This window comes from Doryrhamphus excisus, linkage group LG2, assembly GCF_037039965.1.
Source record: "Doryrhamphus excisus strain RoL-2023G ecotype Guam linkage group LG2, RoL_Dexc_Guam_v1.1, whole genome shotgun sequence".
Taxonomy (NCBI): domain Eukaryota; kingdom Metazoa; phylum Chordata; class Actinopteri; order Syngnathiformes; family Syngnathidae; genus Doryrhamphus; species Doryrhamphus excisus.
This window is the reverse complement of record NC_136358.1, coordinates 915,776-1,204,133: the sequence shown is the minus strand read 5'-3', so window position 1 is coordinate 1,204,133 and position 288,358 is coordinate 915,776. Positions and strand designations below refer to the sequence as shown.

The 288,358-nt window shown below is 40.7% G+C and overlaps 18 protein-coding genes and 2 long non-coding RNA genes across 36 annotated transcripts; 9 read left to right on the top strand and 11 right to left on the bottom strand.

Moving 5' to 3' along the window:
• The first annotated feature begins 16,265 nt into the window (after positions 1-16,265).
• lmo3 (LIM domain only 3) lies at positions 16,266-67,590 on the top strand. Of its 2 annotated transcripts, XM_058069029.2 has the most exons (5): positions 16,266-16,423; positions 16,489-16,695; positions 24,758-24,971; positions 53,140-53,265; positions 65,118-67,590. In XM_058069029.2, the coding sequence occupies exons 3-5, from the start codon at positions 24,766-24,768 to the stop codon at positions 65,221-65,223; spliced, it is 438 nt and encodes a 145-aa protein (XP_057925012.1). In that variant the 5' UTR covers positions 16,266-16,423; positions 16,489-16,695; positions 24,758-24,765; the 3' UTR covers positions 65,224-67,590. The 2 variants fall into 2 exon arrangements, with proteins under 2 accessions (XP_057925012.1, XP_057925011.1); XM_058069028.2 differs by lacking the exons at positions 16,266-16,423; positions 16,489-16,695 and adding an exon at positions 19,392-19,663.
• Positions 67,591-92,741: 25,151 nt separating this feature from the next.
• LOC131126465 (microsomal glutathione S-transferase 1-like) lies at positions 92,742-95,409 on the bottom strand. The gene is made up of 4 exons (XM_058069031.2): positions 95,268-95,409; positions 95,030-95,155; positions 94,870-94,961; positions 92,742-93,152 (listed from the first exon to the last, which is right to left on the bottom strand). The coding sequence occupies exons 2-4, from the start codon at positions 95,147-95,149 to the stop codon at positions 92,906-92,908; spliced, it is 459 nt and encodes a 152-aa protein (XP_057925014.2). The 5' UTR covers positions 95,150-95,155; positions 95,268-95,409; the 3' UTR covers positions 92,742-92,905.
• A 15,863-nt stretch (positions 95,410-111,272) lies between these two features.
• dera (deoxyribose-phosphate aldolase (putative)) lies at positions 111,273-125,435 on the bottom strand. Its single transcript, XM_058066594.2, has 9 exons — positions 125,288-125,435; positions 124,451-124,548; positions 124,188-124,335; positions 123,397-123,492; positions 123,183-123,317; positions 122,968-123,096; positions 119,518-119,630; positions 118,084-118,233; positions 111,273-117,987 (listed from the first exon to the last, which is right to left on the bottom strand). Exons 1-9 carry the CDS (start codon positions 125,316-125,318, stop codon positions 117,931-117,933), a joined length of 957 nt encoding a protein of 318 aa, XP_057922577.2. The 5' UTR covers positions 125,319-125,435; the 3' UTR covers positions 111,273-117,930.
• Positions 125,436-126,103: 668 nt separating this feature from the next.
• On the top strand, positions 126,104-142,234 carry LOC131125246 (uncharacterized). The gene is made up of 3 exons (XR_009128999.2): positions 126,104-126,171; positions 132,986-133,051; positions 141,728-142,234. It is a non-coding gene; the product is annotated as an uncharacterized LOC131125246 (long non-coding RNA).
• On the bottom strand, positions 131,768-150,947 carry hmga2 (high mobility group AT-hook 2). Of its 2 annotated transcripts, none has more exons than XM_058066604.2 (5): positions 150,458-150,947; positions 148,774-148,860; positions 147,310-147,360; positions 133,892-133,924; positions 131,768-132,313 (listed from the first exon to the last, which is right to left on the bottom strand). In XM_058066604.2, the coding sequence occupies exons 1-5, from the start codon at positions 150,557-150,559 to the stop codon at positions 132,248-132,250; spliced, it is 339 nt and encodes a 112-aa protein (XP_057922587.1). In that variant the 5' UTR covers positions 150,560-150,947; the 3' UTR covers positions 131,768-132,247. The 2 variants fall into 2 exon arrangements, with proteins under 2 accessions (XP_057922587.1, XP_078650836.1); XM_078794710.1 differs by having other exon boundaries at positions 131,768-132,310.
• Positions 150,948-159,806: 8,859 nt separating this feature from the next.
• LOC131125240 (protein BTG3-like) lies at positions 159,807-162,658 on the bottom strand. The gene is made up of 4 exons (XM_058066596.2): positions 162,091-162,658; positions 161,872-162,009; positions 160,208-160,379; positions 159,807-160,122 (listed from the first exon to the last, which is right to left on the bottom strand). The coding sequence occupies exons 1-4, from the start codon at positions 162,258-162,260 to the stop codon at positions 159,979-159,981; spliced, it is 624 nt and encodes a 207-aa protein (XP_057922579.2). The 5' UTR covers positions 162,261-162,658; the 3' UTR covers positions 159,807-159,978.
• Positions 162,659-163,731: 1,073 nt separating this feature from the next.
• On the bottom strand, positions 163,732-171,951 carry msrb3 (methionine sulfoxide reductase B3). 4 transcript variants are annotated; one of them, XM_058066597.2, is made up of 7 exons: positions 171,783-171,927; positions 169,842-169,956; positions 166,490-166,598; positions 166,254-166,331; positions 165,927-165,955; positions 164,560-164,657; positions 163,732-164,446 (listed from the first exon to the last, which is right to left on the bottom strand). In XM_058066597.2, exons 2-7 carry the CDS (start codon positions 169,942-169,944, stop codon positions 164,279-164,281), a joined length of 585 nt encoding a protein of 194 aa, XP_057922580.2. In that variant the 5' UTR covers positions 169,945-169,956; positions 171,783-171,927; the 3' UTR covers positions 163,732-164,278. The 4 variants fall into 4 exon arrangements, with proteins under 4 accessions (XP_057922580.2, XP_078650831.1, XP_078650834.1 ...); XM_078794705.1 differs by lacking the exon at positions 169,842-169,956 and adding an exon at positions 168,094-168,251; XM_078794708.1 differs by lacking the exon at positions 171,783-171,927 and adding an exon at positions 168,094-168,251.
• Positions 171,952-172,745: 794 nt separating this feature from the next.
• On the bottom strand, positions 172,746-181,478 carry lemd3 (LEM domain containing 3). Its single transcript, XM_058066581.2, has 13 exons — positions 180,109-181,478; positions 178,746-178,786; positions 178,369-178,438; positions 177,452-177,525; positions 177,089-177,168; positions 176,861-177,006; positions 176,632-176,733; positions 175,898-176,000; positions 175,540-175,718; positions 175,385-175,466; positions 175,201-175,306; positions 175,051-175,129; positions 172,746-174,096 (listed from the first exon to the last, which is right to left on the bottom strand). Exons 1-13 carry the CDS (start codon positions 181,301-181,303, stop codon positions 173,918-173,920), a joined length of 2,436 nt encoding a protein of 811 aa, XP_057922564.2. The 5' UTR covers positions 181,304-181,478; the 3' UTR covers positions 172,746-173,917.
• An 880-nt stretch (positions 181,479-182,358) lies between these two features.
• Positions 182,359-187,150, bottom strand: tmbim4 (transmembrane BAX inhibitor motif containing 4). The gene is made up of 7 exons (XM_058066595.2): positions 186,949-187,150; positions 186,332-186,440; positions 185,281-185,386; positions 185,034-185,067; positions 184,843-184,960; positions 184,683-184,728; positions 182,359-184,297 (listed from the first exon to the last, which is right to left on the bottom strand). Exons 1-7 carry the CDS (start codon positions 187,037-187,039, stop codon positions 184,091-184,093), a joined length of 711 nt encoding a protein of 236 aa, XP_057922578.2. The 5' UTR covers positions 187,040-187,150; the 3' UTR covers positions 182,359-184,090.
• Positions 187,151-187,621: 471 nt separating this feature from the next.
• On the top strand, positions 187,622-189,026 carry LOC131125242 (beta-2-microglobulin-like). Its single transcript, XM_058066600.2, has 3 exons — positions 187,622-187,788; positions 188,072-188,347; positions 188,677-189,026. Exons 1-3 carry the CDS (start codon positions 187,710-187,712, stop codon positions 188,688-188,690), a joined length of 369 nt encoding a protein of 122 aa, XP_057922583.2. The 5' UTR covers positions 187,622-187,709; the 3' UTR covers positions 188,691-189,026.
• An 889-nt stretch (positions 189,027-189,915) lies between these two features.
• LOC131125243 (beta-2-microglobulin-like) lies at positions 189,916-192,614 on the top strand. 2 transcript variants are annotated; one of them, XR_013627027.1, is made up of 5 exons: positions 189,916-190,075; positions 190,547-190,819; positions 191,040-191,077; positions 191,741-191,805; positions 192,385-192,614. XR_013627027.1 is itself a non-coding variant. In XM_058066602.2 (4 exons), the coding sequence occupies exons 1-3, from the start codon at positions 190,006-190,008 to the stop codon at positions 191,051-191,053; spliced, it is 357 nt and encodes a 118-aa protein (XP_057922585.2). In that variant the 5' UTR covers positions 189,916-190,005; the 3' UTR covers positions 191,054-191,077; positions 192,385-192,614. The 2 variants fall into 2 exon arrangements, 1 of the variants encoding a protein (XP_057922585.2); XM_058066602.2 differs by lacking the exon at positions 191,741-191,805.
• Positions 192,615-193,061: 447 nt separating this feature from the next.
• irak3 (interleukin-1 receptor-associated kinase 3) lies at positions 193,062-199,416 on the top strand. 4 transcript variants are annotated; one of them, XM_078794657.1, is made up of 12 exons: positions 193,062-193,575; positions 194,008-194,209; positions 194,351-194,400; positions 195,154-195,202; positions 195,282-195,430; positions 195,573-195,637; positions 195,724-195,838; positions 196,970-197,088; positions 197,157-197,355; positions 197,793-197,855; positions 198,176-198,346; positions 198,798-199,411. In XM_078794657.1, exons 1-12 carry the CDS (start codon positions 193,558-193,560, stop codon positions 199,149-199,151), a joined length of 1,554 nt encoding a protein of 517 aa, XP_078650783.1. In that variant the 5' UTR covers positions 193,062-193,557; the 3' UTR covers positions 199,152-199,411. The 4 variants fall into 4 exon arrangements, with proteins under 4 accessions (XP_078650783.1, XP_057922571.2, XP_078650776.1 ...); XM_058066588.2 differs by having other exon boundaries at positions 194,012-194,209; positions 198,798-199,409; XM_078794650.1 differs by lacking the exon at positions 197,793-197,855 and having other exon boundaries at positions 194,012-194,209; positions 198,798-199,416.
• A 175-nt stretch (positions 199,417-199,591) lies between these two features.
• On the top strand, positions 199,592-204,511 carry LOC131125237 (uncharacterized). Of its 2 annotated transcripts, none has more exons than XM_058066592.2 (6): positions 199,592-199,866; positions 200,686-200,906; positions 200,979-201,048; positions 201,154-201,244; positions 201,488-201,591; positions 202,816-204,511. In XM_058066592.2, exons 1-6 carry the CDS (start codon positions 199,725-199,727, stop codon positions 203,190-203,192), a joined length of 1,005 nt encoding a protein of 334 aa, XP_057922575.2. In that variant the 5' UTR covers positions 199,592-199,724; the 3' UTR covers positions 203,193-204,511. The 2 variants fall into 2 exon arrangements, with proteins under 2 accessions (XP_057922575.2, XP_078650789.1); XM_078794663.1 differs by having other exon boundaries at positions 199,603-199,866; positions 200,680-200,906.
• Positions 204,512-206,542: 2,031 nt separating this feature from the next.
• On the top strand, positions 206,543-244,632 carry kcnc2 (potassium voltage-gated channel, Shaw-related subfamily, member 2). Of its 4 annotated transcripts, none has more exons than XM_058066583.2 (4): positions 206,543-207,481; positions 234,789-235,671; positions 236,723-236,893; positions 239,054-242,426. In XM_058066583.2, exons 1-4 carry the CDS (start codon positions 206,927-206,929, stop codon positions 239,197-239,199), a joined length of 1,755 nt encoding a protein of 584 aa, XP_057922566.2. In that variant the 5' UTR covers positions 206,543-206,926; the 3' UTR covers positions 239,200-242,426. The 4 variants fall into 4 exon arrangements, with proteins under 4 accessions (XP_057922566.2, XP_057922567.2, XP_057922565.2 ...); XM_058066584.2 differs by lacking the exon at positions 239,054-242,426 and adding an exon at positions 243,623-244,632 and having other exon boundaries at positions 206,546-207,481; positions 234,789-235,722; XM_058066582.2 differs by having other exon boundaries at positions 206,547-207,481; positions 234,789-235,722.
• On the bottom strand, positions 239,996-247,418 carry LOC131125245 (uncharacterized). Its single transcript, XR_013629435.1, has 3 exons — positions 247,179-247,418; positions 246,924-247,066; positions 239,996-240,125 (listed from the first exon to the last, which is right to left on the bottom strand). It is a non-coding gene; the product is annotated as an uncharacterized LOC131125245 (long non-coding RNA).
• An 11,421-nt stretch (positions 247,419-258,839) lies between these two features.
• phax (phosphorylated adaptor for RNA export) lies at positions 258,840-260,757 on the bottom strand. 2 transcript variants are annotated; one of them, XM_078794629.1, is made up of 2 exons: positions 260,571-260,678; positions 258,840-260,453 (listed from the first exon to the last, which is right to left on the bottom strand). In XM_078794629.1, the coding sequence occupies exon 2, from the start codon at positions 260,444-260,446 to the stop codon at positions 259,265-259,267; it is 1,182 nt and encodes a 393-aa protein (XP_078650755.1). In that variant the 5' UTR covers positions 260,447-260,453; positions 260,571-260,678; the 3' UTR covers positions 258,840-259,264. The 2 variants fall into 2 exon arrangements, with proteins under 2 accessions (XP_078650755.1, XP_057922152.2); XM_058066169.2 differs by having other exon boundaries at positions 258,841-260,453; positions 260,614-260,757.
• A 293-nt stretch (positions 260,758-261,050) lies between these two features.
• Positions 261,051-266,055, top strand: pmpcb (peptidase, mitochondrial processing subunit beta). Its single transcript, XM_058066167.2, has 13 exons — positions 261,051-261,259; positions 261,778-261,915; positions 262,013-262,099; positions 262,162-262,291; positions 262,455-262,653; positions 262,723-262,802; positions 263,698-263,810; positions 263,989-264,132; positions 264,245-264,405; positions 264,475-264,560; positions 264,630-264,718; positions 265,674-265,749; positions 265,866-266,055. The coding sequence occupies exons 1-13, from the start codon at positions 261,176-261,178 to the stop codon at positions 265,928-265,930; spliced, it is 1,452 nt and encodes a 483-aa protein (XP_057922150.2). The 5' UTR covers positions 261,051-261,175; the 3' UTR covers positions 265,931-266,055.
• On the bottom strand, positions 265,979-271,948 carry dnajc2 (DnaJ (Hsp40) homolog, subfamily C, member 2). Its single transcript, XM_058066166.2, has 16 exons — positions 271,732-271,948; positions 271,044-271,234; positions 270,871-270,946; positions 270,445-270,543; positions 269,465-269,687; positions 269,319-269,384; positions 269,143-269,234; positions 268,939-269,060; positions 268,701-268,850; positions 268,536-268,624; positions 268,139-268,208; positions 267,814-268,001; positions 267,609-267,709; positions 267,408-267,518; positions 267,131-267,291; positions 265,979-266,144 (listed from the first exon to the last, which is right to left on the bottom strand). Exons 1-16 carry the CDS (start codon positions 271,784-271,786, stop codon positions 266,076-266,078), a joined length of 1,863 nt encoding a protein of 620 aa, XP_057922149.2. The 5' UTR covers positions 271,787-271,948; the 3' UTR covers positions 265,979-266,075.
• A 210-nt stretch (positions 271,949-272,158) lies between these two features.
• psmc2 (proteasome 26S subunit, ATPase 2) lies at positions 272,159-276,297 on the top strand. Its single transcript, XM_058066168.2, has 12 exons — positions 272,159-272,335; positions 273,041-273,078; positions 273,174-273,255; positions 273,410-273,509; positions 273,602-273,733; positions 273,999-274,071; positions 274,188-274,283; positions 274,855-275,019; positions 275,107-275,194; positions 275,278-275,480; positions 275,849-275,945; positions 276,033-276,297. The coding sequence occupies exons 1-12, from the start codon at positions 272,266-272,268 to the stop codon at positions 276,188-276,190; spliced, it is 1,302 nt and encodes a 433-aa protein (XP_057922151.1). The 5' UTR covers positions 272,159-272,265; the 3' UTR covers positions 276,191-276,297.
• Positions 276,298-277,232: 935 nt separating this feature from the next.
• Positions 277,233-287,979, bottom strand: slc26a5 (solute carrier family 26 member 5). 3 transcript variants are annotated; one of them, XM_058066164.2, is made up of 18 exons: positions 287,811-287,979; positions 286,910-287,147; positions 286,587-286,726; positions 286,252-286,362; positions 284,478-284,656; positions 283,651-283,815; positions 283,334-283,569; positions 282,027-282,174; positions 281,485-281,598; positions 281,024-281,101; positions 280,757-280,852; positions 280,558-280,664; positions 280,190-280,259; positions 280,009-280,101; positions 278,733-278,837; positions 278,329-278,532; positions 278,138-278,192; positions 277,233-277,469 (listed from the first exon to the last, which is right to left on the bottom strand). In XM_058066164.2, exons 2-18 carry the CDS (start codon positions 287,113-287,115, stop codon positions 277,315-277,317), a joined length of 2,262 nt encoding a protein of 753 aa, XP_057922147.2. In that variant the 5' UTR covers positions 287,116-287,147; positions 287,811-287,979; the 3' UTR covers positions 277,233-277,314. The 3 variants fall into 3 exon arrangements, with proteins under 3 accessions (XP_057922147.2, XP_057922148.2, XP_078650745.1); XM_058066165.2 differs by having other exon boundaries at positions 286,910-287,104; positions 287,811-287,969; XM_078794619.1 differs by lacking the exons at positions 277,233-277,469; positions 278,138-278,192; positions 280,190-280,259 and having other exon boundaries at positions 278,385-278,532.
• Positions 287,980-288,358: the final 379 nt, after the last annotated feature.

The window sequence follows — 288,358 nt, the reverse complement described above, 5'->3', positions numbered from 1 at the left end:
ATTAACACCGTGGTTATGGAGGGGGGGGCTCATAATATTCAGTTTTGATATTACTATTTCACAAGGTTAGAGCTTAAAAATGATACCGTAAATGATAAATATCCTCAGTATGAGCCAAAGTTTGTTTGAGTAGATTCATTCATTCATTTATTTTCTACCTCTTATCCTCACAAGGGTTGCTGGAGCCTATCCCAGCTGTCTGGGGATATAACAGGAAGATATGAAGATATAACAGGAAGTTGCTGCAATCACATCAACACTTCATTGTCTTGATTATATCTCTGTCTTATTTGCCCCGATCATGTCCCCTTTTTCCATCCATCCATTTTCTGTACCGCTTGTCCTCACGAGGGTAACAGACATTGTGGCTAATTAACCTAGCATGTTTTTGGAATGTGGGAGGAAACCGGAGTACCCGTAGAAAACCCACACATGCACGGGGAGAACATGCAAACTCCACACAGAGATGGCCGAGGGTGGAATTGAACTCAGGTCTCCTAGCTGTGTGGCCTGCATGCGAACCACTCGACCGCCATGCAGCCATCCTTAAAAATAAATTTCCATGATTTAGGATTAAATTCTAATAAATGCTATATTTTCATACTTAGAGCATAGAAAATATGTTTAAGACTTTCTAAATACGGGTTTTAATAATATTAGAGCCCTGTAGACATGAAATAATACCCCTATAGCAGGGGTGGGCAAACTTTTTGACTCGCGGGCCGCATTGATATTACAAACTTTACGGGGGGGGGGGCAGACTATATATTTTACACGCAACAGTCCACCTGGTATTATTGTATCTGTAAAATTGTCATGCAATCTGCTATTATTATTTATTATTTTATATTTAAATATTTTAAAAATAATAAAATATTATAATAATTACAATAAAATTAAAATAATAATTATTATATTATTATTATGTAAAATATGCAAATATAACAATAATATTATATATAATTAATATAATAACATAATAATATAATATAATAATATAATAATTAGCATTAATAATTATAATAATCATAATAGTTCTAATAATAATTATAATAATCTAATAATAATAACAATAATAATAATAATAATTATTATTATTATTATTATTATTATTATTATTATTATGTGCTTGTGTCCCTTTTTTCAGGAGCACTTTGTAAACAACAGACCATGTCAAAAAACGAAATTGATAAAACCATCAAAAGGTTGGCTCAGGCCATGATGCCAGGTTGTATGTTGACTTTAAATGAAATACTTTGGAAAGATTGGGCGGGCCGTATTCAAACACTTGGCGGGCCGGATGTGGCCCCCGGGCCGTAGTTTGCCCACCCCTGCCCTATAGTCATCTTTACACTCCTATATATTGCAACTTTTATGCTGCAGGGACTCCAAACAGCCCCTGGCTAGCAAGTTGGGCTATTTATTTCTTCTAAACTTAAAGATGCTCATACTTATTGTATCTTCTCTGCGGGCACTGAAGAGTGATTCAGCTGCATCTGCTCTTCTGATACCAGCGTTTTGCTAGTGTTCTAGTAAAATAAGCATATTGGCTTTGTTTGGCTTGAAATAAGATATGAAAATAAATGTTACAAAAATGGGTAGCCATTTTCATTTTTAAAAGTAGCTCTAACACCCCTAAGCCAGCCATAGCCAGTAGTACATTTAAACATTGATACTGCATGTATGGGATCGGTATCGGACGATTTCACTCATGGACTATGGGGATTGGTATCGGAACATCCGTAGTTAGTGATGCTTTATTGCCTGTTGAGAAACTGGACCGCTTCCCTCCACCTGCCTCCATTAGCACTGGTCAGCTTAATTCTGCTACCTGGAGGCTATGTTGGGATCTGTGGTGTGGTGGTAAATCACATGTAAGACTCCCAAATAAAAATACTTCAAGTGTACAATAACACAATCTCTTGTACCTTGAAGCTATTTTGGAACATGCAGGAACTTGTTTCTGATGACTGTGTCACTCAATATTTATGGTATTTTCTATGATTGACAACCAATACAAGAAATATGAAAAGTTAATATCTATAAAAAAAACTATAAAAATTTGCCAGCATTTCCATACCACATAAACTAGTGTGATTGATCTAAACCAGGGGCGCTTTGGGTGCGATCCAGTTGTCTGTCACAAGGCCTGGCTGCTGATAAGTACATCCAGTTGTAGGGCGTTGATTTATTCATGGTGTTTCCTTTAAATATGCACAATGTGGTAATCCATGGAGACAAGCGTTGTGTCTCCAGAGAAATAGTTGAGGCGACAAACTGCCAAAGGAAACAGACCAAGAGCTGTTAATTATTTAATAAGTCAAAAAATAATCAGCCACGTAGCACACGGGCAGCAGACAGGATGGTTCGTAACAACAAGGCCGGAGTGACAACCGACAATGATTGGCGTGGATACAAAGCCCGTGTTTACACTCGGCAGTAACGATTCATTCACGATATCGATGCATCCATTTTTAATCACATGATTTAACCACATCAATCTGTAACGTATGCTGATCTAAAGGTAATCAATCGATTGAATCGATATTAGGAAATAAAGCATTGGATTTCAGTGTTTTTTTAAATCACTTTCAATGATAAAGACTCGATAAAGACGATAAAAACAGATGAACCAAAAGTGACTTATATGGTAATATGGTAATGGTAATGGTAATGGTAATGGTAATGGTAATGGTAATGGTAATGGTTTTATTTCATTTCAACATGCATCAGATTCCAATTGAGTGCATCCCATAATCAGTTCCCAGTTCCACATGTCCAAAAGGAGTAGGAAGAAGCAAAGCTTATTAAATCCTACCCCTCCATCTGGTATTTTTACAATCACTAACTGTTACATTTGTTCACTTCCTGCTTTCCATAATACAGTTTAAGTTTTTTTTTTTTTTTTAATAATGTACCTCATACCGAAGTACTCGGTGATATGAGCATCCAATGCCATAATGGGTACCATAGTGCGTGTCAATATAGTGATATATATAGCACATCATGACTGGTTCAAGACTCTTCATCCTTGTATTTAGCAAACATCAACTGCTTGTATTGTTTCTTGAATTGGCTCATCGTTGTGCATTGTTTGATTTCCTTACTCAATCCATTCCATAGTTTGATTCCACATACTGAAATGCTATGGCTAGCATAACGTAGTCCTAGCATAGAAGTGTTTCAAATGTACTTCTTCCCTGAGATCATATTTCTCCTCTCTTGTAGAGAAGTATTGGATGACATTTTTAGCTAATTCTTTTTTAATTAGCCTTATGCATTATTTTAGCTGTTTGAAGATGAACTATATCAGCAAGTTGAAGTATTTGTGATTTTAGAAATAAGGAGTTAGTATGTTCTCTGTAGGCGGCATTATGAATTATCCTTACTGGCCTTTTTTGCAGTACATTTAACGAGTAAAGATTGCTTTTATAGTTATTAGCCCATATTTCCACACAATAAGTAAGATATGGTAGAACCAGAGAGCAATAAAGAGTGTGGAGTGATTTCTGAGTGAGAACAAATTTTACTTTGTTCAATACTGAAATATTTCTGGCCACCTTATGTTGTATATTTGTAATATGAGGTTTCCAGATCATATTTTCATCTATTGTGTCAATGTTCACACCGTCTATTTTTATTTGCTGGTGCGTGTCCTTTCTGCTGTTACAGCATGATTTTAGTTTTACTTAGGTTTTACTTATATCATATTTCTCTTATTACCTTCTTAAGGATTAACCTTTATTAACATAAAAAAGTGCCTCACCAACCATGAACCTCGCTACACATCACTTGTAAATCAATGTATTACAATGGAAAACATATTTCTGCACAATAAAAGACTAATTCTGCATTATAACATCATAGTAATTGTCACATGCGTTCAATATCTTGATTAAGTGCAATAAGTGAAAAAAAGGCACCACTACTGGAATTCTTTGGAGCGGATTGTCTGGCATATCCTTATTACTAGGAAATTGCAATATTGACCAAGTGTCAGCTGTGGAGCAATCCAATGATGGAATAAAAGAGGATACATAATCGAAGCTCGGGATTCAGGCAGCGCTTCTTCCTGCTGTTGTCCTAACAACAAATCCCGGAAATTCTCAAAATGATTAGCGCACGTTGATACACACCCGCATATCACTTTCCAGTGTTATTTGGAAAACAACATGGACTGTACCAGTTATACTTATATATATCATAGATATAGATACACTGAACTTGCAGCCATCTTGTCACGCAGTGAAATTAAATGGGGGGGGGGGTCACAAGACAGACCACAAACAGGTAAGTCAACACACACTAATACTACTGTGTGGAATAATCCATCCATTTTATATACTGCTTATGCTGGAGCCTATCCCAGGCACCCTGAATCCCAGGGCACATATAGACAAACAACCATTCACACTCACATTCATACCTATGGACAATTTGGAGTGGCTAATTAACCTAGCATGTTTTTGGAATGTGGGAGGAAACCGGAGTACCCGGAGAAAACCCACGCATGCACGGGGAGAACATGCAAACTCCACACAGAGATGCCCAAGCAGGGAATCAAACCCAGGTCTTCCCGATCTCCTGACATGCTAACCACTCAAGCAGCTATGTTAACTCTAAACATGTAACTATAGCTGCCCTGCGATTGGCTGGCCACCAGTTCAGTGTGTACCCCGCCTCTCGCCATAAGACAGCTGGGATAGGCTCCAGCACCCCCGCGACCCTCGTGAGGAAAAAGCGGTAGAAAATGAATGAATGAATGAATGTAACTATAGCACCATTTTACAAAACAAGTGTTGCAAGGCATGCTGGGGAGCCAGAGGCACGTGTTCTTTGACTAAGGATTTTCATAGTAGAATTTTTTTTTTTTTTTTTTTTTACTTTTTCCATGTCATCAAAATAGTACAATAGTACCTTCATGTTTTGAAGAAACGTGTGAAGACTGGATCGGTGGTACTTTTTCTTTGAAACTTTAAACCCTTTTTTTGTGGAATACTTGGGTAAGTTGAATTTGAGAACCCTGGTCTAAAAAGCCCAGAAATAATAAAGACAACATGTTATTTATTAAAATGATGACTTGTGTAAAGCCTGTTGCTAATGCTAATGCTAAAGCCGAAAAACACTATAAAGCTTTCAGTCGTGAAAAAACCCCAATTTACTGCCATTAACCAACTTTGTATTTAATAAAGTTATCATTTATAACACACATAAATGATGCATGATTGTCTGTTGTCATAAACGTAAATATGGCAGTGTCCTTGAATGCAACGTCTGATCTGAGTGCGTTACATGTCATTGTCGCGAGAGCTCAACTCCAAATCTCAGACCGTCCAACAGGTTTATCGGAAATTCACCCGGAAGACGTCAACAGGAAGTTACACTTTATGAGTCTATCATAGAAAAAAGTATCATCGTTTGTGGTGGAAATCATTTGAGCGTCATCCCAGACAATGGTCTAACATAAAAAAGCGGCCCTGTACTGACCTTAAAACCAAGTCCTGTGCCGAACCGTAACGATGGAGTACTTTTTACGCCGTATCGCTAAAATAAATCCTCATTCAAAGACAAAGAGCTACAGTGACAGATAACTTGTAAGGACATTTAAATGTGCACATTTTCAACTATTTGGGATTTCCAAACCTGGCGGATTTCCATCGCTCATCCTCCCCCACGACTGATCAAGAAGAGCACATTTGAAAACAGCCCTTAGCCAAGCTTAAAGGAGCCTAAGACGAGCGAGAGAAGGGGGGGGTGGGATCTCAAAATGGCTACAGAAGATGACAGGCCCAATGTGTTGCCGAGCCAGGATCTCTACACTTGATCCTTTGTGATTCCCGTTTCTCTTTTTTCCCCCCCTCCCCATCATATCAATCCCCTGGATGGATAAGAGTGAGAAGAGACAGCTCTTCCTGTTTCTCCTGTCTCTATTAGCTCCCTGGTGGATGTGCCTGATGTGAAGTGACTCCAGCTATAATCTCTCGCTAAGTTTGTGTGTTGTACGACTTGGCCCGATTTAACTCAACTTCCCAGACTCTTTTCTGAGGTTGCTAAGAACCGCACGCCTCCGTCTCCCAAGTCGTGCTTTGGCGCCGGAGCCGCACACAATGAAGCTGCGATGCAATATCGCGGGCCTGACACACGCTCAATAATGCAGTCAACAGAGTTAGAGTAGCAGCAGTTTGCCTCTTATTTCCACTCAATCCAGAAGGGAAATCATTCTCCAACAGTTTCCTTTCATAAGTACCGTTTGGGGCTTAGCTCTGCTGGGTTTTTCCCGGCCCACAAATCACTTTTCCGAGTGGTCAAAGAACAAAATAAACGATGGCTGAAGTCTCCCAGGTTGGAGTTGCTGGTTATCAATATAATCATGGAAAAAAAACAGAAACGGACATTGAGCAATGTTTACCATCCGTTTCTCATCACAACCTGAATAAGTCCACTTGACAGGAAGAGCAGCACCCGATACCTCACCGGGAGTGATTCCGAACAGGACTGAGGTGACTCCACTGTCTACAGAATTCCTACTTCCTACAGTGGAACAGGCTTAAGTTGGTCCGGTTTATGTCCACAACCAGTCTACATGGACCGACACATTAAATCAAGTCCAGCTTATTATGACTAAAAAAGTGGCCATTTAAGTCATTGTCAACAAATATGGTCAACCGCTTTTGACAATATCAAGTTTGAGTCCCAAGGGGGTCATTTCTCTAAACTTAATAAACTGAGTGGGTAAGAAGGACAAAGTAAAAAGCCAAAATCGTACCACTTCCACACTGAAAGGGAGGAGACCTTTTTTTGCCATGGCTTGCTCAATGCACTGCTTAAGGTAATAAGCATAGGGCATTACTGATGCCTGTTGACCAGAATAAAACATGACTTTTAAAAAGGCCGCATTTTAAAAAGATTTTATTATCAACGCCTATACCGTTCACATTTAGCGGCACAAACCCGAAGTCCAAGCCGTGGGTGGGATACACAGATCGTTCTCACAGGAAGCACAAAATCCAAAGAAATACAGCTGAATAGGTGCGGATTCTGGAAGAACTAGAAAGCATTCTGTGCTGGTTATTGTGTGTAGCTGCTCTACAGGAGTCCACAACTCAATAAAAAGGGCCAAAATAATTACTTTCAAATATGAAAGTAATTTAATCTCCAAAAGGGAGGCGCTGCAAAAAAAAATATTTTTCACAGTTGTTGTATTAATTGCAACTATAATTAATGACCACATTAAGTTTCTAATATGGCTTCCACCAGCGTTAATTCCTGAAAAGGCACAGAGTTTCTAAACATCTGATAAGAAATGCAAAAAAAACAAAAAAAAGTCCCAGATACCAAACAACAGGTGCCGGGAAGGAGAGTGACAGAGCCTGCAGCCGTTGTGGAATGAAGTGATTAGCCATCTTAATTAGCTGTCGTCTTTGGCCCTGGCCTTCTCTGCATGATGGAAAGTTGTGCTCAGAGGATCAATATGGAGTTAAACAACAGCCACCCACAAGGCTCCTCTTCATCAACTATTCCTTCACTTGGAAGCTATTTGGGTAGGCAGTGCGGACGTTTAGGGTAGAGGACGCCACGCAATTACTTAACTGGCGTCTGATTGGTCAATTTACTGAATTGGTGTTGCAGCTCTTGGTTTTTGGAGGAAGTGTCGTCATATTTTGTGTTTGCCTCTATCCCCGATCCCTTTTTCGTTGGCGTGCTAATGAGGCAGTAAAACTATCTGGTATTTTGCGTGTGATGTTAACACATACATAAGAATCCACAGCCATTTGTGATAAAGTAAAACCACGGGTGGTACGCCACAGACCGAGTGGAACAGTTCCTGTTTTAGGTGAAATTTGCCCGAGGATATTCATTTTCAACCCATTTTAGACTTCAGCTATGTTCCTTAACTTTGCCTAATATGGTAATGTTACACAACACTACGTTTTTTACGTAAGTTTATATTAACATAATTTTTATTTTTATTTTTATTTTTATTTTTATTTTTATTTTTATTTTTATTTTTATTTTTATTTTTATTTTTATTTTTATTTTTATTTTTATTTTTATTTTTATTTTTATTTTTATTATCAGGCGGCACGGCGGTCTAGTGGTTAGCGCGCAGACCTCACAGCTAGGAGACCGGGGTTCGGTTCCCGCCCTCGGCCGTCTCTGTGTGGAGTTTGCATGTTCTCCCCATGCATGCGTGGGTTTTCTCCGGGTACTCCGGTTTCCTCCCACATTCCAAAAACATGCTAGGTTAATTGGCCACTCCAAATTGTCCATAGGTATGAATGTGAGTGTGAATGGTTGTTTGTCTATATGTGCCCTGTGATTGGCTGGCGACCAGTCCAGGGTGTACCCCGCCTCTCATGAGGAAAAAGCGGTAGAAAATGAATGAATGAATGAATTTTATTATTATTATTATTATTATTACTCATTAAATCCCAGTCTTTTTTTCAAAAGCCGTCCCTCTCGGTACCGGCCATTTGAGGTGATTTCATCCAAAAAAGGTTTGTTTCTACCTTTTACCGTTCTTTAGCAATCAGCAGTAGAACATAGGTAAGTTTTGGTAAAATATCAGTTCTCAACAAAAAAAGGAAGAAAAACAGCTTTTCACTTTGACGCAAATTTAGCCATAAATATTTAGCCGGTGTGTCGAAATAGCAAAAAACAACACAAAAAAGACAAAAATAATAATTTATGTTGCCCCTGTGCGTGCGTGGGTTCCCAAAAAGCGCCATTGTAGGTAATTCATATCCTGTTATAGTCACATGACAGCACTCCAAAACGTTTCCTGTGCATCATTTAGTTCACACTGCAGGGTATGATGTCCAATTCTGAACATCACGTCTAGGAAGTGAATATTTGTGGTCTGTCCTTGCGTATTTATGGCAATTTCCTTTAAAGGGAGTCAATATTTTCGTAACTTGCTCCCATTGATGTGATCTTCCTCATTCACACAGATTTTCAGTATTCAGCTAACAGGAAGAATTTTTGCCTCCATCTGTGAGCACTTTAACTCCAACCTTGGCGACTTTTTGACGTATGAGCGATACATGACCCTAACATTTCGACTGCTGTAGGATCGGATAAACACCTACGAATGTTCACACTGACCTGAAAAAAATCAAATACAGGTCACATATGAACAAAAAAATGGAATCGTCCTGCAGTGTAAACGTAGCCCAAGGGACCCAATGAGTTCAAATCCAGCACAAAGCTGTGTTGGACACATTTTATGATTTTTAAAGTAACAGGTTCTTATGGGTTAAGGCAATTTCTATTAGTTGGGGAAGCCTTTAATGCTGTTATTATAATAAGAGTGAATGAATAACACGAGATGAACAAGCCAAGTGATATAAAAATTGTAATTTACCAACGTGAACTTATCTATTTTTGCAGTGGCTTGCATTTTACTGTGCCAATTAGCAACCAGGGAAAAACAGGTCTGTGACCCAGTTTGGTCCCAGCACTCAAGTTTGGGAAAAGTAGCTTTGAGGCATAGTCCCCGCGATGGTGTAGGAAGAACAAGGTGGCACAAGATCACAATTAATGCAGATTCAATTATTAGAGGGAACAATTGGGATTTGGGAGTTTTTCCTTCCTTCATAAAAAAACATTATTATTATTAGGCCCTGTGATGGGATAATGATTGCTTGCAATATATATTGTTTTTTTTCTTTTCCTATACTGTCAATATGATGATTCAGCGGTCCCAAACAAAGACTCAGAAACCTCCGTCAGTGGCACCCTTTAAAATGTAAAAAAAAAAAATCCCTATTCACAGATTAGCACAGAATTTAGCGGAGACATATATCCCTGTTCTCACTTCTACGCCCAAAATTTTGTGTGTCGACGGGTCTGAACTGGAGTTTGTGACCTGTTACAAATATTTTAGCCTCTGGTTGGACCCGTCCCTTTCCTTCAGCAGCCATATCAAACACTTACAGTCAAAAGTCAAAGCTCGCTTGAACTTCCTCTATCGCAATAAGTCCACTTTCACCCGCTCAGCAAAACATTTGTCAAATACAAATGTCCATCTTGCCCATTTTTGATTATGGTGACACCATCTATATGCTGCATTTGTAAATAAGAATTTGTTCTTAAATTGCTTGCCTGGGTAAATAAAAGTAAAATAAAATAAAAATAAAAAAAATGAGAGAACGTATGAAAAAGTCTGAAGAACTGATGTTTGCAAACACAAGGGAACACTGTATAGCGGTATTTATTTTTTTTAGTAAGACGTCTATCATGGGTCACACAGCTAGGAGACCTGGGTTCGATTCCTCCCTCGGGCATCTCTGTGTGGAGTTTGCATGTTCTCCTCGTGTCTTTGTGGGTTTTCTACGGGTACTCCGTTTTCATCCCACATTCGACTCCAAATTGTCCATAGGTATGAATGAGAGTGTGAATGGTTGTTTGTCTATATGTGCCCTGTGATTGGCTGGCTGTGTTATTATTCCTGATCGGTATCAACATCTCTTATCTTTTTTCTTCACATTCAGTCTTTTTGCTCTATTTTTTGTTTTATTCTATTTCAAGTGGTCAGTAAAAACTTCCATATTGACGTAGTATTTCCTTATCTTTGTGTTTTGTCTTTTCACAGCTTCCATGTTAATGACACATGACTATCTTGATGTACGCCGTAACACACTTCAACATTTGTTATTTCCCCACCAACACACACACGCGGATGCCAAATCCACCGAGTGTCTGCGTTTTATTTGTTTTTCTTGATGACCTTTGTCTTCTTTGTCACCGTGTCAAGCAGGATAGAACAGCCAATGATTATGGAGAAGACGTCCGGGAAGCAATATCCAATCTTCAGTGAGGGGAGAACTCTCCTCATAGGTATTAAATTGACTATTCATTGGTGTGTACGTAGCAGCAGCCACCACAAATCCAATATAAATGTCCCATTCTAGGACGGCACAGTTTGACTGTCAACTGACTGCAATCAGGGATTGTCGGCGAGAGATTAAAAGATATTTTCCTCTTCAGGCGGAGTAAATTGGTTTTGGATTAAGGCTGATTGATTGCTGCTGAGGTATACAGCAGTCTGTTTGAAATGTTCAGTTTGGAACACACAAGTCATTTCAGCCCAAGCTACTCAAGGAAATCGCACCGGATGGAATCGATAGATATTATGTAGCGGTTAGAATTGCGCTGTTCAAGGTTATCATCGATAAACGCTGGGATGGGTTCTATTCCAAGGGAGTTTGCCTCACAGTCAGGAGATCGTGGATTCGGAACATTTCTGTGTGGAGTTTGCAAGTTCTCTTGTTGTTTGTCTATATACTGTATGTGCGCTGTGATTGGCCAGTTGGTACCTGGCCTTTAGCCGGAACACAGCTGGGATAAGCTCCAGCATATACGCGACCCCCAATGAGGACAAGTGGCATAGAAAACAGATGGATGGAGCTATTACTCTAACGATAAAAACCATAGTAAACTATCACATGGATGCTAATGCTATGCTAACTTTGTTACTCATTCAATACCACGGCTGTATTTATACGTTTTTATAATCCCAACCCGATGACAAGAGCGTATTTTGACGTGTTATTCTGCAAGAGGCAAAAAGAGGTGATGATGCAACTCTCCACAAATGCATTATCACTTCAGAGCAATTTTAAGCCATCAAAACAGCCACAATGTGGCAGGAGTGCATTTGAGCCAAATTTGAGTCCAAATGGTCTAAAATGGTCGGTACTAAAGGGGTTGCCTTTTGAAAAATGGCTGTGATTTAAATTTTTGTGCCTATCTTTGATTATTTCCTGGCACTTTGGGTCAAACACATTTTGAATTTAAAGACCTTTTAGGGTTAATGTTTTTTTCTTTTGAGTTTTGTCATTTGAGGTCATGAAATTCCAAACGATTTTAAAATGCCAGCTAGATTTTTGGCCCCAGGAGGAGGACAATGTCTGATTACGTGTTGAAATGTATTATAACTTGCACTGATAGACATCAATATGTACGGTATTTCCCCATAGAAGCAACATTTTTTACCGTCTATACTTTTTGATATCATGCCATTGACCTGCCCTATGAAGTCGCCAGATTAAGGGATTAGGAGAAAGCAGATGAGCTGTCACCATTCAGTATTTTTTTTTACTTCATTCACAGGGGTCCATGTGATCTCTGAGGTACTGTGATGCTTCATTCCCCCAAAAATTGATTTGTCAGTAGGCGTCTTAACCCACTGCGAAGCGGGTTAGTTCTACAGCCCGGGTTACCATAGTGACATGTCCCGCTGAAAAGTATATTGGCTTTGTGATGAACCTGAAGATGCCTTGCTATCCCCAAATCCTTCATGGCTCAAGCACTATGGAGACAGTTCAGGGGAGTGATTCGGAAACCGACCCCCCCAAAAAAACACACACATACAATCTTTTGGACTAGTCTCAGCACAAAATATGGATTTTGGGACTGGTTACAAAACGGTTAAGGTGCCACAAAAGCAAGTCACAAAATCCTCCAAGGACTAGGTGCGCTTGTTCCTGAACAGTAGCAGTGGGCGAGTGTAAATTAGGATGGTGCAAATTTTGGTATCAACCCAATACCAAGTAAATACAGGGCTAGTATTGATGACTCTGATGATACTGACACTTTTTCTTGAAAATCTTCAAGATCATTTAATAAATGTTTGATTTGTTGATTCGAATCATATGAAAAATAGCAAACATACTGGAGAACAAAAATATTATTAGCTTGCTAATAAATGGAATACTGGACCCGGAAGTCAGATGATGTCATGAACAGTTGAGTGTGTAGTTCTTTGCTAACTAACACAGTTGTCCTCAGCTTTTTTTTCTGACAAATTATCATTGTGTCTGTTGTGGGGTCATTGAAACCTGCAATAAAAGCCTGTTGTTCCGGCAATTTTTTGAAAACCTGTGATCGAATGAAGACGCAAAATTCGGACCGCAATATGGTGAGGGACAACTGTAAAAGGTTATTTCTTATGGGAATAACTGATTTGATTACAGTACATTTTGGTTTGAGTCTGATTAATGACGCTAACCAAGGTTCCACAGTATATATACAGCAGTAACATACAATATAACAATATCAACAAAATAACACAATTATTCCCTTTTGAAACACACAAAAATAAAGTCAATAGTGCAAAATAAGTATCCTATACTGATGCGACTATTTGTATCGATACAATTGATATTTGGATTCATATGGCGCCCCTAATCTCATAAAGGAATATCTATAAGACTTTGACTACATTGTTATATTAATGCTATACATCTACATAACAAAACATACAAATAAAAAAACAATTTGAGTAAACGTCTGGAACTTAAATGAGCAACCAAACACAAACATTGAACTGCTGTTTCAATCATCGTCTGTGCTATGAATGTTTTTTGCGATTCAGAGACAAATGAACGAATGAAATCCCCGGTAAAGACCGTCCCAGATCTTTGACTCCTCATGTTCCCCCAGTTTTATATTCCAACTAAATGAATAGACGTTTGAATTAAGTAATTTCCATGAACCCTCTGAGGAGTAATGAGAAGGGTCAGTACTCTTTGGCTCAGTCACTCTTTGGATTTGCTAAGTTCCCTTCTGACCTATTACTGACGGAAGGTGATTCTCGGGACTTTTTTGAATGTCTCTGGAACTTCTCTGTCTGTTTAAAGACAAAATTGGCCTGTGGGGGGCAGAGGAGAAGTTGTCATTAAAAAGACGTAACCCTTGACCCCTCTTGAAGGTCGTATACTGGCAGCAATTATTAAAGTGTGTCTTTAAGGAGAGCCTTTGCTGGTCGTTAGCGTGGAAAGTCCCCCTGGGTTATCTCCCCCTGGAGGGGTAGGCGTGTGTGTGTGGAAGGGTGTGAAGGGCCAAGGCCTAGTGCTTAAAATCCAGAATGACCTGCGAGTCATCGTACCAGTGGACCCCGCTTATGTCGACAAACCGTCAAGGTCGACCAGCTCATCAGTCAGTCGTGGTGACGTCGACATAAAGTACACTTTTAGCAACATTAGGGGGCATTTATATCAACAAGGAGTCTGTTTATTACTTATTGTTAATTACTGCCATGACTTTAGTTTGGGTCGAGTGGTTAGCGCACAGACCTCACAGCTAGGAGACCAGAGTTCAATTCCATCTTCGGGCATCTCTGTGTGGAGTTTGCATGTTCTTCCCGTGAATGCGTGGGTTTTCTCCGGGTACTCCGGTTTCCTCCCACATTCCAAAAACATGCTAGGTTAATTAGCCACTCCAAATTGTCCATAGGTATGAATGTGAGTGTGAATGGTTGTTTGTCTATATGTGCCCTGGGATTGGCTGGCCACCAGTCCAGGGTGTACCCCGCCTCGTGAGGATAAGCGGTAGACATGAATGACTTTAGTTTGGGTTTTCCTTTTGTGCTCTTATTTTGGTTTCTCACTTCCTGTTTTGCACCATATGCTGCAGCTGTGCTGTTGCTGCATAGTTGCACCATTTGTAATTAGCGCTACTACTTACTGTGGGTGAAGCTGTGCTATTGTTGTTTGTTGCTCCTGCTGGTTGCCGCTCATGCCCGGTTTTGGTTTTGAGAACTTTGAACTTTGTTTGCTTGTCCCTTGGTTAATTTTGTGAATTGAAGTCACACCTTGTGGATTTCCTTTTTGCTTTGCTGATGTAAAAAAGCCTTTTTGACTGCACTCGGTCGTCATGTCTTCACGTTCTGGGCTAGCACACTTTGCTCTTGGAGCAAACCGTAACAGCATCTGCGTATAAAACATCACATCAAACATTCTGTTTTGATGTGATGTGCACAATTCAGGTGGGGAACCATGTTAGGCTACAACAATGCTTCTCAATTATTTTCTGTCATGCACCCCCCGCCCCCTACCATTTGAGATACTGCAGAAACTGATAATATTTATTCATTTATCTCTACTGTACAAAATGAACTTAAAAATAAAACCATGAAAATGCAACAAAATGGAGAGCATCCAAGCATATTCAAGAGTCAAATCGAATAATATAAAATTGCATTGAAATGAAAGCCTCTCGCACCCGCTTCCCTCACCACACCATTTGAGAAGCACTGGGTTAAAAAAAAAACAATTCTACTGAAACTGAAATTATGACAATGGCTTCATAAAATATGCTTGAAATGCACAAATGCTTTGTGTGTTCGATACAGGCAAAAGTTTGTTGTTCCGTCTGTTTGGACTAAAGTTCAAAGGAACAATCTGGAACCTCTCAAAATGGCACTCAATACTTTGTTGCCAATTTAGCTTCAAATCTGAGTCCTCTGTTTTATTCTGATTATAATCAGAGGCAGCACATTCAAAGGGAAATATCCATTTTAATGAGCTGCACGGTGGACAAGTGGTTAGCACGCAGGCCTCACAGCTAGGAGACCCGAGTTCAATTCCACCCTCGGCCATCTTTGTGTGGAGTTTGCATGTTCTCCCCGTGCATTTAATCCGGTTTCCTCCCACATTCCAAAAACATGCTAGGTTAATTAGCCACTCCAAATTGTCCATAGGTATGAATGTGAGTGTGAATGGTTGTTTGTCTATATGTGCCCTGTGATTGGCTGGCCACCAGCTGGGATAGGCTCCAGCACCCCCCACAACCCTCATGAGGATAAGTGGTAGAAAATGAATGAATATCCCAAAATGATTGAAGGATAAACAAGCATCGGTTTAGGTAACACCCTCTGCTGTGTTTACTTGGTATTGGATCGATACCGAAATCTGTAGAATCGCCCAACCCCGGTCAAAGTGCCCCCTGCTTTTTAAAACAGCAAAATATTCATGGTAAAAAATCACAAAATTATTCAAGGAGCTTGGAAATGTTCAAGTAAAACGTATTGGTATGAGCGTTTACTTGGTATCAGATCGATACAACAATTTGCAGTATCGCCCACGCCTTGTGAACGTTCTTGTAAAAGTGCAAAAGAATAATTGCTCCTTTTTTTGCACATTGCACTATTAGAATACTGCACTCTTTCGTTTTACAGTTACTGTCAGAGGAATTATTTAAGATAAAAGACATGATGGAAAGGAGGAAAAAAGCTTTCCCCTGACAGATATTATCACTACAAGCTTTTATGGGATTTTTTTTTTAACTTCCTAGTCACTCAGGGTTTTTTTCTTTTTTTTTTTTTGTTACTGACTCCCAGTGTCAGCTGGAGTGAGCGCACTGCTAAGTCTGGCTTCACTACAAAAGGTTAGCAGATCTGACTGTCAATAGGGTCTTGTGGGTGGGAGGAGACATGGAGGTGAGGTGGTGAAGGTGGTGGGTAGTGATGGGGAGGAGGCGCTTTGAGAGAAAGAGATACTTTGATATTTCGGAATGTAAGGAGGGTGAATGTGGAGAACTGGAGGTTGGGGATCTAATTACCGGGCCATAATTGGGGGCTGGGGAATAGGGTTGCCGTCCTCTCAACTCGCTGCAGATCAATTATGTTAAGAGAACATCTGTAAGTAGAGCTTAATGAGGTCCATTAGAGCAACATGCGCTGCCTTCCCTAACGGTGCTTGTCAGCTTCTAGGATGAGCTGGAGTGTGCTGCTGACTGGGGACCTGGTGGAGGGGCTTAAATAGCAGAGCCGGGCTCCACTTCTAAACCAGTCAGACGGCGGTGGAGAGGAGTCCGGTACTGGAAGCTGGAGTTAAGGCATCCACCGAAGAAACAAACACTGGACGTGAGGAAGTTGGACTCGTCTTGAACACCCCCTGTCTGCACCTCAAGGTATGTGTTTAAGCGCGTTTGCGACTTTAAACCAGTTTCTGGCTGCGCGTAAAATGTGCGTAAAAGTGGGATTTCCCGAGATCATATAGTAATACTAAATCAAATGAATCATTGAAATAAAACCACATCATGCGTTGTGGGTTAGACCGCTGCATCCGTCCTCCATGCGCACTGAGGATGAGTAATTGGCGGAACGCGTGTGAGTGAAAGGCGGGTGGAAGGTGGCGGCAGCCTCGCACGCTCTGCAGCAAATTGCGTGATTACCCGTGATAGGCTGACTTGAAATAATTCAATCCATGACAAAACCTAATTACGGGCAGGTAATACCCCTGTCAGCTTTAATGCATCTCATCACTCATAATGGCGCGCCGAGAGCATTTTATGACCCATCTCATTATCCCTGCTTTTTTTGGAGGCTCAAACGCTGCATGCCTGCATGTCTCCTCACCATCACAATGGGTTTTTTTCTTCAATGGAATAACTTTGGCTTTGGGAGTATTATTTACTGTACTTGTGTCCAATGATAACAAATGATGTGATGTGTTTAGGTGCTAGAACTGCTGATAAGAGACAATTTAGATCAACTACACTTTAAACAAAAATATCATGTTTTGACTTTTTATCACAATACAATCTATTAATGTATTGTAATTGGGGGGGAAAAAACATCACAGTAATCAACACGGTTATTTTTCTATTCGGCTTGGAGCCGTCAGGATGCTTAATTGATTGTCGCATTGTACTATTTGTTTTTACATCTGTTCAATTTGGAGCCGCAAAAAGTCAGGACTCAAGATGTACAGGAAACGTCAATATAGCGCAAGTATTGTAAAAATATAGTGACTTTTTTTTAATTTATGTATCTGTTCAAATTGGAGCCAGATCAACTTGGCAGGATGCTTAATCGATCGACAAAAGACGTTCATCTCAATGTAGCACAAGTATGGTAAATGTTGAGTCACTTTGTAGGCAGGACACTCAATCGAATGTCGAAAACACACAGCCAAAGGGTTCTAAAACTCGTGTGACTTTTTTTTTTGTCAGGATGCTTAATTGAATGTCAGAAAATCGAAAAGTGTCGCAAAAGTTGAGTGACTTTTTGGGCAGGATGCTTAATCAAACACAGAAAAGCAGTATGCAAAGCAGTATAAAAGCAATGTAACAGTATTCTGAAAAGTTTACTTTTTTCTTTACAGTTATCCTCCCATTTTGTGTGGAAGTGGTATTTTTTTTGTCTTACTCTGTCTGAAACACTTTCTTCAGGATAGTATAAGTAAATTGGAGAGGCTAACTAGTTAGCTTGGTAGCTTGCTATGCTAGCGGCGGCTGTCTCTTATGTCCCTTCAGTGATCCCGTAGCCGGCTCAATATGGTCTAAACAAATAATAATAATAATGTATTAACGTTATAATAATGTAAAGGTGACTATAGGGGTGTTATTTAATGCCTACAGGGCTCTAACAAAAATGTAAGTTTTAAACTTTGAAAGTCTTAAACAGGTTTTCTATGCTCCAGCTATTTTTTTATTAATATCAAATCCTACTTTGCGGAAATGTACTTATCACGGTCGGTGTCAAGAACCAGTTAACGATCAACCAGTTGATGACTGTATTCAATTTGGAGCCCAATTAAGTTGACAGGAAGTTGAATCAAACTGCAATAGCACAAAAGTTTAGTTACTTTTTTTGGCAGGACACTTAATCAAACAGCGAAAAAACGGAAATTTGAATTTTTTTTTTTTTTTTAGCAGAATGCTTAATCTAATGTCAAAAAGATATGTAGTATTTGAGAGTTGATTGACTTTTTTTTCCAATGGCGGCAGCCAAGTGGTTAGCGCGCAGGCCGCACAGCTCGGAGATCCGAGTTCTCCCCGTGGATGCGTGGGTTTTCTCCGGGTACTCCGGTTTCCTCCCACATTCCAAAAACATGCTAGGTTAATTAGCGACTCCAAATTATCCATAGGTATGAATGTGAGTGTGAATGGTTGTTTGTCTATATACGTATGTGCTATGTGATTGGCTGGCCACCAGTCCAGGGTGTACCCCGCCTCTTGCCTGAAGACAGCTGGGGTAGACTCCAGCACACCTGCGATGCTTGTGATGATAAGCGGTAGAAAATGAATGAAAATCCATATGCAGTGCCTGAAGTATGCTGAAAGTTTTTGCCAGGATGCTTAATGGAATGCCGAGAAGACGTATATCTCAATATAGCACAAGTATAATAAGTATGGTATTTGGAGCCTGAATGAGTTTTTTGGTTGTTTTGATACTCAAATCTTGTTTTTTTTCACATATTTTCCAAACTTTTAAAGCAGTGTTACACACTTTTTGATACTTTTATGGTCACAACAAAAAAAAAGTGTTAGTTCTGCAGCTGTTGGTGGTGAGGAAGAGAGAGGAGGTCTGGATTCTGCTGAATTGGGTTCACTTTGACGGACTTTATTGGCTGGTTGGTTCACTTGGAGTACAGAAAGGCGGCTTCATCCGCATGCATGCTTTTGCACTTTTACGGCTGCCTTTTGCATCTTCTTGCTTCCGTACGGTAGAAAAAGCGGCGATTGGGGGAAGCCGCTCAGATTAGACGGTGGCTGCACGGCGGAGGAGAAGCATCTCTTTGTCGGGCTGTCATTCGTCTCTCTCTCTCTCTTTCTCTCTCTCCCCCTCCCCTCTCTCTCTCTCTCTCTTTTACACACACACACACAGCTCCACACTTGAGCGCAAAACGCCCCACTCGCAGCTTGAATCTGGCGTTTTCCACATCGAAACCCGCACCTTGTTTTTATATTTTTATGCTCTCAGCGTCGGAATTGGACCCCCTCCTTCCAGCCTCGTCCGATATAAACATATAGGCTCCGAACAGTACACACATAGGCAGCATTCAACAAAGCCAGCTGCTCTCCGGACCCTGCGGTGCATGGTGCATGCTGCCTGAAGCGGCTCAACAAATGCAGAAAAGGGACAAAAGTTTCGGTAAGGCTCTTTCTCCTGTGGCTTTTGGGCTTGTGTGAGCGTTGGATGCGTTTGCTGCAACACCGCACAGTTGGATCCGACCTGCTGCCGCTCCAGATCCTCGTTTTTACCACCAAATAAGGCGTTGAAATGAGCGGCGTGTGCGCGCCTTAGAGTCGATACACGTTATTGGCTTTTAGCAGCACTCCGCTGCCATGGCAACAGTAATTAAAACTGATAGCGATAATAATAGTGTCGGATTTGGGGGGGGGGCTCCTGGTCGCTGTCCTTCATCCGGTCGTGATGCATGTGACCGACCGGGGGGGACTGGCAGGCTTCAACCCGCAATGAGTGGAGAAAAGCGGCTAAAGGGAAGCGAGGATAGGAAGCTCAACGAGGCGGACGATACGGTACATTTGGGGATCGATCCGATTCGATTAGCGGTATTTCCGATACTGGTACTTTTTACTTGACACTTTTCATTTCATTTCATGAATTTGTTGATTATGATTAGAATCTGAACTTTTTGTGAGCAATTTATAACCATAAAAAACAAAAGCACATTAAAACGTAAATATTGAAATACTTAAAAATTATCAGAAGAGAACTATAAAAAGATATCATAATGCTAGTTACAAATGATACATTAACACCGCTTATGTCGACATGCGGATTGACTGATACGGGAAATTTTGGTATTGATCCGATACGAGTCAATACTTGCCGATACTTTAAATTTGTTTGGAGAACACTAAATAACGTCATGACAATGTCAATAAAACAGCTAATTTAAACCTTTTGTCTCTAATGTATTTTATATTCATTATTTTATGGTTTCAACTGCATCATAATAATATATCAGTATCATTCAGCTGGTATCAAAGTGATACTGATCAACCATTGTATCAGTGGTATCGATGTCTGTATCGATCCAACCTCCCCTTACTAAACTGATATCATTAAAGCTCCGAGCAGCTGTGATTCCTCTTTTCCCTTTATGGAAGCTTTTGTTCAAGCACTCCCACCCCCACGCACCGGCAATCGGAAGAGCCAAGTGGCCGAATTCCTGCCATGCTTCTCGGCTTCTTCTTCTTCGAGTTGATTGCACAGTAAAAAAAAAAAAAGGGGGGGGTGGTCTTTTGGTTTGGTAATGAGCAGCGACTTTGTAGTGTTAACGAGGCTGCATGCAGGACGGATCAGTGCAAGCCGAACAGGCGCGGCTGGAGAGGAGAGGAACCCGGGCACCCCGCTCTCTAAATCCAGCCAATTAACAAATCAACAGCGGCAACTCTGTGGAACAAATGAGACCCGCTCACCGGCGCACCGCAACTGGATTTATACTGTACGTGCACGCCATGCCTGGGACTAACATGGGAACACTGCTCATGCTACTTTAAAAACTACTGTGCGTGTACCTTATTACCAAAAGTTGACACAAATATTCATATTCAAATGTCATGAAAAGTTATTCAGGGTTTAAAATACATATGCATTCTCATGTACTGAGGTGCTTCAAACACTTGTGGGGGCACATTACAAAAAGACACAAAAGGAATAGAAATAGATCCTGGAACTCTTATTGAAATGCAGAAATTCTAAGGATGCACACTGAATTTTGTAAAAATGATGCATTCATAATGTACTGATATTAATGCATGTTACTAGTACTTACAAAACACTTGTGGGTGCACTTTATTAAAAAAAACTACATACAGTATGTAGTAGAAATAGATCACATGGCTCTTATTCAAAATGCAAAAATAGTGCAATTAATCAGGGGTGTTCAAAGTGCAGTCCAGGGGCCGTTTGTTGCACGCATATTGCTTTTTATGGTCCAGGGGCTGAGTATAAGAATACAGATTCAATTAAGTGTTTTATGAAAACAGACACAAATTAAAAAAAAGGTATTTCCAAGTATTCCTAAAGAAAAAAATGCACTGTTTTTGGTTGTTATTATCCCTAATGACAGTTGTTTTACTACATATGTTAACTGTAAGAATTCTGTACATTTTCAAATATTCTGAGAAAATGTACATACTGCTCGTTCATACCCCACACTGTCAAAATTTTGATCAAAATTAGATCAACACTTAAATATATCCCAAATATAAAATTCAGGCATAGGTGTGGTTGCTATAGTCAAACATACACATTTGACTATAAGTAGATTTTCAATGTATACATTTTCAATGTATGGCTGACAAGGTCTCGCAAGATCAAAAAAAAGACAAGATTTCTCATTCAGAAAAAACGTCTCACAATAATTAATTAATTATTAAATAATTATTAATTAATTACACAATTGACACATTTTTAACATTTTGCCGGCTTCCATGTATTGCGACATGGTTCAGCACCTGGACGCTTCATAGAAAGGCTTGAGCTGATGAGAGATGGAGTGAGACCTCTTGTCAGTCATACTCTGTCTCTGTGGGGGTAGGCGGGACTGCTATAGCATACATACAGCAAAAGAGTGGAGTCTCGTGAGGAGCAATTAGGAGGAAAACAAATGATTGCAAAGCCAAACGCCACAGCCCTCATGTGGGAATATTAATAATGACCGAGGTGAGCCTGTCAACATGAACAAGGCGGCCTAAGGATTGTTCCAAAGAGACGTTTGCTCGGCAAATAAATACAAACGGAACAGTGCAAAATGGTGTCCATTCACAGTGTGATATTGTACAGATAATTAGTTTAGTTTAGTTTAGTACATTGCCAAAGAAATGCTGCTCTTTAATACAGTTGAAATGCTGCAAACATTAAACAGACCTAAATGCTTGTGAGAAAATACATGTCAAAAAATGCATTTCAGTGGTTTATTTGATCTAAAAAAATGTAGACAATATTGTTTTGGGTCAATTTGTGGGACAATAAACACCCGCATTCTTTTGTGACTCGGTTAAATAAAAAAAAGTTTGCTTCTACAGTCAAACCTTTGATTGTACTTTTCTTAAAATCACGTATTGTCTCGTTCTCGGAGACCCCATCGATACATTTTCTATGCTGCTTATCCTCACTAGGGTCGGGGTCGCGGGTATGCTGGAACCTATCCCAGCTGACTTCGGTCAAGAGGCTACATACACCCTGGTCGCCACTCAATCGCAAGGCACATATAGACAAACAACCATTCACACTCTCATTCATCACATTCGTACCCATGGATGATTTGGGGAGAACATGCAAACATGCACAGAGAATCAAACCCAGGTCTTCCCCATCTCCTGACTGTGTGGCCTACATGCCCTTAACAGTAATCGAGAAAGTTGACATTTTTTAAATGGAAGGATAACGTCAATACACATAACCAAAACACACTAAAAGTGCTGCCCAGAGTCTGTTTTCCGCACCTAAACATATGTTAAAATTACTATTATTATTCATTAATTTATTATTAACATATTAATAAGATATCTTATTAGATTTTACCCTAATTTCTAAAATCTAAGCTAAGATAAACTCAATCTATCAAATGCCTACTATGTAAAAAGAGGGGAACATGAGGATGTATTGTAACTAAATATGAATGCAACACTTCTGGTTTTACAATCCCTTTGCTCCCAATCGGCCTTTTATTGTGACCACCTCTGTAATAATTAGTCTCGATATGCCCCACCTGTGAGGTGAATGGATTGTTGATTCAAACAGATCTGTGAACAATATTTTAGGGAGATGGGCCTTTTCTCTACATAGAAGTTTTACATTTTGACGGGAGCAAAAACAAAAGTGTTGCGTTTATATTTTTGTTGAATGTATTTAAAAGGTGTGTCATGATTTGGAACTCTTTAGGAATATTGTGTGTCTGTGTGAATGGGGGACAAAAGGAAAAAGGGGGGGTATGCCACTCCTCCGGGAATAGTGAGAGAATACTAATTCCAGCCTGGTGCAAACCCCACCACCCCTTTTTTTTTAGTTGGTCCCCCAGTGGACCAACAAAGGCGCTCCGCGGAGAGCTCAGGCCGAACAATACAGAAGGTCTGCAAAGCTTCTCGTCTGTGGCCACGCCCTCTTTAAACACAGAGGCCGTGTTTAAAAGCACTGTCCGGATCTGCCATGTGAAACTTGACTATTGTGTCTGTGCTGTTTGTTGTCGTTTACACCCCACCTTCATTTGCATGTCTTAGCATTAAAAGGTTTTTTTTTATTTATTTCACACATATTTTATTATTACTACTCATTAACACATAAGAAGCCAACACTTTAAATGTCCGAAAATGGTCCCACACTTGACTTTAAGTCGTCTTACTTTAAGTCGCGGGTATGCTGGAGCCCATCCTAGCTGTCTTTCATACTCAGTCATTCATAAAAATAAAAAATGAAGATGTAGTCTTATAAGAAAACAAGACAAATGTTACAAGAATAAAACTATAATGCAACAAGTAAGAATAGAATTGTAGTGTTCTTATGAGAAAATAATAAGTACAGTAAACCTGGGATATATCGGATTCAATTGTTCCCACTGGTTTTGTCCGATATAAGCGAAATCCGTTATATGCGTATACCGGAAAATGTCCGTTTTACGCATATATGGGATTTATATCCGGTATATGCGTAAATGGGATTTTATCCGTTATAAAAAGGCACTTCCTTGACTATGTTTCCAATGTACCTGGACGCGCAGGCAACGCTGCAAACGCTGCAAATGACGTCGTATAGCGGCCTGTCACGATTCGGCAAATCGGAGCGCCACGATGCGGCCATCCGATATATGCGAGGGAAATTTCATGGAAATGAATCGGAACGGGACTGGAGATTTTGTCCGAAATAGGCGAAATCCGTTATAAAAAATCCGATATATGCAATGAATTTTTATTGGAAATGCATTACAGAAAAATTGGTTCTTTTTTATCTGTCCGTTGTGAGCGAATTTCCGATATATCCGAGTCCGATATATCCGAGGTTTACTGTAATATAAGCCAGCGAGTCCAACAAGTAAGTTACTGGTGACCGTTAAGTTCACCAAACTCCCGATCTCATTCTACATCACTGAACTAATATAAGCCAGCGAGTCCAACAAGTAAGTTACTGAGTCCGATATATCCGAGGTTTACTGTATTGCTGTATGAATAATGTCTGATAATAATGTCGTCTTAATCTCTCTGTCGGGACTTTTGGCAGGTATACAAATGCTTTCCGTCCAGCCGGACACGAAGCCAAAAGGCTGTGCCGGCTGCAACCGGAAGATCAAGGACCGCTACCTGCTGAAGGCCCTCGACAAGTACTGGCACGAAGACTGCCTCAAATGTGCCTGCTGCGACTGCAGGCTGGGCGAGGTGGGCTCCACGCTCTACACCAAAGCCAACCTCATCCTCTGCCGGAGAGACTACCTACGGTAAGAGCTGACGCCGTCCCCCGCAGCAAGCGTTCAACATGTGCCATTTGCAGAGCTAATGATCTTAGCCGGTTCACGAGGCTTACGTAAGTAGTAGGAGTACTGGGTCTTGATGGTACGGGATTTCGGCCCCCGATCGGCATCACCTTGCTCTTGTGTTAGCTTTCTGGTATCATCTCTTATGTTAACGGGTCGGTTTTGACCCGTGTATTAAATCAGCTATAAAATACACTAGTTACCATCAAATTTGGTTACCTTCGTAGGCTTCCTCATCCATGAAAAAGTTGGTTTTAATACTTTTGTTGTGCGCATGTAGGCCTTTTTTTGTCACTATACCCCGCCATTTCTATTTCCAAAAATGGTCAAATGAACCTCAAAAGAATCATATTCATAAATTGAAGGTTATTTTGTTAGCTGGCTATTACTGAGGGATATAGAACATGTCTCTTAAATCAATTTGTTTTATTTATTTTCTCAATATGGGTAAATTTTGACCCATATATATTAATGTCAAGAAAAGGTAGAAAAAGTTTTCAGCAACAGAACTTTAGCATAAACTGAAATCAATAAGCAGATCTTGGTTCACTGTACTTCTCGCCATTCTCTCCATGATCCAAATAGTAAAAGTGAAATCAGCCAATCAAATGAGTGAATTCACCTCACATGTCTGGACATAGTTTTTCTGCTATTATATTGGAAAATCCATCAAAATGAAAAATCCCCTGAAGCTTCCATGATGAGAAGAGGAGCTGGTTGTCATTGTGTTGGCTAATTGTACACTTATCATTTCAGTTTTGGCTCAAAATATTGCTTTATAGTCATTATTATTATAACCATGTCCAAACCCACCCTAACAATACAGTGGTCATAATTTCAACCAGATTTTAAAATGTAGTAAAAAATGTTTTTTTGGTTTTATTTTGTAGAGTTTCCTGACAAAGTCAAAAAGCCTTGATGCAATAAACAAATATTATGTGATTATTTTTATGCATTAAAATGTAAAACGGGTCGGTGCCGACCCAAACACAAGAGGAGGGTTAAGGAGACATTGGTGGACCCTGAGTAGGACTTCCAGGTAGCATGGAGGTGGTCTCCAAGCGAAAGGGCAGTCGGTGAAGCACCGTCTTTAACTCTCATGCTTACATGCTTGTCTTTCACTTTCACTTTCTAGATGGGTGGGGCAACTATATATATGTATGTGTGTGTGCTTTTATTCTTAAACCTTATGAAAATGGACTACTTCTCAGATTGAGATGTATTGCTTTTTGTTTGGTAGTCTCTCCCTTTCCACGATAGCGACTATCAAGGGTGGCACCCGCTAAAATTAAAGAGGAAATTACCTTCTTCCTTTTCCTCCGAAAACCACTAAAATCATCTTCTTCAGGGCGACAATTGAACAGCCTCAAAATTCCTTCATCACACACTTTGTCAGTCTCCCTCTCTCTAAAGCCATTGAGCTTGAGCTATCCTCTTCATCACGCAGTAGTCCAGCCTTTCCAAGCCGATCAGTGATAGTGGAGGGTCCAAACGGTCAAAACATGAGTGCTGCATAAGACCTCAAAACGTGGTATTAGTTCCTGAAGGTGCACTCAAAGCATCATGGAAAATGTAGTATTTAGCCATAAATTGTCCGCATCACTGTACAAGCTGCAGGGTTCAAAGCGTGACAAAATATGGGAAATTATAGTATATTGTTGCAAAAAAAAAATACCTTGAACCCATAATAACTGAAATCCATTTGGTCTTAATGGAGAAGGATCTAGTTCTTGGTCAGCAGTCCTGTGTGTTGTTGTTATGGAACGTTGATGACTTTATTCCATCAGTCTTGTTCCTTTCAATTTCCTTGTGGTATCCCATGTTGACAGAGTCACGACCCCGCGACTTCGTAAAAATCAGGCGTTCTATATTATTCCAACTTGTGTTTATCTCAGAGTATCAGCGCTGGAGTGACAAAATAAAGATTTCAGACTGTGTACATTTTTATATCGCCACAGTCTATTCTTCATTTCGGCCGTTTTGTATGTAACCCTGACATCACAAGGGTTAATGGAATTCTTCAGGGGTCTAACAACATGATTCCACCGGCAGAGAAATAATAATTCCCTAAAAAGGAGTCAAAAAGGAACGAAAGGGTGAAAATAATACGCGAGCGAAAGCGACGCACGGCTCGTAATGCAGACACAATTGCAGGTATTATCTCCTGCAGCTTGATTTGTGCTTTGCTCCCTATGAATATGGAGAAATGTGGTAAATGATCCCTTTGCAGCGGCCATTTGGGTAATAAGGCCACTTTGTTTACACTCGCGGTGCGGAAAGGCCAAAGGAGGCTAAACAGTTAACACATTCATGCTTCTGTGTGGAAAAAAAAAAAAATAAATGAAGACATGCACACATGCAAGAGCTAGCGCTCGCAAAGCCATGAGGGGGCATGAAAAAGCTGTTGGGCATCAGTTAATGGAAAACTGTAAATTCCCAGCATCCTTTTTAAAGAAAGCACCAGAAGAACACTTTATTTATTTATTCATCTATGCATTTTCTTTTTTTTATCCAATGTCAATTTTCCTCTACAGTGGTTTTACCAAGATTGTGAACGCAAGCAAAAACGTAGGTGGATTTATTAAGGTTTGGAAAAGCTGGCTATCAGTGAGCGATAACCAAATGCAGCGCATCGTTTAGTTTTTCCTGTACAGCCACTCTAGCAAAAAGGCAGAAAAATCTTTTTTTTTTTTTTTTTTTTTTTAAATCTGACATCAGGTTTATTACGCATTTGTATGTCAGCATCAACCTTTATCACCACCGAGTGACAGGCAGTAAAGAGAAAAAAGGCTTAGCTTGTGTCAAATCCATCTATTCTCTGTAGAAATCTCATTTAGATACATCCCCGCTCATGAACATGTGTCATGCCTTTAATAAGAAAAGGGATTTGGTTTTGTGTCTACTCTGTTTGGTATTGTGTAGTTTGCTGAGAGCAAACATTCTGATTTACATTAACCCCTAAGAAGCCACAACACTTTAAAAGTCCAAAAGTCAGTCCTGTACAGTTTTGTTACAGTTTTGAGTATATAGACATATAGAAAACATTTTGTTTATCCAAGGATATGGCTTCCCTGAAATTTAGCTAATGAGCTAATTTCCAAAAGCTTATTGTTTACTATTGAAAGGTCATTTTAATTCAATTTTGTCAATGCCAAATGACAATAGCATGTTAATATTACTTAATACAGGGTGTCCCTATATGTAGTCTGCACATATAATACACTGTACACATACAATATGCATACTTTACACAGAAAAGTTACATCTAATTTATGATAAATACATAAAATTTACATTTAATAATAATAAAAAAATGTTTAAAAAAATAATAAATTCTGTTCCCCTTGCTGCAAGTTGTGAGGCTGGATTGACTGTCGAAGCTAGTGCTGCATTCACTTTTTCACCTCATAGCGCACAACTGTGGTGCGTTCAAGGACAGCCAAACACAAGTGTGAAACATCAATCCTTGACACAAAGTGCTGTACAAATTTTGGGCTTTCTGGAAGTGTCACATGTATGTTGTACATTTACAGTCGTGCACTTGTTTATTGCTGTTAATTGGTTCCAATTTGAATTTCCACAAAATTTGGTGTTAACGGAATATTTTCAGAGAGCATAGCAAACCTGTTAGCAATGTTTTTCACATCATTAGAACCCTTTAGAAGTGAATATATAATAAAATAACATCCCTATAGTCACCTTTACACTCCTTTTATTATTTGTTTATAACACATTGTGCAGGAGTAGTTTAAGGGCTAGGCTAAGAGACAGCCGCCACTCACATAGCAAGCTACCAAGCTAACTAGTTCCCCTCTCCAATTTATTTATTCTAAACTTAAATGTTTCAAATGGAGTGGGAAAGAAATCTAGAGTAAGAAAACCAAAATGTACCACTTCCACACCGAATGGGAGAATCACTTTTTTTCACTTTATCATGTCCGGCGTGCGAGTGTTAAGCTAATATAATATAACGTCACATCAATATAACATTGCTGCCAATCCAGTCTTTCGATGTTTTTTTTTACTATTAATACGCCAATTTTTGAAAATATGGTGTTTCTATCCACACAACTGCCCACTTCTGTTTTTGGTGGTGCAAAAACGGGGTTCCATCTGTATCTCTCGGTAAAAGGTTGTGCCTGCTGTGCACGGTGAAGGCCACCAGTATTACTTCATCCATTGCGACGTGTCCGCATTTAACTAAAAGCAGCTGCAGTTTGAATTCAGCGTAATCAATTAGGATTTGGAATTCCCGTCGGAAAATCGAGAAGTGGCGACGTCTTCATCTTGAAACATTTTCTTTGCACTCCAAAGAAAAGGAGTCTTCAATTTTGTCAAATCCTTTGAACGCTTGAGAGGGAGAATTCAGCTTCATTCAGGCTTCAGATTGAATCCTATCTGGGCTGCTTGTTATTACAATGGAGCACTCAGCATGCATAAAGGCTTCCCCCTGCTCAAGCTCTTAATGGGGACTTGGAGGTGGAGAAGACAGTACTCGGGCCGTCCACAGAGGCACTCCACCATCTTTTAGCCTTCATCTTTTTCACACGGGCTGCCCTCTTTGATGCTGCTAATCAGACTCACCATCACTTTTGTAAGAGCATAGATGATTACCCAATACCAATTACAGTGGAACCCGTTTATGTTGATGCCCCCCCGGACTGCCCGACTGGTGTCGACTGGAATGGTGAAAATACACACCCATGAAAAAAGCCTGAAAATGTTGACTTTTGATACCATAATATGCCTCTTGCAGTTCTTAAATTCAGTTGTAGACATTAAGGATAGTGTACACTACTCTCTAAAGCAGGGGTCTCAAACACGCGGGCCGCGGGCCAAATGTGGCCCGCAGGACACTAGTTTGAGGCCCCCGCCTTGATATGAAAGTTTAAAGTTAAAGTTTGATATGGATGCTGTATGGTATCATGTACCCAGAAAAAATTACTACGTTTGATTAATGTTCATGTTAAAGGTTAAATAACTGTTAATAGTTATCCTCCCTATCTGTGTGGAAGTGGTAAGTTTTTGGCTTTTTTTAAGTTTAAAGGAAATAACTTGAAGGCTACCGTTTAGGTGGCTAGCTCTCTAGTTTGCGAGTTAGCATGTGTCTCAAGACCCTGCAGTTGCGCAATATGTTGTAAATAAAAAGAGTATAAATGTGACTATAGTCGTGTTTTGTCATGTCTACAGGGCTCTAATAATGCTTTGTTCATTTTAATCTGAAAAAAAATCCTTTGTCTACCCACCAACTATATGTGGTTTCTTAAGTTTTTATTATTATTATTATTATTATATTTATTTATTACCGATTGATTGATTTTCTTTATTCTTGATTTGTTTATTTTTCATCTTATTTTGTGCAGAAAAATAAAAATGAAGATATTTGAGAACAGTGGAATGTTTTATCAGAGCTTTTATTGTAGAAAATCGGAACCAAAGCACTGAAAAAGTCTGTTTTTAATAAATGCGTTTTTTTTTTTTGGAAAACCTGATGTGGCCCAGTCTCACCCAGACCCTAACTCCAGTGGCCCCCAAGTAAATTGAGTTTGAGACCCTTGCTGGAGAATGTAACTTAACATAAAAAATACCATAAAAATAGTTTCTTTATAGAACATGATCATAGTCTTTAGCAGGCACCTTTTATTAATAAGAAGAACACGGTGGACTTGATGACAGGACTTAATGAGTTGGTTCAATGGTACAACACAAAAGGGAAAACTTTGTTCATCTCTACTCTGCTAGCTGTACCTACCCCCACTTGTTCTTCTTCTGCTCCCCTGGAGACCCCCCTTGTACCGGGCTAGACATACATGTGGCGGCTTCAGCGCTACAAGGTGAACTAGTCCCCAGCACGTGTTATTATTAATAACTGCCAGGGAGAGGGGTCACCAAAGACAACTCCTTGAAAAAGAACCCCAGGCCAGGCAAGTAGGCCGCAGCTGGGTGTGTTGTAAAACAATACCCCCTTTCCCCCCTGAGGAGACATGCTACTTAAAGCAAGAATAATGCATTGGGGAGCGCTGGCTAAGCCGTGCAGACTTACTTTTTGGCCATGAAAAATGAAGATCTCACCACCTGGTGCTTTTAAGCAGACCTTTACACAACTTTTGGATTTTTGTCTTTACTTTGTACGTGTACTTTACATATCAAAAAAGGAGTCCATGCTGGAAATGTGGGTATTGATCTGATACCAAATAAATACTAGGTCGGTAATACAGACACGAGCCACGTATACATGGACCCAAGTAGTCCACTTGAATTCGGTTTATTTGCTCAAAAGGAAATAATTTAACCTTTGTATACATCTCATTCCGAACGAAAAGTGGCAATCCAAATGAACATATAATCGTATTCCCAGGGGTGGAATATTCCCCGATCCGATTGAGGTATCTTGTACCCGCTCAAACGGAAAGTTGTCAGGGTGCGTTCTTCTTCTACATGTTTTTATTGGCAGTTGGCAAGAAGCTTTCGGTGTGCATTAGCGCCATCTGTGGAACACAATCTAAACACTTTTATGCTCAATTTATAAGTCCAATTTATATATATATATATATATATGACAATATATATAAATATAAAACATGTCCCCAGTTTAATTGTAAAATATTAGCAAGATTAAATTTGATCTTTTACTGCATGCTCAGATATGACGTAACACCTAGCTAGAGACGTGCTTCAGTTTTAAAAATTGAGGAAATGCGGAAAAAAATTCGGAAACTTTGTTTTTGATTCAAACTAAATTTCAATACTGGACGGACGTAAAACTTGGCCGCTATTTACGTTTTACTACGCTATTCCGGTTGAATATAGCGGCGCGTGTAGACCTGAGATTGCCCACCCTTAATATACAGTACTGTATATGGTACTGGGTAATGATACTTGTACAGTTGAAAATGCATTATACGACATTTTCACCACACCGGTCTCTGTGTGTTACTTTGTTTTTTCCACATTTGCCCGTTTTAGTACTTGGTGGTTTAAATAGTGTCCAGGTTTGCTTTAGTTGGTTGACTTGAGGTCGTAGCTGACGTTCTCCCGGTTACGTAGACACATGGCATGTCTTCATCGGCACTAGTACTGCATATCATGACCATATCATAGTACATCATGGCCTGTAATGATTGACATGTAGGCCGACCAATCCCTGACTGCAGACAGCCAGTAAAGCAATATCACAAAGCCGTGGACTGCAAAGTGGGTTGTGTGGGTGCTGTGCACATAAAAATGGGAGCAATACTAATCACAGAACATCTCCTATTAGCCGAATTCATTTATAACCACTTTAGCGAAGCAGTGTAATTATCTAGTCTCTTTGAAAGTACAATGGGAATAATTAAGGTCTTGAAAGCGTGGTTTAACTGTAAATAGTCGAACAGGAAACGCTGCTCACACCCCGGCAGCTTTCATTCTTTGCTGCATTAAGATACAAATCACTGAAATGGACAATAAGCAACATATGATGATAACCTTGGGAGTATTGTAAACACATACTGTACATGTACTGTAGATACAAGTTACTTGTCCCGCTTTGACTCTTGTTTTAGCTGTGGATTAACGAATGAATGTTGTATTTTAACGTATATTTTACTCTGTTTACTTGCTTTTATTCAACTCCATTCTTCTGTAAAGTGTCTTTGAGTATTTTGAAAAGCGCGAAACAAATAAAATGTATAATAATAATAATAATATTTTTTATACATTTTAGTAATAATAATAATAACAATAATAATAATCATGATTATAATAATAATAATTATTATTATTATTTTATAATAATAATAACGATTATAATAATAATAATAATAATATTTTTTATAAATTTTATAATAATAACAATAATAATAACAATAATAGTATTAGTAATTATTATTATTTTATAATAATAACAATAATAATAACAATAATAACATTAGCAATTATTATTATTTTATAATAATAATAACAATAATAATAATAACGATAATAATAATAATAATAATAATTATAATTATTATTATTTTATAATAACAATAATATATATTTTTATAAATTTCATGATAATGATAATAATAATAACAACAATAATAATAATAATTATAATAATAATAATCATAATAATAATAACAATAATATAATTTAAAAAAAATAATTATTATTACTTTCTCACTGGCACGTGTGTCTTCATGGCAGAGGGTTGAAAAATTGAAATGACAATTTCAATGAGACATTTCCTGTTTTCAGTTTTGTGTACCATTTTAGACTCATTTAAGAAACGGAGATGACAATATCTAAAATGTCACCGTGTAAGAAGAAATGGGTCTGGCTGCTTATGGATTCAATTAGATCAGATAGAACTTTATTGATCCCTCGGGTGAGGGCCCACAGGGAAATTAAGGTTCTAGTAGCAGCAATGCAGTACGCAGTACGCAGTATACAGGACAGTAATAAACTGGTGAAGTAACTAAGGTTAAATAAAGAACTAGTGTTTGTCATTCAGATTCGCCTAATTTCTTCAAATTCAAGCCTGGATATAAAAGACTTGCCTCTGCTTGGATTCGGGATTTGAAGATGAGGTTGAGATGCTGCTGCTGCTGCAGAGATTCCGCCCACACATCTTAAGTGGAGAAAGTCATGGTGGAGGCTGTTCAAGTGAGACAGCAACCTCAATCACGAAGTCGAAGGAAAACATGTATCGGTTGACAAAATGACAAAAATACAGTGTTCTCTTTTCTTACATTTAAATCACAAATCAGTCTGGGCGATGTGGACTGGACGCTTCCTTATTTGACGTCATTGAAATAGCTACTGGGCGGCACGGTGGTACAGTGGTTAGCGCGCAGACCTCACAGCTCGGAGACCAGGATTCAATTCCACCCTCGGCCATCTCTGTGTGGAGTTTCATAGGTATGAATGTGAGTGTGAATGGTTGTTTGTCTGTATGTGCCCTGTGATTGGCTGGCTCTTGCCCAAAGACAGCTGGGATAGGCTCCAGCACCGGCAATACTGACATTTTTACTCGGGATGTCCGATAATTATCAGTTAAAAATGTCATATTGTATCATGTGATATACTATATGTCATTTTACACATATCAGTATCAGCTGATATCGGTATCGGAAATTGAGAGTTGGACAATATCAACATCGGTTTTCAGCAAAAAAAAAGCCAATTATCGGGCGTCCATAATTTTTACTTAATTTTTCAAGATTTTGTGATCTTGCTTTTAATGTAATCAGAATAAAACAAAATAATACAAACTAAATAACGAAATAATGACTATAATCAATAATAAAAAAATATATAAATATCTAATAATATAATAAAAACAATACATTAATATATTCTAAAAGTAATAATAAATGACACAAGTCATTGACTGATTGTGTGCCAGTTTGATGACTAATAAAATAGCTTATAGCAGAGCATATTTTGGGTCTGGATCCTATGTTTGGGGAACCCCGTCCCACAAATGAGTGTTTTGTGTGGAAAAAAAAATTCTGACATGTAGCTTAGTAAATCTAAAATATACCGGAATATACTGGTTTTGTGCAGGTGGTATCTGCTGCAAATGGGAATGGTTATTTTTCCTGACTATGCCTTTATTTATGGGTACATCATCACATTGCCAAGCCAAACTGCTCCATTTGTAGTCAGTTTGGGGCGATATTTTCTCCACCTTGTTTGCTGCAACAATTTCAAACAAGGAAAGAATGATAGAAACATTATTATTATCACTTTTGAGTCAAGGGTTGATTGATTACTCAGAGGTGAAGAGACGGCTCAGACTAGCTGAAAATGTTTTTTTTACTATAATGGCTTCCTTGTGCTGCTTCCACTGTGTGTGTGTTATTGTTATTGTTGCTTTATTGATTTCTGACAGTCACGTATTCTAGGTACAATCATGTAATACTCCGAGGTTTTTGCTCACATCCTCTTCCTTATTACCTTATTACTGTATTTTTGTATGCTTATGATACCGTAACTGTTATGTGTACATTATGTAAAGCAAACATAGCGGGGACGGAAGGTCATGTTGTGCTAGGATGATGACAATGAAGCACTGTGGACATGATGATTGCTGTATGGAAGAGGTAGATTATGTTGCTTTAATAGGAAGAAGGTCCTACATTTGTGTTACAGTAGAAGCCCTTTATGTCGACATAACCGAAACTAGCCATTGCTTGCACATTTACGTTGTATTACTTCATAAGTAAGGAATGAGTGATAAAAATGTTCATTTTCATCATTATCGTCTTCAATCAAGATTTTGTACATGCTTAAATCGTCTAATCGAGTTGTGGAATCTCGTAAAGTAGCGACACACAGAAAGCTTTCTAGATCTTCCAGATTCTACACCTATTCCTGCAGCGTTTCCATGGATTTTCACGCTGAAAATTCCCACTGCACGCACACGCAAATATTCTAACTACCGAACGGTGACACGCAGAAAAAAAACAAGCAGGAGTTCCGGCAGTTAAATGAGACAGCCGACGCTGACACACGGCAGTTGAAGCTAACACTAAAAACAAGTTGTGTTGTAAGTGAAGTTGTTTGATTTTTTATTTTCTCTTTTCGTGTTCGGCATGCCTTTTGTAAGCACATTCTCCTACTAAGGTCCCCATGGTGGGAAGAATGACAAGTTGCGATTGCTGCACTCCTCCTATTCACAGGACGAGTGGACCACCTCCTCGCTCGCAACAGCAAATAAATACACAATTCCTCCACTTCAAGACGTAGATGGGCAAGTGTTGCTATGTTGGGAGTCCAGTAAACAATGGCTAAGTTCTCTACTTCGCTACTGCCGTGGCGACTGGGGGGGGTTGTGGCTACTGCTTATTTAGGCATGCCCATATAAAACAAACAGAGCATGTACAGCCATCGAAAACATCTTTTGGGCCTCACTTCCAAATGCGCAAACATCATTTTGGCACAGGAGTACAACATCAGAAAAGTGGAAAAGCATCATAGGACCCCTTTAAATGGGTCCGTTCATTTCATTCTTGTGGTAGAATCCAGGTTAATACTACCAGGAAGTTTAATGCTGTGTAGTCAGCTGTGTAGTTAGTTATATTGGTGATAATGGTGACGTTAACAATACTGTAACGCATGTCGACCATATATGTACGTATGTATCGACATTGAAGTCATTGACTGATTGTGTGCCTGTTTGATGACTAATAAAATAGCTCATATCATAGCATATTTTGGGTCTGGATCCTATGTTTGAGGAACCCCGTCCCACAAATTTGTGTTTTGTGTGAAAAAAAAAATTCTGACATGCGGCTTAGTAAATCTAAAATATACAGGAATATACTGGTTTTGTTCAGGTGGTATCTGCTGCAAATGGGAATGGTTATTTTTCCTGATCATAGGGAAGTAGTTACAGTAGTTATGTTGGTGCTGGTGATAATGGTGACGTTAATAATACTATAACGCATATATATTGACCATATATCGATGTAAACCTTTTAGTAATTTGCTAATAAGAAGAACACGGTGGACCAGGACTTGATGAGTTGGTTGACAGTGCGAGTTGCACTCTACTATCGCTTTAGAAAAGTTCAATGGAAACATCACAAACGTCACTGAATATTTACTTATTTTCAGTCATGTGACAAATTTCACTTGTCTCTTTCAGCGCTAGTTTCTGCTCTAGTTTTGATTAAAAAAAAAAGAAAAACTAGCTGGACTCCCTTTGTGTAGTAAAATGGATTCTTGTGGTTCCTGTACTCTTTTAAGTCAATTCTGGGGTCTTTCTGAGGTTCCTATGAGGGGGTGGAGGGGTGATGCTGCAAATGTTGGTGTCCATCTGAAAAAATGTGATATTGTATCGTGTGATCCATATGTCATTTTACACATATCGGTGTCAGCTGATATCGGTATCAGAAATTGACAGTTGGACAATATCAGCACATCGGTTTTCAGCAAAAAAGCTAATTATCAGGCATCCCTAATTTTTACTTAAGATTTTGTGATCTTGCTTTTATTTTCAGTCATGTGACATGACATGACTGAAATTACGGCAGCACGGTTCCATAGTGGTTAATAAATCTACCTCACAATCCATAAAAATCTGGGTTCGAATATCTCTAGGTTTTTTTTCCCGGGGACTCTAATAATCCAAAAAATGCAGCAAGTGCGGAATCTAAGGGTCCGGTGTTGCTCATTTTGAGTGTCGATCGCACCAAAGCACCAAAACACAGATGACAAGATGTCACCAAATCTCATTTGGGATAAACCAATGACCTGAAAGGCTTGGACTAAGGTTTGGGCCGAGTTCCTGTCACTATAATATTTAGCATGCGCTCCCCAAATAGGTATAATTACAGCAATAGGATAGAAGGTGTTAGCTTAAATGGATTCTAATTTGTATGTCACTTTGGACAGAAGTATGCCGAATGAATAAATATAAAACCGGCATCTCGGCGGCGATGCGGGGAGACCTCGAACTGCCCTCAGGGCCGCTTGATACACGGCTGCGGCTCTGTCTCATCAGCGGGCTTATCTAATTCTCTGTCCCAAACACATCAACCAGGGTAATGAAAAATTCATCGAGTCAGTTACTTTGCGCAATTGAACACATCCATCATCGTCTGTTACTCCGTATTATAGTAAACCATGTGACCGTCGCCCGATCATGACCGAGAAGACCTCTTTGTAATGAATATTGACTCCAGTTGTGTTAAATTCGTTCAAGCAAAATCAAGTTTTTAAACACTGGAAGCTCACTTTAGCCGTGGAGTCTTGGAGCATTAAAATGTCTTTTAAGGTTTTCATTAAAAAAAAAAAACACAAGAGCTAGAAGTTGATTACCTGATAACCGGAATCTGCTACATTTTCCTCCACGGCGGCAACTAATGTGGATTTCCCCGCTCGTGCAGACTATTTGATATCCTCCCTCCTTCTAGATTAACCTTTATGGCCCTAATAAATGCTCTATATTCACATCAAAAAGGATGAGAAGATGGCGCAATGCCTGATGGGAAAGGGGACCTGCTAAAAAGAGCTGGAACAGTAATCTTGGCTGTCCACTCCAAAATTATGCTCCCTTTTGTCTTTTTAATTAAACTCAAGTGCAGTTAGGCGGCTATTTGACCTTTGCTGCCCCCTCTTTAAGGGGAGTGCTGCGGGTCATTTCCATGCATATATTAATATCCCGTTTCCTCTTAGGCTAGGCTTTGCAGATTAAGGGGAATATTGGGTGTCGGCCATTTCCCATTTGTATTTTGTTACGTGGGAGAGGTTTTTTTTGGAGGTGGCGGGGGCGATTAAAAGGCTAAGCGTAATTGTTTGGGTTTTTTTTTTTTTTGTTAATAAATAACAAAGTTACAACAACGTACATCATGTGATTTCACTTGCACTATTCAACGTGTCCGAAAAGGAGTAGGAAGAAGCTGACTTCATTTAATCCAACCCTTTCATACCCCCATTCTTCATACCAGGTTATGTTTGCGTATATCAGGGGTCTCAAAGACGCGGACCGCGGGTCAAATGTGGCCCGCAGGACACTAGTTTGAGTCCCCCGCCTTGATATGAAAGTTTGATATGGATGCTGTATGGTATCATGTACCCAGAAAAAATTATTACGTTTGATTAATGTTCATGTTAAAGGTTAAATAACTGTTAATAGTTATCCTCCCTATCCGTGTGGAAGTGGTAAGTTTTTGGCTATTTAAGTTTAAAGGAAATAACTTGAAGGCAACCGTTTAGGTCGCTAGCTCTCTAGTTTTATTATTTGCTGTTTTACTATTATTATTATATTTATTTATTACTGATTGATTGATTTTCTTTATTCTTGATTTGTAAGAAAGCACATATAGTTGGTGGGTAGACAAAGGATTTTTTTCAGATTAAAATGAACAAAGCATTATTAGAGCCCTGTAGACATGACAAAACACGACTATAGTCACATTTGTACTCTTTTTATTTACAACATATTGCGCAACGGCAGGGTCTTGAGACACATGCTAACTTGCAAACTAGAGAGCTAGCGACCTAAACGGTAGCCTCCAAGTTATTTCCTTTAAACTTAAATAGCCAAAAACTTACCACTTCCACACAGATAGGGAGGATAACTATTAACAGTTATTTAACCTTTAACATGAACATGAATCAAACGTAATAATTTTTTCTGGGTACATGATACCATACAGCATCCATATCAAACTTGCGCGGGCCGCACTAACATTAAACTTTCATATCAAGGCGGGGGCCTCAAATTAGTGTCCTGCGGGCCGCGTGTTTGAGACCCCTGGTCTAAATAAACAATTCTGATTGGTCCATTTCAAGATTTGCAAGGATTGGTTTGCAAATTACCACCGGAATTACGCAGTCCGTGTTTTACCAACACCCAACAAGAACCGCTTAAAAAAAAAATAAACTCTTGGCAGTATGGAATTCCAAAGTACACTTGCCCGACGGGAATATCACTGATTGGATTTACTTGCCCCAATTTAGTTTTAACTTGCCCCGGGCCATCGGTACACGGTTATTGCCGAGCCCTGCCATAGGTGTCCAATGGTGCGTCTACTGTATGTGCCTTGGAAGCGACTGGTGACCAATCCAGGGTGTGACCCGCCTTTCTTCCCAAAAATCATCTGGGATTGACTCCAGCTCACCCATGACCCCTCCCTAATGAGGACAAAAGCGAGTAATAGACAAAACAGGCGGTGAAACCACTTTTTCAAGTATATGGGACCTTGAAGTGGAAATGTGGCTAAATTGTGGACGAAAGGGTCCCTCTGCAGTCGCTACATCTGCAGCACAGGCCTCCAGCCTGGCCTGGAACACAACTATATTGCCACCACATATTTGGCCGCCGCCCCTCTTTTGCTAGCATGCAAGAGTGTGATAACGGGCTTTCTGTTTGACTCTCACTGATGTGCAGCATTCCCCCCCGCCTGCATCCCACCACTTTTGGCATAGACCTGTCCTATTTTGTTTCACAGCTATGTGTTTTGGAAGCTTTCATCATTTCCAAGCAGTATGCCCTCGCACTGTCCTCTACGGGTACCTAATGTCTCCCTGATGAACCCACGCTGTTCATGCTAAATAGTCGTGCAATGACAAACGCATGACGTGTGTCACGACGGGATGGAAGTCAAACCTTTAGAACTTTCATTGGCAAATGTACAAACAGACTGCAGTTACCAATCACATCACTACGGGGCAGTACTCAGCTCTGGGACCAGAGTGCTGGTCTGGGATCTGCTGAGGCCCATTTAAGACAACCCATTCTACTGCTGCTGCTGGTTCTGGTCACATACTAGTCACTCGCCGGGGGTATTCTAGCAAGACTTGAAAAATAACACAGTTCTGTGCAGAGGTCCACTACACTACAGGTTAGTACTTGGATGGGAGACCGCCTGGGCAAATACAAATGTGGACATTGAAAGGGTGAACGGAAATAAAATTCTGGGGATCACAATAGATGAAATTATGATCTGGAGACCTCATATTACAAATATACAACACAAAGCAAAATTTGTTCTCACTCAGAAATCACTCCACACTCTTTATTGCTCTCTGGTTCTACCATATCTTACTTATTGTGTGGAAATATGGGCTAATAACTACAAAAGCAATCTTCACTCGCTAAATGTACTCCAAAAAAGGCCAGTAAGGATAATTCATAATGCCGCCTACAGAGAACATACTAACTCCTTATTTCTAAAATCACAAATACTTCAACTTGCTGATATAGTTCATCTTCAAACAGCTAAAATAATGCATAAGGCTAATTAAAAAACAATTAGCTAAAAATGTTATCCAATACTTCTCTACAAGAGAGGAGAAATATGATCTCGGGGAAGAAGTACATTTGAAACACTTCTATGCTAGGACTACGTTATGCTAGCCATAGCATTTCAGTATGTGGAATCAAACTATGGAATGGATTGAGTAAGGAAATCAAACAATGCACAACGATGAGCCAATTCAAGAAACAATACAAGCAGTTGATGTTTGCTAAATACAAGGATGAAGAGTCTTGAACCAGTCATGATGTGCTATATATATCACTATATTGACACGCACTATGGTACCCATTATGGCATTGGATGCTCATATCACCCAGTACTTTGGTACGGGACAAAAACTAAAAAAATAAAAAAAGACATTAAATTATATTTGGAAAGCAGGAAGTGAACAAATGTAACAGTTACTGATTGTAAAAGTACCAGATGGAGGGGTAGGATTTAATAAGCTTTGCTTCTTCCTACTCCTTTTGGACATGTGGAACTGGGAACTGATTATGGGATGCACTCAATTGGAATCTGATGCATGTTGAAATGAAATTAAACCATTACCATTACCATTACATTCCTTGTTTGTTCATCCATTTTTGTCCTAAAGGTAGCAAGAGAAATTGGACACAATCTGGCAGAAAGGTTAAACACACAGTGATGAGTGCAAGAAAGATTTATCCAGTCATAGTTGTCATCAGACAGCAACAGCACCCACGTTTATAAGCCAAACGATACCAATTCAGCCATTTTTTTTCTGGTGTCTGCTGTCCTGGCAGCAGTGCTCGTGTCAGAGGTGATGTTTCACATTAGGAAGGTCACATGATCTCATATTGTTAAGGGAAGTGTGCAAGCAGGAGTCAAGCCCCATTATGGAAGTGCCAGAGCAACGGAACCTGATCCGCGACAGTCAGTCAGTCAGCTGGGTTTTGCCGGCAATTAGCGCGGTAATGTGCACGGACGCAGCGCTGTGCGTGACTGAGCGAGGCGCCGTGTGTCCACCTCTGCTTAACGAGGCCTTTATGGAGATAAAGTAGGGGTGTGGGGAGAGGAAGAGACGAGTGCTAACCGGGGTGATCGGAGCTGGCTGCAGCTGTTAAAGCAGCACGAGGTGAAGGGGCGGGGGTAGCGGGGGGGGCAGGACTGTGGAAAACAGGACTGCAAATTGCTGTTTGGTTGGTGTCAGCCCCACTTACAGCAGTTATTTGAATGCTTTAGGCAGAAGCTGCAAGGCCTGTGCTGAACCCCTAAGCGACTTCTCAATTAGTGGGCGGCCTAGCGGAACTGCCAGACACGATTGTGCACCCCCCCAACAACCCAACCCTCATCCCGCCACCGTCTTACTAGTCGCATATTTTGCCAAATCTAGGGTCCGGACAAACGATTCTGTGCTGACTTCTTCCTGAAATCGTATTACGGTGGAAACCGCTGAAGTCGTCCCCGTTTATGTCGACAGACTCATCAAGTCCCGTCCATAGTGTTCTGGTCAACCTATTTTGTTGACATGAAAGTTAATATTTCATAAATAAATGAAAAATCGGTTTGTTTTGTTGCACAACATTCCCTTATCTTGTACACATAATGACTTCCTGTTCAGTGTAAATGAAGTTTCTAAATAAAAGCATGGCAGTATTAACTTAGATTTGGGCACAGCAACTAACCAAATACACCCATTTTATTTATATATGTTTTTTTTTTATATATATTTTTAAATTCCTTCCTGATCCTATCCATCCTGGTCACTCCCAATGAGAACCTCAGCATCCTCATCTCTGCTACCTCCGGTTCTTCTTCCTGTCTTCTCCTCAGTGGCACTGTCCCTACACCAGTGTTTTTCAACCTTTTTTGAGCCACGGCATGTTTTTTTTTTACATTGGAAAACATCACTAAGTCTATAGGAGGAACGAGCTAGGTGTTGCCACACGGTACTTGTATACTATATTTGTATACAGTGGGATAATATGTTGGTATCAAAGGTTTGGCATCTATCTGCCACTGCCCGCATGCAAGTTAGGGCATCTGGGGAGGAAAATACGCAACTAGAACCAAGTCCGCTATTAATATTCTATTTGTTTTATTATCTGCAAACAAAAATTGTGTTTCCTTTTGCTGTTTCTGACTATTATTTCACACTTTTAATGAGACGGCTTATAGGCTTAAAACGGGCATTAGCGCCGTGCTTATAGCTTGGCTACCATTAACCCCATCCCAAACAATTCACTTCATAGCAATTACCTTACGAATTTCCTGTAATTACTCTGGGCCATTCACATGTAGTCTGAAAACGCTGAGAGGTCAAACTGGGCGCCGGTAATCGTGAGTGATTGAGTCTGAAGGAGTGTCACACACGCACACTGGAGGGTTTGTTTCCACCCGGCTTTTAATTGTCCTGATGAGAGGGGTCACATTTTGTTTAGTGGAGGTCAAGAGTGGCTCCTTTGTTTTGGTTCCTAAAAGCACGGAAAGGAATGCCATCTGATGGGATGAAATGACAGGCCCTCCACGGCAATATCATTTAGTCTGCATTTGAAGTGCAGCCATAATTAATTGGAGAGAAAACCACGCACTGAAAAGCTCTTTTGTTCGTTTGTAATTTCCCATTAAAGCGGCGGTCGAAGCTGAAAAGCTGAATTCAAGTCAAAGTGTTGCTTTTGAGGCAAACATTTTTCACTCTTTGTGACACCACTCATTCATTTGACCTTATGGGGGATCGCAGTTAAACTACCTTATGGGGGATCGCAGTTAAACTACAAGAAGGATTCTGGCTGAGCATTGCATTGTGGTCCAAAAAGCATTCTGATTTAAAATACTGAAATACATTGTGAAACTATACCAAAAAGGCTTTTTAAATGTTTCTTTATATGAAGTACATATATAGTACACGTAATATGAGTAAATAAGCCATGCAAGACTCCTGCTCCAGTAGTGTCACAATAAATGGGTTCCCTAGGGAACCTTAGTGATAAGTCTTGTTCCTGTCTCACTGAACACTGACACCTAGTGGCTTGTGTAGAATGTAGTACTGTAGTACTACATTCACCCATTCATCCATTTTCTACACAGCTTATCATGGCTTCCATATTCCAGAAGCGGGGTACACCCTGGATTGGTGGCCAGTCAATCACAGGGCACATATAGACAAACAACCATTCACGCTCACCACTCAACCACCGTGCAGCCGTACCACATTCACAATGACATTATTTGTCAGTTTTCATTCATTCATTCATTTTCTACCGCTTATTCTCACGAGGGTCACGGGGGTGCTGGAGCCTATCCCAGAAGTACACCCTGTATTGGTCACCAGCCAATCACAGGGCACATATAGACAAACAACCATTCACACTCACCACTCATCCACCGTGCAGCCGTACTACATTCACAATTATTCACTATTATTTGTCAGTTTTCATTCATTCATTCATTCATTCATTCATTCATTTTCTACCGCTTTTTCCTCACGAGGGTCGCGGGGGGGCTGGAGCCTATCCCAGCTGTCTTGGGGCGAGAGGCGGGGTACACCCTGGACTGGTCGCCAGCCAATCACAGGACACATATAGACAAACAACCATTCACACTCACCACTCAACCACCGTGCAGCCGTACTACATTCACAATTATTCACTATTATTTGTCAGTTTTCATTCATTCATTCATTTTCTACCGCTTTTTCCTCACGAGGGTCGCGGGGGTGCTGGAGCCTATCCCAGCTGTCTTGGGGCAAGAGGCGGGGTACACCCTGGACTGGTCACCAGCCAATCACAGGGCACATATAGACAAAGAACCATTCACGCTCACCACTCAACCACCGTGCAGCCGTACCACATTCACAATTACATTATTTGTCAGTTTTCATTCATTCGTTCATTCATTCATTCATTCATTCATTCATTTTCTACCGCTTATCCTCACGAGGGTCACGGGGGTGCTGGAGCCTATCCCAGAGGTACACCCTGTATTGGTCGCCAGCCAATCACAGGACACATATAGACAAACAACCATTCACGCTCACCACTCAACCACCGTGCAGCCGTACCACATTCACAATGACATTATTTGTCAGTTTTGTCAGTAAAAAGTGTTTTCATGGATTCGTTTTGGGGTTAAAGCAAATCCTGCTCAGATCGAGCAGAATAACCGTTTTCCTGGCAGCGGTCTTCCTCGCTCCATTTTGAGGAGGACTACATAAAAGATTCCAACCAGATGTGTTGTCGGATAGGCACACCCTGGTGCCAGTCCACCTGCTACACCGAGCCGGGTGCCAGATAGTGGCACACAAGCCTCGCAATTATCTGCACCAAACATGCACAGCCCCCATGAGTCATTGCTCTTCACAGCTAATTTAACTAATCTCAACTGGAGGGGATGATCCAAGAGAATAATGCATCCGGGGGCCGAACACATTGCAGTCCAATTGGAAATATCTAAAGGGAGGCAAAAGGTGTGCAACATTTGCAACTTTTTATTTCTTTTCCAAAGAGAATATGAAAAGCAAATGAAGCATGGTATGGAAATACCGAAGGACAATTTAATCATGAACACAATGATTTAAAAATATGTTCTAAATGAGACTATTGTGACAGCTATACATTAGTTAGGTGCTAATAACAAAAGATAGTCGAATAATTCAGAACCTGTAAAGCACAACTAAGACTTTATTGTTGTAATTTTTATTGTTTATAACTTTATTGTTTTCATTGCACACCACTTATGCACAGGCTAGCTACTTATACGCTATATACTACTACTATAATACTACTCACTATACGAGCTATACGCTCAATGTCTCTTCAGTGTAACATTACTGACACCTAGTGACCAGAATAATATATATGGTTTGTCTTGCAGTACTTTTTGGACTCATAATACTCCATTGACAAACACTAAACAAATAAAATAATACATTTTTGAAAAATCGTGATAAATGTTCCGAGCGACTGTAACCTGTATGTATACGTATTTAATAATAATAATAATAATAATAATAATACATTTTATTTGTATAGCGCTTTTCAAAACACTCAAAGACACTTTACAGAAAAATTGAGTTGAATAGAAACAAGTAAACAGAGTAAAAGATACGTTAAAATACAACATTAATTCATTTATACACAGTTAAAACATGAGTAAAAGAGGGGCGGGGCACAGCAGTCAGGTATAAAAAGTAGTTTATGTAGTTTAAGTCTATGTAGCTAGGGAAGTCGTTGTACACAATCACAGTAACGATCTGGCGGTGGATGTTTTCACGCTAGTTAACAATACAACAAAAATGTCGACATTTTTAGACAAATGATTTTTTCCTGATTAAAATGAACAAAGCATTATTAGAGCCCTGTAGACATGACAAAACACGACTATAGTCACATTTATACTCTTTTTATTTACAACATATTGCGCAACTGCAGGGTCTTGAGACACATGCTAACTCGCAAACTAGAGAGCTAGCGACCTAAACGGTAGCCTCCAAGTTATTTCCTTTAAACTTAAATAACCAAAAACTTACCACTTCCACACGGATAGGGAGGATAACTATTAACAGTTATTTAACCTTTAACATGAACATTAATCAAACGTAATAATTTTTTCCGGGTACATGATACCATACAGCATCCATATCAAACTTTCATATCAAGGCGGGGGCCTCAAACTAGGGTCCGCGTGTTTGAGACCCCTGGTTTAAGTCATCTGGAGTCAAAGTAACCACAGATTATTGTTTCTTTTTCGTCACTTTTAAAGACGCTTAATGGAGAAAAGCAGACCTTTTGGCGGGAGCTTATATGGGAACTAATTAGGCGGCACTCCGCTGCGTCTCTCCGAGCTGACAGTTGAGAGGAACGCTTGGTTGTATACCCGGCAGTCTCTCAGAAAGCAGGCCATAATTCATCATTAGGACATCAGAGTCCAGGTGCAGATGAGAACTGATAGAGGCTGGCAACCAGGCAAGTCGGGGCACTCGAGGAAGAAAATCTTATCCCGAGGACAATTCCCAGGTCACGGCCACAGTAATTGAAATAATTGTGCCCCGAACGTTGTTTAATCACTGACAATCACACAGGCTGGGGGTATTAAACTGAGGAATGCGGGAGTCTGATTACATCTGCCACCCTTAACTGTCTCCCCTCCCCTGAACACCATCAAGCTTCTCATCTGTTCTGTTGGAACTTTCTGGAACGTGCAAACTATACCACAAAACAGGGAGCTGCGTCTGTTTGGAATTCATTCCACAAACTCTGCATACAGTAAAGTGAGGCGCCAGCTTGGTTAAGGACGGGCCAGGAAATGAACTAAAAAAAAAAAGCCTATGTTGAGATGCAACAAATCATTTGTCTGTTATTAACCCTGAGCCTGTAATTATGCAGATTACCATAGATTTTCCTTGATGCCTGGAAGTGAGATCCAGGGGTTGTTCTCGGTGTGGCAGGCGGACGAGGGAATGGCCATGCATTACTGAACTTGCCACATTCATCATGTTGACTGATGGCACAGAGAGTCGGTCCCCGGGTCCCAGTGGTTAATGTAGTGGGTAATTAACTGTCATTTGCCTAGTAATAGGCCGATGATCAATGGTTTGTGAGGAAACAAATTCTAATCTGGCAGCTGATGAATGCATGCTGAGGCTGGGGCAACTCAAGTGGTGGGAGGGGCGGAAAAGATGGAGATTGGGGGGAAGGAACGCCGCAGATAGAATTTTAAATGGCTACAGGGAGTCAACCCTGCAAAAAAAGTAGAAATAAATAAATGTTTACAAGAGTCTACAAAAAAAAACAACAACTGACTGCCAAAGTCACTAAAAGCTTCACGATGATCGTGATCACTAACGAGAAGTTACTCAGGATTGGCTTTCTCAAGAATTCCGGAAATTCATTCATTTTCTACCGCTTTTTCCTCACGAGGGTCGCGTACACCCTGGACTGGTGGCCAGCCAATCACAGGGCACATATAGACAAACAACCATTCACACTCACATTCATACCTATGGACAATTTGGAGTCGCCAATTAACCTTGTTGGATGAAACCGGAGTACCCGGAAAAAAACCACACAAGCACGGGACATGCAAACTCCACACACCGAGGGTGGAATCGAACCCTGGTCGCCTAGCTGTGCGCTAACCACTCCACCGCCGTGCCGCCCCAGTTCAAGTAATTCAAGACCCTAAAATCAAAGACATTGAAGCCCATGATGAGTGTATGTAAAGTTCCCATTGGATCTGTAGTATCCTGTAGTATCCGTATGTAGTAGTATTCCAATATAAGGTACAGCATTCACAACAGTCCAGTATTCAGTCGTATTTGACACATTTAGTTGGCCAAAGCTGAAAGAAACACATTTGGAATAATACCACCCCTGCATTTGCCAAAAGCAGACGGGGGCCTGCAGACTCTGATCTGGTTTTGGGGTCCACTGGGCTAAAGCCTTGTGGAATAATTTAATTGGTGTCTGTTTTTCCCGCTCATCAAATAGGTACCACTGAGCCATACCGGGCTGGAATGCACAAGCCAACGCAAAGCGACAATACAAGGTATTGAGCACTGACTGCATCAGTTCCCTTTCAAATTCGGATTCTGATTCATGCAAGGCATGAATTTTGATTCCAGGCCGTATCTTCAACCTCTTTAAATAAACATGCTGTCTTGTCAGCCGTGGATATTAACAATATGTCGAGTCAGATATTTGACATTGTTATCCGCTCTCTTTTTTAGCAGCCCTCCAGACATAGCAGACTCCAGCAGTTGTACCGTTGTTAGAAGACCCGTGAGGAACATATATATTTATTACCAATTATAATCCTCAGCTAAAAAGTATTGAATCCCGTGCTTTGGGTTTTCCGCACACGAGGCCTCTAAGCTGTCATCCTCTGATCCTGCGCCTTTGAATTCATTACAAGCAAAACCACGCTTAATTTGCCTCCTCCCTTGAGAGCCATTAGCGTCCATGACATCAAACTGGCAGAGCGGCGAAAGACGAGTGGCAGGTACGCTCCATCCATCTTCCCTCCCCGTAGGGCGAGGCAGGCTTTCCCCGTGTCCCGACGCTTTAGAAAGTGTTTGCCACACAGGAGCTGCCATCGCCATGCAAAAGATGGCCATCTTGTTTTGTCAGCTTCGGTTGTTGTAGACAAAATATGGCTTGATTGGAGAAACCAGAACATATGTAAGGTCCCCTCAAGCTACAGAACACGCTGGAAGGTGATGTTGAATCATTGAAAGCCGTGCTTAATGTAGCACATACTGTAGGTAGCGAATGAATTATGCAGCAAACAAGTAACAAGTGCGTGATAAGCAGCCAGGAGGTCTGTTTAGAAACCCGGGGCAGTCTTTGGGCTTTTTTTCCCTCGTCATTTTCTTTTCAATTATTTTTTTTTATTATTATTATTTTATGGGCATCCATCTGGAAAGTGGAAAAAAATGCTTCATTATCAAAGATTTAATTTCTCTTCTGCTGAGTCAGAGCTCTATCAACACGCCAGAGATTTTTCTTCATAATAAGTTACAATGAGATACATGTGAACTATCATAAAATATTAGTACAACTATGAATAATATTATAATAATTAATTATTAGCTATTAAATTTTATTGAAATTACATATTCCTATGCTGAAATATTAAGTATAGTACAAGCCACATATTCAAAGCAATAGTTATCCTCCCTATCTGTGTGGAAGTGGTAAGTTTTTGGCTATTTTAGTTTAAAGGAAATAACTTGAAGGCTACCGTTTAGGTGGCTAGCTCTCTAGTTTGCGAGTTAGCATGTGTCTCAAGACCCTGCAGTTGCGCAATATGTTGTAAATAAAAAAAGTATAAATGTGACTATAGTCGTTTTTTGTCATGTCTACAGGGCTCTAATAATGCTTTGTTCATTTTAATCAGAAGTTTTTATTATTTGCCGTTTTATTATTATTATATTTATTTATTACTGATTGATTGATTTTCTTGATTCTTGATTTGTTTATTTATTTTTCATCTTATTTTGTGCAGAAAAATAAAAATTAAGATATTTGAGAACAGTGGAATGTTTTATCAGAGCTTTTCTTGTAGAAAATCGGAACCAAAGCACTGAAAAAGTTTGTATATTTTTCTGTTTTTAATAAATGCGTTTTTTTGGGGGGGGGGGAAATTTACCCCAGGTAAATTGAGTTTGAGACCCCTGGGTTAAAGTCTTTTTTGAGGACTTTCAGCGGTATAGTATTATTTTGTTTTGACCTCTTAAGTTTGCTTTAAGTTGTCTCAGCATCAGCAGTGAGGAAAGTTGTGTCACTTTGTTATTGATTGCAGTGGTAGAAACACACAATGGTCACAGTCACCAGGAATCTTTAAAGGCAAAGTAGTGTGACGGACTTTTTAAACGGGGCAGGTCACCTCCATTTATTTCCAAGAGCTGAGACTGGAGGACGGAGGTACGCAGACAGTAACATTGCATCGGCTTGAGATTTTTCAATTTTGTCTTCATTGTTTTACGTCTTCCTTGTAACCGGGTATACAACTTGTAACCTCAAAAACACAGGATTTGCACATACTCAAGCCACAAGTACGACAGACAGTACTGTAGGAATAACACTTTCTGCACACATGATTATAAATATTCGGATTACTCCAAATTGTCCATAGGTATGAATGTGAGTGTGAATGGTTGTTTGTCTATATGTGCCCTATGATTGGCTGGCCACCAGTCCAGGGTGTACCCCACCTCTCGCCCGAAGACAGCTGGGATAGGCTCCAGCATGCCCGCAAAACTCGTGAAAATAAGTGGTACAGAAAATGGATGGATGGTTGGATGATGTTATGCAAACATGCAATAAAAGCCTGTTGTTCTGGTGATCACACCTGGTGCGTGTGTTACTAGTGACACCTAGTGACTGCTGGAGAATACTACAGTTCATCAACGTCTTTTAATGCCTGTATTTGTATTTTACTTCATTTTATGCTTGAAAATGCCAAGTTCAAGAATACATACAATTTACTTTAAAAAGCATATTTTCAACTTATAGTATGCCACAAAACAATAATCATTCATTCGGTCATGATGTTCAAACTGTGATTAGTGAGGGACAAATAACTAAATAAAGTAAGTAAAAGTCTATCTTTAGGATTAGTCTATTTACTTATACATCTCTTAACCAACCTTTACCAAATCACACAACTTTATGGATAGTTTGTAAAACAAACACCGCCGCTTCTCCGTGTATGTTTTACGTTTGAAAGGTGCTTGGCGATTGTAAACTTTCTTTCAGCGATCCACATCTCAAATATTTTCTGGGACAAACGTGACCCTGATTGGCCGAAAGGTTGAATTTATGTAACTAGCTTTAACATCACAAAATCCTGAAAGGTTTGCTTTTTTTTTATACATCTATCAATACATTCCATCATTTCCAATCTGGGTGCTTGAGAGCACGGCATCTGAAAAAGATTCCGGTTGGCAAAAGACAAGGACATTCACCCCCGCAGAGTAAGAGGCGTCTCGCTGTGACGCTTTGTCGGAAGCCGCAACACAAAGTGCTGCTGTTAGGCTCAAACGCTACTTGCTCATTATCTTGCACTAAATCTATCATTTCTTGGTTTTTTATTTTTTTTTAGATCAATTACGTGCCTCTGCGAGGAGAGAAGTCATCATTTCTTCTATTTTATGTGAGCGCCTTTTGGCGATACGCAGGAAAGAAAAAAAAGGACACAAGATAATACAGACATATCTAAATTTAGAGGGCTCAAAGGAGGAGGCATAATTCTTTTAATTAATTCAGTATTAATCCACAGAAGAGGCCCACTTTGTTTCCACCTCGCTACTGTGTTACTAGTAATATCCTTCATTGTCTCAAGGTGTGTTGACAGTGGCCCTTAATTCTGGAAGTATTCATGAGGGCGCAATCTATCTGCTTCTTTTGCCTCTGGGAAACATACTTTCTGAAGGTTAATAAACAACCCTGCATATCCCGAGCCTGGAGATCATTTATCAGATTGCGATCTCTTACAGACTCAGAGAGTGGCATGCCGTTTTATCATTTTAACAACGATGGCTAAAAGTGCCCCAAGAAGTCTGCTTAATAGGTTATTTTGTTATATGATTTTGTTATCAGATTCCTTTCTCCCTTGTAGCCTGGTCTGGGCCGCTGTGTAGTAACAGCCCTGAATCCCTAATGAATACTCCCATTAAAGTCCCTGGAGCAGGCAGAGAAATAATAGGGTCCTCCCTGGGCAGTGGTGGAAACCATGTCCCATCTATTTCAATGGCACAAGCTGGGGCCCTGCTATTCTTTTTTATTTGGCTTCGTCCAAGCCCGGTCCGTTGGGGTTATTCATTCATTCATTTTCTAACGCTTGTCCTCACGAGGGTCACGGAGGGTGCTGGAGTCTATCCCGGCTGTCTTCGGGCGAGAGGCGGGGTACACCCTGGACTGGTGGCCGGCCAATCGCAGGGCACATATAGACAAACCATTCACGCTCACCACTCAACCACCGTGCAACCGTACCGCATTCACAATTACATTATTTGTCAGTTTTCATTCATTCATTCATTTTCCAACGCTTGTCCTCACGAGGGTCACGGGGGGTGCTGGAGCCTATCCCGGCTGTCTTCGGGCGAGAGGCGGGGTACACCCTGGACTGGTGGCCGGCCAATCGCAGGGCACATATAGACAAACAACCATTCACACTCACCACTCAACCACCGTGCAACCGTACCGCATTCACAATTACATTATTTGTCAGTTTTCATTCATTCATTCATTTTCCAACGCTTGTCCTCACGAGGGTCACGGGGGGTGCTGGAGCCTATCCCGGCTGTCTTCGGGCGAGATGCGGGGTACACCCTGGACTGGTCGCCGGCCAATCGCAGGGCACATATAGGCTGTTTATACAACTTAATATTAGCAGATCATTTTAGTCTGTGGCGGCACAGTGGACGAGTGGTTAGAGTGCAGGCCTCACAGCTCGGAGACCAGGGTTCAATTCCACCCTCGGCCATCTCTGTGTGGAGTTTGCATGTTCTCTCCGTGCATGCGTGGGTTTTCTCTGGGTACTCTATGAGATGATTATGATGATGATTATTATGATTATTATTAGAGACTAGTGTAGAATCCAATAGTTCGTCAACGTCTTACAATGCCTTAGACTGTATTTGCATTTTAGTTCATTTAGTTATTGTTATGCTTGAAAATGCTTTTTTTAGATATTTTAGATTTCTTTTGGCATATCTACGTTAGCCTTCACAAAACAACCGTGGACGAGGTTACACACAAACAAACAAATGCTAATGCTAAACACCCCTTCCTTATTATTGAATAAGGTTATGCTATGAAGTCACCTTCATGACGATCCACATTCCGGTCTGTTTCAAAATCTGTGGAGTCCCAAACTTACTATTATGTGTGCCGAGTGGATTGCATGATATATTTTTTGCTTTCCCGACTCAGGTTGTTTGGCGTAACGGGGAACTGCGCAGCCTGCAGCAAGCTAATTCCAGCCTTCGAGATGGTCATGCGGGCCAAGGAGAACGTCTACCACCTGGACTGTTTCGCATGCCAGCTCTGCAATCAGAGGTGAGTGATTGAACTGCGTTGAACCCTCATCTCGTTCCCCGTACCTCCAACTGGCTGCTTGGGAAGAACGATGGCACCGTGGTAACCCCAGCTGTTGATACGTGAACAAGGAAGATGCATCAGGAGATTTATCACTCTAACAAGTGATCACGGAGATACCCCAGATGGAGCGAGACATGATGATCTTGTATTGTACAGATTTAAGCTCCACAAAGTTCGAGAGGGCCCTTCTCTGTTTACATCAGTCTTCATTACACGCCAGAGTCCTGTCAAAGGAACGTGGTCAGAGAGGATGAATCAGCCATTTTTACCACAACTCCACTTTTACAAATGTAACAATGCTCCCTTTTGAGTGGCATTGTCCCAAAAAAATATCAATAAAAATATCATAATAACTCTCCTGCCACCCGTAAAGCTCTAAGCAGAAGGAGAGTAAAGCAAATGTTGTATTACATTATATTAGGGCTGGGCGATATATTGATATTTTTTTAAAATATCGATAATTCTGTTAAGGACGATATCAAAAACAAGCATATCGTTCATATCGATATGCGGAGGTCTCATGTTTCACGATGGCGGCGCCCGAGCGCAAGCTAGCTACGACAGCTCTGTGTCTCCTGAAGTATTTTTTTGTGTTTAATTGTGCTTTATTACTTTTATTACTTTCTTATTCCTTATTGTTTTGTGCCATAGCGACCCTTGTAAGCAAGTGTGCAGCTATGGATTTTCATCTTATTGCATTTGTAGCTTGCCGCTTGCATCATTGTTGACACTTGGGAGCAGCTGTTAGCATTTGTTAGCATCCCTTGGCTACGTCCAATATGGAGAGGCTGCTTAGCCAAGCCCTACGTTATATATGCTCTGCATATGTGAAATGCTTTTGGGGAAGGTTTCTTTAGAATTTGAATTTTGTTTACTTTGGCGTTTATAAGGCTAACATTCCAAGACCGGGGCTTTTGAGCTCTTAGTAAATAGTTCCATCAAAACAGGAAAACGAACAGACTCGATGAGCCTTACGATAAAGTGGAATTACATGGGCGAGCCATTTTGCGACAAGACAAGAAAATACCTGGAGACGCATCAAATATTCAGATATTATTTTGGCTTGTCGTCAAAGCTCACTTCTATTCGCGTGACGACGATGGCTCGCTGACACCCAGACGGCCAAAGCCATGTAGATGATTTCCATGTGGATAGTCTCTAAAGCTACCCCTACGTGTCCTACCCCCTAACCCTAAAATCCTAACCCGAGCTGTAAATCTAAGCAGCATTTTTGAGCCCACAGAGCGGCTTCCTTTCCTGTGAACTTCTGACTAACCTGGGAGCACGGGGGTACTTGGAGGCTGCCAATATTGACATTTTTGATGTGTGGTTTTTACCGGTAAGCTGAGGAAATGTATTCGGGAATAGCAGCAACATTGTCAATGCCACTGTGGAAATTTCTGGATAGATTTATTTGGGTAACTTGAATCCAAAACGATGAAACACAATGAACACCCAAGTGTTTCTCTCATTTCAGTTTCTTTCTTGTCTCTCTATTATCCTGAGAAGTATTCTATTTTTCAGTCAGACGTTCTTTCACCCTCAGTGAGAAAGCTTGTTAACATGGTTTCATTCATACAACTGCCGGTAGTCATCATGAGCACCCAACTTTGGCTCCCAATGTGATGTCAGAGTAACATACTGTAAACATTCTTCCAAAATTGGGCCCTTCCCAATTGGGCCCCGTCGTGAATCGGTGCCAGACTACAGCCCTGTTGTTGGGGACCCCAAAACCCTAATCTCTAACTTTGAGCCGTAAATGAAGGTTGAGCAAAATTAGGTGTAAATGATCTTGGTATCAAACTACCGCCAACACTTAGATGAAAATATGAGCTGGAAACCTCATATTCCAAATATACAACATAAGGTGGCCAGAAATATTTCAGTATTGAACAAAGCAAAATTTGTTCTAAATCAGAAATCACTCCACACTCTTTATTGCTCTCTGGTTCTACCATATCTTACTTATTGTGTGGAAATATGGGCTAATAACTATAAAAGCAATCTTCACTCGCTAAATGTACTGCAAAAAAAGGTCAGTAAGGATAATTCATAATGCCGCCTACAGAGAACATACTAACTCCTTATTTCTAAAGTTCATCTTCAAACAGCTAAAATAATGCATAAGGCTAAAAATAACCAATTAGCTAAAAATGTCATCCAGTACTTCTCTACAAGAGAGGAGAAATATGATCTCGGGGAAGAAGTACATTTGAAACACTTCTATGCTAGGACTACGTTATGCTAGCCATAGCATTTCAGTATGTGGAATCAAACTATGGAATGGATTGAGTAAGGAAATCAAACAATGCACAACGATGAGCCAATTGAAGAAACAATACAAGCAGTTGATGTTTGCTAAATACAAGGATGAAGAGTCTTGAACCAGTCATGATGTGCTATATATATCACTATATTGACACTTACTATGGTACCCATTATGGCATTGGATGATCATATCACCCAGTACTTCGGTACAAGGTGCATTATTAAAAAAAAAAAACCTAAACTGTATTATGGAAAGCAGGAAGTGAACAAATGTAACAGTTAGTGATTGTAAAAGTACCAGATGGAGGGGTAGGATTGAATAAGCTTTGCTTCTTCCTACTCCTTTTGGACATGTGGAACTGGGAACTGATTATGGGATGCATTCAATTGTAATCTGATGCATGTTCAAATGAAATAAAACCATTACCATTACCATTACCATTACCATTACCATTACCATTACCATTACCATTACCATGACTTAATCAAATATATAAGCAGTTGTGATCCACATGAATGTTACAAGGACGAACAATCAAACAGAAAGTCTTTGTTGAAAATGTGCCCACATACTAGACACATGGTGAATACTAAATTCAAAAGATGTGGTTACACACAATTAGCACTGGGTTATTGTCTTGCCACTTCAGCCGGCTGCACCAGACAGCATCTCCTAATAGAAGAAGTCAGCTAATCTTCATCAGCCGGACCCAGGCAGGCCAACTCTGCTCTCCCGCATTAAAACCCACTTAAGCATGGGCAAATCTTTCTTTTTACATTAAGGCAACTGATGAACTGTTGAATAAAATTGACGTTTGTGTGTTCCGCACCGTCCACCGCGGCCTTGCGGGCGCCATTTAGATGCCCATCACAATTTTCACCGGCGCCTGGCCACAGTTTATGGTGTGGCACCGGCTTTAATTGAAGCTGTTCGTCAGCTTTGACTTTTTGTTTTCCAGTTACTTACTCGCTTTTGCAGCAGATATATATCTACTTGACGGACAAAAATATCAGGACAACAGGCCAGGATGCCTTTTCCACACTCATATTATTGTTAAGATGTGGTTTCATTTAGGATTGATGTAAGTAATGATAATTGTTTAGTTTATGATTAAAACAATTAACACGACGTTCATCATGTTTACCCTTTACACATTTCAACATGTCCAAAAAAGACTAGAAACACAATTGCCAAGGGCGGACTGGGACATTTTGACTCCCTGCGTTACGAGCCTCCTCTTGTTTACTTTTTAAAAAATGAACTCGGCCAGGGTTGGGATCGAACAGGGGCCTCCTACCTTGCCGCACGTACCCTGAGACCAATAGAGACTAATAGACAGGAGGGTGAGTGAATTGTACCGTTTTATTCTCTAATTGGAAACAGAGCCTTGGACTGACTTGACGCTGCATGCACGTGTCACGGCAGCCATGTGCATATAAGACCCCCCCTTGCCCCCCCACCCCGTGGATGGTGGTGGGTCCTGACACACAGCACTTGCTCTGCGTGTACAGGGAGGGGCGGTTCAGACTGTGTGAACTCACCGGTTGGGTTGTGTTATGTCTGCAGCGTCATGTTGCCCGATTTAGTTACCGTACTTGGGCGAGTGAATAATAATAATACATTTTTAAAATTGAGTCTCAATTGAGACTCAATTGAGGTCCAATTGAGTAAGGTAATCTGATGCATGTTCAAATGAAATAAAACCATTAAAAAAAAAATTATTAAAAAAATTAAATACAAACTCAATATATTATGGAAAGCAGGAAGTGAACAAATGTAACAATTACTGATTGTAAAAGTACCAGATGGAGGGGTAGGATTTAATAAGCTTTGCTTCTTCCTACTCCTTTTGGACATGTGGAACTGGGAACTGATTATGGGATGCACTCAAATGTAATCTGATGCCTGTTCAAATGAAATCAAACCATTACCATTACCATAAAAACGTCCGTCAATGGGCCCATTATTGATCGGCACATCGGTAAAACAGTCGGTACTCCTGATGCCCAGTCCGCCCCTGTCAATTATTTTTGTTCGCTTGAAGTGTGTAACACGTTATAGTAAACTTAATACTATTGGTATCTAGGTTATTCAGTAAATACATATAACTAAATACCATTGTTTTCAGTGTATAAGATCTACAGTGTTTAAACTGCACCTACTAAATTTTGAGAGAAAAAAAACAGATTTGGACATACAGTATATAAGACGCATGGGATTGTAAGCCAAACATGACCTAAGACACAAATACAGTAAAGTCTCGTTATATCGATATTCTCGGGAGTCGGAAAAAATACCGATATAACCGGACTATCCATATATCCGATCCTGCGCCAAACTGCATTAAAAGTGGGCGGATCTTTGATATGGCATGTAATTTTCTCCTTGAGTTCATGGATTGCGTATCTAGCATGCTTTTGTACTACAATAAATTTTGTACTACAGTAAATAAAAATAAACTTACGCTGTAGTGATTACCGGTTACCGGGACATAATTCACCCCGGAACTATCGATAGGGAAGGTGTTGCCACCCGGAGGGGTAGGCGCGAGGGACGGGTGTTTTCCGCTGTGTGTGCTGCACTCTGGTGGTGGAAGTGTGAAAAATAAAGTTGACTGGAAGCAGCCGTTCGCCGTGTTCTTTTTTGGTATTGAAATCCTTAAGCAAAGATTGATTTAAGCTGCTTTTGTATCGATATAAGCAGACCAAATTGGCTGGCGGGAGATGAAAAGGGCATCGTAGTAACCGGATTATCATAATAACCGGGTATCGTACTAACGGAGCTAATTATATCATAAAAGACTAAAAAATTTGCCGGGAAATGAAAATAGTATCGTAATAAGTAGTAATTCGTTTTAACCGATATCGATATAACGAGACTTTACTGTATCTACAAAGTGTGTAAGTTTGTCTTAGAGACTGAGTACATGAACCGACTGTATGAGAATGAAGTTGCAATGTTACAAAGAGAATACAATTGGAATGGGAAGCAATGAAGTTGTAACACTACAAAAATAAGACCATCCAATTGTCAACAACATTAACCGTTTTTCTGAGAGAACATTCAAGTAATATCAACATATAATTCATAGTATTTGGAGTAGGTTCTGTAATGCACTGTGGATTTTTGTTCCCACTTCAGTCTGTCCCTGACACTCCTTCTTAGAGGTTAACAGTTTTAGTTGAAGTATAATGATCAATATTTATATTGTGATTAATAGACTGACCTTCAGCAAATTGATCTCAGCTCTCTTGAGATCTCACTTTTCCTGAATAGTTTATCTGTCTGATTTTCGATGGGCTCCGCTGTGCTTTGTCCGGCATGCCGATGTCGCTTCTTGCCTTGTTCCTCCGCACCAGCTCTGTCCCCTCTCATTTCCTCGCCTCAAACAAACACAAAAGCCACCCCCGACCCTCCCAACCATCCACCTCCCCATTGACCCGCTTCCCCCCCGACAGGCCCTTCAATAAAGCAATCTAATCCATCTCGCAAATGGCCCTGAGATTTCTCTGTGGAACGTCGTCAAAAAAAATGTGAAATCTGATAAACAGAGCAGGCGATCGGCGGGTCGACCGGGGTCACGCCGTGTAATTATCTGCCACTCCTTCGGGTCAGCCTCGGCGCAAATTGGTGTTTGAAGGTTGAATTGCTACAATCACGTATATGAACACATCGCCTGAGCCCCCCCCCCTCCTTTTCCGCTGCTATAGTCTCTCATTTATCAACCCATGGTTTCTTTGTGGGTGCACTCAAACCATGCAAGAGAACTCCAAGCCGCTGATTATTCTGATTCCATCACTGTAAGACTCTAATAGTCATTGGTCTGCCATTAAGGGCAAAGCTTTAATGATAGGCCACGGAATAGACGCACCCAGCAATTATAACCTTTGTTATTTGTCACTACCGTTCAAGTTGACAGCGATGCATGTGTAGTGGAACACGTTTAAGTCGACAAGCTTGTCAAGTCCTGTCCCAAGTCAACGTCGCCATGCAGGTGCATGGTTGACTATTTTTGTCGAGAAAATTTCAGACCCAAAGGGGTCATGACTTCAACGACAAACGCAACACAACTACTAGTCAACGTCTAGTCAGCCACTCTGAGGGATGTCGACTTAAACGGGTTCCACCGTATCACCATGAAGGCCTCTCTGTTTTTTTTCTCTCCCACTCTTTGGCTCCGTGCATGACTTTGAAACACTGTGATGCTAAAGTGAATGACCGTCCCCTGTCTGCGGTCCATCAGTGAAAATATAGAATCCTACATCAGACCTGATTCCTGGTGTCTGCGCCCAATGCGGCCTTACTCTGTTAAAGCCAACATAAATCCACCATTGTGACCTTCCCGATAGCTCGACCTGTTATTCTCCAGGCCTGAGAGAGGAAGCAGGGAAAGAAGCGGCTTCCGAAAAGAGGTGTCGGGAATAAGGAAGGAGATATGAGCCTCCATCCGGCAAGCAGTTAGCCACAGATCAGCCGTGGGGGACAGCTAATCGATGAAGCTGTCGTCCGGCCTCATCATCTAGCCGGCGCTGGCCCAATTTCCCCCTGATGAGCTGGAGGCCACAGTCTTGGGGAGGCTGGAGGAAGGTTAGAGCGCAGAGGAGCAGGATGGGTGACAGTGCAGGAGAAGGTCAGTGCTGATAAGCAGGGGGAGGCTCCGCGTACTTGAGCCTTGGAAGGAGAGAATGACGCCAATTGGGTTCAGCGCAGCAAAGCTCTGCCACGGGTGCCTTGTATGTCATGAGTCAGGCTTGTTAGACAAGGGCCTAATAGGCAATAAGGGACAGAGTTGTCACTTTATGTATGATTGCTGTTGAGAACTAGGAGCCTGGCCAGGAAGACCACTGGGAAACACAATCACGCTTCCTTATCGTCATCTATTGGACGGGAAAATCACCGTGTGTAAAACACATGACATAAGAAAATACGTGACTTTGTCTACAAACTTTCATTTACCATGTAATGTGGATTTACTGCTTGGATTTAAGTAGTAATACTTGAAATTATCTAAAAAACTAACCTTAAGTTGTTTATTGCTCACTGATTTTAGGCCCAAAATATAAAATAAAACTATAAATAAATGCATTTGTGAACAATTGAACAACAGGCGACACGGCGGTCAAGTGGTTAGCGCACAGACCTCACAGCTAGGAGACCAGGGTTCAATTCCACCCTCGGCCATCTCTGTATGTTGTGAATTCATTCATTCATTTTCTACCGCTTATCCTCATGAGGGTCGCGGGGGTGCTGGAGCCTATCCCAGCTGTCTTGGGGCGAGAGGCGGGGTACACCCTGGATTGGTGGCCAATCAGCCAATCACACGGCGCGGCGGTCGAGTGGTTAGCGCGCAGACCTCACAGCTAGGAGACCAGGGTTCAATTCCACCCTCGGCCATCTCTGTGTGGTATGAATGTGAGTGTGAATGGTTGTTTGTCTATATGTGATTGGCTGGCCACCAGTCCAGGGTGTACCCTCCCTCTCGCCCCCCAAAACAGCTGGGATAGGCTCCAGCACCCCCCTCCGCGACCCTCGTGAGGATAAGCGGTAGAAAATGAATGAATGAATGAATATAACAGTATAAGACAATATCGCGATATCAACAAAATAATAAATACTTTGCATTTTTATTACATATAATTGTTCATAATAATCAAAATAAAGTCCATCTATGCCGCTTATCCTCACTAGGGTTGAAAATAATAAAGTCAGTGGTGGAAAATAACAAAATAGCATTTTTCAATCTATGCAGGTTAGGAGCTATAAAATAATGGCAAAACTGACATAACAGTAAATGTGACATCATTTTTCATTGTTTAAAGGTGACATTTATTTTTCCTCTCTGGAGATGCTTTGCTCAACCTTCACTTTCACTTTGAGGATGTAAATAAAGGGGGTTTAAAACAATACGCCAACCAGAACAGTACGACCTGGATAGACCAGAAATAGATGCCCATGTTCTAGAATCACAATACTAACACCAAGGTCATCTTGGGTGGGAAGGAACCAGCATCCAAAGCTGAAGGGATCGTTCCGGCACGGGCAGATACTGCATGCAGACGGAAGTAACAAGGTGAATTCCCAGACATGTACTCCCTGATGGGATGCTGCTTGGTTTTGGAAGGCAAGGCTTAGAGAAATGTGCATACGTTTAAGCATCACCTTCATATAAACTCAACGTTTGTGAACTTGTGCGAATGGGAACGCTAACTGCATGCGGCGCGTCTTAGACCATTTTCCTCTCTTTGACAATCTCACTGTTGCCTCATTTGAGTGGAAAGCGACTACTCTAGTTAACACGCGCCTCCGGGGCATATCGCTGGCATCTCAGTGCATCGTGTGGAAGCCATGTTTTTTTTTTTCCCTCTTCCTCCCTTACAACAAGAGGTCTCCAAAGACTCATTAGTCACACTCACCTCTCGGTAAAGAAAGGGAAGAAAGCAAAGGAAGAGATGAAGAAAGCGTCAGAGGACGATGACTGCATGCACAGTAATCATCTATATGACCACGGATCGTAATATGAATACAGCTGGGCATATAATTGTATTAATGATGTGATGAGACTCCTTTATACTAGCTCATTAGTAAGGTTGGGCGATATGGACCTTAGCATATACCATGATATTTTTGGAATGTGTCACGATATGACGATATACAATGTATAAAAAGCTACAGAACTTATATTATATAATGAAATACAGCTCATTTATTTATTGGCAACAAATTGGCTAACTTTTCTAAAGGGATGTCAGCCTCTACACATATTGCTACTAAATCTTCAACAAATTGCAATGCTTGTGTGTGTGATTAAGGAAGATGTAGTCACCCATGCAATTCCAGTTGCATACTGTATATAAGATATGTTTTTCTCTTGTTGACGCGGACATGGGGCAAACAGTGGTCTTATTCAGAAGTGTGTTCCATGTGTGTGGAGAATGTTCTCCCCGTGTTTGCATGGGTTTTCTCCGAGTACTACAAACTATTTATTTTTATGTGTGACACCAGGTCATAGTTTACAAAGCAAATTAGTGTAATAGCTAATGTTATTTTTTACAATATGACAAAGCCAATAAAAGTTATGGACCATAAATGGCCCCCCTAACCTTGAGTTTACCATGGACCCTAAACCCCTAATCCTAAACCTCATCCCTGTTCCAACACTTTGGAAAGGTTGATGCAGGAAAGTCATGCACTACTACCAATGGCTGCTGTGTGTATTTTGACATGTCTTAAAAACACACTTGGTTCTCATTTTACAGCATTTGACACCAACCCAAAAAATGTTACAGCGCATGTCTTATATGTGTACTGTTTCTGTGCATCGCTAGATGAAGTCTATGTACCACCAGTGGTACTCATATAAGAGTTTTCTAATAAAAAAACATTTATAGAAAAATGTCCGTTAATAACCAAGGCGGTGATGGGCACTAGTGTAATGTCCTCATCAAAACCGGTGCACAGATGTCACGTATGCTGTTGACATTCGGCCGAGCAGAAACAATTTGTCTGCGTGAAATAAGGGGCAAGGCAGAAAGGAAATAAGGGAGGAGAGGCGAAAAGGGGAGAAACAATTTCGTGACAGAAAAGCTCATTGCAGGAGTGGACAATGTAAAAGTACAATCAGAAAATAATAGCATTTGTAATTATGGACAAGTTGACATTCAGATAGTACACTGACTTTTAATGAGGAACATCAAATCCTTTGGCTTTCTGACCCCCCAACGCCACAAAAACCAAGACAACTGAAAAATACCAATCTCTTCACAATACTACTATTACTACTACTACTATCCTTAGTATAGTTATCAATATTCAGATTCCCTAACTTTACTTCTTTCCCAAAACACACTCTTTTCACCTTTTCTGGTCAATGTGTTAATTGGTCCCGCACGGATGGAACAAATCATGCGTTCAATCTGCCCTCCAGCCCTGAAATAAATGCCGTGTACCAAACAAGCTCCTCATTCAGGTTCCAGCTATGAGTTCTGTATTCATAGTCAAGTCCAACAGAGTCCACCCCCACTTCTGGTAAACACGGGCGGCAATGTTTGCTGACCTTGTCCTTCCTCAAGTGACATAAGTGACACTCAAGACGATAGTTGAGCGAGAGTTGCCTCTCGTTCAACATAATCTCCACTCACTGAATCTCCCACTGAAAAGGGAAAAATAACCACAGCTTATGGCCTTGTCCACACAGGAACACTCCTGGGTGTTGTTTTGTTTTGTTTTTTGGGCGGGTGAAAATAGTCACATCCACAAGGGAACATATTACTGGGTGAAGATTATGTAATCGTTGAGACACACCTATATTGGGTGCTGGGAACAGACACACTGACCAAAACAACAGAAGAAGTCCGTCGTCTTCCGATTGTCTGTCTCGCTAACCCATACGACAAAGAGGAATTACTTCTGTGGAGTGTAAGACTCCACGTCATTGTTTTCAGAAAGTAGCAGTTAGCTTGTCCATACAGCAATAATAAAACAAAGTTCTCCCACCCTGGAAGCTGTTTTCCGGGCACCTACCACGTTTACTCACACACCATATTCCATTCATTCATTCCATTTTTCCTCATGAGGGTCGCGGGGGTGCTGGAGCCTATCCCAGCTGTCTTCGGTCGAGATACACAAAACACGATACAAAAATGTTTGTTTCTACCTTTTTCTGTTCTTTACTAATCAGCAGTAGAACATCAGCATGTTTCAGAAGGAAAAGAAAAGGAAGAAAATCAGCTTTTTGTGAAGAGATCTATCCATCCATTTTCTACTGCTTATCCTCACGAGGGTCGCAGGGGTGCTGGAGCCTATCCCAGCTGTCTTCGGTCGAGATACACGAAACACGATACAAACAAAAATGTTTGTTTCTACCTTTTTCTGTTCTTTACTAATCAGCAGTAGAACATTTCCACGTTTCAGAAGGAAAAGAAAAGGAAGAAAATCAGCTTTTTGTGAAGAGATCTATCCATCCATTTTCTACTGCTTATCCTCACGAGGGTCACGGGGGTGCTGGAGCCTATCCCAGCTGTCTTCGGGGCGAGAGGCGGGGTACACCCTGGACTGGTGGTCAGCCAATCACAGGGCACATATAGACAAACAACCATTCACACTCACATTCATACCTATGGACAATTTGAAGTGGCTAATTAACGTAGCATGTTTTTGGAATGTGGGAGGAAACTGGAGTACCCGGAGAAAACCCACGAGGGAGAACGTGCTGCGTGGTTAGGTCTGCGTGCTAACCACTCGACCGCCGTGCCGCCCCACCATATTCCAGTCAATGGTGAAGTTATTTGGAATACAAGACGTGTTTGCATGCATTTGCATGCTAATACTCGCTTATCACTGTTGTGTCTGGAAGCAATTAACCGCAATAAACAAGAGACGACTGTTATTAAAAAAGGGATTGACACCCCCCAACAATGACCTTCTGGTCAGTTTTGGTGTTTTCCACAAAAAAGTCAGACTGTACTTTAGAATATTGTATTGCATTTCGTGTGAACGTACTAATTGATGCTGATTGACTGTCTCTCTTCTTGTGTTGGCTCAGGTTTTGTGTGGGAGACAAGTTTTTCCTGAAGAACAACATGATCCTGTGCCAGACGGACTACGAAGAGGGGCTAATGAAGGAGGGCTACGCTCCCCAGGTTCGCTGACCCTCGTCAGGACGGAAAGGGGGACGGAGACAGGAGCCTGATGGAAGACTGATGGAGAGCTTGCAATCACACAACAAAAAGCACTATCCAGCTCCTGTCCCCCACGTGTACATAATGAAGCCTTCCTTGGGTGGGGGGGTACTTGACTGTACAGAATAGCCATAGAGACTGCAGGATCGCAGGCTCCCGGAATCTGGCTCCGCATATGGAAGAAAATGATGTTTTGTTTGTTGGTGACTGACGAATGCTGCCGCTTTCCCTTTGGCAAACAAAACGCTGGCCTCAGAACAACCAAAAACAATTTGCCGGACGGATATTTATACGGCCATATGACACGGACTGCATAGTCCGGGGACTTGAATCTAGAACACGCAGAGGTGGAACTGTTTGGGAAAGACGCCTTTTTAACTGATGTTGGTGTATCAAATAATAATTAATTTAATGTGTGTGTGTGTTGAGTGTTTTTTTTTTATCATGCGGTCTCAGTTTGATCTTCGGAATCTGTCGCAAAATCTTTTTCTATGCTGATTTCTGTTTTTTAACACAAGACGATGAAACTGATGCAGCGGAACTCGTTTAAGTTGACATTTTATGTCGACCACCCAGTCCACCGTGGTGTTCTTATTGCTTAAAAAAAAAAAGTGCCCGCTTAAGTCGACATACATGGTCGACCATTTTTTGTTGACCCAAAGGGATCATTTCTATGTGAAATCAGTCATCAGTAACTTAACATCATCACCGCTGCCGTGTTCTAGCAAAAGCAGATTATAGTTTATGTCGACAACCGCTTATGTCGACATGCATCACCCCAGTTCCATCGTATAGAAATACTGTGCAAAAGTCTTACTGGTTTTTCAAAGCGGTGACTTTAACAAAACATTAAAAAAAAGTGCCCGAATAGAATTATGCAAAGAATTGAAGACCGCTTTCCGCAAAACTTGCTAAAGGTGGTGGAGCAACATTATGTTATGAAAATAACATTATTTAATTGGAACACACATAAGGCGGTCTACATTGTTGTCATTATAGCATTGCTAATAAAACTAATGGTGGCGTATGGATTTTGCAACACATTTAGCTAGCCATAAAAAAATTTAAAAACTTCATGGTCAAGACCAGGGGTTTTCAAAGTACGGGACTACTCATCAGAACATAAAACGGTTAGTTTTTTTTCCCCTCAAAAGACATAACTTAACATTTTAAATGTTAAGCTAGTAAATCATTCATTTACTACATTGCTTATCCTCACTAGTGTCGCCACTAAGCTGGAGCCTATCCCAGCTGTCTTCGAGCAAGAGGCAGGAGTACACCCTGGACTGGTGGCCAGCCAATCACAGGGCACATATAGACAAACAACCATTCACACTCACATTCATAACTATGGACAATTTGGAGTGGCTAATTAACCTAGCATGTTTTTGGAATGTGGGAGGAAACCGGAGTACTCGGAGAAAACCCACACACGCACGGGGAGAACATGCAAGTCCAGAGTGCCTCTCATCCAAAATCAGCTGGTATAGGCTCCAGCATACCCATGCAACCCTGTTGAGGATAAGCGGCATAGAAAGTGGATGGATGGAGTACAAGAACCATCCAGTCAGACTCGTCACTCAACCTTCGACAGGGGTCGGCAACCTTTGCAATTTTGCCTCCTTTTCCAGTAAAATAATAATTTTTAAAAAGTAGTCCGTGTGTTTTTTTGCTCAATGCCGTTGACGCCTGCGCTGAATTAATGTCATCAATTTAACTACTTTTTATGTTTGTTGCTTTTCTATTCATTTTCTGATACATTTACAGTTATACACAGTGTAATATTTGTGTTTTTTTCTGGACTAGGTGATTTCATTCCTTTTAAATACATGATCATGTACTTTTAGTAGTATTTGACGTCTTCAATTTGGGATGCAGCACACATTTTTTGAATGAGGAGTGTATTTATGAACTCTTCCTGTTGGTCGAAGTAGACAGGCTAGTTGTTGTAGCACATGTACAGGTGTATAAAATTATGTCGGGGGTGGGGGGGGTAGGGTGGTTTGTACATTATTTATTGGTTAAACGTGTGCAAAATTTTGCATTCTTTGAATACTTGAATGCAATTCATGATTGATGCGATATCGCTCACAGCTAACGCCTCGTCATCTGGATCATGCCTCTTCTTCCTCTGCAAACTGTCATCGATTCTCCGCGTCCAAATATCATTTGTAAAATGTGGGTGTACATAAAAGAATATTTCCTTTTGCTTGCTACTGTACAATTCTTTCTTTTTACGTGTCATCCAGCATGAGATGTTTATTTTTAGGACAACGCTTGTAAATACTGTAATTGTAATAATTTTAAGCACAAATGTAATACAGTTTTATTGTGTTACAGAGAGTTTGGTGTCTTTTTTAACCGTTAATTGGGAAAATTAATCAAATTCTTCCACTGCACAGAAAAGGGTGAAAACGTTGCTGGTGCTATTATTATTATACGACTACGCCACAAGGCGGCGCTATTATTCATTCATTCATTTTCTACGCTTATCCTAGACAAGGAGTCTATCCCAGCTGTCTTGTGGCAAGAGGCGAGGTACACCCTGGACAGGTGGCCAGCCAATCACAGGGCACATATAGACAAACAACCATTCACACTCACATTCATACCTATGGACAATTTGGAATTAGCCAATTAACCTAGCATGTTTTTGGAATGTGGGAGGAAACCGGAGTACCCGGAGAAAACCCACGCATACACGGGGAGAACATGCAAACTCCACACAGAGATGACAGAGGGTGGAGTCGAACCCTGGTCCTCCTTGCTGTGAGGTCTGCGCACTAACCACTCGACCACCGTGCCACCCTATGGACAATTTGGAGTGGCCAATTAACTTAATATGTTTTTGGAATGTGGGAGGAAACCGGAGTACCCGGAGAAAACAGGGACTGGTGGCCAGCCAATCACAGGGCACATATAGACAAACAACCATTCACACTCACATTCATACCTATGGAGTTAGCCAATTAACCTAGCATGTTTTCGGAATGTGGGAGGAAAACGGAATACCCGGAGAAAACCCACGCATGCACGGGGAGAACATGCAAACTCCACACAGAATTGAACCCTGGTGTCCTAGCTGTGAGGTCTGCGCGCTAACCACTCGTCCACTGTGCCGCCCTGCTATCTTATTGTGTTTTTTAAATTGTCATCGTTTGGCGGGTGCATTGTAGACACGTGTCAGCTCCGACCCCCCCCTGCATGCAAAACAGTCAGGCCACAAATCAGTTTGTGTGATAAAACGATGCGACAAGAGTATTCTATTTATCTCCTGGGCAACATACATGACAAATAGCGTGTGTACACGCCTGGTAATGGCGCACGTGGCCGTCACATCGCAATGCATCATTGCTGTCGCAAAAGACAACATAGCGCTAATGATGCCATGTTATCAGCAGTAGAATTGGAAGGGGGGGGGGGGGGGTAACATCTGACTCCGGAACAGCTGAAGCAAAATAACATGACACATGTCCGCCATTAGCGCGAATCCTCCCCCGTGGTTGCCGCACTTTCTTTTAATTTCACTTGGCTGTAATCTCCCGTCTAGTGGAGTTTTTTCATCTACTAAAGGACTTTCAACAGCTTGAGCCTAATCAAAGACGTTCTCTCTTTTTCCCCATGTCTCCGGATAAGGAAATTCAATTAGCTTAATTGGGCTCGATATTATCCTCTGTAATGTGATGGAAGCATCGCTTTCACCAAACTACACCGAAGCACCTCGCTAATTGGAGCAATAACTTTAATCCAAATGTTTTACCTCAACATTCCACATGATTCCAAATTGAAATCCAGGTAATTAGAAGAAATAACCCTGGCGAGGAGATCGCTCAACTCCGCCTTGAAGGCTGCTGATGGCAAAGTAGAAATGAAGCGTTTCTTTGCCTCATGTTCCATGCTTGACATGTACCGAAATAGACTTTTTTGTGTTTTAGAGATGCACAAAAAAGACAGATTTCCAAAATAGGTGACGCTCTCATTTAAACCGGGGAGCCCACAACCAAGAAACTTTGAGATTTTGTTAGCTTCCTTCCATCTGAGGAATACTGAAATGAGATTTTTATCTCCCCGAGCGGCAGAGACAACAAAGTGAGGGAATTATTGCACGGCAGATCACTCATATATCATAAGGCTGCAACATGCTCCGTTGGTTAGGGTAATAGTCAGGGAATCGGCTTTTTCTCATGGCTGGTTTGCATCTAATGCCGTGCCCTTGAGGTGGATACTTAACCTTAGCAGCTTCGGCAAACACGAGGCCTTCTCGGGGTGGACTCATACTGGGGCCGGGTTTCAATTTGCACACTTCCATGCTTACACTTGGGGTTGTGTCTCATATGGAATACTTTGATGTGTGTACTATGCACACTTTGGGAGTAAAGTTTGGCAGTGTAGTGATGTATCCAAGCTATTCCTGTTGTCCTTCACCACTTTGCGGTTTGAATTTGGCTCTGTCAAAACTCTGTCATGGTTTTTCAAAAATATATTAATAAATATTTCATGCATTTTACAGAATTGTGAGTGTCAGTGTCTGAAAAGTGTGTACCAAATTTGGGAGCAACTCATAGCAAAACATAGAGGGTGTAATGTAAATCAGATTTTTTTAGGGTGAAATTTTTGCGCGGCTGCACGGCGGTCGAGTGGTTAGCACGCAGAGTTTGCATGTTCTCCCCGTGCATGCGTAGGTTTTCTCCGGGTACTCCGGTTTCCTCCCACATTCCAAAAACATGCTAGGTTAATTGGCTAATTCCAAATTGTCCATAGGTATGAATGTATCCTATATCCATGTATCCTTGTATCTAGCAAACCAGGGCTCGACAATAACGATGTACCGATGGCCCGGGGCAAGTTCAAACAAAATTCGGGCGAGTACATCCAATCAGTGATATTCCCGTCGGGCACATAGTTTTTTTTAAAGCGGTTCTTGTTGGGTGTTGATAAAACACGGACTGCGTAATTCCGGTGGTAATTTGCAAACCAATCCTTGCAAATCTTGAAATGGACCAATCAGAATCACTTATTTAGACCGCGGTCCGCAGTCCACAGTCTGCGTTTTACCCACACCCGTTCTTGTTCGCGATCAACCAATCAGCGATCGTTTGACTACGAAAACATTCATTAGTTATATTAGCAAAAACAATGAAAACATGAAAACAAGACATGTTCTGTTCTATGGAAAAATGAATGAATGAATGTTACATTTGTGGTACCACGATGGTGAAATCCAATGAGCTCCCTGACTCCCGGACACAAGTCTGGGAAAGATCTCAAAAAACTCTACTGTGCAGAAAATAATTTGTGAAGAACAAGCAAAACAACTGAACATGCCCAGGTCAGATCAGACTGGACCAGCGAGTTCAGTTCAGAAGCAAACCGCAACAAACCTAAAGTATTCTAAAAACAAAAACTGAAAATATCATGACAGGACCTGCAAGGAGTCGATGTCAAAGTGAGTATGCATCCACCATCAGAAGAGACTACACAAGTTTTATTTTCTGTCAAACTGTCAAAAAAAAAAGAACAACTCTTGAAGGCAAGACAGGAGTTGTCCACAGAACATCTAGACAAATACCAGGACTTCTGGAACCGTTCAAAATGTGAATTATTTGGACAGTAATAGAGGAGAAATATGTTGTGAACTAAAGACTCGCATACCAACTGTGAAGGATGAAGCATACCATGGGGGGGTGGACATGTGTCTGACCAGAAGAGCCTGACCAGATCACCATCATAGAATCCACTAGAAATTCTTCATGGACATGGATCTTGTAACCTGACAATGACCCAAAACATTCAAATAAATAGAAGAAGGATTCGCTCGAAAGAAAGAAATTGACAAATCCCGACTGATAGCGGTCTGAAGGTGGTCTGAGATGGTAAGACTACATGAGTCCATGGTTTTTACATTATTATTACAGTACGCTCCTTTGGGTCTTCAAAACACATGCTAACCTCGCCCATTGGAAGAGAGCGTAGAAGAAAAAAATATGACACAGAACCTTGAGAAAACTAAAGACAACTCAGCCATGTCGCTCGCAGCCACAGCGCTTGAGCACACAGAAAAACAAGCGCTCTCCCACATCCGAATCCACAGTCATTAAGAATATTTAGAAAAAAGTATTAGCTGCCAGGCTGTGTATCGTTAGCATCTTCATCCCTGTGTTAATGCTGACCCTGGAGTTAGCAACTGCTCTCCTTTGCCAAACGCCTCCAGGGGCAAAAATAATGATCTGTACAGACATGCCAATGCTATCTGGACCAGATAACGCTGCTTTAATGACTCCTTATCGTTTGGCCCTTTCAAGGAGATGGGCGCCCTGGCAAATAAATTCCTGTTGTTGAGTCATTAGCTCTTTATTGCGCTTATACTGGATTTTGTCTTTTGGGGTCTAATTTGAGCGTAAAACCCAAGTAACCTAAGTAAAACCTAAGTAAACAATAAGCCAGCTTCCAAAAAGAGTAGGCAACAATCAGGTCACTCTTGTTATGACATTTATTATACATTTTCTTGACAATTAATACGTTATAGCTATTAGGTAGTACAAGGCCTGGACAAGCATACTGTACCATACTAATGGGACTGGGTGGACTGGGTACAGATCTGATACGGTAGCACGCTTTCCAATGGAAAGGCAAAATATGTACCACCGCAAAGTGAACCAGACCGTACTACTTGGGGTACTACATGGCTTTAGAGATTACACCCAATTATACCCAGTGGTGTAGAGACCTTAGAGACCTCATACTCGAGAACTAATTTATGTCGAAACTAACCATGGTGACTTTGGCCAAAAATTAGGAGAATTATCCGTTCCCGTCTAACTATTTACTAATCCGGCACAGTGTGGATGTGAATGAGTTTTCTGTCTTCCAAACCGTATATACGGGTGTTGACGTAAGTAGGCATGACGGACGATGGAACCCGTACTTGATGAGTTGGGTCTCACACACGCAATTTTTACATGTCTTTATGCCTCAGTGATAATGCTGGGTTCAGCGGCGCTTGAACGCACCATCGTTATGTGCTGAGAATGAGAAGCTTGTTTGGCTCCAGAAGCCCTAGCTAGCGCTAGACTGAGGTTCGCAGGTTGACTTTGATTCCATCTGTTTTTCTTACTTTATCATTCATTAAAGATGAGTACCTAATTACAGGGGTGTCCAAACTTTTTCCATCGATGTGAGGAGCCGCATGCAGTGTACATATATATCACTTGACTAAGATCAATATTTATTTGAATAAATTGTATTTACGTTAAAAATAAAGTTGCTTTATGTCACTTTTAGTATTCATATCATATATTAGACATTCTTTCCTACTGTAAGATCTAGTGGCAGATTATATCTCTAGAAATAATCATTGTATAATCAGTATAATAATCAGAGACTTCAGTGAACAACTTCAATCTTACAAATGGTAATGGTTTAATTTCATTTGAACATGCATCAGATTCCAATTGAGTGCATCCCATAATCAGTTCCCAGTTCCACATGTCCAAAAGGAGTAGGAAGAAGCAAAGCTTATTAAATCCTACCCCTCCATCTGGTACTTTTACAATCAGTAACTGTTACATTTGTTCACTTCCTGCTTTCCTAATTTATTTAATTTAATGTAATGTAATGTAATGTAATGTAATGTAATGTAATGTAATGTAATTTAATTTAATTTTTGTCACGTACCGAAGTATGAGGTGATATGAGCATCCAATGCCATAATGGGTACCATAGTAAGTGTCAATATAGTGATATATATAGCACATCATGACTGGTTCAAGACTCTTCATCCTTGACTTCCTTACTCAATCCATTCCATAGTTTGATTCCACATACTGAAATGCTATGGCTAGCATAACGTAGTCCTAGCATAGAAGTGTTTCAAATGTACTTCTTCCCTGAGATCATATTTCTCCTCTCTTGTATTGAAGAGAGGCAAAGGTGTTCATATTTGTGTCTATTCTGTGCTTTAAACCTTTAATAATCATGCAATAACATCGAGGATTAGTGAAGGTTAGGACAATTAAAACATTTAATAAGAAGTCACAACCTTACCCGACAGAGTATCGACAATCTGGATGGAAAGAATGTGTGTGTGTGTGAGTGAGAGACACGCAATTAGCACCTCATTGATTGCATTAATGTCCCATCACAAATGTGACCCAGTCAACTGATCTTCTGCCATGCATCCATCAGGATTCATTGAAGCATTTGGGTTTGTGAGCTCCCTCTCTTGAAATGGCAGGGATAACACCTACCAGATGCCCATTCCGGCCTCCGTCCAGGAGGTCAACCATGTGAGGAAAATTACAGCAATCCCAGGCAAAAAACACTCAGAAGTCATTTAAAGTCATTACGAGATTGCAGGAGGCCTCTTTTTGTATGATTGATGGTTGAAGGGGGGGGGGGAATGTAATGTTTGCTGATCCAAATCAAACATCTCGCCGAGTCATGCTGTTTTGGGGTCAGATTCCCTTGCTTTCCCACAGTTAGTAATGGAGATCAGTGAGTTTTGTTTGTTTGTCCGCCTGGTGTCTACCATGGCAATCAAGGTGGCCCTTCCCATCCTCCATCACGGCCCTGTGTGTGTTTATGATGCGGCGTTTCCATGTGACCTAATCTCAAACAAATTGGAAAGATGATTGTCATCTGCGGGGGGTCTAGGAGCCGCCTTATTCGAAACAATAACCTTCAGCAAACCTTTCAGGATGAAAAAGAAGCAGATTATTGAAAAAGGCAATTTTCCCACCCTGCTCGTTTGGTATGGATGCAATGAAACGTCTTATTTTGTTGCGGAACAGACTCAAAAGGTGCTTCTGCCGCTCGCCGCCTCTCTCTGGAGGATGAGTGTAATCAAACAGAGCAGATGGAGGATCTGAGGAGACACTTTGTGTATCGGCATTAAGCAGGATTGCGGAAAATACAGAAAGCAATAGGGCTTCTGCTTACGCATACGCAGTAAACTTTGAGCTAAATGTACAAGCAAGCGACGGGAATGTGTATGAAGATACAATATGAATCAGGCTGGAGGAACATTTGTATGTAGAGATGTTCCACAGAGAGAAAACATGAGTATGTCATATCTAAATCACTACTATCAGTGTTGACAATCAATTTCCAGGTACCACAAAGTTCACTGTATTTGTAGTACAGCGGAACCCATTTAAGTCAACATAAGCAGTTGTCGACATAACCAATGTTTCTTGGACATTTGTCCTTGTTGAAATAAACTGCAGAGTGAAGAGTGACGCTGGGAACACCGAGGTAGCTTGAATTGCAAGGTGTATAGTGTGTGTAGAACGCTTCATTGGCGGTTGCGATCCTGCCCGAACATATTAATATAACATAGTAATATAATAGTGCGTGTATAATCATTCATAGAAGCGATGGCATCGTTCACAGTCTGATTGGCTGCCCTGTTCTTGCGAGACGGCTTTTTTGTTTTAATCTCGTCACACAAGACCTTGTGACACTCCTACTTATTTATAAATCATATTTTTTTGTAGTTAGGGCATAAAAATATTTATGACCTTCTAAACCCGTTTTTTAACATTATTAGAGCTCTCTAGACATAAGCAAGAGGCAGGGAGTACTTACATTGTTTGTGCAGACCTGCCAACATGTACACATTTGTAGTACTCAGTAGTATGCTCTCCATTTATTGCATTTTCCTGGTTCCATTTTCAAATTCAGTCTGTACAGTACAGATAAATAAATTGATATTATCAATTTTTCTGGACTTTCAAATTGGGCGGGGGCCTTAAAAACATGTCTGTGCCTTGGGGGGGGGGGCATGACAGACCATAATTGAGAACCACTGGGTTACGCCTTGAAAATGCTTAATTAAGGCCAAAGATATGTGCTTTAATATGCATTTTTTTTACAAATAATATTTAACAAGGGGGCTGCACGGCGGTTGAGTGGTTAGCGTGTAGACCTCACAGCTAGGAGACCAGGGTTCAATCCCACCCTCGGTCATCTCTGTGTGGAGTTTGCATGTTCTCTCCGTGCATGCGTGGGTTTTCTCCGGGTACTCCGGTTTCCTCCCACATTCCAAAAACATGCTAGGTTAATTAGCCACTCCAAATTGTCCATAGGTATGAATGTGAGTGTGAATGGTTGTTTGTCTATATGTGCCCTGTGAGGATAAGCGGTAGAAAATGAATGAATGAATTAATATTTAACAACAAAACAGCATGTTTTAACTTGTTTTTTTAAAAACCTTGACAGGCTGAAGTCACGAAATTCAAACCACAAAGTGCAGAAGGATTACTTTACAGTCTTTTGTTTGAGTTAGTGTTTGCCACGTTCAATAAATCTAACAAATCTAAAATAATGGTATTTTATGTTATCTTTCTGAGCTGACAATACTGAAGCTTGCTGACTTTTTTTCAACAACAGGACCACCATGGCCCAAGGTCACAGTCTCTCTCCCAATCAGCTCGCATGTAACATCACACAACAGCCATAACTCTCGTCATTAACTCACCATGCACGTCTCACCCTGCCAACTGTGGGCCAGCAAGCTCCCACTACTGGATTTTTTTCGGGTTATTAAGGAGGCTGTAGACTAAGGTGACGCTAACAACAACAGTGAGCTCCACAAATGTGCCGACCATGCTGTAATTGCCCAGTGGAAGAGCACAGGGGTTGTCTTGATAAGGACGCCGGGCCTCCATCCTAATGGGTACTCTGGAGACTCTCATGCCGGAGCTCCTCCTGCCAATCCAGCACTGACCAACTGACACGGGGGGGATCTTGATGGGGCCGCGGCCTTGCTGTAATTACTGTTCGCCATCCCGAACCTGACACTGCTAATTCTCCGCCAAACTATAGCCTTAAAGGCCAAGGTGGACTGCACAGTGAGGGATCTTCACCCCTGAAAATCATGAATATAACATAACCAGTCTGATTTTGCAGGTGTCAGAAAAAGACACACCGGAAACTTAGCTGAAAATCACTATTCTATAGTCTAACCCATTTAACTAAGACCGGCTGACTCACGTCCACGTAAACAAAACTAGACGCTGCTTGCACATTTGCTTGGGACTTTTCCAAGGAGACTTTAGGAGAGTGGGCAATAATGAAGAATGTCAACAATCATTTTCCTCCATTTTTATTTGGATTGTTCCGTTTTCACAAGATATTTTATCCTCTGATCTAACAGAGCTGCTGTGATAATTTAATTGTACGCCTTGACTACTAGAACTTCAACTTTCTTTCAAAGGCCCAACAATACAAAAAATAACAAATGATTCTATTTTGAAGCTTACTTTGCACTGAACAGGAAGTTACTAGACAGTAGTTAGTATGTTGCTGCTTAGTGATAACGAGGCAGCTGATAATAGTACAACACATGTTGACATAAACGGACCCATTTTTCATAGAAATGACCCCTTTCCGTCTCATATTTCATGTCGCCCATGCATGTTAGCGTCGATGTCGGCAATTTTTAGTAGTAAGAAGAAGAAAGTGGACCAGGAATTGATGAGTTGGCGCACACAGACGAGTTGGCGACATAAAGACGACCAAAGAAAGTGGCGTGTTCTTGCAAAATTTGGGGATCCGTACGTGGTACGTACGGCCTTGTTGCGGATTCGGAATTCAGATTATGAACTGCATTGAGGATACAGAGAATGGGTGCCCGCTACTGCCAATGAGCGCACAAAGACCGGCCCCACACAAACACAAAGAAAAGCACACAGAGAGCGCAGACCTCTGCCAAGCGGCACGATTCCCCCCATGATTCACACCTTTTCAAGTGCTCTGACCATTTTTGGTAGACTTATACGTATATGCACAAGTTCCGAAAATGGTACTATCTCAACAAAATACGTACAATTTTTGAGAAGTTACTGCTGTAATTTACTTTTTTTAAACCACCCTTTTTAAACGGTGACGTGACTGGTCACATGGTAGACATTTGATGACGTCTGATGGTGATGACGCATGTGGTCGCGAGTATCCCATACAGTATCCCAACATATGAGTGACTAAGTAACTTACGTAAACGTACGAGGCGAGTGACATCATCCCTCCCTGTGCTTGCCACTCCCTCCCCACATTTTCAGAAAATGGTGGCAGATGTGGCTTCTTCAAAAAACACGCAAGGGGTGACTGAGGTGTTCCATTGTACGGGTTCAGTCACAAAGACCAATGGCTGCACAGTTGAACTTCTGCAGTCATTTTTACCCAAAATGTTTCGGATGACAGTTCATCAATACACATTTGCGGCACGGCGGACCGGCAGACCTCACAACTAGGAGACCAGGGTTCAATTCCAGTTCCGATTTTCTCTGGGTACTCCGGTTTCCTCCCACATTCCATAAACATTCTAGGTTAATTGGCCACTCCAAATTGTCCATAGGTATGAATGTGAGTGTGAATGGTTGTTTGTCTATATGTGCCCTGTGATTGGCTGGCCACCAGTCCAGGGTGTACCCCGCCTCTCGCCCCAAGACAGCTGGGATAGGCTCCAGCACTATCTCTTGAGGAAAAGCGGTAGAAAATGAATGAATGAACATATCAGAAACCAAGAAAAGTCCTTCTTTTCCAATGTATTGTATGAGGAAAATTCAACCAACTCTTCCATTCGAGCATCAGCAGCCATCGTGCCTCCTCCTCTCTATGTGCTAATTCTGCATCGGTGAAGTCACAAAAGATTTATCTTTGGGCCGCCTCCACCGCTGAACCCTGGACCGTACTTGCACGATTTAAAAGAGTGCACCCACGTACACAATTTGTTGGGTGTAACTCACTCTGGATGGAATACGTGGGCAGAACACGAGGGGAACAATACAGTCTACGAGTTCTTGCAGCAACAAGGCTAGCTGGAGACGGCAGAGACAGCAGTGTTTGTATTTGTCTTTGAAGACAGAGCGGCCCAGTTGAACGAGGAGAGTCTCTGGAGAGCAGCAAGGCTAAAGCCATTGCCAGAGGCTCTACCCTGGAGCCTCCCGGCCGCATGAAGCACTACTGAGGCACCAGGACTTACCTGGGACCTGCCTGCAGGGACAACAAAGAAACCAAAACAGCGAGTATGAATAATACATTTGGCACCGGGAGAAACTGCTTAACAATAACCCAAGGCTACACAGGAATGGATTTTTACTTTAATTAATATGTTACAGGAAAAGACATACTGCGGATAATAGCCGGCATTACTGGACTCAAAATATTTCATTATCAGTCAGGCTCCAAAGGAAGACCAGTGCAACTGAAATCACAGGAACATGCATGAAGGTTGGGGAGCGATCCAAATATTGATAGTTTTGATACCAATGGTATCGTGATGAGATTGATATTTTTCAATACCTGATTTTTTTTCTTGTGTTCATATTTTTATGTTGTTGATATTTTCATATTCATATATTTTTATTTGGTTTACAAACTCAGGCTCAGGAGGGCTTTGGGGGGAAAAATGTTAAAGGATTTCCTCCCACATTCCAAAAACATGCTAGGTTAATTAGCGACTCCAAATTGTCCATAGGTATGAATGTGAGTGTGAATGGTTGTTTGTCTATATGTGCCCTGTGATTGGCTGGCCACCAGTCCAGGGTGGACCCCGCCTCTCACAAATATAAAAACATCTTTTTGCTCAGTGATTTCATAATGTTGAAAAATTTCCATGTTAAAAATATCAGTATCGGTAACGCCAATATTGGTCCTGTATGCAGTTCTAATTGTAGTCCATATTCTTTATAATGGTCCTGTATTTACTTTCCAACTGAAACCAAGATTTGTAATATCACCCACCCCTAGTTAGCCCCACCGTTAATTAAAGCTGGCCGTTGGAAAGATTGAATAGTTTTATGATATAAGATATATCCCTGGAGACAGCAGCCACACTGGAACCCTTAAATTCCCCAATCAAAGCCACTACTCCAAGACTTATTTATGAGGGCTGGCATTAAAGGGTATCCTTCACCCCGTTTGCCTCCCCTCCCTAAACTTAATCAGGCAATGGAGTCAAGAAACAAGGGGTAGTAGATAAAAGTGTTGGGAATGGTAATGATGCCAAATAATGATTTCCCCAGAGGAAATCTGATCTATTGCCACAGGGAAGAGATGGAGAAGAAAGACCTAAGGGGAGGAGAAAGGAACCACATCAGCATTTCATGCAGGTGCACCTAAGCTTGCTATAGGAAAGACTTGTCAGCACCCTATGGGTGGCCTCATCTACTATTCAATCCGATCCAAACACTCGCAAATATCCACCACACTCTCAGACAAGACTTACTGTAAATGATTGCCATCCATCCATTAAGGGTAAGCCATAATCACCGTTCAAAAAGTACTAAATGCAAGAAATAAATTGCTTAACGATGTTTTTTTTTTTTAAATAAAACATATAACCTGAAAGGAAAGGTGTACAAAACTGTGCTGAGACAAGCCATGTTGTTTGGTCTAGAGCAGGGGCCTCAAACTCAATTTACCTGGGGGCCACTGGAGCTAGGGTCTTGGCAAGGCTGGGCCGCATCAGGTTTTCCAAAAAAAAAAAAACGCATTTATTAAAAACAGAAAAATATACAAACTTTTTCAGTGTTTTGGTAACTTAAATAGCCAAAAACTTACCACTTCCACACGGATAGGGAGGATAACTATTAACAGTTATTTAACCTTTAACATGAACATTTATCAAACGTAATAATTTTTTCTGGGTACATGATACCATACAGCATCCATATCAAGCTTGCGCGGGCCGCACTAACATTAAACTTTCATATCAAAGCGGGGGCCTCACACTAGTGTCCTGCGGGCCACATTTGGCCCGCGGGCCGCGTGCTTGAGACCCCTGGTCTAGAGACTTTGCCACTGAGGAAAAGACAGGAAGTAGAACTGGAGGTAGCAGAGACGAGGATGCTGAGGTTCTCATTGGGAGTGACCAGGATGGATAGGATCAGGAACTAATACATGAGAGTGACATTACGTGTTAGAAGCCTTGGAGATAAAGTCCTTTAGGCCAGACTGAGATGGTTGGGACATGTCCAGAAGAGAGATAGTGAATATATTGGTAGAAGGATAATGCCAGGTAGGAGGCGTAAAGGAAGACCAAAGAGGAGGTTCATGGATGTAGTGAAGGGGCACATGAGGGCAGAGAAAAAGAAGAAGACAAAGAGAAAGAGAAAGAAGAAGACAAAGAAGTAGAAGAAGAAGAAACATATCGCCTGAAAGCAGCGTTGTTTGCAGACTACTTGTGGCGTAACCGTGTTGTGTTTTGCTAGCATGCTTTTATTTTGAAGAGACGGCAGGGTGCGTGAAATCGGTGTGTAGGGTCGGAATGGTCGGCACAGAGAAATTGTTATCATTTGGATCTTTTCTTTGGCCCACTAGCACACAGTCCCTCACTGTTTACACAAAATGCATGCAAGTCAAGGTGAATGTAGACCGGTTGTGTACATAAACCAGGTCAATTTCAATGGGTTCCACCGTAGTACAGGACACGCTTCGCCCTTCATGTTGTTTTTCAAATGCAGCCTCTTGAATAGAGACGCAACTTATAAAAGCAGACGCATCCCTACGGTTTCCATTAAGAGTCACCGAGAGGAAGGAGTAGAAAGAGATGCTTTTTATGTTTGAAGACACTGACAGCAGTGACAGAATACTAACGTGTGCGCTTACGCCTCGACAACATTACTCTTCATTTATTCCTCAGTGTGGAGACAGGTGAGCAACTCATGACCAAACGCGGCAATTTATTTTGCCAGCAAATACGTTTCCATCATCACGCTCAAAGAGTGCACGGCGCGCGTAGTAGCTATTATCCTTGGTCTGTTCAATTATTGATTGGCGAGTGCCACCGGGTGCTACGTGAGGGGCCAAATAAATGTGTTTGCGCTGTCACGGGCTTCTTCTCTATCTTTTTCCGCGCTCGCATCGCAATTTTGCCAGCAGGCTCCAAACCTCTGCGGTTTCCCCAGGTGCACCATCACATGGACCCACCCCTCTCGCTGACATCTCCACGGTACATGAGGGATGTTGCCTTGACAGATTCCACCCAGTCTGATATGTCAGAGGGCTGGCAACACAGCTTGCACACTGACATCATTCTGTGCTCAGTCTTTGCTCACCACCAGCAGCAGATTTACCCGAGCCTCCTCGGCCTGGAGTCATTTGGAAATGATCATATACCGGCTATAATAATATCTTACATCACTGTTGCACGGAGACACAGCGCCCAACTGCCATTATACGATCAATTACCTACTGTATGGAAAGTTTTCTGTGTCAGCAACGGCATCTATGGCAAGTGATTAAAAGGTAGACCCTGATGTAATACCACTGAAATAAACAGACGCAGGATGCAATATAAGAAACACAACAGACATATGTAAAATAGAGATGTAAAGGTTGGACATTTCATCATTTTATCTATTCAAAAAGGAGCCTAATTTGCCTCTATAAGAACCATATACAGCCAAATCAACCTGGTACCTCCAGACAGGAGGTGTCCAAACTAGGCTGTGTTGTTCATTTGTTGTTATATGTTATTATTTTGGTCACACACTGCTGTGGGGTGGCGTTCAACTCCAGCCAGGAGGTGTCTAACATGGTCTAACAGCACAACAGACTAGCACGTCCTCCTCAGGTTAGTCACACACTGCTGTGGGATGGCATTCAAACCCAGCCAGGAGGTGTCTAACATGGTCTAACAAGACAACAGACTAGCACGTCCTCCTCAGGTTAGTCACACACTGCTGTGGGATGGCATTCAAACCCAGCCAGGAGGTGTCTAACATGGTCTAACAAGACAACAGACGAGCACATCCTCCTCAGGTTAGTCACACACTGCTGTGGGATGGCATTCAAACCCAGCCAGGAGGTGTCTAACATGGTCTAACAAGACAACAGACGAGCACATCCTCCTCAGGTTAGTCACACACTGCTGTGGGATGGCATTCAAACCCAGCCAGGAGGTGTCTAACATGGTCTAACGGCACAACAGACTAGCACATTCCTCCTCAGGTTAGTCACACACTGCTGTGGGATGGCATTCAAACCCAGCCAGGAGGTGTCTAAAATGGTCTAACAAGACAACAGACGAGCACATCCTCCTCAGGTTAGTCACACACTGCTGTGGGATGGCATTCAAACCCAGCCAGGAGGTGTCTAACATGGTCTAACAGCATAACAGACTAGCATATTCTCCTTAGGTTAGTCACACACTGCTGTGGGACGGCATTCAAACCCAGCCAGGAGGTGTCTAACATGGTCTAAAGGCGCAAAGACAAGCACATTCCTCCTCAGGTTAGTCACACACTGCTGTGGGATGGCATTCAACTCCAGCCAGGAGGTGTCTAACATGGTCTAACGGCACAACAGACTAGCACATTCCTCCTCAGGTTAGTCACACACTGCTGTGGGATGGCGTTCAACTCCGTCACAAATTGTCTAATTGTTCATTAGTACCAACAGCACAACAGCGTGGCTCTTCCCTTTCCTCAGGTTAGTCACACACTATTGCGGTATACCTTCCATTCCAACCAAGAGGTGTTGCAAGTCAACTAACATGGTTGCACTGTTCACTCTTATACTAACAACACAATAGCCCAGAACCTCCTCCCCGTGGTGGTCACACACTGCTGTGGGATTCCAGACTGTGGAGAGAGCTGAGTTTCCTGTCTGGACTGGAATGTTATCTCACAACACAACAGCAGAGTGATTCGTCTGTTTATGATGAACTTCTTACAAATGCAATTTAAGCTCCTTTTTTAAGAAGTGACATTATTAAATTGCCTTACAGGATGACAAGCCTCGTTTTTTCAGTGATGGCAATGCCAGCCCACATCATCACACTACAATCAGGTTGATTGTCTGCGCCTGAGGGCACCAGAAGCTCAAAACAAGCTTCAGTAGCAAAAGCAAAATAAGCTTTGGCATAGGCTAGGCGGTGAAGATTTGGCACAGTTTATATGGTGTAAAGCACAAACTGAGTGGTGCCGCTCATCCCACAAACATAGTACAGTATGTTTCTTAAAAATGGGGCACCGGAATTGTTACATTAGAGAAATACCAAAACACCGTTTGATTTATGTTTACTTGTGAGACGCTCCATTAGAAGTCTTAATTTGTGCACAACAAAGCTTTGGGCAAACCACCCTACTTGTGCCCAACCAAATCTCCCATGGCTATCCATTTGCAACTGAATACATTGTGATTTCATGCACTGCTGCTTCGAAATTCGTGGTGGTTGCAGATTAAGCATGATGTTTTAATAAGTCAGCCGTATATGAACACAAATATTTCCAAACATTGCATCTTTGTGGAGAATCACTGGCTGGAAGGAATAGAGTTAGCGTAAAGAAAGAAAATTATTTTATCATTGCAAGAAAATCTATTCGGTATGATTTATGATGATGATCTTTGGTGATGCTAGATTTTTTTTTCAGTGCATACACCGGGTGAGAGTAAGATGGCCACCCAACAAATCAGCAAATCCATTCATGAAAGATTCTGACACGAGACTCAAAGTGTCCTGAAAAGGTCCATCCATCCATCAATCCATCTTTTTATCGTTTATCCCAACTAGGGTCGCAGACTACGCTGGAGCCTATCCCAGCGGTCTCAAACTCAATTTACCTGGGGGCCACTGGAGCTAGGGTCTGTGCAAGGCTGGGCCGCATCCGGTTTTCAAAAAAAAAAAACACGACTATAGTCACATTTATACTCTTTTTATTTACAACATATTGCGCAACTGCAGGGTCTTGAGACACATGCTAACTCACAAACTAGAGAGCTAGCGACCTAAACAGTAGCCTTCAAGTTATTTCCTTTAAACTTAAATAGCCAAAAACTTACCACTTCCACACGGAGAGGGAGGATAACTATTAACAGTTATTTAACCTTTAACATGAACATGAATCAAACGTAATAATTTTTTCTGGGTACATGATACCATACAGCATCCATATCAAACTTGCGCGGGCCGCACTAACATTAAACTTTCATATCAAGGTGGGGGCCTCGAACTAGTGTCCTGCGGGCCACATTTGGCCCGCGGGCCGCTTGTTTGAGGCCCCTGTTCTAATCATTCATTCATTCATTTTCTACCGCTTATCGTCACAAGGGTCGTGGTGGCTGCTGGAGCCTATCCCAGCTGTCTTTGGGCGAGAGGCGGGGTACACCCTGGCCAGCCAATTTGGATGAATACATAAGAATAAAATAATAACACATTTTTGAACCTATTGCAGTTTTTTTTACATTGATTTCTGCACTTTTTTATTATGAGAAGACACGGTGGACCAGGACTTGAAGAGTCGACTTAAATGGGTTCCACTGTATAAAGAATGACACTGAAGGCTTTTCTTGATGGAAAGGATGTTTTTGCTTATCTCCTCACAGGCACAAGAGACTGGAGGTTACGCTTTGCCTTTTTTCTTAATTGGAAATGACCTTGCTATAAAATGATCTACATTCACTTACGGCAAACTGGACATTGTCAGGATGAGGCCTCGGAATTGAAAAACTCCTGAATTACTAAGACACTGTTTTGGTTTTATACGGAGATCTTTTGGAAGGGTAAACACTTCTTCCCTGGAGCAATTCTGGACCTGCCAGTTGATAAGCCAGCTTTTATATCGCTAATAAAAAAAACTGTCAGATGTATCTATTATTAAAATGGCTACTTATAATGGCCACATTCGTGTCTCACAGAAATGGGTCCAGATAATTAGCAGTTAATTAGCCACCCTCCAGGTTATTGATTATTCTCCGTACAGAACTCATTAACTCCATTCTGGAATGGAATGGTCAGAGTTTACTTCATAATGCCGCCCATGGATGCCCACATTACTGCATTCTTAGCAGGTCATAAATTGCGTCCATTGTTTCAATTATTTCTATTGAATGGAACTGAAGACACGTTCATTATAGCGCAGGTCTTGGCTTTCTTGTAATTATTCAAAGACACAATTGGAATGTTTTATGTGCCACTTTTGCTTAATGAAATAAGGCAAAGGTTGAAAGGTTTTCCTTTTTTTGCACATGCTCCAGCGAAATATAGATTAGTCTAATGAAAAATGCAAAAGCGGCATCATCAGAATGGCACGCAGTGCGTATATCTTTTAGGGACATACTTTACTTATCACGACTTCACCTGCAACCGGCGTTATTGATAGGAACCAAGAAGAAAAGAAGCAAATAGGAGCTGCTAATCTGATCTGTGTAATTGTAGGTGAGAAAGCCACAGGACCAAACACGGTAATTGATTTATTACATTACTGTTGTTGTCAAGTGAGATTTTTCAGGAAAATCAGAATGAATTGACAAAAAAATTCAATTTCGATTTGACATTCAATCTTACTGTGTTGGAAGGTCGTAAACCTTACCTGAATAGATACAGTGATATTTTTAAAATATTGATGTTTATTTTAAGTACGATATCAAAAACAAGCAAATTGATCAGATCGATAGACTGGATTTGATGCGGAGGTCTCATGTTTCAAGATGGCGCCGTCCGAGTGCAGGCTAGTCTGCTGTGTTTTTAGTGTTTAATAGCGATTTATTTATGACTACCTTATTGTTTTTTGTGCCGTACCGACCCCTTAAGCAAGTGTGCAGCTATGGATGTTCATCTTGTTGCGTTTGCAGCTTGCTGTTTGCTTCATTGTTTACACTCGGGAGCAGCTGTTAGCTTTCAGCATCCCTTTGCTACACCAAACGATCGGATATCCCTGCGGCGATACGGAGGAGGAGAGGCTGCTATGCGGGAGTGAACAGCGAACAAGACGGTATAAAGGTTGCTGTGTAAAGACGGTATTAACTATGTTTACCGTGTGTTGTCGTGGGGAACGTGAGTTAATATGACTTATCGACTGGTATGTGTTATACAGTATTGCAGTTAACAAAACTTGCCTTGCCAAAGCATCTTCTTGCTTGACAATGTTGAGTGAATTGACTTCTGAGACAGCGCCCTCTGCTGGATTTATAGCTGCAGAACTCTTTTGAACTTATTATCACTCGCATGTTTTTGCTGAATTTGTAGTTATGTCAAAATTTATAAAAATAAACTACAACAGGGAAGGAGTCACTAGTAAATGTACAAGCAATGGTTATTTTTAGTTTTTAGTAATCCGAGGGATGTCAACTTAAATATATATCACTTTGTAAATAATCATAACTCCACACACTTATGACAATTCTTGAATCTTTTTGTGAATACAATTCAGTTGCTGCCTCATCTAGCGCTTACTTACTCTCTTAATAAGATAAAGTACAAGGCCAAGGAGGTCACACAAACAAATAGCCAAATATAATATATACAGTTTAATCTACACTGACCCTTGCAGCCAGCTGACTCGTCTTCATATGTTTCAATCAGTGGCTGAGCATGCATGGCTGGGGTCAGCAGATTGCTTATGCTGATCCCAGTGATTGGAGAGCAGGCGATTACCATAAGCAATTTGAATTTTATTGATTTAACCTCTTGCGTGCAGTAATTGAAAAGCGTGGGTCTCTCTCTTTACCATTGCATTCCTCTTTCCAAGTATTTTTCCAGCTCACTTTTTCGGCCTGTGTTTTGTTCCTTGTCGCCTTTGTCGGTCCTGAGGCCAGGAACCACCAATACCCAATCAATGGAGCGTGGTGACAATGGATAATTTACAGTCTCACAATCATCACGGCGGTAGCAGAGGTCGCACAGAGTGTCCGTGTGTTTTTCCTTTTTCATAAGAATAATTTTCTGATAATTCTGCCCTTGAATAGACTGTCATTACTAATCACCATCGCTGACACAAAAGCCCAATTTCTTACTTAATTACAATTTTTATTTCAGATAACAAGGACGGCCTTAATTGTAAATTACTGAGTAGAACAGACAAAATAATGATACTGGCATTCCTTCATTAAAATATTCCCGAATGTGCTCCGTATCTTCTTCATTATACCAAGCCATTATGGAGAAGTAGATTCCGCCCTCAGATCAATTAATACATGTAGAAAACTCCACCTGGGAGAGACACTTGTGCACGTGCATTCTCCATTTTTCATCAAGCGGCCACCATTCCTCACAGTCAGGGGAGGCGGAGGGTTAGGGAGGAGGCCACGATTTCTTGTTTTAATATTTTAGTGCTCTAACTTAAGCTTCCAAATTCTCCCCAGGTAGGACCACTAGATCATCCTGACATTTCAAAGTAGTGAAACCTTTGGAGTAAAGCGATTTTTATTAAAATCTATTAACATAATTTATGCTTGTCAGGGTGCCCCTTCCTCTCCAGTGCTGAGTTGTTGGAGACGGTGCAGCTCGTATGCCATATTTCACCAGCGCCGGCTCCGCTCGGATGGGAAACGAAGCTTCTCCGACACATGTGACACGGTCATGGTGATTACGGCGGGAGCCGACTTGCGCTCGCCACTATCTGGGGACTTCCTGTTTTGTTATGAAGCCTGTTTTTAGTTCTGTTTTTACACTAGCCGGAAAATGTACGCACCCAGGCAACATTTTGGCGTATTTTTTACATTTACACTATGTGGCAGTGAACTCAACGCCTTCTTCTTCCATGCCACCTTCCTGTTTTGCAATGAGTTACTTCTTCAATGTTTTATACATGTAAAATTAGAATTATAAAACTATAACAACAAGTTTTGTGTTAGGATTTGTTAAGCACTGATGACAGGCGACATAGGTGACTTCCGCTTCCGGTTGTCCTTTTTGTTTCGCAAGCTAAGTTTTGCGTTTTGTGGTTAAAAATACTGCAAGAACACAGCTGGACCTACACAAGTATTGACAACACGATAAGATGCATGGAATATTGTACGCACCCAGGCAAGATTTTGGCGCATTTTTTACATTTACACCATGTGGCAGTGAACTCAACGCCTTCTTCTTCCATGCCACCTTCCTGTTTTGCAATGAGTTACTTCTTCAATGTTTTATACATGTAAAATTAGAATTGTAAAACTATAACAGCAAGTTTTGTGTTAGGATTTGTTAAGCACTGATGACAGGCGACATAGGTGACTTCCGCTTCCGGTTGTCCTTTTTGTTTAGCAAGCTAAGTTTTGCGTTTTGTGGTAAAAAAAAAATACTGCAAGAACACAGCTGGACCTACACAAGTATTAACAACACGATAAGATGCATGGCATATTGTACACACCCAGGCAACATTTTGGCATATTTTTTACATGAAATGAAAAACAGACGTTCCCCAAGACACCATGTGACAGTGAGATCAACACATTCCTCTGCAACGCCACCTTCCAGTTTTGCAATGAGTTAATTCTTGAATGTTTTATGCCTGTAAAACTATAACAATGAGTTTTGCGGTAACATTTGTCAACCAATGGTGGCATAATAGACAGGCAACATGGGCGACTTCCTCTTACGGTTGTCATCTTGTTAGCAAGCTAAGGACGTTTTGTGGTAAAAATACTGCAAGAACACAGGTTCCTCTATAGTAATATTTAAGTGATGAATTTGGGGAAAAGTGGGAATTTAATGTCTTGAATGATTTAAATGTTTGGACATTGGAATGGTTTGAACGGGTCAAGATGTGGAACTTCTCCTAGCTCAACCTTCTCATTTCAGCTTAGTAGGATGTCACCATATGTCCAATAACTTTCCATGATGCGAGGGAGAGAAATAAAGATTTTGTGGCCTGAAATTGTCCACCTGGTGGTACCCAATTGATTTCAATTGTCATAAATCCTTCCTGCTTCCTGTTCATTACATTTCCAGGACCTTAGGTGCTGCAGTTAGATATAAATATCTGCTTCATCTCTGCGTGGAGCGCTACTTTGAAGTTGTATCTAATTAAGCGTCGATGACGTTAAAGAGCCTACCAATAAGCCACAAAGCGCGTGAATGACAGTTGATGAAACACACACAAAGGAAAGAGACGACGTAGTGATGTGACACCTTCAAATACACACGGTACAGCATCTAATCAGGCTGTCACACTTGAAACTGTAAAGTGTAAAATCAGTGACACACACAATCTACAAATTTCAAGTGTGCAAGGGTAAAGACTGCGTAATTAGTCATAATGCAGCGTACATTTTTGCATCCTGCAGGAAGGAGGGTTGTAATGGAATTTTCATGTATAACTTGTAATGGAGAGTCCATTGGTGGAACCCTAGCAGTACTTACAGGGAACACGTTGGTGGACGCCAAGTGAGAGAGCCGTTGCCAAACCGGTGTCTTCACCGCTGAGAAAGTCTGGTTATTTCATCTCATGAATTTAATTATTTTCCGTGTTATTTGCTTTACTTTCTGACTTTCACGCACATATGGGCGAGATGTTGTCCAACGTTTAGCTGCCGTTTGTTTGTTTGATACTTCGTCTTCGTAAATTAAAGCTGCTCAGCAAGATATTTTTCATGTCATGTGTTGGCAGCTCGGTTCTCCATGGCAGACATGTTTGTTTTGTTTTGGTACATCTGCACACTGAAGGAAAATGGTTGGTGGTCGTTAGCCAAGACACTACACTGCACACATATGTATGCCCATCACATGCTTTTTCATGGAATTTGATGGCCGATTGATCGAAGCATCCCTAATTTATACCTTCTATATGTAATATATTGCAGTCCTTGGTTCACGTCTCAGTTGGCACACTTCTGTACTTACTTATTTAGTGCCTAAGTGTGTTCACACTTAGAAATACAGCGACACGCATTGCACTGTTAGTACCCAGAAATACCAGAAAACGATGAATGCGCATTTGACTTACCACACTGAACTGTCGTCATGTTGTTTCCATGGCGGAATGGTACGGATGACCTCGAGTGGTTGCAATTCACCTTTGAAAAGGAGAGAAAAAGTGGTTAAATATTGGGATTGTCATTTTTAGCTAAGTGCAGAGTGGATTTGGGATGCCCTATCAGGAATGAAGTATACAGTGTACACAGTATACCATACAGTACGTATCGGAGAGTACTGATGGAAGTATTTAATTTGAGACAAAGACCCTTGCTTGGTATGGGTACTACATTGTTTCTGTGATTTGACTGAAAAGGAAACCAAAACTTTGTTGCGTAAAGAGGCCCTCAAAATTGACAGATGCCACTCGGTTAACCACTAACAAGAAACAAAACCAGAATTCATCATTTTCATTGGATGTTATTTTTGAAAAATAAAATGACCAGACATGTGGAGACTGGAAGACCAGACAAAAAAGGAACCTTGATGTATGAACGTGTAGTCTGTTATCTTGCAGCAGCTAGACAGCTACCGCAACGGAAAGTATCGAGTCCCCAGGTAGCCTAACATGCATGTTTGAGGTTGCCCGAGGAAGCCGACTACCCAGAGAAATCTCGACATTCATAATAAAATGAAGCCACTGGCAAAATATTAGCTAGTTTTGCAGCCAGAACCTAGCATAGACTCCATCTGGAAGTCCTGGGTGTGTCCAGGGTTGTTAGTTAAAAATGGTGTCGGGGTTGCCCCCCACTCCCCCACCCTAAGCTGTGAAATGCATGGCTTGTCTGAGGAATGAGAGACCCTGGAGGGCCGAGGGTCCCGAACAAATGAGCTCCCATAAAAACTCGTCTACTTATACAGAAACAGGACAGAATGCAGACAAGCAGCCGCCCAAAGCAGCCGCCCAAAGCAGCCTTCATGGCAATTTCATCCTACTATTTGCAGTGGCCACCCATGGGTTTCACTGCTCTGGAGTGACGCCAGTCACCTTCATGTGCGGCGAGAGGCATTCATCATATCAGCAGATGACACAGCGGAGCTAACCAAACACATTTTGGGATGGATCCCATACCAAGTAAATGCAGGGATGATACTTTTACTAAAGTAGTAAAACTAACACTCTTACATTGAAAAACCATAGTAATCTGATATTTCAAGAATTTAAGAGAGATTAAGTAAAAAAAAAAAAATTAATTTTTCTAAAAGATTAGAGGAATAAAATTGTAAAATTATGAGAAAAAAATGCAAATTCACAAGAATAAAGTCATCAAGTTACATGAAAAAAGTTGCAATATTATGAGAATAAATTTGTACATTTAATAGAATAAAGTCATAATATTCCGTGTACAAAAATACAGCATAGCTTTTTTCTCATCAATTTTTTCTCATAAATTTACAGCTTTTTTTCCTCATAAATTTCAGACATTAGTTTCATAAAATTTACAACTTTATTCTCAAAATCTACTTTTTTTCCCCCTCAATGTGGCCCTAATACTCCATTGTATGCCAAATGAACACAGGGTAGTACTGCTGATTTAGGGTAGTACTTTTTTGTGCATTTTTCAAGATCATTGAAGCATTTTGTGATATTTGCCTTGTGTTTATCATAACAGAATAAAACACAAGACAAAGAATGTAACAATTAAACAATATATAACTCTATGAGACACTGCAACAATAAAAGCATTCCCTTTTATTCCATGCACTATGAGCAAAATTCAGTCAATAGAACAAAATAACCCAAATCAAAAATGTATGAGTGTGTGAGTGTTTTTGTACTGGTTGAGCAAAAGAAAAAAAAAAGCACCATTGTGGTATACTCACAGGAATGTTGACAGCCATGCTAATGACCTTGCTTAAGCTTAAGCTGAGGCACTTTTATGACCTGCTCCTAGTCCATAAATGAGCCCTAATGAGGGAGCGAGCCGGTTGACTTTTAAAATGTCGCCCTCTCGTGGACAGCAGGCGATGTGCCTGTTCTGCGTCCGGGTGGAGGTGGCATGGTGTTCAAACACGCACAATGAAAAACTGAGATATTGGCTACAAAGGGCTTATTCATTCTGGCTGTTTTTATCAGATGACTGCACATTATTATAATAATAATAATATCTTTTTCTTATCAGTCGCTTACGGAAATGAATCATGAGCCAAAATACACCGTAATTATATATACTCATTAGAATAGAGAAAGCAAAACTCATTTTGCAGCTACTTTTCCTAAATATTACATGTGATTAATGCAAAAATAATATATATACACAGGGTTGTGGTGATATTACTCAGTATCGTAATCATTGGAAATTAAATTACAGTCATCAGCATTACTTATACTGTAGTGGATAATTTTTTTAATAAAATTTCTTTTTAAAAAATATGGATATGTCCTCTTCATCGACGATTGCTGCTGTAATTTATTGTTTTTTAGTGATTAGAGAATCTAATAGTGATATAGCAAAGCCAATTCTTTACTCATCTTCCATATTTTCATTTAGTTCTAGTTTATGTACAGTAATCCCTTGCCACTTCTAGCTTCATGTCATCTGTTTTACAATAATATATTGATTAATAAAAAATCATGCTTTTTCTGAGTTGAATATGGCCAGTTTAGGTTCTTGAAATGTATATTTAACTTGTGTTTTTTGCCTGTTTTAAACATTTTCAGTTTTCAGTTTAAAGTACAAATATAAAGCATTCAGAAAACACATTCAAAGACAGGATATGTAGAAATGTGCATTTTATAGAAATATATGAACAAATTCTGTCTTCGGAAACATGTAATGATATTATAACAAACAGCTACAAAGTATAGGATAACTCTGGCAACTCACACTTTTAATTGACATTAAAAAATAATATTCATATCTTTCAAGAGGGTAGAAAATGTATTTTATTTTGCATTTATTTCCTGAAAACGTATTACAATTAATGTAGAAAAAAATCTTCAACAAACAAAGCAAATTCATCTTGAGCGTGAAGCAAACATCAGATCGAAGTCGTGGTGGTACTGGTGTTCCGCTGTCGTCATCATCAAATCACGAGAACCTGACTCAGAGCGTGGTACGCCATGGAGACGGTGACCAGGAGGCCAAGGAGGAAGGACAGAGCCCTGCAGGGCTGAGGCAGAGCGCCAATGTAGGAGATGGTGTGGAAGACCCGAGAGGCAGTAAATATGCGGAAGTGCAGCAAAGCAGCCGAAAGTTCCGGTCCGCTCAAAGTGTAGAACAAGCCCACCAGCACGAAGGGAACAACGTTCTCCAGGTCGTTCAGATGACATCTGGTTCATAAAAATATAAAATATAACTTAATATGACTGGAATTGATGATGAATAGCGATGTGAATGAGATTATATATCATATAGAGAAAACAATTGTCGGAAATTGATTTCAAATGATCGAATTGTGACCTTAAAACCGTAACAGCTTACAGTTACACCCCTATTATTAATCATATGCTTTGTCACCTATACGTTTTCTTTCTTTCGTTAAATATACATAAAGAGTATTCAAAGTGCAGCCTCTGAGCCATTTGTGGACGGAAGCTCTTTTTTTTTGCCACGGCATACTGTAGGACAGAGGTAGGGAACCTATGCTCGGGAGCCAGGTAGGGCTCTTTTGATGACTGTATCTGGCTCTCAAGCATTTCTTACCACAATAAAAATTTATTTTTGCTAACATTTTAAAGTAAACATCACAGAAATGAATATTAAATCAATATTAAAAATCAACAACTTTTTTATGCATTTTAATTCGTCCATCTATTTTCTACTGCAATACGGCTGACCATATCCATCTTTCCTGATATTTTCCAGGTCAAACACCAAAACTCGATTATTACTGGGTAATGCGGTAGTCTACCTCGGTCATTGAGATGTCAAAAAACATGTAAATGTAAACTTTCCTCCTTTAGTCAAATAGTCACCTAGCTAAAGCTGCAGAACCAAGCCTTCTGGCAAAGATGGCCAAAAGAATGAAATATACTGAGTATGGTGCAAAATTATGCAGCAGCAGAAGTTGTATTAATGGCAACAAGTATTTGATTTATTATTAGACACTGCGCTGCTCACAAAAGTGTGCTGGCCACACCCCATTGGCGTGGGGTAGTGTGCCTGGTCTACGTAATTAGAGCCCATTATATCTAAAACTGTTGGTCCTACATAAAAATGCACACATTTTATTGCATTCAATGTTTAAAAAAATGTATATGGCTCTCACAGATACACATTTTAAAATATCTGGCCTTCATGGCTCTCTTCGCCAAAAAGGTTCCCGACCCCTGCTGTAAGATGACATTAAACAAAGCAGAAGTTGTATTGTAGCAAGAAAAAAACTGAAAAGTTGGTACCAATAATTAATAATCTCAAAATGGCCTTTGACTTTTCCATATGAGGCCATCGCAGGAAAGTTTGCACAAGGTTTGTATAACCTTGGTTCTCACCGAGTGTGAAAACTTGACTCTTTTCATTAAGAAATATAGATTTTTAACACAATCTGACCTGATTAAGTTGAACATTCGTAGGCAGAATAGTTGGAGTGTAATCAGTTGCCACAAAGTCAAATAAAGTTATTAGCAAATATCAAGAAAATGAGTCAGTGGTTCTCAATTATTTTCCGTCATGCCTTCAATGGGGAACAGGAATGTTTTCCTACCCTTGATTTGAAGTAGTACTGAGAAACTGCTAGTATGGATTCATCTGTACTGTACAGACTGCATGGACAACATGGACAGTAGCGAGGCATTCAAGTGTATTCAAGAGTCAACTTCCATTCATACACGTTGGCAGGTCTGCTCTAATATTGAAAGTCCTTCCTGCCTCTCGTGCCCCCCTGACAGTTCAACGCATCCCCCCAGCCCCAGGGGGCCCCGCCCCTCTATGAGAGAAGCACTGGCTTAACCTGTTCAGGGTCACGACTTGGCAGTACACAAACAAGTATTCACACTCCCAGCTACGGACAATTCGAAAGAAAAGTATGATTTCACGGCCGTGACTCACCTTCGGACTCGCTCTACATCTCGATCAGTTCTCAGCTGCTTCTTTTTCTCCTCTGCGGACTTAAGGGCTACATCTTCCTCATTGGCAAAGGCCTGAATGCGCACAAATTGTTTCATGTTGCTTTCTTTTTATCAATCATTGATCAACTGTCGTTACCCACCCCTCTGGTGAAGCGGTAATACGCTGTAAGAGGCGCCATCATCATCACCTTCAGGATAACAATAAGCGCGTAAGAGCTGAAAGCCCTCAACACCTCATCTTGCATCAGGTCTGCCAACATGATTTTCTTTCCAGCAAAGAGATATAAAACTGCTTTTAATGCAAAACCTGCATAAAGTATCTCAAAGCAAGCTCCATATTTGCATATTTTTGCTAAAAAAAAAAGTGGATCAGCTTACCAGCTGTGGTGACAGTTGCAGTGAGACGAGACTGAACGTGTTACATAAAACAAGCCGGCCTTTCACCTAGTAATTCTGGAGGCGGGGTCTAACTCCCGCCTGGAGCACTTCCTGTCTTATCTGTTGTGCAAAGTCACTGTGATTACACGGCAAAGGTATTCACAAACAATGACGATGCATAAAATGAACTGATATTGAAGTGATGAAGCTTTGCACCGAGATAACGGCAAAGAAAAGGACAAAGTGTTGAATGAAACGCACTTTAGACTTGATGAGGGATTACGAACGGCAAAGAATGAAGTCTGACATTAGTACTTTTTTGCATCTAAATATTGCAATTGTCACATACAACAGCATAACATTAAAGAGTGGAGTTTGGCAACTGCCTGAAAAATAAATAATGTGTGTGGTGGGGGGGCTTTTGTTAGGGGAGAATATAAGAAGGAAGTGTGTAGATCAGGGGTCTCAAACTCAATTTACCTGGGGGCCACTGGAGCTAGGGTCTGGGCAAGACTGGGCCGCATCAGGTTTTCCAAAAAAACAAACAAAAAAAAAAAAACGCATTTATTAAAAACAGAAAAATGAATAAACTGCTTTGGTTCCGATTTTCTACAATTTTCCAATCTTCATTTTTATTTTTCAAAAGAAGATGAGACAAAATAAGATGAAAAATAAATAAACAAATCAAGAATAAACAAAATCAATCAGTAATAAATAAATAAATATAATAATAATAATAATAATAAAACAGCAAATAATAAAAACTTAAGAAACCACATATAGTTGGCGTGTAGACAAATGATTTTTTTCAGATTAAAATGAACAAAGCATTATTAGAGCCCTGCAGACATGACAAAACACGACTATAGTTACATTTATACTCTTTTTATTTACAACATATTGCGCAACTGCAGGGTCTTGAGACACATGCTAACTCGCTAGAGAGAGAGCTAGCGACCTAAACGGTAGCCTTCAAGTTATTTCCTTTAAACTTAAATAGCCAAAACTTACCACTTCCACACGGATAGGGAGGATAACTATTAACAGTTATTTAACCTTTAACATGAACATGAATCAAACGTAATAATTTTTTCTGGGTACATGATACCATACAGCATCCATATCAAACTTGCGCAGGCCGCACTAACATTAAACTTTCATATCAAGGCGGGGGCCTCAAACTAGTGCCCCGTGTTTGAGACCCCTGGTGTAGCTGTTTGTTTGCGATGCAGCTGGTTAAGTAAAATTAGATTACATATTAGCGTGAAGTGAAAGCCTTGTGTGCAGTCATATAACCGAGTAATATTATACATAAATAATGTAAACATGATACAGTGTAGACGTTGTGGCAATTTGAGACAAAAACAAGCTTGCAAAGTGTCAGGGAATATATTTCTCCTTATAAAAACAAAAAGTGCTATTTTCTCCTTGGTGGATTCGACTGCTGCATTTAGCGCTCTCTTCATCTTTCCATCAAACCTCAAGTCAGCGCACGCTCTCCAGACGGCGGCTAGACCTGACTCAGAATCACTTTGGTCTCAAACTCCTGTCATTTCTCTTTTAATCAAGTGCGTGTCATGTCGCCATGTTTGGGCGCCAGGTGCTTGAAACACCGTGCGCTTGAACAAAGAGCCGTGCCTTGCCAACATGAGGCGCTTTGCAAAACACCTGCCAACCTCGTCGCGCTGTCATATATGGCGGCAAGCCTCGTCGGCAGAGGAGTAGCTGACTGTTCTAGGACGTCGTGAAAGAGCATCAGCTGCCAAACACAAACGGAGTGTCGCTAGTTTATTTACATGGCCTGAGGCATGTTTCCATGGTTTTGACACGCTGATACATGTGGAAGCGTGACACTAATAACAGGTGACGCACGAGCCATCAGTGTTAGTTTATTCAGCGCCTGACGTTTTCCCTCTGCTCTACGCTTTGAACGGGGGAGGATGCTCTCCGCTGTGTTTGCGCTTGAAACAAATCGCCTGTTATGTCGCCCATTTTGAGTGGTCATCATTCCTGCAAGCGTTTCAGTCGTCTCTCGCCGCTTTACGGTTCCAACATTGTGCCCTCACTCTATCGCATTTTAGAAAAAACAATTAGCTAATAAATGATTGCAGTTTCATGGTTGACTAGTGCCTGTTACAAGTAAAAAAAATAATAAAAAATATAAACTGTGATAAATGAGGGATTAGTGTACACAAGAGCAGACTCAAACCAAAACGTACTCTAACCGAATAAATTTTTCGCTATTAAGAAAATAACATTTAAAATGTTAACTGCCCTCACTCTATCGCGTCTTAGAAAAATAATTAGCTAATAAATGATTGCGGTTTCATGGTTGACTAGTGCCTGCTATAAGTAAAAAATAAAAATAAAAATAAAAATAAAAAGTTTGTCTATATGTGCCCTGTGATTGGCTGGCGACCAGTCCAGGGTGTACCCCGCCTCTTGCCCGAAGACAGCTGGGATAGGCTCCAGCACCCCCCGTGACCCTCGTGAGGAAAAAGCGGTAGAAAATGAATGAATGAATAAATATATATAAACTGTGATAAATGAGGGATTAGTGTACACTCGAGCAGACTCCAACCAAAACGTACTCTAACCAAATCAATTTTTCGATATTAAAAAAATAACACCTAAAATGTTAACAAAAAACACATTTTTATAGTCTTACAATAACCATTTTACATGAATTAAAATGCATATAAATTATGAAATAAAGGGATAACATTTAACCCAACTTTATGTCTTTTGGTAGGTTCCATGTTTATACAGCCACAGAACACAATATTCTGTGTACCTTGACTGAAGAACTGAAGGGGTTGTCTTGTAAAAAATGGCCCAGTATTGGTCAACATAATTGGCTTCCACTGTAATAATAAGACAATAAAATATGAAGTTTTTGGTATATGAGCATGTTCCCGTTTCCTCCACTGACCGACCGAGTCACCCATCACAACACGACTTGGCAGGAAAATATTCTCACTGTATTTCTTTTTGTTTAGCTTCAAACGGCTCCCATGGATTTTAAATTTCAGCTGCCAAGGCTTTGTGTAGCAGATTCCCCAAGAAAACTAACGTCCTGTGATTTCCCACAAGGAGTGGTAATGGCTAAAAGCTGCATTGATTCCTTGCCAGCCCTGCCAGTAATTGGGATGCTAGCTGCGCTGCGTTGCCATTGATTTCTTACGGTCGCCAGGTTATGCCGCCGGTGTAGGACAACAATGACTAAATAACAGCCGGGCCAATGATCTTAATGCCAGAAGCCAAGCAAAGCTATTGATTTCATTACAGAATGCCTCCTAGGTTCTAGGCACATACATTTTTTTATTGATCACAACTGGTGTCCACATTACTTTCACAGCTGTCACATGCAGCCGCCAATCAATGAAAGCAGAATTTTGCAACTGCATAGGTACAAGGGTGTTGATGGGTTGGAGAGAGGGGGGGCAATAAATTTAGCAACATATACCGGTAATCAGGATTTGGAAGGTGACCCTCACTGATGGAATTGATAAGTGGGAGAGTTTTCACTGCAACCTGTGGGTTAAACCATAAATATTGTGTGATTAACTTGTCCAATTGGGTTTCATTTGACCCTGTTCACACGCCGGTGGCCCAAGGGCGGCAAGAAAATAAGACATCAGATTAGCAGCCAAACGGGAAGAAATGCTCAGATAAGACTGTCCTGATGATACGCTGGCAACGTCAAAATAGAGAAATCATATTTAACTGGATGGACCGACAGCTCGGTAGTACTTACAATATGAGCCTTTGGTTGACATTTGTGCAAATGGTCAGTCAAGTTGAATTTCTTCTTTGAATCAGAAATAAGGATCTCTCGTAACCCTTAGATGCATAAGTGGGTCAAAAATGTTGTCTTGAAATATCTTTGTAATGAAATTTTTTTATCATTTCATATTCCAAGTATTCCTCAAAAAACATGTTTTTGATATCATGCCATTCACATTTTTAACTTACCTTTTATACATTTTAAGAATTTTTTGTTTTTGTGTTACTACCCCAATCTTCCATAAGTGGGTCAAAAATGACCCGGTCAGGTTGTTTTCTTGAAATATCTTTGTAATGAAAATTTTTTATCATTTCATATTCCAGGTATCCCCCAAAAAACATGTTTTTGATAATATCATTTTGTCAGGAATAGTACCGACCACCCCTTGTGAATACTGGTTGATGCCGTTTGCAGTTACTCCAGCCCATATTCATCTTGATATGCCATTTTTGATCATAATAAACACTATCAAATGCAGAATTTAGAAATACTCCTGTCATTCATGATTGTCAGTCGTGTCATTTCATATGATGAGTGTTATAACACACACGTGGGGGGGGGGGGGGGTACTGTATTCATAATGGTTTTCCCTGTTGGTGGTAGGCTGCCCCAGTGCTCGCGGTGGTAAACCTACACAACTTTCCCCTCCGAATGTATCTTAATGAAGAAGCTCATTAAGGATCAGCAGTTGCACTCCGCTCTTAATGAGCGCCACACAGCTGCTCATTAGGCGCCGGGCCTTTAGGCTTTGTCTTTTTACTCACTACTGAATGTGGCCCAGAACCCTCATTATGTCCACCTTTTTAGCAAGCCATTGTCGAGGTGGCTGATCAAACTAGTTAGCACATCTGGCAGCGTATAAAAGCCTCGTCACTGGCGGTTAAAAGCTGTCAGAACGGTCGTAAAAAACACGAGGTCTGGACATGAATAGAGTACGGTAAAGTTAAGACAATAGTGCCAATTAACCGCTCAACCACCGGACAGTATGGATCGTATTAAAGACAGATGGGTTCTGCTTTGAAAATAAAGTGATACTAGGATTGGGTGGATCGATCCAAATATCAGTAGTATCAATGCCAAACCTCGTATCAATATCAGATTGATACTAGCATGATATGGTTGATATTTTCAGTACTCTATTTTCAGAAATACTGTGTACAACTTTTAATTCAGCACAACTAAACAATAGTTTTGTTGCTGTTGTTGTTTGGAAATACAACAATACATGTCATTTATGCCTACTGGTGAGGTTTGTTGCCATTCTATCGGCCCTGTACATTTACTGAATATTTAATAATAATAATAATTACTTGTTTATTTTTTTTAATTCAGAGAATAGATGCGGTCATATTTTGATGAACAATTCTCTCAGCTTCCTACTCCTTACCACCTCCAATGCAGTCACAACACTTTGGATCCTTCATCCACTTCATGAAAATACTATGTTTGTTCCGCTCAACCTTCTGTAGTACTTCCTAAATTGCTCCCGTTCGTCCATCTGCAGTTGGGTACTTATCAGAAAAAGTTGATGAAAATGTATTTCAATGTTACATATTCTGTTGTTTGCTAATTTCTCAAGCAAACGGGTGGGTAAGCCAGCGTTATTGGCAGTGAAGGCCAAGGAATATATCCATTCAGAATACAACTCTCCATTTTCTTCCATGATGTATTCATGGTTATGGATAGCGTACCGCGGGGGTAGCACACAGTCAATGTCGTTTCCATGTATCACTGACTGAACAAACCCGCCCCCCTTCCCCTGCTCATCCAATCAGCAGTGTACGTATGCTGTGTAGATGCATTCACGGACTAGCAGTGAGACGGATATTTCAAACTCTTTTTGAAAACGCACATTTGGGGAAAAAAATAAAAAAATCACAGAGCTTGGTGTGGGAGGTTCAAGAGCTGCATGCCGCTCTGGAGCCACGGGTTGCCGACCCCTGAGTTAGGACACCAATTATGTCTATAGCTCTAGATTGTAGCTGCTGTGGGCCGTGAGCATGCTGGAGCCTATCCCAGCTGTCTTCCGAGGGCAGGGCACACAATTTTCAGTCAATTTTAATTCATTTGTAAATACAAAAAATACATTTTGGTCTTAAAATCCAGCTTCTTGATCCATTTCTACATCCCGGGATGAGTACAGGATGTCCAATAATTCCAATTCCAGCATGGATTTTAAATTAAGTAATCACTATGTCTGAAATATGCCCATTTTTACTGAATCTTATTGAAAGATAAGTGACAAGGCAGGATTGTATGTACGTATAATGTCACATATGTCTGAGAATCTATTTACCCAACACTGGTTTCATTCCTAGCAAAATATTTGAATCAGACTTTGTTGTGAAGAACAATGTAGAGTTGCGTTCAAAAACACCCCATCATTTAAGCCTACTTCACATGTTCTCAGTTCTCAGTGAATTGTCTGGAATTTCTGAGCATCCTTAAATAGAGCAAATTGTACTTAAGAGTACATTAAGAGTTACAGAGTTAGTGATAGGACTTATCTGGTTTTATCAGCATTTCTGTTTATTTAGGCTAGCTTCCCCTACTACCACCATTTCTGCACACACTGCAGAAATAGCCAATTTGCTCACTTTACCTTTAATTATATTATCAATAATTAATGATATTCATCTACTAATAAAGCTACCAATTAGCATAAACACATAACTAAAACGCATAAACACAAATGCACAGCAACATAACATTAGCATGCTAGCAATGTAATGAACTGGTAGCAATGCCGAAGAGGCTAGCTTAGCTTAGCTCAGCAGTTAGCGACCGGCTCGGCGGCTGGTTGCGTCAGGCACACAGTACAATCAAATACCACGGTGCAAACGGCGTCAAGCATTGAAAGAGTGAAATATAATGAGGTTACTCACGTTCATTGACGCACGTCGTTAGCGTTTGAACATCAGAAAGAAGGCCCGTATTACGACAACTCTCACAGGTGCAGCTGCCGTGTTGCATTTATGTGCGCATCTAGCGTAGGAATTGGGAGCTATATTTAATCACATGGTAAATTAAAAACAAAATAGAATGGGCATTACGAAAACAGACTTTTGGACATTTTTTTTATTATATATTGTCATTTTAGGTTTACATGTAAGTGTGATTTAAACAACAATAGCAACAAAGTTGGGTTAGTTGTAGAAGTGGATATTTTTGTGAATTGTGTGAATGACTAATGTGTGATTATTGCTTCTTGTCAGGAATATACCAGTTTGCACAATGTCTTTCTTTTCTTTTTTTTTTACTTTTTTTTAAGTTGCTTACCAATATGTGTGCGACATAAAAGGCCATTTTTGACTTTTTAATTTTTTTTATTTCGTACCTTCATGTTTGTGTGCTGTATGTGGTTGAGTTAGAGAAAGAGAGAGGGTAATTGAACAACACATCCTTTCTCTCGCCTTCCTCTTAACCCCATTTAGGCCATCATGAAATGCATACACTTAAAAAAAATGTGGTTGCAATGAAAAATGGATAAGAGATGTGTTTGTTTAAAAGCAGAGATACATACAGTACATGGCATTGGAATTGCACTGCTGATGATGCGTTCAGGTCAGAATAAAGTTAGACAGGAGTGGCAAAACTCTTAGGGGAACTAACTAACTAACAGAAAGCCGTCTTGCCGTAATGCGGATGTTAATCACACAAAAATGATGTAAATGAGTTCCATCCATGAAAAACCTAAACAGGGGTGGCAGAAATACAAAGTTGAAGAATGCAGTGCACTTTTATGAAGTGTTACTGATGGTTATTATGGTTATAGAACATCTCATCTCTGTTAAAGCGCTAACTCAAAGAAAGTGCGGAAGAAGCGAGCAGTTAGAGAATTGTGGAAGGAATGTCATACTGAGAGTTTGGGGTGTTGCCATGCTCATTTCCTCGTATGTGCTTGGCAGACTAAAAGCAATGCACTCTGGGTGATCCAGCCGGGCTAGGATCTGGCCCAGCGGGAGGGGCAGCGCCGCCTCATTATGGTGCTATTTTAACAAAGCACTTTCTCTCCTCTCTGCAGAGTTGCATGGAACCGCCGCTCAATATCCCATGCCTATCCTTTCAGGCCTCACAAAGGGATATAAATCTTTCCGGGCAGGATAATTACCAAGATAATTTTATCCGTAATGATACTTGTCAGTCAGGGGTGGTGATGAAATTTAAAAAAAAAAAAACTTCTCTACTGTGAAGTTTCCAGCCCAGATTTATCTGTAGATTTATGCAGGGGAAAAAAAAACGAGTAAATCTGACAAACTTTTACGTCTTTAATGAGAAATAACGGGATAATCGTTGCAGCGTGGGCAGAGTTTATTTCTCACCTGGTCTCAGGTAACAACTCAAAATTTGCAATGAAGGTTTCAAGTCAGCACCTCGTCAGGGTTAATAGTGTGACCCAATGTCTTATTTTCTTTAGCCATTTGCAAACATTGAGTGTATTTTTGACGCTTTTACCATTTTTCTGACCTATAAATGTAGTTAGTATGTCGTATTCTCGTGTTTAACGGTGCCAAAGTTTCAGATAATGATATTCCCGCATTTGGAAGTGAGCCCTAAAATAAGTCTGGGATGGCTCCAAATGCTCGGTTTCAGAGGGTGTTGCAAAACCTGTTCCTTTGTGATGTCACAGAGGAGCAGGTTTTAGCTCAGGTAGCTCGGGTTACCGATGTTGTGCCAAGATTGTCTGCAGTTAGTAATACGCGGCGTCCTTCTTAGCTCCACGGCACCAGCGGTATCTCTGACATGTGTCCGACAATGAGTGCTCCTCCTCGGGCAGTTCATACACGGTAAGTCAGGGGTCAAATTAATAAATTAGAATAAATAGAATATATATAATAGAATAAATTGTTGTTCATCAGGAAATATTTTGGGGGTGTGACCAAAGAAATTTTTTTTCTGTGGGTTATTGTGTGTAGCTGCTCCATAGGAGTCCACAACTCAATAATAGGTCCCCTTTATTGTTATGAAAATAGACATTATATTGACATCGTTTCAGACTGCTTGGCAGTGATGATGAGTTAACAATACTACAAAATATTGGCATATTTGACATAAACTCACCCATTTGTCAATTTGACAAAAGCAGTCAACCATTGTACAGTAGTCCCTCATTTATCACAGTTTATCAGTTCCAGACCCAACCATGATAAATGAATTTCCGCAAAGTAGGATTCCTTATATGTATGTTTATCAAAATGTTTGTAGTTTAGCTTTAGAAAACCTGTTTATAATCTTGTAAACATGATTTTCGACATTATTGGAGCCGTCTCGGCATGAAATAACACCCCCTGTATTATCCAATATAGTAGAAATAATAACATAAAATAAGCCAATAAGACTCATACTCGTGTGTTGCTGTAAATATGTTCCGGTGTTGGACAGGAAGTGACGTTACCCAACATTACAGTAACATCACTGACACCTACTGTGAATTAATCGTAGTTATTTTTTTACATGAGCATGAAGCTGCAAATTTGAAGCGTCAATGTCAACTTAAGCCTGCATTTTTTCGCAAAGACATAGACGAGTTGTCAACATAAGCGGACTGACTTCAGCCAGTTCCACTGTATCTGTCACGGGAGAACATCAGTCATTCCACTCGCCACCTAATTTGCTGTTCACACACTTGCTAGCAAATACGCAGCCGTGAGTGTTCCAGGCAAAACTCAGCAATCCAGGACAGGCCTTTTAACAAAAAGGCGCACTTGATCATAGCGTGGCGCCAAAGAGAAAGCAGACGCCCTCGCAGCAGAGAAACGGCACACTTTGATCTCGAATCGGAATTTTTCCAACTTGTCTTAGTGTGTTTTTTTATTTTTAAAAAGGGACTACTTAAATTATTTCTGAGATGCTGTTATGAGGCTCGGTGGCAAAGGTAAAGGCCTCCCGTGGATAAGAGGAGATAAAAGCTAAAAAAAAAAAAAATAACAAAAGACATCACTGGCTGGATGTTATAATATTTAGCATAAGCAGTGGCAAACATTTCTTCAAGGAATACACGTCTTGTGCTTTCTTTTAAAAAATTAACGCAGAGGAACTGGGACCGTGTTACCCGTTGTATCGCTCAACAAAGGCAACGGAACAATCGCTTGTGTCAAAGTTTGACAATGACAGAATTAGAGCAGGGTTCTTCTCAGCTCCATGTCCCCCCACGGGGAACCTTGGCGCTCACAACTCCGAAAAAGTTTACTTTTGTTGTCATTTGAAATTACGCTAATTTGCATTTTTAGCCGAGGAACCGGGTGGGGGGGGGGGGGGTATGAAAAAACAATAATGCCACCGAGAGGGCTGGGAAGCAACGACGCATCTTTGAAATGGAACCTCGGAGCACTTCAATGGGATGTCTCGGTGATCATAGAGTTTTAACCAATATCTCATTCAGGAGATTGATTAAAATCATATTCTAGCTTCCTGCTTTTGAAGATACCTTCAAAGTTTTAGAATTATTAGACAAATGGTCATTGACTTCTGAATGGTAATTCCTGCAGATGTTATCATAGATAGAAACCATGTTTCTCGAGCAATCTTGCTCAAATTGTACAGACAAGTGCTTGCCAGTCCCGGAAAGATGTGTACCAAATTCCATGATGATTTGGCGAAGCACCTTGAAGTTACAGCTCCTGATTTGTCGTGATTTCAAGTCAAACCGATCTAAAGAATGGCGCCACCGTTACCCGTCTCATCCTGTCATACTGGTTCGGAAGTACTAAAGTGCTTTACAGACCTGGTATTCGGCGACCAAATCTGGTTCTTGAGTTGTTTCAGGGAAGATGCGGTGAGATGATGTGGGGTTTATTAATAGCCCCCCCCAGTTTGGTGCATCCGTGTTGGAGTCGTTTCTCCAGGGTTCTGACTGTCGTTTGTGCGTACAATTTGTGCGACAAATGGCAGTTCAGAGTACCCAACCTTCTTGTAGTCCATCAGGGGGTGCTGCAGAGTAACCCCGTCGTTCTACTGGGAGAATTCAACGCCCATGTGGGACCTGGAGGGGAGTAATTGGTATGATGGTATGTTTTTGGACTTCTGTGCGAACCACAGTTGGTCGGTAACTAACACCATGTTGGAACATAGGGATGTCCATAAGTGCACGTGGCACCAGGACACCAGGACTTGATGAAGTCGGTCGACATAAACAGGACTGACTTAAGCGGGTTCCAGTCTTAAAAAATCCTTCCTTGTTTGGCTTGTGTGTCATGTTCATGTTCGGCATTCCCGGTAGAAAGTAAAGAAAGATTTGTTGTTGTCGATTCAGCGTTCATCATGACTCCCACATTCGTATGAAAGCTAATTCAAGGTTAGGACAGGTAGAATTGAAGGAGACACACAGAGAGATAATAATTAGCCATCAGACTACAATGATATTAATGATACAATTAGACCAGGTCTTTGGTTTCCTGTGTGCCAGAAACAGGTTGTGATAGGTGATACCAAGGGACTTCACTAGTGTCAGTCCGATCCTTCTGATGATGCGCTGATCCCTCAAAAGTGGAAGGCTGGCACGCGCTCATTTCCCATGATGCACCTCTTGCCTTTGAGCGCTGACCTTGCTTGGCTGCTCCCTGGTGGCAGGCAGGAGAAGAGATGGAATACATGTTTGAAAGATCAAACCGCTCCGGCCTCACCTGTCTGCAACTCTCAATTCGTTATAAAAGTTGATCACCATCGATTGAGTTCAGCCCTGAGATGAAGCTGTGGACCATTTAAATATACGACACGTGCTAACGGCAGTCATTGCATTTGTGTCAATTGAGTTTTAACCTCTTAAACCTTTGACATTGTACTCAAAAATAACATAAATAACATCTCCAAAGTCGACATCGGGGGTATCCAAAGTGCCGTTTTCAGCCTGCTGCTCATTTCTTATTGGCAAATACAATGAATTATTGATTAATGAGGTATATAATTAGTAGGTATGTCGATATTGGCATAAAAATGACATATGGGATCATATTTTTTCTGCTGATAATGATATCATCGTGGGAGTGGGACCTCGTCAGAGTGCATCATGCTCCGCAAAGCAGCAAGCCGAGTATATCCGTGATCTGGAATTATTTCCAACTGTGGAACAACTATAAAAGTACATACTCACTAAACGTACTGGTGAGTACTTGGTGTGTAATCCAATCCAATCCACTTTATTTATATAGCACATTTTATAAACAGAGTTTCCAAAGTGCTGCACAGACTAATAAAAATAAAAAGTAATAATGCAAAACTAAAAGATCATTTAAGAAATAAAATAGTAAAATAGATATTAAAATATTAAAAACAAGAAACAAAGCAATAAAAGTATAAATAATAAAACCAATTACAATAAAAACAAACTCACTTATCAGACTGCGTCTCTATCAACTATTTCATCAGCTATTATCAATTTTTTGCCATCATTAAGTCTGATGTGAAATGGATAAGGAGTAGGACTGAATAAACTTTGCTTCTTCCTACTCCTTTTTGGACATGCAGAATAGTGAATTGCGTTGTGTGATGCGCTCCACTGTCATTTGTGGGCGTGTCCAAGTCCATTTCCTTCGTGTGTAATGACACAGCACGCTACTACGGTGTGTTCAAGGGTTGCCGAACTTCCTCACAGCTTCTTAAGGGTGATATTAGCGTTTATTTGGGAATTATTCGGGGTCAAAAAGGGAATTTTGAGTAGATGTCAATGGGATTTGGAGAGTGGCAATTAGAAATTCAATTTTTAAAAATCATTTTTTTTTTTTTTTACAATTGAAGTTGAACAATAATGAATTTAGTTTCCCTAATACAGAAACAAAACAACGCTAAAGTCCAATTCCTGCTTGAAAACTTCACCTGAGTCCTCCAGCATGAATAAGAAAAAGTTGGAGCCTGTATTTATTCAGCCATGTTTACTCATGATCATTTTCCCTCCAGGACATGGCTGTAGCTTGTGTGTGTGTGTGTGTGTGTGTGTGTGTGTGTGTGTGTGTGTGTCTCCTCAGCGTGGGCGGTTACCGCAGGGAAGTTTGCTGTGTTGCAAGCGAGGCTTCTTTTTAAGTTCCACTTGTGGTCGGCAGCTTGTTTCTTCGCAGAGATCCACTGCAGGGGTTCAGGAAGGCTTGACAATGCAAGGTTGTCTTATCTATTTTGAATGATATCGCCACAGACTATGAAAGAAGCCAGGTGCCTAGGCCAGAGGGGTTGTAGGACCTCCAGAGTAAGAGAAGGAGCGAGCGAGGAGGGCTGGACCAGGTTTACAAGTTCTTTGGTAGTTGTGAACTTGGGCTGGTGTTGGCAGACAGTTCTCAGTGTGAACACAAAGAAAAGAACGTCTCAAACACAAGTCAACCCGTCACGCCGGACCACAACGTGGTCCATTTGGATTTTCCTCGTAAATTTCTGTCAGATTTCTACAGCTTCCACTTTTCCAGTAAATCTATTCTTCAAATCTCACTCACTGACGAAATGAGTTTGTAGACGTCTCTATAGATCAGGGGTCTCAAACACGCGGCCCGCGGGCCAAATGTGATCCGCAGGACACTAGTTTGAGGCCCCCGCTTTGATATGAAAGTTTAATGTTAGTGCGGCCCGCGCAAGTTTGATATGGATGCTGTATGGTATGATCCTCCCTATCCGTGTGGAAGTGGTACATTTTTGGCTTTTTTTTAAGTTTAAAGGAAATAACTTGAAGGCTACCGTTTAGGTCGCTAGCTCTCTAGTTTGCGAGTTAGCATGTGTCTCAAGACCCTGCAGTTGCGCAATATGTTGTAAATAAAAAGAGTATAAATGTGACTATAGTCGTGTTTTGTCATGTCTACAGGGCTCTAATAATGCTTTGTTCATTTTAATCTGAAAAAAATCATTTGTCTACACACCAACTATATGTGCTTTCTTAAGTTTTTATTATTATTATTATTATATTTATTTATTACTGATTGATTGGTTTTCTTTATTTTTATTTTGTGCAGAAATTTTGTGCAGAAAAATAAAAATGAAGATATTTGAGAACAGTGGAATGTTTTATCAGCGCTTTTATTGTAGAAGATCGGAACCAAAGCACTGAAAAAGTTTGTATATTTTTCTGTTTTTAATAAATGCGTTGTTTTGTTTTTTTTGAAAACCTGATGCGGCCCAGTCTCACCCAGATCCGAGTTCCAGTGGCCCCCAAGTAAATTGAGTTTGAGACCCCTGCGATAGAGAATAATCTCCATTCAACTGAAGGATTGGGTCAATAGCAGAACCTCTGAGAAGCGCCGCTGAGACACAGGAATTGGACTCATGGCCTGGAAATATAAATCTAGAGGAATCTCTGTCAAAGAAGCACGGACAGAATAATTGTTTGCAATGGGAAATCTCAATGGAGTCCTCAGAGCTCATTCGGAGCGCTTTTGAAGTGAGCGCTGACATTGAAGAAACTCAAGGGCGGCGAGGGAACGAGGGGCATTTCAAAAGGAGAGAATGACGGAGCAGAGCGCTCACCTTCGAAATTATAAGAAGTGATTTCAAGAGCGCCGTCAAGTTTTAAACCGAGGTGGGAGGAGGAGGAGGTCCTTAAGAAGAAGAAGAAGAGGAAGACGTGAAATCTCTGTACTTGAGGAGATCATTAAAAATGAAACAAGTTGTGCTTGCAAAGTAGGGGCTTGTCTCGCTTTCTCACCTTCAAATTTATTTGCCCGGTAGAGTTTTGTCTCTGTTGTAAAAAAGCTTCATGCCGATACGTTTTATATCGTTGGCGAACCCGTATACCGTCTTTCCACTTTTACTCTAAAGAGAGTCTGGGGACCTTCCATTCCGTGGATTATTTTCAAGGCATCCTGGCCGAATTGGAGAAAAATTGCGAGAAGATAATCATATCAGAGGATAAATATTTTACAATTATCTCTGTCCCTTTAATAAAAATGAAAGTGTCATTTTTGATCCCACATTCAGCTTAAAGGGATAGTTTGGATTTTTTTTGACATGACGTTGTAGTGCATCAACAGTGACTTACCCCCCACTGGTCGGATTTTTCAGTGATGAGGAACATAGTTCCGGTTAGTTGGTGGACTCCTGTAGTTCAGCTACACACAATAACCCACACAGAAAGCTTTCTAGATCTTCCAGATTCTGTACCTCTGTTACCCCCAGCTCCCCTCCACTGTGATTGGTCACACTCCCATTTCTTACAATTCTTACTCACAGATTGCTCTTCTGACTCTTCAACACAATCAAGTAACGCCGGAAAGGCGTCGGACCTCAGCAACAGTTTGGCTTCACCCGTGTTCACAAAACGGCCCCGTGTGCAGGAGTTGACAGATGAGCATATTTTTCTCTCGCAGGCTGGGAATCAGAAACTCCAACCACTTGTGCCTGATGCTTACCTCTTTAGGCAAGGTAGGGTCGCGGCGGGTGCTGGAGCCTATCCCAGCTGTCTTGGGGCAAGAGGCGGGGTACACCCTGGACTGGTGGCCAGCCAATCACAGGGCACATATAGACAAACAACCATTCACACTCACATTCATACCTATGGACAATTTGGAGTCGCTAATTAACCTAGCATGTTTTTGGAATGTGGGAGGAAACCGGAGTATAACCGGAGAAAACCCACGCATGCACGGGGAGAACATGCAAACTCCACACAGAGATGGCCGAGGGTGGAATCGAACTCGGGTATCCAAGCTGTGAGGCCCGCTTGCAAACCACTTGAACACCACGCAGCCCAGGAAGGTTAACCAAAACTGAAAAATAATAAGTATTTCAGAAAGATCAGTTTCAGGGGCTAAAAAATTGGTCAACAATTCAAAAGTCAAAGCTTTTGGAGGTCGATGAAGCCTTGGCAGTTGGTGCAACTAATTCTAACTCCTTCTTCTTCTGTGGCCATAGTTCCAAGTAAACATGCAAGCGGTGGTTATTCTTTGATTTGTCTTATCAGCCAGTCAGCCAGTCCAAACAGAAACCTGCCACTAAAAAAAAAATGTGTCTTATCAGCCAGTCCAAAGGGCATGCCCATAAATGGTTTCCACTAAATTACCTTAAGGATACAAACAAAACCAAATGTCATGTTACAGAAACCCGCCACTAAAAAAGAAAATTTGTCTTATCAGCCAGTCAGCCAGTCCAAAGGGCATGCCCATAAATGGTTTCCACTATATTACCTTAAGGATACAAACAAAACCAAATGTCATGTTACAGAAACCCGCCACAAAAAAAATTGTCTTATCAGCCAGTCAGCCAGTCCAAAGGGCATGCCCATAAATGGTTTCCACTAAACTACCTTAAGGATACAAACAAAACCAAATGTCATGTTACAGAAACCCGCCACTAAAAAAAATTGTCTTATCAGCCAGTCAGCCAGTCCAAAGGGCATGCCCATAAATGGTTTCCACTAAAATTACCTTAAGGATACAAACAAAACCAAATGTCATGTTACAGAAACCCGCCACTAAAAAAAAATTTGTCTTATCAGCCAGTCAGCCAGTCCAAAGGGCATGCCCATAAATGGTTTCCACTAAATTACCTTAAGGATACAAACAAAACCAAATGTCATGTTACAGAAACCCGCCACTAAAAAAAAATTGTCTTATCAGCCAGTCAGCCAGTCCAAAGGGCATGCCCATAAATGGTTTCCACTAAATGACCTTAAGGATACAAACAAAACCAAATGTCATGTTACAGAAACCCGCCACTAAAAAAAAAAAACCCTACATGGAATACAACCCTAATTAATATCAGAAAAATCACTAGTTTAATCAGCTTGGAGAAGAAAGAAACCCTTTCCGTCAGTTCCATCCACGGCGAGATCATTACGTTAGTTTGAAGGCTGCAGCAGGCATCATCACGGGACACCGAACGAGTAAATAAAACACGCTGCTTCACTTGCCTACAGCGGTTAATAGGGCGGCCTTGCTGATCAAAAGAATATTAGCTTTGATTAATCAATCAATACCCCGGTGGCCTCCGTCCTGTCCATTGATCTGCAACACCATATGGAGGTCAGCGTCGGGCTCGGCGGCATGTGAAACGCTCGGCTGTGTTTTTCACACTGGCCCGCTCAAACGAAAATCCGCCCTCATTGATTTTCCTTTCATTTCCCTCCTTTTGCCTTTTTAAAATCTTCTTCTCTTGCTCACACCGAGCGAAGTTGCAGTGGGAGTTTTAGACGTAAGTCGTAACGCCGGTGAAGGTACCGTTCGTCGGTATTAAACATGCAACGCTCAGACGTTTGGAACGCTGGCGGGGTACAAATACCGTGAATGTGTTCAAGTAGAAATATATGAAATATGCAAACAGAGAACTAACACGCCGCAAACAAAAAATAACATAAGCTGCAAAAACGCAGTTGCAACTCTGACCAGCTTTGCAATTATTAATGCTTTCTTGCAAAATACTATAATAACACTTACTTAAGGTAAGCCCTGATTTATACTTGTACTGCAGGCGGTGCATTTCTTGGAAAAATGTGTCCAAACAGCATTAACATTACTCAAATCACTGAATATGTCTGAGCTCCAAAGTGCAAAGTTTTGGCCAAGCTTTCAATCGTCAAGGTTGCACATTTTTATAATAATACATTTATCATTTTCTAAAGTACAAAATAAGACATTAGCGTATGTGAAAGACTGCAAGCCTGGCTCTTCAATTCAATAAACATATAATACATTTTGATTTTAACCTGACAATCAAAAATAACTGCAGTCTATATGAAAGTATTTGCAATTTGCGTATTTTTTGCAACATTTTTTCAATTTGCGACATGCAGGGAAGGATGTTTCATTAACGCAACACAAGTTTCATTAAATGAAAAGGACGTACAAACAAAAAGAACAGACTACAACAGGGGTCTCAAACACGCGGCCCGCGGGCCAAATGTGGTCCGCAGGACACTAGTTTGAAGCCCCCGCCTTGATATAAAAGTTTAATGTTAGCGCGGCACGTTTGATTAATGTTCATGTTAAAGGTTAAATAACTGTTAATAGTTATCCTCCCTATCCGTGTGGAAGTGGTAAGTTTTTTGGCTATTTAAGTTTAAAGGAAATAACTTGAAGGCTACCGTTTAGCTCGCTAGCTCTCTAGTTTGCGAGTTAGCATGTGTCTCAAGACCCTGCAGTTGCGCAATATGTTGTAAATAAAGAGTATAAATGTGACTATAGTTGTGTTTTAATAATAATAATGCTTTGTTCATTTTAATCTGAAAAAAATCATTTGTCTACCCACCAACTATATGTGGTTTCTTAAGTTTTTATTATTTGCCGTTTTATTATTATTATTATTATTATATTTATTACTGATTGATTGATTTCTAACACATGTACATGTAAATATTACGGAGCTACTACACTTTAGAGGTGATTACTGTGAAGTCAAATAGCAGTAGAGGAAAAAAAACATATACTGTACATTCATTCCTCAGCGGCAGCAAACAGCATGACAAATCCAAAGTGCGATTCATAATGGATAGCGGGGCCATTACTGACACCGTCTCCCCCGCTTTGGCCATTTTTTCTTCATCATAAACTACGTGTGGGGTGCCGGCGCCTCGGAAAGTGTCGTTTTTCACCGCCGCTGAGGGCCAAAGAAACACACTGATGAATTAAACAACGGGAAGACAATCAATCTGAGCAAGACAATTTGTCAGGTGTCAGGGACTTGATCGCTGCCGCGCTGCCGGGTGTTCATCCAAACCGTGCTGAACCCCGTGAATGGGTGGGGGCGGGTGCAACGCAAACACCACCAGCACAATGGAAAAGAACACAGAGCTTTTATCAAACACGTGTCCAAACTTTTTCCAGTACGAGAAAAATGCTACATATTAAAGATGGTCAATATACGCTAAGCTAGCTGAATAAGACATATTAACCTTATGTTATAGATGACAAAGCAAATTAGAATAAGGTTAGGGTACAGTACATCAGCGACATATCGGATTTACAGAATTGGTCTGTTCCCACTGACAGTACGCCCGAGTATTTATATTTTATTTTTTTCAGTATTTAATATATTAGGTGATGATGTAACTCCACACTTGTGCATTTCACTTCAGAGCAATTTTAAGCCATTAAAAGGTTGCAGAAGTGCGTTTCATAAGAGCTTGGCGGGGATCAACTGGATGGTTAAAGACACACATGACAGGAAGGAGGAAGTGAGAGAGCGTGGCGGAGTGTTTTAACGCATACACGTATAGTTATAGTTATATTTGTAAATAAATACAACCCTTTTTGTGTTCTTTATGTCGGTATAGTTGAGTTTTAGTGTCACAAAAATATTTGTGTTATAAAGTGTTGTCTCCCTGTTTTAGTCGGAAACTGATATTTTCCTGAAACTTACCTATGTTCTACTGATGATGAAACAGTAAAAACATTTTTTTTTCTGGTCAAAGACTGAAAGTCTAATCTCGAACACATTGACAGATCAGTCCAAATCATGTAAAATAGCTTGGACTAATGGCTGGGATCGAATGAGTTCATCATTCAGTCTATATTTAGAGAACCAATGAAATGACTCCTAATCTAAAGACATGGTCAGAAGCTGGAGAAGCCACCGTCTTGGATCTTTACTCCAGTATTGGCCCAGCCAGTGAGCGCTAGCTACCTAATTATTTTATGCTGCCGAAGACACCGAAGACACCGAAGAGACCGAATAGACCGAATAGACCCTACCTGCCGATGATCACTAAGGAGAAGTTAATAGGCTTTGGCAAATGGAAGACAGTTTTTTGGCCTACATTTAAGAAGAATTTCAGTTTATTTCCAGATCTATCAACTAGTTTCAGGATACAGTTTGTTCACTTTAGACTCATTCATACTTTTGAATATTTCACTATTTATTGTTTGATAAGTATACGTACCATAGTATTGGTATAAGAAATACAATGAAAGGGTCAACTAATCCATTAAATTGAACCTATGAACTGGAACAATGTGACTGTGAAACTGTGTGTGTGTGTGTGTGTGTGTGCGCGCGCGATAGGGATCTGAGTAGATGGCCCAGGAAATCAATCAAGCAAGTTCCAGCCACCACGCCTCCTTCTTATCAAGTGGCAGTGTGCTGACCAATGGTTCAGATTTGAGATGATCTACATGCCTTTATGTAAGTGGGACTAATCCATCAAGTGCTGGGCCGTGGAGGCTCACTCAATCATGGCTGTGAGAGTCCACACCTCACACAAAGGTTTGGAGGTTTTGTTTATTTATTTTATAGAGGTAAAAAAAAATGATGGAAAAACAATTTAAAAGTTTGCATCATTTATTTAAGATATAAATTATATATATATACACACAGCCGACCTTTGTTTATCACGGTTATTTCGTTCCATACCCGACTGTGATAAATTAATTTTTGCAAAGTAGGATTCAATATTAATAAATTGAATATTTTTGTCGTAGAGTCCTGTAGACATGAAATAACACCCCTATAGTATCCTTTACACTCCTATTATTCTTTGTTTACACAACCACGGCTTTAAGCACAGCATGCTAGCCAGCAAGCTAGTTAGCCTCCAGTATATTTATTCCGAATTTAGCAAAGGGTTTCAAGGGGAAAAAGGACAAAGTAAAAAAACAAACATTTACCACTTCCACATTGAATGGGAGGGGAACTAATGTCGGATGTGCCATGGTGGACTACTTGCAGTATGATTATTTACAGTAATGTTTTGCGTAATTACTGGCACTTAGTGACCAGAATACATTGTAAAACTTTCAATATTTTTGGATTAATAATAATAATAATAATAATAGGTCATTGTCAACTCCCAGATAGCAATAATTTATTAAGTCATTTTTGGAAGGGACAACAGTAAATAACACATACCTTTTTTCCTTTTATTTTTATAATTGTATTTTTAATAATTTATGTTTTTCATATTTTTCCAAATGTAGTCCTGACGATTAATTTCATTACAAGAGGGGTGTTTTAAATGAACTGCCAAGTTTTTCATTTTTTTAATCATTAAATCTGGTTACAAAAAAGGATAAGCAGTTATAATTAAATTCATATACTGTTAGCTTTTATTTTTATTTTATTTTTTTTTCCAAAAGGCATAGATTTTTCCTATTAAAAAAATACATCTCCACATCGCCTTTGCGATCAAGCCAAACGACCCACCATCCCTTAATGCAGCATGGCCTCATTCCCAGCCCTTTCCCTCCTCCTGCAGCATTCAAACGGTTCCCTTGTGTTTTTCCATCAAATCCTGCATTTCTCTCACAAAAAGCTCCCATCACCCCCCCCCCTCCATAATTAATTCGCTCATTTATACTCACTTTCAGTCAAGGTCAAGCCTTGTGATAGCTTAATTAAAAAAGAAAAGGGAGAAGAAAGTTTTTGTCTTCAAATGATTCCTCAATTTTGTGAGCTGTTCAATCAGATCTTTTAAACTCACTTAACCCCTCGTGAATCCTCTCAGTTGGCTCAGCGTCCTGCTAATGAAATTAAGAAGACGTAGCCTCCATATCGGATTCAGCGCACATCGCTGGGGGGAATGTCGGAAGACTGACGAGCACCCGGAGAAATGTGCAGGAAAGTTTGAAACGAAAGGATGCGATCGGAAAAGTATTTGATCCCCCACCGGTTGTGTGACTTATGTCCAGATCTTACTGTATTGTGTACAGTATCTCTTATTTGACAGATTATGACAATGATGATTATGTTCATACTTCGGCACAATACTGGCCTCCTTTGCTTGTACGGACATCTCGGAGATCTCGCTCTTGTCAAACCCGTTTAAAAAACCTGACGTCATCTCCAGACTGGCTGAACGTGACCATGGAAGACCAGAACTGGTCATAAACGGACGTATCCTGCATGAACAGTTTTGACTTTATCGATATCGAATGTTTAAAAAAAGTCAACTACAATTTGGTGTCAATCCAAACAAATGATCAACATACTATCTAATACTGTGTATTCCTACATTTAAGCAGTTTTATGTTTCTGTTTTAAATATTATGTAGAGAAGTAAACCAGCATGACAACAGCTAAAGAAGCTTAGCACCTTGACTTCACTTGTATTTTATTTTCACTTAACTCTATATTAGGAATGTCCATTCATTCATTGATTGGGGCGAGAGGCGGGGTACACCCTGGACTGGTGGCCAGCCAATCACAGGGCACATATAGACAAACAACCATTCACACTCACATTCATACCTATGGACAATTTGGAGTGGCTAATTAACCTAGCATGTTTTTGGAATGTGGGAGGAAACCGGAGTACCCGGAGAAAAGCCACGCATGCACGGGGAGAACATGCAAACTCCACACAGAGATGGCGGAGGGTGGGGAAAGACAAAATAAGAAGCCAAGAAGTTACCACTTCCACACAAAAAAGGAGAACTCATTCATTCATTTTCTACCGCTTATCCTCACGAGGGTCGCATGGGGTGCTGGAGCCTATCCCAATTGTCTTCGGGCAAGAGGCGGGGTACACCCTGGACTGGTGGCCAACCAATCACAGGGCACATATAGACAAACAACCATTCACACTCACATTCATACCTATGGACAATTTGGAGTCGCTAATTAACCTAGCATGTTTTTGGAATGTGGGAGGAAACCGGAGTACCCGGAGAAAACCCACGCATGCACGGGGAGAACATGCAAACTCCACACAGAGATGGCCGAGGGTGGAATTGAACCCTGGTCTCCTAGCTGTGAGGTCTGCGCGCTAACCACTCGTCCGCCGTGCCGCTATTAGGAATGTTATTTTAGATAAATTGACTATACAGTTAACAGTTTGGTGGGAATCACCATGGAAGTCAACCAGCATCGTGGAGCAGGTTGCGTTCGAGGTCCTGGTGCTGCTTCATGTTAGCTCATTGTACTAAGACCCCCATCCGAGGAGCTTTAAGGTTAAAAAGTACTGTTTTTTTGTGAAGTGTGCTACTTGAAGGGGACTGAGGCTTGACTTCCTGATGGGTCTTTTGGAACATCTCCAGAGCTTCAAGCCATCGGAAGCTCGTAGTAGGCCGCATACTGTCCGGTCACATGATGATAAATCTGGCCCAACGACAGCACGTTCATAATTATTAGCATGACATCGTGAACCGTGTCTAATATTTTGGCGACATGAGAAAGTCCGAGCTGCGTTCCCACCTGTCTCTCGATATCAGCCAGCAGACTGCTGGCTCCCAAGCGGAAGAGGTGAGGAGATAGCCAATCATTGCCCAGCTCCTCCTTCATTAGCATAAGCCACACCAAGGACTCCTTCGCTGTTCGGATGCCCCCCGCAGGCTTGAAGCCCACCTGAGGAAACGCATACGAAGGCCTGCTGATTAACTAACTTGGAGCGATTAATCTCAACCATTATTAGTCTAAATATCCAAAAGTAAGGTTTTATCATCAGTTTGAGCAGTAGTAAAGAGTGCTAGTGACCCTGTGGCACTGAAGCACTGAAGTCACTCTTCAATACAAGAGGAGATTTTAACATTCATTTTAAGAAAAGTACAATGAATAAATATGATTAGCAAAAACAAGATTTTTTTTTTATGTTTACTGACCCAAATAATGACGCTAAACCAGGGGTGGGCAAACTTTTTGACTCGCGGGCCGCATTGATATGACAAAATTTACAGGGGGGGGGGCAGACTATATATTTTACACGTAACAGTCCACCTGGTGTTATTGTATCTGTAAAATTGTCATGCAATCTGCTATTATTATTTATTATTTTATATTTATATTTAAATATTTTAAAAATAATAAAATATGATAATAATTACTATTATTAGTCATTTTAATTATTATATTATTATTATGTAAAATATGCAAATATAACAATAATATTATATCTAATTAATATAATAATTAGCAATAATATAATAATTATAATAATCATAATAGTTCTAATATTAATTATAATAATCTAATAATCTAATAATAATAATAATTATTATATTATTATTATTATGTGCTTGTGTCCCTTTTTTCAGGAGCACTTTGTAAACAACATACCATGTCAAAAAACGAAATTGATAAAACCATCAAAAGGTTGGCTCAGGCCATGATGCCAGCTTGTATGTTGACTTTAAATGAAATACTTTGGAAAGATTGGGCGGGCCGTATTCAAACACTTGGCGGGCCGGATGTGGCCCCCGGGCCGTAGTTTGCCCACCCCTGCGCTAAACAATATTACTGTCAATATTTGTCATTATTTGCACTAAGACCCATTCATCATTGCACTAAAATGAATATATCTGCAATATGTCTGCTCCTGTGCAATATTATGTGTATATCTTGGATATATCTTGGATATATCTTGGATATATCTTGGATATATCTTGGATATATCTTGTTCAACTGTCTTTTTTTACTCTACTTTTTGTATACTTTTTAACTTGACTATTGCACTGAAAGGAGAAGCTTTCCAATCTTGTTGTACATTTTGTATAATGACAATAAAGGCCATTCCATTCTATTTTATAAGACCAAATAAACCACTGTTATGGAATACATCATAATAATAATAATAATAATATGTGTATTGAATCGTTCATCATAAAGAGACTAAATATTAGGAGTGAGACTTACCTTGTGGCCCGTACACAGGAAGTAGTCACGTATGGCCCTCACCATCACTATGGCGACGGGGTAGGTAGCATTGACCGATTCCTTTCCTGTGGATGTCTTGATGAAGTCGGAGCCTGGAAGAAATGAACATAAGAAGTTTACGTACATTTATCAGGGGCATGATGATGAAAGTTATGGATTTTAACTTTGGCAATCAAGGCTTTCCATTTTTCCCTTTTTCTGACCTATAAATGTTGTTAGAATGTTGTATTCTCACGTTAAACGATGCCAAAGTTTCAGATAATGAGGTTTGGGTATTTGGAAGTGAGCCCTGAAAGAAGTTTGGGATGGCTCAAAATGCTCGGTTTCAGAAGGCGTGGTATAACTACCGCTTTGTGATGTCACAGAGGGGCGGACTTCCTTATATGGGCGTAGCTGGAAGAAACAGATTTTAATCTGTCAGCGGCATTTCACAATCGACAGTTTTGTGAACATGGGCCGGTATGCAGTTGGACGAGCCGACAAAGTTGCTGAAGCCTGACGCTTTTCCAACGCTACTTGTTCGTGTGGACGAGTCAGAAGATCAAGCAGTAAGTAGCAATGTATCAGTGTGCTAACTGTGTTTACTTTGTGTAAGTTGCTAACTGCCATTTCCAACACCAATCGGTGGCTCCACACAAGTTCTTTAAAAACTGGTAGTCCCGCAAAAAATATCATACGTTACCGATGATGTCGAAATGCTAAAATGCTAAAGCTACTTACCATTGAGAGATATCTTGAAGTAGCCTGATTTATATAAAAACTTGGGACTGTCCAGTCTCTACTTCCAGATTGGATTCGGGATCCAACCCATATGGTTGTATGTTAAAAGCCGACATTTTAAAAAGATAAATCACTGTTTATTATCAACTCCTATACAGTTTATGAACTCCTATAAAGTTGGGTTCACAAGTCCTGGGGACCGGAAGTCCTGTGACCAACCACAGCTGAGTGGGTGTGACTGGAGGCGGGCCATGGGAACGGGAAACATGAAATCCAAAGAAATACAGCTGAATAGGTGCAGTTTCTGGAAGTACTAGAAAGCTTTCTGTGCTGGTTATTGTGTGTACAAAATCAATACAAATGAGCATAGGTCTCCTTTAAATGACACAAAAGTTGCTTCTCATAACAAAACGTCTCTCAGAGTGTAGTTTCCTGCTGATGGTCGGACGCCCAAATGATGGCTGTTGCAGCAGTTTTGAGGCATGTTTATTTATTACATTGACGCTGCATCGCAGCCCTTTGCATCTCGTCGCTCTCAACGATTCGATTGTGTCCTCAACATGAATTAGCATGATAGAATTTAAATCTGTATAAATAAATCACAAAGGGCCAAAAACCGATACGGAAATAATTTCTACCATGAATGGAAGTGCACTTTCGATGTGTGACCTTAAGTCTTCCGCTCGTCAGCACACAGTTCTATTCCCGATTGGGTGCTCTAGAGCCTATATATAGGTGGACATAGAGCCTATATATAGATGGACAGTGGACTCTCAGGCCTGCTTAGACCAGAACAGATGTTGCTGCTGATGGCTAACAAGAGGACAGCTGTACGCTCATCAATAAAAAGCTTCATTTTTCCTTCTTTCCTTCACGGCCAATTATCAGCTTTCCTGATAAAAATAGAAGATGAAAGTCCGTTCTTTTAATAGATTACCCACAAACCCCTCACATCAGCCCTCCTGTCTCCCTGGTGTATAATGACTGTTCATTATGGAACAGAACAAGATGAACATTTTCCAGTTCATTAAAGACATGTGCTATGAATTTTTCCCAGTCAGGTCTTTTTTTTTTTTAGCCTCAAACTGGCATAATCCTTAAGATTCGTTATGGGGTGTCTTAATTACCAGATAATGGATAACGGTTATTAAATACGGGTGGCGGTAATGAAGCTCAATTCATTTGTGTGGGGGTGGGGGGGAATAGCTCGCGTCAGAGATTAATAGATGAAATTATCATTCAATTTCAGGAATCTCATCCGCAATTCATAGGAACAAGAGGAGATTAAGAAGTGAGAGTGGCGACAAAAGCAATGCATTTTAATAACGATCTCTATCAGAGCCCCTGACAATTTGGTTGGTAATCAGCTTATTATGTGACGGCCAGTTAAGCGCTGAAAGCCCGTGTGTGTCTATTTAGCAGCATATGGAAACGCAACAGGCCGCAGCGGTTAGCGTCTTGGCTACGTAGTGAGGAAAACTGGAGGATCGAGGTTTTTTCGTGCATGGGTTTCCTCCGGGTACTTCCTCCCACATTCCAAAAACATGCATGTAGGTTAACTGGCAAGTCGTGAAAGGTCGTTTGTCTACACGTGCCCTGTGATTGGTTGGTGACCAGTCCAGGGTGTACGCCGCCTCCCGCCCAACATTTTTTCTGGATCTGTTGGGGCACAAACTCACTTGCCCCTATGACTTTGGTGTCCTAGGTGTGGTCCGTGACACGTCGTACAAATAGGAATTTAACAAGAACAAAATAAAAAAAACAACAACAGCAACAAAAACTGAATAATCAGCAGTCATTTTACAAGAATAAAGTGAAAATATTTAGAGAAAAAAAATCATAATTTTATGATAACTTTGTAATATTATGAGGTAAAATAATGTCATGTTTTGTCAAGTCTTAATGTTATGAACAAAACAAACCAACAATATCAGAAAATAAATTTTAAAAATAAAAATAAATGAGTAAAATTAGATTGCGGAAAAGGTTTAGCCAAAATACTATGAGGATGCAGTCATAATTACGGGAAGAAAATTTACAAGAAGACAGCAGAAATGAAATAAAAACAGCTCTAATTTTAGCTGAGATTACATTAAAATATTAAGAGGAAAAAATCCCGGTTTTACGATATAAACTGGTAGTATTATGAGGAAAAATAATGTAATTTTATTAGCAGGGACTTGAAATATTAAAGAAAAATATATATTTTTTAAGTCGTAATATTCTGAAAAACAAACAAAAGAAAATAAAGGTGTACTTTGTGGAAATTTGGGTTGGGAAAAACTTATATAAAGTCATAATATTATGTGGAAAAAATCATAATAATGTAAAAATAAAATTCCCAAGATTATTTGAGAAGAAAGTTTCATTTCTTTTTTTTATAAAAAAAAACAACAGCAAAAAAGGGAAAAAAGACTGAAGTTCGTACTATTAATAAGTACGTTTTTTTTTACTTGGATCACCTACATTTACAAAATATCAAAGCGGCCCTTGCATCCCTTCATTTTTCCGTATGTGGCCCTTGGTGGAAAAGGTTTGGACACCCCTAATTATGGTGATAGTTTGAGGACAGTTCCGATGGAAAACAACTGGAGGTGAACCGTGAACCAGATTGCTTAATAACCTTCCTAATGTGGCGTGGTGTGTGTGCAGAATGAAAATATATGCAAATATGTCAAAGCAGACTGTTTTGGTTTTGGTGCGACTGACCGGCCATCATGGAGACCAGACTGGCCTTGTAGACGTTGGTGAAGGTGCCCAGCTCTCCGATCGCCAGGATGGTCTTCATGTGGGCGTCGCCACAGGCCTCTCGAAACTGGCGGATCTCATCATACATGGCTGTGGATGGGTACAAATACACAACTCTGTGACAAAAGAAATCCACTGTATTTGCTCTTAAGTACGTTTGCGTGAGCACACCCGACCTTCCCACTGTCCCGTTAGGGCCAGAGTCCTGTTGATGACAATGTCGATTTCGGTTGCGCCGTCTGCAACGGCCATGCGGACTTCCTGCAGGCGGGTCTCCAGTGGCGTCTGACCAGCCGGGAAACCAGTAGCCACTGGAAGGGAAAATGTTATTATAATAGTCTTTTTCACATCATCATCATCATTTATCTTAATGTTCTTAGGTTTTCTTACCCGATGCCACCGGCAGATTGGAGTTCGCAGCTTTTAGTGATTTGACAGCGTCCACAACACGTGACGGATACACGCACACTGCAGCGGTTGTCAAGCCTAAGAGACACAACATGAACAACAGTGGAGTGAAGGACACACTGAGTGATCTAAACTGGTCTGTGTCGCCCCCTGTGGGGCCAAAACCGAACTGTTAAAAGGTATAAAAATAAACTGGGTGGCCCAAAAGTCTCAATTGAAACAAATAATTATATTTTTGAAGTATTTTTTAAACTAATGTTTTAATTAAATATAAATAGTACATTAAATATTTTAAAAAAACATTTCATGAGGAATACATACAATATGCAAAAAATTATTATTCAAAATTAAATTAAATTAAAATTGCTTAAAGAAATGTAATCATTTTCAAAATAAAGACTACTAAATAAATAAAAATAGAGAATAATAATATAATTTTTAAATGTATTAACATTAATACATTAAATTATAACGATATTTTACGACACCAGAAAAATCCCTAAAAATATAAACTACATTAAAGCCTGTAATATGCCACTCAAAGTTATTAAACACATTTGATTCAGTGTTACACCTTAAGAAAGAATTACAGGCATACGGTATACTGTTACACAACATCACATCTTGTCAGAGTATCTTCCTGCTGGAAAATGTTGAGCGAATTGAGTTGTGAGACAGCACCCTCTGCTGGATTCATAGCTCCAGCGCACCATCAAACCTTTCTTTCTATTTAAGATATCAATGGCTTCAAATGCAGTGAAACAGCCGCAGACCTTTATCATGCATATCCATCCTCTTCAGCAAGTCATACTGGACAGGCTGGATGGCTTTCATGCACAACCGATGGACGTTGGATGGAGTATCATCTCCTGCTAGAGTCGTCAGGTCAATACACGTGACAGCCTTCAGCAACCAGGCGGCCTGAAAAAAAAAACCCAAACAAATTTGGATTTGTTGTTCAAATTTGAAGGAAAACATTAGGTGTTACGGTAATAATGCAAACTCCGACTCACAAACCCTGCAAAGGTAGTTGTACCTGCCACTGCTTCTTTGGTATCTTCTGTCCTTGGATGTGCTGGGCTCTCCTTAGCACAGCTTGTGTGTTCACTCTCACTTTGGAGATCCACTCCAGGTCTGATGCACATATGCAATCAGGAAGAGAAAGAGGTCACACAGAGGTCTCTTTTTTTTTTTTTTACCTCAAGTGTGTTCTTGTTTTTTTCTGAAAAAAAATGAAATGTTGCTGCCAAATATTGGCCCACCTCAGAGCTAAGGAATATCAACAATCATAATATTTCAGGCAGACTGACTCCTTAAAGTGGAAAAAAGTAATAATAATAACAGCAAATACTCAATGAATGCATTTTATGTCACTCATAGGTTGTTTTTTTTATTTATAATTTAAAGTGAAGTAAAGTTAGGTCAACTAAAAGGAGACTAGAAGGAAGGTATTCCATTTGTGTGCATTGTTGTCAGCTGAGTACAGTTGCTGTCATGCCTTTTTAATTCCATGGTCACGGGTGTCGCCATGCTTTCTACCAAACTTTGCTCTCACTTTGCATTAATTTCAACAAACAACAATATCCTTGAAGAATATACAGTGATGTGATGCATTCTGGACTGGGTCACGTGGTTTAATTCCTGTGTTTAAAAGGTCAACTACCTCTAAAATGTTACTGATTAAGCAGGTAGAACGTCAGATGGCGACCTTGAGAAGATACAGTTCGACAACACACATTAGAAAACAAACAAGATTGCAAAGTAACACATATATTACCTAAATTAATTGTACCGCATTTTTGCTAAATACATATGGCGACACGTGACATGAATTCATGCAAGTTTAGTTGAGCTTTAGCATGCTAACACTTACCGAGCGTGGTGCCGGGGTTTCTTGCGGACATAATAAAAGAGATTAAATGTGTTTTGAGTGAAAATATTCTTTGTTTTTACAGCAGCCGACCCACACCGACTGGATCTGTCACCGCTTCCTGGGTTTCGGTGTGTACAGGATGTGGAGGTCCTTCAAAGTAAAACGCATGAGATCGGATTTCCTGTTCAGTCAGCTTCGACTTCCGGTAAGCGTCGAGGTAAATTGTTTGCAAATAACACCTAATTGGACGGTGTGATATGTTGTGTTATGTTTTAAATGATCGTAAACTGTTTGATTTCACACACTATTTAAGGATGGTAAGTGTTCCTTACCATTTGGGACGTTGTGAGTGCAAAATCCGGGTACTGACCGTGATTCTCAGTGTTACCGTACAGTATTTTATGCACTCAAAGGCTAAATATATGTAAGGAAGTACGCAAATTGAGACATTGAAAGAAATGTTTGTAATCTTTCTGTGTTCCCGAGTACTGTATTTTGCCGTACTTTTCACTGTTTACACACTTTACGCCCTCACAGGTTTAAGTACGGAAGTACTTAAGTACGGAAGTGCGCCAATTTAAACAGCCAATGACAGGACACTGTTTGACTACAATGCACAAATATGGCCACTAGATGGTAGTAGAGTATGGCATGACCACGTCTCACAGATGGTTTGGAAAGTGAACGTTTTCACTGCTAATTTAATAACGGTAATAATAAAACTCGGATGTAATGGGTTACATTTTTAACATATATACTCACCTTTTTTTCTTTATGGCTGCATCATTTTTTCCCCTCGAATCTCGTTTTGCCTTCAGGTCCTGAAGGTTCCTGGATGACTAGACTGGTGGAAGTGATGGAGGACTGACTCACTGGAGGAAAAGGTAGTGACTGGATGTGAGTCAGTGTTGTTTTTGAGTCATGTCATCGTTATGTACTATGTTCTATGTGCACGTGTTTTTGAAAACGAAAAAAGTGCATATTTTTGTGTGTATAAATGTAGGTTTTTGTCCCAGGTGAAGATTTTTGAGAATAAAGTAGTATATTTACAAGACAAAAAGTCACAAATATACAAGAATAAAGTTATAAATGTATGAGAAAAAAGGAGAAAATGTACAGGAAAAAAAACAAAGTCATAAATTTATGTGAAAAAAAAATCTCATTACCTGAGACAACTATGAAAACGGGAGACTTGTGTGACCTTCGGCCTTGGGCATGTGGAGGAGACGGGATAAGGATGCTCTGTTTTGCTGTTTTCCGAAGAGTTATGCTCTATTTTCCTTCTAACATGATAACACATAATATTATGACTTTTTTACCTCATGAATTTACAACTTTATTCTCAAAGTCTGTTTCCAATGTGGCTCTAATAGTCAGTCATAAATAACAGTACCATCGTGTGGTGTATTTGTCCATAAAATACACACATGCGACACAGTCGGGATGCATGCCTTGACCAATTTTCACCCGTTTGTGCGAAGCAGTTCAGGAGTAGAAAAGTGATATCCAACTTTTCCTATGACTGGGAATAAAACTCATAAAAGACAGTAGTACATTGCACTCGGAAAATCCCACACAGACGTTCTGGTTGCCATACTTTGTTTTATTGTGCTGAATAAAAACACAGTAAATGTCTATAAAGGCTTTTAACAAGGGAATAAAATGTGTCGCATAATCCAAGAGTAAGTAAATGGAAGCGGACAGGGGAAACAGTAAAAAGTTACATACTTTAGATGCTGCTGAAGAAGATTCTACTACATAAGTAAAAGGTACATGTTCAGTCGTATAAAAATAAACTGTAAGGATGTTAAACAGTATTTAGGTTGGATATCGAGGTAAAAAAAAAGGCCTTTTGAGAGGTAGTAATGTGTATCTGATTGTACTAAATGATGAAAAATAGTTTTTTTAAGACTCCCAGAGCTGAAAGCTGTGATGTTGTAGTCCAGTGACTATTAACTGGTGGGGCACATACCCTTTCTGAACGGGACACAAAAAAAAAGACATTTGTCAAGTGTATTTTGATAGGCAGCTGTTTTTCTACCACAAAACATGTCAAATTAAATACGTAAAATGACTAACTGCACTGAGGATGTGAACATTTTGGGGGGAAATTGCCTAGGAACAAAATTCCTTAATTTGCTCAAGATATATTAAAATTTACCATATGATGGACACTAAACTAATTAAAGAGCAAAGTTGAAAAAACTCCTGTGTCGAAATCTTAAAACATACTTTTTTGTTCAACTATAAACCATGCGGCTTCTACAGCTGTGCCACTTGTGAGTCGGTGGGGAAACGGTAGCTCTTTCTTTGGCAGGAGCCAATCACGAGCTATAAGTGCACTCACAACGAGCTTGTCAATCAATAGGAAATCACAGGAGGTGAGTATATCTAACAGTAAAACAACATAACAGTCTGTGTCATCACTGTACAAACAACACTCAGTTCATCACACATCAACTTAACACTCAAAGGGTGTACCTGACAAATATACACACATGTACCAGTATGAGTTTTCCCCATAACGCCTTGCATCTGAGCAACCCGTTCATTGGGCGAGCTGCAATGACGTCAGCCTCCCTCTGGTGGACAGAGACAGCATTGCCGTGCTTTCTATACTCCTCCAATGAAATGGTTTTTTCTAACAAATACATTTTCTTTCAATATTAAACCCATATTGGTACATGTTTATATATTTCTGAGGTATGGCGTTTGGGTGTTAAGTTGCTGTGTGATGGGTTTAAGTCAGGCTCTTACATTGAGTAATGACCTCTTGCAATTTCCAATGGGTTGACAAGCTCGTCGTGAAAGTTTTCATAGCTCATGTCAAAAAAAACAGCTGACTGGTCCTCATCGTCGACGTCATGCGCGCCACAATATGCTATTTTATGACATGTGGCGTAAACACAACGGTGCAGCTTATTAATGGACAAATCTTTTTTTTCCTCTAAATTTAGTGTGTGGGACTTGTGCACCGGCATTTGTATGTTGTGTCGATAATACATTCATTTGATCCGATCAGCGTTATTGACTTAAGTCGGTTCCACTGCATCGTAACAATGCAACGTTACGGTTACTAACAACGGCAAGTGAACAGATCAACGAGGCACTACCTCTGCCCTTGACTGAGAACTGGTATAATAGAATATCCCTTAAGTAAGTACAAAAATAACCCCACATACATCTGGTTGAACCATATAACAAGCCAAGAAAGTCACATTTTGCTTAAAAGTACACAAGACACCTACATCAAGTATATAGACTAATCAAAAATGAGAAAAAACATAGAATACAATATACAATAATCCAAACCCAAAAGCCCCCTTTGAGGGTGAGACGTGTACTGAGACTAGAAGTTTGTCCTGATAAAACACCTTAGAAACAATGAGAAGCGTCTGCAGTTCTGGTATCCATGACTATTAAGATATGTCAGCACTGAAAGTACAGTATACTGGTATACTGGAGGTAGTGAGTGAACGGATCAGTCCATCGTTGAGGTACTGAGATAGTACTGTAGGTAGTACAATCAGGAAAAAGAAAATCAAGCTCACTGTCATGTGGCGTCAAAGACTCCCTCAAAAAAAAAACATAAAATTGGTACAAAATAAATTCAAGTTGTCAAGCAGAAATATGAGTTTGTGGATGACGATGTCGGTCGCCTTACAATGTTTCGACACAAACTTCAACTGAAGTCATTTCCAAGTAAAATCAATAGCTGCTCGACAGTACCAGTCAAAAGTTGGGAGACGCTTCTGCAACCTGTTCAATCGGAAAGCGTCGACCGACTTTTGACTTTTAGCAGGAAGTCGCTAAAGAAGCAGACGTTAGGTAAGAATTCAGCGGACACCAAATTTGGAGTCAGCTCCCTAATCGGAATATTCTCAACGTTTAGTCGCCCATTGCTGATGTCATCGACTGTAAACACAATTTTACACTTCGAAACTTTTCTAAAGATGCTGCTCCAAAAATAAGAACACATCAGAACCAATTACAAGGCTGGATTTCTGGAAATTATTGCATATTTTGGTGTTTTTGCCACTGAAAAAAAATCTAAAATAAAAACATTAAAAGTAGGGATGTCTAATATTGGCTTTTTTGACGAAAACCGATATGCCGATATTGTCCAACTCTCAATTTCCGTCAAACATATGTGTTTTATACAGCATTTTTTTTCATTGGCTTTTATGATCAGGAAAAAAATCAGATAACGATATCAACCGACATTGCATTTTAATGCAGATATCGGGTTGATAATTGTCAGTACTGATAATTATAATTATCGGACATCTCTAATTAAAATATATATATATATATTTAAAAAATAAATAAATGTCTGAAGAAAAGATGAAAGTGAAAATTGGCCCAAAGAGTAAAAAGTGTAACTTTTTTAGACTGAATCAGCTCCCCTTTATGCTGTTATTGTGGGCCTCTTTTTACAATTGACTGCTAATTTAAAAAAAAAACTTTAATATTTCCATTATTGCAAAAAAAATATGATCATTTCTTCAAGGTTCCACTGTCCATTTTTTTCACATTATTATCCAAAATGAATTCGCAATGCATGCCAATAAGACATTTGTGTAAAAAAGAGCAAATAACTGAATTATCCCTCCAAAAAAGGCCGCTTTGTCTCCTACCCGACACGTGCTTCTTTATAGATCTCCCACTGAAACCAAACAGTTGCAGACACCCACCATGCCGTTTCTTTGTGAGAAGACATCAACAAAGTATGACCTCGCTATAACACACACAGTATAAAAAAAGTCAGTTCCAACACATAAACACTTGAATGCACACTGCCCTCCTGTGCATTTTGCTTTGAGTGTAATTCGGCTGAACGGCGTACATTTCTTGAGCTGATTGTGCTGAGTCAGAGGTAGTTTGAAACCATGAGAAGATCCTGCATGTCAGTGACCAGAAAGCACTGACACGCCATCAGAGTTATTTAAAGGCTCCCTGCAGTTACAGTGTGAGATATGTTACGCTGCCACTGAATCCAGGTATCAAGTGTGTTCTGAGGTAATGCATTTGTTGTCGTGTGTGTGTACTGTATGTGTGTTGTTGTTGTTGTTGTTTTTAAATCAGGTTATTTCCAAGGATTTCTTTGCAGTGCGACATTAATAATGTGATCAAGCTACGTTGCGCAGATGCAAACACAACTTGTAGCTATGAACAAATGGTATACAGTAGTCTGGTGCAAACACTTTGGTTGTGGAGCAATGGAGGCGTGTTCTTCCACCAAGAACAGGGGAACTAAAGCGTGTACAACTTGCCAGGTTGGGTGAAAACCCAACCGCACAGAAAGCCAATCCAAATTAAAGCTTTAATATATCCATGGTGCATGCGTGAAACAAATACTGATTTTTTTCTGTATTAAAAATTAAAGATTTATTTAAAATTGGTCTATCGTTCCGCCAACGCAATGCATTGGAAATGGTTGGTTTTATAGTCCTGAGTACTTTTACCATTTTGGCTTTAAAAACAATAATAATAATAACTGCTTTGAGGAAGTACGTGTCTCCCTGTTCTTGATGGGCGGCTCTATTTTAAATGTAGAATTTTTTTTAAAAAAAAAGCTGTATTCTGCATTTCTGAATGACAAATATTGTTCCAGGAGGTCAACTGCACCTCCTTATGTGCCTAATAATCTAATGGCTGTGTCTCAACTGTAATACTTCAGTTAGTACACTTCAGTAAGTATACTGTGTACATTGTATACATAGTTCCTGAGAGCGCACATTTTGACAGCGTAGTGCTGTCCCAAATCAAGTCCCTCCCTACCGTGGTAAGTGTCCAGCGCTGCACACTCTTGACCGTGCATTGCAATTTGTTGTAATTATCCGTGTGGACACGCAAATTGAGATAATTGTCAGTAGAGCTCAATAAATATACTAATGTACTGTGTACTTAGTTTTTGAGTGTGCACACCCGGGGTGTCCAATTACACGCCGTGTAAACGTTCTAAAAATATATTTGATTCAAACAGTAAACATGGAAGAAAACAGCAGTAATTTCATGAGAATTAAGTTGAAATATTCTGAGAAAAAAATTGTCGTTTCTGAGGGGGGAAAAAAGTCATTTTTTCCAATAAAGTCATACTATAGTTAGAAAAATCATAGAAATATTGTTAATAATATTATTCGGTTGGAATATTATGAGAGACAAAACAAAACAAAGAATGAAGTTGCAAATTTTGGAAAAAAGTTGTAATATTATGAGAATAAAGTCAAAATATTATGGGAATACAAAATAAAAATGTAAATATTTGGGGAAAAAATAGTTATGGTAAAAAAAAAGTTCATGTTAATAATACACTTATTCACCTATATGACATGTTTTTTCTCAAAATATGTATCTACTGTATATATTCTTTAGCATATCTACACAGGCTGGTTTACCAAATGTCAAATATCAGTATTCAGTATGTGGCCCTCAATGTGAAAAGGGTGGACACCCCGGGTGAAAAAAAAAAAAATTATGGATGTTGAAATGCCTATGGCAATATTTACCTGCATCGTCTTCTGTTCACTACTTTCCACGGATGTACTTGCAAAGTACATGTATGTAGCCAAGATGGCCACTCTTGAGGGTGGTAAGCGTCCAGCACTGCACACTCATTCTTTGGACCGTTTTGAGTGTACTCAATTTTGCCATGTCAATGGAAACTCAAGTCAACTCAAATGGAAATACTTCTGTTGGTACACTTCAATATGTATACTGTGTACAATGTGTACTTAGTACTGAGTGGAAGTGAGTGCGCCAATTGAGACACAGCCTAAGTCTGTATATGTTGGTTGGGGTGAAATAACAAGACAGAAACATCCCAGTGACACGATGAAATACTGGACTTGAACTGAAATCAAACAAAAGTCAAATGAAAGAGAAAAAGTGGTCAAGGTCGTCGTTTCCCTTTGAAACACCTGACAGCTGAATGAGGTAGAGGTTTCGTGGTGTGGAAGATTAATCTTCCTCCGGGGACTCTCCAGCCTCTTCTTCTTCTTCTTCTTCCTCTTCTTCTTCTTCTTCCTGGCAAGTCATGAAAAATATAAAGAATATTCATTCATACGTTTATGCTCACGAGGGTCGCGGGGTGCTGGAGCCTATCCCAGCTGTCTTGGGGCGAGAGGCGGGGTACACCCTGGACTGGTGGCCAGCCAATCACAGGGCACATATAGACAAACAACCATTCACACTCACATTCATACCTATGGACAATTTGGAGTTAGTTAGTATTTGCCATGATATTGATATTGATGATAACTTTTTATATCTGACTGCTGTGCCCCGCCCCGATTTTTCTCATGTTTTAACCGTGTATTAACGAATGAATGTTGTATTTTGGTGTGTCTTCTACTCTGTTTACTTGCTTTTATTCAACTCTATTCTTCTGTAAAGTGTAATTAAGAGTATTTTGAAAAGCGCTATACAAATTAAAATGTATTATTATATTCTACCACAATTAAAATTGGCCAATTCCACGATTCTGTAAAAAAAAAATAAATAAATTGCCATCACTACCCCTTATGGAAGCTATGTGTTTTTAAATCAAGTACCACAAGACTAAAATAGAGTTAGGGTTGGATGCACCGACCCGACTCCCATCTTGCACACTGGAATGAAAGAGGTTCGAGTTGTTTGGGCTGAGATAAAGCAACCTATCAAAGTGGGTGTGCTAAATGACATTTTTATGGTTTGCAGCTCCCAGGGCCCCACAGCACCTCCCAACTACTTCAGGCCGTGTTCCCACACAGCCACAAATCAGAGGTGAGCTACGCACAAAGTGGTCTGTCCCGGCAAAAACAGGGAGGTTGGTAGATTCCTGGACAGTGAGGGCATGCCGAGGGTGGGGTGGCGGGGGTTCTGTGTCATGTTTCGCTCACTCTGTACCATTCTACTTCCATTTTCGCTTTGATGAAGGTGCTCACGGCACAGAGGGTACACAACGCATTACTCACAATTATATATTACGCACATGTGTGGAGGAACACGAGGGTTTTAGTTCACCGACTTGAAGAAGTAGCTTTCTTTTTTGTTTTTCTGCAAATGGATGCGGACAATGGCTAACACATGCAATTTTAATCTGTGTCAGGTGTCAGCTGGACGCGTCTTATTTACAATGTTTGCAAGAAAAGGCTTGGCGTTAATTAAAATGATGTAGACAGTCCATCAACAAGTCCGCTGTGTTCTCATTACTAAAAAAAAAAAAGGGGGTCATTTCTATAAACGATGTTGTAGTATCGTTAACTTCATCATTATCGCCGGGCAGCATCATGAAGCATGAAGACATACAGACAGTGAGTTCCTGTTCAATACCAAGTAAGCATCAAAATAAAAGAATGCCAATGTTAATCTGAATTCTACAACTCCAACAAACAAAATGCACACATTGCAAGATTGTTACCCCCGGAAGAAAGATTTGCTTGATTTGAAAAGCACGTCAAATATCAAAAATAAAACTATGCATGAGTGGACGGTGAAACAAACTGCTCCTTAATTATCACCCACAGTAAGTAAGTAAATGTGCAAGTATTGGCTCGTTTCAGTTACCTTCTTGGGTTACCTTCCTGTAGGTGTGTGACATGCATTATCATTAGGGTCTCTTACCTGAGCAGGCTTTTTCTGGACAACTTGCCGAGGCTGCAAGAGAGCAGAGGGGAAAAGTGTTAAACTTCCGTTTGTTACAATTCAACACTGAGAAAAAAATGGTACATTCTGCTTTGAGGATCCCTCCTTAGATGACCAGGAGCGGAATTGTATAAGGGTTCCACAAATGTCCTATGAAAAATATTGTTGTTTTTTTTTCTGGGCCCGCTGAATGGTTGACATGACCATTTGAAATGATGTCCCCAACTTCCGCCCAGTCAGCATCCCCAGTTTTATGGCAGGAGGCAAAGAGCCAGAGGAAGCGAGGACCCATCAAGGCGGCATTATTAGCTCCAAGGGAGTCTTGGTGGTTGATATATATAGGATGCAGCTGCCCTTCACACCTCAGTCATGCAAATTGAAACTGCACCAATGTCTTATTTGGATAGACGGCCGTAAGCTCCAAGTATAAGGAGCATCAATGGAAAATTCCTGGCAACAAATACAACATCAAATAACTAACTCATTCATAAACAATAACAGTGAAGTAACAGCACAGGCAACATATTTCCACAAATTTTCACCCCTTTGAGTGCAGCGGTTCAGTCGTAGAAGGGTTAGTTCACACAAACAAAAACACACAAACATGTGACTCAAGCTTAGTTCCAGCAGGTCTTCAGTGGCAGAGCCACCGCGGTGTGAGCGATGTCCTAAGCCATCCTAAATCTTCACAGGAAGTGGCATTACAGCATCCCAACAGCTGAGCAGCACAACAGCTCTCAGAATGCAAGAGAGAACATGGAGTGAATATCCTGTGCTTGTAATCCGGGCCAGCTGCAGGCCACCGAGCCACCGGCACCCACCGAAGATCAGTTTTAGCAGCTGGTGGATTTTGGAGCAGCCGGAATGCCAAGAAGCTAAACACAGCTAGGGGATCAATGCCAACGCCGGATGGGTAACACAAGTAAAGTGGCAAAAAAACGTAGCGGTTCCAAGTCTTATCACCTTCTGATTGTTCATGTCTATGTCGACCGACTCATCAAGTCCTGGTCCACCGTGTTCTTCGCATTACTGAAAACTGCCCACTTTGCTCAACTTCGACACAACTGCAACCCAAAAGGGTCATTTCTGAGCAAAATCAGTCCGTTTATGTCGATGGGTGCAGTACCGCTTTTTAGTGAAATAGCGTTAAAAATAAATAGAAAATGTCTGACAGAAGTATAAACATATTGATGTCTGTTCAATGTATTTTTCTATGTATTTTTCTACATTTTGTCCTTCATTATCGTCCATTTTCCTTATGTCTCTGGCCAAAGTCCCGAGTAAATGAGCAAGCAATGGCTAGTTTGGGTTACATCAACAACCATTGATGCCGATATCAGTCAGCCAATCCAAGAGGCGTCGACATAAACTCCAAAATCCAATCCCTTTCAGCCCCGACTGCACTCGTATACTCAAAGTTCTAAGAACTTTACTCTCTCAAAAGAAAAACCACCGCATTGTCTTCCACTGGCAATACAGACCGGCTCCTACACTGCAGATCGCTCGTTGGCCCCAGCAGTCGCAAGTAACTGCCCTAAGCGTAACGCCAGGGCGGCACAAGAAGCAGTGTCGGCCATTCAGAAGAATGCTTGGTCAGAATAAAGACTGCGGTTTAGGGCCCTTTTCTGGGCTGAAACACAATCACCCGAGAATGCGAGGTTCCAAGCTATCAGGCTCCTCGGTCACACCAAAAAGTCCAATCTGATCAAAGCCTCCACTCACAAAAGTACACTACACAGGCCCACCATTCAGAGAGACTCAAGGCCACTCGGTTTTCTCCTCCTTTGTGTCGAAACGTTTAAGCCTCGGCTTGACTCCTCCTCGAAATGTACATGCTTACACACGGCAGTGCACTTGGCATGACCGCCAAATAGCTGCAAGGTATGTTCTGTAGCAACAACACTTTAACCTCCTGTGACCCTCCTGAAGAGCTAAAACTATATCAACATTGAACATAACATGAAAACTATCACTTGGACTTGAAATTGCTGCTTCTCAGGTTAACCTCTTAAGGCCAGGGTCATGTTTCACAAAAGTGTAGTTTTGTCTACATCTACAATGAGCTTCTATTAACTCATTCAATCCCAATCGTTAGAAGGCAACCCCTCCGGTATTTTAGACCATTTGACTCATCTTTCAAGGTACACAGAATGGTGTGTTCCGTGGTTATATGAACATGGAACCCACCAAAAGAAAGAGTAGACTCCTGTCTTTCATCAGACAAAAATGTTTGTTTCTACCTTTTTCTGTTCTTTACTAATCAGCAGTAGAACATCAGGACGTTTCAGGAAAATATCAGTTCCTGACTAGAAAAGGAAGAAAATCAGCTTTTTGTGAAAAGATCTATCCATTCATTCATTTTCTACCGCTTATCCTCAATAGCGTCGCAGGGGTGCTGGAGCCTATCCCAGCTGTTTTTGGGCGAGAAGCGGGGTCCACCCTGGACTGGTGGCCAGCCAATCACAGGGCACATATAGACAAACAACCATTCACACTCACATTCATACCTATGGACAATTTGGAGTGGCTAATTAACCTAGCATGTTTTTGGAATGTGGGAGGAAACCGAATGAATGAATGAATATTGATGTTTATATGAGCTCCAATTAAAAGAGAAAGCAACACATCTTTTCCATAACAATACATGAAGAGATGAGAGATGAAATATTGTAAACAATATTCAGCCTAAGAAAACTTTTAGCCTTGTTCCCGCTCTACTGCCCTTGCAGTGCTTTCATTATCCCTTAAGATAGGCGCCGCTGTTTGTTCTAGTTAACGGTTACTGAGCTTGCTAACCTTTGCATCTCCAATGAAGCCCAATGGACGATTGGACCTGCTGTGTTCAACCATACGCTCCGCAACCACGCATCCGCATGGATGAAACGTCCGTAATGGGATAATGTGTAGGTTAGCAGGCTGTTAAAACCCGGAATGTTTGACATTTAAATAGTTAAAGTTTAACAACTGAGCCTAATAGAGCACTTTGCATCGGTGAACGTTTCACTTATATGGCAGGTTTGTGGAACACTCAGTCACAGTCCACAGTTGTTGTAAATAAGCATAATGGACAATTTTACAATGTTTAATCAATTCCTCACGATCCACCAAGTTTTGAATGATCGATTACAGTCCATCAATTCCTCTTTGTGGTTCATTCATGGCATGAATTTGGTTGAAACAACCTTTTTAAAAATACATTTAAAAACTCCTAAAATAGCTCTTGTTCGACTTTGACTACCAGTAAAAGTTGGCTATTAACATTCAACATTCTTTTCGTCACACAGCTCGTATATGAGCTGACATGAACATAATCAGCCCAGGGCGTTTCGGAAGCACACAGAATGTGTGAAAAGGGACACCAAACTATTCCGGGAATCCGACAGTTTTAGTGCATATAACAGCAGTCAGCTACTAATGGTTAACTACTTGTACCGCAGTTAAAGTGTTAAAACATGACCGAAAAATTGCCTCCACAGTTAATATCTATTAAGTAGAGATATAACGAGCGAGTTTCCACGGTATTAAAGTCATCCTCAAGATGTTAGCTAAAGAAATACATTATCAGCAGTTTCTTCTTTTAGTACACATTCACAATGTAAACGTCAGGTCGCCATGGAGACACAGGTGAGCAGGAAGCACTTACCCTCACTTAAGGAGAGTCTGTCTGTCCGGGTTCACCACGGTCACACCAACACATCAAGTTAACATTCGTTTTTCCAACCACTTTAAATCACTCATTACCGGCCATTTTGGATCATTTTTACTTGATATTTCAAGGCTCACAGAATAGTGTTCTTAGGCTATATAGACATGGTATATTCCATCCATCTTCCATCCTCACTAGTGTTGCGGCGATGGTGGAAACCGGAGTACTCGGAGAAAACCCTCACATGTACGGGGAGAACGGCGCAAACTCCACATAGAGAGAGGAGAATCGAACCCAGGCCTTTCCAATCGGACTGTGTGGCCTATATACTAACCACTCTTTCATCAGAAAAAAAGTTTCTTTCTACCCTTTTCCGTTCTTTGGTAATCATTAGTCGAACATTGGTTAGCTTAAATATAACAATGTTAATAAAAAAATTATAAAGAATTACAAAGATGATAGCATTCAATGTTAAAAATGTGATAATACATTTTAAAATATGCGACTTTCAATGTCTTTCTTAGCCAAAAAGACCCCTGAACTCGACAGTAGCCATGTTGCTGTTGTCGTTATCAGATGCTTAGCTTACTACAACACATGTTGGAATAATCAAACCCATATTTCATAGAAATGACCCCTTTGGGTCTCAAGTTTTTTGTCAACAAAAGCAGTCGACATTGACTTTAGGAATGAGAAGAACATGGCGAACTTGATGCCTTGGTTGACGGAGTCTGGCAGAGTGCTTTATTCTATCTTTATTCTATTCTATTCTATATTGACTTGCTTTACCCTGCAAAACAACCCAGGACAAGCAATAAGACTCTCAACCTGAACTCTCCCGTTGAATGGATATGAAAAAACTAATGTTTTGTTAACCTGGCGGTCGTAGTGCTAGAAATGTACACTGTAGAATTTTAGAACAGACTGACCCACTGACTCCACCCACCGTCCCAAAAGCCAGTCCCCCCGTTTGAGTTATGAGTTGCACCTATCAGGGTCCAACTAAACCCTGCGATTAGGGGGCATTTGCCCAAGGGCCCGTTGTCGAGCAGAAAACTGTCTGTCGTTGTAAAGAATGTGGAAAATTCCACGCAGACAAGCAGCCTTTTGTTGGGGAGGGTTTTTTTTTTTTTTTGAGGTGGGAGGTAGAAGGGTAGCTTTGGAAGGAAAGAAAAGGAGCAGACAAATTGGACTGGCTCCATTTAGGAACCTCTCGCTGTTTGAAGTGAAATCTGTTCCCAGTGTACGGAAAAAAATGGAAAAAAATGTAATGACTCTTTCTTTGGGTTTTGTTTACAGGGTGAAAAAAAAATCTTCCTACATGACGAATTCCACTCTGCCTTGTTGTAACAGAAACGTACACATGTTATGAATTAACCTGTCGGGCTTGAAAGAGTTCACTTCCTGCCTCGTAGTCGTGGCTACACAAATAACGACAAGAAAGTCAGGATCTATTTTAAGGAATTTTAAAAAGATCTGCATTGTGGGGGACGGAAAAACAAGACATCCCTGAACGACTCTTGAGCTTCCCGTGTAAATCCCGTCAAATGCACTACTTTGGGGCTGTCCACATGGAAACCTTTTCAGGTCAAAACCACAAATTCTTTTTATGATTTCGGCATTTCATCCACACAGAAATGGCATTCTGGTTGCTAACTTAAGTCATGTAACATGTAACACGGCTGAATGCAGTCCTTCTCCTCCTCCCGGGGAACTAAAACCACTAAAGTAGACTTCTTCGGCATCACAATCGAACAGTGTCTTTGTCGGTCAACACAGTTTTTCGGTCTCTATCTCTCTTTCATTGTCATCACAGTGTCATTTTTGACTTCAGGCAAATTAGCCCTTTAGCTTGAGCTGAGTTGAACGTTCAAGCAGTCCAAACAGAAGCTGTAGTAATTCTATACGTGATCAAACTTACTCAAGATTTGTCAGATCAAAACACGATCACTGCGTAACACTTCAAAATGTGATTATTAGTGTCCACTTTGCTGCTTCCTGAAGCTAAGCATCATGGGAAGTGTTTTTTTTGCCATAAATTCTGCATCAAAGTACAAGCCACAGACGTCAAAGCATGAGAAAAATATAGCGGCCTATATACACTAGAAACATGCACATGGTGACTTCCTGTTCAGTGTAAAGTAAGCTTAAAAATCAAAACATGCCAGTATTACCATGGATTCTTGCACATGGTAACTTCCTGTTCAGTGTAAAGTAAGCTTAAAAATCACAACATGCCAGTATTACCATGGATTCTAACAAAGAATGCAACTACAAAATGCAACAACGTATTTATTTTTATTATAAGAAAGATTTGCACACGTAAGAACGGCTAGTTTTGGTTTTGTTTATGTTGACAACCGCTTATGTCGATGTCCAAGGGGGCTTTGGTATATTCAGGCTGCACTGTATCCTTACAACTTATTAGCTAATCTAAATACTGATAAGTGTCTGTTATCTGGGCCAAAGGAAGTCATGGATGCACGAGTCTGATGGCACAGAATTCCCCACAGGGAATTCCAGAGACTTCAAACAAAAGTATGCGGCAACTTTCTAACCAAATTATGCATCCCTCTGCGCTGCTACATTGCAGAGTGAAATAATTAAACTCTTCCAGAGGTAGCAGCAGGAGAGGCGGGGGCTTGAGATAGGGAGGGGTGGGCGGTGGGGCGATTCCTCTGAGAACTTCCAGTCGGAACAAAGGTCTCTAGTGGTTGGAATTCAGCCCTTCAGCAGCCCAAACTCCAGAAAGGTGGGGGGTGGAGAATGTAGGGAATGAGGCAAAGGGTCTGACCATCTTCTCCCCCATCGCCACCACAAATACTCACTCAAAAACTCCTTTCAGTGTGTGTGATCTCTGGGGTCTTTCTTTCGCCCTCCCCGGAGAAGCAGTGCAATCTAGCGCCTAAAAATAACTCCTCGTAAAACGTACCCCGTCCAGGATGCGTGGCCCTAAGACGAAGTGTAACATTAAATTGTAAGACAAAACGGGACACACACTCGGCAATCCACCCTGTTAAACCTAAAGCTCCATTTTCTTCCACGAGTGAGAGTGCTTTGATCCGTGCTCCGGCATGGTACACTTCCCTGGCCCCATTCCAATCCCAATTCCAGCAAGGATGAAATTGCCCGGTGTATGTGTGGCCTAAATGTAACTGGACATTAACAGAGTTTGTTGGGTTTTTTTTTTCTTTGTATAGAAATCGGGGGAAAAAAATGTTTCTACCTTTTTCTGTTCTTTAGTAATCAGCAGTAGAACATATCAGTTCTCAACAACTTGTGAATAAATACACTTCAAGCATAACGTTCACTTTAGCTAAATTTAGCCTCACCATATATGTATATGATATCAAAAATATCTAAACAACTATGTTACTACATATAAGACACAAAAATGTTTTTTTTTTACAAATATAAACACCATGAGGGCGGCACGGTGGTCGAGTGGTTAGTGCGCAGACCTCACAGCTAGGAGACCAGGGTTCAATTCCACCCTCGGCCATCTCTGTGTGGAGTTTGCATGTTCTCCCCGTGCATGCGTGGGTTTTATCCGGGTACTCCGGTTTCCTCCCACATTCCAAAAACATGCTAGGTTAATTAGCCACTCCGAATTGTCCATAGGTATGAATGTGAGTGTGAATGGTTGTTTGTCTATATGTGCCCTGGGATTGGCTGACCCAGGAAAAAGCGGTAGAAAATGAATGAATGAATAAACACCATGAACTATTTACAATTGCCACACTTGGAATTGAACTGTGTGTGTGCATGAATTCAAATTTCCCTACAATGCATAATCTCTTGAATGCTACACGGCTCAAAGCCTTTTCACTTCCTGGTTAGCATAGCTCTTTTACAAGGCAAAGATGCAGATCGAGTTCTTATAAAATGCACTTCTGCCACCTTAAAACGGCACTAAACATGATCTCTTCTATCGTCTTGACTCTAACGCAAAAAGACCCATTTCTCATGGCTCCACAAAAGTCGACATATTTGCATAACGTCCCCCTGAACGGGCATTTTTTAGTAATAAGAACACGGTGGATCGGGACATAGTTGACATAAACAGGTCTAAGACTCTAGACTCTAAGAGGGTTGTTGTGTATTTATGTCACATTCTGTTTTTCCGTCCTGTCTTCCCCTCCTGGGTTCTTCTTGTATTTCCTCTCCAGATGCCCTCACTGACACACCTGCAGCTGTTTTCCAATTACTGCCATTTTTAAGACGCCAGATTGTTCCTCTTTCGCGCTACATCAGTCCAATCATCCTGCCTCAAGTACGTTTCATCATGGTTAAAGTATTCCTATTCCTGTTTCTGTATCTTTTATAAAACTACACAGAGCACTGTGACTGAATGAAGTTTTTCTGTGTAATGACTAGTTCTGTAAATAGTAATATAAGGGTCCGTAGTATACATTTGCAGTACTTTGCTTTCCTTCTGCAGTTGGCTGGTTAGGTCTCATTTAAAAGTCAAATCCTCCCAAGAATTGATATACTGTGCAGGATGGAGCGGCCCACTGATGCACGTGTTGACATGAAGAGAAACATTTCGAGTCTGCATACACAAACAGCCCCTGTGCAGCGAAACACGGCTGTTCCATTTAGGTGCTTACATCGCCTGTCAGGGGCATTGCAATCACAAAACTATTTGTCCTTCCATTGTCTCATATAAGACTTGAACTGGACAAATAGGTATTTTGAGTATATGAGTATGAGTATTTCATGAGTTTGGACAACAGTGGAACCCGTTTAAGATGCTTCAGATTGTAATGGTAATGGTTTAATTTCATTTGAACATGCATCAGATTCCAATTGAGTGCATCCCATAATCAGTTCCTAGTTCCACATGTCCAAAAGGAGTAGGAAGAAGCAAAGCTTATTAAATCGTACCCCTCCATCGGGTACTTTTACAATCAGTAACTGTTACATTTGTTCACTTCCTGCTTTCCATAATACAGTTTGGGTTTTTTTTTGTTTTTTAATAATGTACCTGGTACCGAAGTACTGGGTGATATGAGCATCCAATGCCATAATGGGTACCATAGTAAGTGTCAATATAGTGATATATATAGCACATCATGACTGGTTCAAGACTCTTCATCCTTGTATTTAGCAAACATCAACTGCTTGTATTGTTTCTTCAATTGGCTCATCGTTGTGCATTGTTTGATTTCCTTACTCAATCCATTCCATAGTTTGATTCCACATACTGAAATGCTATGGCTAGCATAACGTAGTCCTAGCATAGAAGTGTTTCAAATGTACTTCTGTACAGTGTGTGGCACAACATTCCTGAATAAAAGTTACTTAATCCGACTCACAAGAAGTGGTTGTCGCCAAAAAACATTTATTTGTGACTTTGAACAGCAACATAAGGAGAAGGGTTGATAGGATAAGGATTTTTTAACTTCCTGAACTGCAGTTTCTTGGGATAGTTTTTAAACTTCAAATGAAACTTTATTCATAAAGCATATATGAATATATACACACATGTGCCACCTAAAGTGCTTTATGGAGTTTAAAACAATGCCTGATAATCCCCCATACTGCAACCACACACTAACTGAGCTTGGAAGGTAAAAGTGGACGCCTCAGGGTGGACTTAAACATGTTCCACTGTATTATAAATAGTCTTGACTTCACTATCGCCACTACTTTCTGCTCATTTACCGGCAAGTGCCACCGATGTCTGCCCTGCACTTTGGGTGCTTTACTCCACTCAAACACGCTCACGCCAGTACGCTTCCTCTCCCATTCAGCCATTTCCGCAGAGTTGCATGTGGCCACTATTAGTCTCACAGTAGCCTCCATTGAGGGTTCGTGTTGGTCACAGGAAAAAAGGGGAGATGGGTACGAGTGTGTGCGAGCGTGTCCTGGGTGTGAGTAACTTCAGATGGGACTGCGGAGAGAATGGAGCACAAAGAGGCAGCTGTGTGTGGAAGGAAGTGGTACGTGGTGAGCAACTGGTGGAAGGGAAAGCGGAGCGTTGAAGAGAAAGCATCCAAATACTGCACAGACGGTGCATTTCCTACTTGGCAGGCCTTGTTAGAGGGCTGTCCTCACATAGAATGGAGGTCACGGTGCACGGAAGAGAAAATGTCTGACTCATTTCCCATGTCCAAGGATGCGTCAACACACAATCATCCTCTAACTTTCACCACATGGTTATCATTGTTAGTGTAGGTGCCAGCGGCCATCTTTTCTGTAGTAAAAACCACATCAAACCCAAACGCCGGGACCCAAGCTCACAGTTTTTTAAACAAAAATCCAAATACATCTCCCCACCTATTCTCAGTTCGCCATTCACTCCCCCACATATTCAATTATTTCTTTTCTCCGCTTTAAATTGTAAATAACTTTTTTTTTATGGGTCAATTCACTCAGCGGTACTTGATGTTGTGTAACTACACACTTGTCCCTCGCCATTTTCAGGTTCGAACAGCGCCCCCTCATTCTATCGTGGTTTTTCAAAAATTCATTAATCTTTCATGGTTGACGATTGTCTGTTATTAGTAAAAAAAAATTAAGACATTACCTTAGATTACATTACCTTAACACTGCATGTAGTCAGCCATTACATGTCCGACATGACATAATGAAAACAAGTTCTCCTCCCATTCCGTGTGGAAGTGGTACATTTTTGGCTCCTTACTTTCCTTTACTGTCCTTCTTCCCCACTCCATTTGAAACCCTTTCTTATGTTTTTAGAATAAATAAACTGGATGGTAACTAGTTAGCTTGGTAGCATGCTAATGCTTAAAGCGGCGGCCGTCTTTTGTGTCGCTGCTGTGTTCCTCTTGTAGCCTGTACAAGAATCCTACGTTGCGGAAATTAACTTATCGTGGAACAAATTAATCACAATAAGCGAGGGACGACGGTACAATACATACTTGCGTTTTTTTCATCATTCATGTCGTATTTTGGGCCGTAACCGCCGCCGATAGTGGGTATCTACTTTAAATATGTTTTATTATATTAATTATACCGTAACCGTGCTACTGAATTTGTATTATTTAATTGTTTAATTCTATTATTGTGTTATTTTTACTGCATTGTATGATTTATTTTTTCATGTATGTCTCCCTTATGTTTAGGAAACCTACGTATACTGTGAGTAAACCTGCATATATACTGCAATTTATAAATCTATGCATCGCATTGGATGACATTTTGACGATAACCGAGCTCAAAGCCTTATTTTGCTAAATCTTGTGCCTCTGCGCAAAAGTTAATGATTGATTTGTAGACCATTACTGCACAAACAAAAAACAAAACCATCATTCTGTTCCTTGACCTGACCTGATACTGTGGGAAAAAATATGAAAATCAACAAACGTTGCGTTGCGTAGTCAAGGGCTTATAAGAAGATTGCAACCAGAGACGATGGCCATAAAAGGCCAGACAGGTTTGAAGGGGCGGTCTGTGTGTGGTTGATGTGGAGGCCAGTGTGTGGGCGTCGAAGCGTAGGTGTGTGTACCTGAGACATGCAGGCACCAGCAGACAGTACTACAAAGAAAAAAGTGCGGCAAACTTCAACCGTTTTTTATCAGTTCAGTCCAAGGGTTCAGTGGTGGCCTTGCAGCTGGGTTGAGAAACTGATTTGGTGGTGGCGCTCGAACAAACCCCCTTTTGATCAACTTCTAAGCTAAAAATATTTTGTTCAAGTCTATTTGTATACATTTTGGACTTCATATGCAAACCGTGTTTTACATAATTTACATCCCAGCCCGTGTGACATGTGAGTTAACCACTTGCCGTTACAAAAGCCCACCAGCAGGCGGAAGTCCGACAAAAATGGTCCTGTTACATTGGCACTGGTCCCATAAATAAAAATAGATGTTCATCGTTTTTATTTGATGTGTATGTTTTGAATGTAAATTCAGTTATCGTATTGGAGCAAATGCCACTGCAATGATGCCTCTGTCCACCAGAGGGAGCCAGAGGAACACAGAGGGAGGCTGACATCATTGCAGCGTCCCCGCACGCACTAATGAAAGCGCTGAAAGCTTGGACGCAATGCATTATCAGAAAACCTTAACATGATTGTTGTTGGGGGTTTTTAACTCGTCATGGTACTTGCTTGAATATTTCTTAGTTATACTTTGAGTGTTAAGTTACTGCGCGATGACTTTAGCTCACAGTGAGTCAGACTGCTATATTGTGTAAAGACCTCCTGCGATTTCCAATGGGTTGTCAAGCTCAATTCAAAATGTTTATTTGGATGATTACTTTATACATATTTCACGTATGTACGGTTGAGCCTTGGTTTCTGTACGCCCCAGTTTTCCACAAAAATATGTCTTGGTTTTCGTATGACTAAAAAGCACACCCAACAAATGAGCCCATGGAATGTAGTGCTCAAACAGAGCATCCGCATGTTGGTGACTCAGTTTCTCTAAAGAACGGATAGTGGTTATTTTAGATTAGGGACACTATAGACAGATTCCAGCCAGGGAATCCTTTAATCATCTTTATTGTGTGTGTGTGTGGGGGGGGGTTATTTGTTCATAGAATGCACACAAGTGGTTATTTTAGATTAGGGACACTATAGACAGATTCCAGCCAGGGAATTCTTTAATCATCTTTATTGTGTGTGGGGGGGTGGTTTACTTGTTCATAGAATGCACACAAGTGGTTATTTTAGATTAGGGACACTATAGACAGATTCCAGCCAGGGAATCCTTTAATCATATTTATTGTGTGTGGGGGGGTGGTTTATTTGTTCATAGAATGCACACAAGTGGTCATTTTAGATTAGGGACACTATAGACAGATTCCAGCCAGGGAATCCTTTAATCATCTTTATTGTGTGTGTGTGTGTGGGGGGGGGGGGTATTTGTTCATAGAATGCACACAAAATAACACTCAACCCATATTAGCATCCTTCCTTGATCTATATTCCAATATATTACCACTATATGTATTTTTACTTAAAAAAAAACATTGTTGTGTTCTGCCTACCATTGGTACTCATACCACAGTTTGAGAATAAATACCCTTGGTTCTAGGTTTTGAATGTTTAAGATCACTACACAGTCATGTAAAGCTGCCAGATCCTCACAAAACCAACAGAGCGCAGCAGTGTGGACAGAACATAAATGTGGACTTGAGTGAACATGCAAACAGTCCATCTCCGCACACCCTTCCTGGTGGCACCTCCAACTCCTCCATTTCCTAGCGTTATCAATCATGCCTGTCACTTTGCTGCTGATAAACACTGAGGCCTTCAAGCTGTCAGAGGTATTATTTCACTTTTCCTGTGCTCAGAGTGGGGCAGTAAACAGTTTCTTTAACTGATAACATTAAAGGAAAATGGGGGTGGGGGTTTCTTGTTGAACAGATTCACACCAAAGGGAAAATCAACAGGTGAAATATTTTTTCAGAATGAATTAAAAGCAAAAAAACAGGCAGCAAAACTACAAGAATGAAGAAAATGAAGAGTCTCTCTTTGTCTCTCAGGCTTTCTCCTTCATCACCTCACTTAGAGGCTGTTAAACTGGTTTGAATATTACACCAAGGCAAAAAAAAAAATTGCAATATCACGGGTCATTTAGTGGAATGCATCAATTGACTGACAAGCAGACCGCCCAATACTGCATGAACAGCAACTGAATGGTGTCATGGTGAGACAGGCATGATTTAAACAGAAGTTCAAGCCACAGCACCACAGAAGAATGCATGCCAACGGTAGTAATTCATGCATGCACCCTTGTGTTTAAAGATCCAGCATTAGTAGTGATAACCCATGACTTACCCATTTCCTGGGTCGCCCCCTGGGTCTTTTCTCCCCGGTTGCTTCAGCTTTCTGTGGATAAAACAAAGACCAACACTTTATCCTGTTGATGACGCCAAAAGATGACGGAAAATGATATATTGACAAAGATTTCTGAAGGTTATTATGTGTTATTACGGTTATACATATTCAGCACTCACAAAATTCACATTCTTCTGTTTATGACACTCAACTACTTCCACATTTCTCCACCGATTCAAACCATTCCAACGTCAAAATGTTCGTCATCCAGCCCACCTATTGACACACACCACAAAATTCCTGAAAATGTAGAATTTTTCGATATATTGCCATGTGCATGCCTGCCTGTTTTCCTCTCCTCCAAACAGGCGGGAAGAGGGTTCACTCTGTGCTTACCCCTGGGCGACTTTGCGTCATAAAACGACGGTACGAACAAAATCAGACCTGTTGTCAGTCATACAGTGTCTTTGTCTTTGTGAGAGGAGGTGGGGCTGCTAGCAAAACAAAATGACACATCGAGATGCAGAACCTTCGTCACTGAAAACGTTTGATCAACAAACTAAACAGAACAATGCAAAAAATGGTGTCCGTTTCCAGAAAGTGCAGTTTGCTACATTGCAAAAGAAATGCTGCAAAGGTTTGACAGTATAAACTGTCATCCCCTTGTCATCCATGAAAGAAGAGTTATTATCTTTGTGTTTTGGCATTAGATATTCATACACATCAGCTTTGACTTTGGAAAACAGTGATGAACATTTTTAATCCCTTGCCGTTTGTCTTTAGTTCATATTGATTTTGGTCCGTTATCAGCCTATTAGCCTTCACATTAATCAACTAATAAGTTGCTGCCCTACTATAAACTTATGTCAACCTCACCAGTAATCAAGTGGGTTGAACTAATACCCTCTTTTGAAATAATTAAATGCTACAACATGTTCTAACAAAGATATTTTGTAAAGAAGCTGTATTTTCTCTACTTGCGGCTCATGACAACGTTCACTCAAGTGTGTATGCTGCCATGCCAGTGTCTGCTTGGGAGGGACGCTACATTTTTAATGTGGACATTTGATGGTGGGAAAGACAACACTGTATTCAATTAATCATCAGTGTGTATTATATGGCTGAGCAGAGAAACAGCACCAGTCTCCAGTAGCGCATATTGGAATTTAACCAACAGCTGACATAAAATTGAATAGGACCACATTTCACATTTTAAAGAAATATGTCGAATTTTGTATTGTTAATTTTTACTTCACCCGCTTAGGCAGTAAGCTTTTCAATTAAATTTGGGATTTAATTGAAAAGCCTCATCCTCACCTAAAAAGTGACTTAGCTTAAAAGCTCTAAATAAAACCCAATTCTTATTTAATTGTTTTGTTACATAAATGTAATATATTGGACTGTCAATTAAAAAATATGACAAGCAGCAGATGTGCGTGTCATTCAAATGTCAAGACTCCTCACCTTCTGCGCTGCCTTTGAAGGGCCCTTGTTCTTACTTCCTTTGGGGCGCCCCCTTGGACGCTTGGGGACGGGCTCTCCACTGGGCTCCTGAAGGGAAGGGGAGGGCATGACATGAGTGTGGAGAACAGGAAACAAAACTTTGGTGTGTGCCCCTTTTCACACTACATGCCCACACACACACCGGGCTATCCTGCTTTTCAAGTACCTGCCTAAGTACATACTATGGTTCTGTGCTTTTCAAAACAAAGCCGTATTCCAATAAGAACCACATGCAAACACACGACGCCTCCAGCCAAGCTGCAGCATGTGGAATCTGTGCAAAACGTGATTTTGCTGTGAAATGCTGGGCGGGAAAGCGACCCCGCAGTGAGTCACATTTCTTTTAAACATATGTAACCACTTCATGTCACGGTGTCTGGGACTCCGCTCATGGAAGTCGCCAATTAAATGTCCCACACTGGAAATATGCATAACTCTTTTTACATGCATAAACATGTAGCCTTCAGTTTGGGGTGGGCGATACTGCTCATTTCGGAATCCATCAGATACCAAGTAAATACTTCACATTTTTCAAAATTGTTGACCAGTTTTGTGACTTTAACTACAGAATCAGAATACATCAAAGATTTTAGCAAAGATTTTACAATTTGAAACAACGCCAATAAAGTCACCTTTGTGTTTCTGTTACCAATATAGTAGACATAATCACAGAAAATAAGCCGTTTAAGACATAAACAAAACTTGTGCAACGCAGTGAATGTGTTGTGGTGCTAGCAGCAGGGGAGAAGAACGGGTGACGGACAGGAGGTGAGGCTAGGGTGTCAGAGTTGTGTTTACAGTCCCAATTTGAATCGTCTTCTTAATGTCTTATATTTGTGTTTTATTTTATTTTGCCATTTTTTATAATTAGAACTGCTTAATTTGGGCAAAAATGTTTACAATTGACGTATTATCCGTATAATAGGCTGTATTCAACTACAAAACAGCAAGTGCAGTGCTTATGTTAGCATTGCTAGCATTGTTAGCATGCTAATATTAGCATAGTAGCGTTTTTAGCCATTTTCATGGGTTGACTCTTAGTACTCTTAGTAATGTGAACACTTAGTACTAGCACTATCATGCTAGCTGTTAGCATGCTAACATTCGCATAGTTGCATTTTTTCCATTTTCATAGATAGGTGTTAGTATGCTAACATTAGCATGTAACATGAGTATACTAACATTTTGTGTGGTTTTCATGAATACGAACACTTACTATTATGCTAGGTCTTACCCTTGGGATCAAGACTATCAATATTTGGATCTGTATGCCTACTTCACATAGCTCAGGGGTATCCTAACCTTTTCCACCCAAGGCTAAAACTAATCCAATGTAAGTCAATACATGCTATGCTCCCTGAATAAAACAACTTTCTATTATAGCCAACAAAGCACATGTGTATAATACCGAATATGATATCACATGAACTTGAATTTTAGAATACGCAGAGGGACACTAAAAAACGAAATGTGGTCAAAAATGGCCCCCGGGCCGCACTTTGGGTAGCACCTACATAAAACAGCGAAGTAATGATGTATGAGGAGGTTTCTTAACCTAATAATAAAGCTCCTATATCGCGTTTTCCCGCGCTTAAAGGAATGAATGAAGGAGCTACAATGAGGCCAAGTTGACACACAAACTGACCTTTTGGAGTTTCCTCGGTCTCCCCGGTCTCCTCTTCTGGGGCTCCGCGGCCCCTGCGGGCTCCTGGGAGCTCTCGCCGGCCTCCTCCGCGCGTCCGCTCATGGTTCCCAGTCGTGCGGCTCCCCCGTCGTCCCCAGCCCTCACAAAAAATAGTTGAAAGTTTCTATTTGACAGATTTTGCGACCCGCTTGCGTTTGGCGTCGGACTTTAACAAGTCAGCCTCGTGAGAGCCGCGAGAGGTCGGGACTCGGTGGAGCACACACGTGGACAGCGAGAGCATAGAGTCCGCGACGCCGGAGAAGGAGCGACTCAACTCGGCGACGAGGCACCGCGGCACCGGGCAACACCGTGGAGCAGCTCGGAAGCGTGGGCATAACAACCACAACCACCAGCCGCTCCAAAAAAGCCAAGTGAGGTAGGGGGTGGGCGGGGAGATCCAAATGTCGAAAGTATCGATACCAGGGGATACGCTCGCTATCGGCTCAAAACTAGCCTATTTATACTCTATATTGTTGGTTTATGTTTTTGGGAACATTTTGTGTGTGTGACATTTTGTTACGATATATTTTTCCTATATTTTATTATGATTATCAGGTCAAGAAATGAAAGGCAATAACCACAAAAACATATAGTGATCTTGAAAAATGTTGGCTTATTATTTATGTGGTATCAGATCGATACCAAAAATGTGCTGTATCGTCCACCCCACAGTGAGAATGAAAAACAAGGAGGGGGGAATAGAATGAAAGAAATCACCTCTCCTGTGTGCGTGTGTGTCCACACACTGGAGAGGTGATTTCTTTCACACACACACACACACACACACACACACACACACACACACACACACACACACACACACACACACACACACTCAGGCAATGGGGAGGGGGGGTTGTGGATTGGGTCCAGAGAAAACAGACCAAACGGAATCCTGGCCGCAGCCCAGACATGACAGGCCGACATTTATGAATTAAATTCACATTTTCACACGTTTCAATGGAATTCGCTCACTACCATTGAGAGGAAAGTTCATTCTCAATCACAGGTTGATGGTATCAGCCCAAAGCGGCGCGCCTGTAGCTGCTCGATCCAGTAATAAGTCAACAGAGAACTGGAATTATAATGGAATTAATATTTTAAATGAATTGATATTAGTCAATGACAACAACTGAACACAAAAGGCACAAAACAGCCCTAGACCATCACACTACCACCACCATATTCTACCACCACTCAAATTATAATAATACAGCATATACAGTGGTGTGAAAAAGGGTTTGCCGCCCATCCTGATTTATTTATTTTTTGCATGTTTGTCATACTTGACAACAACTGAACACAAAAGGCACAAAACAGCCCCGGACCATCACACTACCACCACCATATTCTACTGTTGGTATAATGTTCTTTTTCGGAAATGTTACGTTTACACCAGATGTAGTGGGACACACACCGTCCAAAAAACGGTGGTTTTCATTTTTTGTCCAGTGTCTTGTCCAGGAGTCTTTAACACTGACCTTAACTGAGGCAAATGGATGTTGTTGTGGGGTCTTTTGTGACCCCTCAAAGAGTCGTCGTTGCTTTCATGGGGTAATTTTGGTTGGCCGGTGACTCCTGGGAAGGTTCACCACTGTTCCATGTGTTTGCCATTTACGGATAATGGCTCTCACTGTGGTTTGCTGGAGTCCCAAAGCTTTAGCAATTGCTTTATAACCTTTTCCAGACTGATAGATGTAAATTAATCTCAGTTATGTTTTAATAGGAGGAGCAATAACTTTTTCACACAGAGCCGAGTAGGTTTGGACTTGTTTTCTACCTTAATAATAAAAAGTTGTCTTGTCTTCTTGTGCAAAAAAATAAGAAGTGGACAATCACTTTTTCACACCACGATGTACTGTGAATGTCGTTAACGACCACAATGTATCCTACGGGAATTCCTCAGGTAATGTCATTTCTAAACGAAAGCCTTGTTGCTCTCCCGGGCATCGATGATGGACTGTGAATTTGGGGACGTCCACTTGCGGCCACGGGGTGAGATCGATTACACAAGAGAAACAGCAACAAAGAGTAAAGTGTGTTACGTGGGTGACCTTTCCCACGATCCCTCACTCTGCTTTAAATATGCTTTTACTGCCTCGGCGAGATAAAGAAGAGCAAGAGTGAGCTTCATGCAAGAAAATGTTTCTTATTGTAACAACCTGCTTCCATGCAGACAATGACTCCACTGAGAGCGCGTGGTTAATTTGTGACCAGTGTTCACTTCATTCATAAAAACAGCCCCACGCCGCACCACCCTCCCCACCCACTCAAAGAAGGGGTTTCTGTGCAAGCACCGCCCCTACAGACTAAGTGGCGTCAGCATCAAACCATCACAATCAATGGCTGCTCCGTTACCTTCAGGGTGCTTTGCTGCACGAGTCTGACCCCTTGTTGTAGCCACTTTCAACAAGAACCCAAATATGTTATTGCACTTTTTCAGCCTTTTCGTCGGGGTGAGGGTGGAGAGGAATGCACCCAGAGTGAGACACACCGCGACCTTTCACCTTTATAGCCTGGAATGTAGCCAGAGTTAAACAAATACATCGAAAAAACAGAAGGACTGATCTGCCGCTTACCGACACCCTCGTCTGCCTGGAACTTGGACTCCATAAATTGGAAAATGAACAAAGTATTTTCCAACATTTTACTTAATGATATATATATACAGTTAAATCTGAGGAAAACAATAATAACATAAGTTAAGGTCATTTTACTTCATTATATTACCCCCCAAAAAATAATGACCATGAAGTTCTTGGAAAAAAATAATTTTGTAAGTAAAACTCATTTTACAGAGTTAAAGAAAACAGAATTTTATAAGTAAACCTAATTTTATTTTCTTATATTACCAGGAAATTTTTCCCCCTATTTTATTATTATAAATAATATTATTATAAATTATATTATTATATATATACATTATTATATTATTATTATTATTATATTTTAAGACCATGAAGAAAAACACACATAATTTTACAGGGTAAAAAAAGAGTAGAGGTAATTTTAGATTGAAATGTTACCAGAAAATACTAATAAATAAAGTACAAATAAATAAAACTATTTACCATGGTGTTGTAACATTACAAGAAAAAAAAGTAATTTCACACAAAAAAATATTACCAGAAAAACATATTTTATAATCATGTTTGTAACATTAGAAGACACTTACAGGGTAAAAAAAAACAACAATTTTATTACTAAAGGTAATTTTACTTTATTACATTACCAGAAAAATACTTACTGTAGTTTGCTTTATTCATTCATTTTCTACCGCTTGTCTTCACGAGGGTCGCAGGTGTGCTGGAGCCTATCCCAGCTGTCTTTGAAAAAGAGGCAGGGTACACCCTGGACTGGTGGCCAGCCAATCACAGGGCACATATAGACAAACAACCATTCACACTCACATTCATACCTATGGACAATTTGGAGTGGCCAATTAACCTAGCATGTTTTTGGAATGTGGGAGGAAACCGGAGTATAACTGGAGAAAACCCACGCATGCACAAGGAGAACATACAGAGATGCCAGAGGGTGGAATCGAATTCTGGTCTGTAAGTTGTGTGGCCTGCACGCAAACCATCGTGCAGCCTAGTTTACTTTACCCTTTCATTATTGGTGCAACGTGTTCCAGTGCAGTTTAAGCATGGGGAACATTTGCATCCATCCATACATCACAGGGCTATGCTGGAGCCTATCCCAGCTGACTTCAAACGAGAGGCGGGGTACATCCTGGACTGGCCATTCAGACTCACATTCATACCTATGGTTTAGTGTCTCCAATGACCCAAAACATTTGCATCAATTTCTAATAATATACATTCCTGCTGTTTTGTTGTGCATTTGGCAAGGCCAGAAAAGGATCTATTCACAGCACAGGAACAGATGAGGGTTTGACCGCTACGCCACCCAAAGACCATTTTAACAATCCACCCTCCAGACATGTCCCCCCAGCGGCACATATGTCATGCATTTACACCCACCCCCCATTTACACCATCTGCTAAACACTTAAGATTGTAGAAGAATTCCTGTTTCTATCTCGGATTACAACATTTTCTAGATATTGTTTGGGGTGGGGGGGTCTGGGGGGGGTTGTCGCGTCATAACATCAGCATGTATAGCGGCGTCTATATAAGATAAGATAAGATATGCCTTTATTCGATCCTCAGTGGGGAAATTTGCATTGCACAGCAGCAAGAGTACAGAATCAGTTAAGCAGTACAAAATACACAATATAAAACTATATAAACAACCCAAGTATTAACAAAATCAACAGTTTTACCCAGAGTTATATACAATACAGTATGCAGATAATATGAAACGAGATGACCAGTTTATACCCTGAGATCTTGCTAGTGTGTTAATATGAAGCATTATAGAAATACTTCACTTAGAACTTAATATATTGCATTTAGAGCCTTAATATTGCACAGAGAACGTAGCCTGAAGTAACTATACTGAATATAAGCGATAGTCGACATAAACAGTACTAACTTAAACGGGTTCCACCGTGTATATTTTCACCATGTATTGTCCGATGGCATTCCAAGCACTTCCCAAACAGCTCAATCACAACAGGTAAAATAAAGAATACGGACAAGTTTCTACAATTGCAGTTTCCAGTTCATCTAACCAGCAAATAATGGGAAGAAGACTAAACCACATCGTATCAATACATTCCTGGCCTTCCACCAGTCAACTATTTTATCCACATAAACGGTGCAGGGCATTGAGTGTGTGACATTCCACAAAACACAAGATCCATGAAGCCAAGGGAGGCTGGAATGTGGACCAAACGCAATAAAAAAAAAAAGAGGGCCTACCCGCGTCAGACGAGTGGTGATGAAGCTGTACATTCGATGCTCAAAAAGGGATGTTATTCCAATTTGGATTCACACAAGCAGGATGTCGTCTGGTGGCACAGATCTGATTCCACAGAGTTGCGCTGTGACCTTTGACCTGAGCTGTTTACATGGTGACCCCATAGTGGGTGGTTTATGGACTCACTTCCCTGCCTGCAGTTTCATATGGTTTCTGTCTGCAGCTCAATTTGACAAAACTTTCTTGTCGGGGGATGTTTAAAGGACAGTGAGGGGGGGGGTTACACTCAAAAGGGACCCCCCCCCCCCCAAAAAAAGTATGTTTTTACGAGGGCCTTCAAAATAACACATTAACGTTATTTCATTAGTTACACTTTTTAGATTATTAAAATTATTATATTATTATTACATTAATTACACAGGCTAACGCTTTTTTCAAACATTATTCTGACTTGAACACCATTTACATACGTATTTGTCTCTCGTCCGCGACGCCACTTCCTCATTGTCACGAGACAACTATGAGATGCATTCGTTTACACTCCGAACATCACAACCCTCAAGCCCTTATTTTGAGTATATGTGTGGTCTAAATGAATAGAAACATAACAAAAACAATAAGTGAATATTCTTATCACTCACTTTACAACTCTTAATGAGGAAGTGCAATTTACTGCATTTAAAATTTCGAAATCCCAGAAAATAAACCCAAAACACGTCAATTCATCGTAACTTACGTGGTGCCTTTGAAAGCAACCCCCCAATGCTCATTATAATGCAATGTTCTGCTACTATTAAAAAAACTAGTGTTAGGCAAATAAGTTTTCTGACACGTGTGCTATATTTTAACATTATTGAAATTAATACATACAAATGTATTACAATGATCCTGTGATAGTCCTGTCATATGTTTCAATAAAATATAGTAAAAATGGGCATACTTTAGACATGGTAGCAAATTATTAATCATGATTAATTTGAATTAAAAAATTTAATCATTTGACAGCTACAGTTTTTAAATGTACAACCCTCACATATAGAAAATATTTATCATAAAAATATTTAGTGTTACATCAATATTACATTATTTTTTTAATGAACTATATTTTTGTTTATTATTGTCAAAAAAATGCAGAGAAATATTTTAATACTCTGGTTCTTAATTGTTACCCGGTTGAATTCATGGAGCCATCGCTAACTCTTCTCAACAGACCTAATCATATTTTTTTCCCCTACTTAGACTACTTCCACTTTGCACAGCAGCGCAGAAACAAACCAGTGGTTCCTGTCAAAAAGTGGCGGGTTCACTTCCTGTGGATGAGGCACTTAAAAAGTGGACAGAAAAGGAAAAAAACCATCCAATGGATTTGTGGAATCCAACCAGCACACCAACAGATGTCAGAGGTCACATCTCAGAAGGACTCTTTGTCAGCACATATGGCGCTTTCATGCCTGGAAGGAAGCACATTTTTGCTGGAATGGATTTGATACATGAGAAAAAACTATATGAATATGTATATGACTTCATATGTATATGAAGTCCTGAAAGTAAAATGATGAGGGACACACTAACATTTTGGGGAAGCCTTATCCTGGACTGTCATGTGACACCTTAATGACTTCAAGTCAAGCACAAAGCTGTATAGGACACATTACCACCATTAAGTGTCGTCTTAAGGCTTCTTATCAGTTAAATATGTTTTTTTTTCACATTTCAACCTCATAAAGTTTATAATTTGTATGACATAATCTGAGATTTAAGCCGCAAACTCATTAACAAATACAGACAGAACTTTAGCCACCAGGATCCATTTAAATGTTGGCAGTGAAACAGCGCCCTCTGCTGGTTAAATTAAGTCAATGTTATAAACGCATGGGTGCATTTAAAGCACTTTCTACTTTAAGAATAATACACATTTTACCGGTCACTTACTGGTAAAATCGTTGCATTTATAATTACAATAAGGGAATCGTACTACACATTGTTTAATGTATAAATACACTCAGCAATAATTTATGAAACAGTATAATTTAATAATTAAATCTCCATAAATGATATCAGATTCTGTGTTTTTTATTAAATAATAATACAAGAATGAATTCAGGATAAATGATATGAGATAATGTAGTATTGCCCATTGGAATAATAATTAATGAAAGAATTAAGGATAAATTATGTCAGACATTGTGGTCTTCATTAAATACAAAATTAATTCAGGATGAATGATATCAGACACTATGGTTTTCTTTAAATATTAAATTCAAGTTAAATGATATCAGACACTGTGGTTGCCTTTAAATTACAATTCATGAATGAATTAAGGATAAATGATATCAGACATTGTGAGTCAATCTGAGATAAATGATAGACATATACTCCATGTCATCTGTAAACACCATATGCTTGTACTGTTTCTTAAACTGGCTCCTACAGTCTTTGAATGTCTATTTAGCATTGATTGAGTTCTTTGTTTAATGCTAATATGCTAACAACTCTGAAAATAATCATGTAAATAATCACGGGAAGAATGGGAAAAATAATAAAGATTTCCTTCAGGGTTGTCAGAGTTCACATATTCCAGGCCCGTCTCAGCAGGCGGATGTTTAAATGTTCACTAATCCGCATTTGGAGTCTACGGGCCTTTGCTATGACATCAACCCCTCCATTCCTGAAAACACACACACACACACACACACACACACACTTGCACAATACTATTAATAGCCTTGCTAGGACCTCCACTGACCGCATCCACGCCTCAGAAAGTGGCACAAAGTGACTTATGTTTACGCAGGTGAGGATTATTATATTAAGTCTGGAGTGAAGGAACTCCTATGTTTAGTCTGCGCTCGGATTTTTATGTGTCACACATGTAGTACTTTAACATGTACAAAACGCTCTCATATACACATTCTTTAGCACACTAATTCGTCATTTCCTGTGTCTTCTTCTGGCATTTCTATTGCTTTTCATCCTTAGAATCGTCACTCATTCAAAATGTCACGATTCAGCATGTATAATTTGTGCCAAAATGTGTTATTTAGTGTTACATATTACTCAACACATGCCCAGATATGTTATAAATATGTGATTTTGTTGTCAGCGTGTGTACAAATATATTGCATATATGTATAGCTTTTTTGGCATTATAGGGGCATGTTACCCCAGGGGGTCGGCAACCTTTACTATCAAAAGCGCCATAGAGGTGCAAATTATTATTTTTTAATTGATGTTAAAAGTTCCACTTCAAACTCCAAGATAAAGATGAAGGCAGGTTGCCCACCAGTGATTTATATAGTCTAAAAAAAACAAAACCACAACCAAATAAAACAAAAAAAGCAAAAAAGAAATGTTGTGAAATATCATTTCCACTTATTTCCCAACACGACTCTTTCCCACAGTAGCAGTAAACCGCAAAAAGCCTGTGAGTTTTTCTTCGACAGCGAGTGTTTTTCCAAGAGGAGAAACATTTCCAGCCAGACTGAGACATTCCTGCCATGCTTTGCACCAAACACGGACTCGACTCTGTGTTGTAAATCAATGTTCTACACTCGCCGGTTTGATGATCTTCTTGCCCGTGGACTCCAACATTCTGTCCAACTTCATAAAAAACTTCCTTTACAAGCTCTGTAAAGTACATAAAGTACATTGGGATTTATTAGTCGAGATTTTCTTGGATTCTTGGTGCTAATACTTCACAAGGTGTGAGCGCCACACATAGAAATGATGATAACCATAGAACGAGGAACTCATTGTAGCGTAGGAAAGCAGAAAAAAAAGTTGTCTTAGCTTCACAGGGGTGCTGGAGCCTATCCCAGTTGTCTTTGGGTGAGAGGCGGTGTCCACCCTGGACTGGTGGCCAGCCAATCACAGGGCACATATAGACAAACAACCATTCACACTCACATTCATACCTATGGACAATTTGGAGTGGCTAATTAACCTAGCATGTTTTAGGAATGTGGGAGGAAACCGGAGTACCCGGAGAAAAGCCACGCATGCACGGGGAGAATATGCAAACTCCACACAGAGATGGCACAGAGTGGAATTGAACCCTGGTCTCCTAGCTGTGAGGTCTGCGCGCTAACCACTCGACCGCCGTACCTCCCCATTTTTAACATTTTCTGATTTTTAAAGTTTTACTTAAAATTGTATTTAATATTTGAAATTCATGCCACTAAAATGACATTATTTTTATCATTATTCTTGTGAAATTACAACTTTTCCCGTATTAAGATTACAACTTTTTTATCTTCGTATTATTCTGGTAAAATTACTGATGACTTGTGTTTTAATTTTATTGCTTAATTCCATTTTTAGAATGTGCTGCAGGCTGATTAAAAAAAAAACAGCAGCGGGCCGCAAATGGCCTATGTGCCGCACTTTGTGGACACCTCTGATGTTGAATAAAAAATTTAAAAAAGCATCAAAATGACCAGAGGTGCGTGCCAACAAAGGATTCCTGACGGGTACAGGGTACATACCCAAAGGCCGATTAAGTCTGGACTTAGGTTACCATAGATGTATATCATAGATGTATAAATAAGATGTATTTTGTGACAAAACATTAAATGTCATGTAAGCGTCTCCACCATTGCCGTTGGCGATACGGATATGACTGGAGATGGAGATGGAAACGGAATGGTTGTTTTATATTTATGTCATTTTTATTGTCCTCACAAAGGCAGCAGACTGCTTCAGTATGTTCTTCTGCAAGACCTTGGAGGGACGTGACTTTTCCCTGGTACCTTTCCCTTGAGGATACCCGGTAGGGTACCAGGCCGGAGCGAGTGGATTCAGCTGCAAGTCAACGTGAAGCAAAGTCACAATTCCATTTGCCAAAAACAAAACACGAGCCAAAAGCGGCGTTCATCAGACGTCATACCTCGGTGCAGTAGCTCATGGGAAACCAAGCGTTTGTGTCCTCATCGGAGGACGAAGACAAGTTGTAGTCCGACATCTCGCTGTCTGATGTGTCCGACATCTTCATTGCAGAGTCCTCCTCGTAAATGGCGGCGACGCTCGCCACGGAGAAGGGAGGATTGTCCTCGCCGATCCTGATGACACACGGGCATGATAAACGTGTGACAAAGATTGTAGAAATAAAACATGACCGCCACATTGAACCCGTTTATTACATCGAAATCCCGTCTATGTCGACCAACTCATCGAGTGGACGTACTGTACATGGTCGACCGCTTTTGTGGACATAAAATTAGAGACATGTGACAACGATGTCTAATAGCTTTAAAGCCTGATTAACGATTATTTTCTTCATTTATCCGAAGTTTGTCATTGTGGTAAATCGAGTCATCGATCAGGCCCGAAAACCAGAGGCGCTCATGAGGTTCAATCGCGATCGATCCCACGTCATAAACGTCAATTTCAGCTCAAACTCCTGCAAAAATCCAAGCTTAACTCGGCGATAAGATGGCGATATTTATTATGGGTTTACTTGGAGCATCTAGTTATGTCCAAGAACACTACAGAAATGCGTGTTTTCGTGATTTTCCCTTTTTTTGGTATCTGGCCTAGATTTTGGCTGCATTGGATTTAGCATAATCATTTTTATTCCTTGTATATATCTAATGCTAACAATACGAGGACTTATCTGTTATATATATTATTAGAATTATGAACAAAAGTCATATTAGTATACATATAGTAGTGTACTGGGTAGATTTTATGTATATGTTATATGTTTTTCAGTTGTACCGGTAAATAGACCGGTACCATGGACCATTGAGCCAAATCGATATGAACCAAACACAAACAGGAAGTGGTTTGAAGACAAAACAAGTTTGGAGTTTGGACTAAAACTAAAGGGTAATAAGACAATATTCACATTTAAGAGGCTTTGTTAACGATTAATCCAGTACCTCCATAGTCGATTAATCAGCGATTCATCGAGTAATTGTTACGGTTTTAGTTTTAATGCGGTATGAAGACATGCAGTACAAAAACAATGATTTGTGCAGCATAATTATGTGTCTAGAAATTATATTTCACAGTTCTTTCCACAATGTAAAGTTTTGGGTGTTTTACAAAGGACTTAAGTTTCCTAGTTTTGGTGAAATACATTGCAAGTTTTACTTACGTTCAGTGTTGGACAGGATGAAGTAAGCCAGTGGACAATATTGGCCATTACTTTGTTGGCTACACTAACGCCATCCTTTCCATGGATGTAGATGACAGTGTCATCTGCGTACATTTGTACGTCCACATCACCACACACTGAGGGAAGATCATTCGTTTAGAGAGTGAACAATAAAGGCCCAAAAAGGGAGCCCGTTAGTTGAGATTCGTTAACTTGAATGAAAACAGGAGAATGGAAACAAAAATGTAGAAAGAAACTGCCGTAAGTTCAAAGATCCTTTATTATCCACCATTCTCCTTATGTGTGTGGTCAAAGTCACAAATAAATGTGCAAGTAATGACTAAGTACGGTTATGTCGACATCCGCTTATGCTGACTTCAGTCATGAAGTCCGAATTCCGACATTAACATAATCAAAGCATTTTGCTTCTTAAAAAAAAGATGGTTACTCACCTACAAAAAGCCTCTCCGGGGTTGATCCAGAGGGTAAAATCAAGAGGCAACCGCAGGTCACGAAACTGCAGCCCGCTCTCGTGACAGGCCCGAAGGAGTTCCGGATCATGACTGTCATACTGGTTCACTCGTATGCACCTGAAACGGTCGGCAAACTTGACAACGACTCAACAGCAACAATAACGTCATTAGTTCCATCGTTGGGGTGTGGGATCGTACCTGTAAGCTTCCCCCTTGCTGGGGTTTTCAGGGTACCAGTGCCCTGCAAACTTCTCCTGCAACGCAAAACTTAGCCTCTCGATAAAAAGTTTCGTTTTTTGAAACTCCAGCTTCTTCGAAATGAGTGTCTTCATTAATGGAAACACAGCATCTGTTATTTCTTTCTCCATCGTAGAAAGTGTCTGTTATACGATGGGGACCCAAAGAAAATATCCATTTTGTCTCCCTTTTTCAAAAAAAAAAAAATCATATATTTTTTTTCCTAATAAGGCCATCGATGTTACACAAGCATGAATTTATAGACGATAAGTCCAATGATGTCACAGGGAAACACATCATAAAGAGAAACATTACAAATAACAGGTGAGTGGATGGCTGCTGTCCTTTCTGGCTTTCTTAACGCCAAACTCGCTACACATATTAGCTACATTAGCTACACATAGGCTAGACATAAGAGCATAATTCGGATTAAATATGTTCCCTTTGTGGTCATACTAGTAAATACAGGACCGGTATTGCTGATACCTACGGTTGAATATAGCCTCTAAATCAAATAATGTGCATATTTATGTATTTTTCGGACAAAATTAAGTATAAAAATAGCTACATGAAGTACAATACAGATTGTAATATATTGAAAAGACGCATTCAAAGACTTTGATGAAATGTGGTACTCAACACTGGTCACTAGATGTCAGTAGGGTGACTGTAATGTTCAATGATCTGACTGGATGGCCAGAACAACAGGCTTTTATTGCAGGCACAATCATACCCATAATTCTATGACTTCCTGTCAAATTATTTATTTATTTAATTATTATAAATCATATTCATGTCTGATTATATCTACTATATTGGGTAATACCAGTGTACCAGTGACTATAGGGGTGCTATTTCGTCCAAGGGGCTCTTAACGCTAACTAGAGAAGTGTTCCATAATCCTACCACCCATTAATTCACTTATGACGGTTGAACTAATTAACCGCGATGAAAAAAAAACATTCCGATACTTTCTAGTGAAAACGCTTCAGGTCATTGAGTGGTTTTGTCTTTAATTTGTTGCTGATGCATCATAGGTATCATACCTATGATGCAATATTCACCCAAGAGTGACCTTTTGGGCGATACTGCAAATTGTCTTCCTGATCTAATACCAGGTACATAGAAGGCAAGTACTGCTGATGCATATAGTGAAACCGATACGTTTTACACAAAATATTCAAGCTCATTGAATGACTTTGTAATTTCGCCTTTAAGTTGTTGATCATGATGATAATCACGATGAAATATTCACCCTGGAATGACCTTTTGGATGTTATAGCAAATTTGTAGCTGGGTACCGGAGTACTGGGGATCAGGCGGACCTAAATTCTGGGCCCTGGTGGTGTGGGGCCTGAAAAGCCACCACCCACCAGGAGGGTAGCCATGGTGTAGGGTTGAGGAGGTTTTTAAGAGCGCAGGGAACGCCTCCATTCCCCTTGTGTTTATGTTAACGTGTGCTTATTTGTGTCTATGTATACATTCACACTGTACTCACACTACACCATAGGAATCCTGTCACCCCATCCCGGAATATTTAATGATAGGGAACTAATTTTCAGCACTTCGATGAAGACTTAACACCAAAATGAAGGTAAGCCATTGTCATTTCATCTACTTTATTCATCCACTGACTGCTGTGACAAAAACACCATAGCGCCATTGGGAAGGAATAGAAAAGAGTGACACTAGTGGATTATTTTATCAAAAACACTCCACCTGTTCTATTTTTGCCTGAGAACCTTAAAAAGTATCAAAGATACACGCCAAATATAGTACACCGTGTCTCAGTTCTTCCACTTTGTCTTTTGAGTGCAAGTACGGCTAAATGAACCCACGTGTTCTACACTCAAAAGCTCCAAAATAGTGACTTTGCAATAGTTGCCATCTTGGCTGTGTTGTGGAAAAGGGAGGGACTGACTCGACGGGTTGCAATTCACCATTAAAAAGAAGAAGCAGGTAAATATGGTGATGGTCATTTAAGTTAAGTGCACTACGACAGTAATGGATTTGCGGTATTATTTGCATGTGGTGTTTGCTTTGCCAATACTTGTACAGGATATAATGCGTACTGATTCAACTATTTTGTTTGTACGCATCCGAGTCTTAATTCAAACACACACAGCATTAATCTCGCCGGGTCGGCCTTTTAAAGTTCAGTCTTTGCCTCGGCCACGGCAGCACCTTCAGTCGTGGAGGCGGAGCCAGAGGATTCTGCGTCTTTAGGCCGGAAAGATAGCGAGGCCGAGTTGATGCAATATCGCTTGCCTGTGGGTTTTGGACCATCATCGAACAGGTGTCCCAGATGGGCGCCACACTGCGTCACAATGGAGGAAAGAGCGTGCGTTTCCTGTTATTCCCCTTTCTAATGCTCATAATTATGTATTTGATGATGGGGGTTTTTCTTTTCGTGGGGCGAGAATAGTGTACCTGGCTGCAGGTGGTCTCCACTCTGTGCATCCCGTAGGAGAAATCATCTGACACTGTGATGGAGTCCTCTTTCACAAGGTCGAAGAAGGAAGGCCAACCTGCATGTATGGAAAAGTCACGCTGCCATGCTGGAATGGGGACTTAACATTCATTCATTTACTACCGCTTTTTCCTCACGAGGGTCGCGGGGGTGCTGGAGCCTATCCCAGCTGACTGGTCGCCAGCCAATCCCAGGGCACATATAGACAAACAACCATTCACACTCACATTCATACCTATGGACAATTTGGAGTGGCTAATTAACCAAGCATGTTTTTGGAATGTGGGAGGAAACCGGAGTACCCGGAGAAAACCCACACATGCACGGGGAGAACATGCAAACTCCACACAGAGATGTCCGAGGGTGGGAATTGAACCCTGGTCTCCTAGCTGTGAGGTCTGCGCGCTAACCACTCGACCGCCGTGCCGCCCGACACTTAACATATAGATATGATGAGGGGGATCTCAACCCGACTGCCTCAATAGCCAAACCAATACAAGCAGGGGAGCTAGCGCTATATAGCCCACATGATATCAAAAACAGCGTGAAGTAAGCGTGATTTCGGCCGTGTGTATTTTGCGTTCAAGTCGGAAACAGACGTTGCAGCCGAGTGCCAAACTCGTCATGCACAAGTTTCCCGTGGTGGCACTGCACCGGGGAAGTTCAATACCAAATACTGATGATTCTTCTTTGTTTGAGCAATATCACTTGATTGACAATTTCTAACAAAAAGTATGTGTAACATGCCAATATTGCAAAATTTGTACTGGGACTGGCCTATCTGGCCCAGTTTCCCAATAGTTTCATTAAAACCCTTGAACACCAAAGCCACAACAGAATTTGCAATGCTACTTTTAAACTACTGTGTGCATCATCATTCCTGAACCACTACCAAAAGGACTTCCTGAAACTAGAACTTCTGCTCTTTCCAGTGATGTACGTGTCATTACGGTAATCCACGTGACGTCGTCAGAGCAGATCGGAGAAGACAAGGCTTTGATACAAAGCAGAGTGGGGGTTTCTTTAGACGGGAGCTAATAATGTACGACCCAGAGGGACGGAAAAGATGGCATTTTTGCTGTGTTTTTCTTGGATTGCAAACACGTCCAAGAGGTGGAGACACAGCTGAGTGAAGCATGAAGGAAATCCTCGGAATCCCGGTAAGTCGGAACGACTCCCACACAAAAGAAATATTGGCCCAAAGCTCAAATAGTCTTTGATGTTCGATGTTTTGTAGTTCAGAGTTCCTTCAAAAATCCTTCATTCAGTAGTTTAGGTTTTGCCCACCCCTGCATTAAATGCTGTGAAATGATGTGACGGTCCTTACCTGATCCGGAGTCATATTTGGATTCCGAACTACCAAAAAAAAACAAACATAGATTTTAGAACAACATAACAACAAAAACAGTGCATCTAGGTGAAATATGTAAGTTCTACTGTATGAACCCAAAGTTCTCAAAGTCCCATTGCATGCCTGCATGTTTATAAGTCTATAACTTATTTGTACAAACCTTCTAAATACACTCCTTGACATTATTAAAGCCCGCTAGACATGAAATAACAGCCCCATAGTCACCTTGACACTAGTATTATCCAATGTCATGGATATAATCAGAGGAATAAGCCATCGCGGACATTTTGTTGACGCTCATACCTGAACAACGGAGCCCCACAGACAACACATGTGTAGGTCCCATCATCTTTGTGGTGTGTGAACTCTCCAGTGAAGGCACTGTGCACAAAGGATGCGTAATGAACGTGCTGATATTCACACACAAAATATAAAGTCTCTATTTTCAGGCATAGTCGAAACAACAAACAGACGACATTTCCACATTTCTGATAGTAGTAGTAGGAAGACAGGAAGACAGTATGGTTCTCGTCTTTTACCTCTCAGTTCCTCGCTCTTGTGTAACATGATACTGCTTGGGTGTGAGACGTTCCTTTATCTCCTCCTGAGAGAAGGTCACCGGCCATGTCTTCTTGGTTCGAGTAGCTCCTACAGGAAGGATTAAAAAGGTAGTGCTCAGAAGGGGACTATGCACTTTTACAAGAACAAAAACTGTCATTGTTTTTTTTTTTTCTTTTACAAAAGCTTTGTTTTGTTAGAAAGCCATTTTAATTGAGTGATTTTCATCCATAAACATTATGGATAAAGACCTACAAAACCAGGAGTGTACATTAGTCGGACCAAAATCAAACCCACTCTGTGCGTGCAAGCCGCCAGGAAGCCAAGCAGTGAACCGTTTGGTTTGTCGCGTTAGCGCTCGGTTTTAGGTGCGTGACGACAAGACAATACAAAAGCAGCTGTGAAGGAGCAAAAGCAGCACAGCTCACCATATTCCTTTTGCGGGAATGCTAATAATAGCATAATATGATGGAATCCATCACTGCTCGGGTTCTTAATACAGTGGAACCCCTTTATGTCCACGCCACTCGTTAATCCAAGTTAAAGCTTACTTTGTACTGAACAAGAAGTCACTGTGCGTGTTCTAATGCTAGACCAGAGGTGGGTAAACTGCAGCTCACGGGCCACATCAATCCCGCCAAGCATGTTAATTCGGCCCAACAGGTGGATTAACATGCTTGGCAGGATTGATGTGGATTTTTAATTTTTTTTTTTTAACATGGAAACTGTACCCCGCAACATGAGTCCCCCAAATAGTCAGTTGTAATCTGTAGCTTGTAGAAAAAGGCCATCCAAACAACACAAATAAATACCTATGCGCAATAACCATGCCAAAAAAACACCCATATATTCCATCCACAAGGCATGCTAGGTAGCTTGTGGTACTTCTTATCTTTCAACATTTTCCCAAATGTGTTGAGGCGGTTGTCAAAGGAGTAAACAAGGAGGTCTTAACAAACTCTAATGTTTTATTGTTCATGGTTCATATTATTTTTGCATCTGGACTACCCAGCATGCCTTGCGGGCGTTTGGAAATAACAGTTTAGTTGTTGTTTTATGTGATGCGTTTTCGTTTCATTGCACCGCGACCAAGTATGTCGTTCTGTTTGATGCCACATAACCGTACATAAAGACGGCTCCTCCGCCAAATTTTTTAAGCTAATGTAGCCCGCGAGTCAAAAAGTTTCTCCTGAACTAGACAATAGTTATGTCACTGTTTGACACGGCTTCACAATAATGATGACGTGACGTCTTTGGGTCCTGATTTTATGTCGACTCAAGCGGGTTCCACCGTATTAACTGCGTCATTTTCGTAACAGTCTCAAGTGGGATACTTTTGTTTTCATAAAAATTGAAGATTCTTGGTGCTTAATAGGACATTTACATTTACATCTCATTAGAAGCTGTGGAGCATCAGTGCAATTAGTGCTCCTGGGGAGGTTTGATTAAAAAAAAAAAAAAACACAGTGAAAGCCGCGCATGACGGTGAACACTGGGACAGTTGAGACATGCTGACACGCCAGCCAGATGTTATTTAAAGAGATAGGGCAAAGCACAGCAGGCACACAGCACCCAGTCAGTGGACCTGAGGGAAGACTGCAGGACCTCAGAGTCACAGGCTGACTCTTGCTTATTAGATGCAGCAGATTGAAGCCCGACATATTGGCAGCTGAAGAGAGATACTCCAACCACCACTAGAACCAAACACCCCCTCTCACAGCAGGGCTTACAACAAGGCCTGGGCTGGATGTGGAGGACAGAAGGAGAGATAACAAGACATAGGAGGTCAAGGTCATGGGGATGGATTATTGGGATTCCTGGGTCATGCAGACATAAAAAGCAATGGTTAGGACTTGGAAGACATCTAAAAAGAACTAACAAAAAACAAAACAATGTTAACATCTTGTAAATTAATTATTGTCAAGCATAAAAGTAGCTAAATACGTAGTATTCTTATCGGTTACCAAGTGTCAGTAATTGTTCGGTGAGACCACCGCCAAAGCGCCAGACTCGAATAACCGGCTTTTATTGCAGGTTTACATTGTCACACAATAGAAACAATAATAAAAACATAATAAAATGGGTTACTGTTGTGGCCATAGCCTATAACAAAGTTAAGATAAACGGTCTTATTTTCTGTAATTATTGGGTAGTACTAATGTAAAGATGACTATATTGATGTTATTTCCTGTCTAGATGGCCCTAATAATATTACAAAATGTATTTACTGTCTTTAATGGCTTATTTTCTCTAATTATATCTATTATATCGGGTAATACACCCAATATGGGTGTTACTTCATGTCTACATGGATCTAATAATGTTAAAAAAAAATGTATTTAGGTCATCAACAACAGGTTTTCTATGCCACAACTACAAAAACATTTCATGTATACAAAAAAGGCATCCTACTGGGTGGAAATTGCCTTTTTGTAATCAGGCCTGGAACCACGGTTTACTGTTTAGCATATCTTCACCTGAATTAGTTTTAGTGGAAATTAAATAAGCAAGCATTCTGATGATTATACTAATTAGTCCTGCCCCTTTAAGAAAGCACGCCTATGTACCCGTAGGCCTGCAGAAGACGAAAACGGACTATGAGACCATGTCCAAGAAGCGTGGCGAGAAAGAGACCACTCGTGCAATAATTCGGAAATGGAAGAAACGGAAAAAAAACAGGCGACAGTCCTCTCTCTGGAGCTCCATGCAAGATGTCACCCGGTGGAGTACAGATGATTGTGATAAAGGGGAGAGACCAGCCCAGAATTAAAAGAAAGGAGCTGGTTAATGATGTCAAGAGAGTTGGGAGCACAGTCACCAACAAAAGCATTAGTAAAAAGCATTGAGATCTCCCTGCTCGGACAAGTCTTGGGAGAATACGATGTGGTCAGATAAGACTCTTGGATGAGAAGCTCCTGGCCTCATGCAGAATGTTAAAGATGGGATGTGGATGGGTCTTGCAGGATGAGAAGGCGCCACGATGTACAACCAACAAGAAGCCCATTAACATGACAGGGCTGAAACTTGGAATTGCCCAGCGACAGCCTCAAAGCAGTGGCTATGAATCTCTCCAACTCCAAGAAACATTTTGCCCCCGAGGGTTTCCCCTCCAAAGCCTAAGCCACATTTTGTATTGAGATCAAATACTTATTCCTATCATTACGCTACAGTGCAAAGTGGCAAAGCTACGGTTCATTACTGTGCGCCCGAGGCCTGTTTGACAGAAACTGTTTGACATCACATACCTAGAGTTTGAAGTCACGCTTTGATTTTACATGCAAGTCTTAACAGTTTTAAAAGTCAAGCTACGGAAAGGTTAGCCTATTCGGTTACCTAGCAGAGTGGCAGACACTGCAGGGTGGCAGACTGAGCTGCTGCCTTGCCCAATGGCATGATGCAGGGCCAGGAAGAGCCCGCGTCGGAAGAAGGAAGCCATGAAACCGTCACTCTGAAGACAGATAGAGAGTAGGCTAGATTATTGTCTATATATAGACAAAGAATTCAAGCGCTAACGAGCCTGTAGGTGTCACTGGAGCGTAAAATGAACGATGACGATTCAGAATGCTTGCACATTTACTTGTGAGCAAAGATGTATTTTATAATAACATGGTTTCCTCCATTTATGTGTATTTTTATTTCGATTCTTCAGTTTTCATATATTTTACACTCTTATCTAAAGAGATTGCTGCGCTACAATAACAGTACATTCAACCAATTCATACATAAACATGCTAGTTTTTCTTCCACAGGCTGACAATATAATCAGAAACCTGTATTTTGGTAGTTGCTGTGGTAGACTCTGTGTTAATACTGATATGTTGCCACCAAATTTCTAATAATTCTGCGTCATGCATACTGTATGATTATGTGGATTACTTTGGAGTCTTTCAACTGAGCAATCGCAATACTGATCACACGCACACACAGTGCAAACAAACATTTTGACATCCACTGAAAAGCTAAACAATCCAAAACTATGTGACCCATTACATTATATATATATATATATATATATATATATATATATATATAAACTAAAATGTAGCTAGAGTAGTTGGTCTTTCACGCTTTGCCTCCTCATCCATTAAAATGTGTGTCTGCCAAAATCCAAACTAAATACTCTGCAAATGTCCTTAAATAGAAGCATGCCTAATATTAAACTTGTGTATGAGGTATTCCAGCGGAGGATGAATCAGCAGTACGTCAACACAGATTGACCTGAACAAACAGGGAGCAACAAAGCCTGGAAAACAAAACACAACAAAACAACCGACCAGTGTGATAAGTGTCTGCTCAATGGCTGTTGCTAGGCAGACATAAAGACCACCGATCGACCGACACGCAACCTTTGTCTATTTGTGGCTTTTTGCAGCATGGACGAGAAGAATACACCAGAAAGTACATGAAGTATACTATATTAAGGCAAAGGTGTCTAGTTGCATAAAAAAAAATAAAAACATCCGAAGCGCTATAGTGGTTTTTCTTGGAAAAAAAGTTATGTCATACTTACATCACTATGTGATGCATTCCAATGTAACTTGCATGCATGTTTACAGCCTCCCATAACACATACAGTATGTCTAGACACCATCAGCATAGCATTATGTACATACAGATGTTTCAAAGTAGTACAATAGTACTAGTAGGGGGTAGATTCTTCTGTGCTTTCACACAGCCAGGTGTGTCCAAAGTGTGGCCTTGGGTCCATTTTTAGCCCACAATTGCTTTTTTAAGAGCATTTCAGTGTGATCTGAGCAAGCCTTCTCCATATGTAAAGAGGTGATGAGGAATTAAACAAACCAACAAACCATCTAAGGTAAACTGTTGATACATGTAGAGGATTAGTTGATTAATTAATCATGGATGGGGGTGTTGGAAGGAGGTTTGTTGAATAGAGGCAGACAATTGGAATATAAATAGATCAGAGCATATAAAATGAGGACATAAGTGTCGAGTTGCACGTAAACCGCTGTTATGTTTATCAGTAACCCCAGACGGTGCCCAGCCCCACTTTTTGCTGTTTCGTGCAATTTCTGTCGTGTTGTAAACAAAAAAACAATGAATCTATTTGTGTTTATGCCATGGCAATGATAGTACTTTCTTTTGTGGTTAGTTGTCAATCCTGTTGGAAATACCGTCCATCATTTCGAAGAACATTAGTTACAGCACAGTAGCAGTTACACTACGTCCCATTCGCCCTCGAGACGGTTCACATCGCTAGCTTAAAAAAAAAATACAAATTAGCTTTACAGATGTAAATAAAATATGACATACCAGATAGGAGTAGGAGCAGAAGCGTGACGCAGAGAATAAAGTGGCGACGACTACGAAGCGAGAGTCTGTTGGCGTCAGGCTGAAACATGAGTCGGAGTTGGGACGACACGACACCGGGACAAGCTTGGTGACAAGTCCCGCGACACTTTCAGCTATTCAACAGCGCCGCGACTATGCCATCTCCTTTTATGGGCACGACCACCATATTTCCGGTTTGAAACTTTATTTAAAAGGAAGCTGTGTACAATACAGTGTCGTAGGTGCGAATGACATTCATAAATAAATATATCTCGATACACATTAACTAATATGAATACAGTATTTTTATATAAATTATTATATAAATAATAAATCTGTAATGGGGTCAAACAGGAATTGCACGACACTGCATCTCACTGGCCAATTACACGAAAACGCATTCGAAAAGGACTCGAAAATGTATTTACATCAGATCATATTTTATTCATTTTACACCATGTCGTTATGGGTGTTCATGAGAGCTAGACTGTGTCTAATTTGGCACACTTTCAGTGCTATTATTGAACGCATAAGAGCTGCATCGAGTGCTGAGCCGTACGTTAACGTTACCGCCATATTGGGTGGGTCAAGTGTGCGCTGTAAATAAGTAAACGTACTTACTTCCATAAAGAGCCTATTTACAAATAAATTTAAGTTGATTCCTCGCGTTTATACATTCACACACGCACTTATATACTTGGGAAACAGGCACCAAAAGTTGTATTCATTTACAGTGCAGCCTTGACCCATCTAATATGGAGGGGGCATTTAATTATTGCAGCAGTGGATAATATTCATGCCCTCAAGACCCAAGTACACACTGTACTTATAAGTATTAATAAATGTGCAGTAGACAGAATACCTCTTACTAATGTTGGAAGCTGATATACTGTAGGAATGTGACACTAATCATTGCCGGAAATACAAGATTCCAACAGACGTATGTATGCAGATAGAAGTCTTATATCTGAAAATGCTCTTTATTTTGTTGTTTTACACATCCTGACAATTGTCTGGCAGTGGATGTACGGTTGACCCTTCATAGAAAAAAAAATCTATGATGACACACATATGTAACAGGTCCAGTGACATTATTAAATACATCACCGTGGCTGACTTAAAAAATAATAAATACAGGAGCATTTGGTTTAACATATGAGGAGACGGCTACAAAATACCAAATGTGAGGATGTCAAATTTTCTAACTCAGTGCCATTCCCCCAGCAATGCAGTGCCCATCTTGAAAAAATGAAAACACACAAATTTAAGGCACAGTTGGGATGTTTGTGAACATTGGTCAATGTGCATCATTAGTAAGGAATACAGTATACACTGCAAATACTCAATGTATTTTTCTTTTTTAAAAAAAATGAGTTACATCTTAGCAGGTTCCTAAGGTCATGGTGGCGTTTTAAGGGGGAGAAATAGCTGACCTAAAAAATAGAAATCATCAAATACAATTCAATTGGTAACATGAGTGAAAAGGGCCAGACGTGACAGGTAAATAATAAACATAAATCATAACATTACATACTGGATTACAACTGAGGAAAATGTAAAATAACTCTCCCTCATTCTGTTATTGGTTTCCTCCCTTAAGCTGAGGTGACATTAAGGGGAAAAAGTCATGGAAACAAGAGCTCAAACAACAACCTTGCATATGCACTTGATGTACTTTTAATGCGGGTTATTCTATAAAAGCTTGTGCCGTCATTCCCGTGTATTTACACAGCATGTCCTCTTTGAGTCTGCTCATGCCTTCCCCGCGTAACAAAGAGGGAAAACCCACATCTCTGTCCTCAATGCTGACATGGAGGCATACAGCGACGCATGCAAAAGCCGAATATCCGTAGCAAGCTGTGGTATCAATCCATCAGACTGTGGAAGAGACGGAGGCGGAGGAGTCTTTGCACGCATTGTAACAAATCCAGAGGTTATCTGAGACCTTTTTTAATATGAAGATTGTAGAAAACCAACACCGTGTCACTGACAGTTCCTCTGGAAAAGACTCTGGAAAAATAAGTAATATATAAAGGTAAAAAAAAAAAAAAAAACGGTCTCCCATGGCAGACTTTAGTCCTCCACGTCGAGCAAAAGAAAAACTGCAAAAATTCATCTCACGAGAAGCCTGAGGAGTCGGTCGAGCCGTGGGGCTGGAGACCTGGTGTAGTGTTCGTGGTGCTTGTGGCATTGGTGTGGAGGCTGGAGGCCGTCAGGGGTGTGCTGCAGGCCTGAGCCTGAGGGAAGCGCTGGTGGTACCGGTCCAGGCGCAGGTATTTCACGGTCACCAGTTTACCTGGAAACACAAGAGAAAGAACCATGTCACTGAGCAAATACTTCATTACTTCAGTTCATTGAACCGGACCAATCGTTGGTAGTTTGTAATATGATGGTTTCTTTTTTCATATCATACAGTGCCTGACTAAAATCTTGTCACTTATCCAAGCTGTAGGAACAATAAATGACATCATTTGGATTCAGAAATTGCTTGTATGAAAAGGAAAAAGATATATATTATATTACTCTTTGCTTCTTCTTTCTCTTCTTTCCCTTCAGGGGTCTCCACAGCAAATCAACCACCTCCATCCAACCCTGTTCTCCTTCACTACATCCATAAACCTGTGTTGATGGGATCCTCTTGCTGGTACTGGATGTTGCTAGCATTGAAGACAAACTTACATAAATGTCCCATGGAAATTCATGTGATCTTCCCCGATGTTTACCGTGGCACCAACCAGTTCCCGTGCTGCTGCTTTTTTCCTTTTGATCTCTATATTCTTTTTTAGAAATGTCAAATAGCTCCGGGAAATCTAACAGGGCAAATATTACCTTTTCCTCCATTTTAACCTGCAAGAGCGTACCGATTAGCATCGTGTCATTCATTGGTCGATGAATAAAACTCCAGCTGATTGGTCATTGTCATTGAGCGACAGCGATGAAGAGCACAAACTTTCACAAGCCCGAATCTAGCATGTCGTTTGGCTGGATGCTGACTTGCGATAATCACCCTATCGCGCAGGTTCCATTGACAATGAACGGACTACCTCCTTGTGAGGCCCCCCAATAAGGTTCTTATTTACATGCTATCGCTCTTTGGAAATGGAATTTGAAGCACAGATGACAGCTTAAACCGCACAGAAACATACTTGGTCACTACTCGGTGACACAAAAAGTAAAGCTTCAGATTGGTATATGTGAGTTTTGGAGATGTGGTCAAGTTCAGACTTGTGAAACTAATGAGTCAACTTACCATCAAACCACGAGCCATGGAGTGCCTTGAAGGCTTTCCCTGAGTGTTCTGCAGAGAGGCACTTCACGTAGACGCAGCCCTGTGGAGAAAATCGCTGCAGTCAATTGCGTTCAATGGCAGCAATCAAGCGCGGTTATTGCGCCTGAATACCTCTCGCGAGTTCTTGTCGACCGCAATGTGGACGATGCCATTGTTATCGCTGCATTTCTCCAGGATGGCCTCATGGATGGCGAGATCCCAGTTCTCTCCAACCTCCCTGATGATACACAAACTAGCTATGAGCTGGAGGGAACAAAGAAACTCTCGGTAGTTGGTTACAAAAACAGACACCCACATGACTGGGTCAAACATGTTCCTGATCTTAAGACACGGGGTTAGGCTGTTTGGAGGGGAATTCCTGCGGTCCAGCGGGAAGGCTGAGAAGGAGAAACAGAAGATGAAGGCGCTAAGTCAAAAGACAGCAAAGGGACAATGTTACAGGTTTGGTACCTTTTCCCTGCCAGACTTTCGAGGGGATTGAGGTGGTCTTATCGCAACTGAGAGACGGTTGGATCCACCTCCAGACAAGATAGTCGGCCCCTCCAATTATCTGGCTCTCTGTTCGGATTCTCGATTCGTTCGCAGACAGAAAGCTCACTGCACGCTCCCAAATCCTCTTCATTTTCTTCCTGCAAAGCAAAGCAACAACAGTTGTGATATATTATATACGGAACAGTACAGTGGAACCAGCTCAAGTCTGCCCCAAACTTTTTCTGAGGGTCACACACAATAAGACTGAAGCATGCAGGATACTTTAGATATACCATAACTATAAAGCAATCTCTGTTTTAGCAGCGGTTGTACTCACCGGTCCTTAGGTTGGACAAGGGAGTCTCTGACATGGGGAATGGGCAAGTAGGGCTGAAGGTCTTGGTTCTCTTGGCATGCCTCATTATGGCTCCTCAGCACATCTGAACATCACAGTTGCGGTTAAATGAGAAACACAGCAAACAAACCAACAAGGAAAATACCAAATACAATAACAATACCAAACAGACTGTGTATATATATTTATACTGTATATTTTACAATAGATGTGTCTGCACCTACTTCACCAAAACAAATTCCTAGTATGTGTTTGATCATACCTGGCAATAAAACAATTTCTGATTCTGAAATGTTCTGCTTACATACACACTAACCTGCCACAACCATCGGCAAAGTGTCATCACAGGTCTACCTTTACTTCATTGAAATGTTTATTATTGTCATCATAGTTTTCTGTGGCATTTTAATCGCCAAAGTCTGAGCCGTTTTTAATATTGTTTCCATTTCTTGTAGCTAAAGAGACACCAAAATATATAATAGTCAGGAGATTGATGAGTGAAATTTTTGGTGAGTTTTCACTGGGTGCCCCCGGCTTCCTTCCACATTAAAAAAAAAAAAAAAAGCATGTTCACTTAATTGGAAACTTTAAATTGTGCGTAGGTGTGAATGTGAGTTTAAAACGGTTGTCTATATGTGCCCTGTGATTGGATAACGACTAGTCCAAGGTGTACCCTGCCTCTTGCCCAAAGTCGGCCATCAGGAGGTATTTCTTACCAATTATCCTCTCCACCATGTGGTACATCTGCCTGGTTTGTTCCTCCTCTTTCTTCCAGTGATACTTGACGTAGCAGACCAGACCCCACACGCCACCAACAACTGCAGACATGTGGCCACATGATTCGCAAGTTGAAACATGACTAATGAAAGGCACATTCCATTTGAATTCTTCCGAAATTAGAAGTACAGTAAGGGCGGTTTAAGAGACTGTGACGTTTTTCCTCACCGGCCACAAAAAGGAAGACTCTGCTGATGACTGTAAAGAAAGCTCGGCGGAAGCGGCACATGAAGGGCATCTTTGGATGTGTCGATTCCAGCCGAGAGATTTCCGACACATCAGTCATGGGCTCGTCGGCTACCTGCCCGATGAGCCTGAAGACATGCATAAAGAGTAAGTCTCGTGTGCCAAAAAAAACCAAAACTCATTCGCATGAAAATGTGTGCCATGTGTTACCTTATCCCAACATCTTGGCATGTCCGGTTGATCCACTCAAGTGACGAGTAGATTAAATCTTCATACTCCTCATTTTGAGCCTAGCAGTGAATACACAATACAGATTTAGCTGCCAGATCATTTAATATACGCACACCATGACAATCCCTTGAAAAAAAAATATATATATACAGTAGCAGCATAAGGGTGTAATTTAAATGCATAAGAACAGCAAATGAATATCCACAGTGCAACCCGGGTAAGTCGACCCTCTTTTTGTTGACAACCCATCAAGCAATGGCTAGTTTCGGTTTTGGTTTCCGATGTGTCAACAATCGTTTGTTGACACACTTCAATGGGTTCCACTGTCGTTATATACTATACCATCAAATATGCAGAGGCCTCAGCGACGGACAGACTTCTGTTTGGGTACTGCTGATCTCCACAGTCATGTCGGCCTGCAAACAACAGAATGCTCACATGAACAAACCCTACAGTGTTGGAGAGGTGGGAAATGAAAACTTGATGGCGGCGTATTTTACAATACTGATTTTGTGCGTTCGCTTCCTTACAAAGTTATAAACACTGCGTAATATATGGTCTGTATAAAATATATATTTTGTTGCATACTCACATTGGGCTAATGTGACGCTTCTGACCCCTGCTCGAGTTCAGTATACGTTGGAACAGGAGGGCATGGCACGGAACAATTGTACATACATGCCGGTGTGCAACATGCATTGAATCACTCTAATGAGGTCACTCCTCGCGTGTTCTTAATGACGACAGACAACTCGGAAGCGAAACACAGACTCAAAATAACTCGCCTGCAACCACCTTCAAATGTGTAAAAAGATGGGTCAATTAAAAATAAATGGAAATGATAGTTAAACTGTGGTTGGTCACACTCCCGAGTGCTGAGGAGGACTTCCGGTGTTGTGCCGCTGGCTGCGAACCCAACTTTATAGGAGTTGATCAACAATGTCAACTTTTAACATGCAACCATATGTGTTGGACCCCGAATCCGATCCAGAAGTAGAGACTGAGCATTTCTCAAGAAAAGATGTTACTTCAAAACATCTCCCACTGCTAAGTAGCTTTAGCATTTTAACATTGGTAACGCGCCGGTGTTTAAAAATACTTGGGTAGAGCCTCTGATTGTGGTGGGTTAACCGCTATTAGTAATCTCCATAGTGAGCCCAGATAAAAAAAATGACAGGGTAAACACTTAATATTCAGTACAACGCTGCAGTGACTAAGCAACTTTACTACTATGTGCAGTGCTAGAAGTTGGTAGCTACCAGCAACGTGTGCCAGATGGTCGTGGAGATTGAGAAGCAACTTCAAGATGAGGTCCCTCACAGGCTTGTCCTACGGAAAGGGGGAAAATAAATAAATTACAAAGCATACTTCATTTCCATTCTCTTTGCAATTAGTGATGGCGGCTTCGGTTCGGATAGCACATAGGAAAACGAACCAGAACAGTTTGAACAATATTGCAACCCAACAAGAAGGGTAGGATGATCTGCATCTTTACACGACCTTTACTAAAGTCCAAATGTGATGAAGATTTCTTCTGTCAGTTGCCTTTACCTTTACTTCCACTCTCAAATACAAACAGTATAAAACTATGATTGTATCACAATATTTGCAGTGATAAAATAAAATATCTACTTACATATGTATCATCAAACTCACTGCCAAAAGGGTGATTCTTAACTGCAACAAAGAGAAACAGACAATAATATTAAACAGCATTGAACGTTAAAACATTGGAAATAATGTATTCAATTGTCCACAAATAATTTTGATTGTGAAATATTGAAAAACAAAAGTACCGTATCCCGCCATCTTCCTGTTCCGAACATGCAAGCCACGCCTCATGCAACACATACTCACACGCGCCATGTTGGCGCCCACACACACACACTAGCCATGTTCATTGTCAGCTTATGACAACAACCTTGCAACGTTTAGCTACCAACGGTATCATTGAAAGTTTTGCCAAGGACAGCATACCTGCAAACAGTTCCGCTCCTGTAAATGTGCATGCGCGACAGCTGACATTGGCGGCCATGATCAGCAGCCAACACACTTAGGTTGAACGACAATTTTCATTGAATTTAATTCGCAATTGTGAAACAATATAGGAGATGTTTCCTATGAATCTACACTTTTAAATGTGACTAATGGCAAGGTGGTGTTCTTCTTACCTTTTAGTATTGGTATCAAATCGATTTTCACAAATATTTGCTGTTCGTGATGTTAATTTGTTATCCAGTCAAATCTCCGCCTATTAGAGGTTGAACAGTCACGCCACTGTATAGTGTCCATTTTCAATTATAGATTTTCTTTGAATGTTTTTTCTAGAAAGTGGTGTGATGGCGCTATCCACAGGGGGGAAAATAGACGAGTTGTGCTGCTACGAATCAAGCGGAGGGTGTGTCACAAGTCAATTCATAGAACATTTTGCAGGCGGAAGATGACAAGTTGTAATGTGTGCTGTAACTGTATGTTTTGTAATGACGGTACTGTACATTTGACACCAAGATCGGCATATTATTGTGCTACGAGTATTGAGAAAAACAGCATTTTAAGCGTTTTTTTATGGGGGTCTTGGAAGTGATTTCTGCCAACTGTGGGGATCTTCTGTCTGAATATATTGTTATATATATGTTATATATGGTTCACAATGGTTCTTGTCCACAGAAGGGCTTTGGGGGGTAAAAATGAATGCGTTTGAATGAGTTGTATGTAGGAAAACAGTACAATTTAGTGATATTGTGACATTGTCTTACATGGTAGTTTTTACAGATAGTTAAATTGTTCATAAATATGTTTTTATCCTGTATTTTACTCTGAAAATAACCACAATTAACAAATTAAAAGGCAAAAAAACATTTAAGGATCTTGACATTGTTGACATAAAAGTACCCTATCCCGGTATCAAATCGGGCAGTATCGCCCATCCCCGGTGCTCACTGCATTAGATTTAAAGTTCCATCTTGATGTATGGATAAAATCTGAAGCGAGATACTCACCGACTCCTTCCACTTCCGGTGACCCAGTGCCTCTCATCCGGAGGTACATGAGGCCCAACAGGAGAAAAAAGAGGCAGGCTGCGGTCAACAGGAACATGGACAGGTAGTGGGCGGTGAAGCTGCTCGGCGTCGCCACCTCTTCCCTTTTGAACTGCTGGAAAATGTCATCCTCCGGTCCAGCGGGTGGCTTGTCCTTTTGCAGCGGGGGGCTGTAAGAGTGGTTGGGGGAGTTGTGGTTGGAGTGGTTGGCCCTGTAGGTCTGGGCCAGGCTGCTGTAGGTGGAAAAGCGCGGTCTAAGGCCGATGCTGAACCGACTTGGTTTACTATTCTCCTCGTCGGCGTGGTGGTTTTTGTCCGCTTCTCCTCTGTGGTTCTCGGAGAGGGACACGTAGATAGTCTTTCTCGTAGAGTCCCTTCTCTTTGAGGCGTCTCCTTCGTCCTCTTCCCGACGTCTCCCCACCATATTTAGACCCCCGGGTGTGTGAGACCCACGGGCGTTGGCGTGGGGTAAGAAACCAGCCTTTGCGTGGCCCCGTCTGGGCTCCAGACTACCCCGCTGTCTGTCTCCACCAAGGCCCCAAATCCCCTCCTCGTCCGAGTCAGAGTAATTCCCGGCTAGCTTGCTGCTGTTTAAGTGTGACGCCCTGCTGCCATTTAAAGAGCGAGGAGACTTGTCTTCCCCGCCGTCAGATTCGTCCTCGGAGTCGCCATAATCCCTTCCATCCACTTCCGGGCAAGATTTAACACCGAGTCCCCAACTCGACGAGACCGTGTCTGGAGAATTGTTCAGTGTACTCCCGGCGCCATGTCGACTCTTAAAGCACGGGGCTTCGGCGGGCTTTTTCGCTTGTTGTTTCGGTCCCCCGTCGCTTCTTTTCAGTGGCGTTTCAGCGTCAGACTCGTCCGAGCTGAACCCGAGAACGGTCGACTTCCGGCCGGGTCTCCTGCTGGAGCTCAGGTGCGTGACGTCACGACTGGCTGGCCCGAATCCCGCCGTGTTGATGTTGATGGCCCCGCCGCCGCTGCGGGTTTTGGCGGCTCGAACCCCTCGCTGCTGCTGCTGCCGCTCCTCCCGAAGCTTCTTCAGTTTCTTCAAGTACACCGGTCGAGTTCTTTCGGTCACCGGTCCAGGAGTGAAACCAAAGCGCTTCAATTCGGAGAAAATATCCTCGTCGGTTAGCTGCGTTGACGCCATCTTGGTCAAACTCTTTCGCAAAGGACTTTATGACGGAAGTGACGTCAACAAAGTGACAGGATGCCGTGCAAAGTATCGTCTCCGACCAAAGGCACGCAACCTTAAAGAATACATACGTTTAAAAAAAAAACATGGAAAATAAAACATAAACGACAACTCTACATCCCGCCCACTAGAGTCAATTGTAAAAATACACGGAATACATTTGGCATCTTACATTTGCATCGTTTGGTTAATTGTATTTGTGTGTTAACGTCTACACACGTTTACTCTATTCTCTATTCGTAACAACTTGTAGTTTGTCGTGCTCGTATTGCATTTTGTATTGTATTGAATTGTAATATTTAATATAAAAAATGTTCAAATATTTTTCTGCTGTCCCATTTCACACCGTTAGATGACAGTATGTACCTTTGAAATCTGTTGCCAAACCGTTGATGCTTGCAACGAGCAAAAGGCAACGCCTTTCATTGGCAACTTCTGGACCACAGGTGGATGTGAAAGAACCGCTCCTTTCTCAAACCTCGTTGTTATATTTCTTATTTTTCGTAAACAGACAAATATTTCAACGTGTCCACAATCAATCATGTCCACACATGAAGGAGCTGCAGTGTATCCAGCCTGAACACTGAATCTGGTACCCCACCAAACAATGGTTCACAAAAGGTGTCCAGGGGTGGATTAATTAGGATGGATTAAAAGACATGGCAGAGGACACTGCTTGCAACGCTCAAGCTGCAAAAGGTGTGGAAAACCCTGGCAAATTGAATCCTCCCCCGCAAGGTGTGCAAGATGCAGGCCGGGTGACCTGGAAAAGCCAAAAGGTTGCAAGTGTGGACGTCTGGGAGCCATAAAATTTGTCAGTTTTTCAAAAATATATTCATTAAATCATGTAGTTTTGTGGTTGAATATGCCTTATTAGTCAAAGCATATGATATTTAACTAAAGGAACAAAAAGAATGAACGCAGAGAACAAAGAATGTCTATTTTTCATGAAAATTGGTGTAAATTGTCATCCGACCTAAATATGATGCGTAGACACACACATAAAGGCGGTCTCTGAGAGGTGATCAACAATTTGCAATCCATACATTCAATGATATTTCAAACTTAGCAGCTAAACTTTGTCAAATCGCTATCATTAGCTGACAACAAACAGTGCATGTTGGGCGTAGTTTACGTACTCAAAGCAGGAAGAGGGCTGGATACTATGGGGGTATGATATGGGGAACTTGCTACATACAGTCCATTTAATGTACATTGCTGCTGTTTTTAAATTATTTTTCAAAGCCGTGTAATGAATTTCATGATGTCATTTGAACACAAAACCTTCTACCTGGCCTTATTGGGCTGTGGGAATGCAAGACCGACTACAATAACATCACTTCAGATATTTTATTAGAATAACAACATGCACAAACAAGAATTTCCGGTAAAATCAAGTACCCATAATTAAGAATAAATAGGCAGATGGTGAACCTGCACGTTTCACATATTGTGTGTTTATGTACTGAGAAGCAATACTCGCTCACTAGTAAAGTAAAGTAAAACTGTACTTAGTACTTTTACTAAGTAAAACTGTCACAGAGAAACTTAACCTCACATCACGTCTCCATATGTAGTGAAACTACGCCCCCTAGTGGCCCCGAGCAACATAGGGATGACATCATCAGAGCAACCCTTGGGGCAATGGAAGCCGCCACGTCACTGCAGCATATTTGCATCGTGTCTCGGAATTGCAACGATATGCTGTGAAATATTAAGATTGCTGCTGTTATGTGATGTATGGGCGTCACGTTTCTGCCCAACATTTCAAAGGAAACTTCCATCTTGTGTTAAAATGCATTGCACATAGCCTCATTTATACTTAACACTACTCCGATCAACACCAAAACAATATGTACAAATCTTCAAATATTTTTAAGCATTCAATAATCATCAAAAACAATGATTTTGCAAAAGAAACTACTAACACGCGGCCCCTGCAACCGTGTTATTTTAGTGGCGTGCTTTTATTGTGAACTGAAGTCACTGTCGACAGATAGACGCCACATCGAGCGCTGAGCCGGACGTCAACGTCACCGCCATGTTGGATGGGTCAAGACTGTGCAGTGAATGAATGCAATTCAATGTACTTACTTTCATAAAGCAGCTTTTTTTTTACAAATAAATGTATACATTTTATACAGTCACATGCACTAACATACTCGAGAAAGAGTTGTTTGTTTTGGGTGCCTAACTTAAAGGAATTAAATTAAACTTTATTTGTAGAAATGTGCCTTATGAAAGTACATTGACTTACATTCAATTACAGCGAGGCCTTGATCCATTCAATATGGCGGCGACGTTGATGTATCCATCAGTGGACAAACCCACTCGAAGCGGCGTTTATCCACATCTATATGGGTTTTCACACTGGCAGAATTTCCGGGTTCACAGGCTAAATGACTTAGTTCAGAATGGCTTTATACAAACAGGTAGTTGCATCCCATAAATTATAATGTAATACGGGATTTTTTTTTTTTAACCATTTGAATTTGTAAGACGATACATAAGGAGAAACTCATATCACTGGGGCTTTAGTTGCTTTTGTGAGAGAACGAATGATGTATGTTGCATTAAGACCAATTGAGTCATAATTGACCTCGATATGAAATAAATTAAAGCTCAGATATGGACTGCTTACCAAAGACTGGCGTCCTGATTCGAGTCGGTACCACTCACACATAGACGATGAATTAGATTAGTGATGGAATGATTGTTTTTGGGAAGCAGAGCAGCTTCTTTTCAGTGCTTCTTCATCGAGTCTAGGATACGCAAAATGTGAAGGAAGAGATTGACGATGTCTAGGTAGAGGTTGATGGACGCCAAGATGTGTTCCTCGGGGGACAGCTGTTTCATTAGCAGGTGGGTGTCATAGATGATGAAGCCACAAAAGACTAGCGCCCCGGTGCCGGCGAACAGCAGCTCTGTGCTGTCGCTATTGAAGAAGACCTGTCAGTGACAAGCGGGCTGAGATGTGATAAGTGTGACATGGGAGGATACAGATGGACTTTCAACAAGTGGACCACAAAGCGAGAGGGGAAAAAAAGTGAGCATGTATTTATATAGGGAAGATCCATCCACTGTCAGCAACCCGGACATCGCCAAGGAGATTGTTAAAGTGGCCATGTAATAATTAGCGTAATTCACATTTAAAAAATAGAACTCGACAATAGAACAGCGACAAATGTGCAACTTGTCTTTTCTAAAGCGGAAAAAATAAGAAACAATGTACTGAGCACTTCTAAATGCAACAAATGGCACACATCCTGTACAGTAAACACATTGTTGCATGATGCTATGATACATTCTCACTTGACAGAGGACATCAACTCACCCTCATGACGCTTGCAATTAAGAGGATCCACAAGCAGGAGAAAAGACTGCAAGCACAGAGGAGAGCAAAGTTGGCAGCATGTCGCTGATAATCCGCATGTGGCACACGGTATTTAGTTGTGTAGTAGTACTCCCATGTTTCAAGTCGAGGTTGTACTCACACTGCTCCCAGTTTGGTGAAGTCTCTCTTGGACTGGAAGGTGTAGGCTGTCAGCCCAGCAAACACAGCGCAGGTCAGGAACAAGGCTTGGAGCACGGTGGAGTATTCGTAGAAAGTCACTGTGAAGACCACAACTCTCTGTCATGACGACAGCCAAACCAGAAGCTGAGTGATACTCGGTTAAAAACTTACGAGCTGTGGCCACAGAGATTGCCTCCAGTAAAGTCTGCAAACAATAAGTACTTCAGTTCAAGTTTTGTTTTGTTTTTTTAAATGGCAGGTCAGAGTGAATGACTGCACAAGGTCATACAATTAATTGTCATACACATATGACCATGAGAAATAATAAAATGTTACTTTCCTATAGATTTCCTATACATTTACAGGATTTATCAACACTATTTCCATTGGTGAAATAAATGCTTCCTAATTGTCTTACAAATAGAAGCAGCAGGTAGAGGTTGACTGGATGCTGGTGCCTGTACACAGCCAAGGCCAGAAGTAGAACCAGAGAACCCAAAGCTGAACCCAAAACCACAGCAGGGCTGAAAAAGATGACGGGTACATGTCAGCCTATCAATCAAATGAATAAACACAAATGTACATACTATGGGTGCAATGCTACAGGTAATTCAAGTATTTGGGTTATGGGTTCAGTTCTCTTTTTAAAACGCTAAGAAAAATGTTACAATGGTGTATTACCTACAAAGACGCTATGTGGCAGTGAGAGCAACACAGACTTTGTGTTTTCTTACATTCAGTAGTGTTTGTTACATCAAGTCTCTGCTTTTCTTATTGAACACGGCTGCAAAATAACCCAAAATGGAGCCAAGGGAGGTCGCAGGTGCCATCATTTTTGTTTATTTTATTTTGAAAAATGTGCCACAGGCCTATGGGAGGTAAGCCATGTTCCAACAGATGGCCTCAGGGGCACACTTTCTGGACATTAATGATTTGCGTGTTTCACCAATAGTAAAATGCATCAAGCAAAAAAAAAAAAAAAAAAAAAAAAAAACACTTCCTGTTTTTCCACTTCTAATGTGCACGCCTACTCGCCATCTATAAGGACCAAGTGGCTAAATTGTCATCACAGATCTCTTCTGTCTGTCATCTTCATTCAGCTGTTCAGAATTTTGAAAATAAATTAATGTATGTCTCCTGTGCTACGTACAATACATATCAATGTTTTGCAATACATTATACGGCGTATATTGTAGCGTCAGGTATATTGTGTGGCTCCAAGCTGCTGTTTCACGTGTGAGATGTAGAGAGAAGTCAGGTTCGGCATACTGGCTTGTGTTTGGAGGAAAAATGTGAAGCTAAGTCTGCCTGCAAGACAGTTAAGTGCCGTATGTTGCCTTTACAATAAATGGCCAACTGAATACAGACATCCTGACGTGCACTTATTCAGCCGCCATTACAATATTTAAACAGGTTTGTAGTTTAGACACGTTTATAGTAAAACTACAACTACATTGTTATGTAATTACCTGTCATGGACAAACTCTTTGATGGTCTGAGAGAACATAAAAAGGGCAGATGTGGCTGTTGTCAGAATAATCTGCAAACTCAGCAGGGTGTACACCTTCCGCAGGAAGTCTAAATCGGAAAGATTGCAAATTAGATCAACTGAGAATAGAACTCTGCTTTGCTCATTTTTTGACAGCTGTGTCTCAAATGGAACCCATGGTCAGTACACTTCATTAAGTACACTGAGCACTTAGTTCCAGTGGGTGGGAATTTTGACAGTTTCGAGCTGTCCCCCATTGTCCATCGCTGCGTGCGCACCATTTTCGCCGTTTTGAGTGCAGCATCCGGGTACTGACAGCTCACTGCATTTCTCAGTGGAACTGCACGCAAAAGACTAAAAGTACGGAAGTGCGCGAATTGAGACACAGCAAACAGCTTGTTGACATAAGGAGAACATTGTTATAGCAAAACCAGGAATTCAAGTGGTGAATGAATCACACCCACATTACGATTCAGCAATTGTCAAGTTTAAATAACTTAGTCTATTCAAGCAGAACACTCATTAATAATTCGCTATCATGTAGCTCAGTGGCTATGTTCTACCTATACGCCATAACAGTCGCGCTAGTTTACATACCCATGCGTATTTGGACACTAGCAGTGGCGACGTTTGTGCCATAGTTGAAGTCGTCCTCAATTGAAGACATTGGGTACTTTTCACTGCTCATGGTTGCAAAAGAAATCAAAATATCGTCGTCTATGCTCTGTCTGATTTTGAAGGGCCAGCCGTCGAGAGGCTACATAGGGTGCCACTGGGCGCGACAATATGACGTCAACAATGTAACGTTGGAAAACTATTGAAACAGCAACGATATAAATGGCTCAGAAATCAATGGTGATTGACAGATTAGTTATTTTCTTGTAATATATAATTCCTTCGGTATTAATTTTAAAGCATGTTCATTTCATGAAATGATACATTCACATGTTTGTCAAGTGCTGCGCATACAAAATAATGCATTTTAGCACGTGACGCTCATCTGTGACGTCATTTTCAGGAGACAGGATTCGCCGACGTTTGAATGTACAAACAATAAATACAATGAAACGCAATATGGGTTTGGGTGAAAGGTCAGTACACATAGAATGTGTTTTTTTTAATATCCCCGTTCATGTGGGTACATGTTGTCGTCTTTACATAGTGAAAATCCCCGTGTTAAAGTTAAGCTAACATCTTTACCTGGTAACACAAAAGCTAAAAGATGATTGGTACCGATGCAGTTGTGGTGGGTTGGCCTCAGCTCGAGTATATCCTGGTGTGCCAAATACTTTCGTTTTAGTTTTTCCGCTTTGGACAACAGTGAGCTAACAGTGAGGCTACATTGTGAATAACAGTAGATGGTCGTCACCAACATGAGGCTTCTGGCAATTTCGGCAATCCTCCTTGCCGTTTGTTGGATGGTGGACTCCAAGTTCAGTACGTATGAAACATGTATGGAATCGTTGTCGACTTGGTTGGGTTTCGATTTCATGGAACAACGCTGTTATCCCACCCAGCAGTAGCAGTTGGAAGGAAATGAGTATGAGTAAATAATGTGTGTTTCCTCTATTGCTAAGATATACAGTATACTGTACATAACCAGAGGTCACATGGCAGAACTCTTCTTCTGAATATTAATGATATGATAAGTTGGGTATTTGATCTCATCAGAAGCGATGTCGTAGTCTGGTTTATAACACTACTTCCTTCTCCACGTTAGGTTCACCAAAGGTTCAGGTATACAGCCACAAGCCAGCACGCTTGGGTGAGCAAAACACGGTGATCTGTCACGTAAGCGAGTTCCACCCTCCTGACATCAACATCCAGTTGTTCAAGAATGGAGTCGAGATCAGAGAGGCCATTCAGACTGACCTGAGCTTCAAGAAGAACTGGCACTTCCATCTGACCAAGCATGTTGACATCATTCCGGCGGAGGGAGACAAGTACTTCTGTAAGGTCATTCATGGGACGGAACACGGTAAAGACTATGACTGGGGTGAGTAACGTAGTACTCCGGAACATCCAGAGTTGATTTGTGGGAGTAAAGACATCCCCTCACCATTTATGAAGCAAAATTAATATGACTTGGACTTACCCTATAGTGAATTACCTACATGTATACAGTGTAACATAAGTGTATAAATAAGTAACGTCTGTGCAGTTAGCCTGTCATTGTGTCTCAATTTGCGCACTTTGAGTGTGTCTGCGCTTAAGATAGAGCGTGAATTGAGAACCAGCCTTGCAAATTCATAGGTGAACACACTTTACATAAGTGATAAGTACAAACTAGATGGTGTTTTATAAGATTTAATTTTTTTTCCCCAGAGCCTAACATGTGAGCAGAGGTCGGGGCTATCAGTGAAGCCACTCGGAATCCACCAGGAATCACTCTACAATTTTACCATTCATTAACACTGTCTTCTTTCTATGGATCTATCTAGAACTACAATATATGGATTTGGTTTCGAGTCACACTATTACTCAATATTCTTCTCACCTTCAGTCTTCCTACGGGGCAGTCAATAGTTAATTCAATTTTAATTCTTGTCAGTTTGGAGAAAAATAAGTAGAACAACCTTGGCTGTTTGTTTTTGCACTTTTGTGCTAAATATCTTGATTTGGATAAGACAATGTGATTAAATATGTTGCCTATTAAATTTCTCTAAAAAAAAATGCCTGGTCATTACACGTTTGCAATGTCTCCCAGTCAAATGTACATGAGAGAAATGTGGTGTTTTTGAAGAAGAAACGTCATTTAATGTGTTGTATTTTTAATATAAGTTAATTATTCATTGCGATGATCACCTCAAAGCGAGGGGGTGTCCAAACTTTTTCCACATACAGTACATCCATATTCACATACCAATCCAATGTACGTGAAGATATGCTAAGCAGTTATGTATAAACACATTTAAAATTTGTATTCATTTATACATTTCCCCATTATAAAATGTATATGGCAATATATTAGTTTGACAGTCAAATATAATAGATAATAGATTAATTTGTAATCTATTGTTTAAAACAAATGAAATAATAATACTGTGTTTTATTTTTGGATAATGAATTAAAAACAACTACAATTACAGATGACAGACTGCTACATATTTTTAAAAGCTTGCTTAATTTGCAATTTTATTTATTTATTATAAATATGCCACAGACCAATAAAAGGCAATCAGGCAGGATTTTGGACACCCCTGCCATAGCGGTTTAAGCCTCATAATGTAAGTATTGCTGAAGAATGTAAACAATGCATTGAGGACAACTTCAACAACAACCCTGTGCAGGTGCCGTCCCATGTGCCAAGGTGGAAGGACTATTACCAAAACAGCAACAATAACCCAACCTCAACTGACCCCTGGTGTAAATCTAGTTAAATTGAGTACTTAAGGTGGTTCAGGTAAAACAACAGAAACATAAAAACATGTAAGTCTCATGATAATGCACAATATAAAATGGCGTCGATTAGTGACTTCCACTCAGGCACAGTGGTAGGCTGGGTTATTGGGGTAGGCTGGGTTATTGTGTTCGAAGCACACCAAACTGGGCGGAGTTGTTGTCAAGCGTGGCACCGCCCGCTCTGCAAGCGCCACACATTTCACTTTCGTTTACAATTATGGCTCTTTTTTAAACCGCGCATTTGTTACCATCATGAATATCCTTGTCTACCCACGTTTTTTCATCTTTTTGTGTCTCTTGAGCTCTTCGGTGACCAAAGAGTGTGAGTAAACTTAGAGACATTATAGAGACGTTATGTTATATTAGTGTGTATAAACATAGTATGCTAACACGGACGTACCATAAGCGTCCATTTGGGTGAGCACAAACGATAAAATGCTATTTTTACAAACCCATCATAGCCCATTTTTTAAATTTCAGTCACTTTTGTTGTTTGGTTTAGTTTTTTTCTATGTGTACTTCCTTGAAAGGTTTAAGACTGTGTTTTTTTCACTAGAGACTCTCATATTACGATTAAAAGAATCCTATAAAATACCGTAATGCTCATAGTATGATACCAGCTATAGTCATATTAGAACCACAATTAGCAGGGAATCGAACTCCGATCTCCTAGCCGTGTAACTTGCGCGCTAACCACTCCTCCATCGTGCAGCCCATAAATTAAATCTAATCCATTATTATTATTTATTTATTATGAAGTATTCATTGGGAATCCACTGGCTTGTGTTTCCAGCTCCACCAATAGTTCAGGTGTACAGTCGGACACCGGGATACTTAGGGAAACCCAACGTCCTCATCTGCCATATGAGCAACTTCTACCCACCGCTGATCAAAGTGGACCTTCTGAATGATGGCAAGGTGATGACGGAGGCCACTGAGACAGAGCTGTCCTTTGAGGAGAACTGGGAATACTACATGACCAAATATATTCCCTTCACCCCACACAAAGGGGAGGAGTATACCTGCCGTGTGACCCACATGGGAGTATCCAGATTGTTTGTTTGGGGTATGTTTGTTTTGAAGTCATCCAAACATCACATTGTGGAAGAAAAAGAAATGTTACACAACATAGTCACACACAAGTACACAAAAACACCAGTTTTATAGAGTTATTATGCACAGACTGAGAACTCAATATTAACAAAATACTAAGTATAAATACATAAGTATAAATACATTTCAATATTTCACATTGAACGCCTGTTTTTTTTTTTCTCTGCCTACAGAACCTGATACCTAATTTCTACACACTCCCTTTTTTCAGGTATGTACTGGTTTCATTATCTCTTATTATGTAAATAAATAATATTGGTGCTTGGTGCCGAGTTGTTTTGTGTTATTTTGCTTGATGACAACAGGTCTGAAAAGATAAAGTCTGTGTTTTTACATTTGATTCATAGTTACTTTCTAAGGACAAAGTTTTTCTGGCATCAGTGAGCCAAAAACACACCCTTTGAAAAGGAGAAGTTTGGTGGAGCAGGATTGTGTCTCAACCGGTTGGTTGGGGAAGCCGAAACAAAACAATGTGGAATGTAGCATGGTGACAAAGAGTGTCATGGAAATTTACCACACAGGGGTGATATCAAATAATGTACCAAAACACCGGCTTTGGAGCTGCCATGTTCCACTGCCGTTATTCTGAAGGGACATGTGGCATGTTGACGCTTGCAGCACACACACTCAGGAGTTGCAGGGCCCATTCCCATGCAAAGTATAAATCAAGGACAACAGACAGAGTTGCGGAAAAAGTTTACTACATTCGTCCCTCACTTAATATCTGTTTTTCCAAAAATTATTACTAAATGATTGCTGTTTTGTGGTTGATTATGGCATATAAGACAAGTTATAAGTAGTATTCTGTTCGCTAGGCATTAGTCATGTTATGACATTACCTTTCTCACTGCATGTTGACTGGTTATTGAATCAGGAGAGCCGACCTGCCATTGCTGAGACAGAGTGGGGAAAAAGTTTCTCTCAGTCGGTGTGGAAGTGGTAAGTTTTAGCTTCTTTGTCTTTCTTCCTCACTTTGTTTGAAACCACAAAGTTTAGAATAAGTAAATTGGAGTGGCTAGCTAAAGCGCTCGCTAGCTTGCTATGCTAACAGCGGCCGTCTGTTATGTCAATGTGATGCAAACAGAAAATAACAGAAGTGGAAAAGAGACTATTTCAAGTGAAAACTTTTTTATGCTCTAAATTCTGAAATATTCCTTGAATCCTACTTTATTGAAATTCAGTGATTGCGGTCATGTCTGGAACCAATGAACTGCAATAAACGAGGGACGAGTGTAGTCATAATAATAACTAAAAGTCAAAACAGCGATGCTGTTATGAAACAAAACAGACGCCAAAGAAACGGGGAAAAGGTGAGAAATTAAAACCTACCAGAAAAAGACCAAAAATACTAAGCTAGTAACGAACCAAGCTGCCTGAAACACAAAGCAGAGACCAGGAAGTGACCAAAGTGGTCTAGTGAGAAGCAAACCATGACGCTTATACGTAGCTTTACCAACATTTTTCAGGTCTGATCTTGTCTGGATGTGGAATTAAGAAATTGCATCTTTTGTCTTTCAGTTGAGGGCACGTCATCGATGGCTTCCACTCTCTGTGGTTGTGTCTACGGAGAAAAGGTCTTTGAAGTTTGAAGTGTGGACATTACAAGAAGTACTTATTTTGTACTTTGCCTTAAATGAACAAAAAAACACACATTTTCTGATGATTACCTTAACGTTTTCCGGCCTCAAACTGTAATACAAGTATAATAAGTGTATAATAAAACAAATAGAAAGTATTCAGCTACTCAACCTTGCCTTTGTGACAATGTTGATACCTGTTAAACTGCCAGTGTCAATCTAATATAGTGGTAACACATTACAATAATGTACACAAAATTACAGTAGTTAATGAGGAATAAACCTACCTAACACTTGCCACTATTCATTAGTTCCTCAGTAACTACTGTATTTTTGTGGACCTTACTGTAAAGTGAGAACAATATGACATTTATTCCCATGCTGAGTGTATGTAAAAGGCTGACCAAAACGGTATGCAAATGCTAAAATAGTCCATCCATCCACCAGATTTTAACTGCTGTAAATGCACATACTATGTTATGCTTAAATATGGGACAGCAAGTGCATGTAATGTCTCCCTCTGCTGGCCGTTAGAATTGATGCCCCCCACACACACTTGTGACGGTAGACTTCTGTTTACCTCTCAATTTAATTACGTATTGCAAAGGAAGTATAAAAGCAAAACCATTTAACATGTATTTAAATCATTTGGTTTATGTAAGAATATCTACAGATATTTGTGAAAATTTTGTATCGATCCGATGCTAACCTCGGAATCGACACATTAGCATCACGTCAGTCACGTGATTATCTTCAGCTGGCTTCAAGCCTTAATGTAATAACCCCAATAATGTTTCTTTAAGCACAAATGAGTGTTCCTGTGGGTTGAAACATTTTGTACAATGGAAGAGTGTTTTATATAATTTTTTTTGACGTAGATATGATGAGTCAAAACTGCCGACAGTGTTTATTCGTCGTCGTTGCGACGCGAGTTGTGGGGAGTTTCCGCACTTTCGCCACACAATTTTTTTTGCACATGTACCCTGGCGGTAAGTGTTGGTGTTGGTTAGTGTCGGAGCAGGCGTCTCAATGGAGACACACACGTTTCTTTACGATGTACCCCCGCTGGTCATTGAACAATTCTCTCAACTAATGGACACTGGATGTTGCCGCTATGGATGGCGCGGACTCGGTGAGTTGTCAATCATGAAGTTACCATTGAGCTGAATAATTGAAATGTACTTATGTGTGTACACTCAATGTACACTCATACAGTGTAGTTGACAATACTACAATCGCTCATCCAGTTACATTTGACAAACTTTAATGATAGAAATACCTCAAAATAATCCACAAAGGTACCGGTTTTGTATGAAATACATTCATTCAGTTTTTATGTTGCTTGTATGAGGGGGTATGCTGGAGCCTATCCCAGTTGAGTTTGGCTATCAGGCGTGGTAGGCCCTGGACTGGTTGCCAACCAATCATTCACACATATGGACAATGTAGAGTCTCCAATATTTTTGGAATATAAAATATATATTCCTAAATGACTTCTGTATTGATTTGGCGCCATAAATAAAATGAACGACCTGACACTGATTATGTCATTTGTGCTTTTGAGACAGCGGCCAGAATCTGCCCGAGCTTCTCTGAGGTCCGCGTGTTTGAGCGTATGGAGGCAGGGGGTCGCAGTCCCACCAAGGAGCTGCTGTGGTCCTGGGCCCAGCAGAACTCTCGAGTGCAGGACCTGCTTTGGGTACTGCAGGACATGGGCCACCATCGGGCCTTGCAGCTCTTCCTGGGTCATTGTCATCCAGTTAAAGGTACTATAGTGGTACTATACACTGTTTGTTGACAACCAAATATTATTACTCTTTACTTCTGCCTGGTAAAATTAGTGTATGTAATAATATGAAATCATTTGTATTCCAATGTTTAACCATTGGCTGTATTTATTTTTTCAGAAAGGCCTTTGCCCCTTATCAATGAAGATGAGTCAGCAGCTGACACGAAGGTAATGATTATTGTATGAATCGTGAAAAATTCACTTACTGTATATGTAATTCTGTACTGGACTACTGCGATTGGCTGGCGACCAGTCCAGGGTGTACCCCGCCTCTCACCCGAAGTCAGCATTCTGTACTCAAATTCTGCAAACACCCCATAATTCCTCACTTCATTCAGGACATGATGGCTATTTATTGACACACCAAACATTAACGCAACATTACTGACATCTAGTGACCAGTGTAGAATACTGCATATCACAATTTAAATGCGTCTTCTCGAATGGCTTATATTTGTATTTTAGTTCAATTAGCCATTTTAATGCTTGAAATAAGTTCATTCAGGCATAAAAATATGCAAAACTAACAGGCCATATTCAACCTCGAAACAAGTTTAACTTTATTTATTAATAAATATTTTTTTGAAAAACCGTGATAGAGTGAAGCCATTTTCACACCACAGCAAAATTCCAATTGAAAACGAATGAGTGATTTATACGAGCTCCACATGACTCTCATGAATAATTGATCTCATGCAAGACATTTGGATGAACAATTTTCCACAACCCCCAAATTCCCAGCTTTTCCCGTAATTCCACATTTTTCAGACTAGATGTTCCCATTGAATTGAATGGCATTTTCCCCTACACACATCAAAAAAAATTCCCACTTTTACCGTACTTTCACATTTTACGTCATCGTATGTTAACATGCTTTTTTCATAAGACCTACACGAGGAATAGCTGTTTTTTTTCCTATAGGAGCCAGGCACATTGGAGATGAGTCGTTCCCAGGAAACATTCATTCAAAGTGAGTGAGTTGAACTTTTTTTGAAAGGTGATTCATTGTGCGGTGATTCTCTGAGTGAAGCGGCGTGTGTTTCCCACAGGGGAACGCCAGACACAAATCACGTGGCAAAACATCCTCAGAGGAACCAGAGATTTTCACCATGAAGCAAAAATTTCAGAGGGCAGCTTCTCTGACGTCTACGAGGCACGGGTGGGAGGCAAAACATTTGCAGTGAAACTTTTCAAACAGGTTAGTGAGAATTTTGACACTCCGTTTGGCTTTGTCTCAAATGGAATCCACCTGTCAGGAAACCTCAATAAGTATACAGTGCACACTACTACTGCTACCGAGTGTCCAAATTTGGACTGACTCTTTGTGTTTTTCTCTGCAGGTAAACAACACGTCCTGGAAGAAGCTGTGGGATATTTTCAGGAAAGAAATGGAAGTCATTGGATTGTATGTGCCTCTTGTTATTCTTAAATCTAATCCCCTGCATGGGGGAGAATGTTGTGGAGATTCCGAAGTGTGGTGTTGTTTTCCAGGTGCCGACATCCAAACATTCTCGAGTTGTTGGCTTGTTTTTCCGATGAGAGACGCTACTGTCTGGTCTATCCATACATGCGCAAAGGATCGCTCTTCCGCAGACTACATCGTGAGGTATGACCTGTTTTTATATTCCCTTATCGCTTTGTGGAACCCGGCTGTTTCAGCCAGCTCCGTGCTAGGCTCCAACGCAGGACCTTTTGGAATGGGAGTCGACTGTTGGGCTAAAAACCCAAACGGTCAACCGAGCATTCAGTGTGGCTCTTAAGGCCGAGGGAGCGACGTCATATTTAAACAAATTCTTGATGTTTTTTGGCTAAAATGAAGCATTTTCAAGCATAAAAATAGCTCCATCCATCCATTTTCTATGCCGCTTATCCTCACAAGTACTATACATGGCAAGACGCTTATACAATATGTACGTAGTATTCTACACTGGTCACTAGCTGTCAGTACTGTTTCTGTAATGTTCGGTGAGACACACAAGCACCAGACTAGATCACCGGGACAACAGGATTTCATTGCAGGTTTTAATTATCTCACACAAAATTCTAACTAATCTCGAACAGGGACAATAATAATAATAATTAGGGATTTTTTCCGATCATGAAATCTGATATTTAAAAAATGATGTATATAACACGTATGTGTTCATTCCACCGCAGGAGATATGTCATGTTACACATATCAGTAAATGGGAAATTGACAGGTTGGACAATATCGGTATATGGATTTCGGGAAAAAAAAGCCAATATCGGACATCCCTAATAATAATAATAATAATGCGGGCTACTGTTGCAGCCGTAACCCACGCCAAGCTAAAACTGCAACACACACGTGTAAGAGTCTTATTTAAGTCTTAACTGGTTTACTTTCTGTTATTATGGCCTCAAAATTTGGTAATATGAGTGTAGTAGATACTATAGGGTTGTTATTTTATGTCCAGTAGGCTCTAATAATATATATTTTTTAATCTATTGTTTGTAATAGTTGTATTTACAAGTTTTCTGCTCAACAAAAATATTAAACTTATAAAGAAAGGAATGGATTAGTGATAGAAAAACAACGTAAAAACTTGCAAACTAAAGTACACAGTGTATTCAAGTGACTGAAGTACAGCCATAGTTCGTTAAATATAAGAATTTGGTTATGGAAAAATATCTTTTATAATAAATTTTGCGTCATATGTGCTTGATCACGGTGTGCTTGAGCACCAAATGAGTTATTTTGACGCTCGATGTGCAGGACGGCGTACCTCCGCTTTCCTGGCAGGAACGTCTTAGCATCATAAAGGGAATCGCCAAGGCCCTGCATCATCTCCATGAATCTCAACCACGTGCGGTCATCTACGGGAATCTCTCCAGGTATACAAATCCACACCCACTGAGGAGAAATTCACAAGTTGACCCGGTTCAAATTCTTCTCTGCACAGTTCCAACATACTCTTCGATGAAGCCATGCAACCCAAGCTTGGCGATTTCAGTTTGCCTCGACTCCGCCCTCATCCGGCCGGCCATTGTCATACAGTCACCCTGCATACGAGTTCCCATGGCAACTTGGATTACCTCCCCGAGGAGTACATCCGGCAGGGCAAACTCTCCTGCAGCCTGGATGTCTACAGCTTCGGAATGGTGATCGGACAACATCAAAACATGCTTGCCGACTCACGAATGGAGCTAAATGATAACAAAAGAGACGTGAATTGCAGTAAACTTAGCTTCATCCTGCTATAAACTACAGATGACGTACTACTCCTACAAGTACTGGTCCTAGTAAGCTCTCAGAACATTGTTTATGGTCAACTTATCCACTTCCTTTTTTGGTAGATCGCACAGTAAAAAATGAGGATGTGATGCTGCTCACAGTTTGTTATGCTGAGTACTTAGTGAGGGCAAGTGTAGTCAAGATTTGGATTCATCATTTTTATTTATTTTTACTGTATATTTTATAGAAATAATTAGTATCTCAAGGCATTCCTACCTTTTGCACTAAATGGGACTGCATACAACTTTATTGTTCCTCTATATGATGACAAAAGATTCTAATTTTATACGTTTGCTCTTCTCAGGTTGTAATGGAAACAATAACAGGACGTAAAGTCATAGAGGAGGTGCCTAAACGTACGACGCTGGTAAGTCAGGTCAACAACTAAAATTGGAACTTTGTGGTTTTACACTTCCTTCGAAGCCCTTCTCTATTGCCAACACAGCAGGGTGGCCTGCAAGCATCAACCATAGCTGCACAACGTCCCGTAATGGAGGGCTGATAGCTTAACTAAATGTAAACATGGTTGAACAATTATGTATTATTATGTGTTATGAGCATTTCTGAATGAAATGTTTTGCAACACACCTCTTACATATCAGAGTAGCCATGACTTTTTGGTGTGAATAACTGAATGCTGTCTGTAATACTTTGACAAGTGACACGACTTGCTGTTTTCCCTGACAGAGGTCGATGCTCATCTCTGAAGCGGAGGACAGTGGAGTCGGCGTTGATGCTTGTCTGCGGTTCTTGGATGCATCAGCTGGTCAGTGGCCATCTTCTGTGGCACGCAGTCTCTTGGACCTTTCATTGCGGTGCACGGCTAGTCACCAACGTGACAGACCCAGCATGGAGAACGTAAGCACTGAAGTTCGATTTTTGGCGCAATCTCGCAGCTAACGTCTTTCTGAACAGTTAAACGCAACAATTGGAATAAGTCGGCACATTCAGGTGCCGGCGGTGCACTGAATTTTGCCCATATTTCTCAGTGGGAACACACTTACGCACTCAAATGATCTCCTGTTTTCTTTTTTAATTTGGCAGCAAACATGGTTGGATCTACATCATCTTCCGGCTGCTTCTAAGTAGTGAAATCCATCAAACTTCAAGATTAAGGCCCAATCCCAAATCTGACGTTTATCTGTGTGTCACAATCATACTCATACTTCAGTGTTTTGATTACATAAGTGCACTCACACTGAGAAGTATGCAAAAAATGTGTGCCATTTGCTAATTTTATTTGTGTATCTTCATCTTTCTCCCACAGAGTTCCTAGAATTAGCTTTATAATCTTCTTTTCACTATTTAGGTTCTTCAGACATTGAGTCAGCTGCTTCCACCGCCAAGCTGCTGCTCTTTGGATCGACCTCTCAGTCTGGAGGATGGAGCCCGTATTCGTATCCAGCACATGCCCAGCTTGCCCGTGGAGCACGACGAACAGTCCGGCCTCCCCACCTCTCCAACACAGACGAGGCCGTGCGAATGCAGCCAGTCAGAGGTGACATATCTAAGTGTCACCGAGGCAGATCATGTTGACACGTCCACCGGGGATCGGAACAAAAGCTGGCCGGTGCAGTGCAGCTGCCAAGCTGCAACAGGCGATCTCTGTGAGGACTGCATGGCAAATGCTTTTACCGGCACTTCTACACATTTCTCAGAGTAACGGGCTGTCGTTTCATCTCCTGTGTTTTAAATAGGCCACTATGTATGTGGTGCTGCTGTGTTAATACTTAATACATATCTAAATTTATGGTAAACAATGAATTTTGGGCGGCAATCGTGTGTGTATGCCCTAACTCCTGAAATTCCAATTTTCAGGTGTAGCCCAAACGCAGCGTCAGCTGTTCCGGAAAAAGTGTTTGTCCAGCTTTCAAAATAAACCTCATGGTTGCTAAATACGGTTGAATTGTACATTTATTCCATTTTTTGTCATTTAGAAATCATTTTATAGTATAATTTATTGTGAAACAATCTTCCTCCAGACGTCATGTACTTTGCAAGTGTGACTGTGCCATCCACACGTTCAGTTAAAGCTTAAACTTTGAAAATTCCGTCGCCGGAAGTTATGTTGTTGATTTGGCAGCCTAGCATAGCACAGCTGCTCTAAGGTGCACAACAGGCTAGTTAGAGGTTGATACATTTGTGTCCTCTGTCTCTTTCCATTTCTTCCTGTTTATTTGATGATTATTGATTTTTTTTTATCTCAGTTGGAACTTTGGTGGACTTGAGGGGGGCCATGGTTTTGTCAACATCACAACAAGTCGCCTTGGCGTTCACGGCGGTGCTTTTGACGTTTGTTGTTCTCCCGAAGATGTTTAGCTTTGGCGGGGGGAATGGGACCAAGGAAACGAGGCTCGACCCTCGCTACTCCAGAAAAGGTGACTTATTTTGTTTATTTGTTCTTACAAGTATATGTTTTTATATGATTTAATATGATTTCTTATTACAAGCGTGTGTGGGAACTGCTACCCTTATCCCATATCGAAGTCTCGTTGTCGAACCTATTGATAATAAAAATCTATGCATATATTTAATATCTCCAATTTTCATTGTAATTCGGAATTACGCTTCATAAAGTTTATTAGATAATATAGACTGAGTGCTACAGGGACGAGCATCCTTTCTGCTTGACAGATACATTTGTTTACATTTACAATTACAATTTACGTTACTTGTTTACGTGAAACACTTGAATAATACGATAATAAAACATGAATAATACAATAATCTTAACATTTGCCAACCATGTCATTCGACAAACGGCGAAATAAAGGCTGTTCTATTCGAATGCAACACAAATACACGAATAAACCTGCTCAACTTATTTTTCTTGTTTGTCAAATAATACTTTTTTAAAAAGTAACGTATTTGACGGGTTGGACTCACAGTCAAGATTATAAAAAGTATTTGAGTCTTAATATACTCATGGATAGGCATAATAATTTATTCATTCATTCATTTTCTACCGCTTATCCTCACAAGTGTGTACAGGGCACATATAGACAAACAACCATTCACACTCACATTCATACCTATGGACAATTTGGAGTCAATTTGACTGATGAAAGTATGCCTGCTGATTGAGTCCATTTATTCCTGAAACAACCAGAAAGGCAACTAATACTGCATTTGCCCATAAAGAAGGCGCACCAACGAAGAGACAGAGGTTGCATTGATGTGTACCATGTTAGTGGCAGGTGGTCCTGCCCTGGGCCCACTGAGGGGTCCGGCTGCCAGCGTGAGCGCCCCCAGCTCCCATCAGTCGGCCGAAAGCGTGCAGCAGATGAAGAAGCTGATGGAGCAGGAGCTGAAGGGCAACAAGTACAAATCCAACAACAACAACAAAGGCTACGTGTTCACACTCATGCCGCTCTACGCCATTGGGGTCGGGGTTTTTGCGGCATACAAGTTTTTGAAGGTAGTCTAAAAATGCCTATATCGGAAGCTCTTGTGGAACGTGTTAAAATGTGATTTTTAAAAAAAATTGCAGATCAAGTCTTCAGATGACCAGGCACAAAAAGACAAATTTGCAAAGGGGGCCAAAAAATCAGTGGAGGCAGGTGCGTTTTGCTGTTTTATTTGAATCCCACATTTGTTTGCTAAAAGTAATTGACTATGTGTGTCCTGCGCCTCCCTTTTGTGTGCACGTGATTACTTTTCTGCAGAGAACCAGCTGAATGAACTGGAACAAAGGCTCGCACAAACAGAGCGGATGCTCAATTCCATTCTCACCCAGTTAGACCCGCTCACAAACTGGTGAGTGACTTGACATGAATGCCGGTGTATTTAGGCCGTGACCACAATGTAGTGTTTACCCTCGGTTTCTAGCTGTGTGCTCACACGTACGCGTATAAGGTATGTTGAAAGTGTTTGAATGGTGTTGATCAGTCAAGTAAAACCAGAATATTCACCATGATTTTTAGCGGTATAGGACCAAAAGGAGGGGCATCTTGCAAGGACTGAAAGTGAAAACATGCATGCCTTCTTATGTGTCTTCAGCGCCAAGACTGTGGCCCAAGAGCAAAAGAATGAAATCATGTCCCAGCTGCAGACCATCCGCTGCCTGATGAAGAAGAGAGGAATGGACTGTCCGCCATTGAACGGTGAGCAGTCGCATGCTTGCGGACATCCGAGTTAAAAAAAGATTGCTTTGCTTGTGATTTGATTCCTCGATGTAGTCAGCCATCTAAAGGGCACACTTGCGCCAGAGATGCAAAGCAGTTGATCTTAATATACGCTCACATTGTTGTATTGTTATTTATTATGTATCACATCGCTATAAATTCTTCCAATGATAAGAAAATGACTTATTGGTGAAATGATCATTTCAAACGGCAAAAAGCAGAGCTTTACCTGCGACTGTACGCCGCCATGCGCTATATCGATGCCTCACGTCTGCCACAGCACGGTCCAACGGTGGCAGAGACAGCAGGGCAAACAACAAAATAGGAGAAGTGGAGACTATAGATGAAGAAATTGTTGCTAAACAGGGAGGTACCACAGTAATATGGAAGTGACAGACCTGCAAAGTAGTTCAGCGACTCAACCATATATTAGCCTCACAAAAGTCATCCTGTCTCCAGAGAAGGTTTTTTTCCCGAAGAAACACACAAGTGAAAACATCGTATCGGAAGATACATCGGCCGGCCGATATATCGGGCCAATATTTGCGTTTTTTCCTTGTATCGGTATCGGCGGAAGAGCAGTCATCACATCGATGCTAGATAAATTTAAACTACGACAGAAATGTTTTACACATGGTTGAATATTTATTCCTTTTAATGCTGATGATGCCGTTTAAATGTGTGTTTAAGAAAGCTGAATCCTACTGTGTTCAGCGTTTACATTTCAATAAATATTTGTTATCATGGTCATTTATTCATGTAAGTTGAGGGATCAAAAGCAATATCGGCCCAAGCAAAATCGGCCATCGGCTAAGGGTGATGGAAAAAAATCGGCATCAGCCCCCAAAAAACCCATATCGGTCGATCCCAAGTTAAGAGCTTCCTTAGTAATGGTATTATGGCACCCCTACCTCCACTTCATAACACACCTCATACGTACAAAAGATCTGTGTTGACAATTTAGCCAGCATTAGAAGTGAAAGACAGAAAGCTGCATAAACCCCTCCACAGTGCAGCCCAACCTCTTATCAGTGACAGCAAACAACGCATATCTCGGCAACACCTCGTCTTTCTGGCAAACACGCACGGGTATCTAAACTGTAGCCCAGGGGCCATCAGTGGAACGTGGCTCACAGCAAAAATAAATAAAAAGTGGGAAAAAAAAAAGCAAAAAAATGAATTAACATTACTGTCACTTTTCAGAGGCCTGCTTTGAGCAGAATTTGGACAACCTCATTGAAACACTTGGGGCCAGCGATACCTCGGCAGGGGACGCCTACAGTGAGGACGTGGAAACTCCCGCAACAACGGAGGATACGGCTGTGGAAGACTGCCCAACAGCGCAAGAAGGAGCTGAATCAGAAAGTGGGAACATCAGGAAGCCTCAACAGGAAGGATCGGAAGAGGATGGGGTGGAAGAAAAAGGAGACGAGGGGGAGGAAATGGAGGAGACTGATGAAGAGGATGAGGAAGGATATGAGGAGTTTGACTCCAGGCCTTCACTGGAGGACACGGACACGGAGGAGACTGGAAAAGTTCAGCAGGCGTGCAGCCTCAGGCAACGATCCAGGATGAACTAACTTCAATAAGTATACTATGTACACTGCACACTCAAATATCGACAATGTGATGCTGTCCCAAATCCACCACTCACATTGCACACTTAACATGGAAACGGCCAATCACTCGCTCTCCTTTACAACCACTTACGCCCCCCCCTCCCGCTTCCACTACGTAGCCAAGATGGCAACTACTGTATCATGTGTCCATCATGTGTCCATCATTGCACACTCACCATTTGGAGGGCAACACCCGGGTACTGACAGTGCACTGTAAGTGTGTGAACATACTCGGGTACAGTGTGTAAGTACGCAAGCCGCCAATAGAGACAGCCCTCCTCCCTTCATAAATGAGATTTTAATTTATTTTAATATGAATTCATCCACCCAAGAGTGCAAAATCTTTGGATATATATATATATATATATATATATATATATATTAGGGTGCATCAAATTTGAATGGGAAATTTTAATTTCATAATATCAATTTGGCTCAGCTATTCGCTAACTGTCATTAGCAAACTGTAGCTAGCTAATGTTAGCTACAGTAGAGGCAATGAGCGCTAAATACCTATAAATATGACTACAAATCATTCAAATTACAAAGACTAAACCACAAATTTGCTAGTAATATGTAATAGGAGTATAAATACCAACAAAAACATAAAGATCACCTAAGAGTTCTTGAGCTGCAGTCTTTGCTGACCTCAAATCTCCATGGCGACCATTGAACTGTTCACCACTTTATTCCACTAAAACAGATGTATGGTGGCACCCCTAAATAATAATAATAATAATAATAATAATTTTCTATGTGTTGTTTCGACATATATTGGAACACTTTTATTACCCAGCCATATCAAAATTCAATAATCGTGTTTTTTTGATGCACCCTAATTAGGGCTGTTGTAACTGACTGTATGCATTCTACTTGTGTTTTACCACAGTGTCTTAAAAGGGAATTATACTTCACAACCTCTAGGGGGAGCCCTTGCATAAATTCCCCGGGTTTTATATAATGTGATGGACTGGAACTGCTGATACAAATATTGGCTGAATATATTGTGGAAAAATATCAGAGTACTACTGCATGCCTATTTATTTTTTACCTGCATACCGTGGTTGCATGTTGTAATCAATTAGTGATGTGTATTTTGATACAGTGATTTGTCTCACTGTTGGACATAAATGGCAAAAAAAACTTTTTCCGCACTGAATTTTAAAACCATCATCGTGACCATAAGTCGGCGGTCATGTGTATGCAACCCAGAACACAATTTACAGAAATAAATACCTACACTACAAAATGTTTGCTTTTCTAGCTGTGCCTGTGTATCAAGTCGTCTTTTCAAATAAGTGAAATAAATATACGTATGTACACTGTTCTATACTAGTGTATATTATTAAAATATCATATTTCTATAAGAAATCTCAATCTAGCCCTAGCATTACATCGTAGTTTTTAGCCTGTTAAAGCGGACGTCCATTTCCTGACCTATAAATGTAGTTAGAATGTTGTATTCTCGTGTTAAACCATGCCAACATTTCAGACCAGAAGTTTTCAAAGCGATGGCTTTGAACGCTCCGTTCCAGAGCACAATCTAACACTGGTCATTTATGATGTCACAGATTGGCGAACTTCCTTATATGGGCGTACACTGTAGGCCAGATACGCTTTCTACCCTCCCGCAAGCACTGCTTTTGTGTTGGAGCATAATAGGTCTGGTTTAATATCATTGAAAATTGGGCAATATGGGGTAGTTCGGACACACCCCTGCATTAATGGTTCCCTCCGGTGTCACCCAAAGATCCCGGTGAATTCCGTTCCATTCAGATGTAATCGCAAGCAGTAATGAGTAATTAGGTTACTCCGAGGCTGCTGTTCCACAAAGCAGTGGTGCATTAGGGAATAATGATGCATGTAATTAAAGGCGAGCCTCCCGCTTTGTCTCCGTGCTGATTGAGCTGTGATCAAAGATGTCAACCGTCTCCTCCTTGCGAGGAGAGCGTCACATGTTAGACACCAGCTGCCTCCCTGCGCCACCAAAGAGTGCACATGTCGTACCACAGTCTGGGTCAAACTGCTAAATAATGATGTCTCTTCTTTTATAGCCACTCTGCACCGTGTCCTCGTTTCTTCTACCTTCCGTAAGAACCTCATCCATCACTGAATCCTTTATTTCAGCCCAACTTCTCCAATCAAATGCAGACGCAGCATCATAGGTGGCCTAATGGGACGACTTCAAACGGCATAGAAGGCTTTAAATCAGGGGTGGCCAAAGTGAGGCCCGTGGGCCATTTGCGGCCCCTGGCATGTTCTACAAATAGACTTTAACAATAAAATGAATACAAAAATCTGCGGTCATTTTACAATACGACAAGTGTAAATATCAAGAGAAAAAAGTTGTCATCTAATGAGGAAAAAGTTGTAATTTTAGGAGAATAACGTTGCAATGTTATGAGGAAAACTGGTGTCATTTTACTAGCAATACAGTTGAAATACTGAAGGGGATTTTTTTTTCAGAAGACAATATAGTGACAAACCAAAATAACATCAAAATATCATAAAAAAAATATTTTAAAAACAACAGAAATGCAAAATCTAGCTGAAAATGGACAAGAATCAAGTAAAAATAAGCAACCTGGCGAGAAAAAAGTTGCAATTTTGCGAGAATAAGCTAGTAAGATTATGAAAAATTTAAGTTTAAATATTCAAGAAAAATATTTTTTATGTTGGAAAAACAAATTCAACAAAAAAAGTTCGTAATTTGGGGGGAAATGTTATAATATGGAAACAAAGTCAAAATATGGGAATAAAGTCATAATGTTATTAAAAAAATGTATGAAGATCATTTAAGAATAAAGTTCGGAAATTTTTCAAAAATTGAAAAAATTGTGCAAAAGAAGAGGAAAACACGTTTTCGCACGTATAATCACAAATCTGAGATGCATTTTTAAAAATATACAATTTGTTAGCATATCTACGTGTTGCTTATATATATATATATATATATATATATACACACACATAGAAATATACAGTATATCACATTAGCCCTTCTATCCCGTCAACCAGATGAATGTTTGCCGTTGTGATGTTATTTACTCATCTTTCGTGCTTTCGGCGCAGGAAGCCCGCTGTCAAAAGTGAAACAGACAATGAAACTCAACACCATCTTCGTATTGGCGGATAAAAGCGTGTCATCAATCAATCAAAGCATGACCAGCCTTTGGTTGCAAAGGCAGAGGGGGGCAAAAGTGAGCCAACAGTGCCATCAAGTCGCCAACTGAAGTAAGAAGTGACACAAACAGCCCCCGAGCCGGAGTTTGGACACCTTTACGGTACAGTATAGTTGGACACAGTCAACAGCTAGAATGTTACACGACTAATCATTTTAGATGAATATGAAATAGCAGAATTGTACATTCGGGTGTCACGGTTTGCTATTTATTTTGTCAGGAGTGACGTGACGCGACCGTGCGTCTTGGAGGAGGGGCGGAGGAGACGCGCGTAACGGCAGCATCATTCCAGCCCGCTCGGATCAAGCGGAGGGAACCGTCGGATCCGGATCCATAAGAATGGACGCCCTCCGCTCATCTTCCGTAAAGAACCGCAAAGGCGCCGGCCGGATTCACCCAAAACACAAAGCGAGTGTTTCCCGACAGGACCGTGGGTGTGTGCGCGTCGTTACCTCCGGACTGCACCCGCCCGACTTCCACCGTCGCCCGTCGAGTCATGTCTGATCCCCAGAGATGGGCAAGTTCGACGACACCGAGAGGATAATCCTCAACGTCGGGGGCACCAGACACGAAACGTACAAAACCACCCTGAAGACCCTGCCGGGGACGCGCCTGGCCCTGCTGGCGTCCGACTCCGACATCGACTCGGTGCTGGATCACCTGCAACAAGTCCCCGGCTTCATAGAGTACAACGCGCGGACAAACGAGTACTTCTTCGACCGCCACCCGGGCGTCTTCGCCTACGTGCTCAACTACTACCGCACCGGGAAGCTCCACTGCCCGGCGGATGTGTGCGGACCGCTGTTCGAGGAGGAGCTCTCCTTCTGGGGCATCGACGAGACGGACGTGGAGCCCTGCTGCTGGATGACGTACCGGCAGCACCGGGACGCCGAGGAGGCGCTGGACGTGTTCGAGCTCAACGTGGACACCGGAGACGAGGACGACGAGGTGGCCAAGAGGCTCGGTATCGAGGACGTGGCCGCCGACGGTGGCGGCAGCCTGTGGAGGAAGTGGCGGCCGGTCGTCTGGAATCTATTCGAGGATCCGTACTCCTCCCGGGCGGCCAGGGTAAGGGCGCGCCGATACCTCCGGGGCGGTCAGAAACGTTCTACTCGCTCGAAATACCACTTTACAACTTATTTTAAATACTTTATCACACTTTAATTCATTCGTATGACACCGTGTCGATTCAATTAGGGGTGGGTGATACTGCAAATATCGGTATCAGTCCGATACTATGTAAATTAGGACCGGTATTACGATACCTATCCTTTTTTTTTCTTCAAGTTTCATTGAATGATTTTGTTTTTTCCCTTATGATTATAATCAAAACAAATTGATATATATATTTTTTATCAATAAAATTATGATGAGCAATGTAATAACAAATACAACAAACAACAATGTAATAATAACAAAATAATATAATTATTTCCTTTTATTTTACACAATTCTTTGAGTAAATTGAGGTCAACACAAGTAATCAAAAGTAAAACTACTATCCTGGGTCCAAAAAAACTGAGTATTAGTATTCATAAATAAATATCTATACACAAAATATTTGAACAACACAACAAAAAATACAAACCTATCATTTCATTACGCCAGTATCGATTCGATACCAATACTGTCCGCATTTGAATCGATTCACCCACCCAGATTCAACACAAAAAATGTATCAGACCCCCTCCCCCCAGGTGTACTCCTATTATATACAGTATCATACATCATATTGTTATAATACATACATTGTATATACGCATCAAAAGTTCAGAGACACTTTTCCACCGTATTGAATGAAAGAGTGTCTCCAAACTTTTGATTGGCGTGTACAAGTACAGTAATCGGCAGGATACATGTATTATGATATCTCTATTATTATGAATGTCATTAACGTGAGCTGACCTGATTATTGGAACCTGACCTGTTTTGTTAGAGCGGAGACGTACGATCATATCGTCAAAAGTTGAATATGACCATATTATATTTGTTATTATGGCGACTTGTGTACGTAAAAGATAGTGGAGGAAGAAGGTGCATGAACACACAAGGAGCCTACTCTCTGCCGTGGTGGGTATTTTTAGCCGAGTATTTGAGGTGTGTAGGCTCCTGCCAAACACAGCCTCCATTTGTTGCTTTGTGATTCTGTTCATTTGAGCTCCATTTGTGATCGGGATTGTGATGTTTTGGGCGGATGAAGGAGCTTGCTGTTTTTCTCGATAATGACGAGAAAAGTCCGGATGTGACCGATAATAAATGGCCTTGCGTGTCACAATCGATGATGCCGCTCATTCGTATTTGCATGCGCACGCACGCAAGGTGGCGGTCTCGGCGTCACCTTCAAGGTCACAGCTCCCGGCTGGAGAAATTAAGGGATGGATGCAATCAGTTGAAAATGATATGAGGTCAAATGTATGTGGCGAGTGTCAATACATGTGTTTTACTCCCTAGTTTACTTCTTAATTGTGTATGCTGATGGGTACGTTTCTATTAATACTCCATAGATATTAGTAATCAAAACAGTGCAAAAAGTATATGTGCAAGTGTGTGTCATTGACATTGACCTTGCCCCATATCCGTTTATTCTATTCATTTAGCAAGCAAGGGCGGCACGGCGGACGAGTGGTTAGCAAGCAGACCAGGGTTCAATTCCACCCTCGGCCATCTCTGTGTGGAGTTTTCTCCGGTTTCCTCCCACATTCCAAAAACATGCTAGGTTAATTAGCCACTCCAAATTGTCCATAGGTATGAATGTGAGTGTGAATGGTTGTTTGTCTATATGTGCCCTGTGATTGGCTGGCCACCAGTCCAGGGTGTACCCTGCCTGTCGCCCAGAGACAGCTGGGATAGGCTCCAGCACCCCCGCAAGCTTTTGGAAAACACAAAGGCTGGGATAGGCCGCGACCCTCGAGAGGAAAAAGCGGTAGAAAATGAATGAATGAATTTAGCAAGCAAGCTTTTGGAAAACACAAAGGCTGGGATAGGCTCCAGCACCCCCGTGACCACCGTGAGGAAAAAGCAGTAGAAAATGAATGAATGAATGAATGAATTTAGCAAGCAAGCTTTTGGAAAACACAAAGGCTGGGATAGGCTCCAGCACCCCCGCGACCATCGTGAGGAAAAAGCGGTAGAAAATGAATTAATGAATTTAGCAAGCAAGCTTTTGGAAAACACAAATGCTGGGATAGGCTCCAGCACCCCTGCGACCATTGTGAGGAAAAAGCGGTAGAAAATGAATGAATGAATGAATGAATTTAGCAAGCAAGCTTTTGGAAAACACAAAAGCTGGGATAGGCTCCAGCACCCCCGCAACCCTTGTGAGGTAAAAGCGGTAGAAAATGAATGAATGAATTTAGCAAGCAAGCTTTTGGAAAACACAAAACCTGGGATAGGCTCCAGCACCCCCGCAACCCTTGTGAGGTAAAAGCGGTAGAAAATGAATGAATGAATTTAGCAAGCAAGCTTTTGGAAAACACAAAGGCTGTACCTCAAATGGAATACTCCCATATTATACTATGTACACTGTGTACTTTTGAGTCTCTTGGTGCGCAAATTCCCAAATCACTGCGTCACTGCACTTGCCGGAAATAACAATTCCAATATTTATTTGTAATCTTCACTCTCTCCTTTTTAATTGGAAATTGCAACCACTCGAGGAAGTCCGTCCATTTCCACCAAGTAGCCAAGATGGCGCGAGGGCAATATCCAGGTGCATTACAATTTGCTGTAAGCTATATTTCATAGCGTGTAAGTCAGCATAAGTGTAGATATGAAAGTGCGTGAATGGAATCCTTCCATCAGTACATTTCATTAATGTAGACTCTGCACTTTAGTTCCTGAGTGCAGCATACGTGCCGTCCCAATCGATTGCACGCGCTCCAGAAATGATGATTGCAATATTTACCCGTATTTCTCTCCATTTTAATGAGAAATTGCAACCACTCGAGTTACTCCCTCCTAACGAGGGTGGCAAGCGTCCATCGTAGCGCACTCGCCATTTCGGTCCTTTTCAGTATCGTGCGAGTGCATTGCATTTCGCCGTACTTCTCAGCGTGACCAAAGTGATGCCCTCAAAAGGCTAAGTGCGCGTACGAAAGTGCGCAAATTGAGTCACAGCCTAAATATGAATGCTGGTGCACTACATGTCAGCTGGTATTTACACACGAATTAGGTTGAGTACACGAGGTGACGGCCTCCGCTGCCTACATATGAGGTGTTGCTAAGATACCATCCAGTTTGAGGAAAGGGAAGCAGCGTGCAGAAGGAAGCTTCTTTCCTCTTTTGGTTCATCAACTCAACTTTTTGATATTTTAATGACACGTAAAAAGGGATGTATCAGACTAATACAGCAATAATAATCCATAGCTGTATGCCGTTCATATGCACTCAACTGATACAGTATATTGTTTTGTTATTGACTTAGAGCGAGTTGTGTTTTTATGAGTTTCTGTCTCCAGGTGAGCCCAAAAGCCAAACGTATGCGACTGTCCCTTTAATGAACTCGTCGTGTTTCCGTGGGCTCCCCACGCTCTTCTATTGTTGTTCTCTCTACCGTCTCAAACGCAGGCAGCGTCTCTTAACTCCTGTCACGGAAACACTGACAATTTCTGTTGGCTTTTTTGTCTTTAAAATGAAAAAAAAAAAATACAAAAGAGGAATTAGACTCACACTGAAATGAAACCACGGGAATACAGTCAAGGAATTATGAGAGGTTGTAATACAGGAATACATTTGGAATTATAATTACAGTAAAGTCTCGTTATATCGATATTCTCGGGAGTCGGAAAAAATACCGATATAACCGGACTATCCATATATCCGATCCTGCGCCGAACTGCATTAAAAGTGGGCGGATCTTTGATATGGCATGTAATTTTCTCCTTGAGTTCATGGATTGCGTATCTAGCATGCTTTTGTACTACAATAAATTTTGTACTACAGTAAATAAAAATAAACTTACGCTGTAGTGATTACCGGTTACCGGGACATAATTCACCCCGGAACTATCGATAGGGAAGGTGTTGCCACCCGGAGGGGTAGGCGCAAGGGACGGGTGTTTTCCGCTGTGTGTGCTGCACTCTGGTGGTGGAAGTGTGAAAAATAAAGTTGACTGGAAGCAGCCGTTCGCCGTGTTCTTTTTTGGTATTGAAATCCTTAAGCAAAGATTGATTTAAGCTGCTTTTGTATCGATATAAGCAGACCAAATTGGCTGGCGGGAGATGAAAAGGGCATCCTAGTAACCGGGTTATCATAATAACCGGGTATCGTACTAACGGAGCTAATTATATCATAAAAGACTAGAAATTTGCCGGGAAATGAAAATAGTATCGTAATAAGTAGTAATTAGTTTTAACCAATATCGATATAACGAGACTTTACTGTACATTATCATAGTTTATATTATGAGGAAAAAGTTTGGAGAATTTTTATACGTTGACTATGAGAAATATATTTTGAATTATGAGAAAAATTGTTCCCAGGATACATGCAAAGTCAAAAATCAAGGTTTTATTCTTCTAACTTCTTGAAATCTTTAAATAAAATTGTGTTCATATATAATAGTTATTATTTGTACGCGTGAACTTTCATGGAAAAATGACTTGAATGATGAATGATTCCTTTTTGTATTTTTGTACACTTTTTTTTTAATAACATCATAGTTTTTCTCCTAATTGTTGGAACTTTCTGAATATGATGACTTGTCCTCATATCTTTCTCGTAACCGTACGTCTTTTTTTTATGAACTTATGAACATGATGACTTATTTACCTGAATTTTTTTTTTCGTAATCATTGGATATTTTTCAGACAGATGACTTTCTAACATTCAGACTTTGTCCTTGTATCATTATGACTTGTTAGGAATGGAATATTTTCCACTCTATTTAAGAAAGTGACATAATACACTCAGTGCCTGACATCCCGGCAAGTTTGGATCCACTTTCAACTCTTCGGAGATGAATTGGACTTTGCAAAATTTTTGTTGGCTGCTAATTGCTCTCTCCAGTGCTGGCATTGCAATTGTATATGCTTGGAGTTCAATTGTAAACTGTCCTTGAGACTCCACAGCTGTTAGAAAAAAAGTTTCTTAAAATACCTTTTACATACTTTACAACACTACTGTTTTTATCTTACGACATCATTCCCATAATATGATTACCTTTCTTCTTGTCAATAAAACTTGATTGACATACAGTTACGGGTTTTTTATCATACTTTGCGACATTTTTCTTGAGGTCAGTGTGGTCTTATTCCTCCTTTTGTATGAAATAAGTGCAAAATATATGTTTGTTTGTTTTTTCTACATGTGCTTATGTGTTTTCCTGTATGTTAATTTGTTTATTTGTCCCTCTCATATCTCTGTAGTTTGCCCTGGCTGGATTGTGATGGTAACAAATGAAAGAAATACAGTGGAACCCGTGGGAGTTGACACGTTTACGTTTACATAAAGAAACAGTCCTGGTCCGCTGTGTTCTTATTATGACTAAAAAGTCCCTGCTTAGTTTGGTATCGTTATCGTTAAGCAGCGTGAAACGACAACAGCAACATAACTACTGTGGAGTTACACGTCGTTAAAATGTCCACTTCCTGTTTAGTTTCAAAACACAAGCAAGGCAGAGGTTTTTTTAGATTGTTAGCACCAGAAGAAAGATTGTATGAAAGCTTTATTGTCATTACGAACTACTACATAGGTAAGAGTTTATATTAAAAGAGAATAATCGAAATAAAAAATGGAAGAAATAGATGTCTTTCTAAGTAGACATTCTGCTTAAGCAAATACGCAAACAATGGCGAGTGTGGATGCAAGTCATCCAATCCGAGGAACGTCGACATAAACGGGTTCCACTGTATAACAAAGAAATTTCATCTTCCACGTCTGCGTTGTGAGACGGAGGTTTCACCGCCTATCGCCGTCCACCCCCCCCACCCTCCTTCCACTTTCACCTCACATGCCTCGCTATCACCCCCCCCCCTTTACCCCCCTCCAATGTCCGCTTCCCATCCTTCCTGTGTGATCTCATCTGAGACCGACGCTTGCTTTCTGCCACTTAAGAGGTTAAAAATCCAACCCCGTCTGGGTGCTGCCTGCCGCACGCCTCGAGACACCAAAGCCGGGGCTGCACGCTCAGCCTTCCTGTTGTCATGGCAACATCATTGCTCATCACCACGGCCTGTTTTCATTGAGATCCGTCTGGTCTGTGAAACGGATTGATTTCAGAAACCTGCTCGACCGTGAAGCCCTGATTGCTCGGTAACCCCTTGCGTGCCGGCTTCTTGGTTTTTTTCATTTTCTACGCGTTGGAGCGTGACTCATACAAGCAACACACGTGCATGTCTTTAACCACGTCGCCCACTGAGGTGAGAGTCGTGCGGCGTCTTTGCATCCCCCCTTTTTGTCCGAGCGGGACCACAGGTGTTGGAGGGTCTGACACGCCTCTGTTGATCTTACGGAAACAGACATCAAGGCCCCGTTGAGTAAATAGAGGCTGACGTGTAAACAGCCGCTGACCTGATGCCGGCTAGGAGAGCACGGCAAACGGCTGTCCAAGCGTAGGCGGTGACGGCACGCCGCTGGGCATGTTTGTAGCTGCTGCCAGTCATGCTAATCTGCCCCGCCAATCATTGTGCCACGTTGATGCTGTTAACTGTAATAGCTCGGTGTAAAAGAGGAGTGGGCGGGGCTGTGTAAGCTTTGTCTCCAGCGGCCCTGCCCCCCACACCGAGAAGGTCAAATTAACTTTTATGACATTTTTTATACAGTCATTTAAGGATTCATTTTTATGTAGAACAGCTTTAAAGAAATCAGTGTCATCCTCATCGCATCCTCGTCGACTGTGTTCTTATTTTATAGCAATAGCAACATAACTACTATCTAGTTACACAGCATTAAAACGTGCACACGGTGACTTCCTGTTCAGTGCAAAGTAAGCATTGTGAATCAGCCCTCCATCCCAACCTACACACACTCGAACTGCGGAGGAGCGATAGCATTGGAGTTGGCAAAGCTTGTGCGTGTGCATGCGTGCATGTGGCTGTGGAACCGACGGCAGACGCTGGTCTCCACTGAAGGTGAAGGTGAAGGTGAGGTCCTTTGTCGCCAAGGAGTCAACGGACTGATGTAAACAGTAACAGTGGCGTTTCTGTTCATGAATCCCCGTTGGCAGCACTCTGTTGATATACGAGTGCTAAGCAGTCAAGTTCATTATAGACATGAAAAATGGTCCCACAATTGTTTCAAAATGGGACAAAGGCAAAGTATTTTAATATAAAAATTCCGTCCTCATAATTGAAGACATTTTTATAATGTTGGGGGGGAAATGGTGGTGAGCTTGACGCTTATTTGTATAATTGTATGGCTCTCAAGAAAGTTTTTATGAAGGCGACAAAAAAGGATTTTCCTCATCTACCGCCTCTTTGATTTCTCAAAGGGTAAGTACTTCATTCCTGCTGAAGGTGGCGCCACTTAAACAGGCATGTGTATAGGTGTAGAACCCCCCCCACAACCATGTCCAAGCATTTTATGATGTAGATTATTTTCTGAAAAAATATACATAATATAGTTCACATTGTGAATGAAAAATACGTTCTTGTATTATTTTTTCTTTCAGACTTTTAAATAAGTACTGCTGTCCCTCGCTATATCGCGGTTAGAGTATTTCTCCCTCACTATTTCACGTTTTCAAAAAAAAAAAGATTGCTTTTTCCTGGTAAATATGGCCTGTTTGGAAATAAATATATAAAATATATGTATTCTTGGCCTAAATTAACTATTTTCAAGCACAAAAATAAACAACTAAACGAACTAATATACCAATACAAGGAAGAAACGTTCTACTTGTGAATGTAGTATTCTACATTGGCCACTAGGTGTCACCAAAACTTGAGATGCACTCTCCAGAACAGATAGTTGTTAGTCACACAATATTAATAACCCAATAATCATAACAACACAGGATACTGCTGGTTGCAATATACTGTTTTTGCTGTATTTATATCTATTGTGCACCGTGATGCTTAGTGTAACTGCTATTGTTCCTCTTCAGCATTTCTTCCTGGTTCTATTGATTGTGTAAATCTGATTGTGCTATGTGAGTGTAATATGTGTGTCAAGGAGGCCTTCTATGGGAAGCTCTTAGACTGAAAATGCATTGGGCTATTTAACCGACTCCAGAAGTGTATTAATAATATGTAACATTAGCATCAATAACTGGTGATAGGGCTACACTGTACGCTTCGACCGTGGGATGTTGACTTAAATGGGTTCCGCCGTATGACTCAGCCTCTGCCGTCATTTCCTCCTCTTCCGCAGGATCCAAGAAAACAAACTTATGTCAAATTCCCACACCACGTCATATGACAATATCGCACACATCCATTAACCAACAAAGATGAAATAGCAGAAATGTGTTTGCAAACAAGGGCCCTGCTGCATAGTTAATGAAGGGCACTGGTTGAGTATGCATGAATGGAGGGCAGCATCCCATTGGGCTCTGTGCACGCCCGGCCTTGTCTGTCAGACTGCACACCCACCTCACACACTCCCGGACACAAAATGAAGAACCGGCTCAGTCACTTGCAAAGCGACTTTTAAATTATTCGGCACCAGGAGTCGTGTGCCGCATTTGGCATCCAGGACGAAGATGATGGTGAGATGTTCGTCTGTGCCTGTCTGAGTGATGAAGGCCATTTAAAATTGTATTGGAGCAGCAGTACTACCTTACCTGTAGGTCTTTCTGGCATATTTGGTGTCAAATTCATGGCATTATTCAGTCTTTATTCTAAAAGGTGACCGACTCTACTTATTTAAGTATTTAAGGCCTACTTATTTAAGTTGACGGACAGGATATGAGAGACAATGGGGTCATTTCTATGAAAAATGGGTCAGTTGTGGAGATGTCTTATAGTATCGTTAACTACATCATTACTGCTAAGCAGGCTTTAACGACAACAATCTAACTACCGTGAAGTTACCACAGAATTAAAACATGCACACTGCTACTTTCTCAAAATATGGTAATGGTAATATGGTAATGGTAATGGTTTTATTTCATTTCAACATGCATCAGATTCCAATTGAGTGCATCCCATAATCAGTTCCCAGTTCCACATGTCCAAAAGGAGTAGGAAGAAGCAAAGCTTATTAAATCCTACCCCTCCATCTGGTATTTTTACAATCACTAACTGTTACATTTGTTCACTTCCTGCTTTCCATAATACAGTTTAAGTTTTTTTCTTTTTTTTTATAATGTACCTCATACCGAAGTACTCTGTGATATGAGCATCCAATGCCATAATGGGTACCATAGTAAGTGTCAATATAGTGATATATATAGCACATCATGACTGGTTCAAGACTCTTCATCCTTGTATTTAGCAAACATCAACTGCTTGTATTGTTTCTTGAATTGGCTCATCGTTGTGCATTGTTTGATTTCCTTACTCAATCCATTCCATAGTTTGATTCCACATACTGAAATGCTATGGCTAGCATAACGTAGTCCTAGCATAGAAGTGTTTCAAATGTACTTCTTCCCCGAGATCATATTTCTCCTCTCTTGTAGAGAAGTATTGGATGACATTTTTAGCTAATTGGTTATTTTTAGCCTTATGCATTATTTTAGCTGTTTGAAGATGAACTATATCAGCAAATTGAAGTATTTGTGATTTTAGAAATAAGGAGTTAGTATGTTCTCTGTAGGCGGCATTATGAATTATCCTTACTGACCTTTTTTGCAGTACATTTAGCGCGTGAAGATTGCTTTTATAGTTATTAGCCTATAAGAAAATAAAAAATAAGATTCTAAATAAAAAGCATTGCTGTATTAAACTGGTTTCTACCACAGAAACCAATAAAACGCACCAATTGCCTCGAAAGAAAAATGTGTTCTTGTCTGTCGATACAACACAACAACAACAATCTGTTGCTTCCCTTCCAACATGTTATTGTTTTCCAAAGCGCACATTTACATTCAAACCACACAAGGTGTAATTATGCATTGCGGTCGTTTCTTAGCAGCGTGCACAGGAGGAGGATTCCTAATGTTGTTGAATATGCAAAGGCATCCATAGGAAAAGAATTCAAAGTCACCTTCTGTTGCTTCTAAACTTCACCTACTTGTGTCAGACTTTTGTTTTAGAATGTTTTGCAATCTTAAAAAAATGATGATTTGAACATTATGATAACTGAAGATGGTGTTGACTTGAACTAACTAGGGCAATTCTATTAGAAGTCTTAGGTAAATGCTGAGAGATGCTATTGAAGACGCAAACGAAATCCCTCATTTATCGCTGCTATTTGGTCCCAGACCCGACCGTAATTACTGAATTTCCACAAAGTAGGATAGAAATACATTAGAGGCCTCTAGACATTAAATAACACCCCTATAGTCACCTTTACACTCATATCACCCAATATAGTAGACATAAGCGTAAATCATCCATTTAACACATAAATAAGACTCATGTGTGTTGCTGTAAATGTGTTCCCTAGGAGGGGAGCTGAGTGAGGGGCGGACAGGAAGTGGCCTTGTGGGCTCAGAGCTGAGTTTCAGCTTTGCATGGGTTAACGACAAAAAACAACAGTTTTTTTGATGATCAGGTCTGGTGCTTGTGTGTCTCATTGAACACTACCATAACGTGACTGACACCTAGTGACCAGTGTGGAATACTACACATCATCATGGCTTGTATTTGTATTTCGTGTGTGCGGAAAACGTCACCGTTCCCGAGTAAAAGCGCTAGCCATGAGTCAGCCAATCCGAGGGATATCGACGGTTCCACTGTAGCTGAAATGTATGTGTTAGTTATTAATCGTTAATGGCTTGTTTGTAATGACTATTAAATGTTGTAATGATAGCTTTTTTGCTAACTAAAATATCACATACAGTATGTGTCATAAAATAAATGTGAATAAATTAAATTATTCGCAAGCGTTCCAAGTAAAAAAGCATCTTGTTGTATAAAAAAGATGTAAGATATTTGTTGTTAGTTGAGATGATGATTGTTTATGTGCAAACACATAATGTGTCATGTCGCCCAAGCAAAATCAGTGAAAGCCCTCCTGTGCCTCCATGCTGTTGTGCGAAAGGTAACCTGAATCCTGCTCAGGTTTTGGCTCGGAGGGTAACCGAGCATCTGTTCCCGCAGACCGAGGTAGCCATTTTGAGAGCTTGACTTCAACGCCACCAGAGCGTGAGAAATACAGCCTCTCGGCAGTATGCCTGCTGTTTATCCACAATGTCTCTCAGACTTTGCTGTGCCGAGCGAGGGGACTCTTCGGCGTGTGAGATGGTTGTCATCTGAGCGGATGCATGCCACCGTGTGCCAACCGGTCGGGCCTGCTGGCCAATGATACGGTTCGCTAGATCCCTGCTATTTGTTGAAGTTTCCTTCAAAGATCTGCGAGCGAATCACAAATGCAAAGCATACCAGGGTCTGGCGGTTTTAAAGGGTTAAGTCTATTCTCGTTGAGGAGCATCATTAGAAGATCAGTAATTCTGATTTCAATACAAAACAACTTAGACTCCATCCATCCCTCGCTTGTGCTCACTAGGGTCAATGGTAGGCTGGAACCAATCCCAGCTGTCTTCAGGCGAGAGGCGGGGTACTGGTCGTCAGCCAATCGTAGACAAGTTAGAATAATTAGCTATTGGAATACATAGTCATTTTTATTCAGCATGTCCTTCAGCGTTAGTCACAGTGACACTGGAGAAGGCCTCTGGCTGAGACTCACAGATCCGGCTCAATTTTAGCTACCGCAAGCACAAAATGTAATCCTCCCAAAGTCAAGTTGTTTACCTCAAAATCAGTCCCACTTGAGTATCTGTGTGAACGTGATATCCGAGGGCACGCGAGGACGACAATTAAATGCACTAAAACGGTCGGATTCCTGAAATAGTGGAGACTCTTCATTTTTCACCCTCATGTGAACGCTCCAGTTTATGTCCCAATTGCTGTTTTTTAGCCATTTTTATAATTGTAAATGCTTAATTTGGGCCAATAATATGTACAATTTGCATACGTTGTGACAAATAATAAGACGCATTCAACCACAAAACAGTAATCATTTATTAATAATTTTTTGCAAAAATGTGATAAGTGAGGGAGCGATGTTCAAACCGCGATGTAGCGAGGGACGACTCTACGAATCTGCTGCTGCTGATATTGTACAAGAAAAGATTGTTTAAATTGAATAATATGAACAACGGCTACACAGTGAGGAGTGGTTTGCGCGCGGGCCTCACAGCTAGGAGACCCGAGTTCAATTCCACCCTCGGCCATCTCTGTGTGGAGTTTTCTCCAGTTTCCTCCCACATTCCAAAAACATGCTAGGTTAATTAGCCACTCCAAATTGTCCAGAGGTATGAATGTGAGTGTGAATGGTTGTTTGTCTATATGTGCCCTGTGATTGGCTGGCCACCAGTCCAGGGTGTACACTGCTTGTCGCCCAGAGACAGTTGGGATAGGCTCCAGCACCCCTGTCACCCTTGTGAGGATAAGCGGTAGAAAATGAATGAAAGTAACAAAATAAGCACACATATTTGTGACAATAACAGAAGAGTACGGAAACATATCGATCTTGTCACGTTATATTGAGCCGATACTGGTACCACTCTTGGTATCCATACTATCTATACTAGATTTTTTGGGATCGATCTACCCACTCTAACTAATCAGTAGTGTTGCAGTTGCCACCGTGGGAATTGTTTCTGCTCTTGCTTTTGATCTTTAGCTCGCTGTCTGCGAGGACAGACGCCAGGAGACCAGTCAAACTGGCAGTGACCTGCCTTCATGCCATCTGGGCCAGCTTTGCACACGATGATGCTAATGCAGCTACAGACCGCTACAGTAGTCAGGCTTACAGACACACACTGACTATATTCAATCAAAATATACATTGCTGCCGCAGCGGTGTCTCTGTCCTGCCCAGCGCCTGGGTGAATGCTAATATGATACTGTATACCGTACAGTATATCAGCCCTGGGTAATGTTCACCACTAATGTTCCTTCATCCTCTCACTCTGTGATTTATGAAGTTGTTTATAGGTTGTGATCGATGAGGCTACTCAAGAGCGTGGAGAATCTTAAACCTACGTTCATATGAAGCTTTATGTGGAATGTGGTCAGGAATGACCCTGCTGCCGAGTATCGAGACAAGCCAAAAAGCTGAAAAAAAGAGAACTTTGTGGTTTTTAAGTGATACTTTAGCTTGTTTTTCATTAGATATTCAACCACCTGATGTCTTGAGATAGATCTTGTTTATTTCTGGACAGATAAAGAAGTGCAAAAATGCATGTCTATTATATAAACAGATGTGATTTTGAAGTAAAACCATCCGTCCATTCATTCATTTTCTATGCCGCTTATTCTCACTCGGGTCATGGGTATGCTGGAGCCTATACCACCCTGGACGGGTCGCCAACCAATCACAGGGCACATATAGACAAACAACCATTCACACTCACATTCATGCCGATTGACAATTTGGAGTCAACAATTAACCTAGCATGTTTTTGGAATGTGGGAGGAAACCGGAGTACCCGCACGCACGGGGAGAACATGCAGGACGATGAGCTATACCATCTCCTGACTGCGGCATATGTGCTAACCACTCACCCACAATAACCACAATAACCACTCGACCACAATATCATTAATTACCTTGAATACATTAGCTAACCAGCACACATATCAAATTGATTTTCAGTTTTATCTCGGAAGCAAATCAAGTCCAATTGATTGATATTGTATTCATCCCTTGAGGGAAATTAAGGAACCAATAGAAACGAAGGTTCTTTACGGAGACATATGAACAAGCAACATATCATACAAGCGCCCTCAGCTATACCCCAAACCATCTAGGCTTGGTATGCCACTGTAATTACAAACTCAGGTCATATGAGAGTAGCGGAGCGGGATACTCATCTGGAGACACGGAAGAGGTGATCAGTCAGAAACAAGACTGGGGCAAAACAATAAAACAACAACACAGGCACACTGGGGATGACTTGAAGTCTAGCCAAGCTTCTTTTTCTGTGAGCTGTTCCTTACCGACTTTGGCCTACATTCCCAACTTTTTTTTCCCATCCGCGGGATATTCTTAGATGGTTCTTTTAAGGTCATTCTTTAGGGCGAGAGAGAGATCATAGTGCTAAAGTTGAGTCAATATTTTATCTTCCCTTTCTTCGATTTCTCAACAAGACAGTTGAAGCCCCAGAGAACCTTCCAAAGAACTTTTTACAGGGCGTATCTGCAAATGCTTGCTGTTTATTTCATGTAATTGAATGCATTAACCTTGTAAGCCATGGGACACGTTTCTCTAAACTGACATATCCTAAATAAATAAGGGTTTTCAGTGCCTCTAAAAAAGGTCTGCATGGTTGGTCTTGGTATCTAAATACATACGAGACTTTGATGGGTAGATGGATGTGATATTGTACAGTGGAACCCGTTTATGTTGACGCCCCACAAACTAGCCATTGCTTGCATATTTACTTGTGACTTTGACCAGATTATGATGATTTTTGTTTTGTGTTGTTCTCGCTTTGTGTTATTGGTGACAGTTTATTAGAATTAGTGTTACTAGTAGGGGTGTCGATTTGATTCGGAGGATTCGGAGTCAACTGTCGAATCAAGATTGCATCATTCCGACTACAAGGGGTGGTGCCCACGGCTGCTGATACATTTTTACAAAGGATGTCTTTGTTTTTGTTATAAATAGCCTACTTTGATACAGCACATTTTATGCTAATAAAGGATTGACAATGGCACAATCCAAAGGAGCTGAGGTGAGCAGGAGCTTTAAAGACAGTCAACATCGACGCACTTATTGGGTCACAATGTCTACTAAAACATCATCCCAAGTTTGGAAGTATTTTAAAAAAGGTTACAGATGAGGCCAGAAAGTTACGTGCAACTTGTTTTAGAAGCTTCTTAGAAGCTTCTTACATTTCACACAACACAACAACAGCGTCTCTTTTAAAAACAGGTAAGGCTGTGAGTTTGGTGAATTTTAATTAGGCCGCTTACTGAGAGTTTGGGAAAGTTGTTGTTTTTCCGAGTGATTTGTCAATTTTATGTGCACTTTTCTGATGTGTGCCGACAGCATCGGGTTTCAGTTTTGTTCATCTTTCTTTCTGTGTCACTAAATACATGAAGGTACTGTTGTTGCACAGCTACCATCTATTTGGTTTTCTCTGAGGTGGAGAAAGAAAATAAATGAATCCAATTTATGATGATAATGATAGTTGTGTAGATGAGTATTATTTCTATTAAGCACAAAAATAAAGTATTTTTTTTCTTTGCAAGTCTAGATTCAACACGCCCACCGTGCAGACACACACACACACACTGCCTGTGTCTGACCATGGAAGGCAGTGACCTTGAGACAAGGCAGCATTAGGAAATCACAAACCCACTGGAGAGTCAAGGGAGGGATACATGTCCATGTTTTCCTTGGCCAAAAGGTGACACCCGGACAAAAAAAAAAAAAACTTAAGTCAGAGGTTCCCAAACTTTTTACAGTGAGGGGAGCATACAGACAAATTGTAAGGATGCAGGGATACTTTTGATTGACAGTAAACATGCTGAAAACTATCAATTGTAGGTATGTATATATGCTCGGGTATCAAGAAAAACAAAACAAATCCACATTGCAATGTAATTTTCTCATAAAAATGAAACTGTGTATTAACTGTGAATAATCTAAATTAATCCACAGTGACCCTGTGACACGTTTGTGGCATTAGTGTTTTGTTTTATAAAATGATTCATGAAATACAGTACACTGGTCTTGGACAGTTTGCTTGTTTTTAACATTTGCCAATTTACATGCTTGTGGTTTGGCTTGACTTCTGTTTTCCTAAATTGGTTTGATTGAGCCAACTCATGCTGCTGTGAGTGTAAAGGGAAGTGGTTTGTGTAATAAACCCAACTGGTCGGTTCTGCTGCTCACTCCCTCCCTCCAAGGTGAGCACAAGCACAAGCACAAGCACAAGGAAATGAAATCAAGGTACCTCGGGATGACTTCAAGGTACCACAGGATGATAATGCTGCCTTGCGCACCACTGTTGAGGGCAAAAATCCTATGGTGGAAAATAGGGCATTGCGCAATGATATCAAAGTACTACAGGATGCTATCAAGCTACTACTGGATGATCATGCTGTCATGTGCCTTAACCACTGTTAAGGACGAGAAAGAAGCAAAGGATAAAAATAATTGAGCAAATGAATAATACAATTGAAGAGATGGATCAGATTGTACAAATGAACGATGTGATCCTCACAGGGATCCAAATTATACCCGGGTCAAATGCCAGTGCAGTCCAGAACAGAGGCGAACCAAACGTTTGCATGAATGTGACAAAACGCAACGCCGACGTTGCCAAGAAGGCACAAGACTTGAGGAATCAGGGAATGATTCAAGGTACTTGGAGCACCAATGGTCAAATCTACGTCAACCTTAAATCGAGAGCCAGAAAAGGCAGGAGTTCTTGTTGTCAAAGATATCAAGGATCTGGATCACATCACCATGACAAGGAACAAGGAAAATGGACGATACCACCCAAACAGAAAACAGTCTCCTTCGTGCCACCCAGCTGTGTATCCTGTGTCATCGCTACCTTGCAGTCTTTGTATGTTTCTGCCATCGCACAAAAGCCCTTGCATATGTAGAAGTTACATGGCGCCATTACAGAATCAATGAATCAGGGAGAACAATACGTTTTAACAAGGATACAAAAATGCTACAGTACAGTACGGTACCAGGATGAAAAGGCACGGTCAGGTGAGTGAAATACACATGAGCCACTTAATAATTTCTTGTTTTCCAAGTGTATGGTGAGGGGTTGCAACCTTAAATAATGATTATAAAAAAATTAAGTTGGCTCGCGGATTTCAATTATTGCAGGCTACTTTGGGTGCCAAGCCCCTCCGACAAATGAGGGAACATTGTACACTATATTTTGTATTTATTCAATGTATGCTTATCATTGCATTGTAATTATTTTCAAACTAATATAACTTATTTTTATATTAAATTAAACTTTGAATAATGTACAGTATATTATATGTGTACATGATGTGTTCAGACTTTAAGGATACCCTGTCTGTATTTTTTCATTTTTTTGTACAGTACAATTACTTTGGGAAAGGTACAGTATGTGTCATAAATCACAGCCCGACAATAATGAATAATGTATAACGCCGTCTACCTGTTCTTAAAGAACTACACTTTTCTTCATTATCTTTTTTTAAATACTTAAAGCTAAAATATGTGAGTGGCTGCATAGCAGTGCTCGTCTGGAAGTGGGTTTGATAGTAATGGGAGCCACTTCATGAATCATTAAAGAAGGTTTTTTTCCCCAGAACACGGAGCGATTTGGCTTAATGGAAACGGGCGATGAGAGCTTTTCCATTTTATCTGTATTATTTAAAGAGGACTAGTTGGACAATGGCTGGTCAAAATGTTAGCGAGGCACAATGAGCGACAACATTCATTATCGTCTCTCGCCGTCACTCGCCGTCTTTCTGTCTCTCTGTCTTTTGTCGTCCATCTTTCATGCCTCCTTGTTTGCACTAATGGAATATTTGATTCCAGAGAGCATTTTAGCACACCTTTATCACACACTTGAAGGGGGGGGGGGGTGTAATGGTACACTGTAATCACCTACCTCAGTTTTAAGGTCTAGGGGTATCCAAAGTGCGGCCTTTCTGCCATTTGTGGCCGGCTGCTCAATTTGTATTGGCCAGCGGCATATTTAAAGAATGTCATTAAAGACTTTAAGTCCACATAAAACCATGACAGACAGTTTAGTGCAAAAAGTCCACAAAAAAAGTTAGCATAGCATATATGTATGTGTTTACCTCCAGCTCCAGTGAGAATTCCTTAACAGAAAAAGCAGCTCAAGCTGTTAGAAATGATATTTTTTGTTAATTATTCGTAGAAAATTATAATTGTAGAAAATATAATTGTAGAGGTTTATTTGCCACTAGATTTCTATGTAATTAAAAATCACTTTTGCTGCTTTAAAAAGCATGAAAAACATGTAACACGATACTTAAGTTAATCAAATATGCTACTAATGATATTTGAATTGCAACAGTTATACCTCGATCTGTTAAGCAATTTTTTTACATACGTATGGGGACAAAGAAACGTACAAAATGATTGAATAAATGGCTTTACACTCGTATTACCAAATATAGTAGACATAGTATGAGTAGGTAAACCATTTAAGACATAAAACTGCTCGTGTGTAAGTCTCAGAGCAAAAGTGACCTTCAAGGTTCAGAGCTGAGTTTTAGCTTGTGTGGCCCGAATAGTAGCCTGTGTTATTGTGATTGCCTGTGGTGAGATCATTTAAACCTGCAATTAATCTATTTTCCGGCCATCACGTCTGGTCCTTGTCTCACTGAACACTGACGCCTCGCCGTCAATGTAGAATACGACTTTCACGTCATGTATTGATTCACCAGCCTTCTTCTGCCTTGTATTTGGATTTTAGTTCATTTAATGTTTTAATGTAGCAAACGACTGTGATGCTATTCTACCATATATATAAATGCCCAATGGTGCTTTGTTCAGTATCGCCGTGTGTGAAGAACTTTGTGCAGTCCAACATGGGAATGGACGCAGACATCTGTCATAACTGTCAAGAAGCTCAGGTACGGGTCTGCGGTTTCATGTTGTTGCGGTTTGTCAAATTCCATCAGGACTCAGCTCGGGCTCAGGGTCATTCGGCCCGGGCATTGTCAGATCCGCTCTTGTCTATTGTCACGGCGCCCCTCGGTCCGACCGCTTCCACCACATTTCCCATCGCTATAGCAACAGTCATGTTCCCAACTGTACCTCTCTGTGAGTACTGCGGCTGCGGCGATATTGAACCATGGTGATCTGCTGTTGCTTCTGCTGCTCTTTGTTGATTTGCAATATTTACAATGAAAAATTTACTTTTTTCTTGTGAGTGCTGATAAACGGTTGAAAGTGTTGAAAACAACCACGCCTCTTTTATGTCCTTCTGTGGCACTTCTGGACATTCATTCATTCTTTTTCTATGCAACATTCTATGTACGTATATACCAGCTGGTACACCCTGGACTGGTCACCAGCCAATCACAGAGCATATATAGATATATAGACAAACAACCATTCACACTCACATACATAGTAAGTATATCAAACATTTGTACTACAAAACTATTCATTCATTCATTTTCTACCGCTTTTTCCTCACGAGGGTCGCGGGGGTGCTGGAGCCTATCCCAGCTGTCTTCGGGCGTAAGGCGGGGTACACCCTGGACTGGTGGCCAGCCAATCACAGGGCACATATAGACAAACAACCATTCACACTCACATTCATACCTATGGACAATTTGGAGTATCCAATTAACCTAGCATGTTTTTGGAATGTGGGAGGAAACCGGAGTCTACAAAACTATACTGGTTGAAATTTGTCTCCATTGGGTTACTAATCTACATATTAACTCTCAAGTTTGGCTTTCATCCACTTGCACATTGGAATGCATTTGAGAATCTTAAATGTATTTACACTTTTTTGTAGCTCCAATGACCTCAGGGGTGTTTTCTTATTTAATAAGTGAACCACAGTAAGGGGAGACTTTACACACACTCTGCTTTTTGCGTTGCTATTTGTGTATGTGTGACCCACTTCAGTGTGGTTTTTGCCAAAAATAAGTAAATGAAATCTGGAGCAGGAAGCTCATCAGAGCAAGAAAATGGCAATAAACAGCCGGCTCATTGATAGGGGAAGGTACGTGTTGTGCAGCTGTCAGCTGGAGCCTGTGTGTGTGTGTGTGTGTGTGTGTGTGTGTGTGTGTGATCACACACGAAGGGAGATGTATCACAGTTTTGCTTGCCTTGTTTCACTTTCTTTCATTTCCCCTCACTCATATAATTGCATGTTTTTTTTAAATGCCAATAATATATTAATGTATGCAGGAAATCTTAGGAGGGCTGAGCACATGCCTGCCAACTTGGCTTTTAATCACAACCAAGAAAAACGTCTGCGTTCCGACATCAATTTTTACACACAAACACGCACACGCACGCACATCTCCAAAAGGAAGACAAGGGGATGCTCTCTTTGTGTTTGACAGAAAAAACTACTCTTGTTCTTTGCTAAAAGCCACTGTTATTGCTAGGAAAATAGAGAAAGTTAAAGCCTAATATCAGACCGAGTCACGATGCACATGATTGGCTCCTTGAGACAAGATTTTAGCATTCATTTTAAGAAAAGTCAATGAAAACAATCGGTCTGTCAAAAATAACCCATTAACGGCGGTAACTATTTTTTTGTGTAATTAATACATGTGCACCAGACCAAGCATGCCTCCCTATTATGACGGCAGACGGAAGTACAGTGGAGCATCCCCAACACAGTCTCACGCTGTTTTCTAACTTCATTCCGACATTCATCCTCATTACAAGACCGCATCTTAACTCGGGTAATTCGGATGTACAATTTACTACGTTCAAATGCGCTGGAAAATACACTGAAAACAAGTACATTTACCTTACCAGCTGTCAGGCTGTACAACCGGCACTGCTCCCAATAGTAGTACATCTGTGCAATACTTTGTTTTTATACTCAGTATAGTTACTCCAGACTCCATTTACTGTGCAATATCTGATCAACCTCCACGTGCAATATCAAGGCTCTAAATGCAATATATTAAGTTCTATGTGAAGTACTTCTATAATGCCTCATATTAACACACTAGCAAGATCTCATAGTGTATAGACTGGTCATATATTTCATCTCGTTTCATATTATCTGCACACTGTAGTTGTATATAACTCTGTTGATTTGTTAATACTTGGGTTGTTTATATCGTTTATTTTTTTTAATATTGTGTATTTTTGTACTACTTAACTGATTCTGTACTCTTGCTGCTGTGCAATGCAAATTTCCCCATTGAGGGACGAATGAAGGCATATCTTATCTTATCTTAAATTGCCCAATGTCTTTGAACGCACCCACCTCATTGCTCATAACAACACATGTGATTCAAATGCTCTGCTGCTAGTAAACAGAATCGTGTTAGACAAACAGATTGTTCGACTTGTAAGCCTAATAATAACGGATTCCGCCCCCAAAGACCAATAGATGGTTTCCCCTGCTGCCCCAACAACACCTTTTCCAAGCATCCTGCCTTGATCCTATCGCGGCACGGCAATGTGACATGCTGTAGGCTATTCAAATAGCAAGACTGCTAAATCTAATGAGGCCTCACGTCTTCAATCCCGTCTGTGTCTTTCTGGCCCTCCTCTGTTTCAGATTATCACGTCAGACTTTCAGATGTGTCCCAGCCTTGAAATGTGATTAATGTCAAATTGAGTCTCCCGGGATTTGGGGGTAGGATTTACGCACAGGGAATCAAAGGGTTGTGTCCTCAATTGTGATATTTGGACTGTCAGTGTCCCAGTTGGGAAATGTCTGGATAAGTGTCTTTTTCATGATTTTGCGTGGTATCATAGCCTTTTTTGGGGGGGAGAAGTGAAGGATATAACTTTAAAATCCCAAATGTGGCTTTTTGAATGTTTTTTTTTTTATTTTACCAAGAAAATATCTAGTGTTGTGACTTGAGTTGTAGGATTAACCACAGAAGACTGCACTGAGAACTGTATTTTATTTATACTGTATGTTCCAGTACGATGGAGTATTAGGGCCACATTGAAAAAAAACAACTGAGATTTTGAGAATAAAGTTGTGAATTTGTAAAAAAAAATGTTGTACATTTTTTTTCCTGTAAACTTTATTTTTGAAATCTCAAGTTCTTTATCAGGAATTTACGGCTTTATTCTCATAAATTTACAACAAAAAATCTTAGACTTGTTTTTTTCAATGTGGCCCTAATATTCCTCTGTATTTGTATGGTTTAAAATGGGCTGTTTTGACTTGACTTTTTTCCTCTTTTCAATAAAGATATTTCAAAATAACACATTTAGAGCTGTAATTACAATACAGTGAAAGCGTCAAACTGTGATATTATTGCCCAAGGTTATGATACCGCCATGCCTAATTCACATTGGTGCGGACCAAGCCTAAAATACCATCTCTCTCTTTTCATTCTTTGTATCCCAACCCAACACCCCTCACTTCAGCTTCAACACATCAGCGCAGTTGTTGCCAAAATATACACTATGCTATTAAACTGTAGACACTCTCATGTAAACATCTCCCGATGCTTTCATGAATCGGTGGTACGTCTCGTCTCAATAGGCAAGCAGCTGAAATATTGATGGCGAAAACGAACAGATGAAAGGAGCTGTAGTGTAAAGGAGTTATATTTAGCATCACTGTCTCTCCGGGACCTTCAAGACTGTATTTTTATCTGACTCTGAGACTGTAACACAGCCTTTGTTTTGTTTCCTGTGATGCTGCGACATGAATATGATAAGTCCAGTAGATAACTAGATGTGTGGATACGCCCATAACAGGTTCACATGGAATTCTATTCATCTGCTTGACTCCCAAACTATTCCTAAAACAGAATTTACCCCTTATGAGAAGCTTGCAAGAAAAAGTCTCCAAAAGTACACATGATCAAATGTAGATATTTTTGAGACCGGGAGGAGTAGGAGTTTTGGCAGCAGATGAATGATACTCGTACCGTTGGAAGGGCTAAATGTTAGCTTTCAGGTGGTGCTACGTTTGTTATATGCATACGAAAATTATTCATGACATCTTGGGAGTGTTTGCTTGATTTTGACATTTGTCAAAAAAAATATGTGCTTGTGGTTTGAATTAGACATGCAACAATTAATCGATGCTTAATCAATTACCCAATTAATCAGCAACTATTTTGGTAATCAAGTAAGCATCTTTTTTTAATATGAAAATATCCTCTGATTTCCTCTCTCTCAAATGTGAATATTTTTAAATTTCCTTCGTTATCCATGAAAGCAGTCCAATTAGCCAAAACAAGATATTCACACATACTGTATCAGTTTTGATTTTGGAAAACAGTACATTTACTGTTGGTTACTGAAATGATTTGACAAACATTTGGATATTTTATTATTTAACATTGTTTTAACAGAATATTCAAGAGGCACTCTGGTGTTTGTGCACTTATTTGCTCTGTCAGTTCAAATCTTTTTCTGAAAAAAAAGAGGCAGAATTTTTTTTAAATCTGATTCGATTAATCAAGAAAATAATCGGTTATCACAATAATCAGTAGTTGCAGGCCAAGTTTGAACCGAACCAAACTGGTTTGGTTGAACTTTTAGCTGACATTTTTATTCCTGTGACTAACAATAAAACAATTCAATGGGTACCATACGTTAGTTGCTGCTAAAACCGCCCTGCTTTTATTTTGAAGCTTATTTAGCACTGAGGGCGCTGCATGCGGATTTTAATGCTGTATAATTAGACAGTAGTTGGGTTGGCGTTGTTTCACACTGCTTAGCGATAAAAACACATGTCGACATAAACGGACCGATTTTTCATTAAAATGTTACGTTTTCAAAAAGCGAACATGGAACATGGATGTGCAATAACTAATAAGAGGGCGGGTTGAAGAATTCATTCGTGCAAAATCTTCCTTTCTATTGACCTATGCAGACGTTAAATAAAGTCAACAGTGGCTGGAAGAGTTCTTCATAGTTTCCTTTTTTCCCCTCAAACACCGACTTCAAACAAGAATGAATTATTCAAATGTGAACAAGAAGTTTTTGATAGGCGCTTTTCGGAGCCCTGAAAACCCATTGGCTGCCAGAAGCTATATGGATTTAGCTGTGCTCCCCCCGAGTGAGCTGGCTGTCATCTCAAAGCACGGCTGCATAATGAGGAAAGGGTGCAGGGTGTCTGTGTGTGTTGGGGGGGGGGGGGGGGGGGGGGCATGAATGACAACAAGGGGAACAGCAATTCTTCTGTCATATGGAATTGTATGATAATATAATGTATGTGGAACCCCCTTTGTCATACTTTTTATAAAATAAAAAAATAATATAATATGGTATTTGCAAATATTGTATATTCAATGTGTATACTCTCACACACACACACATACTGTACTAGTACACACACACACACACAGCAGATGCATCTGTGTTGATGGCACTATCTGCAGGAAGGGAAAAAAAGTGCTGCAGCTATGAATCCACTAGAGGGTGCTGTCTCAAGTCAATTCACTCAACATTTCCCAGCAAGAAGATACTTTACAAGATGTGCTGTTGTGTACCTGCACGTTTTGAGAGTATAATACTACATACTGCATGCTTGTGATTATTAATTAACTGGATTTAAAATGTGTTTCATAACTGTGAGAGACGCCCATTGCGTCGATTACTAGCAATGGGCTCGTTTTGGTTACAGTCGGACCTTAGGATGTTAACCAAGGTTCCACTGTGTTATCAAATTAAAAGTAGTACTACTGCTTAGGAGTGATTAGATGATACTTAGTACATAAAACCATGCAAAAAAAAAGGGAAAACCCTTTTCCTTGTCATGTAGCAAAACTGCTCATTTTTCCCCACCACGCATCATCCCTCCGCCTCCATGTTCTCCTCACTACACTTCCAATTCACCATCTTCAGCTGTCAAAAAAAAAGATAGCGTTACCATGGCGGCAGCTGATCACGAGAAGTCGTGCAGCGCAGCGTTTGATGAAAACACACTTTTTGTTTGGGGAGTTTGTGCAAACACCAGACTAATCATTAGTCGCCTCACACTTCCTTAGTCGAGACACTTCCTGTCTCGGATGCGTTCTTTTTTTAGGCCCGAGACTTCACTATATTTCTAATCTTGTTTGTTGTCAAACAAGTTATATAGATCATACTATATTTCTTCTCAAGCTCCAATCCCATAATGCATTTCACTTATTTTAAAATTATTTTTTATTCTCATATTATTGTTATTTGTTTGATTTTATTTTGTATTTATGTATTGTGTTCATTTTTTAAAACTCATTATAACTACAAATTATTTACTCCTACATTTTTATGTTTATCTTTTATAAATAAGCAATATATATATATGACATATTATATATTCTATCATCTACTATTTATATCTATATTTATTTATTCATATTATGTATTTAGTAATTTAATCAAGCCTTAATTATTGTAATTTATTTTATATTTGTATTAATTTTATTTATTCTATTCTATTCTTAGTTACTCATCTCCTCGATCATCTTTAATCTTCATATTTATTGCAAATTATTTTGTTCTTATTTTCTTTACTGTTATTCACATCCGTTTTTATTTTTCGAATGTAACTTCTATAACTTCCTTACAATGAGACGAAGTCAATTCCTTGGCAGTTAAATTGTCTTAAATGAGTCATCCAGCTAAATTTTGCAACATAATATTGGATTCAACCAGTGTGTAATTTTAGGACGTGGGAAAAAAAAAAAAATCAAATATCCCAGTTTGCACCATTCCCCTCCTCCAGACTGGCAAAACCATCGCACGGCATGCCTAAGCGGGTATCTTGGATGTGTGCAAAGCTAACGGTTTCTCTGTCAAGTAAGCCTGACTCTCTTTATTCATCTGGGTCTCCATGATGTGGTCTTGTCCTCTTCAATGTGACTTCAAGCGAGTGCAGCATGAATAAACAAAAGGACGTGGCCCGTCACTTTCCCCTTCACCGCCGTCTAAAAAGGGTCAAGGAAACAACTGGCGCATTGCATAGACAATATGTAATATAATTAAGTGCTTTGTTGTGCCTTGTCTCCGCAAAGCTTTTATGTTGATTTAGCGACAAACTAAATTTGAGCGCTGCATTACAAGTTGACATTTGAAGATCACATTGACTTTGTTTGCCGCAATAAGACAGCTCCTAAGAAAACATGTTGATTTTCTTTGACAGGCAGACAACCCAAATTAACAAACAAAAGAAAAGTGTTATTGTGTGTGGGGGGGGGCAATTGATTTATCAGCGGAATCTGCTTATGCTGACATCCCTCGGATTGTAGGACTCATGTGGACATAATCAAAACTAACTAACACATAGTATTTACATAATTCAACATTTATTTCAATAACAGCATTGTTCATAAATTAAATCAGGTCTGACTTATCATGAATTCAACTAATCACTAAGATATTCAAGATATATTGTGTGGGAGTACACTTTGAGTCTCAGCCACCGTCCAGTTTATTTACAGCTGCTTGTGTATTAGAGCAATTGATGGCCGAACGGTGTGCCAAGGACGTCTTCACAGTGCACCGTTTCTGGGTTCTGCTAACCGTGACGGGGGCCAAACCTGCCCATGGCGTACTACCAAAGTGGAAGTGGTGTAATCGGACTTTCCATCTAAGTGTCTTTTATTTGAACTGGGTTCTGCAGTCTTTAAATTAGTCATAGGCTTTGTGTGTTTGGGTGTGGAATATAATCATTTTCTCTAAAGCCCCCGCAAACTTGCACCTTTTCACAGTGTCAGGCTCCAGGAAACTTATGTTTTTGGTCTGCCGAGTAGACAACACTCTCTTTGTCAGTTTGGTAAAATATTCCAGAGGCTAAAAGTTAAATTGTGTACACTGGGAGAGTGTTCTGTGCATACCAAACATGCAGTTTAATTTCTGTTAGACTATCACGATATCACGGCTCATCTGGTCTTGCAGTTGTTTAGACGACGTAAAAAAAACATAAAACACAGAACTTCCATTTGATATTTACAGATACTGACATTGGGTTTTTTAATGCGGCGTTCACTATTCTCCCTTTTACATAAACGCATACACTTCGGTAGAGATTTGGTCATTTACTACACGAGAATACAATTACAGTTAAAGCCAGAATTATTTAAACAATAACATCCTTTTTGTGTTTTTGCCTTAATATACAAAAGGATTTTAAATAAAACAATAGAGTAGGTTTCCAGAAATGAGATGAAAGCTTTGAATATAATCTCTGTATAACTAAAATCCTTAACCCCGGACCTTATCCCCGACTTTAACTCCTAGCCCTAACTCATAATCCCCTAACACTGCAAGGGTTTAATAAATAAAAATTCACTGAAACTCAACAATTGGCCAAGTAATGAATGTTTTTTTAGTCTGCTGTTTAATTGAATTTCCCAACAGAATACATTCCTGGCGATCCTGAAACTGCATGTCCACTTTCCACTAAGCTTCCATCCAAACAATCGTTGGAAGTATATTATAACTATGTCTATATTCCCCTGGTTCATGCGTGTTTATTTGTTTCACTTGCTAATAGATTGCGTCTTTCTCTGGAGGCACTTTAAATTGAAGCCTGTTGATTAAACTTGTCTGTGTTTACGCTCTCCCTCCAAGAGTTAATGATTTATCTTGATTTTTTTTTGTATGGGTCTCAAACTATAATACGAGATCATACTTGTTTTACGCCTTTAAAATGTCTCTCTTTTCCCTTTTGCTGCAGTTTATCGCCTTTGCATCCTTGTTCTTCATCCTGGTGTCCATCACCACCTTTTGCTTGGAGACCCATGAGGCTTTCAACACCATCATCAACAAGACAGAGGTCATGCGGAACAGCAGCCTGCCGGACGTGGGACCGCAGTACGAGATCGAGACTGACCCAGCTCTTACATACGTGGAAGGTGTATGCGTCTTCTGGTTTACCATCGAGTTCCTGGTTCGTGTGACCTTCTGCCCGGTCAAACTGGAATTTATCAAGAGCGTGCTCAATATCATCGACTTTGTGGCTATCCTTCCTTTCTACTTGGAAGTAGGCCTCAGTGGCCTTTCCTCAAAAGCTGCCAAGGATGTGTTGGGATTCCTCAGGGTGGTGCGTTTTGTTCGTATTTTGCGTATCTTCAAACTTACCCGTCACTTTGTGGGCCTTCGAGTTTTGGGCCACACATTAAGGGCCAGCACCAATGAATTCCTGCTGCTAATCATCTTCCTGGCGTTGGGAGTGTTAATTTTTGCCACCATGATCTATTATGCTGAGCGCATTGGCGCCAAGCCCAATGATCCCACGGCCAGCCTCCACACCAAGTTCAAGAACATCCCCATCGGCTTCTGGTGGGCTGTGGTAACCATGACCACTTTGGGCTATGGCGACATGTATCCAAAGACGTGGTCTGGCATGGTCGTGGGCGCGTTGTGCGCTTTGGCTGGAGTGCTTACGATAGCCATGCCTGTGCCTGTCATCGTTAATAACTTTGGGATGTACTACTCCCTGGCCATGGCCAAGCAGAAGCTGCCCAAGAAACGGAAGAAACACATTCCCCAGATTGTACAGGGAGGGTCCCCTACCTACTGCAAGGCGGATCTCACCACCACCTGCAACAGCACTCAAGGTGACCTGTGCCACGTCAAGGGGGGCAGGGTACTTGAACGCAACCGCTCAGGTAAAATGAAAGGCAACATTTGTTATTGTAAAACACTTTTGTGTTACTGTATAACGAATAAACCCAAAGGGACTTTTCAGAATTTTCTTTTTCTACAGGATACTCTGTTACGGTCAGTAATGTACTCTGACATTTCTTAAACAGTGGAACATGTTACAGCTTCAGTTTAGTACACTGAAAGATGTTGAACTTTTGATTAAATTAATACAAACAGTGTATGTACGGTATACGGCTAGTTAAACAGTACCCTACCGGAATAGTCATTCATCGCTGTCCTCTTCCTTCTGAGAGGTAAAACCACTAAAGTTGTCTTCAGCATCACAATTGAACGCCTTCATAATTCCTTCATCACACACGTTGTCAGTCACTCTCTCTCGTTGTCACTCTCTCAGTCACTTTTGTCTCGAAACAAACTAGCCATGCTAGTAGTCCGGCTTTTTAAAACCCATTGGTTATAGTTGATGGTTCGAGCAGTCTAACAATAGCGGAATAATTCTACATTTGGTCAAAGTTACATCAGTTCAAAACAGGTTGCATGAGTTCATTGACTTCATACGATATTAGCTTCTACCTCACTCGTCCACGTCATTACTTACAGAAGCTGCACTCTAAGCATCATGGGAAATGTAGTTTAGACATAAATTAGTCGCATCACTGTACAAGTTATAGGGTTGAAAGTGTGAAAAAAGTAGCGGTTTATACACCAGAAATTATGGTATGTTTGACATAAGGACAGTGTGCAATAATAAAAGGATTTTTTATATACTCACACTACTTTGGTATTGATGAATAATGACATAATCAACCTGCTGGAATACGAAAAATGCAGTGGAAAATGTGTACTGTGTGAGATTTTTGAAGTATATAAAGTATATATTTTTTTTGCACTGATCAAAAGAGTAAGGGTAATAATTTTATAAACAGCTTTTTAAAAAAGCTCTGCCTGCTACAATATAGATAAACCTCAAAGTCTCAAAATGTTTGACGTTATTACTCACAGTTGTGTCGGCGGACTGCAGCGGCGGCAGTGACCTGACCACGTCAACAGAGGAAAGGGTCCCCATGCGAAGATCCAGCACCCGGGAACAAGACCGCCGGAGTGGTGGGACGTGTTTTCTACTTGCTGCTAGTGACTATAACTGCCCTGCAGACGGAGGCATAGGAAAAACAGGTATATGGAAATTAACTACACTTTAGTTCTCGATCAATGTCGAGCCCATTTTGGGTGGTGTACAGTACATACAAATGTTACATACAGAATAAGAAACTGAACCATAAGTCATATATGATATGGAGAATAGAAATAGAAAGTAATACAGATTGATTTCTGAGTAGCAGGTTAAAGTCTTAAATTGTAAAAGTCGTCAAAGCAATAGACTAATGCGTTAAAATCTATCAGTATGAATATTTAAACCCCGATTAGGGTTATACGAGTAGATGTTGCTGTAAGGGTGTTTAAACTTGTTAAAAATTCACTGATGAAAATTAATGGTTCGGGTCCACCAGCCAGCAGCTAATAGGCAGACCGCTCACACAGAGAGAGGTTAGTCTCACACACTTGCAGCTGATGGATGTAAAAACTCTTCTGTATGTAAATAATAGCTGTAAATATGCTAAACTGGGAATTCGGAATTTCACCAACATTTTGAGCTGCACAAAAACTGCTGTCGTCGCATAAGACTAAATCTTTCCAGTCCCCCAGTTTGGCAAGAATGAAAGAATTAACCTTTGTATGTTTATTATTCAGTCCAATATTCAGTAAATGCATCTTTGGGAGTGAGCAGTCAGCAGTCAGTCCCAACTAAGCCAGCAACGTGCCTCATTGTCATCATGAGGGAAATGCTGGCCATGCACTCACCATAAACTAAAGCAGTGTTTTTCAACCTTTTTTGAGCCACGGCACGTTTTTTTTACATTGGAAAACATCACTAAGTCTATAGGAGGAAGGAGCTAGGTGTTGCCACACGGACCGATATTACATTGCTCTGCCAGTCTTTACACCACGGACACTCCACAGTAGCCATGTTTACATGAGGAGTTTTTCTGAAAGGAATATTCCAATCTCTTGTCTACATGCGTCGCTATAATCAACCAGAATAGTCAATAGGGCATGCCCAGTAAAACGTAAACACCAACATCACGTGATACCGACTTCCCCGAGTTGTTCTTTCACTTGTTGGAATAATTCCGTATTGCCAGTTTTTCGTTTGTCCAGTCTTGAAATTTAGTTTGGATCAAAAACCAACTTTCCGTAGCAGTCCAGCGCCGAATGCTGGCCTCCTTTTTTAAAACTGAAGAACGTCTGGAGCTGCGTGTTACGTCATATCTGAGCATGCGATATGATAAATTTAACCAGGAAAGGATCAAATTCAATCTTGCTAATATTTTATAATTCAACTGGGTACATGTTTTATATAGATATATATTTTCTTTTGACTTATGGACTTATGAATGGCGTGTAGAAGGGTTTAGATTCTGTTCCACAGATGGCGCTAATGCGCACGAAAGCTGTTTGCCAACCGCCAATAAACAACAGAAGAAGAAAAAACGCACCCTGACAACTTTCCGTTTGAGCGGCTACAAGATACCTCAATCGGATTGGGGAAAGGAATATTCCACCTCTTGTTAATCCCATTATATATTCATTGGGATTGGCACTATTCTTTCAAAATGAGGCGTATACAAAGGTTAAATTCTTTCAGTTTGAGCAAATAAACAAAGTGCAATTGGAATATTTGGGTCCACGTATACGTGGATTTTGAAATATTTGCAAATGATGATTAATAAAAAGTGATATTGGATAATTTCTCAAGGCACACTAGTGTGCCGCGGCACAGTGGTTGAAAATCACTGCACTAAAGTATATGGCTGCGTCTCAAATGAAATACTTCCATCAGTACACTTTATGAAGTATACTGTCCTGAGTGCAACACATTACCGTCATCGCAACCTTAGCGTCCATAATCGTGATGTTTAGCTGCTTCTTCTGTTCACTACTTTCAAGTGAGTCCCTCTCTTTCCGCTACGTAGCCAAGATGGCGACTATTGAAGGTTAAATTCTCGGTGTGAACACACATATGCAGTCAAAGTGTGTGTGTACGGAAGTGTGCCAATTGAGACACGGCCTATGACAGTTGCTTTGTTTCACTCCTGTCTCCTATCTTGCCATGGTTTACTCGCCTCGACTTGGACTTGGATGGTTGCCTGCCTGCCTGCCTGCCTGCCTGCCCGCGTGCCTGCCTGCCTGCCTGTGTGTGTTCATGTCCCGTTCCTGCACAACCACCACCACCACCACCACCTTCATCACCTCTCTGTCTCGTCCCATCCGAAGGCTACGAGAAATCTCGGAGCTTAAACAACATAGCTGGCATGACTGGCATGGCTGGTAACGCCCTGAGGTTTTCTCCCGTGACCTCACCCTATGGATCACCTTGCCCGCTGCGGCGCTCCCGTTCCCCTATTCCCTCCATCCTGTAAGAAGTCCAGCACTCTTTTTGCATAACACGATCCATATCCTACGATCCACTCTTTGCTATGTTACCTGAACTATGGTCTTGATATCGTGGTTTAGTGTTTAACCTTGTAGCAAAGACGAATCTACTGACTATACAGCCTGACTGTGCTTGGCGATCACCCTTGTCGGTTCTCCTGTGTCTTATTTTTTCTTTATTATGTCACATTTTCAGACTGTGCAATAAAAAACAACTATAAGTGGTGGCTTTCAAAGTAGCAGCCATAGCATTTCATAATTAAAAAGGACAATCAGGGATATTGGAAGTTGTGAGGGAAAATGTGTGCTTCCATTTTAACGTTGAAGTGTGTGGTCCACTGGAACCCGTTTAAGTCGACGCCGCTCAGATTGGCAGACTCACGTCATCATAAGCTGTTGTCGATAAGCCATTGCTGGCCATTTACGGTCATGCTTGTTTATGGCAGTTAATTAGTTCCAGAACCGACCGTGATAAGTGAATTTCCGTGAAGTATAAATAGAATATTTTCTTGTTAGAGCATTAAATGGGATTTTTTTAACACTATTAGATTACATATCAACAACATGTGTTTGAATGTCTTTGTATTTTTAATTTAGCCAGTTTTATGCTAGAATATGCTCAAGTTAGGCTGTCCTCTTGGACATCTCTGTATGGAGTTTGCATGTTCTCCGTGTGCGTGCATACGCGAGTTCACCGGTTTCCTCCCACATTCCAAAAACACGCATTTTAGGTTAATTGGCAAATCCGAATTGTCCATAAGTATGAATGTCTATATCTGCCCTGCTATTGGCCGACACCTCACCTTCAACATCGCGTCTTTTCAAAGCATCTTCCTGCTGGAAAATGTTGAGAGACTTGACTTGGGAGACAGCACCCTCTGCTGGATCCATAGCTGTAGCCCTCTTTGTCCCCCTGCAGATAGCAACATCAAATCACTTTCTATTTCTAGTTATCAAAAGAAAATGAATTATTTACAATTTAAAGTCGAGCCAAGAGGAGTAAATGCCAAATTAGCAGCTTAGCAATAACGATCAAGTTAGCAATGCAACTTTAGATGTCAACGTTTTAGTAATAATAAGAGGACTTGAGTTCGTCGACATAACCGGGACCGACTTAAACGGGTTCCACTGCAGTATGAAAATATGCACACCGGACGCAATGACTAGACGGACTTGAACATGTACAGTATGTTACATATTACAGTATGGCCTGGTGAAGTTACATCACACCGCAACATGTGATTTGTACATGATAGTGTATTTTTCTCTTGATATTTGGGATGTGGATTGGAGGAATGGGTGTTGCCATGGAGCAATTTGTCATTGACACAAGCACACAGTCTGTCACTCCTCACATGGCCGTCTTTTTGCATGGACTCACTCGGAAGCCATTGTTGTCCGCAAGCTATGTTTGCACGGGGAGACAACACAAGGCACACAGAAAGTAAACCCTCTTAATTATAAGGTTTTAGACATCAGGACATTTTCAACCTATAAGAACCCAGACCTATTTGTGCTTAAAGTCAAATGATGGGGGGGTATACATATACAGATAAGACAAAATGAGATATAAGTTGAGATGTTTTTTCTAATAATAATTTACAGCAAAGATGTGTGATGTACATATATGTAACAATGTTTATGGTAAATGTAATCCTTATTTGAAAATAACTCAACTTGTGTAGCACAAATATACTTTGTATTAAATCACATAGAACATATCCACTGAAACATTGACATTATTAGCATTATTAGCATTTCTGCTATCAGTAGCAAGTGTTTCAAATCAATTCATTTAAGTAATAGGGTAAGAACAGTCATATTGTCATATTTGACACCTTATTGAAGCATTATAGTGGTTGAATGGGTTAATAAAAATAACTTTATATGGCTAAAAATGCTTCTGGAAATGAGCTAGCTTACCAGACACTGCCGTTTTAGGGTCGTCATTGCTTAGCATAGTCACATGACTCGTCACGTGACAACCTGCTCCAAAATGATGTTCAAAAGGAAGCACGGAGTTGTATAAAGAGACATTGTGGAACATTTAAATTGGGTTCTTATGGGTTAATTGAGGTTAAATAATAATAAATATAATAAAAATACTTTACATGTTACATTATGAACAATTGTTAAACAACATGTGGAAAGGTGCAACTCCACTGATACTCCCTGTATGATGTCCTGATACATACAACCTTGAAAGAGGATGTATTTTCATTTCACCATGGCTGTATATACACTCATGATCAATATTTTAACACCAGTTGAAAAATTGCAAGAATTTGCATTATGCACTGTTGGATCTCAAGTAATCTTCAAAAGAAATGGGACTGAGACAAAAAAAAAAGAACCATTAAAGTGAAATAGACTGATCAAAAGTTTAATATCATATAGCTCAAATCAAAATAGCTCATCGCCTTACGATTGAAATGACATTTTGGGCATGCTTGATCCCAGTGTTTCCCAAAGGATATTGGGAATGTTCCTCCAAGCGGTGAACATGGCTTCACTGTCTGAAACTGATGTCCATTTTTGTCAAATTCCTTTGCCTTTGCCGTCCCAAATATTCTCAATAGGATTTAGATCAGGGGAACACACGGGATGCTCCAAAAGTGTGAACCTATGGAAGAAGTCCTTTGCCTGGTGGCCATTGTGAACTGCAACGTTGTCCTGTTGCAGAAGCATCACTACCACACAAACGAGGGCCTTCAGTCATGAGGGATGCAACATCTGCAACATCTCCACATAGCCAACTGCCGTTTGACGCCCCTGCACAACCTAATGCTCCATTGTTGCACTGGAGGAAAAAGCATTGCAGATCATGATGGCGCCCCCTTTCACTTTGCCTTGTGGAAAAGTGGATCTCTTTGTCATGCCGGTAACGTTGGAAGCCATCAAGGCTGTCACGGTTACATTTTTTGCCATCGGGGGAATAAAACGAGAAGGAGACGAGACCTTGAAAAGACCTTTTAAAGGCTGCAGACTTAAACTTTTGATCAGCCTATTCACTCTAATGGTTCTTTGCAATTAATTCATTTCTCAAAACTTTTAGTACAAAATGGAAATTCTTGCAATTTTTCAACTGTTCTTAAAATTCTGACCAGGATTGTATATTCCAATATTCTAATAGATGAGTGCTTCACTTGTACCAGCAAAGCTGTACGTATGTTTCTGGTTGTTCACTCTTAGATAACTGCAAAGAGATGGTGTTATCTTAATGGCTTGGGGGGGTGGGGGGAGGCACCGCCAAAACAAACAGGTAACCCTTCTGCATGGGTTCAGCGAAGAAATCACTCAGCTATTCGCTCCTAAAGTTGACCGTTTTGGTTATAGCAATAAAAAAAAAGATGGAGGTAATTCAATAATCGATAATAAAATAATAATCGAATAAAAGAGCCAGCCAAATATGGGTTGTACCTGCTACAGACACATGACAATGTAATTTGACATAGGCTTAGTTTCAGTTTCGCTTATGTCAACAAATCTTTGTCAATCTCAGGCCTTGTCCACATGTAGCAGCGTATTTTTAAAAAAAATCGTTTCCACACAATCTCAAGAAAACGTTGATTGGGAATCTTGCTAAAGCAAGTTGGCGTCAGAGGAGGAAGCCTCGGACGTGGAATGGTTATTTGAGCAAAGATGGCCGACCTAAAAGTGCTTCTTTCCCTCTGTTCTTTAAAGTGAAGCAATATTTGGGCTTGCAGATACAAGCGAGGAAAATGTTGCTCAAAAATAGCGATAACAAACATAGTTGTGACGGCAGCCATGTTGTTTCTGATGTAAACAAAGGTCGCACATGTGACGTCACAGCATATTATTATTATTATCATAAAACTCCGGTTATTGCCATTCATACCCAAGCACATAATTTGATTTTTCTCTAAAATCCAAACTTTGACCCGAGGTTCTGGAAAACCTTTGTTCTCCTTTAGTATGTCGTTTTCATGTATTATTTATGTTTATCATAATATATATATTTTTTTTAATTTGCAACTTTTTCACATGTTCCACTTTTTTTTCCTGGTATTACTACAACTTTTCTCGGAACATGACTTTTCTCATAATACTACACCGTATTACATTTCAAACTTTAGTCACATAGTTTTACGATTTTTAGGCATAATTTTTTAACATGCATTAACTTTGACATGACAACAGGTACGCGACTGCAGACAAAACCATTCCGACGTTATCACGATGCCAGTCGTAAAGTGAAATATCTCTTTAAATAAATACTCTTTGTATATTGACTAAATTATTGAATCACTTCCATCTACAACAACACGACAAGGTGTTCCGGAATGATGCTTGACGGAGACAGGATGTGACATGTTATTTAGCCAATTCATTTCCTGTTTGAATGACCAGCCGGATGAGACTGTATAACAATATGAGGACCTATTGCAGTGGGAAGACCCCATTTGGAGGCATTCCAGCCACTCCTGCAGGACAATAAAGGACGGAATCTACGAAAAAACCACTAGCAGGCTGCTGCTCGGCACACAAAAGGAGGAACCGAACCCACCCAGGAGGACTATGATAAGCATTTAATCCTGAACAAGACAGGAGAATGAAAACAGGACTTCTGTGTAGCTCTCGCTCCTGTAAATAAGTCACCCAAAAACAGCACATTTGGTTAACAAGGCTGTTTGGTTGCTAAGTTGCACCGTGACACTCAATCACTTATGTTGCTGTTGTACCCCCCCCCCTTTTTTTTGTGTATTCGTTGAGGCACTTTGAGTGTATTCATATATGAAACCCTGCATCCAGTATATACCCTATAGAGAGACCACTGTGCTAAATTGAAAAAAAAAAAAGTGAGACATCTCTGCTTTTGTTGGGTTTAAATGCTCTGCTGTGTGTTATTGTATGTTTGTAACCTATTGGTCACATTTTGAAATTGTCGACTAGGTGGTCTCATTGATAGAGTTACCCCCCACCCCGATGCAACCGACATTGTCCAAGTCACCCACTGGGAATTGAACATGCAAATACCCTGCATTATTGCTGCAAAATCTTCATATAAACCAAATGACGACTCCTTGTGACGCAGTGGTGACTAAAAAAAAAAAAAAAAAAAAATACAGATTCTTCCAAAAAAATGTCCCCTTCCCCCTTTTGGGCAAATGTGTAGCAGAAGTTTATCAAGCTGAAAAAGTGGACTTGGACTAGAATGACTGCACAGTAGCAATGCCATGCACCCAAACTATCGCTTTCACTTTGTACAACTGAGCTCACTAAGGCTGTCAAATACAATACTTCTGTCAGTACACTTCAATAAGCAAGTACAATTGTACCTTGGTTTTCATCAACTCACTCAATCCCAGATATTTTTTTAAAAGCCGTCCCTCTCAGTACCGTGTCATTTTTGATGATTTTGACTGACATAATATTGTGTTATTGGCCTATACATATGTATATACCAAAAAATAAGTTAGTTTCTACCTTTTTTCGTTCTTTAGTAATTAGCAGCAGGACATAAGTGTCAGCAAAATATCATTTCTCAACAAAAAAAGGCTTTTTGTGAAAAGATACATTTCAAACACAACTTTCACCGTGACACAAATTTAGGTATATATAATATGCTAAAATCTGCACGGCGGTCAAGTGGTTAGCGCACAGGCTAAGGATAAGCGGTAGAAAATGAATGAATGAATGAATTAATAATTTGTCAAAATGTCTAAACAACGATGCCACAACATAAACAAAACAATAATAAATATACAGTAAAGTCTCGTTATATCGATATTCTCGGGAGTCAGAAAAAATACCGATATAACCGGACTATCCATATATCCGATCCTGCAGCGAACTGCATTAAAAGTGGGCAATAATGCACTTCTATACTATAGAACAATGTCGAGCAGCTTAAATCAATCTTTGCTTAAGGATTTCAATACCAAAAAAGAACACGGCGAACGGCTGCTTCCAGTCAACTTTATTTTTCACACTTCCACCACCAGAGCGCAGCACACACACACCGATTCCCGCACTTCCTGGTTCACAGGTCATGCTCAACCCGCCCCACATAGCTGGCCAAACACATGCCTGTATAGAATCTATACACACGAGAGAAACCACAAACGCCAGCATGTACATATGAAAAACAGTGATTATTGCAAGCGATAAAGATATCTGAATACAACACAATTAAATACATGTATTTGTACGCTTGTGTCTTCGTTGGAATAGGTGTGTATGCTATGTCAGTTGGTTCTTCTGTTCAGGCATGTGTTTGGCCAGCTATGTGGGGCGGGTTGAGCATGACCTGTGAACCAGGAAGTGCGGGAATCGGTGTGTGTGTGCTGCGCTCTGGTGGTGGAAGTGTGAAAAATAAAGTTGACTGGAAGCAGCCGTTCGCCGTGTTCTTTTTTGGTATTGAAATCCTTAAGCAAAGATTGATTTAAGCTGCTTTTGTATCGATATAAGCAGACCAAATTGGCTGGCGGGAGATGAAAAGGGCATCGTAGTAACTGGATTATCATAATAACGGAACTAATTATATCATAAAAGACTAGAAATTTGCCGGGAAATGAAAATAGTATCATAATAAGCAGTAATTCGTTATAACCGATATAACGAGACTTTACTGTATATTGTTTTACAACTATAACACCATGATAATAATGAATTATTAATAATAATGAATTGTAATTCTAAGTAATAATTAAATTACATTTAATTACTAGGTAATTAAAGGCGTTAAAATGGCAGAGATGTAGTCTGAGCTCTTAAAAAAAAAGCTCTTAAAAGTAGATAGGGCCACCAAACTATTATTGTTAGGGATGTCCGATAATTATCTGTACCGATAAATATTGGCCTGATACGAGTATAAAAATGTGATTTATTCCCCCCCATCATGAAAACCGATATTTAATTTTAAAAATGCTGTATACAACACATACTAGTATGTGTTCATTCCACCACAGGCGATATGTCATGTTACTCATATCGGCATATACACTTTCGGCAAAAAAGACAATATCGGACATCCCTAAATATTACAAGTTATCAAAATATTTGTAGTTTACAGCACAGAAAAATGCTGAACCACTGTCCACATCCAGGTAGTGACAGCACACCGCATTGTGATGTATGTCGCCATCTTGGCTACGTAACAGAAAGAGAGGAACCAACACAACACAATTTAAAAAGAAACTTAGCGCCATTTTCAGTAAGTATTCAATGACAGTACAGTCATGGATTTGGAACAGGACAAATTTGCACCCCCACAAACCAAGTACACGCTGTACACAATACATTGAAGTGTACTCACAGAAGTATACCATTGGAGACTCTCACCATTTTGACCGTTTTGAGTGTAGGCTACCGACAGTGCAGTGCATTTTGCCGTTCTTCTCACTCTAAACGCACTTATGCACTAAAAAGGCGTTTGAGTGCGAGTACGGAAGTGCGACGCTTGAGAAACGTTTGCAAGAACAACGCGGTCATCGGAGAAACAAGCTACCGCTAACCGAGTAGTGCCGATCCACACTGTGAATTCAGCAGAAAGAAGACTCGTCAGGTGGCGTTGTCGATGTGTTTCTACCCACAATCCTCCTTGTGTAGTACACACGCTGCTTAACTCTTCAAATGGACAAAGGAGTACCGTTGTTGTGTATTTTTAGAATGTTGTAACTTTAAAAAAAAAAAAAAAAAAAAAGCTGTTTATTTTCTTGAATCCAGAACATGTATTTTTGTGTCTTACCTGTAAAAGTCATGGTAGTCCTACGCTGTGCTTTTTTCCATCGTGTCTTCAAATGCGTCACAAGCTTTTCAGATCCGTTTTCTATGTTTTGTTGGGGAAAAATGACCATTTGTGACGCCTTCCTTGGCATTCTGAAGTGCATGCTGAAAAAAAAGAACCATTATGTCAGATAATTTATAAAAAAAAAAAGATGACACACTGCAAATCATGTTAACAACAATGTGTATGACGGTAAATACTATGTGAAATACTCACATAAACTTATCTTTTAATGAACAGTTTCCTGCTTTACTTCATTTGTGCGTGTGCACTGCTCACATAAAAGGGGAGGGACGTTCAGCTTTGATTGATTGATTGATTGATTTCATTCAGCTGGTGCCTAATCATGATTCATTCCTTTGAAAAGTGGGATTTATGAATCATTTCACAGCCCGGAAATATATAGTACAGTTGCTCTGTAAACATTAGCAGCCCATATTAATAACATGTCATGCAAATACATGCAACATACGTATATATCACTATATTGACACTTACTATGGTACACATTATGGCATTGGATGCTCATATCACCGAGTACTCCGGTACATTATTAAAAAAAAAAAAAAAAACTTAAACTGTATTATGGAAAGCAGGAAGTGAACAAATGTAACAGTTAGTGATTGTAAAAGTACCAGATGGAGGGGTAGGATTTAATAAGCTTTGCTTCTTCCTACTCCTTTTGGACATGTGGAACTGGGAACTGATTATGGGATGCACTCAATTGGAATCTGATGCATGTTCAAATGAAATTAAACCATTACCATTACCATTACCATTACCATTACCATTACCATTACCATTACCATTACCATTACCATTAATTCAGGTGTACATGTGGAAATACGGCGCCTCCACTCCACCGCCTTCCATGGCGCTTAACAAGATTTAAATGTCACATGGATCTTAGTTTGAGCGCACTAAGGCTCATAATCACTGGTGTGTTTTACTCCAAATTGATGCGTTTCTATATTTAGCCAGAACTCTTTGGAATATCAATGAAATCCTCGTCTTGCCCTTTTGTGCTGCCGTTTATGGCACCGGCAACCACTGTAATGCATATGTCAATTATTCATGTGTTATTATGACTTAAAGCTGTGCATATATTTATTCCGGTGCTAACTAAGTGAAATGGGTACATTACATGGGTACGAGCTATGGTAGAATCCAGAATACTACCTTGCCTGTACTTTGAACCTTCATTGCACTGACCAGAAAGTCAACATTTTAATGTCTTGTTTACAACTCGACTTCAACTTTCAGGACCACAAAGTTCAAGAAGAAGACTTGATGACTCGCTCGACTAAAGCAGTTCACGCAAGGCGGTACTTTTTACTGTAGTTATGCGTATTTTCAGTGTATTGATCCATACCTACACCTTTTCATCCATTGTGTTGAGTTCCTCCTCCCTCCTTCCCCAGGAGTGTAGGACGGAAAGGTTCTTCCCTGGATAAAAAAAAAAAAAACGCACTCCCCAGCTCAGACTGTTTACATCTCCTTGGCACGTCTGTGGCTGTTTCCATGGTAACCCAAGTGAAGATAGTAAGATAGTTGCAATGCCTCAAGAGATACGGTGCCACAAATGGTGCTTAACGCCGGACGTGAGCTGAAGTGTAAATAGATGAACAGAAAGACGGGCGTCCAACCCTCCCTACGTGTCCTTGTTCACGATTTTCCAAATATTTATCCCAAATTTGAACATGCATCAGATTCCAATTGAGTGCATCCCATAATCAGTTCCCAGTTCCACATGTCCAAAAGGAGTAGGAAGAAGCAAAGCTTATTAAATCCTACCCCTCCGTCTGGTACTTTTACAATCACTAACTGTTACATTTGTTCACTTCCTGCTTTCCATAATACAGTTTAAGTTTTTATTTTTTTTAATAATGTACCTTGTACCGAAGTACTCGGTGATATGAGCCTCCAATGCCATAATGGGTACCATAGTAACCATCAATATAGTGATATATAAAGCATTATATAATATACTGTATATTAATCACACAATGATATGGAACCCCACATAGACATCCACCAGAGCATGTTTGTTGGGAGAAGTTAGTACGTGCCAGGACAGGAAACACGACAGCGTTGATGGAGCGAAGCGTCCTACAAAGATGCTGTAATCTGCGGCAGCGTGCGAGTCCACGATTTGCTCAGGAAACTGCAGGCTCTTCAGCGGCCTATCACAACACTCCACTCCTGTAAGTATGTGGGATACTTATCAGTACGCCTCCATTATTTGGATCTTTTTCGCCTTTATTTAGCTGCGGAGGGGGATTATGCTACAGTATGAGTAGAAGTCTCAATACCACATGATCACAATAGTTTGCACACGAGCTGTGTTCATGTTTGAGTTTGTGTGGAATTTTAATGAACATTTAAACTGGGAACTGAGAACAACACGAGGTGAGTTCCGAGAATTCAAACTGGTAAGTAACTTTGAATGCAAAGCAAGGAAGCCACTGACGGATACTGATATGGACCAAAAAGATGATTTCATATTTACTTCATCCTTCCCAGTTGATCAGCGGAAGACTCTAATCCAGCTCAGATGCCGTCGTGTCATCGTGCGGTGAGAGATCATAGCGTGGCTTCACCCGGCAGCGTCTTAATGAATCCAGAGGAAAGGTAAGGCCGTGCACACTGTTGCATCACACTTTGAGGGCTAAATTTAGCCTGATTTATGCCAGCGTGTGTAAAAATGTCAGTCACATGTTTTTTAAATGATTTCTTTATTTTGTTTTCAATAGAGGGAAATTTATTTTTTTCCTGATTATCCAAATACTATATTAATATTATATACAGTCGGTCAATGTATTTTTTGTGGACAAAGTGAAATATAAAAATAGACTTTTTTTCCACTTTTTTTTGGTTTTGAAAATAAATACATTTAAAAATAACTTTTGTCTAATGTAATTGTTTAAACATTTTTTCCACTTTTTTGTTGTCAAATTTGCTATTTTATTTATTATTTTAATAATAATTAAATTAATTAATAATTAAATAAATAATTATTAAATCAATAATTATTAATTAAATTAATAATTAAATTAAATTTTAATTTATAATTTATTATTTTGCATGTATGTAATATATTTATAATATATTATTTTATTATTTATAATTTATTTTAATTATAAATTATTTATTTAATTAATTACATAGCCATTTTTTTACATAGAAAAAAATATTGCCACTTTCTTTTTACTTAGCCTATTTATAAAGAGCATTTCAACAATAAATTCAGATTTCTTTCATAAAACAAAAATGAAATTCACTTTTTTTTTTTTTTTTTTTTTTTTTTTTTAACTTATCCAGTGTGAAAAACCATCCATCTATGCTCCGGTCAGGGTTTTATGCTCCCGATTCCGATCCATCCATGAATAAAATCTGCCAATACCGATCACATGGATTAACTGTATATTAAAATTAACAGTGTCAAATAATCCAAATCAATATTTTCATTCAATCCAAATCTGTCCTGGACACACAATATGTTTATGTTCATTAAACAACCACACAGTTAGCATGTACCCCATGAACATGATGTCCACTTGTAACTTTCCCGTGGGACAAAAAACAGCTCCAAACTAACTAGCACATTGCTTGTTTGTTTTAAAAACAAAGCGTCGCCGTGGTAAAGACGTAGCCACATTTGGAGTCTGAAGACCAAAATGACAGCCAATGATTAAGATATTAAGATAAAGGAGTGATAGAACACACTGATCGACTGTGGTTTTTTTCCGAAAAATTTACAATTTTTTTCAACATTTTTCAAAATCTTGGTGGTGGTTGTATTTGTTGTTTTTTTCCAAGGAGTAAAAAAAGTATGTCAACAGTCGCCTGGGTGTTGAGAATGCAACGCCGGGAGATGAAGTGTGTTTATCATCTGAGACGGGGCCGGTACCGGGCTAGCGCCACCGCGGGCCTCTTTGTTTCATTAGCATCATTTGATTAGCAGCGTCTCCATGTATCACTGGCATCACATTTGCAGCCAAAGGCACCGTCTGCGTTTGAGTGGGATGATAGTGGAAGAAATGTGACTCAGAGGCATCTCGGGCACACAACACATCCTCACGCATCAGGAGAGGAAAAACACTGTGGAAAAAACGGGAGCTTTTAATGGGTCGAGAGGCATTTTTTTAGCCAATGAAAGAAATCTTGTAAAAAGTCAAGAAGCGATACCTCGTTCCAGAAGGTCTGACAATAACCCAAACGGATACTAAATCTATTTTTTCCATAAGAAATCCTATTCATCCATTCCAGAAAGCAAAGACTATTAACACAAAACATATTTTATTGTTATTCAATTACAGTTTTCCATGAAGTGCCCTGCGATTGGTTGGCAAACAGCCCTGGGTGTACCCCGCCCCCCTGCGAAAATGCATAGAAAATCAAATCAACTTTATTTGTATAGCACTTTTCCTGCAAAGACATGCAACACAAAGTGCTTTACAGAATTAAAATTACCACAATTAAAAGGAAAAACAATTACTAAGAAAGCCCCTCCCTCCCACCCTCTATACTAGACCCACACACACACACACACACACACACACACAATCACACACAGTAGGGAGACATGACATGGCACTGAGGATCAAGGAAACACCACCTTTGGGGCCGTGCCATCGGGGGACCAGCACCCGGGCCCGCCCCCCGACTCCGACAGACGGGCGGACCCCCACAGTCGGCCAGGTTGAAGGGACCCAAGGATGGCACCCCCTCAGCAGACCAGTGTGGAGGACCCCCCACCGGGGAAACACTGGAGTTAAAAGCTAAAGACTAAAAGCATAAAATAGGACTAAAAAGATAAAAACATAAGAAAAGTTAAAAAATATTAGTTAAAAGCCTGATTAAAAAGGTGTGTCTTTAATCTTTTTTTTTTTTTTTGAAAAAAAATGGATGAAATCATGATTTTCAATTAGGAGGGAAGACTAAATATTGGTAATTATTATGGAGAGTAAACACATAAACACAAGCACTTCCGTAATTGAAGTCTCCTATACCATGCGATTGCGTGCCAGTCCGCTTACTAACAATAAGGAAGTTCGATTCCCCACTGATTTTTAATTCCTGCACGACTTATTGAAAAAGATTTGTAAGCAGGCTTTATCTTGCTGCCATGGCGACTGTGGCATATTGGCGTTGTCAACCTTTAGTCGAAGGTGTTAGATTTTCTATTACAGGATAGCACAAAAACTTGTCCTTGGAGGGTTCAACAGAAGAGGCTTCACATCCATAGAAAATGCATTCTTTCCGACATGACGTCCAAATTCAATGGAAGTCCTTGGAGTCTGGAGCTCGCAAATGCCCGCTTTATTGTGTAAGTCTGATCATTTGAAGCCGCGGTCGGTATTTGGGGTGGGTGATAATGCGCATTTACCAAGTAAATATGCCAATACTGATTCTATAGGACATATGAAGTGTCTCACTTCAAGTCTCTCCTTTTGTTTTGATCGGCGCTGCAAAATAACCCAAATTAGAGCCAAAGAGGGTTGGAAAGACGACTCAAGAAGTCAAGAAATAAATCATGGCAAAACACAAAGGTCTGGCGTTTGTCGATCTTGCTGCCACGTTGTGTCTTTGTCAACAATCACGTCTTGATTAAAGAAGGTAAAAGTTCATTTATTTTAAACTACAAAAAAAATATTTTTGTAAACATTTATGAGATTAGCTGTGTTAGTTAGCAAAGAGCTCCAGCATCAACTTCCACTTCCGCTTCCTGTTTCCGCGTAGTAGCAAGTAATATATTAGGATGCTAGCAAGAAAGTTTGGTGATATAAAATACATTAAGAACACAGCTGGACTCCGGTAGTGTATTAATAATAATAATAATAATATATTTTATTTGTATAGCGCTTTTCAAAATACTCTTTACAGAAGAATGGAGTTGAATAAAAACTCATTCGCTCCCAAAGACGTATTTTTTACGTTTTTTTTTCAGCTTTTTCAGTGAAAAAAACTCCCACATAATGGCAAAATTTCATTTTATAAGAATTTAACCACAAAGTGAAAAGGCATCTTGCGTGTAAGTTTTTTTTTTTTTTTTTACATAGTTCACGGTGTTATATAAAAATTGTTATTTCAAACAACCTTTTTTGTGTTTATGTTATGGCATCCTTGTTTAGACGTTTGGCCAAATATACAGAATATGGCTACATTTGTGTCAAAGTTATGCTTGAAATGTATCTTTTCACAAATAGCTTTTTTTCTCCCTTTTTTTTTTATATTAACTGACATTTTGGTGAACCTTACCTATGTTCTACTTCTGATTACTAAAGAATGGAAAAAGGTAGAAACATACTTTTTTCTGATGAAAGATGAGAGTAAAACTTTTATTTTGGGATATACTACTTAGAAAAATCATCAAAAATGGACAGCTTTAAAAAAAATGTTGGGATGGAATCAATTAATAACATGACCAGACGGACGCTATTGGGAAACTGTATGCAAACCAAGGTACATTTTTGGCATTAATAAAAAAAAAAAAACACATTAACCAAGGTGTCACTGTCACAGGGACAGTATTGCAGATACTGATACAAATACTTGAAAATGTTCAGGCTCCATAATCCATAAATCCAACCATAGAAACAAAATAATACAATTATTGCCTTTTTTTTCTTCTTGCAGTTGGTTATTTTTAAGGAGAATGTCAGGAAACCAATTGAAACTTTTGAAAAGATGTTGTCCAAGACAGATTTCACCAAATTTCTTGATCCTACCGAGTCTTTCTTTCCCCTTTCGGTGTTTCAGCTTTGACCTTGAAATAAAATCAGTATGCATCGCAAGCACAGAACCATCAAAATGTAAATTATTACAGGTTGTGGCAGAAAAGTGGGAGTGGGCACATTGTGCGCCCAATGAGCCGTGTGCCTTCGGGGGCCGGTAAAATCAATCTGCTTTGCGAGGGCTGTCCAAAAAAAAAAAAAAAAAAAAAAACGCGTGTGTGTCCCCGGATGTCAGTGCGGCGTCCATTGTCGCCTGGCATGACGGGCAACTCATTCTTAAGAATGCTGAATATTGTTCGGTGCCTCCGAAATCCAAAGTAGCCGTTGCTTGTACATACATGTACATACAGTACTTTGGCCTGAGACATAAGGGGAATTGGGTAGTAAAGTATTTTTCAACCTACGACAACTTGTTTTTCCTCCATTTTTATTTGGATTTTTCTGTTTGCATATACTATTTTATATTTTTGCTGTAGTAATTTCATTTGAATTTTCTTGACTTTTTGACGTTTCTATTTGATTTTTAAGCTTATTTTGCACTGAACAGGAAGTCATTGTGTTTGAAGTCATGTTTATATAAATTGATAGATAGACTTTCTTTATTGTCATTGCACAATAACACAGCAGTGAAATTGCCAACCAAATACTCGTTGCCTGGCTCCCGTATAATAATCAATAATAAATAATAATGTGGAGAATAAATAGATGACATCAAATATGAACAATGTACAGCGTAAAAAGTAATTTGTACAAATAATTTAGAATAAATAATAATAATTTAAAGTTTCTATATGTATATGGCACCTTTGGCCATGTTGTACTGAGGAGCCAGGACACTGATGGATGTAAAACAACACAATAAATTAATCATTGCTATTTTCCTCTTAACCAAAACTGGTCCTATTGTGTTTGTGTTTTTAAAAACGTACAAAAAAGCAAAACATTTCTGCATCTTATTACCAATGTGTCACCTGCCTCAACACAAACACGTTAGTGACTTGATGATGTCGTCTGAGGTTTCCTGCAACTGTCATGAAATTGCTTATTAGAAGCATAACAATATAATATCCATGTTGCTAAAGCACAACAATCAACAAATACAAACAAACACGGTGGAGTAGACACATAACTCCAGCATGCACGCCGTAGTTTTAGCGCTCAGTCTAGATCCCATATACAACGTCTAAGTCACATGAAGGTCGCGGTTCCGATCCATTACCCGAAGCTATGGTGTGACGCCACAGTCCAATCAGATGATTACTATCCCTAACGGTTGGTTTCACAACATTTACCTTGCTGATGTCCTCGTCTTAATCCTCATTCGGGCTCGGCCACTTACCCGCCGGGGTGTCAGAACGTGTGATGGAAGAACGTTGGGCAACGAATGGAACAAGGGGTTCTAACTGCAAGATAAAAGGTAGAGGCTGGAGGTGAGTCCAGATGTGTCTTTATTACAATTATAGCAATTCTGATGTTTTCACTCCCTTTTTTTGCACGTCATATGCAAATTGTCAGATGACAGCCAATATCTTCTTTTCTTACTGAGAAGTTGGCAACAGCGTCGTGAAGAATTGGAGCTGGAAATGTCGGCCAGGGCTTGTGATGTTCCTGACTGCACACCACCAGGTGCTTGCATGTGTTTAGGAGCTTTTATGAGCGTTGTCCCCATTCTGCTTTCTCGTGTAAAATAAGCGCCGTGTCTCAATAAAAGGTGGGGAACCCTATTTGAGAGTCTAACATGTTTCTCCACAACGAGCGAAGGCAAGACTATCACACAAAACAGACGGCCAACGATGGCAGCTGGTTACCATGAAGACAGCGGAGTGTTCCCGTATCCCGTATCCCATAATCCCAGTCACTTTGGATTTTACACTCTGCACAAAACCGAGTGAAGATGTGTGGACAGGAAGTGACATTGGGGGTTTCAGAGTTGAGTTACGGCCGGAACAGTATCTCGTGTTAATATTATGATTATTATGTTATTATTAATTGTGAGCTAATTGTAGTTGTTGTCTGGTGCTTGTCGCCCCCAACATTAAAGTCAAATTACTGCCACCTAGTGACCAGTGTAAAATATTACATTCACAATTTGAATGTGGATAACATTTTACAATCAGGTACACAAAATTCCAGTAGTTAATGAGGAACGAATTTACCAAACCACTACTCATTAGTTCCTCGGGAACTACTCTAAATGTATGTTCCTTAATCATTAGCTCATTTGTTCCTCAGTAACTACTCTAAATTGATGTACCTTAGTTCTTCAGTAACTACTATACTCATTAGCTTTTCATCCGTTCCTCAGTAACTACTCTAAATGTATGTACCTTAGTTCTTCAGTAACTACTCGTTATTTTTTTTCATTAGTTCCTCAGTAACTACTCAAAATGTATGTGCCTTAGTTCCTCAGTAACTACTCTACTTGTTATTTTTTCATTAGTTTATTGGCAACTATGTGCCTTCGTTTCTTCATAACTACTCATTATTTTTCATTAGTTCCTCAGTAACTACTCAAAATGTATGTGCCTTAGTTCCTCAGTAACTACTCTACTCATTATTTTTCATTAGTTCCTTGGTAACTACTCAAAATGTATGTGCCTTAGTTCCTCTGTAAATGCTCTACTTACTAGTTTTTCATTAGTTCCTCAATAACTACTCTAAATGTATGTACCTTAATTCCTCAGTAACTACTCGTTATTTTTTTCATTAGTTCCTCAGTAACTACTCAAAATGTATGTGCCTTAGTTCCTCAGTAACTACTCTACTTGTTATTTTTTCATTAGTTTATTGGCGACTATGTGCCTTCGTTTCTTCATAACTACTCATTATTTTTCATTAGTTCCTCAGTAACTACTCAAAATGTATGTGCCTTAGTTCCTCAGTAACTACTCTACTCATTATTTTTCATTAGTTCCTTGGTAACTACTCAAAATGTATGTGCCTTAGTTCCTCTGTAAATGCTCTACTTACTAGTTTTTCATTAGTTCCTCAATAACCACTCTAAATGTATGTGCCTTTGGCATTAGTTCCTCAGTAAGGCCTCTAAATCGATGTGGCTTAGTTCCTCAGTAACTACTCATTAGTGTTTCATGACTTCCTTAGTAACTACTCTAAATGTGCATCAGTTCCTCTGCAACTGCTCGTTAGTTTCCATTAGCTCCTCGCTAACTACTGTATTTTTGTGTACCTTATTGTAAAGTGAGGCCTGAATGTCTCTTCATAATGCATTTTAATTGGATTTTAGCTAATTTAGCAATTTATATGCTAAAATTTGCTTAAATATGCATATTTTAATGAATAGGTCATATTCAAGAATTACTTATTTATAAAAAACCTGCGATCGATTGAAGCCGCAAAAAGGACGACTGCACACGTTTTGCAAAGTTCCAGCAATGCCTCCAAAACGCCACTAGGTAGCGAGAACATGGCCGTGTCCGTCTGGACCCTGCACAGTCCTGTTCTTCTCTGTTCAAGACGACTCGATAACCAGTTATTTTGCAGGGTTAAACCGAAGAACAGCTTGTCGTATCCAGGCAACCAGTTTGTTGCCAGGTGACAGAGACAGAGGTCCTGAAACCTTGAGAAAGCGTGCAACAATTGGACATGAATAAAACAGGACAACTTCTGCAATGCACATTTTGCTTTTTTCATCACCTTCGCCGTGTGGGCGCTAACGCTACATGTTTATTGGCCATTATGCACACGCCATCTTCCTGGTTCTTGGAACCTATGCAATATGAGCTGCACGTCCTAACCGGCCTGCCTAATTGCTTTACGGCATCACGGGAAAGACTGAGGCAAATGAGAGCACGTGGTGGGGATTAGCAAACTGTTCTGTCAGAACCAAGCGGCTTTCATGTGCCAGCGACTGGATGGGCAAAGATAACCATCGTTTTCCAAGGAGCTACTGCTGACAAATCCGCCATTAAGGGATTTTTCTCCCCCCCCCCTTTCCCCCCACAGCTGTGTGCTGTACTTGAAGTTTGATTCGGATTGTGTTACTTCAAACGTTTGTTTGCTATGATCTGTTTAGCTATTGGTAAAATAGCTAAACACGCCACATATTTGCACTCTTCTTTTATTAGCTTTTTAAATTGTAACTGAAGTAGAAATCAATTAAATAACGACCAAGTGGTTAGCGTGCAGGCCACGCAGCTAGGAGACCCAAGTTCGATTCCATCTCTGTGTGAAGTTTGCATGTTCTCCCCGTGCATGCGTGGGTTTCCTCCCACATTCCATAAACATGCTAGTCGCAATTGGCGACTCCATAGGTATGAATGTGAGTGTGAATGGTTGTTTGTCTATATGTGCCCTGTGATTGGCTGGCCACCAGTCCGGGGTGTTAAACAATTTGGCGAGCGGGGGGTGTCTATACTGTATACATCATAAGTGGCATCAAATAAGAGTGACATACTTGCTCACGCCGCAACGAAACCAAAACACAACACATCCACTGCAAGTTCATGCATCACATAAAACTACAACTAAGCGGTAACTTAAAACTTTTAAATCCCCAATGCCCGCAAACCATGCTGGGTCGTTCAACTGCAACAACAATAAGCACCATGAACAACTCCTTTAACGACCTCATCGACATATTTTGTAATCTAGCAAAAATGCAATAAACATGGCAAACTATTGGGATATAAGGTACTACAAGCTCCTCAGCATGCCTTGCGGCGGGAATATATGGGTGTTTTCTTTATTTCTTTGTATACCCACATGGTGCAGTAGATAGGTTACTGTGTGTGTTGACGGGTTGTGTTGTTTGTATGGCTTTTTTATACAAGCTACAAATGACATCTGACTATTGCCACAATAACACTGCAAGTCATGTGGCCGGCTACACTTTGCATTTTAAAAGGTTTAAAAACGGTTTTAAAAATACACTTTGGGTGCCTTGAAGATATACAAATGTAACCCATTATTATTCATGAAAACCACAATGTCAAATATCAATTATCCTGAATGAATTCATATATTTTCTTCTCCATTTATGTGACAGAGTGCTGACGCCATCTCGTGGACAAACGTCCACATTGCAATAACTTCCCATTTCCACAGTTGAAATCTTTTGTTTTTTCTCATGAAAGTATGAATTAAACTCTAATCTAAAAGAGTCAAATATTGGTGTTTCCTAATGTTTTTTTTTGTCAAAATAAGCTAATTTACTGCCAACAAAGTGACTCAACTTTGCTTTATTATATTTCAGACAAAAATGAACCTAACAAAAGCATACAGGAAGTCATTTCTGTGTGCTAAAAATCAATGCTGTTAGTGAACAAAATGATGATTCTGTCGTTTAAAGACAAACAAAGCCACCGTGTGTCGTGCGCTAAAGCAGGGGTGTCCTAAGTGCAGCCTGCAGCTTGTTTTTAATTGGCCATCAGCATATTAAATAATAATAAAGTCATTATTAATGACATGTTAGCATATATTGACTTACATTGGATTGGGTTTAGCATCTTTTAAAATGTATGTCATGTAATGTTTTTTTTTGCGCGCAGCCCTCAGTGGAAAAAGGTTTGTACACCCCCGCTGTGAAGTCCAAACACACGTAAATTTTCAAAAGACCTCCAAGTCGACAGAGTTGTACACCACCGGTGTCTCCTCACCGCCCACAGCATCGTCCTCCTGGATCTCCTCGTCTTCCTCCTTTGCGGCTTCTTCAAGCGCCTCCAAGGCCTCGTTGGTGTCGCTGGCGAACGTCTCCCTGGAGACGTCATCGTGCTCCTGCAGGTCCAGCATTCCGATAGCCTGCTTCATCTTCTTGGCCACCAAGTGCCTCCTCCTCTTCTGGGCAGACTTCTTGCTCTTTTGCTCTTTCTGGCTCTCCTCGAAGAAGATCTCTCTGATCTGGGCCCGGGTGATGCTTGGTGTGTTCTTCAACAGGTTTAAGTACACGCCACCGGGGGTGCGTCGCCTGCTGCCATCCAGGGTGTAGACGCCGCCGCTTTCTTCCAGCGTTGCAGTCTCACAGAGCAGCTCGATGGCTTTTTTGCTCCCGATGATTCTCACAATGCGTTCTATCAGGTCTTTTTTAGGTTCTTGTAATCTATGCACAATCTCATCCACTATTTTACCTTCTGGGTCATCTTCGGTGATCTCATATCTGCCTTTCACGTCCATCTCAGCTCTAGGACCCAGTCTCTCTTTCGCCGGCCTCTTCCTCTTTGCATCCCGCCCATTCCCGCTCATGTACTCCTCCAACTGTGCATCCAGCACTTCGCTTACATCTTTTTGCTCTTTCTGACGCTCCTTCTCCATGATCTTCTGAGCCAGGACGTAATTGTAGGTCTCCACATTCCTGTCAGACATACTAACCTCACCGTCCATCCCAAAGACGCCCAGTTCTGCAGCGACGGCATCCTGGCACTGCTCCTGCACTACGGAGCCCCAAATGTTGTTTACCTTACGGCTCCCCAGTGCGCATGCGACAGGTATGCGGTTCGGTACCGGTTGGGCGACGCTTGTGTTCGACACTTTTTGACGTTTCCCCCGCCAGCCCCCACATTCCTCATCGGACGAGTCCACATCGCTGTCACTGGACTCCCGACCGGTGTTTCTGTATGCAACTGTGGATTGAAAAGTAGCACCTCTGTTCTGGAAGGACTGGCCGCTAAACGCCGGAGGTAGCGAGGATCGAGATGGTGGTACCGTGGCCGTTCTCATTTCAGAATCGGATCCAGAGCCGGAGATCTCTCCATCTTCCAGGTCACCGCCCATAACATCCCCACCATGCGCCATGTCCGGTCTGTACGCGACATAAAAGACAATGCTTGGTAATTACAATCAACACTTATATTCACTTGACAACACAAATGTTAGGATTGTATGTCCTGCCAAAGCACGTCATATTAAAAACATTTACCTCAAAATGAGGAATTACATAAACTGTGTTTCTGGCTACTTACGTTGCTAACGCGACAACAATGTCGGCAAACTTTAAGATCCGGGATGAGGAAAATTGGCGCTATGCTAAAAAAAACACTCACTTCCGCCTAGCGCTTTCCTGTCCTAAACATTTCAAAATAAATGTCACCAAGAGCGGTTACGCCAGCATTTGAGAGAATATATTGTTAAATATTAGATGACTGATTCGTAAAGATGAAAAAGAATATATTAAACAAAGAGCTGACTTGTTTGTGAATTTGTATTTCATGCCACCCCCAATTTAGGTATGTATTTTTAACGGCTCTATTACAAAGCTAGTGTTTTGAATTCTAGTTTACCAGCCGGGAGGAAACGACATTTACTTCCGGTTCGTATTGCAAGCTGGCGGAGCTGCAAAATGAAACAAATGTTCGAGGAAATTGAATTGTTTTCGTGCCAACTGATGTGTCTCGTACTGTGCACGGTGTCTCTGAGAATGTACCGCTAACAAACATGGTTACTTGAATGCAGCGTTTTCCCAAGCGGATGTGACGTATGACGTTGCCATTGCAAAACCACTCTTGCGCAGTTTGACAGATAAAAATGGCGACCTCCTTACGTCTCTTCACATCTACCGGAATATGTTCGTTACGCAGATCTTTGCTGGAGCAGAATCGTCTGCGCAGAGTAAGTAAATAAGTTACCATCTATTCTTCTTAAAATATGTTCAACAGTTTTAATTCTGTCGTTTTAACGCACTTGAAAGCATGTCGAACTTGGCTGGCTAAATTGACAACAGCACAGTCGGATTCCCTGACTAAAGATTAGTGTGTAAATGTTCTAGAAAGGGAACTTTGTTGTCATTCACAACACGACACATGTGGAGTGAAACAATATTTTACATTTAAAGCCACTGCTTGGACACAAAATTCACGCTCAGGAAGTAAATACATAGTGTAAACAGTATACATATTTAAATGAACTGCGTGCAAAGGAAACACAGCCAAGAACTCAGGACCTAGTACCAAACATCCACAAAAATGATAATACATTATATTTTTTATAGCTATTAATTTAAGTTTGTGCACACCTGGAGGTAAGAACTAACAAAAAATGACAAAATTTAAAACTTAATAGGCAGAAGTAACTGCAAATATAAAAACCAAAACATATGACAGAAAGTGACATGTTTTCCTGTCTTGTAGCTCACCGCTGGACCGCACAGACTCTTGGCGACAAAGGCTGCTCACCAAGTGGCTTTAAATGTCCCTGAAACGAAAGTCACCACTTTAGAAAACGGGTTCCGTGTGGCTTCTGAGGACTCTGGGCTTTCAACGTGTACGGTAAGTCAAACCGGTGAGGCAAAACCTCCAACCGATTCCTGCGCTTTTGATACGATCACACAGCCTCGTCTCCGTATGAGCATGTGACTTCTTTCAGGTGGGGCTCTGGATTGATGCCGGCAGTCGTTACGAGAATGAAAGAAATAACGGCACGGCGCATTTTCTGGAGCACATGGCGTTTAAGGTGCGATGGTTGACACAGACGGGTTGTCAACGTGAGAGTGAATCTTCTGTCGTGTGTGCCAGGGCACCAGGAAGCGGTCTCAGTTGGACCTGGAGTTGGAAATTGAGAACATGGGGGCACATCTAAATGCGTACACGTCTCGGGAGCAGACTGTGTACTATGCCAAGGCCTTCTCCAAGGATCTTCCAAGAGGTAGTACAATGCAGATTTCGGTATTGATCCGATACTAAGTAAATGGTAAAATGTCAAGATCATTGATTTGTGTTCTTTAAATTGTTTATATGATGATTGTAATTGGAATTAAACTAAACAATATACTCTGAACCAAAGTTATTGCGTGTTATATTTTTCCAAGCTGTGGAGATCTTGGCCGACATCATCCAGAACAGCACATTAGGTGAAGCCGAGATCGAGAGGGAACGGGGTGTGATTCTCCGAGAGATGCAGGAAGTGGAGACTAATCTGCAGGAAGTGGTTTTCGATTACCTGCACGCCACCGCATACCAGTCCACGGCGCTGGGCAGGACCATCCTGGGTCCAACCGAGAATATCAAGTAAGATGACATCATCTGAAAAGTATGCGTTGTGCAGCACGATACCAACACGCAGTCGTTGAATTGCAGGACCATTAATAGAGGAGATCTGGTTGAGTACATCACCACACACTACAAGGGTCCGAGAGTAGTACTGGCTGCTGCTGGAGGTGAGAACGATTGAACGGTTCCAGTCCCAAACAAGTCTTCATATCCGATGCTTTTATAAAATGTTTGAAATAATCAAAATAAAGCAAAATACTGTATGTATCAATACAGCATGTATACAGACAAACAATAAAATGTTGTTTAAGGGCTTAGTAGTCCAAATAGGTGTGTCCCAATGAAGTACATTGTTAGCCAGCTCATATTAACTTTTTTTTGGCGTTATAATGCACAGAACAGTGAAAGAAAAGTGTTCATGTTTCACATAAGGATGGGCAAAAATTCTCCAAAAAGTGCACTTCCCCTTTAGTCCCCCCTCTCCCCTTAAGCCGGAAAAAAAACAAGATGGCAGAAAAGCATAGCCTTGTAAAAGAGCACGATGCAACAACCAGGCAGTGAAAAGAATTGGTGCCATGTTGCGCCAGGTAGCTTAATGCATTGGGAAATTGCAAAAAAAAAAAAAGGCAAAGGGAAATTTTAACATGTGCATTATAAATAGTTTATGGTGTTATATTTGTAAAAAAAATAAAAATTTAAAAGGTCATAAAAACCATAACTGTATTTGTAGTTAATTTGGAAATTTTTATGCTTGGAAATACTTAGTTTAGGCCAAGAATACATACAATTTTCTTAAATATGCATTTTTTTTGCAACTAATAATAGGTCATAACATAACAAAACATCATTTATTGTTTGAAACATTTCCATGTAGTGAGAGAAAACTGTATATAAATAACACAACTACAATATAACAATATGAAGAACACATTTGTGAAATTAAACATAGAAGAAGAACAAAAAAAATATCAATTTCATCGTTCCGGTACCCCCCGATGCATCAATCCACCCTCCCTTCATATTCATCAAGCCCATCCTAATTGTTGTGTTGCGTTCAAACAGGAGTTTCTCACAATGAGCTCATTGATCTGGCTAAGTATCACTTTGGAAAGCTTCTCGGCAGGCGTGAGAGCGATGCCCCGACACTGCCGTCGTGTCCCTTCACAGGAAGTGAGGTAAAGGAGTCCTTATTGACCTTGACTCTGTTGGGTCTACAAAAACATGACACAATGGAACCCCTTTATGCACCCCTTGTTAGTACTTTAAAGTGCCCACTTAAGTTTTTTTTTCCAAACATTGCAACTCCTAGTTTTGGTTTTGATTATGCTTATGTTGAGAACTGCCACTTTTCAGATTCGTGTACGTGATGACAAGATGCCGTTGGCTCACATCGCTATTGCTGTGGAGGCCGTTGGATGGTCACACCCCGACACCATCCCTCTCATGGTGGCAAACACGCTGATTGGAAACTGGGACCGCTCGTTTGGCGGAGGGGTCGTGAGTTTCTTTCATTTATTCAAACCATTGTAGCGCAATACTATTATTTATCATGCAAATGGAGGAATCCTATTTTATTTTCTTTTTTTTTTTTTTTTCGTGTGCCTCTCAGAATCTGTCCAGTAAACTGGCTCAGATGGCGTGTCAAGGAAACCTGTGCCACAGCTTCCAGTCCTTCAACACCTGCTACACCGACACGGGCCTGTGGGGTCTCTACATTGTGTGCGAGGCCGGCACCGTCAAAGACATGATGCACTTCACCCAGAAACAATGGTGAGCGCCGTCAAACATGAGAACACCCGGATCTCCGGCCTTTTAACATTTGTTTTAATGTCATGTCAGGATGTCGCTATGCACCAGCGTCGGCGAGAGCGAGGTGGCTCGAGCTAAAAATCTCCTCAAGACAAACATGTTACTGCACCTGGATGGTAAGAACGATACTAAACTGACGATGACGATCAAATGCATTCGTATTTAATAATGGTGGTTCTTCCTAGGATCCACCCCCATATGCGAGGACATTGGCAGGCAGATGTTGTGTTACAGTCGAAGGATACCTTTGCATGAACTTGAGGCCCGAATTGATGTGAGTGTTTGTCATGTTTATACCAGAACCTCCACTTTTTAATTCTATTTTAGTTTGTATACCTATACTACCATATTTCCTGCGCTCAGGGTTTTCCATTAACTTGCCTATCATATTTTGTACACTGTAAAAGAATTGAAATCGTATTTAATAGTGCCGGGCAATTATTATAGACCTTAATCATGATTAATCACATGATTCTGTGCAATTAATCTAAGCACAGATAGCAATATCTATGGGGCTTTGTGCAATTAATCTCACTTGATGACATACCGGCAGATTAATCACAACACAAATGCATTTGAGTTTGATTAACACACTACTCGCATCCAGTTCTGTTTTGCCCGATTAATTAATCCCAGTTAATCATACATTGCAACATAAATGCTTTAATCGCATTGAGCTGCAAGATTTTTAGGTGCTCAGTCGCAATGAATGAAAGACATTTTCTCACTTTTATATACTGCAGTTTTCCAGCAGCAATGTACTAATGAAAATAATTACATTTACTAATTAGCACTGAGCCATCGTAACAAATCGTAATAGCAGTAAATCGTGCAATTAATAAGTTTTTTTTGTCTGATCACATGCGATTAACTGCAATTAAGCACTCTTAATCACACGTCTAAGGTGATTTGTTGCGATTAATTGCATTATGTGTACAATTCTACTAAATATGTGCTTAAATAGCATGTGTGCACATTGCATAATGGGAAATCTACAAAAGTGTCTCAGCACTTTCGGTACTTCTTGCTCGGTGCTCTTATGCTAATTGTTAGCATGTTAGCCATTCTCCTCATGTTAGTGTTGAAGTCAAATCACTAGAAAACTGCCGTATAACTTTTGGTAGTCCATGCCAATAAAGATTTATATAAATGTGGATGTTTCAAATGAATGATTCTAAATGGTTTTGGTGTTAAGTGTTTTTTAAGTTTGTAAATTTCCCTTTCAAAAGGCGGTTGACACTTCCACCATCAAGGACGTATGCACCAAACATATCTTCAACAAAGCTCCTGCCATTGCAGCTGTTGGTATGTCACCGTTGCATTGTGATTATTAAGAATTGATTCATAACTTGACTTACTGAAGTGCACCACTAGTTAGGACAGAGAAGAGGTTTTTTTAAATCAAATTGACTCTCTTTCAGGTCCAATTGAACAGCTTCCTGACTACAATCAGATTTGCAACGGGATGTTCTGGATGAGACCCTGAGCTGAGTTCATTTCAAATGTATAAAAGGAAACAAGCATCCAAGACCATAGTATTTTTTTGTTGTTCTTTTCATGATTTTATTATAAAATAAAGACCAACACAATACTGTTATAATAATGACGACAGGCATATTGTCTTTGCGGTGTCATTTTTTACTCTTGCTTGCCACTTGCTCCTGTGCGGCTTTCTTGGCTTTAACCATCTCCACCAGTTCCTGTCAAGGAAATGGGACTTTTCACTATATTAACATACACACACACAGCTATACTTACTGCTATACTATGGAATACTATTATTGATGAATGTAACGGTACATTTTTCTTGACAGATGTGTACTGATTTCCGGCTTGGTACACATTGAAAGGGAACAAATACACTGCAGTATTTGGCTTGTGGAAAAGTTTCCTGTTTGAGAATAGTTGGCCTTCCTGGTAAAATCCATAAACGGATAAAGACGTGGAAAAGACACAAGCCTGTAGAGCTGGGGAACGGGCGGGGCTACACGCTGCCGCACTTCAGCCGAGAAGCAACTGTTAGCATTTTACTCATGATATACATTTAATATGCATCGCGATGTAAAAACGTGTTTGTACCTTTACTACTCATAGTAAATAATATTACCTACATGGCATGCAGTAACGTCACCATGAACTGGCACATTGGGTACTTAGTAAGTACCAGAGGTGTGGACTTCAGTCAAACTCAATTTTGATGACTTGAATACTGCACGGTGGACGAGTGGTTAGCGTGCAGACCTTGCAGCTAGGAGACCAGGGTTCAATTCCACCCTCAGCCATCTGTGGAGCCAGTGTGGAGTTTGCATGTTCTCCCCGTGCATGCGTGGGTTTTCTCCGGGTACTCCGGTTTCCTCCCACATTCCAAAAACATGCTAGGTTAATTAGCCACTCCAAATTGTCCATAGGTATGAATGTGTGTATGAATGAGTGTGAATGGTTGTTTGTCTATATGTGCCCTGTGATTGGCTGGCCTTTGGGATAGGCTCCAGCACCCCCGCGACCCTCGTGAGGAAAAGCGATAGAAAATAAATGAATGAATAAATACTACCACCTCTGCCAAGTACCAAATATGCCAAACATGTAAGTACTACTCTGTATGTTACAGTATAAACCTACAACACATGCAGTAAAACCACAAAAATAAACTGCATTAGTACATTTTGATAAAAGAGCTCCACTTTACCTTATACCTCTTCATACAGTCTTTCTTGTTTCGTCCCGGGACGGAGGCGGCGATCTTCTCCCAGCGTTCAGGTGTGCTGACCGGGTAGGTTTTCAGGGCCTGCTCTAGAAGCTTCTGTTCCTCTGTGGTCCAGGGGGCCGCGTTTCCATCGCCACCGGGGCCTTAAAGACGGGGGACAGGACGGTTTTATTTTACGCACACGTGGACCTCCTTCCTCTGAAATTTGCTGACAGTGAATACCAAACCATTTCACCGACGCTAACAACATAGCACTCACCTTCAAACCTCTCTGAGGGCACAGCGTTGTCTACAGTGGTCGGCACGCTAGTATGCTCCTTCTTGAACTTCTCAAAGGCTTTTCTGTTGATGTCGTCTTTCTGGAGTGGGTCTGAGGAAACACGCGTCTCTTTGCTGGTTTCCTGATCCGTGCCAGTATTTACACTTTACTACTAGTACTACATCTAAACGCTATCCTTACCAAGCCGCTGTAGACTCTTAGCTTTGTTGATGACATCTTTGGCGGTCCTCTTCATGCCGCTTGTGGAGTGCAAATTCATGTAGTTGGCAATGACCTCCCATCTGTTTCCAAATGGGGTGGGGGGTGTTTGTTTACTGAACTGCACTAAGTACCGGGTATCTATTGGAGGCTTGGGGCTTTTATTTTCGTACAAACGACACATTACCTGGCGTTAGTTCCGGCCGGAAACAGATTGACTGCCTTGATAAGCAGCTGGAGGTCTTCCTCATTCCAGCCTTTCCCGCTGCTTCCTCCTCCTCCTCCTCCGCTGGCCTGCTCGGCGCTACGAGCCGTCTGCATGGCCTGGAATTCAGCCTCTTTCTCCCTCTGGAGCTGAGCGTTCACCTCTTGCACCTAACGGGAAAGATAACACAGATGATTCGGGTATCTTCTTTTCGGTATTTTTCATTTCCTGTTTACAATATCTTCCATGCATAATTATCTCCTTCTTGTATCTATGGTCACCTGTTTTGAAGAATTATGTTTTTTACCTGCTTTTCTACGGCTAGTTTGCTGTCCTCCTTCGAAGCTGAAGCCAAGAGTTCATTGAGAGACTGAAGGCTGGAAGAAAAGAAAGTTCTGTAAATATTTAAATGCGATGAAATATTTAAAAATAAAAATGTTTACCCCTAAAAGCAGACATACCAGCACCCCAAAAAGGTATAAAAGGTAACGTTTGATGACGTTACTGAGTGCTAAATGTGCATATTTGATAAAGAAAGTTCATTTTGTGCTTTTAATTTGATGTTGTTTCACCAAAAAATCTATTTCCTGGTGACTAGCTAGTATCCTGCTAATGCTAATGCTAATGCTGCACACAAAGAATGAAAAGCACAGCAAAGTAAACCAAACCTTTTTTTTTTTTCAAATGATCTCCAACTCTCCTACCTGGTGAGCTCCAGCCTATCACAGAGCTTCTCGACCTCCTCCATCATCTTCACGTTTTCGGCTTCATTGTCTGCAAAGTAGTTCCAGTTCTGTGAAACAAAACTCGTTAGCAACCAAGCCGGTCTAGCGTTCATACTTGCATACGTAGCAAAAAACAGAAAGAACCTTGCAGGTCATCCTGAGCTTCTGACGCTCCTTTTTGATGGCCTTCTTCTGAATTTCCTTCTCCTTCTTGGCTAATTGGGCAGCCTGCTTGGCCTCTTCTTCCTCTTTCTCTTTAGCCAACCGAGCCGCCTCCAGCTCTGCCTGCCGGACCTGCAAACCACACAGTAATTCCATGAATGGTTGATGTCAAAGCAGTGGCTGGTGTGCTCTTCACTGACAGCAGGATGACTCCACTTACACGCTCCTTCTCTTCCTGCTCTTTCTTCTTGGCTTCGGCTTTTGCCTTCTTCTCCGATTCCTTCCTGGCTTTTTCGTCGTCTTTGAACTTCTTTATTCTCGGATCACAGCTGTAGGCGGCGTCTGCGCGGGGGACAAATCCAAGACATACACGTCGGTATACCGCAACTTCTCAACTGTGACGTGACCACTGCCGTCTCTGTACCAACTAGTGTTCGTATTCTGTTCATCTCCTCCTTTTTCCTCTGAGCTCTGGAGGCTCGATTCTGCTTTTCGATCCATCTCCTCTCGTCTCGACTACAGGGGGGGGGGGAAAATGTGAACACGCCGGTCAGGCACTGGGGGTCCTAACGATTGGATTCAAGAGCTAAAAAGATCTACCATTCGGCCTTCTCTTTCTCTTCTTCGTCCAGGTATGAGAATTCCCTCCATGAATCAAAATTGTACCTGGAACGGCAGACATGAGTATGAAGACCTTCCACACGTTTGATTTGGTGTATGGCTCCAACCGTACCTGGTCCACATACCAAAATGAGTAGAAGTTGTCCACCTCTTCAAAGGACGACTCCATGGCTCCGAGTCTGGGCACGTGCTTTTTGGTCGACCATCGGGAATTTCGCTCAAAAACCGAAGCAAACACCTGGAAGAAGTTTTCTTTGCCTTCGCTCTTGGAGGGGACGCTATTGTCGAAGGTGGGATCTACACTGTCAAAGGCTCGTCTCTTCACAGGGTCGGACAGGACTTCTATAGCTGGATTAAAAACAGAGTATGTGAGGACCCAAAGAGGATACAAGTATTTGTAGATAGGCTAAAAACAATACTTCTCTACAAGAGAGGAGAAATATGATTTATTCATGAAATATGTTTTCTCCGGAGTACCCGGAGAAAACTCACGCATGCACGGGGATAACATGGAAACTCCACACAGAGATGCACGAGGGTGGAATTGAACTCGGGTCTCCTAGCTGTGAGGCCTGTGTGCTAACCACTAGCACTCTGTGCAGCCCGTCTTCTGTTTATGTTGACAATAATATTTCATAACAAACCAGTCCGTTTGACCTGTACTGTTATCGTTCCATCAAATGGGGTGCCCAAACAATGCCTCTATGCGTAGCTGACTCATCAAGTGCAACTGCTAAATAACCTGCCATGGGGCCAAAAAAAATTGTAAGTGGCAGCAATTTTGATACAAAATTTGAGAAAGTGAATACCATCTAAAGTATTTTTTTAAATTTTTACAGTGTGATAAGATTGATATTTTTGGGTTCTCTTCACAAATATGTGTGTTTTTATTGTGTTATTCATATCATTACATTGTTGGTATTGTTATCTACCATATTAGAGGTACACAGATCAACCCAAATCACCTAAATCTTTGTCCTGTGTTCTATTCTGACTGTAATCAACAAATAAAAGAACATAAAATCATTCAATAATCTTGGAAACACTTATGCTCCAAAAAGTGTCGGTATCAGCAATAATTGACTTGAGTGTCCTAGCATCCTACCTTTAGTTATACATGTGAAGTAATCATTGTCGCCTTCTAAAATCTGCTCTCCGGCAGCTTTCCTCTTGTCAGGATGGTGCTTCAACACAATGGCTTTGTCTGTTAAGAAACAATAACAGTATGCATGTAGACGTTACTTCTTTGCACAGTGGAGATCCACTGCACAGTGAGTCTCAGTGAAGATAGCACATCGGGAACCCGCAACAACCACGCCGCACTGACTGCTAGGGGAGATAGCAGTTGCAGCAATGTGGAGACTATGGAGCACAATACTACAGCATCCGGCGATAAGCCACTGCAACGGGATAAGCTAATAATAGCCTGTGTGTTTATTTTAGGCAACAGCGAGTTGCAGGAGTCGAGCCAAGCGGGTACTGTGCAGCGAAAAAGGAGGTAAATGAGAGAGGAACTCGAGAGCATACTCACGGGCAGCTTTGATCTGTTTCTGAGTGGCTTTATACCTCAAGTGCGGCAGACCGAGGACAGCGTAGTGATCTTGATTCTAACGGAGGAAAATGATTGCATTCATGAAGTCATTCTGTTGCGTGTTTTGACTGCAATGACAATAAAGCTTTATGCAAGAAAATATTATTTCATACCTTCCAGTCCTTTGGGTCAAGTGTTCGGAGCATCGGATGCTCCTCCAGCTGAAACTCCTCATCATCTGACTCCTCAGAAGACTCCTCCTCCTCTTCCAGCTCCTGAAAGGATGTCGACGCATTCCTGTTTTGCCTCTTCACGTAGGCTTCAAACCAGCGACCCACGGGCTCAACATGAACCTGCACAGAGGCTAATGGAGGGATACAACTTTAAAAAACGATAATAAGCTGTATCAAATCAACAGTTGGTACTTTCTGCAGTTGAGTAAACTATCATTTTTAGTGCACACACCCAATGCTCATGTAATAGCTTAATGTCCTTATAAGGTGGAAGTCATCTTAAAAACATACATCTCTTTAAATACAACAGGTGTTGAAGCATGAATGGATGCAAAAGTGTAAAAAAATGAAATAAATGGCTGATGTCTGAACATTACCTGTCAAGAAGCTGCAGTATGTGAGCGGTGAGTGGGCAGCAATGTGCTATTATGCAACAGTTCCATTGCTGGGCTAAAATCACCATTGCACTCATTCAAATAGAAAGGGGGGCATTCAGCCGTTACGAGCCGTTTATATTAGCCCGATGTCACTGTCTGTAATCGAGCAGGTCGCTGACGAGTATGCTAACAAACTCAAAGTAATGTAGCTTAGCAAGCTACCTCCCAATGGCCTCACACACGCTTCTTACCGGCAACAGCTTTGAACACAGTCGTTCCTTCCCCGTCCACCGCTTCTAGTAACATTTTCACAAGAATGACAGCACGTACATTCAGGTGCCACAATTCTTCAAATGATATTTTCAGAAAGTGCTTCTAATTCAGGCCCGCTTATTTACACACCACATGGACACCCACTAAAAAAGAACACATTCGTGAGAACTCCGGGTGTCACCTCGTAAAACGTTCCGTGTTACAGTAGATGACAGTCGATATTTTGTTCCGGATTTACTGCAAAACCTTTTTCACCAAACAGACTAATGTGGACTTGATAAAAATAAAACTCTATATTGTATCTTATTGATTATCATATTCCAATGGGTTTAATATTTAATATAAGTATATTTCGTTGTTTCAAGGGAACACGTATCGGATACGGTTGCACCTGTGATAACGCTCCGACAGTTACTTCCGCTCCGAACGGAAATCTAAAGCTGCTGTGTAATGGTACAATTTAGCTGCTTGAGCATCACGGCGTAGTCCTTAGAAACCAATCTAAAACAAATATGCCAGACTATTTAGGAGACGACCAGAGGAAAACAAAGGAAGAGGACAAGGATGACTCCCCAATTAGAGGTATATTTCCAAAAGCCTTTATAAACTACCAACGTTCTTTGCTGAACAGTGTGAATGTGAAGCTAGCTGTCTGGCTAGTTAGCTCGGGTCGTTCAAGCAAATTATGTTTTGCTTGTTAAGAAAACATCGAATTGACGTAAGACAAATTAGTTTCCCGTTGCAACAACGCGTTCAACTTTTATTTTCAAAGTGTGAGTTTGTAAAGTTTATTACAGCTCAATAACCAGCACACAGACGTACATTCTTTGACGTCGCGAACGCCATCAAGATCTAAGTTTGGAATCATATACATTTGTCCAAGATGCTGTAACAGTAAAATTAATACTGTATTCTAATTAATAGATAATTATTTCGTACATACAGGATATACAGACTCTTATTACATTATCTTTTACAAACAAGTGAGGTATTGTAGTGTAGTGTGTGGAACGAATGAATTCCAGTAGCATTCACTGTGGGAACGGAACTGGGGGAGTCAAATGAAGTTAAATTCAAACAAATATTGCTAGCTATATGATGTTTATTGATTTTTCACATTCTCAATTCGTTTTACTATCAGTACTTGCTGAGACACGGAGAAGGGTAGGGTGAATTAAAGTGTACTTCTTTTCGGACATGTTGAATTGTGCAAGTGTAAACACGTCATGTACTTTTAATGTACCTTGTTGAGTTTGCAAGAAATAAACCTAACTGTGTTTGCCACAGCTTTGGATGAAGGAGACATCGCTTTGCTGAAGACTTATGTAAGAGAACACCCGTGCACGCACACTTCCACAAATTAGAAAACATGATCGCTGTGAATGTTGTTTTAACCCCCATCCTTGTCTTCTAATGCCAGGGTCAAAGCACATATTCCAGACAGATAAAGCAAGTGGAAGATGACATCCAGCAGCTGCTTAAAAAGATCAATGAGCTTACAGGTGAATAATGCACACATTTGAATGTGTTTTTTGCTGCCAAAATATTAGAAACCGCTAATATGTGGCAGTTGAGTTCGGCACAATAAGCATATTTTTTCATATTGTTTAGCCAACATGTCTCCAGCAATATCATTTAACGCTTTTATCTCGCCAGGTATCAAGGAGTCGGACACGGGTCTGGCACCACCGGCTCTCTGGGATCTTGCCGCTGACAAACAGACTCTTCAAAGTGAGCAGCCGCTCCAGGTTGCCAGGTAGAGTGCATTTATTTACACTCTTACTGTGTGCTGCGTAAAGCGTTGCTTTTATGTGTGACCTGATCGTGTGTTTGAATCGGTTGCAACAGATGCACCAAGATCATCAACGCAGACTCTGAGGACCCAAAGTACATCATCAACGTGAAGCAGTTTGCCAAGTTTGTGGTGGACTTAAGTGATCAGGTGGCCCCGACTGACATCGAGGAGGGCATGAGAGTAGGGTGAGGAATCAAATTCAGATTCAGATCACTAGATGGAGCAGGTTTCCCCTCCAACGGCGTACGTAACCTTGTGTTGGGTGTGTAAATGCATGTAAAAGTAACCAAGGTCAATAACATGCACTTGGTGGCCGTTTTTATGGCTTAAAACTGCAGTGGCAGCAGTTACATTATCGCCTCTCACGCAAAAAAATGTAAAAGACGTATCAATACGTCTTTGACGAGCAAATGAGTTACGGGACAATGACATTCCTTGTTGTTTTCTCAGTGTTGACAGAAACAAGTATCAGATCCACATCCCCCTGCCGCCTAAAATTGACCCAACCGTCACCATGATGCAGGTACAAACACACCAGAGCAACCCGAAAAATGGTGCATTTAAAGTGCTGATTGATACACGTAATACAATACGACACTACAGACGCTGTAAAGTGGTTCTTTTTGGCTTGTCATGTAGGTGGAGGAGAAGCCTGACGTTACATACAGTGATGTCGGTGGCTGTAAGGAGCAGATTGAAAAACTGAGGGAAGTGGTTGAGACCCCCCTGCTGCATGTGAGTTGTTCACCTGACACACAAAGTCCCGCTCCGCCAAGTAGCTAGCTAACAAGTAACTAACTTGTCACCGTAGTCAAGAAATACTACAAAATGAGTGCAGCAGCTCTGTTGGATAAGAGTATAAAATATAAGTTCTGGAAGAGTTGTTAGCATGCAGGCCGCACAGCTAGGAGACCCGAGTTCGATTCCATCTCTCCAAAAACATGCCAGGTTAATTGGCCACTCCAAATTGTCCATAGATATGAATGTGAATGTGAGTGTGAATGGTTGTTTGTCTATATGTGCCCTGTGATTGGCTGGCCAGTCCAGGGTGGACCCCGCCTCTCGCCCCAAGACAGCTGGGATAGGCTCCAGCACCCCTGCGACCCTCGTGAGGATAAGCGGTAGAAAATGAATGAATGAAAATACGGTTCTGAAAACAGTTAACATTAGAGACATGAAGACATGAAGTAACACCCCTATAGTCATCTTTGATATTTGATCGATTTGATATTGGGATTGATCCGCACACTTCTAGCAGAAGCATAAAGCAGGTTTTAATCGGTCTTGAATGGGTTTCTACCACCAGCCGGAGCGCTTCGTCAATCTGGGCATCGAGCCTCCAAAAGGCGTTCTGCTCTTCGGGCCACCCGGTACCGGAAAGACCCTGTGCGCCCGCGCCGTGGCCAACCGCACCGACGCCTGCTTCATCAGAGTCATCGGCTCTGAGCTGGTGCAGAAGTACGTGGGAGAGGTGAGCACGCGGGACGGGGAGATGGTGTATTTGGTGTATTGGACTAAACGTGGGAATGGTGATGGATTTGGTTTTGGGTGTCTGCAGGGCGCCCGCATGGTGCGTGAGCTCTTTGAGATGGCCAGGACCAAGAAGGCCTGTCTTATCTTCTTTGATGAAATCGATGCCATCGGAGGTGATGCGAGTTGCACGTAACATGCATGACGGCGTGTCGCTGTGTGCCACTTCACTTTGGATATTTTATTTTCAACCAACCAGGCGCACGGTTCGACGACGGCGCCGGTGGCGACAACGAGGTTCAGAGGACCATGCTGGAGCTCATCAACCAGCTGGATGGCTTCGACCCTCGCGGCAACATCAAAGTGCTAATGGCCACCAACAGACCCGACACCCTGGACCCGGCCCTGATGAGACCCGGGCGCCTGGACAGAAAGATCGAGTTCAGCTTGCCGGATCTGGAGGTGGGTACCGTAGAGTGGGGGTGTCCCAATATATTTTTTACTCCATATATATTCCCGTAAAATCCCTAAAAATGCTTAGTTTTAGACGTTTCTAATTCAGTTTTACATAATTACAGACGAACAGTATCGTACTGACAAAACATGACATCTTGTCACATCATCTTCCTGCTGGAAAATGTTTAGTCAATTGACTTGAGATGGATTATCTTTTTTCCCTGCAGATGGCGCCATCAAGCCACTTTCTATTTCAATGACCATTTCACTAAACCGACAATTTAAAGCAGAGCTTTGCAGTCGCAGGGATGGATTTGAGTCAGGCCATTCCATTGAATGCGTTTCCTAACCTCTAACATTGTTTTGTGCTTCAGGGTCGCACACACATCTTCAAGATTCACGCTCGCTCCATGAGTGTCGAAAGAGATATTCGCTTCGAGCTGCTGGCTCGCCTTTGTCCCAACAGCACAGGTGACATGAACCACCTCTGCAGACTTACTGCAGTGTTAATGTTATTGCTTGTGTGACCAATGTTTGTTGTTGTTGTTGTTTTGCCAGGTGCTGAGATTCGCAGCGTGTGCACAGAAGCTGGCATGTTTGCCATCAGAGCTCGCAGGAAGATCGCCACTGAGAAAGACTTCCTGGAGGCCGTTAACAAAGTAATCAAGTCCTACGCCAAGTTCAGCGCCACACCCCGATACATGACCTACAATTAAGTACGCCTGCTTTGGCTTTTTACGTGGAAGAAAGCAGCGAACTGAAGAAATATTGTTTGTTTTGTTGTCACTTAAAATAAAGTATTTCAAATAATAGTTCCAAGTTTGTTTTTTTTATAACATTACCAATATTTCATTTTCAAAATAGAAAAATTCAATGTGATGTTTATGTAGCACCAAATCATAACAAAAGTTATCTGAAGGCACTTTGCACACTCATTAATGAAAAGAAAAGGAAAAACTGCCTTTGGGGAAAAAACCTTGAGCAAACAGGCCCTGAGGGGCGGCTGTCTGTCTCAACAGATTAGATTGTAGTAGAAGAAAAAACAGTTAAGGGATGGTACAGAGAAAACAGGCGGATCTGCATTGGCGTAACAGGCGACGGGGTCAGTCTAACTACAGTAAAAAGAGGGAGTTTAGAGTTTACTTTTAAATAGAGAGGGTGTTTTGCCCCTGAATTGAGTTCCATAACCTGCAAATGCAATTTATATCATTTGCAACCTCATCACTATGAATAAAATATTCTTATTGCCATAAGTGCTATAAATCCTTTATTCAATATACAGTATGTCTGACAGTAAAATCACAAGTAAATGTACAAACGTCTTTTCAATTGTAGAAACAATAACCGCTTATGTCAATGTCAGCCTGAGGGGCGTCAACATAAACGGGTCCCGGCAAAGTTGGCATTGCAATTGATGAGACGTTTGCAGCCTTTAAAGCAGGGGCGTCCAGAATGCGGTTCAGGGGACCGTTTGCAGCCCAAGCCTTTTTTTTTTTAATTGACCAGAAACAGGAAAAAAATAAACAAAAATGATATGAAATGTTTATACAAAGAACCATTCAGAACAGTGATACAAAATGCTTTTTTTTTTTTTTTAGCCATATTGCAAAATAAATATCAAAATGGCCCCCCCGTAGCCTTGATTTTCGATTGGACGCCCCTGCTTTAAACACAGACAATCACCGTGCAACACTGTGGTAACAATACGTAACATCTGTCTTAAGTTTCATTCAAATCCTGACAAGTCTTTTTTGTCTTACTAACCGATGGAGCGCTTCTTTGAGAGTGCAAAAAGAGCAATCACCAGTGCAATAATCGTTCTATTCAATACCAACCATCTTCACTGCCCTTCTGTCGGATGACGTGTGTTGCCGTATCGGGCGGGTAGCGATTGTTGACAGTACAACACAGCGTCATGAAGGGTGGGGAACACCATCTTGGGGCTGATGATTCCGGAGAAGAACTGCAACTCATCCAGCTCAGAGAGAAGACTTCCTGGTTGGTCCAAACAAAAATGGTCATACCAGTTACAATATTTCCTCGTGTTTTTATTAACCCAAAAATATTTGCCCCACACTAGTTTCTTTAATAGTAGCAGAACATTTGCATCAGACTTTAACCGTTATTACCATACATTCTGTGGCTCACCTGCGCCTAATTGCCTAGTACTAAAAGGTCATTATATATACTATAACAGTCTGAAACATGGTGTTATCTTACTATGGACACTTTATTAAAAACGTTAAACTCATCACACAGCAACTTAACACCCAAAAGGTATACCTGACAAATATACACACATATACCAATGCAAGTTAAAAATTAAAAAAACAACATGCTGCCATAATGTATTAAATCTGAGCAACATATTCAGTCGGTTGCGGCAATAACGTCAGCCTCCCGATGGGTCCTTTGGCTCCCTCTGGTGGACAGAGGCAGCGTTGCAGCACAATAAATTTTCTATGCTGCTTGTCCTTCAATAAATGCTTTGCATATTGTGATTTTTTTATTACATCTCAAACCCATATTGGTCCATGTTTGTATATTTCTGGTATACATTTTGAGTGTTAAGTTGCAGAGTGATGAGTTTAACGTTTTTTTTTGTACGATGAACCCGTGAGTGGGTAATATGACCAGATTTTATATACAAAGACGTTACTTACTGTTGCAGCCAGCTATGACAACTCGGACATCCACTGCCGCATAGTCCTTAATTATCTGCAGAGGTAGACCACGTCTTAAAGGTTTCATACTACACTAAGGTGTTGTGGTAATTATCTTCAATCAAGAGTATTAAGGTGTACTTTCCTTCCAGACATTTTATTTTGCACGTTCCCATGAGTAAAATAAGAACCTGTTTGATGGCTTTAGCTCCCACGGAGTCAATAAAGCTCGCATGTGTCCAGTCCAGGATGATGGAGTGGACGCCGACGCCAGAGCGAAGGAAGACTGCGTCCTCAGAGTCCGACTCGTTAGTTCCGTCTCGCGGTTGCCCGTTTATTTGTTCTACTGCTAGGTTGTAGGACAAAACCTCATGGGTCACGCCTTGTTCCTTGTCCTAAAAACAATGACATTATTAAGTTCAGGTAGTGGTTATTCATTCATTTGAAATATACAGTACATTTATTTCATAATATATAATAATAATAATAATAACACATATACAAGCCAATGTTACATGTTTTTTTTCACGATCCGCTTTGCAGGATAGTGCATATGTAACCAGCACCAAAACCATATCAACAAACAAAAAGTCACCTCAACATGTCCCTTCAGCGTCACATTCATGTTTGCCTTCTGCTTTTGTTTTTGTTTTTTCTGAGCTTTTCTGGCAGCTTGAATGCGTTCTGGGTATACACCCGTCTGTAAAATAAAAAACATACACATACCTCCCAATTCTTATTATGGTATGAACCAAAACAGGGTTGGAACAGTACATTCAGAATCAGTATAGGAGAACTGCTAAGTGCTAGCATGCTAACTGCATTGTAGCCATTCTCTCCTCATGTTGAGGAGTACTTACGTAGATGACACGACAAGTCATGAAGAAATCGCCTTTCAGTATTTACTGCTACCTTGAAAAGTGCTAGCACGCCAATGGTTAGCATTTAGCATCATAGTATTTTCCTATATGGCAGGACGTAAAATGACGGAATCGCCTCTGCACATTCAATACCTACTGCCGTTTTGTAAGATGCTAGCATGCTAACTGTTAGCGTTTTAGCCATTCTCCTCCAGTTAAATAGCATCAAGTACACGGCATGACAAAAATATCACGATGGAACCGCCATAGCACATTCTGTACTTGGTGCTATCATGCTAACTGTTAGCCACTGTCATATTAAACAGTATTTATCTACAGTACACGCCGTGATATAAAAATCACAACGGAACCGCCTCAGCACTTGCGGTACTTTGTGCTATCATGCTAACTGTTAGCCACTGTCATATTAAACAGTATTTATCTACAGTACACGGCGTGATATAAAAATCACAACGGAACCGCCTTAGCACTTCCGGTACTTTGTGCTATTTTGCTAGATGTTCGCATAGTAACTATTAACAAGTAAGAGTATTTACGTATACATGTACAATTGCTACAAAGCTTCCTTAGCACTTTTGCTAACGCAGTGCTATGTAGATAGGTGCTACCATGCTAACCCTTAGCATGATAGAATTTTAATAATTCTCATGTTAAATAGTATGAATCGACATGGCAGAATGTAAAATCACTGCCTTAGCACTTTTAGTGTTATATCGTTGTGAACTATGTCATTTCACGTTTGTTTTCACATTTTTGAGAATTTTACTGACTTTTTTAAACGGATTTATTATATTGCTTCATTACCTGCCAATAGTTTGGATTTGTTTTCCATTTAAGAAATAATTAAAGTTCTGGAAAGTTTTCAACCTTTAAAAGTTCACGCTGTTTATCAATTGTTTTCTCCGACGTCCTGAAAATGGTGGAACATTTTGTACTGTAGGTGCATTTCAACATTGTGTACTCCAACAGTTCCAAGGAGCCAAGGATTACCTTTTCTTTGAGGGTGCCCACATAAAGGTCACAGTTGGCAAAGTAGATTGATGAGGTAGACTGGAAAATCTTAATCCCCTCACATTCCATCGCCTGGGAACAAGACAAAGCACAGATGATGGGAACTTGGTATTCCGCGTTTCCTTCCAAGGTCTTTCCTTTCCTGGTCTCTCCGACTAACCTCTTCATATTCATCCACATCATAGTACAGCCCCGTGCCAGAAACACTACCAAGGATAACATTTTTGGGGCTGCAGAATACACAAAAAACACAACTTGAGCACGCACCTTGCACAGTGGAACCAGTTGAAGTCGCGTCAACATAAGCGGTTCTCAACATAACCAAAACGAGCCATTGCTACATCCACTTGTGACTCATTTTAAGTCGACAAAAACAGCTTACAAAGGCACTTTTTAGCAATAAGATCATGGTGGACCAGGACCTGATGAGTTGGTCCGCATAGACAGGTAGTCAACTTAAGCAGGTTACACCGTAAAAGTGTAATAAATAATAAATAATGATATGAATGTCAAATTGAAAACACAAACCTCTGCGTTCTATAGACGACGGTCAGTAAGACAAATGCAATGGCCAACAGGAGGCCATAGTCCAAGCCTAATAGCAGAGATGCCACAAAGGCCACCAACCAGATAGCCTGAAAAAAAATGGTTATGAATATTCATATTTACCAGAATCTGGGGTCTTGATGACAAATCTTTTTTTTTTTAGTTCCTGTGTAAAACTGACCAGTTCTATCTTGCTGGTTCTCCACAGCACCGGGATGTCTCTGAACTGTTTGAACATGCCCAGTAGGTTGACCATGATGATGGCCGCCAATGCAGCCTAGGGACCAGAAAAAAGGGAAAATACTCCTGATAACGGAATATGATTATATCCCATCCTATAATATTCCTCTTGTTAGTGTTTTAAATGCAACACCATCTTATACTACATGGTATTATCTGTATCTCATCAGAAAAGTCCATATGCCGCCCCAGACCCGAGTCCACCTACCTGTGGGAGGGGCTTAAAAAGAAAACCAATGGCGACGATCACCAGCAGCACCAGGAGAGACGCCACAAGTCCTGCAATCTGAGCACATTTAACACAGAAAGTAGCCAGTGTAAATGGTAATGGTAATGGTAATGGTAATGGTAATGGTTTAATTTCATTTGAACATGCATCAGATTCCAATTGAGTGCATCCCATAATCAGTTCCCAGTTCCACATGTCCAAAAGGAGTAGGAAGAAGCAAAGCTTATTAAATCCTACCCCTCCATCTGGTACTTTTACAATCACTAACTGTTACATTTGTTCACTTCCTGCTTTCCATAATACAGTTTAAGGTTGTTAACCTTAACCTTAAATTCAAACCCATGATGGTTGTATGGAAACTTGAGCGGTGGGAGCTGTATATACTGGGACATATGGTACTATACCGTACTGTACTGTACTGTACTGTGTGTGTGTATTACCTGTGTTTTACCCCCCGTGCTATCCTGCACCAGGCTTCTTGACATGGAGCAAGTGATGGTGAACGTTTGGAAGAAGGAGCCGATGAAGTTACATAGACCGTGGGCTATCAGCTCCTACAAGCAAAGCGAGGTTTAGTGCCAAATAATCCATGTATACGTCAAATCAGGACAAGCAGACGGTCCTCATGCACGACAGTCGGCGAATGGTAAGGAATGGTTTACAAGTCGGTTTACTTCATTTGAGACATTTTCCTCAGGATGCTAGGTCAAATAGCAAAAATCGTGCATTGAGACACGACACTAATAAGCAAATGCATTTGGAGGGTGAAACTATGGATCATTTATAGTGAATTTATTCTTTATTATTACATGAAAATCAAAGTGTCTGACATAATTTATCCTGAATTCATTCGTTCATTCATTTTCAATTCCTCCTGAATTTATTTCTTTTAAATGAATGAATACCAGTGTCTTTTTAATGACTCATTTACAATCCATTAGATATGACCATGTAACCAAAATAGTAAAATATTCCAACTCGCCTGGTTACTATCCACGCCGTAGTTGTGCTTCAGGGCGAATATTTTGGCCAGAGAGATTCCCATGGAGAAGCCTACCACCGCAATAGCGAAGGCGTCAGTGACCAAACGAGGTAACAGAGAGATCGCCGGGGCAACAGGCGGGATGAGCCTGAGAAGACACGAGAGAACACGTAGGAGAACATGTAGCTCATTTACGATGGTATGATGACACATACTCTATATTCCAGCTCCTAAATGGAATGTGACATAAGAGCCATAAACCGCGGGGGTCAGTCCGGGTTGTACAAAATATAAATCAGTCCAATGTTCTCCTGTAACCACAGCAGCATGATTGTAGACCGTGACGACCATTATTAGCATTATGATATTTCTACATCTTTATGGACCATCAAATGATCACATTGCAACAATAAAGGTGTTGTGGGTTCATTCAAGGGAGAAAAATAAATTGTTACAGAAACAACACAAAAATATGATGGCCCCGTTAAATCAGGGGTCTCAAACACGCGGCCCGTGGACACTAGTTTGAGGCCCCCGCCTTGATATGAAAGTTTAATGTTAGTGAGGCCCACGCAAGTTTGATATGGATGCTGTATGGTATCATGTACCCAGAAAAAATTATTACGTTTGTTTAATGTTCATGTTAAAGGTTAAATAACTGTTAATAGTTATCCTCCCTATCCGTGTGGAAGTGGTAAGTTTTTGGCTATTTAAGTTTAAAGGAAATAACTTGAAGGCTACCGTTTAGGTCGCTAGCTCTCCAGTTTGCGAGTTAGCATGTGTCTCAAGACCCTGCAGTTGCGCAATATGTTGTAAATAAAAAGAGTATAAATGTGACTATAGTCGTGTTTTGTCATGTCTACAGGGCTCTAATAATGCTTTGTTCATTTTAATCTGAAAAAAATCCTTTGTCTACCCACCAACTATATGTGGTTTCTTAAGTTTTTATTATTATTATTATATTTATTTATTACTGATTGATTGATTTTCTTTATTCTTGATTTGTTTATTTATTTTTCATCTTATTTTGTGTAGAAAAATAAAAAGTAAGATATTTGAGAACAGTGGAATGTTTTATCAGAGCTTTTCTTGTAGAAAATTGGAACCAAAGCAAAGTTTTTTTAATTTTTTTGTTTTTAATAAATACGTTTTGTTTTTTTTGAAAACCTGATGCGGCCCAGTCTCACCCAGACCCGAGCTCCAGTGGCCCCCTCCGGTGACATGACATGACAAACCAGACCTGACTTAGACGTGATTTAACTGAACTAGTAGACAGCCAGCTACGTCAAAACAATGTGAGCACTTACCCAGTTGGAATCTCACCAACCACATCCAGGTGGTAGGTATCTTCCAATGCCATGCCATAAGAGACCCCGGTGGACACAATGACCACGATAATCTCTCCAGGGATAGGAATGGCTATTTTCTTCTTGAAGCGCTCATTCATCTGTTTGACCCCGTACAGCAAAACCAGACACACAAGGCCCAGGATGAGAGCAGTGACATTGGTGCTCGTTATGTCACTGAGGACCGCCTGGACGCTCTGCGATGAGAGAGAGGATGGCAACGTTGAACACAAACACAATATAGCACCGCCATGCAACAACTGTATGTGTAAACTCACATAAACAGCAGACAGAATCCCACTAAAACGCTTTGTCTTCACTCCGAGGAGGTATTTTAACTGGGAGATCACTACATGCATGGCGGCGGCTGTGGTGAACCCTCGCACCAGGGGCTCCGTGAAGTAAATGGCCACAAAGCCGAACCGGAGAAAACCTAAAGCCACCTGGCAAGGGGAAACAAAAAAAGGCAGACGAGTGACTTTCATGAATATTCATTCATTTTCTACCGCTCTTCCTCACGAGGGTCGCGGGGGTGCTGGAGCCTATCCCAGCTGTCTTCAAGCGAGAGGCGGGGTACACCCTGGACTGGTGGGCAGCCAATCACAGGGCACATATAGACAAACAACCATTCACACTCACATTCATACCTATGGACAATTTGGAGTGGCTAATTAACCTAGCATGTTTTTGGAATGTGGGAGGAAACCGGGATAGGCTCCAAAAACAGTGTATGCAACAAGGTAAAGGTACTTTTTACCAAAAAGAAGAACATGGTGGATCAGGACTTGATGATTTGGTCAACATAAGAGGTTGTTGACATCAACGGGCTTCACTATAACAATGTATCAAAACAAAAAAAAATCAGTTTTCCCATTTTGAGAAGTGTTAGTCGTTTTTTTTTTTTTAACTATCTGGAATTATAATGTGGAAGACATTTTTGATTTTTAAGTGACAACTATTTATTGACTCAGTTGTCACTGTTAATAATAAAAAAAATAAAAAAAAGCCAAAGAGGAAGAAGTGTAGTTTTGGGCGTGGCGCTGACGGTTGTCAACATAAAAAGGTTCCGCTCCCACGTCCACCCCCACCCTATATGTGCACTTACCTGGATGATTCCCACAAGGAATGTGAGCATCGCAGCCACTTGTATCCTCCTGTCACGAAGTTCCTCATTTGGAATGCTGGTCTGGTTGGAGCTATTTGTCGGCGACATGTAAATCATAGAGTCTGGAACCTCCCGGACTGCTACGCTGCCAATCATCAGACTTATAACCGAAAAGGTGCCTGCGGAATACACAAAAAAACACATTTGATTGATTTGATATTTGGATACGTTCCACACAACTGAACAAAATTCGAACATACCCTCGACATTAAAGGAACTGCATTAAAGTGGTTTCGGTATTATTTGTCAGTTTGTATCCATGGGTAATAAAAGGCTCTATACACGTGAAGGTCAGTCATGGCATGCCACAAGGTTCCGTGCTCAGACCTGTGCTGTTCAGCCTTTAAACGTCCCCCTTAACTTGAAACTTCATACAACCAGTTTGTTGTCCAAACACCGGGTGTGTCTTAAAGACGTCAAGAGATGGATGACCTCATTTTTTTTTTTTTATTATTATTATAAATTCATGTCAAACTGAAATGATTGTGATATAACTGCACTAGATGGTCTTACATTCACCCTCAACGGTACAGTAAGAAACCTTTTTGTTCAAGATCTTTCCTTTAGTTCCCATATACAAAATGTCAAAATATCACGACCAGATGCTGAAAAACATGCTTCTGTGACCTCCGGGCTGGATTATTGTAATTTGCTGTTAATAAGTTGCCGGAAGACATCTTTAACTCATTTGCCACCAAAGATTTATTGGTTATGTTTTTTATGCCAGAGAGACACAGGTAATTAGGCATCTTGTCGTGTTTTGCAAAGGAGGTTACGCACTGGAGGGAAATTTTGAAGCATGCATATGCATGCGATGCGCACACGCACACACACACACACACACACACACACACACACAGTTCTGTTGCAATTGTGAAAATTTGAAAAAGTTCATGGCGGTATATTTGTTTGAAAATTATGTAAAATAATCATTTTATGTGTTGTTTGTTGAGACATTTTGGCTAAATATATATGGATAAAATTATGCTTGAAATGCACAAAAAAGTATTTTTTCCTCCATTTTTTGTTGAGAACTGATATTTTACTTATGTTCTATTGCTGATTACTAAACAACGAAAAAAAGGTAGAAGCTAACTTCTTTTTCCCCGATGAAAAATTAATCTAATATATCATATGTATATAGCCCAAGGACACAATATTCTGTGTGCTTTGAAAAATCTGTCAAAAATCATCTGTTTTTGGAAAATGCCTGGAATTGAATGAGTTCAAGACCAGAGTTGGTCCAAAACACTGTCATCAGTTCTTTAGATCATATTTCACCTGCATTACCCTCACAGTACTGGTTACCTGTCAAACCTAGAACTGAGGTCAAAGTAGAACCCTGCGCTCCCGGTTTTTACACCTACTTGCGACTCCTGGAATTTTTTAAAAAGTAGAATGGCGGGTAGAACCTTTAGTTATCAGGCTCCTCTGTCACGGAAACCATCTCCCCGACTCAATCTCGGGGGGCAGACGCCCATTTAAAACTCACCTTTTTGCAAGCATATCGTTAGAGATGACCCCATTCTACTGATACACTGATACCTATCACGGATTTGCCTCCCTGTTCCTTGGACTAAGATAAAGACTCTCCTGTTTTCTCACTTCATCTACATATCTACCATCTATGCCTCTACTGTTTTTTCTAGCTAACCCAACCGATGAAAGCGAGTGAAAATGAATTCCTATCAATGAAAATGGATGTATTCCTCACCAACTGATACGTGTCTGGATGTGCCAAAGAAGACGTAGAGCAAGACCGGGTAGAACGAGGAGTAAAGACCATATACTGGAGGCACGGCAGCCAGCATAGCATAGGCGAGACCTGTGGTCCAAAAGAGAGATACCCAGGGTCAATAAACTCTACATTTCGATGAGCAAAAAAAAAAAAACAGGTCTTACAACCGCTGAGCGAAGAAGATACCAAAACAAAAAACAACAGGGTGCAACAAGCAGCACCTCAGGAGTTGGCAACAGGCCCCAAAACATTATTCATCGCTACTCCAGATGATCCCAAGCTGAGCTCAACGCACACTGAAGGGTGCTGACCTTGAGGGAGTTGCACAACTCCTGTGCTGAGACCTGAGACCACATCGTGGAACAGGTATTCTCTGACCGGGTAGTTCGGCAGCCACGTGAGAAAAGGCAAGAAGCTCAAAATTGCAGCCTTTACCCGCTGAGACGAACACCTATAAAAACAGAAGATCATTTATTTTCAGGGTAAAACATACAATAAAGAGTGGGTAGTTGGACCACCCACTTTAGAGGTTCCACTGTACATAAAGTGGACAGTATGGGGGTCAAGTTTACAAATGTAAAGAATTTAACCAATATATGATATAATAATACACAATGTTTAATCATTGACTTACTGGAACCACAGTGCCAGCTTCTGTCCCAAGGTGGATGTTCTCTCTTTGCGGTGGAGAAGCTGCGATCTGAGGTGGGCTTCATTGTAGACTGGACGTTCAATTTTGTACAACACGTCCATACGTTCCTGTTCCTGCTCCTGCACTGCAGACAATTCTTCCCGCTCCATTCCATTTATTTCCTGCCCATCCTCATTCCTTTGACACATTTATTTATGAAGGCAAGACTTTGTCTTTTTGGCTTAAAAAGATAAGACAACAAAGATAACTTGTGCTTATCTGGATTCATGTTGGGCTTTTATGAGGGTGGAGATCCATAGATAAAAATGACAGTCAATAAGCTAGTGCTTCTTAGCGGACAGAATTTGTTTTGCGCACGCCCGATTTGGAATACTATTGAGAAACTGATATATATCTATTTATCTGTACTGTAAAGGCTGAACTCGAAATGGAAACTAGCAAAATACAGCAAAATGGCGAAGCATACAAGCGTATTTAAGAGTCATATTGCATGTGTATGATAAATTCATACATGTAGGCTGGTGTGTACTAATATTGAAAATATTCCCTGGTTCTCAATTCCCCCTGACACCGCCCCCCGGGGGGCTCCCACCCCACTCTTTGAGAAATCACTGAATGACCTAAAAGTGTTCCCTGTGGGACATCATTTCTGCTCGTGCCAACACGAGGTACTTTGTTAATCATGTGATCAATGGTATGGAATAGCACGCTTTTCATCTAACTTGAACCAATTGTGCTCCACAGGTTGGACTTTCCCGTCACATCGTTAGCTAGCTTTATAACAATAATGAAGTAACATGAATAAACATTACATCATTATTTTGTCTTTCTACACTTTATATTATTTTTTTTTTTAAAGGTGATAGAAAACACATGTTCTTACCTCCTCTCCTCCGGCGCTTGTGAGGATGCTGCCGGCGAAACGTGAACTTAAATGAATGACCTTTCTAGTTAAACTTTAACTGAACGTACTGTGGCCAGAGAACAGTAAATAAGGGGGCACCGCCATTTTGCGCAAGCACATAGATTCTCTCTCTATAAGACGATGTAGCACTCGGTCGGGAAATTAACCTCCGCTTCTGGTGTCCTTGCTTAGCGCACAAGCGTCGTCTTCGTGTTCGAAAAACGTATTGTTCGCGATTACTTTTCCATTTAGCTGTACAGTTGTTGCAAACATGTTCCGTTTTAATAGGTCTAATCAATGAGACAAATAAACAAATCCCTTACGTTTCTCAGCTCACAATTCTAGATGGAGTAAGAGCTCTTCGCTTGCTGGTCCGCGGTAGCAAGTCAGGTGACGAAGTTGACGTGATAGAAAGCGCTTGTAATTTTTATTTTTTTTTTTACATAGTTTTCAGTTGTCATATACATCGGCCAATATAGTTTTATTGTGATACTAACGCAGTCCAGTAATGAATTCCGTAGATTCGT

Coding starts and splice junctions, on each gene's coding strand:
- lemd3 (XM_058066581.2), bottom strand. CDS start 181,303: ATGGCGTCAACGCAGCTAACCGACGAGGATATTTTCTCCGAATTGAAG. Junction 175,130..175,200: donor TCGACAAGAACTCGCGAGAG/GTATTCAGGCGC, acceptor TTTTCTCCACAG/GGCTGCGTCTACGTGAAGTG. Junction 174,097..175,050: donor CCATGGCTCGTGGTTTGATG/GTAAGTTGACTC, acceptor TTGTGTTTCCAG/GTAAACTGGTGACCGTGAAA.
- LOC131125237 (XM_078794663.1), top strand. CDS start 199,725: ATGGTTTTGTCAACATCACAACAAGTCGCCTTGGCGTTCACGGCGGTG. Junction 201,245..201,487: donor TTAGACCCGCTCACAAACTG/GTGAGTGACTTG, acceptor ATGTGTCTTCAG/CGCCAAGACTGTGGCCCAAG. Junction 201,592..202,815: donor GGACTGTCCGCCATTGAACG/GTGAGCAGTCGC, acceptor GTCACTTTTCAG/AGGCCTGCTTTGAGCAGAAT.
- psmc2 (XM_058066168.2), top strand. CDS start 272,266: ATGCCAGACTATTTAGGAGACGACCAGAGGAAAACAAAGGAAGAGGAC. Junction 273,734..273,998: donor GAGGAGGGCATGAGAGTAGG/GTGAGGAATCAA, acceptor TTGTTTTCTCAG/TGTTGACAGAAACAAGTATC. Junction 275,946..276,032: donor CCTTTGTCCCAACAGCACAG/GTGACATGAACC, acceptor TTGTTTTGCCAG/GTGCTGAGATTCGCAGCGTG.
- dera (XM_058066594.2), bottom strand. CDS start 125,318: ATGTCCGCAAGAAACCCCGGCACCACGCTCG. Junction 123,493..124,187: donor GATGGATATGCATGATAAAG/GTCTGCGGCTGT, acceptor TGTGTCTCTTAG/GCTTGACAACCGCTGCAGTG. Junction 119,631..122,967: donor TCTGGTCTCCATGATGGCCG/GTCAGTCGCACC, acceptor CATTTCTTCCAG/GCTCCGACTTCATCAAGACA.
- hmga2 (XM_058066604.2), bottom strand. CDS start 150,559: ATGAGCGGACGCGCGGAGGAGGCCGGCGAGAGCTCCCAGGAGCCCGCA. Junction 147,361..148,773: donor CTTCAAAGGCAGCGCAGAAG/GTGAGGAGTCTT, acceptor TTTTATCCACAG/AAAGCTGAAGCAACCGGGGA. Junction 133,925..147,309: donor GGGGGCGACCCAGGAAATGG/GTAAGTCATGGG, acceptor GCTCTCTTGCAG/CCTCGGCAAGTTGTCCAGAA.
- dnajc2 (XM_058066166.2), bottom strand. CDS start 271,786: ATGTTACTAGAAGCGGTGGACGGGGAAGGAACGACTGTGTTCAAAGCT. Junction 270,947..271,043: donor TTGACCCAAAGGACTGGAAG/GTATGAAATAAT, acceptor TTCCTCCGTTAG/AATCAAGATCACTACGCTGT. Junction 267,519..267,608: donor TAAGAGTCTACAGCGGCTTG/GTAAGGATAGCG, acceptor GTGTTTCCTCAG/ACCCACTCCAGAAAGACGAC.
- LOC131126465 (XM_058069031.2), bottom strand. CDS start 95,149: ATGTTGGCAGACCTGATGCAAGATGAGGTGTTGAGGGCTTTCAGCTCT. Junction 94,962..95,029: donor ATTACCGCTTCACCAGAGGG/GTGGGTAACGAC, acceptor GTGCGCATTCAG/GCCTTTGCCAATGAGGAAGA. Junction 93,153..94,869: donor GATGTAGAGCGAGTCCGAAG/GTGAGTCACGGC, acceptor TTTATGAACCAG/ATGTCATCTGAACGACCTGG.
- LOC131125242 (XM_058066600.2), top strand. CDS start 187,710: ATGGTCGTCACCAACATGAGGCTTCTGGCAATTTCGGCAATCCTCCTT. Junction 187,789..188,071: donor GATGGTGGACTCCAAGTTCA/GTACGTATGAAA, acceptor TCTCCACGTTAG/GTTCACCAAAGGTTCAGGTA.
- slc26a5 (XM_058066164.2), bottom strand. CDS start 287,115: ATGTGTCAAAGGAATGAGGATGGGCAGGAAATAAATGGAATGGAGCGG. Junction 282,175..283,333: donor GTTGGTGAGATTCCAACTGG/GTAAGTGCTCAC, acceptor GTGTCTTCTCAG/GCTCATCCCGCCTGTTGCCC. Junction 280,102..280,189: donor ATGTGGATGAATATGAAGAG/GTTAGTCGGAGA, acceptor TCTTGTTCCCAG/GCGATGGAATGTGAGGGGAT.
- kcnc2 (XM_058066582.2), top strand. CDS start 206,927: ATGGGCAAGTTCGACGACACCGAGAGGATAATCCTCAACGTCGGGGGC. Junction 207,482..234,788: donor ACTCCTCCCGGGCGGCCAGG/GTAAGGGCGCGC, acceptor CTTTTGCTGCAG/TTTATCGCCTTTGCATCCTT. Junction 235,723..236,722: donor ACTTGAACGCAACCGCTCAG/GTAAAATGAAAG, acceptor TATTACTCACAG/TTGTGTCGGCGGACTGCAGC.
- msrb3 (XM_058066597.2), bottom strand. CDS start 169,944: ATGGCTTCCTTCTTCCGACGCGGGCTCTTCCTGGCCCTGCATCATGCC. Junction 164,658..165,926: donor CAAATATGACTCCGGATCAG/GTAAGGACCGTC, acceptor CCATACATGCAG/GTTGGCCTTCCTTCTTCGAC. Junction 164,447..164,559: donor TGGAGACCACCTGCAGCCAG/GTACACTATTCT, acceptor ATTGTGACGCAG/TGTGGCGCCCATCTGGGACA.
- lmo3 (XM_058069028.2), top strand. CDS start 19,615: ATGCTGCCTGAAGCGGCTCAACAAATGCAGAAAAGGGACAAAAGTTTC. Junction 19,664..24,757: donor GAAAAGGGACAAAAGTTTCG/GTAAGGCTCTTT, acceptor GACTTTTGGCAG/GTATACAAATGCTTTCCGTC. Junction 53,266..65,117: donor TGCCAGCTCTGCAATCAGAG/GTGAGTGATTGA, acceptor GTGTTGGCTCAG/GTTTTGTGTGGGAGACAAGT.
- phax (XM_058066169.2), bottom strand. CDS start 260,446: ATGGCGCATGGTGGGGATGTTATGGGCGGTGACCTGGAAGATGGAGAG.
- irak3 (XM_058066588.2), top strand. CDS start 193,473: ATGGAGACACACACGTTTCTTTACGATGTACCCCCGCTGGTCATTGAA. Junction 193,576..194,011: donor CTATGGATGGCGCGGACTCG/GTGAGTTGTCAA, acceptor CTTTTGAGACAG/CGGCCAGAATCTGCCCGAGC. Junction 194,210..194,350: donor TCATTGTCATCCAGTTAAAG/GTACTATAGTGG, acceptor TTATTTTTTCAG/AAAGGCCTTTGCCCCTTATC.
- LOC131125243 (XM_058066602.2), top strand. CDS start 190,006: ATGAATATCCTTGTCTACCCACGTTTTTTCATCTTTTTGTGTCTCTTG. Junction 190,076..190,546: donor CTCTTCGGTGACCAAAGAGT/GTGAGTAAACTT, acceptor TTGTGTTTCCAG/CTCCACCAATAGTTCAGGTG.
- tmbim4 (XM_058066595.2), bottom strand. CDS start 187,039: ATGAGCAGTGAAAAGTACCCAATGTCTTCAATTGAGGACGACTTCAAC. Junction 184,729..184,842: donor TTCACCAAACTGGGAGCAGT/GTGAGTACAACC, acceptor CTGTGCTTGCAG/TCTTTTCTCCTGCTTGTGGA. Junction 184,298..184,682: donor TAATTGCAAGCGTCATGAGG/GTGAGTTGATGT, acceptor TGTCACTGACAG/GTCTTCTTCAATAGCGACAG.
- LOC131125240 (XM_058066596.2), bottom strand. CDS start 162,260: ATGGAGAAAGAAATAACAGATGCTGTGTTTCCATTAATGAAGACACTC. Junction 162,010..162,090: donor AGCAAGGGGGAAGCTTACAG/GTACGATCCCAC, acceptor CGACCGTTTCAG/GTGCATACGAGTGAACCAGT. Junction 160,380..161,871: donor CCCGGAGAGGCTTTTTGTAG/GTGAGTAACCAT, acceptor GTGTGTCATCAG/GATCGGCGAGGACAATCCTC.
- pmpcb (XM_058066167.2), top strand. CDS start 261,176: ATGGCGACCTCCTTACGTCTCTTCACATCTACCGGAATATGTTCGTTA. Junction 262,654..262,722: donor GGTCCAACCGAGAATATCAA/GTAAGATGACAT, acceptor GTTGAATTGCAG/GACCATTAATAGAGGAGATC. Junction 264,561..264,629: donor CATGTTACTGCACCTGGATG/GTAAGAACGATA, acceptor GGTTCTTCCTAG/GATCCACCCCCATATGCGAG.